Below are 288,358 nucleotides of genomic sequence, written 5' to 3'. Positions count from 1 at the left end.
GTGCTAATTCCTCAGTTCTACATATGCTGTGTTAATTTCTGTGTATATGCATACCCCACTTATCTTTTTTAAGACAAGAAGCTCAATTCTGATCAATTCTTTCCTTTAAGTGAGCTTAACTCTTTTTTCCACTAAATTCTCCCTGACAACACCAATCCATATTAAGCTATCATTACCTTGAGCCATTATATTCAACTTACATTTTATTTCTATTCTAAATTATATCTATTAAAAAGTATCCATAATTATTAGTAGAGAAGAGGGCATGCAATTTTGCAAAAAACATTTTTAGAATTTAATCATTTCTGTGTAAAGTTTAAAGGTATAAAGGACTCATACATCAAATAGAGCTGTGTCTAGAAACACAAGAAAAAAAAGATTCCCTGCATATCAAGAATATAGCATTTGTAGATTTTATACCAGTTTTGAAGCACAATTTGAATAAACATTTATGATATGTGATATTACTTGTGAGAAATTTGTCACCACATTTTAATAAAGTAAAACAAAGGTATCTAGCATAAACACTCTACATATAAATATAGTCTTTGTTATAAAAGATATCAGTGATAATTTATCATGAATTCAATTTTTATAAGGGTAACTTTCTATACAATTAATATATTCCTAATATAATAAGGTTAGTAGTTCAGCTTTAAAATCATTTTGTTAATATCTTGGGTAGATTTCCTAAGTAGATTATAGCTTCATAGATTTTTAAATGTGTTAGAGTTGAACTAGGTTTTTTTTTCATTAAGGAAAAAAATGATTTTTTTTTCTCATCAGCGGATAATACTACAAATTCTATTTTATGTTATCTGTTTGCATCTGTATAAAATTTATTGAAGAATTCTCTATGGCTTTTAAAGACATTATTTGCAAGTCTTTTGGGGGATAGCAACATAGTTTTTATGTTTTGCTAGATTTCTGTTGGTTAGATAGCTCCATTCCATGATAATTTCATTATATCTTCAATGTGTGTTCCAACTCTCATGGCTGTAATTACTTGTGAAATTTACAGTTAACAGATTGTAAAGTTATGATATCCACTACCAGCTACCCAAGGGTCACTTCCTCATTACACTAAGCTTTCCTTAGTTTTGATAACATGAAAAAAAAAAATCCATAAGGAAAAAGAGTTCTTAGAGCTAGGTTCTTATAGCTGGTATTTCTGTTGAAATATCGTAATAAACATCTAGGTTACTGATTGGCACAATATTCCTTCTAAGCAGGAAACTTTTATTTTTAAATATTAACTAAAATTGTATTTATTGTCTTCAGTCAAAATCACTTTAGAAATTTGCTTGCACTCTTTCCAGGAAGTAAAATTTACAAACCAAAGATATCAGCAAGTGTGGAGCATTTTCTAACAAACATCATCCCAGAAACAGCCCAAACCTGTAAGTCAGATAGAGCTCTAATCCACCAAAAAGGATGTCATAAGCTCATTGCTGTTTTTAAGTAGATTTCGTATCTAACTATGTACAACCCCATGAACTGCAGTATGTCAGGCTCCTCCACGGTATGCTGTTCTCCACTATTTCCCAGAGTTTGTTCAAATTCATGTCCATTGAGTCAGTAATGCTATCTAACAATATCATCCTCTATCCACTGCCCCCACCCTGCCTTCTCGTTTTGTTTCACACTTTCAGAGCATCAGGATCTTTTCCAGTGAATCTGCATTTCACATCAGGTGGCCAAAGTATTGGAGCTTCAGCATCAGTCCTTCCAATGAATATTCAGGACTAATTTTCTTTAGGATTGACTGGTTTGATCTCCTTGCAGCCCAAGGGACTCTCAAGAGTCTTCTCCAGCACCACAACATGAAAGCATCGTTCTTTGGCCCTCAACCTTCTTTATAATACAACTCTCACATCCGTACATGACTACTGACAAAACTGTAGTTTCAACTATACAAACTTTGGTCGGAAAAGTGATGTCTCTGCTTTTTAATATGCTGTCTAGTTTTATCATACCTTTCTTTCCAAAGAACAAGCGTCTTTTAATTTCATGGCTGCAGTTACCATCCGCAGTGATTTTGGAACCCAAGAAAATAAAATCTGTCACTGCTTCCAATTTCTTCCCTTCTATTTGCCATGAAGTGATAGGACCAGGTGCCATGATCTTTATTTTTAAATGTTGAGTTTCAAGCCAGCTTTTTCACTATCTTTTATCAAGATGCTCTTTAGTTCCTCTTAACTTTCTGCTGATAGCATTCCTGGCAATCTTAATATCAGCTTGTGATTCATTCAATCCAGCATTTTGTATGATGTACTATGCATGTAAGTTAAATAAGCAGGGTGACAATATTCAGCCTTGACGTACTCCTTTCCCAATTTAGAACCAGCCAGTTGTTCCATGTCCAATTCTAACTGTTGCTTTTTGACCCTCATGCAGGTTTCTCAGGAGACAGATAAGGTGGTTTGGTACTCCCATCTCTTTAAGAATTCCCCACAGTTTGTTGTGATCCTCACAGTCAAAGCTTTAATGTAGTCAATGAAGCAGAAATAGATGTTTTTCTGGAATTCCCTTGCTTTCCTCGTGATACAATGAATGTTGACAATTTGATTTCTGATTCTTCTGCCTCTTTGAAACCCAGCTTGTACATCTGAAAATGCTCAGTTCATGTGCTGATAAAGCCTAGTATGAAGGATATTGAACATAACTTTGCTAGCATGTGAAATGAGCACAGTTGTACTCTAATTTGAACATTCTTTGGCATTACCCTTCATTGGTATTGGAATTAAAACTTTTCTAGTATGACCACTGATCAATTTTCCAAATAGGCTGACATATTGAGTGCAGCCCTTTAAGTGCATCACTCTTTAGGATTTTAAATAGCTCAGTTGGAATTCCATCACTTCCACTAATTTTGTTCATTGTAATGCTTCCTAAGGGCCATTTGACTTCACGCTCCATGATCTGGCTCTAGGTGAGTGACCACACCACCTTTATGGTTATCTGGGCCATTAAGATCTTCTATGTATAGTTCTTCTATATATTCTTACCACTTCTTAATCTCTTCTGTTTCTGTTAGGTCCTTTATCGTGTTTTCTTTATTAGGCCCTGCTGTCTCCATCCTTTATTGTGCCCATATTTATATGAAATTTTCCCTTGATATCTCCAATTTTCTTGCAGAGATCTCTAGTCTTTGTCATTCTCTTGTTTTCTTCTATTTCTTTGCACTATTGACTTAAGCAGGTTTTCTTCTCTGTCCTTGCTATTCTCTGAAACTCTGCATTCAGTTGGATATATCTTTCTTTTTCTCCTTTGCCTTTCACTTCTCTTATTCCCTCAGATATTGTAAAGCCTCCTCAGACAACCAGTTTTCCCGTTTGCATTTCTTTTTCTTCGAGATGGTTTTGGTTCTATACAATGTTAAAAATCTCTCTCCATAGATCTTTAGGCACTCTGTCTACTAGATCTAATCCTTTGAATGTATTGGTCACCTCCACTGTATAATCATAAGGGATTTGATTTAGGTCACACCTGTATGGTCTAGTGGTTTTCCCTATTTTCTTCAATTTAAGCCTGAATTTTTCAGTCGGGAGCTCATGATTTGAGCCACAGTCAACTCCATGTCTTGCTTTTGCTGACTGTATAAGCTCATAATTGACACTTAAAGCATTTGCATTCAATCAACTTCACCTAAACAGATCAAGTTAATTCTCAACAATGCCAGCTAAATGAGAAGTTACGCTACTTAATTGTCCCCTGGAATAGTATCATGGTAGCCAAAAGCTTTGAAAGCGTTAGTGTATTACCAACATTTTCAAGATATTACTTAGAAGAGCACAGACTCAGGATTAAAAAATAAATAAAAAGATGACTGGTAAAGAATAACTAACTAGAAGCATGTGAAACCTTCTTTCCACAAGATTAGCTATTAATCCATCTTTCTTTCTGCTCAAAAATCAGTGATGCTACAAAGAATTATATGCTGCTGATTAGAGCAAGGACTTCATCATTTTCCTATTCTATTAACATATGAAAAGAATAACTGATGATCCTTAAAAAAAGAAAAGAAATTTACAAACTGGCCCAGATGGAAGGGTCCATTCTGATCATTTAGTTCAAATTCCTTGTTCTTTATCTAAAGCAACTAAGAATCAATAGGTTAATTGATTTGCCCAGACTAGAATTTTTGTTACCTGAATCCCAGTTCAGGGTTATTTTGTCTTCATTGATAATTCTTAGCTCTCTGGTGACTGGGGATCAATTAGATATCACTTGTTGATGAAACTAAGGATGTTTTCGCATGCTCAATGCTCTCTACAACTTCAAAATCTCCCTTTCTATACAGTGCTATGATTAGAAATGATCTGTTTTTATAAATTCCAGACTTGTTTATTTCCAAATTTTGTGTTGAAGAGTCAAACAAGATCAATGTATTTTTTTATCCCATACAATGCTCTTGTGAAGGTTTTTTCATTGGTGTGCTATCACCCACATAATTAGCTTGTATAAGATTAGTTGAGATTTATGTGAAAACAATAGTAGGAGGTATTGCCTATCTTTATTTTACTATTTATTTACTTCTAAAGGAGACTGAAAATGTTAAATTTACATGATCATAGTTGTCTTCCCCAATGGTTCCAGGGGAAAGAATCTACCTGCAGTGCAGAAGATGCAGGAGACTTGGACTTGATCCCTGGATCAAGAAGATCCCCTGGAGGTAGAAATGGCAACCCACTCCAGTACCCTTGCCTGGAAATCCCAAGGACAGAAAAGCCTGGTGTGTCACAAAGAGTCACACATGACTAAGAACATAATGGATTATGGAATGTAGACACAACATTTGTGTGTTAGCATTGAGATAGTGATTGAGATCATATTAATTTTTAATCACAATCCAAGGCAGATGCATTTTAGTCTGACTGTATACAACACATAAACACACATCACACAAAGTAGCCTCTTAACAATTTCTCGATGATCACAGAATTTTTTTGAAATAGTAATGTACATGCATGTATTAAGAGACTTGCCATCATGGGTTCTCTGTCTCTTCGTCATCTCTTACTCTGGTTCCATGGCTCCTATGATTAAAACCGCTTAACAAAACTTCACCTCTGCCACACAGAAGGTGTCCATTTTAAGAAGTCTAATATTCATGCCAAAGACACTTAGTCCTTGAGGTCCCAGAATGTTGTTGGCTTGCATATAGATCAGTAAGTATGATCTAATTACAACTACTGGAACTAATCTAATTACAACCACTGGAGCTCTCAGCACAGCTCTAGGTGTACTAAGCATCTCATAGAATTATCTCATCAATTTCTAGGTCAGAGGCTAGCTTTCTTCCTTCACTTAAAGTCTCAAAATTGCTCTCAAAGAAACAGATCCTTCAGTGTATAATTTTCATCTCCCTTGAAGAACTTTAAAGGTTATACACTGGCTCAAATCCATGGACTTTCTCTGAAAGTTCGCTTAAGTCTCAGCTGCTTTGGAAGTTCTGAACATCAACCTCTGTGTCTTTGGTGAATGTGAAATTAGCTCAGTCATGTCTGACTCTTTGTGACCCCATGAACTGTAGCCTGTAGACTTCTCTGTCCACTGGAGTGGTTAGCTGTTCCCTTCTCTAGGGGATCTTCCCAACACAGGGATCAAACCCAGGTCTCCTTGCAGGCAGATTCTTTGCCGTCTGAACAACCAGGAAAGACCCTGTGTCTTTATCCTAGTATTAGTCCTTTCTCAATTTTAGCATTCTATCTCCACCTCTCTGGGAATTAGCATATGCTCTCATGGGAAAACAAAACAGATGAAATGTGAAGCTCAACTCTGAGCTCATCTCACTCATTTTAATTTTATTCTTACCAGTCCCGACTACATTGGCACCTCTCCAATGCTTCTAAATAGAAGTTTTATATATTTAACCAAGTTTTAATAGTTCTTCATAGTAAGCAGTTGACTCTGTTATAGGTTACTCCCTCATGGACAGAACCTGTAGTCTCTACTTGCTAACTTTGTTTTTTATTCAAACAAAATTCTTAACCTGTCTGATTTCTTATAAACTAGTCATTTTTCCCACACTGATGAAAGTTTTCTGAATCAGATATTCTTTGGATAGAAATATTATCTGCCTGGTTTCTTTAATGCTATTTCCTCCTTGTCTAACTACATTCAACAATTAACAGAATATAAGGATTAGTGCCTAACTTCTTAGTATACTTTTCTTCTTAAATGATATACCAAACTAAATATTCCATAATTCCACACTAAAATCAAAGTGAGTTTCTACCACAAACTAGTCAGATCTGTCAGATTTAAGGGGGGTTAACACTCACTCCCTATAAAGTAATAAATATGCTTTTACCAAGCCCCCAAATGAAAGGGCACTTTTCTGGCAATACTATTAGAAATATCGGGGACTTCTCAGGTGGCTCAGTGGATAAAAAATCTGCCTGCAATACAAGAGATGCAGGAAATGCAGATTTGATCCCTGAGTCAGGAAGATTCCCTGGAGGAGGCATGGCAACCACTCCAGTATTCTTGCCTGGAGAATCCCATAGACAGAGGAGCCTAGCAGGCTCCAGTCCTTAGGGTCGCAAAGAATCAGGCACGACTGAAGTTACTGACCATGCACACATGCTAGAAGTACCTGAGATCTCTCTCTCACGTGGTACTTTGAGTGAAAGAATAAAATGACATTGACCATTTGCCTTTTCTCAGTTTAACTTCATTTTTAAATAGCTATTTGACTTTTAAAATGAATCCTTCTTCGTTTAACATTTTATGGCATTCTTTATTCAAATTTCAACTGAAACTTGGTAAAGTAAGTATTACATACAATTTTTTAACTTTTAAACTTCCCATCTACCTACAATCATTTAGGATGATCTTGATATGCCTTCAATCATTACTAGATTTTAGATACCATTCTTATTGATACATGTAACAAACCCTCAGATGTGTCCAGAACCATAATGCTTATCACCTGAGCATTTATCATCTGAATTTTAAATTTGAGGAAACTTGAATACAAACAACTGTATTGATTTGTCAAAATATTATTCATAGGAAATATGGATTCCCCCATATATGTTTATTTCAATGTGAGAAGAATATATTTGGTGAAGCTAATTTATCATTTCAGAGAGACATCACTCAGTAGAAAAGTGTGCGACAATCCTTGAGTTACTAGTTTTACATTTATAATCAAGGAGTTAGTATTCCTGTTACTTTTCTGCTTGCCTTTACTTCAGAGATGGATATTTTAGAATCAGTTGAGAATCAGAACTTTTTTTTTCCTTCTAATATTTCTCTTCTGCTGTGAACCATACTCAGAAAAACACGAAATCTGGAAAAATAGGAGGAGAAAGAATACATTTTTTGCATTTAATAATGGCTTTCTGCAGTCTAAGACATTGCAATAATTTATCCATAATTTGTAAAAGATAGCTCATTTCTTCTAAGCAATGAACATCAACAGGTTTACATAAATTATTCTGTTTATTTACAGATTTGTGTACCATTTCACACTTGTATATTTAAAGAAGACACGTTCTATCCTGGCCATATACCTAGGATAATAAAATAGTATAAAAATCAAGAGTGCCCTACTCAAGCCTCTGTGGTGACCTAAATGGGAAGGAAATCCAAGAAGGGGGATATATGTGTGTACAGCTGATTTATTTTGCTATATAGCAGAAACTACCACGACATTATAACTATTTTCCAATAAAATTTATGTGTGTGCATGTGTTAGTCACTCAGTCATGTCTGACTCCTTGTGACCCCATGGACTGTAGCCCGCCAGGCTCCTCAGTCCTCGGAATTCACATATGGTAGATGATGAAGTCCCAGGACTTTCATTTCTTTCTTACAATTCTATTTTTAACATGCTAAGTGGTATTTCTCTTAGAGTTTCTGTGATTTATATTTGCATAGGGAAATTTTGGAGAAATTATAAAATAAATCAATTTAATAAAATTATATAAACTATTAAATGTATGTATATTTCCCTGTACGTTATGTGTATTTGTTAACTTTGTTGACAATATTTGAATTTTGAAATAAATTTAAAGTTGAACTTTGAAAAAAAAAATAGTAAAGAGTGCCCTCCTCTGTGTTGGGGAAGGACAGGAGCCTATAGATATATGAAAGCCTGAATATGCAACATATCTCAGCCCTGGAAAGGAGTTTGGTTTTTATTTCAAGTTTCAAAGAGAAACCATGACAGAGCTCTAAACAAGTGGAGAGCATGAATTGATGTAATTTTTTTAAATACTCTTTTGAGAGCTGTTTGGAAAATAGAAAGCAAGGGAAGAAGAGTGCAAATGAAAACACCAAGAAGAGGATTGCAGTCAGGAAGCTGAAAGTGATGCCAGCACGAAATATAACAGCAGCTGTGGAAATGGACAGGTGTGTAGAACAGATGGGTAGAAGTTTTGCACTGGGAGCCAACAAGAGTATCTGATAAGTTGAGTATTGAGGTGTGTGAGGAAAAACAGAAGATCAAAGCTAGTATGTAGATTTTTGGCCTGAGCCACAGTGAACATTTTGCATTCTGGAACTTTGAGCTTCTTGTTTTTTGTCTGAGCAGGAGGATCTCTGGGCACTTCCCAAGCATTCTCTCCAGATCCTAACCGTTCCATGGAGAAGCACCCTCACACATTTTCCACCTTGTTGAAATAGTTACAGGTTTTGACATTATTAAAAGGTCTCATCTTTAGAAAGGGAACATCAGCCTATATAGAGACGGCCTGTTGCAAGAGTGCCATAGCTCACTCAATGAATTTTTTTATGAATCACAGCTACTCTCGTTTTCAATTTCTGAGATGTTTTTGCCCTCCCTGTCCCCTCAGGACTATTTTAGGAAGAATCATTCAGAAGTCTTGTCTTTCGCTTTAGGGAAGTTGCAAATTCTTTCTTTCAAGATGCTTATAGAATTATTTATATTTTATATTTTTTGCTATTTCAATAGATTTGGACAAAAGGAAAAATAAATGTGTGTATTCATGCACAGACGTAGAATTTGAAGTCTGCAAATACATTTACCCTCCAGCATTTTGTCAGTCTCATTCTAGAAATCAAAGTTCAGGCAGCATATCAGAAATATTTTGTAGTTTTTTTTTTATTTTGTCATTGTTATTTATTTGTTGAATTAAATAGCTTACTCTATTTGACATGCAAAAGTTCTATATTGTCCTTAAATAATAGTTTTCAAAAACATTTATGCTTCCAAAGCAAGTAGAGTTCTACAAACTCATTATATGCCCAGGCCCTTCTCAGCTATGCTGAATCAGAATTGTAGGGATGTACATCTGATAACTGTATTTTTATGAATTCCATAGCTCAGATGGTAAAGAATCTGCTGGCAATGTGGGAGATCTGGGTTCAATCCCTGGCCTGGGAAGATCCTCTGAAGAAAGGAATGGCAACCCACTCCAGTATTCTTGCCTGGAAAATCCCATGGACAGAGGCTACAGTCCAGGGTCACAAAGAGTAGGACATGAGTGAGTGACTAACCCTTTCACTTTCTAAGTGACTAAGATGAACAGCCTGAGTTGAGAAATACTACCTTAGGGTAACATGCCCTCCTACTTCTCCAACATTTTAGAATTGCTCTGTGTAATGAGTGGTGTCACCCATGAGACTATGTTGTAAATATGATCCATGTGAATCAGAAAATAAAACGGATAATGTATTTTATCTACTCATTTAGATAATTTGGATGCAGCCCTTTCTAACACCATAAATCAAGAAGCAATCATAACTCTGGGTGCCGACGACATTGCTCCATAATGAAGAAACCTTAAGCAATTAAACCTCTGATTAATTATAATGAGAATAATAGCTCAGCTGCAGCAGAGCTAAAACAAAACCCTAAAGTTTGAAAAATATTTTCTAAGACTTCACTGATTAATATACAATCTCACCCAGAGGTCAAATTCTTGTGACTTAATCATCAGTCATTCTATAGGGACAAAAATAAGTTTCTACTCAGGTCAAACTGGAGAAGGCAATGGACAGTACTCCAGTACTCTCGCCTGGAGAATCCCATGGACAGAGGAGCCTGGTGGGCTGCCGTCTATGGGGTCGCACAGAGTCAGACAGGACTGAAGCGACTTAGCAGCAGCAGCAGCAGGTCAAATTATCCAATAACTTTTCACCTTATACAGTTTATTACCTGAAAAGAAACCCAGTATCACCGTCATATTTTCACAATTGCAATGTGGATTTATGTGTTGAGTATTTAATATGGTAATATAATTTCTATATTAAAAAAATCACCATTTACATATTGCATATTTTGTGATATACAGTGATTTTTTAAAAATTCTCTGAGTACAAAATCACAATTTTGCTACCAAAATAAATTAGATGAGCAGAAGAATGACAGTACAAGAGAACAAGTGAATATATTACCATTTAAAATATTGTGTGTGTGCTGGTTGGACTCTTTATTCCAGGTACTTGGTTACTATGTGACACTGGTCAACTGATATATGTTTTCTTGATCTAGTCTTATTATTTCTAAAAGAGAATAGTAACACATTTAAAAAATTATTGTGAGGAGAACATGAAATAATCTTATAAATGGCAAGCAGAGTTGCTGTCATATAACCAAACTCAATATGTGGTAGCTATTATTCACAGTTGCTCATCTTAAAAAAAATTCCAACATCTATAGATATATGCTTTTTTCCTATTCTATGCACCTACTTATTTTCCTAATGCTGTTTTTCTTCTTCCTCACTGCCACCTTCTAGAGCCCACACAAACATATCGCTGCCAAGCCTAGAAATTAGAAATAGTTCTGCTACTTTTCCTTTTTCCATTCCTTCTCTAATGTTCTATTTGATGGTGTTTATTAATGTTGACATACTAGTCTACTGAGGTGTTCCTTTTTCATGAATTTGATTTATAGAGTTCCAATAGGTTTGCACAGCAGTCTTTATCTCTAGGAAAATGTTCTGCTTTATTCTGTAGGAGTTCTAGTTCTGACATTTGGTGACATTTTCCCTTACTATTGACAGTTGGTTTTAGTTTTTTTTCTTTAGATTGTGAACCAGACTGGTGAGGTGTTTCATTTGTTCGATCCAGCCTGTTTTATATCTCATAAAGTCCTACAAAGTTCCCATCGCACAATACATCCTTGTTTATTTTTTATTGGCACTACTTTTTGCTTTAACTTGAATTATTTTGTTGTTTACTAGGACATGGGAAGTTGACTTTTCCCCCTAGGCATCAGGCAAACACATTTTTGTTTGTCTTTGTAAAAAGTTGTCCTTCCATAATCATGTTGTCTGAATTGACTTATTATTTTTGAAACACTATAAAATAAAATATCTTAATTCAAGTAAAACCTAATATGAACATTATTTTACAACTTGTTCTGTATCTGTTTATATGGGTCAGTGTTACTCAATCAAAAAATTTTTGTACAATCTTGTTTCTCAGCAAATTTTCTATCTTTATCATATGCAATAAACACTACTATTCAAAATTGCTGATAGAAAAAAAAGGCTACATTTTCATAGCATAAGAAATGTATTTTTTATCATTGTTAAAATGAGCATGATTAAGATAACACTTTCTGGATAGTGGTTGAAATTACAAACAGTAATTAGATAGCACTTAACCAGGCTGAATTCTCTGCCTCACAACTATTTCCATCACACCTGACAAAGCAAGAGTGACATTTTTTTGTACAATTCCCCGTCATTAAAAACAACAAAAATCAGTGTGCAGCAAACTTGCAAAGCTAGAAGTTTAAAGTACTTAAACCAACTGAACTGAACTGAACTGCTGAAGTCAAAACTCCAATATTTTGGCCACCTGATGTGAAGAGCCAACTCACTGGAAAAGATCCAGATTCTGGGAAACACTGAAGGCAAAAGGAAAAGGGGGTGGCAGAGGATGAGATGGTTAGACAGTATCACTGACTCGAAAGACACGAATTTGAGCAAACTCCAGGAGATAGTGGAGGACAGAGGAGCCTGGCGTGCTGCAGCCCATAAGGTTGTAAAGAATCAAACATGACTTCACGACTGAACAACAACAGCAATTTCTTTATTCACAAGACCATCATGCCCTATCGTTGTCTTAAGCTTTAAATATGGGATGTCTCCAGCTATTTAACCCACAACCAAGATACTGACTTTAGTATTGCACTTGTGCATTGCTAGTCGAGAATCTGTGTGAATTCACATATATAATCATATCCCTATTCATGTACACACAAAGACTTCACTTTAATGAATCCTCTTCCTGGTACTTTTTTAACACCAACTTGTGTTCAAGATGTTTGATACAAATTTGATAAATTTTACAAACATAATTTTCTGCTGTGGCATAGAGATAAATTATTCCGAAGCATGTAAATTATCATTTGTGAAACGAATCGCCAGTCCAGGTTCGACACATGATACAGGGTGCTCGGGGCTGGTGCACTGGGATGACCCGGAGGGATGGGATAGGGAAGGAGGTGGGAGGGGGGTTCTGGAAGGGGAACACATGTACACCCATGGTGGATTCATCAATGTATAGCAAAACAAATACAATATTGTAAAGTTAAAAAATAGATAAATAAACTAATTTAAAATTAAAAAAATATATATATTTTTTAATGCAGAATAAAAGAAGATTCTAAACATTTTTGTAGTATGGCTCATTCTCCACAGAATATATTAGAACGTAAGATCAGAGCTGTAAAGAAGAGATGGCTTAATTAAAGTACTATATTCACTGCTTCCTATTTAAAGTATCTCTCAAAATAAAAGGTTAGAGCATATTATAAAAGATGAACAATCATCACACCAGTATTAACTAGCTTTAGGCCCTCTTAAATAGCAGGGACACATTGTCCCAAGTTCTCCAGAGGAGGTTTTCTGACATTTTGGTTAAATTTATTCATACATATATAACCTTAACTAGATTATCTTTGCTATTCTCCTGTGGCTTTAATTATTTCAACTGGCCAACTCCTTTTTAGATAAATCATTTTTGCCATAAATTATGATTTGTATATTTAAGGATATTAATGTTAAAAGCCATTTGAGGGGTCAAGCTACATTCTCCTATCTACTGCCCACACCCCTTAACACCATCATTGAGATTCTCTTGACAAAGTTCTCAACTTCTCAACTATTTCATTCCATCTGTCCTGTAGAATTCCAACCTTAGTTGAAATCATGTCCTGCTTATGCTTCTCCAGGGTAACGGAGTCACACCCAAAGCAAACGTGTTACTCAGAGGAACTGCAGGTCTAGTAACACCTGGTTAGTCACTACCCACAATTAACTCCCCCATAATTCAATTTCCTTGGTCAAGCTACTCACTGATTCTCCTCAATAACTACCCTTAACCTTCTTGTCTTTCTTTCAAACTCCTTTACCAGGTGATCCCAGATCCAGGTCAAGGGATCTGGTCAAAATGTGCTCAAGTCAACACCAACAAATTAATCAACATATATTTACCAAGGCTTCTTCTCCTACAGTTCTAATGTATGAATGACTCTAGTTTTTTAGAGTACCCAATTCCTTTGACCCTGACTTTGACTCTGTAGCCAATTCCTTTGAGTCAGCCTTTATCAATCCCCTTCTCCCTCCCAGCTATCTAGTTATAGATTTTCTCTCACAGCCTTTGAGTACTCATTTGTCTTTTTATACTTGGACTCTACTTTCCAATGTTTGTTGCATATTAAAATTATTTCTCTTCTTAGAAACAGACACTCTCTTGACTCTGTTCTCCCCAGTTCACATTTTTCTCTCATTTACTTAACCACTTATTTTTATGAAGTTTTGGGTGCATTTTCTGTTTCTATTGCTTATTTCCTACTCACTCTTCTACTTCAATTTAATTTGGATTCTGTTTTCATCATTCCAGTGAGACTGCACTTGTTGTGGTCATTTAGATACTTCTCTGGGACATCTCTTTCCTAGCTCTTATATTAATTAGTAAAATTGATTATGGGTCTTCCTTGTGTGAGGCTCACAGAAAGTACTTGACAAACATTAAACACAGTAAGTCCCCTACATACGAACCTTCAAGTTGCAAACTTTCAAAGATGATAATGTGCATTTTCATGGCCAATCACATAAGTTGGTTCACATGTCTGGCATACACTATCACATGTGTGCATCCTTTACAAGTGGTTGTGTTTTTGTGTACTTTACAGTACTCTACAGAGTACAGTAGTGCAGTATCTTTATTTAAACCCCAGGATGTCTGGAATCAAGCATAAAAGTAGTAACACACAGGTCATTTCTGTTTTGTAAATGAATTCATTTGTATCATTTTTTTTTTTACATTCTGCACATAAACAATATCAAATTATATTTGTCTTACTCTGTTTGACTTACTTCACTTATTATGATAGTAGGTCCATTTATGTTGCACAAATGACATTATTTCATACGTTTTAATAGCTGAATAATATTCCACTGTATACATTTGCCATATCTTCTCTATCCTATTAGCCTAAATGGGAAAATAATTTGAAAAATAACAGATTCATTATATGTATATTGATTCATATATAGAATAGATTCATATATATGAATCACTTTACTGTACACCTGAAACTAACACATTGTTAATCAACTATGCATGTGTGCATGCTAAATCCCTTCATTCATGTCTGACTCTTTGTGACCCTATAGACCATAGCCTGCCAGGCTCCTCTGTCCATGGGATTCTCCTTGCAAGAATACTGGAGTGGGCTGCCATGCCCTCCTCCAGGGCATCTTCCTGACCCAAGGATCTAACCCACGCTCCTTATGTCTCTTGAAGTGGCAGGTGTGTTCTTTACCACTTGCGCTACCTGGGAAGCCCTAATCAACTATACTCCAACAAAATATATGGAAAAATAAAAAGAAGAGAGATAGCTGCCTTTAGGAAGCAATAGCTAAAACTAGAGAAGAGATATCACTGCTCTAGTTCCAATCACAATGTGTGATATGATATGAGAAGACCACTAATTTTACATCTGCCTCAAAGAGAATAAATTTGGAGAAATTCAATAACTACTCAATGAGAAGTTGTGCCAATGAAAAGTTGAATGGGAAATGGATAGCATTGACAAGTGGATGCAGCCAATGCCTTTAAAGATTATTGGTACTGAAAGAAGCTGTAGTAGTGAATGACAGCAAGATGACCAGAAGAAGAAAACAGTATATGGGTAAACTTTGCAGTGTCTAAAAAGATAATTCCTCCACATATATCACTGTGTACATGGCAGACACTTGAAGATGTCTTAAGGTAAATGGAAAAAGAAATACATGAGGAGATATAGGGCAGAAGATGAGAAATCTCACTAAACTTATGGTCACTGGCACTTTGTATGAAGTAGAGAGAACTATCACTTGCAAATAAACACATACACACACATATGTACAAATTTAACCTAAAAATTCTACATGAAAACATAGGAAAAAGTTTACAATTAATATAACAAACAGAAGACAGTGATTAATTTTGTCTCTTGGGATGTTAGGTCAGTTTAATTTTCATTTACATATATTTGGCATATTTCAAAAGTTAAACAAACATACCAACAAAAAAGGAAAGGACAGACAAAGCCCCAATTTGAATCATAAAAGCAACACTCAACAGAGGAGAACACCCAAAGAAATTCACATACTCAGAGAAGAGAGAAAAGAAAAAGAATAATAACAAGAACCAGAATAAAAGCAAGAACCAAAAAAGAGCAATCAAGCCAATCAACAAACCCATAAGTGAAAACAAATAGTAAAAAATAGACTAGCAAAAATAAAAAAAAAGGGGGGGGGTTGGGGAAGGCAATATAGCAAGAATACTGTAAAGATAGGAAAATAAATTTATTTAAAATTAAAACATTTAAAAAGAAAAAGCAATTAAAAAATAGAAGAATGATAAAAAAAAAAAAAGAACAGTAGAACAACACAAAAAAGGAAAAAAAAAAGTATATATAGGGAGGCATAGTAAGGAGAATGTCCTCCTGTGTCCTCCATTGTCCTCACCTCATAGTGAGCTCTAGACAATCTGCCTTTTGAAGAGGTCCTCCAAGTATTTCTAGGAAGGTCTCTGGACCTGCTGTGGGTGCTGTGGAGTCAAACCACAAGTCTTAGATCTGGCCTTACTGCAGCTTTTACTTGCTTCCAAATTTCACAACTACCCCCAAGTCCAAAGTCTCAAATTAATTGCAGGGATTTAATCTGTTGCACCTGTGGGTTCAGGAGGGCATTCCTTTTCTTTTCTTTGGTCACAGTCCCTGGTGCTCAGCTTTAATTTTGGCCTTACTCTGTAGGCTGCTCTCTAGCGTCTGTTCCCTACTCAGACAAGAGGGGGAAAAGCAGCTGCTTGCTGTGTTTCACAAGCTCAGTTGGGCTGGGGAGTTGGAGGGATATGGCAGACACAATTGGCGTGTGCACTGAGTGCCTGCTGTGGCCCAGGTCTGCGGAAAGTTGCTACAATCTGAGGAGGGTCTTCCCCCAGGGGAATTAGTCCTGTGTTGTTAGACCCTTGGCATAGACAAGCTGCATAGGCTCCCAGGAAGATGTGGCATTGCCCTGTGCCTGCTCACAGCTTGGTGGTAGCTGTGACCACTAAGATGCAGGCAGGACCACAGCAGGGTCTTGTCATCTGCCTCTTGCACACGCACAGGCTTCAGTGGTGGCCAACCAGTCTGTGTTCTCTGCTCTGAGATCACAAACTGCAATTGGTGGCTAGTCCCAACTCTGGCACTCTCACCAACCTTGGAGGCAGCTTTGGCCTGCCATATCTATTAATAGCTCTGGGGTCACAGTCCATAGCACGTCCCACCTATGGCTCTCCGAAAGGCAAGGCCCTGTGTCCTGCTTGAGCACAGAGTTAGACACACAGGGCTTGAGCACACAATGTCCTGTGACAATGCTTCATGCCTCTCTGGCAGGCCTAGGCCTTTCCTTTGAATCCCTCAGCTGTGTTGTACAAGCCCCCTCAGAGTATATTCATGACAGTCAACCCTAGTCTCCCTGGGTCCAACCCTCGATGCCTGAGCCACAGCACTCAGACCCCACTCACCACAGTGGGTGTTCAACTAATATCTCAACTAGGAGATGCTGGCTGGAACTGATTTTTGTGGTGAATTATCTTCATTTTGCCTTATGAGTATCTGTTACTGTGTTCCCCTCTGAGATTTCAAAGCTCCCCGTCCTTGTTCTCACCTGTGAGGGGATTTCTGAGTGTGCAGAAATCTTTCCTCCTTCACAGCTCCCCACCCAGAGGCACAGGTCCCTATCTCAAATTCTTTGTCTTTTCTGTTTTTTTCTTATATATTTTGCCATACCTCATTCTGTGGAGATTAGCTTGCCTTTTGGGAAGTCTGGAAGCTTCTGCCAGCAGTTAGAAGATGTTCTCTAAGGGTTGTTCCACACACAGAAGTACTTTCAATGTATTTGTGGGGAGGAAGGTGGTCTCCATCATCTTTAAAGTCCTTCTGAGTGTTTTTTTTTTTTAATTACAGAAGTTTATCCACATTGCCAATATGTTAACTTTGTACCAGGTTCTTATTTCTTATTGAAGCCTGTAGACTCTTTGCCACCCAATTGTATTTCCTAAATTTTATGTTTAGGAGTTAGTAAGTTGCTGAAAAACCATGTGATATTCAATTATAATCAGCTATATAATAGAGAATACATAGATTCCCCACAGTAAGAATGACTCCAATCATAGTGGGCACTGTTTTTTAATGAAATTGTATAATTGTTGTCTAAGTATTTTGAGAAGTATACACTAGGCAATTGATGATTTCATATTTTTTTAAACTTACGTCTATCAAAAAGCAATATATATTCTAGCATGAAAAGACACTCTAAAATTTAAATCTTGACATAGTTATCACATTAATAAAGCTCTAAAGCAATATGTGTTAATGGTATGCTCCTCAAGCAAATAAAAACAAAAATAAATAGGTGGTACCTAATAAAACTCAACTCTTTGCACAACAAAGAAACTATAAACAAATTGAAACGACAGCCCTCAAATGGAAGAAAATAATTGCAAAGAAAGAAACTGACAAAGGATTAATCTCTAAAATACATAAGCAGCTCATACAGTTATTTATCACATAAACAAAGAACCCAATCAAAAAATGAGCAGAAGACTTAAACACACATTTAGCCAAATATATACAGATGACCAATAAAAACATGAAAAGATGATCAACATTGCTCATTATTCAGTTCAGTTCAGTTCAGTTCAGTTGCTCAGTCGTGTCTGACTCTTTGCGACCCCATGAATTGCAGCAAGCCAGGACTTCCCGTCCCTCCCGGAGTCCACCCAAACCCATGTCCATCGAATTGGTGATGCCATTCAACCATCTCATCCTCTGTCGTCCCCTTCTCCTCCCGCCCCCAATCCTTCCCAGCATTAGGGTCTTTCCCAATGAGTCAACTCCTCGCATGAGGTGGCCAAAGTATTGGAGTTTCAGCTTCAACATCAGTCCTTCCAATGAACACCCAGGACTGATCTCCTTTAGGATGGATTGATTGGATCTCCTTGCAGTCCAAGGGACTCTCAAGAGTCTTCTCCAACGCCACAGTTCAAAAGCATCAATTCTTCGGCGCTCAGCTTGCTTCACCATCCAACTCTCACATCCATACGTGACCAGTGGAAAAACCATAGCCTTGACTAGACGGACCTTTGTTGGCAAAGTAATGTCTCTGCTTTTAAATATGCTCATTATCAGAGAAATGTAAATCAAAACTACAGTGAGGTATCACCTCACACCAGTCAGAATGGCTATTATTAAAAAATCTGCAAACAATAATCGCTGGAGAGTATGTGGAGGAAAGGGAACACTCTTGCACTGCTGGTTGAAATGTAAACTGATACAGCCATTATGGAAAACAGTATGGAGATTCCTTAAAAAACTAGGAATAAATCTACCATATGATCTAGCAGTCCCACTACTGGGCATATACCCTGAAAAAAACACAATTCTAAAAGACACATGTATCCCAGTGTTCATTGCAGCACTATTCACAATAGCCAGAACACAGAAGCAACCTAGATGTCCATCAACAAATGAATAGTTAAAGAATTTTTGGTAAATTATATAAAATGGAATATTACTCAGCCATAAAAAGAAATGAATTTGTCAGTTATAGTGAGGTGGATGAACCTAGATCCTGTTATACATAGTAAAGTAAATGAAAAAGAGAAAAACAAATATTGCATATTAACATACACACACACACACACACACACACACACATATGGATTCTAGAAAAGTGGTACTAATGAACCCAGTAGAGAAAAGACTTGTGGACAGAGCAGGGGAAAGTAAAGGTGCGATGAATTGAGAAAGTAACATTGACATATATACACTACCATGTATAAAATAGATAGTTATTGGAAAGTTGGTATAAAATCAAGGAGCCCAGCCTGGCACACTGTGATGACCTAGAGGGGTGGAATAAAGGGGAGTAAAGGGAGGCTGAAGAGGAAAGGGATATATATATATAACATATACATATATCCCTTTCCTATGACTGATTCACATTTTTGTACAAGCAGGAACCAACACAACATTTTAGAGCAATTTTCTACTAACAAAAAAAAAGAATAAGCTTTATAGCACTTGAATGACTCACTAAATTAAGCAAATATAACTTAAAGCTAAATATATATTCTCTAATAATTTACAGAAAAGTTTTTCAGAACCTCCAATTTGTCTGCAAATGTGCTAAGTTCTCTGGTTCATTCTACATAGAGAATCAGGAATATAGATTCCATTGCCTGAAACAAGATTTGTGCACCTTATCCTCTGAAAACTAGAGATGTTTTTTCCAAAGTGACTTCTTAAAAGATGCTATTTAATAGCATGAATCATATAAAATGAGAAATCATAAAAAATTACTGACTTTTGAAAATGCCCCTGTATTAAACAAAAATACTGAATGCTGTTGAAGTTTTCAATAACTCCTTTACTCTTTTTTCTTTACTAATTTGTTATACATAGAAAAAAAAAACATGAAAAGACAGCTGCATGAAAATTAGCTGCATTTTGTTAAAGCAACTGTCAACCTGAAAATCACATTTCAATTTCAAGATCATCTTCCCTGATTTCAGTTTTTGAAAATGCTCTGAAATGAAGCTTTATGATCACCATTTTATAGTAATTAGACACTGGTAATCCTTTTATTTGTGCAGATTTGGGCAGGTCCCTTGTGCTCCTCATTTTTATTAAACATAAGATTTAATGAAGCTCATGCAGTGTTTCTGGGTAATTATTACTTACAGTCTGAAGTGAATTTTAGTTCCAATCCATTTATATTTATGTGCTGAAACTAAATGATTAATGTGAATTTTTCTACATTTTTAGATTTAGTTTTTCCAAGTAATGAATCTATAAATTTTAAGTTCTTGTATCTTCTTATATCTTACTTAATTCAGTAAGTAATTGAGAACAAGCTTATAATGTAGACAGAAAGACTTTCTAAATTTAAATTAATTAGCTGTTAAGCCACACTAATATATTTAAAGCAAAAGATTTTACTGGTGTTCAAAACATAAAAACAAATTTGAAAAAAAATAGACAATTTATAACATTTTTTATTTCTCCAAAATTAGTATTACAATATTTTATCCCATTCATTTTCTTATATATGTATTTCAATCTATGCAATACTTATTTAAAAAACAGATTTATTAAATGCTTATTGGTTATCTTACAGACATGGTTAAGTAATTTTAAACTCTTCACTTAGTCGGGTATCGTTAACATACTGATCATAACCACACTGAAAAAATCATTTTCCAGAAGTTAGAAACAGCCATAGACTTATTCAAATACTTATTTAAGCTTCTAATCGTTATTCAACTGAGAAAGCACCTACAATTAATTTATCAAATTATTATTGTTATTATTTATAATATATGAGTTGTTAATAAAACAAATATGTTTATAAATATTATAACATATATATTATATATATTATATATATAAATATTATAGTGGTAGCAACAATAATAGAAGCAATTAAACATAAGAAATAACTTCTATTTCAAAATAGGCTTTATTTTTTATTTTATTTTTAAATTAATTTATTTTTTAGCTCTACCTACTTCATAGGATTTTGTGAGACCAAAATGAATACATTTTAAGAAAGTGTATGTAATAGGGCCTGGCCCACTGTAAGCGCTCAATAAATGTTAGCTATCTGGGGAATCAATCTCTCTAAATATATACACAGGACAACTTCTTTCCACTGTATTGTGGAACTCTCTGAGTTCATAAACTGCTGTTGGCATTAGAAGCACATACAGGTTACAAACGCAACCTGTATTTTTACATTTATTTTTAATGTATTTTTAAGTGTTTATTTATGTTTATTTTAATTAGTATATTTTCTATTTTTTTAACTTTACAATATTGTATTTGTTTTGCCATACATTGACATGAATCCACCCTGGGTGTACACGTGTTCCCCTTCCAGAACCCCCTTTTCACCTCCCTCCCCATCCTGTCTCTCCGGGTCATCCTGGTGCACCAGCCCCGAGCACCCTGTATCACGTGTCGAACCTGGACTGGACTGGTATTTACGTTTTTGACCACTCCACACGGCAGGCAGGATCTTAGTTCCCTGACCAGGGGCTGAAACTGTGCTCCCTGTAGTGAAGCTCAGAGTCTTAACCACTGGAGCTCCAGGAAGGTCCCGACTTCATTTTTTTAGAACAGTTTTACATTCATAGCAAAACTGAGTCAAGAACACAGAGATGCCATACTCCCCCAACCTCCATACACACATGCCCTCTCCATTATCAATGTTCTCTATCAGAGTTGCACATTTGTAACAATTGATGAGCCTAGACTGACACATCATTATCACCCAAAATCCACAGCTAAGTGAGTGATCACTCTTCAGTTCAGTTTAGTCGCTCAGTTGTGTCCGGCTCTTTGCAACTCCATGGGCTGCAGCACATCAGGCCTCCTGTCCATCATCAACTGCCAGAGTTTACCCAAACTCATGTCCATTGAGTCGGTGATGCCATCCAACCATTTCATCCTCTGTTGTCCCTTTCTTCTCCTGCCTTCAGTCTTTCCCAGCATCAGAGTCTTTTCAAATGAGTCAGCTCTTTGCATCAGGTGGCCAAAGTACATTGCAGGCGGATTCTTTACCAGCTGAGCTACTAGATATGAATATATATTATAACTACATATGTGCACCTTTCATGTGCACATACAAAGATGCACATATTGCACAAATACAATATATGAAGAGAATACCTAGAAGGAAAAGAAATAGAAAAAGGAAGAAGGGAGAGGAAAAAGAAGATAAGTAAATAGTAGGGTTTGTGAGAACAAAGGTCAGAACAAAGAGAATAAGAGACAGGTGATGTTGCCTTAAAAGGTGAATTGAGAAAATTGCATGGAGAAATTCTCAACCCTGAACAAATGTCATAAAACAGTGAGTGCAATTTACCTGGATTCCTTTTAGGCTAATGAGTCTTTATTCTTTACTTTCACACCATGTTAACTTAATAAATTTAAGATATCACCCTAAAGAGACAATCAACTTTACACTCTGCCTTATTACAAACTTTAGCTAAGTTGAATCTTAAATATAAATTCTCAAATCCTTCGAAAATATAAAACCTGACATGATCAGTGCTGAATAAAATATAAAAAAAATAGCTTTAGTCTCATCTGGTGTTACATTTTTTGATTTGTGTATATTCTTTATTCCCCTTTCTTTCATTGTGTGTTCTGTATTTTTTTGATTCAGATCATGTCTTGGTTTGCAGATATCAACATTTTAAAGATGTTTGAATTCATCCAATTGGAGTCTTCCCAGGGCCTGCAATTTAAAGGCAGTAATTCATAGGCTATTACTACTTAAGTGCCTAAGGGACCACAATGGAAACGAAGTCCCTTTGATGTGCTGGATGAAATAACTCAGCTGGAGTGCCATGCTTGCTGTTAATTGTACCTGAAGAATGGTTTATATACTCACCCTTTATTGTATGGCTTCATAAAATTTAATTTAAGTATCTGAACAGAAGAAAATAAAAAAGTCCCATATCAGAAGGTACTGATTCAGAATGACCAGAACTGTCTCAGCAAAAGCAAGTCTCATGAATTAAGATGTTTAGATATTTGAATGATCTTTAATCTTGGTTCTTATTTCTTAATATTTTCCAAGAGCATAACAAACTGAGTTAAAGAAAGTCTCTGCTGGGAGTGACTTCAAGGATTAGCATTCCTTTTCAGTCAAGCTTTCCAGGTAAAAGAATGAGAAACCACAGTAACATAATGAGATGAGCAAAATTTTGCCTTTGTTCCATCTATTTGATTTGTTTTTATGTTTACTAAGGATAGATATTATACAAGCAAAGTAGAACCTACAATGCAAAACTCTGGGGTAATTTTATTCCATTTTGTATTGTTGCAGTGAAAAGGAAAAAAAAAAAGGAATGAGTTTTTGTCTTTCCCTTTCCTGAGAACAAAGAATATAAAGAGAACAGTGAGCAGGACTGAACATTCCAAGTTTGTTGTTGTTTTTTACTTTAACTGTTCCTAATTCTGAATGTGTATAACCAAGTTTGCTTTTCCGGCCCCTAACTCTGCAAGAGCTACACTTCGCACCTATTTTCCTTGAACTCTATGCTAAATACATCCTCTATCTGGTGTTTATCCTTACACAGAGCCACCTACTGCGAGACTCAATTACTGGGTTACTGACTCCAGTTTATGACTGTCTCAGAAACAATGCTGCTGCTGCTGCTGCTAAGTCGCTTCAGTCGTGTCCCATTCTGTGCAACCCCATAGATGGCAGCTCAGCAGGCTCCCCCTTCCCTGGGATTCTCCAGGCAAGAACACTGGAGTGGGTTGCCATTTCCTTCTCCAATGCATGAAAGTGAAAAGTGAAAGTGAAGTCGCTCAGTCGTGCCCGACTCTTCGTGACCCCATGGACTGCAGCCCACCAGGCTCCTCTGTCCTTGGGATTTTCCAGGCAAGAACACTGGAGTGGGTCGCCGTTGCCTTCTCCATGGAAACAATGCAAGAGGAAGAAATCAAGATCCTATCACCTTTGTCCCTCATCACTAACTCCTGACTGGGAATCCTTGCCTTATAAAAGCTCCTAGACTCCTCATGGGAGGAGTGGGGCATGATTCTTGAGGCATTAGCCTGCTGTGTTCACCTTTCCTCCAGCTGAGAATAAAAGCCACCTTTCTATTTCCTCCAAATTTTGTCTCCATATTTTTCATTCAGCTTCGGTGGGCAGAGAAGGCCAAGATTTTGTCTAGCAACAATTTCATGAAAAAAATCTATAAACTAGATTACTGATTTTTATCATCCTATTCAGCATCTGAATAAATGTATGTTGAAGCAAATGGTAAGTGGTATGTAGATTAATAATAAAAACTAATATCATGGTATCTGGTGACATCAATTCATGGCAAATAGATGGCGAAACGAGAAATAATGAGAGACTTTATTTTCTTAGGCTCCAAAATCACTGTAGATGGTGACTACAGCCATGAAATTAAAAGATGCTTGCCTCTTGGAAGACAAGCTATGACAAACCTAGGCAGTGTATGAAAAAAGCAGAGACATCACTTTCCCGACAAAATTACATCTAGTCAGAGCTATGGTTCTCCTGTAGTCATGTACGGATGTGAGATTTGGACCATAAAGAAAGCTGAGCACCGAAGTATTGATGCTTTTGTACTGTGGTGTTGGAGAAGACTGTTGAGAGTCTTTTGGACAGCAAGGGAATAAAACCAGTGAATCCTAAAGGAAATCAGTCCTGAATATTCATTGGAAGAACTGATGCTGAAGCTGAAGCTCCAATACTTTGGACACCTGATGAGAAGAGCCGACTCATTGGAAAAGATCCTGATCCTGGGAAAGATTTAAGGCAGAAGGAGAAGGGAACAACAGAGGATGAGATGGTTGGATGGCATCAATGATTCAATGGACATGAGTTTGAGCAAACTCTGGAGATAGTGAAGAACAGGGAAGCCTGGTGTGCTGCAGTCCATGGGGTCGCAAAGAGTCAGACATGACTGAGTGATTGGACAACAATAAAAACTAATTCAGACTGTGTTAAAACCATTACAGTGCAGAGGAAAGAACAAAACCTGGAAGAAAAACTATATGGCTCTAATTCTACTTCAATCATGTTTGGACTTAAACAAATACAACCTTATTTATGTGATTTGCAAAATAAAGGGTCTCTTAGTTTTTTCAGCTATATTTTAAATGTGTTACTAAACTTTATATTTCTCATTATAAAATGATTCACACTTACAGGGAAAAGTACAAGCTGCATATACAAAGAAGACACCAAAAACTCATTATTATAAACAAATACTGTTAATTTTTTGTTTTTATATTTGTAATTCTTTTCTCTAAGCATGATTGTGTGCATTTTTCTTTATTAAAAAAGGTGTCTTAGAGTACTTATTTTTTCACTCAACATATGTTATAAATACTGATATTTTGTGTTCATTTGTAATGACTGCAGAGTATTCTGCTCTAGAATAGTCAAAGTTAGCAAGTCCTTTATGGTCAAATATTTAAACTGCTACACTTTTAACTCTTATGTAAAAACATCAGTAAGATCAGTTCAGTTCAGTTGCTCAGTTGTGCCCGACTCTTTGTGACTCCATGGACTGCATAACACCAGGCCTCCCTGTCCATCACCACCTCCTGGGGTTTACTCAAACTCATGTCCATTGAGTCGGTGATGCCATCCAACCATCTCATCCTCTGTTGTCCTCTTCTCCTCCCACCTTCAATCTTTCCAACATCAGGGTGGATGCTAGGAAATGAGTCAACTTTTCGCATCAGGTAGCCAAAGTATTGGAGTTTCAGCTTGAACATCAGTCCTTCCAATGAATATTCAGGACTGATTTCCTTTAGGATGGACTTGTTGGATCTCCTTGCAGTCCAAGGGATTTCAAGAGTCTTCTCCAACACCATAGTTCAAAAGCATCAATTCTTCAATGCTTAGCTTTCTTTATAGTCCAACTCTCAAATCCACACATGACTACTGGAAAAACCATAGCTTTGATTAGATGGACCTTTGTTGGAAAACTAATGTCTCTTCTTTCTAATGTGCTGTCTAGGTTGGTCATAACTTTTCTCCCAAGGAGTAAGCATCTTCTAATTTCATGGCTGCAATCACCATCTTCAGTAATTTTGGAGCCCAAAAAAATAAAGTCTGACACTGTTTCTCCATCTATTTGCCATGAAGTGATGGGCTCAGATGCCACGATCTTAGTTTTCTGAATGTTGAGCTTTAAGCCAACTTTTTCACTCTCCTCTTTCACTTTCATCAAGAGGCTCTTTAGTTCTTCTTCACTTTCTGCCATAAGGGTGGTGTCATTTGCATATCTGAGATTATTGATATGTCTCCTGGCAATCTTGATTCCAGCTTGTGCTTCATCCAGCCCAGCGTTTCTCATGATTTACTCTGCATATAAGTTAAATAAGCCAGGTGACAACATACAGCCTTGACGTACTCCTTTTCCCTTTTGGAACCAGTCTGTTGTTCCATGTCCAGTTCTAACTGTTGCTTCCTGACCTGCATACAGATTTCTCAAGAGGCAGGTCAAGTGGTCTGGTATTCCCATCTCTTTCAGAATTTTCCACAGTCATTATAGGGAAATATTTTCAAACAGTTTAGTTATTTCAACTAATTTAATAAAAGTGGAATTTCAAAGTAAGTGATTATACAATTTCAATAGGGTTTTTAAATATATTTTCAGAATTTCCCCGTAAGAATTATTGTATTTTGTGCTCCTTTCAAGTAGTAAAGTTCATAAGTCACATGTTCTTTGATGCATATTTCTTCCTCTAGTTCCTTAGCAATATACATTAATGCATATAATTATACAAGCTGTAAATTGCCTTAGAAATACTCACTTCCACATGTTCTTTAGGCAACCTGTTAATATCTAATATATTTATTAGGCTAGGCTACTGCAAGAAGATCTAAAATTTTTGTCATGTCTTTGTTGCCATATTATCAACAAACTTCAGAATAACATGGGAAATTTTTAGTCCTTATGTAAGTGTGTCTGGGGCTCCCCCAGTTGCTCAGATGTAAAGAATCCACCTGCAGTGCAGGAGACACAGGTTCAGTCCCTGGGTTCGGAAGATCCCTTGGAGGAGGGCATGGCAACTCACTCCAGTATTCTTGCCTGGAGAATCCCATGGAGAGTGGAGCCTGGCAAGCTACCATCCATGAGGTCGCACACAGTTGGACACAACAGAAGCAACTGAGCATATAGAAACACAAGTGGGTTTGCCTCTGAAAACAGAAATGCACCTTTTTTTCCTGGGGACAAATAGCTCTGTCTTGTACTAAAGGCAGTTTTGAAGAGGATACAAAGAATGATTATGTGATATTGCAATATAAAACATATTTTTATGTGGATAGAAAATATATTTAGCCATTCTCCTATTGTTATTATAATGTCATTTTAATTTATTAATAAAATGTTGAGAATTCACACCAGCCTCTGTCTTTTTCATATTGCCACAAATACTGTGATAATAATGTCTTAGCAATTATTGCATATTCAAGGCTATGGTCTTCCCAGTGGTCATGTACAGTTGTGAGAACTGGACGGTAAAAAATGGCAGAATGTCAAAGAATTGATGCCTTTGAACTGTGGTGCTGGAGAAGACTCCTGAAAGTCCCTTGAACAGTAAGGAGATCAAACTGGTCAACCTTAAGGGAGATCAACCCTGAATGTTCACTGGAGGGACTAATGCTGAAGCGAAAGCTTCAGTATTTTGGTCATCTGATGCAAACAGACAATTCATTGGAAAAGTCCTTGATGCTGGGAAAGATTGAGGTCAGAAGGAGAAGAGGGCATCAGAGGATGAGATGGCTGAACGGCATCACTGATGCAATGAACAAGAACTTGAGCAAACAATGGAAAATGGTAAGGGACATGGAGGCCTGGCATGCTGCAGTCCATGGGGTAGCAAAGAGTAGTATATGAGTAGTCAACTGAACAACAACAACAATGACAACAAGCAATTATTACAAAATATTTTCCCAAATTATTCTCTAGAAGTCCCTAAAATTATATATTCTTATCAGCTATAGGTGGGATTGGTCTTTCTCCAAATTTTTTGCCAAAACTGGATATTATCGTATTTTCAAAACTCTGTCAAATCATAAAAACTCCTTACATGTTTATAGTTCTAAGAATTTACCACCCAAAATGCTATATTATATAAGTAAATGCAGACTTTTTGAACATAGAACAGATGTTTCTATAGAGTTCAATCTATAGCAAAATCTTGCTTGCTTCTTATAAAAATTGTATTGCTAATACACATCAAATAGAACAAATAAAGCATGATATCCTCACTACGTCTGATTTCATTCCTGCACATTCCTATGTAAGTGAAATCTCTCAGTTGTCTCTGACTCTTTGCAACTCCATGGACTGTACAGTCCGTGGAATTCTCCAGGCAAGAATACTGGAGTGGGTAGCCTTTCTCTTCTCCAGGGGATCTTTCCAACCCAGGGATCAAACCCAGGTCTCCTGCATCGCAGGTGGATTCTTAACCAGGTGAGCCACAAAGGAAGCCCAAGAATGCTGGAGTGGGTAGCCTATCCCTTCTCCAGGGGATCTTCCCAACCCAGGAATTGAAATGGGGTCTCCTGCATTGCAGGTGGATTCTTTACAACCTGAGCTATAAGCCCAAACTATATTAAAAACTTCTCTTTAAGATATGAAATAAACAAAGGCCATAGTCCCCAATTGTGAACATATTAAGAGCAAGTAGTAAATAATAGTAATCAAAACATATGCTAGGGTAAACAAATACATATTCTTTTTGCTTATTATCATTTCAGCTGTTAGATAGTTTGCTTGTAAGTGACTCTAATTAGGAGCTACACAAACAAGGGAAAAAAGTGTAATAATAAGTGAAAAGTGGGAAAAATAAAATTCTTTATTTGACAGCAATATTTATAGACATCAATAATTTCTGAAAGTCTATCAGTTTAGCAGTGAGACACAAATATAAAAAAGAGTATTCATATATGAATAAAATAAAACATTTGTTACAAATTATTAAAACAATTAAAATACCTCTTTACCCAAAAATAAAAAACTTGAGAAATTTCACAAATTAAAAATACATGGAAAAGCATAGGTATAATAAGTATAATCTGTGTAAAATTTTTTAAAATATAGCAATAGAATAAAACTTTTTATTAAAAATGTAATTCAAAGTGTTTACAAAAACGGATTATCACTTTAAATTCCTACCACAATTCTTTTATCAAAGCTAATGAACTAATGATAAATTTGGCCAGAAATTTTATTTCCAGGGATATAATCTAACGACAAACAAAAATATGTACCAAAAGGTTTGTGTGTACTGTAGTGCCACTCCTAGAGTCAAAAATATATATAATATAAACCAAAATATCAGCTTATTGGACATAACTGGATTCAAATGTTTCCGTTCACTGACTACAACTATATTACACATTAAAATGTTAATATATATTTATTAACAGATAACATATTAATATATAATACATATTTCTGTTAAATGTATGTTAACATATTAAATATCAATATTTATTACCAAGAAAAAAGTAGATAACAGACAAATATGTGATATAATTCAAACATAAAATATTTGGAAAAACAGTTTTATAAAACAGTATTGGAAGAACAAATACCAAACTATTAAGCATAAACATCAATGCATTTATAACTAAGTTTTTTATTTTTTATTTGCACTTCTCTGTATTGTCAAAACATTCTTTGAATATGTTTTAAGCTATAGGAACAAGAACAAAATATACATATACACTATTTTATTTATGCATTTGGAATTTACTTTGACAAATATTAAGATGAAATGCTAAAAACGTGAAATACTCCTCATGAATACATGAAATGAGTCTATACTCATATAGACTCTGAGAATTGTTTTTTTTTTTTTTGCTCTGAGAGGAATTTGTGAACTGAAACATTCTCCAAAAACACTACTCACTGAGTAAATAATACACAGATTGAGAAATAGGGTACCTGGAATTGCTCATTTCACCTTGTTTGTCAATTTTAGATCGTTATGCTCTATTTCAATGTATCTCAGTACTTTCCTACGTATTAGTTACCTGAAAGTCTTTCTTGGTTTTCCTATCACAGACATTCTTTTCCAGTAGAATTTTCATTTCCCTGCAATTTTTCAACCAATTCAGCCTTCAGTGTAATGATATAATTCATGACCATTTGATTTTAAATGTGGTTCTTAAAGGGAAATAAAAATTGGGGAAAATGATGAGACAAAATTATACCTCTAGATTGAGATTTAGATAATGTATTTTCTTCCTGTTTTGAATATAAAGTAAGATTTACTTTAAAATTTTTGTGAAAACACATGTAGGAATTACTCAAGTCCAGTCTTTTAGTTTAATTCTCTTCTTTTACAAAATTCTAATGAAAATCATGATGGCTTCATACACCTATTAAAAGAAGATCAAGATCAGCAATAGTTAGTGTCATAGGGTTGAATGACAATTTTTAATGACTTTTTGTCAGAAATATTACTTGCTTTTAAATTTTGTTTTCCAGATACAAGGAAACCTTTCACCTGAAGCTAATTATGACATAGAAATTTGGTAAATTATAACTTTGTAAGCCGAATTAAAGTATTTTTCTTTTCTATCTACCTGATCCCTCTAGATTTTGAAAACTCTTAGTGAATATTCTTATTTTCATGATCATGTAGTCATTTGCATGAGTTCAACAGGAATCTATTCTCCTTACAACAGTTCACAGTTGAAATATTAGTTGTATTACGATGGCTTTGACCTGAATGTCATATTTGAGAAAATGCAAAGAATCAGATATGACCAGATAATTTAAGAACTAAGGTGAACTTTATGTAGGCACAAAGATCATTGGGAAAACAGCCTGGTGCCTTGCTTAGATGGAGAAGGAAATGGCAACCCACTCCAGTATTCTTTCCTAGAGAATCCCGTGGACAGAGGAGCCTGGTGGGCTGCTGTCCATAGGGTTGTGCAGAGTCGGACACGACTGAAGCAACTTAGCATGCATGCATCCATGCATGCATTGGAGAAGGAAATGGCAATCCACTCCAGCATTCTTGCCTGGAGAATCCCAGGGACAGAGGAGCCTGGTGGGCTGCCCTCTATGGGGTCGCACAGAGTCGGACACGACTGAAGCGACTTAGCAGCAGCAGCAGGAGCAGCCTTGCTTAGAAGTTTTTCAGCAACCTTACCAGGTAAATAGGAAACTCGCTTCCTGATAGGTGCAGGGAACTCAAAATATTTCAGGGAGAAGAGAGAAGTCTACCCAAGCTTGTAGGTATTTCTGGTAGAATCTAGTGGCATGCTCTTGTTGAGAATTTCTTGGATATGAAGTCATTTTGAGAGTCAATCTGATATATGAATACTTATGGCTGACTCATGTTGTTGTACAGCAGAAACCAACACAACATTGTAAAGCATTAACCTCCAGTTAAAAAAGATCAATCTAATAAGATTCTTTGTGAAAAGTTTCAGCAAAATAAATTTAAAAGAGCATATACATTCAATTGCTATGCTTATTGTGAAAGTCCCTTGGTTGTGTCTGACTCTGCGACCCCTTGGACTGTAGCCTGCCAGTCTCTTCTGTCCACGGGATTTCCCAGGCAAGAATAATGGAGTGGGATGCCATTTCCTTCTCCAGGGGATCTTCTTGATCCAGGGATTGAACCTGGGTCTCTTGCCTGGGAGGCAGATTCTTTACCGTCTGAGCTATCAGGTTTGGTATTTACTGCTTAAGACTTCAATTCCAAAAGGCTCCTTGTTATTATGCTGACTTATTGTAAGCTTTAACTGAATTATTAAAAAGGACATTCTAAGCTTGTTTCTGAAGCTTATTATAGTAGTTTGTTTTTTAAATGAAAACCAGATGCCCAATGACATGTAACCAGGAGACTACGCATATTGGGAAAGACATCATTTAAAGGACTCTCTCCAACCTGGATGAAGAGACCCTTATCGGGTACACATAACTAGCTCATGTGCAGTAAAACTGAAGGGAATTGATTCCTAAACTCATAGTTTCCACTTTAAAAAGAGCCCTGCAATGGTTTACAGAAAAGACAGCTGACTTCAAGCTCACCTTAAAATGACAGTCAAATCGAGAAGAAATGATTCCAACAGCAAGGTAAAGAGAAGGCGACCTCAGAAGTAAAGTGAAAGTGAAGTCGCTCAGTCGTGTCCGACTCTTTGCGACCCCATAGACTGTAGCTTACCAGGCTCCTACGTCCATGGGATTTTCCAGGCAAGATTACTGGAGTGGGTTGCCATTTCCTTCTCCAGGAGATCTTCCCCACCCAGAGATCGAACCCAGGTCTCCCGCATTGTAGACAGATGCTTTACCATCTGAGACACCAGGGAAGTCTCAGAAGTAAACAGCTATTCTAAGATGCTGTAGCTGATCTGTACGATTATGTGTAGTATTTTCTTAATTTTTTGGACTGTTTCACATGTGTCAAGTGTTTCTATATCATGGAACACAATCCTACATTCCACTACAAAACTTCTGCTCACAATACTTTGGTGGATCCCTCCTCTCTAAGGCTCTGATGGGATGGTAATTGCAAATCTAATCTTAAAGAAAGAAGCTATAATTAATTATAGTTCTGTTTGGGCCATTATGGAAAAGGAATTGGCAATCCTCTCCAGTACTCTTGCCTGAAAAATCCCATGGACGGAGGAGTCTGGTAGGCTACAGTCCACGGGGTCGCAAAGAGTCAGACACGACTGAGAGATTTCACTTTCTTTCTTTCTTTTTCTTTGGGCCATTATTGATATTAATAATGCTATTATTAATATTACTAGGGGGAAATCACTCACTTGGCCAATCAATCATATTTGCTTTGACCCTGGCAATAAATATACATTTTCTTTAAATGTTACTCAAGCTCAATCAAAGCAACAAGCTAAATTTCAGTCAAAACAATAGCCTCACACTTATTAGGAGAAACTTCCCTCAGTTATGGTATTGATTTATATGAGCAACACCAGGTTATGTTCATTTAAGTTTAGAGCCCCTCTATACTTGGAAAAATTAATTCAAACTATAGATAATCAGACTAGTAACATTAGGAAATTAGATTGAGTGCCTTATCAATAACGCCAATATATCATTACTTTTAAAGGTAATGATTCACATGGAATAGACAGCTAGGGATATACTGGGCCACACCTAATGGAAGTTCTTGTCTTAAATTCTTTTAACTTATGATCTTACTGATGCTAAAGCTGTATTACTTGTATTCTGCATATGCTGTGCAATTTTTGGTTTTTGTAGTACTCTGTGTAATTGATCCCTCAATTCAAGTAATGACAACTAAGTCACTTGAAATGACTAACCCACTTGAAATATCTAGTTCTTTGTCTAGTCAAAGCTATGGTTTTTCCAGTAGTCATGTATGGATGTGAGAGTTGGACTATAAAGAAAGCTGAGTGCCAAAGAATTGATGCTTTTGAACTGTGGTGTTGGAGAAGGTTCTTTAGAGTCCCTTGGACTGCAAGGAGATCCAACCAGTCCATCCTAAAGGAAATCAGTCCTGAATATTCATTGGATATTACTTCATTGGAGTATATTCATTGGAATATTCATTGGATATTACGTTCATATTCATTGGATATGGAGTATCCATATTCCATATCTATATTCATATTCATTGGATATGGAGTAATTCATACTTTATTACTTTGGCCACCTGATGTGAAGAACTGACTCATTTGAAAAGACCCGGATGCTGGAAAGATTGGGAGAAGGGGATGACAGAGGATGAGATGGTTGGATGGCATCACTGACACAATGGACATGAGTTTGAGTAAACTCCAGGAGTTGGAGATGGACAGGGAGGCCTGGCGTGCTGTAGTCCATGTGGTCACAAAGAGTCAGAAACGACTGAGCAACTGAACTGAACTGAACTGTATATAAGATTAAAATGATTACAATAGTGTAACTCTAGATATGCAAAGATGCAACAAAGAAGAAACACTTCCTGAACCATAACAGACTAGTAAGACAAGTGTACCAGAGATTTTTATGCTATCATTAACTGGGTCTAGTCCAGTAATAGCGCATTTAGTGCCCTATCAATGAAATCATCACCTGACCTAGGAATGAGCATTTCTAGTGGTGTGAGACAAATTGACCATGAAATGCCTTCCAAACCTTGGTCAACTTATGACCAAAAAGAGAATTATAAGAGAAAGATTGTCGCCCAGCATCTAGTTCTACAAGGGTTAAATAACTAGCTACTGCAGTCCCTGACTGATGGTTCACCCAGAAAGGAATTTATAATGGAAAACACTCTGTTATTTGGAAAAACAAGCCCCTTAAATATTTTTATATCCCAGGAAGAATTTTAATAAATGCAAGTTCTTGCATCTTTCCATACATAGAAAACAAACTAGCAAACACTAATATCATTAGCATAGGTAGTTGTTTCCTCATGACTACTACTAATCATGTAGTGAGATATGTGATTGACTGCATGTAATTCCTGGCCAAAGTCATATATATATACTGACTGCTCCCCCTACCTCTTCATGCAGGTCCTCAGAGCTGTCTGAGAGGCTATCTACCAGGCTGTAGTACTGACTAAAACTTAACTAATGGCTACTTGAGCAGTGTTTTTTTTAGTCGACACTAGTCACCTTTGAACTATATTTGGAGAAAAATTGATTTAGAAACCTACTGATATTATCATTATATTTAATGGAAATAAGTACATGGAAGTACTTTTTTTTTTTTTTCCAAGTATCTCTAGTTAACCAAACATCCTAATTGGACTTTATTCATGATCATGGTGATAATTTTATAAACTAAAAAATTAAATAATGTTTGCTTTTAAGTTATAAAGGGCCCTTTAAATTATAGTTTATAGTCGCTTTTGTACCTAACTGACATTAACCAAGGATATATAGTAATATAAAATATGAGCCCTTTTATACTTTCATCAGTGAAAAGTGCAGTTAACGAAGTATCTTTCCCACTTCTTTAAAAAGCTATAGCTATTTCAACACTGACATTTTTCCCCCCATTTTATATTAAATTCTAAATATCAAACTCCTAGAAGCATCAGTTTTGCATCATTGGCTAAGATTGGCAGAAGCTAGACATTTTCATTATTTTATTTTTCTATTTTATTAGTCTCCATGTCATGACTTTAATTCTGAATTTTTGTATTTGTGTTACTTATTATTACTGCACTTGAAATATATACAATACCAAATGTCAGTAGTCACAGTCATAAGAACTGATTATTAAGAACTGATGCATTAAAATGAGAAAAAATCAGACATATTAACACAAAATGAGAGAAACAGATTTATAATATTTCAAAATTTTATTTTAAAAGGTGTTTGAGGATTTCAAGAATTACTGCTTTATGAATTCCAAAGTAAATATATCCTAGGTGAGGCCCTTAAAGAAAGTAGAATAAAATAAAGATAAACACTTATTAATAACAGTCTGAAGCCAAGTGATAGATTATCTTGTGAAGACTTCAAGAGATAGACTCCAGTTATGAAATCAGCAGCAAGAGACAACATCAGTTAAACTAAAAGTACCTACTTGTCCAGCAGAGAGCAATGGGAGCCAGATAGGGTCTTAAGCTGCTCCAAAAATGAGATTAAATAAAATTGAGCATCCCTAGATCTATGGCTTATATAGAAAAGCAAACTTACTGTTGAATGGCAGTAAAGAAATCTGACCATGCAGTCCTGAGAGCCTGATCGCCAAAATTTTCAATATCCCTACAGGAAAGGAAATCTGACCTTTCTGTATAACTTGGTTATCTCTCCATGGCATCACAAAGAAAAAAGTTGATATAACTACAAAACTTCCAGACCATAAAGGATAAGCCAAGACCTTAAAAACAGTAAAACCTAAGAAGAACAAGAAAATTAAACTTAAAAACACGTGAGGAAAAAATGACATTATAGAAAAGCACCTGACTGAGATTGGTTCAAGATGGCCAAATAGAAGGGCATGTGCTCACCTCCTCCTGTGAAGGCACCAACACTGAAACTATCTATTTAACAACCATAGACAGGAAGATGTTGCCAACCCACTAAAAAAAAACAAAAAACCCCACGTCCAAAGACAAAGGAGAAATGGAAGGAGCAACACAATCATAATAAAAGCAATCTCATGCCATTGGGTGGGTCACCCAGAGGATGGAGAACATAATACCAAAGAACTTTTCCCACTGTTGTGAAGGTTCTGAGCCCCATATCAAACTTCCTAGCATAGGAATCTGGCAAGGAAAATTCCTAGCCTAGGAATCCCCAGGGAATCTGACTTTGAAAGCCACCAGAATTTGAGAGTAGGATTTTCACAGGATTGAGGGAAATAAAAACTCCACTCTTGGAAAGCACAAGCAAAACCTGTGCACACCAGGATCCAGGGGAAAGGAGTAGTTGCCCTATAGGAGACTTCCAGTCACAGGAAGAATAAATCCAAGACAAATAAGCAAACTGACAAAAATTAAAGACAATGATAAAATATTAAAAAGCAACAAGGGAAAAATGATGTATACAAAGGAACTCTCATAAGGTTATCAACAGAAACTATTTCTCAACAGAAACTATACAAGACAGAAGGGGATGGCATGATATGTTTAAAGTGATGAATGGGAAGAACAACATCCAAGAATACGCTACTCAACAATTCTCTCCTTCATATTTGATGGAGAAATCAAAAGCTTCACATACAAGCAAAAGTTAAGAGAATTCAGCACGACCAGACCATATTTACAACATATACTAAAGGAACTTCTCTAGGCAGAGAAGGAAAAGATATAAAAAAAACTAACCCAAAGCAATTAAGAAAATGGTAATAGATGATGCTGTCAAAGTGCTGCACTCAATATGTCAGAAATTTGGAAAACTCAGTGGCCACAGAACTGAAAAACGTCAGTTTTCATCCCAATTCCAAAGAAAGGCAATGCCAAAGAATGTTCAAACTTCCGCACAATTGCACTCATCTCACACGCTAGTAAAATAATGCTCAAAATTCTCCAAGCCAGGCTTCAGCAATACGTGAACCATGAACTTCCAGATGTTCAAGCTGGTTTTAGAAAAGGCAGAGGAACCAAAGATCAAATTGCCAACATCTGATGGATCATCGAAAATGTAAGAGAGTTCCAGAAAAACATCTATTTCTGCTTTATTGACTATGCCAAAGCCTTTGACTGTGTGGACCACAATAAACTGTGGAAAATTCTGAAAGGGATGGGAGTACCAGACCACCTGACCTGCCTCTTGAGAAACCTGTATGCAGGTCAGAACTGGACATGGAACAACAGACTGGTTCCAAATAGGAAAAGGAGTACAGCAAGGCTGTATATTTTCACCCTGATTATTTAACTTATACATAGACTACATCATGAGAAATGCTGGGCTGGATGAAGCACAAGCTGGAATCAAGATTGCCAGGAGAAATATCAATAATTTCAGATATGCAGATGACACCACCCTTATGGCAGAAAGTGAAGAACTAAATAGCCTCTTGATGAAAGTGAAAAAAGAGAGTGAAAAATTTAGCTTAAAGCTCAACATTCAGAAAAGTAAGATCATGGCATCCGGTCTCATCACTTCATGGCAAATAGATGGGGAAACAGTGGAAACAGTGGCTGACTTAACTTTTTTGGACTCCAAAATCACTGCAGGTGGTGATTGCAGCCATGAAATTAAAAGACGCTTACTCCTTGGAAGGAAAGTTATGGCCAACCTAGGCAGCGTATTAAAAAGCAGAGACATTACTTTGCCAACAAAGTCCCATCTAGTCAAGGCTATGGTTTTTCCAGTAGTCATGTATGGATGTGAGAGTTGGACTATAAAGAAATCTGAGTGCCAAAAAATTGATGCTTTTGAACATTGGTGTTGGAGAAGAGAGTCCCTTGGACTGCAAGGAGATCCAACCAGTCCATTCTAAAGGAGATCAGTCCTAGGTGTTCATTGGAAGGACTGATGTTGAAGCTGAAATTCCAACATTTTGGTCACCTGATGCAAAGAGCTGACTTATTTGAAAAGACTGTGATGCTGGGAAAGATTGAGGACAGGAGAAGGGGATGACAGAGGATGAGATGGTTGGATGGCATCACTGACTCAATGGACATGAATTTGGGTAAACTCTAGGAGTTGATGATGGACAGGGAGTCCTGGTGTGCTGCGCTTCATGGGGTTGCAAAGAGTCGGACACGACTGAGGGACTGAACTCAACTGAACTAATAGAATCATGTTGCTGCTATTTAGTCACTAAGTCATGTCCGACCCTTTGCATCCACAAGAATATTAGCCCACCAGGCTCCTCTGACCATTGGATTTCCCTGGCAAGAATACTGGAGTGTGTGGCCATTTCCTTTTCCAGGGGATCTTTCCCACCCAGGGGTCATGCCCTCATCTCCCACATTGGCAGATGGATGCTTTATCACTGAACCACCTGGGAAGTTCCAGTAGGATCATCCATATCTATAATTACCTTAAATATAAATGGACTAATAGTACCAACTAAAGGACATAGACTGGCTGGGTGGATACAAAAAAAAGACCACAAAGAATGCAAAATGCTCTAAAACCTATGGGATGCAGAATGAGCAGTTCTAAGAAGAAAGTTACAGCAATGCAATCTTACCTCAAAAAACAAGAACAATCTCAAATAAACCACATAAGATTAAACCTAAAACAACTAGAGAAAGAACAAACAAAACCTAAGTTTAGTAGAAGAAAAGAGATCATAAATTTCAGAGTAGAAATAAATGAAATGCTGCTGCTGCTGCTGCTGCTGCGAAGTTGCTTCAGTCATGTCCAACTTTGTGCAAGCCCATAGATGGCAGCCCACCAGGCTCCCCCATCCCTTGGATTCTCCACACAAGAACACTGGAGTAGGTTGCCATTTCCTTCTCCAATGCATGAAAGTGAAAAGTGAAAGTGAAGTAACTCAGTCGTGTCCAACTCTTCACGACCCCATGGACTGAAGTCTACTAGACTCCTCTGTCCATGGGATTTTCCAGGCAAGAGTACTGGAGTTGGTTGTCATTGCCTTCTCTAAATAAACGAAATAGAGACAAAGAAAATAATTGCAATGGTCAATGAAACTAAGAGCTGGTTCTTTGAAAAGACAATAAAAATGGATAAACCTTTAGCCATACTCATCAAGAAAAAAAGGGAGAAGACTCAAATTAATAAAATTAGAAATTAAAAGAAGAAGTTACAAATGACTTCACAGAAATGCTAAGGATCATATGAGACTACTATGAGCTACTTTATGCCAATAAAATGGACAGTCTGGAAGAAATGCACAAACTCTTAGAATAGTGCAGCCTTCCAAGACTGAACTAGGAAGAAATAGAATATATGAACAGCTCAGTCACAAGCACTGAAATTGAAACTGTGATTTGAAAACTCCCAACAAAGAAAAGTCCAGAACCTGATAGCCTCACAGGAAAATTCTATCAAACACTTAGAGAAGAATTAACACCTATCCATCTGAAACTGTTCCAAAAAATTTCAGAAGGAAAATTTACAAACTCATTCTATGAGATCACCATCACACTGATATCAAAATTAAACAAAGATACCACAAAAAAATTAACAGGCTAATATCACTGATGAATATAGGTGTGAAAATCTTCAATGAAATACTAGCAATCTGAATCCAACAATAGATTAAAAAGATCATACAACATGATCAAGTGACATTCATCCCAGGGATGCAAGTATTTTTCAATATCAACAAGTCAACCAATATGATACACCATATCAACAAATTAAGAATAAAAATCATACAATCATCTCAATAGATGCAGAAAAAGCTTTCAACAAAATTCAGCACCCATTTATGATAGACAGCTTTCAGAAAGAGTGAACAGACGGCATACACCTCAACATAGCAAAAGCCATATACAACAAACCTACAGCTTACACCATACTCAATGGTGAAAAGATGAAATCATTTTCTATAAGATCAGAAACAAAACAAGAATCCATTTCAGATGGATATGTGTTAATTCTTCTCTAAATATTTGATAGAATTCTCCTGTAAGGCCATCAGGTTCTGGACTTTTATTTGTTGGGAGTTTTTTAATCACAGTCTAATTACAGTGCTTATGATTGTTGTGTTCATATTTTCAATTTCTTCCTGGTTCAGTCCTGAGAGACTGCACTATCCATTCTTGATACAATTATTCAACATAGTTTTGGAAGTCCTAACTACAGCAATCAGAGAAGAAAAAGAAATAAGTGTACCCAAGTTGGAAAAGAAGCTAAACTCATTGTCTGGAAATGACATGATATTATACATAGAAGATCCCAACGATATTACTAGAAAAATACTAGAACTAATCAATGAATTTGGTAAAAGTACAGGTTACAAAATTAATACACAGAAATTTCTTGCATTTTTACATACTAACATTGAAAGATCAGAAAGAGAAATTCAAGAAACAATTCCATTTACTATTGCAACAAAAAGAGTAAAATATCTAGAAATAAATCTACCTAGAGAAACAAAAGATTTTTACCCTGAAAATAGAAGATGCCTCTGAAAGAACTCAAACAAGACACAAATAGATAGAAAGATACACCATGTTTGTAGACTGGAAGAATAAATGTTGTCAAAATAATGATACTACCCAAGGCAATCTATGGGTTCAATGCAGTCCCTATCAAATTGCCAATGTCAGTTTTCACAGAACTAGAAACTTTTTTTAAGAAATAGAAATACCACACCAACTTACTGTCTCCTGAGAAACCTATACGTAGGTCAGGAAGCAACAGTTAGAACCAGACATGGAACAAGGGACTGGTTCAAAATTGGAAAAGGAGTACATTAAAGCTGTATATTGTCATGCTGCTTGTTTAATTTATTTGCAGAGTACATCATGCAAGATGCTGGGCTTGATGAAGCACAAGGTAGAATCAAGATTACCAGGAGAAATATCAATAATCTCCAGATTTGCAGATGGCATGACCCTTATGGAAGAAAGTGAAGAGGAACTAAAGAACATCTTGATGAAGGTGAAAGAGGAGAGTGAAAAGGCTGGCTTCAAACACAACATTCAAAAAACTAAGATCATGGCATCCAATCCCACCATTCATGGCCAATGGATAGGAAACAAAGGAAACAGTGACAGACTTTATTTTCTTGGGTTCCAAAATCACTGTGGATGGTGACTGCAGCCATGAAATTAAAAGATATTTGTTCCTTGGAAGAAAAGCTATGACAAACCTAGGCAGCATATTAAAAAAGCAGAGACATTACCTTGCCAAAAAAGATCCATATAGTCAAAGCTATGGCTTTTCCAGCAGTCATGTATGAATGCGAGAGTTGGACCACAAAGAAGGTTGAGAACCAAAGAATGATGTTTTCGAACTATGATGCTGGAGAAGACTCTTGAGAGTCCCTTAGACTGCAAGAAGATCAAACCAGTCCATCCTAAAGGAAATCACTCCTGAATATTCATTGGAAGTTCTGATGCTGAAGGGGAAGTTCCAATACTTTGGCCACCTGATGTGAAGAACTGACTCATTGCAAAAGGCCCTGATGCTGTTGGAAATATTGAAAGCAGGAGGAGAAGGTGATGACAGAGGACGAGATGGTTGGATGATATCACTGACTCAACAGGCATGAGTTTGAGCTAGCTCTCAGAGATGGTGAAGGACAGGGAAGCCTGGTGTGTTACAGTCCATGGCATCATAAGGAGTCAGACAAGACTAAGCAACTGAACAACAAAAAATCTTAAAATTAGTATGGAAACACGAAAAACCCTCAATAGTCAAACTAGTCATGAGAAAGAAAAACAGAGCTGGAGGAATCAGTCTTTCTGGCTCCAGACTATGCTACAAAGCTATAGTCATCAAAACACTATGGTGCTGGTGCAAAAAGAGGAATATAGAACAATGGAATAAAATAGAAAAACCCAGAAATAAGCCCATGCACCTATAGTCAATTAATCCATGACAAAGGAGGCAAGACTTCAGAGTGCTGGAAAGACAGTCTCTTCAACAAATGGTGCTGGGCAAAGTGAACAGCTACATGATAAAGTATGAAAATAGATGATTCTTTAACACCATTCACATAAATAAGCCCAAAATAGGTTAAAGACATAAATGTGAGACGAGACAATATAAAACTTTCAGAGGAAAACATGGGCAGAAAACTCTAGGACACAAATCACAGAACATCTTTTTTATCTCTTTCCAAGAATAATGGAAGTAAAAACAAAAATTAAGAAATAGGACCCACTTAAATTCAAAAACTTCTGCACAACAAAGGAAAAAATAAACAAAATTAAAAGACAACACTCCCAACAAGTGATTAGTCTTCAAAATTAACAAACAGATTATGATGCTTAACAACATCAAAATAAACAACCTAATCAACAAACGGGCTGAAAACCTAAATAGACATTTCTCCAAAGAAGATATACAGATGGCCAAGAGGCACATAAAAAGATGCTCAACATTGCTGATTATTAGAGAAATTCAAATCAAACTACAAGGAGATATTATCTCAAAATAGCCAGAATGGCTGTCATCAAAAAATTCACAAAAGAGGGCTTTCCATTCAAAATGGTGGAGTAGAAGGACATGTACTAATCTCCTCCTCTAAGAGCACCAAAATTGCAACTAGTTGTTGAACAGCCATCAACAGGAGGATTCTGGAACCCACCAAAAAATGATACTCCAGGTCCAAAGACAAAGAAGTAGCCACAGTGAAATGGTAGGAGGGGCATAATCAAGATAAAATCAAATCCTATACACCCCGGGTGAGTGACACACAGAATGAAGTAGAATAATAACAAAGACATTCTTACATTATTGTGAAGGTTCTGAACCCCACATCAGGCTTCCCAGCCTGGGGATCTGAAAAAGGGACAGGGAATCCCCAGGGAATCTGGCCTTGAGGGCCAGAAGAATTTGATTATAAGCCTTCTAGAGGACTATGTGAAACATAGACTCCAGTATTGGAGGGCACAAAAAAATTTTTGCATGCACCAAAACCCATTGTAGAGGAGCAGTGGCCCCACAGGAGACTGAACCAAAACTACTTGCTAGTGTTGGAGGGCCTCCACCCACCTGTGGAGGCATGAGTTGTCAGGGGCTCACCACAGGGACAGGGCTACTGGAAGGTCCCCCTTGGAATGAACCCTCTGGAATTTGTCACTAACCCTACTATAGAGCCCTTAGACCCAAGGGCTGGGTCGCCTCAGATCAAACAACTACCAGGGAGGAAGAACAGCCCCATTCATCAGCAGATAATTGAATTAAAGCTTTAATGAGGAGGGCCCTGCCCACCAGACCAAGAGCCAGTTTTTCCCATCATCAGTCCCTCCCATCAAGGGGCTTACACAAGTCTCAGCTTCATCCATCAGAGGGAAGACAGAAAAAGAAATAAGAAACACAGTCTCACAGAAGCTAAAGCAAAAACCATATTACAGAAAGTTAATCATGATGAAAAAACCAGAGAATTGTGTCCCAGATGAAGTGAAGTGTGAAAGTCCCTCAGCAGTGTCTGACTCTTTGAAACCACATGGACTGTAGTCCATGGGATTCTCCAGGCCAGAATACTGGAGTGGGTATCTCTTCCTTTCTCCAGGGGATCTTCGCCGCCCAGGGATCAAACCCAGGTATCCCACATTGCAGGTGAATTTTTTACCAGCTGAGCCATAAGCGAAGCCCAAGAATACTGGAGTCGGTAGCCTATCCCTTCTTCAACAGATCTTCTCGACCCATGAATTGAACTGGGGTCAACTGCTTTGCATGCAGATTCTTTACCAACTGAGCTATTAGGGAAGCCCCCAGATGAAGGGACAAGACAAAACCTCAGAAAAACAAATAAAATGAAGTGGAGATGAGCAAACTTCCAGAAAAAAAAAAAATCAGAATAATGATAGTAAAGTTGATTCAGGATCTGGGGGAAAAAATGGAGGCAAGTATTGAGAAGATGCATGAAATGTTTACCAAAGACACAGAAGAACTAAAGAACAAACAAACAGAGATGAATAATACACTAGAAGGAACCAATAGCAGAATAACTGAGGTAGAAGAACAGATAAATGACCTGGAGGACAGAATGGTGGAAATCATTGCCACAGGACAGAATACAGAGAAAAGAGTGAAAAGAAATGAAGACAGCCTAAGAGACCTCTGACAATATTAAATGCACCAACATTTGCATTATAGGGGTCCCAGAAGGAGAAGAGAGCAAAACAGGACCTGAGAAAATATTTGAAGAGATAATAGCTGAAAACTTCCCTAACATTGGACAGGAACTAGTCAACCAAGTCCAGGAAGCACAGAGAGTGCCAGGGAGGATAAACCCAAGGAAGAACATACCAAGTCACATAGTAACCAAACTGACAAAAATTAAAGATGGAGAAAAAATATTAGAAGAACAAGGGAAAAATGACAAATACCATATAAGGGAACTTCCATCAGACTATCAGCTGGTTTCTCAACAGAAACTCTACAAGCCAGAATGGAATGGCATGATATATTTAAAGTGTTGAGAGGGAAGAACCTACAGCCAAGACACTCTACCAAGCAAGACTCTCCTTTAGATTTGGTGGAGAAATCAAAAGCTTTCCAGACAAGTGAAAGTTAAAAGAATTCAGTGCCACCAAACTAGCTTTAAAACAAATGCTAAAGAAATTTCTCTAGGCAGGAAACACAAGAGAAGGAAAAGACCTACAGAAAATAAATCCAAAATAATTAAGAAATTGGTAATAGGATCAATAATTATCTTGAATGTAAATATATTAAATGGATCAACCAAAATACATAGCTTGACTGGGTGGAAGAAAACATGTGCATGTATGCACTTCAACTTACCATATCACTCTGCTTGACACCCTTCCCTGCCTTAAATCGTATGTAATTATTTTATATTGTTAAGTTAATCATGTTCCCATTATGACTTGCAGTTGTAATTATCTGTTATTTTTTTATCTGGCTATTGATTGTGAAAACTGATAAACGTCTTTTACTATTGTGAAAAAAAAAAATGTAGAACCGTAAATGCTGAGAGGGTATGGAGAGAAGGGAACACTCCTGGAAATGTAAGCTGGAACAGCCACTGTAGAGAATAGTATCAGTTCAGTTCAGTTCAGTGGCTCAGTCATGTCCAACTCTGTGACCCCATGGACTGCAGCATGCCAGGCTTCCCTATCCATCACCAACTCATGGAGCTTGCTCAAACTCATGTCCATTCAATTGGTGATGCCATCCAACCATCTCATCCTCTGTCATCCCTTTCTCCTCCTGCCTTCAATCTTTCCCAGTATCAGAGTCTTTCCCAATGAGTCAGTTCTTCACATCAGGTGGCCAAAGTATCGGAACGTTCAGCATCAGTACTTTCAATGAATATTCGGGACTGATTTCCTTTAGGATGGACTGGTTTGATCTTCTTGCAGTCCAAGGGACTCTCAAGAGTCTTCTCCAACACCAAAGTTCAAAAGCATCAATTCTTTCGTGCTCATCCTTCTTTATAGTCAAACTCTCACATTCATACATGACTGCTGGAAAAATCATAGCTTTCACTAGATAGAAGTTTGTCAGCAACGTAATGTCTCTGCTTTTAAATATGCTGTCTAGGTAGGTCATAGCTTTTCTTTCAAGGGGCAAGCATCTTTCAATTTCATGGCAGCAGTCACCATCTGCAGTGATTCTGGAACCCAGGAAAGTGAAGCCTTTCACTGTTTCCATTGTTTCCCCATCTATTTGCCATGAAGTGATGGGACTGGATGCCATGATCTTAGTTTTTTGAATGCTGAGTTTTAAGCCATCTTTTTCACTCTCCTCTTTCACCTTCATTGAGAGGCTCTTCAGTTCCTCTTCGCTTTCTGCCATAAGGGTCTTATCATCTGCATATCTGAGGTTATTGATATTTCTCCTGGCAGTCTCAATTCCAGCTTGTGCTTCATTCAGCCCAGCATTTCTCATTATGTACTCTGCATATAAATTAAATAAGCAGGGTGACAGTAAACAGACTTGAAGTATTCCTTTTCTAATTTAGAACCAGTCCATTGTTCCATGTCTGGTTCTAACTGTTGCTTCTTGACCTGCATACAGATTTCTTAGGAAGCAGGTAAAATGATCTGGTATTCCCATCTCTTGAAGAATTTTCCAGTTTGTTGTGATCCACACAGCCAAAGTCTTTGGCATAGTCTATAAAGCAGAAGTAGGTGTTTTCTTGGAACTCTTTTGTGTTTTCTATGATCCAACAGATGTTGGCAATTTGATCTCTGGTTCCTCTGCCTTTTCTAAATCCAGCTTGAACATCCAGAAGTTCTCAGTTCATGTACTGTTGAAGTCTAGCTTGGAGAATTTTGAGCATTAGTTTGCCAGTGTGTGAGATGAGTGCAATTGTGTGGTAGTTTGAACATTCTTTGGCATTTCCTGTCTTTGGAATTGGAATGAAAACTGATCTTTTACAGTCCTGTGGCCACTGCTGAGTTTTCCAAATTTGCTGGCATATTGAGTGCAGCACTTTAGCAGCATCATTTTTAATGATACTATGGAAGTTCCTAAAAACTAAAAATAGAGTTGCCATATGAGTCTGCAATCCCACTCCTGGGCATATAAATGGAGAAAAAACATGATCTCAAAGGATATATGCACCCCAGTGTTCACTGCAGCACTGTTTACAATATCCAAGACATGGAAACAACCTTAAGTGCCCATCATTAGAGAAAAAGATCAGAACATGTAGTATATATATATTCAATGGAATAGTAGTCAGTCTTTAAAATAATTAAATAATGTGATTTGCAGCAACATGAACCGACCCAGAGATTTTCATATTGAGTGAAGTCAGGCAGAGATGGAGAAATGTCATCCCTTATATTTGGGAACTAAAAAGAAATTATAAAATTAACTTACTTACAAAACAGAAAGAGACTCAAAGATTTAGAAAATAAATTTATGGATGCCAGTGGAAAGAATAGTTAAGGAGTTTGGTATGGACATGTGCACACTGCTATATTAAAAGATGGATAGCCAAGAAGGATTTTCTGTATAGCATATGAAACTCTGATCAGTGTTATACAGCAGCCTGGATTGAAGGGGAGTTTGGATGTGAATGGATACATGTATATGTACCCTTGATTTCAGCTGAAACTATCACAAGATTGTTATTTAATTGGCTAGGCTAAGTCACCTCAGTGATGTCTGACTCTTTGCCACCCTATGGAATGTAGTCCTCCAGGCTCCTCCGTCCATGAGATTCTCCAGGAAAGAGAACTAAAGTGGGTTGCCATGCCCTCCTACAGGAGATCTTTCTGACCCAGGAATCAACCGGCAAATCTTATGTCTTCTGCACTGGCAGGTGGGTTCTTTATCACTAGCTCGTTAATTAGCTACACCACAATACAAAATAAATAATAAAAAAGAAAAGCACCAACCAGCTGAATAATCAAAAGATTGTCACTAGTGAGATGTAAATACCATCACATTCTCAAAAGATGTTAAAAATAAGTATAGAGAAGACCCTCAGTAGAAAGGAAGGAAGAAAAATATCTATAAAAAAATAAAAATAATCAAAGAAAACAAATTATATAAATCAAAACAAAATAGACATCCAAAATAATTAATTGAAATAAATAGAGGAATATAGTTATCATGCTAAAATATTCAATAGATGTGGCTAATTCTGGGATGAACCCAGTGAAGAAAAAAAAAAATTAATTGGACATGAATGCTGAAAACTTCATTCAGAATAAACCAGAGAAATAGACTAAATATGAGAAATTTAAAAGATCCAGACACTTTGTTGAAAGACTTGAAAATATGTTGCATAAAATTTCCAGGAGGAAAGACTAAACAAAATTAAAAAAAAAAAAATTAAAAATACTACAATACTAAAAAAAAAAAAGTGAGACCTTAGAATTACAACATGCAAGAATTGTCAAACTGTATATTTAAAATATAATCTAGTTATATTAAATCTATAGAATATCAAGAACAAAGAAAATATTTATAAACAGTGTAACAAGAATTTCAGAAATCCTAGTTCCAAGAGTTAGATTTAGGCAATTCTAACTTTGTAAATATTTTCTGAGGTACTTATTTTGCCTGCCAAGTATACAAGGACAGAAAATATTTAAAAAAACAGAGAATCTAGATTTTGATGTTATGAAACTGAAATATCCTTAATAAAAACATACAACTCAGAAAATTTTAGGAAAATACTAAGACAAACATAAATAAAGATAAATTGAGTATAGACTCAGATAATATGATGATTCATGTTTCCACTTGAATGGGTCCAAGGTGCCTAAGTATTTGTGTGTGTGTGCAAGAATATTGGAATGAGTTGTTGTTTCCTAGAGTGGGATCTTCCTGACCCAGGGATCAAACCTGCATCTCTTGCATCTCCTCCATTGGCAGGCAGATTCTTTACCACTGTACCACCTGGGAAGTACCCAAGTATCTGCTGAAATATTCTGAGTATATTGGTGAAAGTGTTTCTGTATGAGACTAATTTTTGATTTTGTAGATTGAGTAAAGCACATTGCCCTCCCCAATGTAGGTGGACTTCATTCCATTCACTGAAGGCCTGAATAGAACCAAAAAGACAACATCAAGGAGAATTTGTTGTCTATCCCTAACTGTCTTCAAGCTGAGTCATTAGTCTTCTGTGTTCAGTTTTTGGACTCAGCCTGGAATTCCATCATTGGCTCTCCTAGCCTTCATAATCGTAATCTCTGCAGCCTCCATAATCATGTATGTAAATTAGATAACTACTTGAGTGTTCTCATTTACATAGACAAATTCTAGAGAACACGTGTGGGAAATTAAGCACGTGGAATAATGGTAGGAAAGTAAGTTCGATCAGGCTGAATTTACTGATATAGGCTCACTAAGAAGAAAGGCTGCCTTGATGTCACAGCTCAGAGTTAGGAAGGTATGTATAGCTTGCCTGGCTGGTTGACTAAAACTTGGATCAAAAAGTGGCCCACTGCTGGGCTGCACTCCACGGACCTGCAAGCCCTGTGCTCGCCCAGCTTCAAGACCAAAGAAAGAGCCCAGTGTCAGCAACGGAGACATCATTAGTTTAATGGGTGAGGGGATCTAACATGCAAGGTCCTGGAATAGGGCCTGGATAACTGCAGCAGCAGGACAGTGCAGCAGTCTTCACTCCCAGGTGCAGGGAGAGCTCACCAGTTATAGGGGGATTGACATCAGGTCGGCTCACTGGTTGCGAGGGAAACCAGCAGAGGGGACAACTCTCACTGTCCTTTTGATAAGCTATTGGGAACAATCACTAGGTACCTGGATCAAGTATGCAGGTAGGTCAGTCATGTGCATAGCAAGTAGATGAAGTAGGGACTGGTCAACAAGGGATGGACAGAGACAAGAGAACAGCCATCTTGAGATCCAGATCATATACTCACTATGAGAAAATTAGACATGCTGGACCTATCTTGCTTGAATTCTATTGCTGTTGTTCAGTCACTCAGTCATGTCTGACTCTTTGCGATCCCATGGACTGCAGCATACCGGCTTCTCTGTCCTTCACTATCTCCCAGAGCATGCTCAAACTCATGTCCATGAGTTGGTGATGTCATCCAACCATCCCCTCCTCCTCCTGCCTTCAATCTTTCCCAGCATCAGCGTCTTTTCTAATGAGTTGTCTCTTCACATCAGGTGGCCAAGGAATACAAAGGCTTGAGGAGATTAAAATGCTAGAGTTGATTTGTCATTTAAGACCTATTCACTCACACTGGTGATCTTGGAGAGACAGCAGTGAGTGGTGGCTAGAAGTGAACTCTTAATTCTCTGCCCAGGAATTGAAACTGGTAGCCTCAATGAAAACCAGGAATCTTAGCTGCAAGTCCACCAGGGGCTAGAGGTTAGAAGCAAAATTCCTCGGTCCTTGCTCCCATTGAAAAATTCATTTGTCAAAGAGGCAAAAGTGTTAATACCAGGTACAAAGTTTATTATTAGAGACACAGCCCAGGTAGCTCAGATGGTAAAGAATCTGCCTGCCATGTAGGAGACCCAGCTTCAACTTCTGGGTGAGGAAGATTCCCCTGGAGAAGGAAATGGCAATCTACTCCAGTATTCTTGCCTGGAGAATTCCATGGACAGAGAAGTTTGGCAGACTATAGTGCATGGGGTTGCAGGGAGTCAGACACGACTGAGCAACTAACACAAACATGCAAGCTGAGAGAGCACGTAGAGAAAGCGAAAGTCACTCAGCTGTATCCGACTCTTTGTAACCCCATGGCCTATAGAGTCCATGGAATTCTCCAGGCCAGAATACTGTACTGGGTAGCCTTTTCCTTCTCAAGTGGATCTTCCTGACCCAGGGATTGAACCGGGGTCTCCTGCATTGCAGGCCGATTCTTTACTAACTGAGCTATCAGGGAAGCCCACACAGAGGAACTCTTTGTCTAATATAAAAGCAAGGCAGAGATACAAACCTACAGAGAACGGGTGTGGGTGTCCTCTCTATAGGGCAGTAAAGAGGCAGTTAAGTCATTTATATAGGGCAGTTCTTTCTTTACCTTTGACCAGTTATCTAGTTTCTTTTTCTATACCTAACCTAGCACCCTCCCCAACATCTGTGTGCAACTTTTTTCAGGATGGATTCCAGCCCAAAGGCCTTTGGGATATTAGTATTGCCTATTATGGGGTGGTGCCCCCTCCTTCCTGACTCCCAAGGAATCTTTCTGCACATGTGCTGTGTCTCCCTTGCCCCAAGGATGGGAAATAGGTGACCTATAGATCTTTTAATCAAACAAGGTTGAGCCCCTCTCTGTTCCTGCCATAGCTGTAATCTTAAAGTGTCTAAGAGGCAAAGACCAGGTATTTACACTATTTCTGTTATTTCCATCTCAAAGTGCAAACAGGGCTCATTGTAAATATCTATCCCAGAGGCCACCTGCCTACTTTCTCAGGAAATGTGAACAGGAGGCTGGTTGTAAATGTCTAGCCTGGAGTCCATCTAACTCCTGCCTTTCTGAGAGAGTCTTAAAGACATACTTTTCTCCTCTTCCATGGCAAAAATGACTTTTGAGGGTAATTCCTGCATCGTTGAAGAGTAGGCCTCTGCAGGCCAGACATAACAGGAGAACTGCAGTCACTGAACTGGGAAGTCTAAATTCAATTAAAGTAATTTGATCCCCAGGTAGCAGGGGCCAAGTTACAGGACTCAACCACAAAAGCAAGGTGGGCATAGTAATGGCTGCAGAGACAGAGAAGCAATCAGAACAACCACAGACCTGAGATATTGGCTAGTTGATCATGGTTTCCCTACAGTGAAATACATAGGAAGAATATTAAATTTTTACTTGATCTGTATGAGCAATAAAGTCCTAAGTCAAGTAAGCAAAAGTCTAAACTGAATCATAAAAGCAGAGCGTCATGGTCCCTTAATCTCCCAGACTTGAGCCAGTTTACAGACCCAGAATTCTTTGAGTTAATGGGAGGTTGGTCTCTTTTCAGGCTGCAAATTTATATTGTGAATCTTTCTCTCAGCCTTTCCTAAATGGACCTACAGCCTTAGGGTTAACTGTGCATCTGGGAAAAGGAAATAAACTCATTTTCAGGAACAACTGGATGCTGGCTGTCAACTGACAGTAAATCCTGGAGACCAAAAGCATCAGTGTGACTCAGATGGGGGTTATGGAGGTCAGATGACCAGTTGAGTTTTATCTTAGGTCCATCTCACAGTGGGCCCAGTGGGCCCCACACCCATCTTGTTATTTCCACAGTTCTGGAGCCTAATTGGGATAGATAAACTCAGCAGCTAAAAGAAGACCCATACTGATTCTCTGACTGTGTGATGAGGACAATTATTTTATGAAAGTTCAAGTGGAAGCCACCAGAGGTGACTCTATCTAGGAAAATAGTTAAGTCCAAAGAAACTGAATTCCTGGAGAGATTGAAGAGATTAACACCATGATCAAGGATTTGAGAAAGGCTGAGGTAGGACCTCCCATCACACCCCATTCATCTCACCTACTGGCCTGTGCAGAAGACAGATGGTTTTGGAATAAAGACAGGAATTGCTATAGACTTAACCCGGTGATGATTCCAATTGCAGCTGTGGTAACAGATTGATTTAATTACATGAGCAAATGAACACATCCCTGGTACCATTTATGCAGCTATTTATCTAGAAAATGCTTTTCTCTCAATACCTTTTATTAAAGACTAACAGAAGCAGTTTACTTTCAGCTGGCAAGGCCAGCAAATCACATTTACTATCCTCTCCCAGAGGTATATAAACCCTCTGGTTCTATGTCATAATTCTGTTCACCAACAACTTTATCAGGTTTTCCATCCACAAGATGCCACATTGGTCCATTATATTGATGTCATTGTGCTGATTGGACCTAGTGAGCAAGAACTAGAAACTATTCTGCACTTATTAGTATGGTATATGCTAGTCAGAGGATGGGAAATAAATCTGATGAAAACTCAGGAATTCTACTTCAGTGAAATTTGTAGAAATCATGTAGTATATTCCATGCACAATAAGCTTTTTAGGTGAAGGATAAGTGGCTACACCTGGCCCTTTCTACAACCAAAAAGAGGCACAGCACCTAGGAAGTCTTTGGGCTTTAGAGGTAACTTATTCCTGTCCTGAAGGTGTCATCTCATTCCAACTACCACATGACTTGAGAAGTCGCTATTTTTGAGTGTAGCTCAGTGCAGGAGATATAAGAGATGTGAGTTTGATCCATTGTTCTGGAAGATGCCCTGGAGGAGGGCATGGCAACCCACTCCAGTGTTCTTACCTGGAGAATCCCATGGACAAAGGAGCCTGGTGGGCTAAGGTCTATAGGGTTGCAAAGAGTCAGACATGACTGAAGCGACTAAGTGTGCACGCACAGAACAAGAGAGGGCTCTACACCAGGTCCAGGCTGCTGGACAATCTGCTTCCCACCTTGGGCCAAGAGATCCAGCAGATCAAGTGATGCTTGAAGTGTCACGGAGGTAAGGCTGCTTTTTAATGCTTTGACAGGCCCCTCCAATTGCATCCCAGTCCAGGCCCTTAGGATTTTAGAAAAAAGGCCTACTATCTTCTGTAAATAGCTATTTTTTCTTTTGAGAAACAACTCCTGGGCCACTGCTGAGCTTTAGTAAAGACTGAATGCTAAACCATGGGCCACCGAGTTACCACATGACCTGGACTGCTCACCGTGAACAGGGTGTTGTCTGCCGCACCAAGCCATGAGGTGGGGCGCGTCCATCAGTGCTCCGTCATCTAACGGAAGCGATTTACATGTGATTGAGACTGGTCAGGCCCTGAAGGCACAAATAAATAGATAAAGTGGCCCAAATACCTGTAGTGCCCATTTCTGTTCACTCCTGCCTTCTCTCCCTGCTGCTGAGTCGCTTCAGTCGTGTCCGACTCTGTGCGACCCCATAGACGGCAGCCCACCAGGCTCCCCCGTCCCTGGGATTCTCCAGGCAAGAACACTGCAGTGGGTTGCCAGTTCCTTCTCCAGTGCATGAAAGAGAAAAGTGAAAGTGAAGTCGCTCAGCCGTGTCCGACTCTTAGCGACCCCACGGGCTGTAGCCTATCAGGCTCCTCTGTCCATGGGATTTTCCAGGCAAGAGTACTGGAGTGGGTGCCATTGCCTTCTCCACTTCTCTCCCTGACCCAGCACCTATGACCCCACGGGGAGCTCCCCATGGTCAGTCAACAGAAGAGGATAAGACTCAGGTCTGCTTTACAGATAGGTCTGCGTGCTATGCAGGAACCACTTGGAAGTGGACAGCTGCTGTGCGATGGTCCCTTTATGGGATGTTACTGAAAGGGAGTGTGGAGGGAAAATCCTTTCAGTGGACGGAGAATTGAGCCCAGGACCTAGATATTCACTTTACTGGGAAGAAGAAATGGACATACATGTGATTACATACTGAGTCACATAGTATGACCACAAGGGTGATTCAATAGTTAGGGACTTGGAAGGAGCACATCTGGAAAATTGGTAACAAGAGTATTTGGGTAAGAGACATGCAACTATGGCTCTCTAAGCAGACAAAAAACATGAATATATTTGTGTCCCACATGAATGCTCACCAAAGCTTGAGAGGATTTTAATAATCAGGTGGATAGACACTAGTCAGCTCTTTCCCCAGCCACCCTGTCATCACCCAGAGGGCTCATGGACAAAGTGGTCATGATGGCAGAGATGGAGGTGAGGCATGGGCCCAGAAACATGGACTTCTGTTGACTGTCTATGGCCACAGCTGAGTCCCAGTCTGTCAGCAGCACCGACCAACCTCAAGTCCCTGATATGGCACAATTTACAGGGCTGCTCATCCAGCCAACTGGTGGCAGGTTGATTACAGTGAATTATTTCTATCATAGAAGGGCAGTATTTAGTTTTTACTATAACAGATAGTTAATCTGGATGTGTTTTTTTTTGCCCCCTGCACACTATGCTTCTGACAATGCTACTACCCATGAATTTAAAATAAATAAATAAATAACTTAGCTGTCCTTAAAGAGACAGAAAAGGAAAAGACCACATGGAAAAGACAGAGAAGGCTCCATGAAGATGGAGGCAGAGATTGTGGTGATGTGGCCCCAAGCAGAGGAATGCCTAGAACCACAAGAACTGGAAGAAGGAAGGTAAGACTCCTCCATAGTGGTTTCGGAGAAAACCCAACCCTGCTGCCACTTTTACTCTGGCACTTCTGTCCTCCTCCAAATTTCTGTTCTCTTAAGTCAAAAAAAAAAAGAAAATGACTTAACTTTCATCTTGATACTCCACACAGCATTGCTTCTGATCAAGAATTGCACTTCACAGCAAATGAAATGCAGCAATGAGCTCGTGCTCATGGAATCCACTGATGTTGCCAGCCTCCCCACTATCCTGAGGTAGCGGGTGTGGTAAAATGACAGAGTGGCTTATTGAAGACTTAAATATTGTACCAGCTAAGTAGCATTACTCTGTAGGCCTGGGGCAAGCTTCTCCAGAAGACTATGTGCTCTGAATTAGCATACTGTGTCTCTCATCACCAGGAGTTATAGGTACAGAATCAGGGGAACTGGGAATGACATCATTATCACCACTAATGACCTATTAGCAAAATTTGTTCCTCCTTTTTTTGCAAATGTATGCTTTATCAGTTCAGCCCAGAGATCTTAGATGCAAAGGGAGTTATGCCTCAGGGAGGAGACACAATGAATGGTTCCACTGCACTGCAAGTTAAAACAGTTACCTGGCCACTTTGGAATCCTCATAACTTTCAAAGGCAAAGAAGTGAGCTTTTGTTCATGCTCGAGTAATTGATCCTGACTACCAAAGGGAATCAGACTACTGCTCCACAGTGGATGTGAAGGAGTATGTTTGGAATACAGATCCCTTAGCATCTTTGTCTCTGAATAAGGTTAATGGAAAATTGCCACAATTCAATTTAGGCAGAACTACTGAAGACTTGCACCCTGTAAGAATGAAAATATGATTACCAGAGAAAGAGCAGTGACCATCTGAGGGGCTTATAGAGTGAAAGCAAAAGAAATACAGAGCAAATAGTGGAAGAAGGTAGTTACAAATACTACCACAGGGCCTGTTACTGAAATGAGGACTTTAATTGCCATTTGTCCTCATTTTATTACGAATATGTGTTCAGTTATGAATATGTGTTCAGTCGTTCAGTCGTGTCCAACTGTTTGTTTGATATTCCTTGGATTGTACCATCGGACTTCTCTGTCCATGGAATTTTCCAGGTAATAACTGGATCCAGGTGCCATTTTCTAGCCCATGGGATCTTCCTGACCCAGGGGTCAAACCCAAGTCTCTTGTGTCTCTTGCTTTGGCTGGCAAATTCTTTACCATTATGCCACCTGGGAAGTTCCTTTGTTATGAATATATTCGCATGTAAATATCTTTGTTTTCTTCACTCTATTATTTCTTACTATTTACCATAAGACATCATGTGTATTGCTAATTTTACATCATAGCATTGAGGTTACAGAGTATCAAGGAGAAGAGTAAATAGGACTCAAGTTCTTTACTTCTTCTGGGGGAGGGGTTAGCATGTGTTCTGTTGTATACAGGATAGTTGCATCATAACAATCAGAACCACATCTTTGTTATTGTCTTTATTTGGAGATTAATTATAATTTAAGGAGATGTATAATGGTGCCAAGTTGACAAGAGGTGGACTTGTGATAGTTAATTTTCTGTGTCAGTTCGATTGTGCCATGGGGTGTCCAGATATTTGATTAAAATAATTTTTCTGAAAATAGCAATAAAAATTCTAAATATCTGTTAGGGAAATTAAATAAATAGTCTTGTTTAGGCTTCAGAGACAAAGCAGAACAGGCCCCTGACCTTGCTTCTAACCTGCCTGGACACTGCCCTGACTGTGAGTGACTGCCTGCTGTGAGTTCAAGACCTGCAGCACCATAGATAAGATGGGAAAGAATTAAGATAAGAAAGAATTTTGAGATTCTTGAGCCCCTGGAGGAGGCTAGCCAACCAAGCTGCAGGCTTAACAACATTCCAAGTTTTAGGAGACAAAACAAACAGCATTAACATGAAACCAGGCTTGTAATTTGTTCACAGATTGATGATGATATCAATTTGCATCCTGGGATTATAAATGGGAACCAGAAACTGCAATGTGAAGTCTCTTTCATGGGACCTTTTCCCAGTTGGGTCTCCAGATGTGCTGTGATGCTGGACTTTCCAGCACTGTTTAAGTCTGGATTTTGGTCAACATTCAATTTGGGGATATATCCTCTGCTGTTTCTATTTCTTTTTTCTTTTAATGTTAGTATATTGAAAGCAAACTAGATAATTCTCTAATAAATATTCATATTATTTATTTGTATATAATGAGTGGCTTATTTTATTAACAAATCCTTTGAACATGAGATGAAAGTGAAAACTTTTGGCGAAACTATCCAAATAATAATATAAATATTAAGATTTTTTAATTGATAAGCACGAATTTTCCCTTGTCTAAAATTTAAAATATATTATAAAACTATAATAATAAAATTTATGCTAATTTCATAAAACATTGCAACCTAATCAACATAAGAATGAGAAAGCATAGATGCAGGCTACAGCATATATAATAACAGTATAATGAAAGAAAAATCTCCACTCATCAATTTGAAAAGCTCAATTTTTAAATAAGTTATATTGAAAAATTATTCCAAAAAATGTAAAATGGCCTATTATACAGAGTGAAGTCAGAAAGAAAAACACAAATATGGTATAGTATATTAACTCATGTACATGAGATCTAGAAAAATGGTACTCATGAACCTATTTTCAGGACAGAAGGAGAAACACAGACAGAGAACGTACTTGTGGACCCAGTGAGGGAAAGAGAGGCTTGGAAAAATTGAAAAAGTAGCACTGAAACATACATTATCATATGTAAAATAAATAGCTAGTGGGAAGTTGCTGTATAACACAGGGAGCTCCAACTCAGTACTCTGTGACAACCTAGAGGGGTAGGATGAGATGGGGGTGGGAGAGAGGTTCAGGAGAGACAGGACTTAGCTGATTCATTGTTGTATGGCAGAAACCAACACAATATTGTAAAGCAATTATTCTCTAAGAATAAATTTTTAAAAAATTGTTGTTTGAAATAATGGTAAAAATGATATGAGATGACAGACTATGAAAAATCCATAAACTAATGCTGCTAAAAATTTTAAAAAATGTAAATTAATATTTGATTCTCCTATTACCTGAAATAAGTCATTGTACTATGTTAGAAGTATGAAGTTATCTGTGATATATTTTTTGATAACTGTAGGAGTAGCTTGTCATTTTTTAAAGCAACTCAGACTAATTTCAACTATTTTGTCAATTCAATTGTAGCACTACTTAAGATATGTACTCCTTTTCTATATCTTAGTCTTTGACAGCCATTGCTTTATGCTGTTGTGAGGTTGTCAAAATGATTAGAAAGGGTTTCCTGATTCCTTTATTATCATCAATGAAATGATTTACAACTTGATCAAAAGTCACTTGGGCATCATACAGTTTTAGGAATGTATGGAATAAACAAGATATAGACATAAAAATTTAGATGAAGTATAATAATTATATTATTATCATCTAATGTCAGAATAAATTGCTCAAAGACCAACTAATAGTGTCATAAAAGTTACTACCCATTTGACCAGTTGTTTCATGTGCTTATAAAATGTGTTATTTCAGATTAGCTTACACACAATGATGAATGCAATCTAGGAGAAGAGAATTAAAAACAAATAACTGCTTGTAAAATAATTTATAAATTTTTATGTAAATCGATTCTGGAGCTAAGCAATTTTAGTTTCAGCAAACATTGTGATTAAGACCTACAGATAAATATATAGTCAATTAAGCAAGGTATTAAACATGTATATAGGTTTTATTAAAAATGTTATTACTAGATTTTTTTCAATTGCATTGCAACTCCTGTGGCGTATAAACTATTCTGAGTCAGGATTTATGTGATTCTAATTTATAAACACAAAACAGTTAATACTATTTAACAATAGTCTTTATTGTGAAATTATAATGTTAAAATACTATTTTTTCTCATAACACATTCCCAAGACATTTGTATTATTTATTCTGAATGCTATTATTAAATTGGAAAAATATATTACAAATAAAACCCATTTCAGCACGATTTAAATTATCTTTATGATCAGTCAATTCCTTTATTTAACCTAGTTTGAAAGACCAGTTTCTTGAACATAAAACTCTCCTCCATTTTAATAATGTTTTAGTACATTTTGATTTTTAGAGAAAACAAAACAAAACACCATAATTGCCCCAGTTAATAGGAAATGCTTACAAAATGCACAAGAAAATAAAGAGTAACATGAACAACTTTAGCAGCCATGCAGCCAGGCTGGAGGACCGTGATAAACTGGGTCACTCACAGTTGAGGGATGTGTCAATAGGCTGAGATTGTACATTATTACTGAAGGTCTGTGCCTTCCATCTACTGCTTTACTTCTCTGCCTTCTGCTGACAATCTTTTCTCTGTTTTGTTTCCACATATCACTGTTATTTGATTATTTCTCTCTATCTTGGACTCAAGATCCCGAAAAGAGACTACCTAGTTGGGTCCGGTTTTCAGTAAGCAGTAAACTTCAGGGTGGGGTCCTCCCAGATGTCTAACTAAATACTGTGTCTTAGTGAAGTGCTGATCTTCTGTCTAATCAGTTGTGATCTTCACTTTGGAATAATGTGGGACGCCTCTGAAAGAGGATCTAGGTGGACCAGTGGATCAGAAGCTCTTAGCCTTTACTGAAAAGGCCCAGGTAAATGATGAGCACCTTGAAGAGCTTCTCCAATACAAGCGTGATATTTTATATATATGACAGTGTCCAGCCTGTCGTGCATGTATTGGTAAGAGTCCCCTTCTGCATTTTATTTATATTGGAATGAAATAGAGTATATTTATGTAATATATAATTCAGAGAAAGATCGAAGAATTGGGAAAGAGCAATCAGGCATTTCCGCCTTCAATAATAGTATTAATAATGATAATAGAAGGTTTTGAAAAATTGCAAAGGTCAGAGAGTGATTTTTATATATAAATATATGGAAAAAATTAGGCTAGCATGTGTGACATGATTCTTATAGGCAATCACATTATATCTTCTGGTTAAGAAAAAGATGACCCTTATGAGAAGAAGATTTTTTGGTAAATACTTCATAGACAATCAAAGAAAAAAATAGCAACCTGAAAAAACCCACAACTGAGGATCATTCCAAGGTCTCTCGTTTTTGCATCTGCTCTAAAGCCTTAAAGTTTTCTTCTCCTTTTAATCCAAAAATAGACATTGGAAAGGGTTGTGGCGATCCATCCAGTGCTGTGGCAAGAGGTAATAAGTTCACATGATTGGAGAATGGACAGGATCTGGCTGCAGGAGTAAGGCTAGTCAGTTAGAAGAAATAGGACAGGTAGCATTCCAGGAAAAAGGACTGATTTTGCAGAATGGAAGCAAATGAGAAGAAACAAAATGAGCAGGAGTGAACACAGCATAGTCAAAATCTGAATTTGCGAAAATAAGCTCTGGTCATTATTTGGTCCTTAAGTGATGTGCGTCATCCTTATTCTGCATGACTTGGATTTCTTGTCTGAAATATTTAACAAAGGTACACCTAGGTGTTGTATTTTCTATACGATATGTGTGTGTATCTTGAACTAACATTAAAAAGGAACTATTTCTCTCTTCCTTCCAGTAGAGGTAGGCAGTAGAGATAACTTACTTGGGGCATAATAATAAGTTGTCAGAGCTCTGTCAAATAAACACGGCTGGAGAAATAAAAATAGATGATAATGCAGCTTCATGCTTCCTGGAACTGATAATCCAATAAGAAAAGAGTGCATCACGCAGGTAACATGTATACACACAGGTGCAAATAAAGCTACTACTTTAAAACAAGTGCATTTGTAGAAAGTATGGTCGTTCAATTTTTACTTGTAAAAGAAAAAAAATTAGCCTTTTGTTACTTGTATTAATGTATATAAACCTCCTTATCTTAGCTACCTTGATTTATCCTAATCAGATACTCTAAGAAATGCCTCATTTGAAAACTACAGAATTTACGAATTGGATCAGAACTAAAGCTTGTAGTCCAGTTCATGTCTGAAGTGACCTAAAACAACTGTATTTTCATCCCAAATTCCTTATCTTTCATGTCTGAAATTGTATCCCTAAAAACACATTTTTTTTTTCATTTACGGCTTAAATATGAGAAGTTTTGTTTATTGAGTATATGTCTTTTAAAGCAAACACCATCATTATTTGTTAGGATTGAAAACGATGTTGACAAATGAAACAACATCAAATAAACTCCTTGACCATGCAGCCCCAGGAAAGCATGAAAAGGAACACATGGCTAATATACTCCCTTAGCAGGTATTTTAATCTGTGAGATGTACAAACTTTTTTCTAAAAAGCGCAAATATAAAATATTTGGATGACATAGATGGACAGAGAGGCCTGGCGTGCTGCAATTCATGGGGTCGCAAAGAGTCGGACACGACTGAGCGACTGAACTGAACTCATACACTTATAAAAACAAAAAGGCTTTATCACACCGTTATTTGTATTGTAGATAACTAAAATCATTGATAAGCTGCCTGTGTCACAGCTTATTGTGCCTGTGACACAATCGAAAACTTAAATATGAATCCTGATTGCTTTTATTTACCAGGTTCATAGGATTGGATGAATTAGGAGAGTGAACATAGTGATCAGAGTTAGCCAAGAGCCAAAGAAAACTTTGAGCCTGAAAACCTGGCTTAATTTTAAACTGAGGTCTATTCGTTGATAATGAACCATTTGTGGTATGGAAAAAAAAAATAGCAGAAAAATGTATCTTTTAGGCTGTAAACAGCGTAAGAGTCAAAACATTTCATGGTTTTTCCACACTTAACAGTGTTTATTACTTCTAGAGCAACCCAATACACGATACATAAAATAAGAATATTTTTCTCTATTACAGCAGTTAGTTTTCATGACTGTTCTCTGTCATAGTTTATACTTAGTTTTCTTCCACTCCAATAAAAGTCCTTTGATGCTTTAGAGAAGTTGTATGTATAGTCCCCTTCTCTTCAAATACCTAAATCCTTGTGTATAAAAATATTGATTTAAAAAGAAATTTGTGAAATATGTTTATAGCAGAGCTATAAACCTTTTTTAAAAAATTGTGAGCATTACATAAAGCAGATTTTTAGTGTAGTCTTTTTAGTTTAATGAGACATTTGAAACTAACATATTTAGTTTGTAAACCATGCACCTTAACAGTATTAAATATGAAATTTTCAATCCATTTATGGCCTTGTTTTGTGGAAATGATTAATCTACACCCTGTAGACAATAAAAAATAATTCTCTAGGGCAATGGCAGTATCACACTTCAAACTCCTAGACTGCACAGCAAAAAAAAGTAGTAAACACAGATCAACAAAGACTATATCCACACATGTAACTTGAAGCAAAAGTTTGAGATATCTAGACAACCAAAAAACGCTTCTATTTTTCTCAAAATGTCAGGTACCAAGGGTAAGAGTAAAATGTCTCTTGAATTAACCTTTACACATAACATGAATTGTCCCTAGAAAACATTGACAGGCTTTGAAAATACATCTTTAAAATACCACTCTTCATATCTAGAAGAATTTATTTCCATTTCTGAATGTGCATATTTTGCAATAATTATGATATGCTTTACATAAAAAGGGGGAAAATGACTGCAAATCTACAAGATATTTAACGCCTTTTAACTGGTTTCAACCAGCACATCTTTTTAGATAAGTTTCAAAGATGAAACTTTGAAATTTTTTCTATTAAAGGAAATCATAATTTGATTCTTGATTTCCCCTTCAGTTCAGTCACTCAGTCATGTCTGACTCTTTGTGACCCCATGAACTGCAGCACGCCAGGCCTCCCTGTCCATCATCAACTCCCTGAGTCTACCCAAACCCATGTCCATCGAGTCGATGATGCTATCCAGCCATCTCATCTTTTGTCATCCCCTTCTCCTCCTGCCTTCAATCTTTCCCAGCATCAGGGTCTTTTCAAATGAGTCAGCTCTTCACATGAGGTGACCAAACTATTGGAGTTTCAGCTTCAACATCAGTCCTTCCAGTGAACACCCAGGACTGATCTCCTTTAGGATGGACTGGTCGGATCTCCTTGCAGTTCAAGGGACTCTCAAGAGTCTTCTCCAACATCACAGTTCAAAAGCATCAATTCTTCAGCACTCAGCTTTCTTTATAGTCCAACTCTCACATCCATACATGACTACTGGAAAAACCATAGCCTTGACTAGATGGACCTTTCTTGGCAAAGTAATGTCTCTGCTTTTTAATACGCTGCCTAGGTTGGTCATAACTTTCCTTCCAAGGAGTAAGAGTCTTTTAATTTCATGGCTGCAATCACCATCAGCAGTGATTTTGGAGCCCAGAAAAATAAAGTCTGACACTGTTTTCACTGTTTCCCCATCTATCTGCCATGAAGTGATGGGACCGGATGCCATGATCTTAGTTTTCTGAATGTTGAACTTTAAGCCAACTTTTTCACTCTCCTCTTTCACTTTCATCAAGAGGCTATTTAGTTCTTCTTCACTTTCTGCCATAAGAGTGGTGTCATCTGCATATGTGAGGTTATTGATATTGCTCCTGGCAATCTTGATTCCAGCTTGTGCTTCCTCCAGCCCAGTGTTTCTCATGATGTACTCTGCATATAAGTTACATAAGCAGGGTGACAATATACAGCCTTGACGTACTCCTTTTCCTATTTGGAACCAGTCTGTTGGTCCATGTCCAGTTCAAACTGTTGCTTCCTGACCTGCATACAGGTTTCTCAAGAGGCAGGTCAGGTGGTCTGGTATTCCCATCTCTTAAAGAATTTTCCATAGTTTATTGTGATCCACACAGTCAAAGGCTTTGGCATAGTCAATAAAGCAGAAATAGATGTTTTTCTGGAACTCTCTTGCTTTTTCGATGATCCAGCATATGTTGGCAATTTGATCTCTGGTTCCTCTGCCTTTTCTAAAACAAGCTTGAGCATCTGGAAGTCCATGGTTCACATATTGTTGAAACCTGGCTTGGAGAATTTTAAGCATTACTTTACTAGCATGTGAAATGAGTGCAATTGTGCAGTAGTTTGAGCCTTCTTTGGCATTGCCTTTCTTTGGGATTGGAATGAAAACTGACATTTTCCAGTCCTGTGGCCACTGCTCAGTTTTCCAGATTTGCTGACATTTGAGTGCAGCACTTTCACAGCTTCATCTTTCAGGATTTGAAATCGCTAAACTGGAATTCCATCACCTCCACTAGCTTTGTTCGTAGTGATGCTTTCTAAGGCCCACTTGACTTCACATTCCAAGATGTCTGACTCTAGGTGAGTGATCACACCATCGTGATTATCTGGGTTGTGAAGATCTTTTTTGTACAATTCTTCTGTGTATTCTTGCCACCTCTTCTTAATATCTTCTGCTTCTGTTAGGTCCCTACCACTTCTGTCCTTTATTGAGCCCATCTTTGCATGAAATGTTCCCTTGGTATCTCTAATTTTCTTGAAGAGGTCTCTAGTCTTTCCCATTCTGTTGTTTTCCTCTATTTCTTTCCACTGATCGCTGAGGAAGGCTTTCTTATCTCTCATTGCTATTCTTTGGAACTCTGCATTCAAATGGGTATATCTTTCCTTTTCTCCTTTCCTTTTCTCTTCCGGTCTTTTCACAGCTATTTGTAAGGCCTCCTCAGATAGCCATTTTGCTTTTTTGCATTTCTTTTTCTTGGGATGGTTTTGATTCCTGTCTCCTGTACAATGTCACGCACCTCCATTCATATTTCATCAGGCATTCTGTCTATCAGACCTAGTCCTTTAAATCTATTTCTCACTTCTACTGTATAGTCATAAGGGATTTGATTTAGATCATACCTGAATGGTCTAGTGGCTTTCTCCACTTTCTTCAATTTCAGTCTGAATTTGGCAATAAGGAGTTCATGATCTGAGCCACAGTCAGCTCTTGGTCTTGTTTTTGCTGAGTGTATAGAGCTTCTCCATCTTTGGCTGCAAAGAATATAATCAATCTGATTTAGCATTGCTTACATGCTGTCAAGATGAAATTCTGTGCAACAAGAAATGTTTAAGCCAAAAAATCCCTCTACTAACACAGTTGATTTGGTAAGTACATGGCCTGAATAAAAAGGAACATTTAAAAATGCTAAATATTTGTTATTTCCAACACTTAAATATTTCTAGAGTGCTATTTGAGAAAAAATAGAAAATGTTGTCAGTAATGTATTTGTTAAATAAATATTTATATTCCTCAGAAACATATGACATCAAAATTAAACATTTTGTTTGATAGAAAAGAAATAGAAATTTTGGCAACTATGAGTATTTACTCCTTGTAAGCATTCACATTTTACAACTTAAAATCATTTTTATTTTCACCCAAACAAAATAAAGTGGATTTGGTCTTTGTTTATGGGAGTCAGAAGGGGGAAGCTCTGGCATCTTTTACTTAATGCACAGTTTAATCTTCAACCACACTTATGTCTAGACTTCCATCATTCTGTGACCCTCTATTATAACAAAAATGCCATTGGATTTTAAATGAACAACTCTCTAATATAAAACTTGTGCTTAATCCTTTCTTCTACTTGAGTTAGCACAAGGGCAAGAAAGAAGTCATAAATCCAGACATGCTACATCTCTAGAAGAATTTGCACTAGGCAATGATCTTGGTTTTGTTCAAATTAAGGGGCCATCATTTGATAAGTGATAATTTGCTTGATCAAAATAAAGGATTTGAGATGTATAGTATGTACCCAGGTTACCTTGTTTTCAGACTCAATCAGACCAACATTGTATGCAGTTTACTTTCCTAGTCAAGAATAATAAATTACTGTAACCTGTAAGAGCCATTATCATCCTTTAATCAAAACCAGACAAAAACACCACAAGAAAATATAACTACAGATCAATATTTCTTATAAATATAGACATAAAAATTTTCCATAAAATACCAACGAAGAAAATCCAGCAACATATAAATGCAATTTTACAAAATGATCAAGCAGGATATATTCTAGAATGCAAGGTTGGTAGAACATCCAAAAATCACATATATTAATGTAGCACATCAACAGAATAGAAAACAAAAACACATGGCCATCTTATTAGACACAAAAATAGCATTTGACAAAAACCCAAGACCTGTTCATGATAAAAACATGTTAACAAATTAGGAGTAAAAGGGAACTTCTTTAACCAGATTTATCAAAAAATATATATAAAAGACTTAAAGCTAATGCTATATTTATTGATGAAATGCTGGATCTTTCTCTTTAAGACTAGGAACAAAAAATGGATATATGCTCTCTGTACTTTGACACATTATACTGGAAGTTCTAACAATGGCAATTTAAGAAGAAAAAGAATTAAAATATTCATTTGGAAAGAAAAAGAAAATTTGTTTCTAGTTGCAGATGACATGTTTGTTTACACAGACAAATCTAAGAAATTCAATGAAAAATGAAAATTCATTCCACTAAATGGATGAAAATATTTGAAAATAATAAATCTGAAGAGAGACTTGTATCAAGAATATATAAGAGTTCTTTATATATAAGAGTTCTTTATATACTCTTGATACAAGTCTCTCTTCAGATATATTATTTTCAAATATTTTCATCCATTTAGTGGGATCATTATTATTATTAGATTCTATTCAAACTAGTATAAAAATAAAAATGGTGTCTAATCCTAAAAAAAAAAAGAATATATAAAGAACTCTTATAACTCATGATAAAAAGATGAGTAACTTAATATGTATATTTATGGCTGATACATGATGCTGTACAACAGCAACTAAAATAAAACAGTAAAGCAATTATACCCAATAAAAAGCAAAAAGTCAAATTTCTGTATAGATATTTGTCCACAAAAAAATATACAAATGGCTCAGTACATGAAAGGTTCCTGGCACTATTACTAATACATCAGATAAATTACTAATCTGTCAGGTAAAAATACACACACTGGTTCAGTTCAGTTCAGTTGCTCAATCGTGTCCGACTCTTTGTGACTCCATGGACTGCAACATGCCAGGCTTCCCTGTCCATCACCAACACCCAGAGCTTACTCAAACTCATGTCCATTGAGTCGGTGATTCCATCCAACCATCTCATCCTCTGGCATCCCCTTCTCCTCCTGCCTTCAATCTTTCACAGCATCAGGGTCTTTTTCAATGAGTCAGCTCTTCACATCAGGTGGTCAAAGTATTAGAGTTTCAGCTTCATCATCAGTCCTTCCAATGAATATTCAGGACTGATTTTCTTTAATATTGACTAGTTGGATCTCCTTGCAGTTCAAGGGACTCTCAAAAGTCTTCTCCAAAACCACAGTTCAAAAAGATTAATTCTTCAGCACTCAGCTTTCTTTATAGTCCAACTCTCACATCCATACATGACTACTGGAAAAGCCATAGCTTTGACTAGATGGACCTTTGTTGGCAAAGTAATGTCTCTGCTTTTTAATATGCTGTCTAGGTTGTTCACATTTTTTTCTTCTAAGGATAAGTGTCTTGTAAATTCATGGCTGCAGATACCATCTACAGAGATTTTGGAGCCCCTCAAAATAAAGTCTCTCACTGTTTGCATTGTTTCCCCCATCTATTTACCACGAAGTGATGGGACCAGATGCCATGATCTTAGTTTTCTGAATGTTGAGTTTTAACCCAACTTCTTCACTCTCCTCTTTCATTTCCATCAAGAGGCTCTTGAGTTCTTCTTAGCTTTCTGCCATAAGGCTGGTGTCATGTGTATATCTGAGGTTATTGATATTTCTCCCGGCAATCTTGATTCCAGCTTGTGCTTCATCCAGTCCAGCATTTAGTATGGTGTACTCTGCATATACGTTAAATAAGCAGGGTGACAATATACAGCCTTGATATATTCTTTTCCCAATTTGGAACCAGTCTGTTGTTTCATGTCCAGTTCTAACTATTGCTTCTTGACCTGCACGCAGATTTCTCAGGAGGCAGGTAAGGTGTTCTGGCATTCCCATCTCTTTCAGAATTTTCCATAGTTTATTGTGATCCACACAGTCAAAGGCTTTGGCATAGTTAATAAAGCAGAAATAGATGTTTTTCTGGAACTCTCTTGCTTTTTCAATGATCCAATGGATGTTGGCAATTTGATCTCTGGTTCCTCTGCCTTTTCTAAATCCAGCTTGAACATCTGCAAGTTCACGGTTCACACACTGTTGAAGCCTGGCTTAGAAAATTTTGAGCATTACTTTGTTAGTGTGTAAAATGAGTGCAACTGTGCAGAGCTTTGAATATTCTTTGGCATTGCCTTTCTTTGGGATTGGAACAAAAACTGACCTTTTCCAGTCCTGTGGCCACTGCTGAGTTTTCCAAATTTGCTGGCCTACTGAGTGCAGCACTTTCACAGCATCATCTTTTAGGATTTGAAAGAGCTCAACTGGAATTCTATCACCTGCAGTAGCTTTGTTCGTAGTGATGCTTCCTAAGACTCACTTGATTTTGCATTCCAAGATGTCTGGCTCTAGGTGGGTGATCACTGTCACTAGATGTAGAATTAAAAAGCCAGATAACAGCAAGTATCAGCAAATAAATGAAATATTAGAACCCTCCCATACTTCTGATAAGAATTTTAAATAGTTTTGCATTTTGGAAACCACTCGGGCAGTTCCTCAAATGGTAAAATATAGACTTATATGATAATTTCAGCAATTCCACTCTTAGAAGTAAACATATGTTCACATAAGAACTTTTGCATGAATGTTTATAGCAACTTTGTTCAAAATAGCCAAAAGGTGACAAAAAAATAAAAGTTCATCAACAGATGAATGGATAAACATTAGCAGTATACCTGTGTAATGCAATACCATTCACCTATCAAAAAGAATGAAGTGCTGATACCTGCTGTAAATGGACAAACCTTGAAAACATTATGTTAAGTGAAAGATGCCAGTCACAAAAGACCACATAGTATATGATTCCATTTAAATGAACTGTTTAGGATAGGCAAATAAACATATACTAAAAGCCCATAGATTAGCAGCTGAGTGGCTCAGGTCTGAATGGCTCAGGAGGAAGAGCATAATTATAGGATTTTCTTGTGAAGTGATGAAAATATTTTAAAATTGGCTGTGGCAATAATATTATTATTAAATATAAATAAATTTTATAATTTATGGAATTAATTAAATATCAATTAATTAATTAACTAGTATTGCCACAGCCAATAATAATATATTATTATTATTATTATTAAAATATTGGCTGTGGTTACAAATATCTGTGAGTATTCTAAAAAATTTAATTGTGTACATTAAATTAGTGAATGTAAAATGCCAGGCTGGATGAAGCACAAGCTGGAATTAAGATTGCTGGGAGAAATATTAATAACCTCAGATATGCAGACGACATCACCCTTATGGCAGAAAGAGAAGAACTAAAGAGCCTCTTGATGACAGTGAAAGAAGAGAGTGTAAAAGTTGGCTTAAAGTTCAACATTCAGAAAACTAAGATCATGGCATCCGGTCCCATCACTTCATGGCAGATAGACGGGGAAACAGTGAAAACAGTGTCAGACTTTATTTTTCTGGGCTCCAAAATCATGGCAGATGGTGACTGCAGCCATGAAATTAAAAGACGCTTACTCCTTGGAAGGAAAGTTATGACCAACCTAGGCAGCGTATTAAAAAGCAGAGACATTACTTTGCCAATAAAGGTCCGTTTAGTCAAAGCTATGGTTTTTCCAGTAGTCATGTATGGATGTGAGAGTTGGACTATAAAGAAAGCTGAGCGGTGAAGAATTGATGCTTTTGAACTGTGATGTTGGAGAAAATTTTTGAGAGTCCCTTGGACTGCAAGGAGATCCAACCAGTCCATCCTAAAGGCAATCAGTCCTGAATATTCATTGGAAGGACTGATGCTGAAGCTGAAGCTCCAAAACTTTGGCTGCCTAATGCAAAGAACTGACTCACTGGGAAAGATTCTGATGCTGGGAAAGATTTAAGGGGGAAATAGAAGGAGATGACAGAGGGTGAGATGGTTGAATGACGTCACAGACTTGATGAACATGAGTTTGTTAGCTCCACGAGTTGGTGATTGACAGGGAAGCCTGGCATGATGCAGTCCACTGGGTCACAAAGACTCGGACACGACTGAGTGACTGAACTAAACTGATAGTATATGAATTATACCTCAATGGCGTTTTAATAAAGAGTATAGAGAAAGAAAAAATCAAGTGTGAATTATAGAGGGAAGTAGCTCAGAAGTTGGTGATTTTGTACATATTAAGTCTCAGTTGTCTATTAGACTTCTAAATGGAGATAACAAAGTAACTAATTGAATATACAAAACTGTGGATTAAGACAGAGGCCAAAGCTAACAATACATGTTTGGCAGTATTTAGTATAAAGTAGATAAAACCATTAACCTGAAGGACATTACCAACAGGTTTAATTAAAAAAAAAAAAGGAATAAATCCAGAGATTGCATTTTGGAGTTTTCAACTTTAGAGATTAAGAAAATTATTAAAACCTGAGACTGGGCAGTGCAGTAAAGTAAAATGAGGAGCAAGCAATGTCTCCAATATATACATATTTTTTAATAAATAAACTGTCAAAAGGAGCAAATGACCAGTTAAAAGATAAAGAAGTACTAAGGATGTAATATAAATATGATAAATATAATTAACACTGCCATGTTATACATGAAAAGTGTTATGAAAGTAAATCCTGAGTTGTCATTACAAGAAACACCTTCTTTTCCACTTTTAAATTTTGTATCTATATGAGATAATGAATGTACTTTAACATTATTGCAATAGCCATTTCGTGAGAGGTAAGTCAAATCTTATTCTGTATACCTTAAACTGTTACAGTGCTATATGTCAATTATACCTCAAAAATATTGGAAGAAAAAATACGTTCAAAAATTGTTAATGAGTAGAAAATTATTTGCTGTTTCAAATGCCATTGATAAATAGAAAACTAAGATTTGGACACTACAATCCAGAGGTAACATTGATACTCATAAAAGCAGAATTGATGGAAAAAATGAGAGTGAAAGCTAAGGTGGATTGTGTCCAAGTGAGACTAGGGCAATTGGTCAACTTAATTACTTGTTGCTAATAAATTCAATGAACTGCAATTTGACTAATTAGTTTGATTAATTTGATTAATCACAATCAATTTAATTAATTGTAATTGTGATTTGTTACCATACTTAAAATTTAAAGCAAATGAAAATAATTATAACTGTAAATATAATGCATACACTAAACACACATGAAACAATTATTTCAAATAGATTTAAATTAAAAAACTTGACTATACTGGCAATTAGAATACATGTTTGGTGGCAAATTGTCCCATTTCCCCCAGGACTTATAGAGCTTCAGGAACAGAAGGATTTTGGTTTGAAGGCCAAGATGAACTTTCAGTGCTAACAATATGAAAGTCCTATAACAACAACAACTGCAACAAAACTGCAAAAGAAACAAATCTATTTAAATAGTATTCCTTAGAAATTTTATATTTATAAATTATATTAATATTCTGGATCTATTTAATTTGTGTTACTGACCTAAAAGAAAATTAAAAAAAAAAAAAAAGGTTTTATTCAGGATCAGCAAATAACTGAATTTCGGAGTCCAAACAAAGTGAGCCATATGTATGTCTTCAGTACACCTGAGAAGTGAACTCTTTTAAAGAGGGGGAAAGGAAGCTGGGAAGATGATATTAATTAATAGTAAACACAGCTCATGGCTTTTCACTGGGTGAGTGCTTGCTAGGGAAGGAGAGGAAGTGTTTCTACTTCCCACTGGACTATGCTATCATTGCAGGGCATGAGAACTTCCCCTTTTGGCCTCCTAACTCTATTTAAATTGAGGTTTCCATTTACTAATTTTCATATTTCCCCCTTTGGATCAAGATTTTTCTCTGAAAGCATCACTGATCAAGTCAGGTATTCCAGTTTCAGCAGCTTTTTTGTCCCTCAGTGCTAGGAAAGACTTTTCCTGAGTGTACATCCCACATCAGAGGAAAAATGCACAGACTGGAAACCTATTGAGGTTACATTGAGTAGCAGGAGCGGTAGGAGGGAAAAGTTTCATTTTTTATCTTAAGCCCATTAGTTATCAAGATCATAGAGACTGGAGACCATCTGAAGTGTTATGTCATCATTAAAGGTTTGACAACAAAATTCCAACTGACCTGGTCTGGATATCTTGGGAAAGCTGTTTTATCAGATTCTGTCTGCCTCAATTCCAGGAAATCTTTGCTTCCAGGTCACCAGAAAACATGCAAGTCTGGTCAGAGTTTGGTATTTTCCTTAAGTGTGTTATATGAATCCAAGAATCTATTCCCTGGAGTTTGGCAGCACAAAGGTTGGTTAGCAGTATCTGACAGGGACCTTTCCAGAGAGGTTGAAGAGAAACTTCTCCAAATGTCTTTTCTAATAAGCAAAATCTCCAGTTGTGAAGTGTGATGCTTAAAGTCTTCACCTCTTAATGGCACATTATGAAAAAAATTGCTCTATCAAAACATGGTTATTTTTTATAGAAGCAATTAGACCTTTGCAATATTGGGATACCTCTCCTTTTATTGTGAGTCAAAGGAGGCAGTAGCCAAGTATGTTTGGCATTCTGTAACTATCTCAAAGGACGGCGATTTATGAGTTCAAAAAGGGTGGATATAAATCTTAACTACATTAATGGAAAGCCTTTGGCCAACATATTTGGATGGTCTCTACTAATTTTGCCCATTAATTCTTAATAGTGCCAATAGTTCATTTGACTAAATCAGAGGATTGAAGGTGGTGAGCACAGTGAAAGTGTAGCAAAACCAGCCAAATAGCACAGATGTGTCACAGCACTTGACCAGTACACTGGATTCCTTGATCACTATGAAGTTTCAGAGGTTACAACAAATTTTTCTAAAAAGATTTCATCCAGATTGTAGACAGTAGCCTGTCTTCAAGGGAAGGCTTCTGTCCAGTGTGATAGCATACATGATTAAGACACATTTATATCTATCAGACAAAGGAAACTATATGAAATCCATTTGCCAGAACTTGAATGGTCCATTAGGCAGATGAAAATGGCTGGAATCAGAACAAACAGACTTTTCTGGATTGTTGTTTGAACAAGTGGGACAAGTGAGGTAGACACATTTTGCAGCCTTATGTTGCTTCCACGAGACTCCAAAATCATGAGCTATTCTGAAAGCATATCTAGTAGCTGTATAAATATTGGCAGTTTTGTCTTTGGCTACCTAAATAAAAGACTGTGAAAGAGTATTTAATTGAGCCTGCTGGGCTGAAGTAGCCATAGGTTAAGATGCTGTCTCAACAGTATCAAGAGCAGTTATAACAGCATACCCAGCATGATATTTGCCATTGTCACCTGTTGAATAAGAACTTTGTGAAGTCAGTGTGACCTGAATGAATCTCCTGCAGATCACTATGAGGAGTCAGGAGGTGACCAATTAGCATTAAGTAGTTGTGAGGGAATTCATCAGTGATGGATAAAAAAAGAGTAGGAGGGTTAAGGTTACTACAATGTAAAAGAGTTATGTGAGGAGAAGTTAGCAAAAGGACTTCAAAGGAGATGAGGTGGTTTACTGAAAATTCTATAAGTTCAAATATATTTTTACTGTATGAGATATAAAAATGGTTGCAGGGGATCCCAAAATAATTTTCTTGATGGTTTTAACCAAAAAGGCCATGATCATGATGGACCTAAGGCAAGGGAAGCATCCTCCTATCAAGGGTCGAGTTACTGGTTATAATATCCTGTGGGTCTATGGTGATTCCTGGGCTTCTCTAGTGGCTTAGATGGTAAAGAATCTGTCTGCAATGCAGGATACCTGGGTTTGATCCCTGGGTCAGGAAGATCCCCTGGATAAGAGAATGACTACCCACTCCAGTATTCTTACCTGGAGAATTCCACGGGCAGAGGGGCCTGATGGGTTATACTCCATGGGATCACAAAGAGTTGGGCATAACTGAGCTACTCACATTGTCTCTCTATGGTAATTCCCACCTTTTTGGGTGAATACCCTAAGGCAGTAGTCCCCTACCTTTTAGGCACCAGGAATCAGTATCATGGAAGACAATTTTTCCAAGAACTGGGGTGGGAGGGGATGGTTTCAGGATGAAGCAAGTGCATTACGCTTATTGTGCACTTTATTTCTATTCTTATTACATCAGCTCCACCTCAGATCATCAAGCATCAGATCTCAGAGGAGACTGGAGATCCATGACCTAAGGGCATTCCCCTTCCTCTTCGTATACAAAAGGGAAAAAGAATCTAACAATTTGCTTGTCTAAGGGCATTGAGTTCATTAAACTCTTTTTTTTTATGTTCTCAAAGGCTATGCTTTCCTGTTCATCCCATAAAATTGAGCTGGGGTTGTTGTTAAGTAAAACTGAGCTTCCCTGATAGCTCAGTTGGTACAAAATCTGCCTGCAATGCAGGAGACCCCAGTTCGATTCCTGGGTCAGGAAGATCCCCTGGAGAAGGGAAAGTCTACCTACTTCAGTATTCTGGCCTGGAGAATTACATGGGCTGTATAGTCCATGGGGTCACAAAGAGTTGGACACAACTGAGCGACTTGCACTGCACTGCAGTAAGTAAAACGTACAGATGTTTGTATGTTTTACCAACTAGACATAAGCTGGAATCAATATTGCTGGGGGAAATATCAATAACTTCAGATATGAAGATGACACCATCCTTATGGCAGAAAGTGAAGAAGAACCAAAGAGCCTCTTGACGAAAGTGAAAGAGGAGAGCGAAAAAGTTGGCTTAAAGCTCAACATTCAGAAAACTAAGATTATGGCATCCAGTCCCATCACTTCATGTCAAACAGATGGGGAAACAATGGAAACAGTGAGAGGATTTATTTTGGGGGACTCCAAAATCACTGCAGATGGTGACTGCAGCCATGAAATTAAAAGATACTTGCTCCTTGGAAGAAAAGCTATGACCAACCTAGACAGCATATTAAAAAGCAGAGACATTACTTTGCATACAATGGTCCATCTAGTCAAAGCTATGGCTTTTCCAGTAGTCATGTATGGATGTGAGAGTTGGACTATAAAGAAAGCTGAGTGCCAAAGAATCGAGGCTTTCAAACTGTGGTGTTGGAGAAGACTCTTGAGAGTCCCTCGGACTGCAAGGAGACCAAACCAGTCCATCCTAAAGGAAATCAGTCTTGCATATTCATTGGAAGGACTGATGCTGAAGCCGAAACTCCAAAACTTTGGTCACCTGATGCAAAGAACTGACTCATTGGCAAAGACCCTGATGCTGGGAAAGATTGAAGGCAGAAGGAGAAGGAGATGACAGAGGGTAAGATGGTTGGATGGCATCACTGACTTGATGGACATGAGTTTGAGTAAGTTCTGGGAGTTGGTGATGGACAGGGAAGCCTGGAGTGATGCAAGCCAAAGAGTTGGACATGACTGAGTGACTGAACTGAACTGAACTGAATTGAGAAACCAAACAACCTGAGAAATAACCAGTACGCCTGAGAAAACTTAAGCTACAACTTAGTTTTGGGAAGCTTGGCACATCATGAAATTGATATGGCTCTAGGTGTAGCCCTTGTTCTGATTATCAGATGCCCCAAATATCAAACCTGGGTTTGAGAAAATTGAATTTTTTTCCCTTGGTGATTTTATGTCCCTTTAAGGCTAAAAGCTTAAGCAAGTAAGTAGATGATGTTTTCCTGTGAGGAGGCCTGAAAAAGAGAGAAAAGAACCAAATCATCCACATATTGAAGCAAATTAGAAGCCCTAAGGAACTTTATACCATCTAGATCAGCCTTCAGAATTTGTGAGAAATAAGAAGGACTCTCAGTAAATCTCTGAAGCATTACTGCCTACGTAAACGGCTTTTCTTCCCAAGTGAAGGCAAAAAGGTATTGGCAAGCTTCATCAACAGGAATACTAGAGAATGCACTGCATAAATCAATTATAGCAAAGAAGTTGCTTCCAGTGGGAATGGATTTTAGTAGGGTATGAGATTAGGAATGATAAGGTGTCAAGGGATAACAATGTTGTTTATTGCTGAGAGGTCTTGGACAAACCTCTGCCCTCAGCCCTCAGATTTCCTCATTGATAAATGGAAGTGCTATATGGGTAATGATAATCTTCTATTATGGACCTTATACCTTGAAAGATTTCTTTATATAATATTAAATAATTCTTAGGAGAGGATATAAGGGATCTGTTTGAATCCTGATGTGAGGTGTGCTGTGAATTCTGCTCATATTAGTTGGAAATGTTGCCCTTAAGGAGGGTGGTAACAGATTCAAAAGGTGAATGATGAGTATTCCCACTATCATTTCTAGCACCATCAGAGACAGAATAAGTAAAAAATGTCAAAGGATCATTTACTTCACCTTGTTGGCTGCCTTGATGACCACCATCATGTTCAAGAACTATATCCCTCTTTGGGAGAAACAAATCTAAGAAGTCCTGCCCTAATAAGGGGATGTGTGTGCATGTGCTCAGTCACTTTAGTCATGTCCAACTCTTTGCGACCCCAGGGACTGTAACCTGCAAGGCTCTTCTGTCCGTGGGATTCTTCAGGCAAGAATACTGGATTGCCATTTCCTCCTGCAGGGGTATCTTCTCGACGCAGGGATTTAATCCAAGTCTCCAGCGTCTCCTGCCTTGTAAGCAGATTCTTTACTTTTTGAGCAGTCAGTGGCAGAAGAACTCAGAGAAAAGAGCATGCATCTCTCAAAGGGCCTAAACAAAATAGTATTGGTTCAGAGTCAGGAACCTCTGGAGGTTCACTAGAGATCCCCACTACTGGACAGTTTTAGTCTTCTGAGGTGGGGGCTGCTTTATAGTAATGAGGTTGAGTACCAAGAGTGTGACTCTGGTGTCATCTAGTACTGGAAGAGTTAATCACCCATCTGGAGAAATGTTTCCCCAAACCAATTAAGAGGGAGGATTCAGATGAGGCCCTGCAGTTCCTCAGAGCCTCACTACTGAGAACTGGGAGAATGTTGGCAAGTCCAGTTAGAGGGCTGAAAGTGCCAGATGTATTTAAATTTGTAACAATCTCTTCCTGAATGTTGGCTCTTGGCAATAACAGAAGAACCTAGGAGAGTTTTGATTTTATTTAGGGTCTTTCACTGCTGCAGTTGAAGATGAAAAATATTGGTAGAATCTGTCAATCCCAATCTTCCAATTTATCCCTTACCTCAGACTCACTACTGTATGTAAATAAGTAACTAATAAGGATGTACTGCATAGTACATGAAACAATATTCTGTAATGACCTATACGGGAAAAGAATCTTAAAAAGAGTGGATATATGCATTTATATAACAGAATCACTTGGCTAAACACCTGAAACTAACACAATATTGTAAATTGGTTATATCCCCCAAAATTAAAAAAAAAAAAGTAACAGTCAAAAAAAATATTGGTGGTTTTCCTTTGAAGTGACTCATCTAGATTACGAGAGAAGTGGTTTAACAAACTAACTGACTCTGGAGTGAACATAGCTTCCCATTCCTTCCTGGTCCTTTTTACTAGAAAGCAAAGGTCCAAAAGATCAGACTTTTCTTTAATAATAATCTGAAGTTTATTGTAATAACTATGAATATATTCATCAGATTTTTGTGTGCAAACCTGAGTTTTGTTCTGATTGATAGTCTTCAGAAAAGCCCTAGGAATTTGCTCACTGAAATTTCCTAGCAATTTCCTGAGCCTGATCATAGAAGTTAGTGACTGGTCTCCCAGGTATAGTTTTAGACCTGTCAGGACTTTTCCAATTAGTGATTTTTATCCAATGCTGGACCTGGGCTTCACTGACAAGCATATAAAGTAGCTGATATAAGTCAGAGAAATAAGGTTGATACATTTGAATAACTATATTAAATTCTGTAGGAAATCTATGAGGGCCTTTTGTTACTTTGTGAAAATCTTTGACTATGGTTTACAGTTCAGCTTTGTAACAAGGGTTTGTCTTCTGGAGCCTCAGAAGGTTTCATTTTAACTGGATGGATTCCTATAGATTTAGAGGAAATGGGGGCTGAGATGAGTTTCAAAGAAAAAGGGAAATTTGATGAGAAAATTAAGATGGGGGATCTGTCAGTATACAGAAGGTGTAATTGGTGTAGAAGAAAAAAAGGAGAAAGATGGATCTGGGGTGACACCTGAGGCAAAGGAATGGTGAGAGGAGCTTGAGGCTTTGGAAGGCATCTTTTCTTTCTTTGTGTGTGTTTGTTTGTTTGTTTGTTTTGCCTTAGTTAATCTTAAAATTTATTTTGCAGAGAGGCAATTCAAGGCTCCTGATAACATTTAGAAGCCTCAAAATATCAACTGACATGGCATGCCATTCAGTTTGGGAAATTTTAGATCTATGGTAGTTCAGTCAATTTTAAGAAAAGTAAGTTTGGGGATTTCAAACATTCCTTATAGTGGCCACTGATAGTCCAAATTGACTTTAGTTGTCAGTTCATTTAGTTAGAAATGTGCATGAGAAAGAATCACAGTTATTAAACTAAACTCAGCTGGGGCCCAGGTAGGTGGGTTGTACTTAAAATATTCAGATAACTGATATCTTATTTTGAGTTCCTTTTTTCTCTAGATTAAAAGAATAATTTTCAAACAGCCTAAAGAGCTTGCAATTCAAACAGCCTGTAAGCCTAATACCATCCATTTCTAAGGGAACAGGCTGGTCCCAAAGTAGCCAAGCTGAAGTCTGCTCAGAACAGCTGTGATGGAGCAGCCTAATTCTGAAGGAGTCAGGCCAAAGGCTTAGGAGCACAGTCCCAATAAAACAGTCCCTATTCCTGAAGAAACGGACTAAGGCTGGTAAGTTCCAGTTGGAATATCCTGATTTCAAAAGTCAGACCAATATGCCAAAAGAGTACTAGAAGACAAAGGAAAGTCTTAAATGGAGGGACAAATCTTTAAATAGATCCTGAATAAAACTTGGTAAAGTTCAAAGTGCAGAGAGGGTGGAAGTTCAAATTCAGAAGAAAGACTCCCTTTCTAACCCCAGGGTGAGTGAGAAAAGAAGTAAGGGGACTGCATTTGTTTGCTCATCACCCTTGGAGTCACTGGGGTCTTCTCTGGATCCCTATGCAGGTCACCAAAATGTTTATCTAAAATAAATAGATGCTAGTTGTTTCCCCACTTAAAAAAAAAAAAAAAAAGGAGGAGGGTGTTAGGGATCAACAAAGATTTGCAGTTTGGGTTCTGAAACTATGAAAAGGCACATGCAAGACCTCACATGGCAACAAAAGGAGATGCTTGAATAGAGGGGTAAAATAAGTTGGGAGGCTTAGAGTAAACAGAAAGTATATGATGTTTAATTGCCTGAGTCCTTGCCAGGAGAGAAGAATTTTCCCTTCCTGTTGGGTTCTATTATCACTGTAGGGCGTGAGACCTATCACTTCTGGCCCCCAACTCTAATTTTAATTATAGTTTTTATTTATTATACTGTTTAGAATGTCCACTCACACACACTAAAAATTACTAGGTTAATATAACCAGATACCAAAATTTTCAAGCAATAAAATATGTAAACAGAAGCTAACTAAATTCTATATTTACAAAAATGAACAAAACTAATGTAAACAGAGTGGGAAAATAGCTCCAGAAAGAATGAAGAGGCTGACCCAAAGCAGAAGTGATGCTCAGTTGTATATGTTTCCAGTAGTGAAAGTAAAGTCTGATGCTGTAAAGAACAATATTGCATAGGAACCTGGAATGTTAGGTCCATGAATCAAGGTAAACTCCTGCCATCAGGCAGGAGATGGCAAGAGTGAACATCAGCATCTTAGGAATCAGTGAACTAAATGAACAAGAATGGATGAATTAATTCAGATGATCCTTATATTTACTAAGGTAGGCAAGAATCCCTTAGAAGAAGTGGAATAGCCCTCATAGTCAACAAAAGACTGAAATGCAGTAGTATTTGGGTGAAATCTCATAAAGAATGATCTCGGTTTGTTTCCAAGGCAAATCATTCAACATCACATAATCCAAGTCTATGATCTAACCACTAATGCTGAGGAAGCTGAAGTTGACAGAGTCAACGAATATCTACAAACATTTTTAGAACTAATACTAAAAAAAAAAAAAAAGGGATGTCATTTTCATTATAGGGGATTGGAATGAAAAAGTAAGAAGTCAAGAGATACTTGGAGTAACAGACAAATCAGGTCTTGTAGCATAAAATGAAACAGGACAGAAGCTAACAGAATTTTGCCAAAAGAATGCACTGGTGATAGTAAACGCTCTCTTCCAAAAATACAAGAGGCGACTTCACACACGGACATTACCTGATGGTCAATACTGAAATCCGATTGATTACATTATTTGCAGTTGAAGATGGAGACGCTCTATACACTCAACAAAAATAAGACCTGGAGCTGACTTTGGCTCAGATCATCAGCTCCTTATTGCAAAATTCAGGCTGAAATTGAAGAATGCAGAGAAAACCACTAGGCCATTCAGGTATAATCTGAATCAAATCTCTTATCAAATCAAATACAATGGAGGTGACAAATAGATTCAAGGGATTAGATCAGGTAGACAGAGTGTCTGAAGAACTATGGATGGAGGTTCATAACATTGTACAGGAGGTGGTGACCAAAACCATCCCCAAGAAAAATAAAATCAAAATGGCAAAGTGGTTGTCTAATGAGGCCTTACAAATAGCTGAGAAAAGAAGAGAAGAAAAAATCAAAGGAAAAAAGGAAAGATATACTGAACTGAATACAGAGTTCCAAAGAATAGCAAGGAGAGATAAGAAAGCCTTCTTAAGTGAATAATGCAAAGAAATAGAGGAAAACAATAGAATGGGAATGAGTAGAGATCTCTTTAAGAAAATTGGAGATATCAACGGAACATTTCATATAAGAGTAGGTACAATAAAGAACAGAATATATTAGGTAAGAACCTAACAAAAGCTGAAGACATTAAGAAGAGGTAGGAAGAATGAACAAAAGAAGTATACAAGAAAGACTTAGTGATGTAGATATTTATGATGGTGTTGTCACTCACTGAGATCCATACATCTTGGAGTGTGAAGTCAAGATGCCCTTAGGAAGCATTACTACAAACAAAGCTACTAGATGTGATGGAATTCCAGCGGAGCTATTTAAAATTCTAAAAGATGATGACATTAAAGTGTTGCACTCAATATACCAGCAAATTTGGAAAACTCAGCAGTGGCAACAGGATTGGCAAAGTTCAGTCTTCATTTCAATCCCAAAGGAAGGCAATGCCAATGAATGTTCAACTGACTGTGCAATTGTGCTCATTTCACAAGATGCTCAAAATCTTTCAAGCTAGGCTTGAGCAGTAGGTGAACTGAGGACTTCCAGATGTATAAACTGGGTTTAGAAAAGGCAGAGGAACCAGAGATCAAATTGCCAACTTTCACTGGATCATAAAGAAAAGAAGGGAATTCCAGAAAAATATCTACTTCTGTTTCGTTGACTATACTAAATCCTTTGACTGTGTGGATCACAACAAATTATGTGATCCTCCTTATGATCATAAATAAATCATAAGGAGATGGGAATACCAGACTCACCCATCTGCTGAGAAATTGGTATGTAGGTCAAGAAACAACAATTAGATCCACTTAGAACAATATTGGTTCAAAATTGGGAAAGGAGTATATGAAGGCTGTATATTGTCACCCTACTTATTTAACTTCTATGCAGAGTATATCATTTGAAATGTCAGACTGGATGAAGCACAAACTGGAATTAAGATTGACAGGAAAAGTATCAACAACCTCAGATATGCAGATGATACCATTCTAATGGCAGAAAGGAAAGAGGAACTAAAGGGCCTCTTGATGAAAGTGAAAGAGTAGAGTGAAAAGGCTGTCTTAAAACTCAACATTCAAACAACCCAGATCATGGCATCTGGTCCCATCACTTCATGGCAAATAGGGGAAGAAGTGGAAGCAGTGACAGATTTTATTTTCTTAGGCTCCAAAATCACTGAAAACAGTGACTTCAGCTACGAAATTAAAAGACGCTTGCTCCTTGGAAGGAAACCTATAACAAATCTAGACATTGTGTTAAAAGGAAGATATATCATTTTGCCGACAAACGTCCATATATCAAAGCTATGATTTTTCCAGTAGTCATGTATGGATATGAGATTTGGACCATAAAGAAGACTTAGCACCAAGAATTGATGCTTTCAATTGTGGTGTTGGACAAGACTCTTGAGAGTTCCTTGGAATGCAAAGAGATCAAACCAGTCAATTCTAAAGGAAGTCAACCCTGAATATTCACTGGAAGGACTGATACTGAAGTTGAACTCAAATACTTTGGCCACCTGATGTGAAGAGTCAACTCATTTTAAAAGACCCTGATGCTGGGGAAGATTGCGGGCAGGAGGAGAAGGGGGTGGCAAAGGATTAGAGGGTTGGACAGCCTCACCAACTCAATGGACTTGAGTTTGAGCAAACTCCAGGAAATAGTGAAGAACAGGGAAGCTTGGCACACTACTGTCCATGGGGTCACAGAGTCAAACAAAGCTTAGTGACTGAACAACATTCAATGTAAACAAAAGGTAACATAAACTCTATACTTACAACATTGAAATCTTGTATTCTTTGACTTGATAACTGACAAGATTAAGGAGCTACTGTTCCTTTCCAAAATATAGAGATACTGTGATTATATATTTTTTTTAAAACTTACCATTTAAAAAAATATATATATACATATTTGCAGATAAAATTATATATATTTATAGATAAAATTATAATTTATAGATAAAATTATATTATATAGATATAATTATAATTTTATAATTATAAAATTATACTGTGGTCTGAGGTATGTGTGAGGAATAAAGAAACAAAATTGGCCATAGGTTGATAATTGCAGAAGAATTATAGAATTTGCCTTTCTTTTCTTTTGAGTTGACTTGCTGCTGTGATGCACAGTTTCCTGCCTGTTTACGGCTTTGCATCTTAAGTGTAAAGCTTCTCAGCTTGAGGGCTTTCTGCCACTTGGTAGGGACTTCCTTGCTCCTTCCTTGCATAACCTAGAATTGTGTGAAGTGAGTGACTTTAAGAACAACTCTCAAGCAAACAATGAGAGACAGGAGTAGGTTAAAAAAAAAAAAAAAGCCACAGCCCCCCAATCATATTCGTCATAGTCCCATGTGGCAGTAAGTCCAGAACAGCAACTTGTCTTTTATACACTCTTTGTTAGTGTCTTTCCCTCGCTTATCTTTCATAGGTCTTGCATGTCCTAGCTCCACATCAAACCAAACAAACCACCTGTACTTAAGACTTTTGGAGGGTTTGTTTTGGAAGGATATAATTTAATCTAGTCAGAATCTTCCTAGTAAGCAGACACTCCACAAGGAATTCTGGAATTAAATCAGTTACCAGTCAGAGAGCAACAAGGACCCCATTACTCTTGACAAGTGGGATGATAATAGTTTACATCATGATAAAGTATCACAATTACTAAGAGTCTCATCCTTCATAAATGAGATAAGATGTAGGTCAAGTGTGAAGCACTGATTTGTGAAGTACCTTGAAAGATAGTGTTGCAGAGAAGAACTAATTCTCACTCCATGTTGGAACTGTTTGTTTGACTTGCTTTTCATTGTTGTCATTATTAAAATCATACATAGTGGCCTGCCTCAAAGACCTCGTCCCTCTTCCTGACTATTAAGGTGCTATTGTTCAGCCTATAGAGAGATAATCTGACCCTGCCCCACATGTGAACGCCTGCAAAAAAGAAGACAGTAACACACCCCTTCCAAAGTCTGGTCCTTCCAGAAGATGTGGAGATGTTTTGTAAGACTGAAGACCCTTTTTACTTTACTTCCTCACTGACTGTTCCTCTCTATTCTGCCTTTTAACTTTAGTTCCTCAGTGCTTCTTTCTCTGTTTCTATAAAGGAACCTGCCATCCAGATCCTGACAAGATGGTTACTTTGACATTAGTCTGCCATGTTCTCAGTCAGTTGACTTTCCAAATAAAGTTGTTTTCTTCCCCTCAACACCTCATCCTTTGGACTCACTGGCCTGTCATGCCAGCAGAACAGAGCAGCTTGGACTCAGTAACAACAGGAGGGAAAAAAATAACATTTAAAATTGTAGAGGTATCTCAGCAATTTTGAAGGAAAATGAAAAGTATATATCAGATAATTATCATCTTGGGGAAGGTTGTAAACGCCAGATGTCTTACTTAGTGGCATTTAAAGGGATTATTTGTGTTTTGCAATATGGATGATCTTATTTGCAAAGCAGAAATCAAGATATAGCTGTAGAGTACAAACATATGGATACCAAGGTGGGGCAGGGGATAAATTGACATATATACAATATCGGCACTATGTATAAAATAGATAACTAATGAGAACCTACTGTATAGCACAAGGAACTCTATTCAGTTCTCTGTGGTGACCTAAATGGGAAGGAAATCCAAAAAACAGGGAATATATGTAAACATATAGATGATTCATTTTACTGTACAGCAGACACTAATACAATACTGTAAAACAAATATACTCCAATAAACATAAATAAAAGAAAAAATAAAGAGATTATTTGCTATGAAAAATTCAGGCCCAGAATTTGATCATAACAAAATTGGTAGCTCAGTGGTAAAGAATCCACCTGCCAATCCAGGAGACTTGGGTTCTATACTTGGGTTGGGAAGATCCCCTGGAGAAGGAAATGGCAATCCACTCCACTGTTCTTGCTTGGGAATTCTCATGGACAAAAGAGCTTGGCGGGCTACAGTCCATAGGGTCACAGAAGAATCAGACATGATTTAGTAGCTAAGCAACAACAAAATAACAAAATTACAAGAGAGTATGAATGCAAAGATTAGCAGGCTGTCCATGATAATGTTCCAGGTCCCAAATAGTGAAGAAAGAAAGCTCTACAATTTAAAGTGGGAAACCTTGAACTGTCTGGTTCAGAAGCAAAGTTCTAGTTAGAGGAGAAAAGCCTTCCTTTATCTGGAGAACATGCAGAGTTCTCATCTGAGATGGATTCCTCACAATGATACTTAACCTCCTCACAATCTGTCCTATTTTGATTTCCTCTAGCCAGTAACTGGAGAAGGCAATGGCACCCCACTCCAGTACTCTTGCCTAGAAAATCCCATGGATGGAGGAGCCTGGTAGGCTACAGTCCATGGGGTCGCTACGAGTCGGACACAACTGAGCAACTTCACTTTCACTTTTCCCTTTCATGCACTGGAGAAGGAAATGGCAACCCACTCCAGTATTCTTGCCTGGAGAATCCTAGGGATGGCGGAGCCTGGTGAGCTGCCGTCCATGGGGTCGCACAGAGTCGGACACGACTGAAGCGACTTAGCAGCAGCAGCCAGTAACTAGGATCAAGCCTCAGAATGGATCATGCAGAGAAATATAGTCCATATTTCTGAAGGAATACATTCTATTTAGAAGTAATTGAAGTTCCAGGACAATATAAACCAGTAGAAATTGGGAGAAATTGTGTGTGAGTCAATCTTGAGAGTATTGGGCTCCAGTATCAAGACAATAAAATGACTGGATTGGAGAGAGTTTATTGATATAGTGACACCTCCCTATAATTCAGGCTTCCCCGGTGGCTCAGCTGGTAAAGACTCTGCCTGCCATACAGAAGACCCCTGTTTGATTCCTGGGTTGGGATGATCCCCTGGAGAAGGGATAGGCTACCCACTACATTATTCTTGGGCTTCCCTGGTGGTTCAGATGGTGAAAAATCTGCCTACAATGTGGGAAATGTGGGTTTGATCCCCCTGGGTTGGAAAGATCCCTTAAAGGAGGGCATGGCAACCCACTCTAGTATTCTTGCCTGGAGAATCCCTATGGACAGAGGATTGATATAGTGACACCTCCTTATATTTCAGGATAGAACTTCCCAACAGAGACACCTGAGGTGGACCTTCCTGCAGGAACGGCTTCATGGAAGTTGATAATGACAAGAGTTTCAGTAAATGCAGTAAAGATGCTAAACTGCCTCTCTTAAAGTATCAAAGAATAAATTAAAGAGCTCATAGAAGACTACCAGCTCACATTGTTCTGCAAACATATCAGAAGACAATCTTGTCGCTAATTCAATAAGAATAGTACCCATGAAAATATTTTAAGAGATGGTTCTTGGTGGTATTTCTCTCAAGTCCAGGACTGAAGATAGAAAATGATGCTCCCTACTGCCAATGGGATGATAGGACTACAGAATATCAGAAGCCAGATAGTGATAATTAACCAATGTAATTGATTGCTTATAATTACTCTACTAGCCAGCCAGACTGGACAGGTAACAAAGGGTTATTGACCCAAAAGTACCTGTGGTAATGGTAAATTGATGATAGTGATCTGCGGGGGGCAACCCGCGAGCAGGACGTGCTTTGGGAAATTTCCTTGTTAATTCAAGGGTTAAGTCCAGGGCAACCTGGCAAGCAGGCTCTGCTCTGAGAGCTGGGGCTGCCTTTGTTAACTCAAGGGTCAAGTCCAGACATAGTTCTCTGTCCCGCCACCTCTTGTTGTTTATTAGGGAAACTTCTTGCAGCCTTCTAGAGCGCATCTGACGCAGGACAGATGGCTTTTATGACCTGAGTCCAGAGATACGACCTGAGTCCTAAGATATGGAGTCATAAGATCTTAATTGATAGCTTTGTGTTGCCTAGGTGTTACCTGAGTTTTGAGATACAAAATCATAAGATAATCATGGGATCTTGATTGATGGATTTATGTTACTAAGGTGATTTCTGATGCATGTTACTTAGGTGATTTTTGATGATAGTATAAGGGTATATAATTCTGTGTGTAAAAATAAACGGGCATCACTGGCATTGCAGGTTGCAGTGATCCTCTCAATTCCCCGCTGTGTCTGTGTCTGTGTCTCTCTGTGTCTCTGTGTCTGTTTCTTTTCTTAGCCGAAGAATCCCGCGTCCGTGCCTGTGTTGACTCGTCGGCTGGCTCCGACAGTGATCCTAAGAGTAAAACATAAGAAGAGGAAACAAAAACGTGTGTGATTTATACAAAGCTCAAAAGCCAAGGACTGACGTTAGTCACTACCAAAGGAAAGATTGCAATCCCTCTCCAAGTTTCTAGACCTGAGCCATTTCTATGATGTGACTCGTCAAAAAGAGGAAGGGGACATGGCATGTAGTTCCTGTAAGAGTACATGTATGTCAGTTCACCTAATTCTTTGCACAAAGGGACCTTTAAACATTATCTTCAGGCTTTAAATTCTATTTTTAGTCTTTTGAGCTATCTAAACTCGTATATGTAGAAAAAAATCATGGGCTCCCCTTTAAGTGGGAATAAAAATACATTTTTGCATAAACCCAATTCTGCAAAGCAATTTTTAAAAACAGGATATAATGTAACATCTAAACAATCAGATACATGTCCATATTTTGTGTAAATTTGCTTTTATAAATGTCCTACAAAGGTTGGGCACTATATTTTTACATTGTATTGGCATATGGTAAAGGGCCACATTGCCATGAGGGGAAAAAATCTCTCAAAACAATTTCCAGAAGTGACTCCCAGGTTTGGAAATAAATGCTGAAAGTTTAGCCAACGAAGGGTAATGATACCATGGAAAAGGTAGAAATAGAATCCCGCTTGAAGAAACTATCCAGTTTTCTACTACTAACTTTGGAGTTAGATTTGGAAACCTGACAGCAAAAATTCAGTCTAGCTATGCAACTTAAAAGTTTATAAAGATCTTTCACTTCTCTGAAAACATGTATGAACTGAAACATTGTCCTTTGGTGGGACAACAAACACTGTCCTTCCTGAGGAGAGTTTAAATCTCCTATATGTATGTGGTCTATCCATCCCTTACTTTGCTAAAATACCCAATTTATTTATCAACAATAATTCTAACAAATGCTTGCACAATATTAACCATGTACCAGCTTAAAGCTGCTGCTTATATGAACTGGTCAAATTTTCTGACTTAATTACTAGCAGGGATTTTTTTTTTTTTCATCAGAAGGGAGTGAATCTAACACTAAATTAACTCTACCTGCCTCACAGACACGATGATCAAGATTTCTTATGCTTTCAGCCTATCAATGAGACAATCAAATAGATAGACACTAAATTATGATAGAATCTTTGTTTTATCACCATCTACATAGTAATAGATGTTCACTACAGAATTATAGCCTTCATTTTCTTTATTAGAATCACCCACATGTTTCCAGTTAACAGTCATATTGTGAGTCAGTGAACTCTCATATACATGAACTATCCCAATCACCAGACTTCCAGATCTGACCATTACCTTATATTCCATTTTTGGATGAGATTTCTTAAGGCACTCCATGTTTTTAATTACCTAACCATGACTTGTGACATTTTATACCATGATTTAACACATTTTTTTGTCCCCAGATATGAAGACTATTTTGATCAATATATAGAATTATTTCCTTAGCATCCCCCCATTGGAATTATAGGTTCCATTTTTTTTTTTCTATTCAGTACTTCTATTTACACACAGCAGCAGCCAGATAAAGAGCTCATGATTGCCAAAATGGTCTTTCAGGATATTCTGTATAGAATAGGGAATTTCCAATGACTAAAAGTCCATTTCAGCTTCTTATCTGCTGGAAAGGTCACATAAGAGAAAAATTGTCTCAGTAATGGGGCCACAAATATCAGCGAAAATCCAAGTTCCAGATGTGCAAGCTGGATTTAGAAAAGCAGAGGAATCAGAGATCAAATTGCCAAGATCCATGGAACATAGTGAAAGTAAGAGAATTCCAGAAAAACACCTACTTCTGCTTCATTGACTATGCTAAACTCTTTGATTATGTGGATCACAACAAACTATGGAAAATTCTTAAAGAGACGGGAATACCAGACCACCTTACCCGTCTCCTGAGAAATCTGTATGCAGGTCAAGAAGCAATAGCTAGAACCGAACATGAAAAAATGAACTGATTCAAAAGTGGGAAAGGAGTATGTCAAGACTGTATATTGTCACCCTGCTTATTTAGCTTCTATGCAGAGTAAAACTGAAACTGAAGTCACTCAGTCGTATTTGACCCTTTGGGACCCCATGGACTGTAGTCTCCTGTGTCCATGGGATTTCCCAGGCAAGAGTACTGGAGTGGGTTGCCATTTCCTTCTCCAGGGGATCTTCCTGACCCAGGGATCAAACCCAGGTCTCCCGCATTGCACATCATGCTAAATGCTGGACTGGATGAAGCTCAGCTGAAATCAAGATTGCTGGGAGAAATATCAATAACCTCAGATATGCAGATGATTCCACCCTAATGCCAGAAAGTGAAGAGGAACTAAAAGAGGCTCTTGATGAAGGTGAAATAAGAGAGTGAAAAAGCTGGTTTAAAACTCAGCATTCAAAAAATGAATATCATGGCATTTGGTCCCATCGGTTCATGGCAAATAGATGGGGACACAATGGAAACAGTGAGAGACTTTTATTTTCTTAGGCTCCAAAATCACTGCAGATGGTGACCACAGACATGAAATGAAAAGACACTTGCTCCTTGGAAGAAAAGCTATAATGAAACTAGACAGTGTATTAAAAAGCAGAGACATCACTTTGCCAACAAAGATCTGTCTAGTCAAAGCTATGGTTTACCCAGTTGTCCTATACAGATGTGAGAGATGGACCATAATGAAGGCTGAGCACCATAGAATTGATGCTTTCACACTGTGGTGCTGGAGAAGACCCTTGAGAGTCTTTGGATAGCAAGGAGGTCAGACCAGTCAATCCTAAAGGAAATAACCCTGAACATTCATTGGAAGGACTGATGCTGAGGCTGAAGCTGAAGCTACAATACTTTGACTGCCTGATGCAAAGAAGTGACTCATTGGAAAAGACCTTGATACTGGGAAAGATTGAAGGCAGGAGGAAAAGGGGACGACAGAGGACAAGATGTTTGGATGGTATCATTGGTTCAATGGATACGAGTTTGAGAAAATTCCAGGAGATAGTGAAGGACAGGGAAGCCTGGTGTGCTGCAGCCCACGGGGTCAGTCTCAAAAAGTTGTACCGGACTGAGTGACTGAACAACAAAAAGGAGAGAAAGGGCATTATGGGGACCAATGAAATAACAGATATTCATGTGATCCTGGTATCTCATATACATAATTGTGTATCATCACCTCAGAATACACATACAACAACTCTTACCCACAACATTGCAATTAGAGTTTCTGTAAGTTTCTGAGGCTAGGGATCTCTCAAATGGCATTTTTGTCTCTTTGATACATCATATTGCGAAAACTGGGTATCTACATACCAAACAATGAAATCTCACATCATAAAAAAATCTAATCAAAATGGATTAAAGACAAACATAACACCTGGAACTGTAAAACTTCTAGAAGAAAATATACAGAAAAAGCTTCTTCACCTTAGCATTGGCAGTGATTTCTTGAATATGATGTGAAAAGCACAGGTAATGAAAGCAAATACACAGATGGAATTACATCAAGTTAAAGGCTGCTGCAAAGCAAAAGAAACAATCAAGAGAGTGAAATGGCAATCTACTGAATATAAGTATTTGCAAACTCTATAACTGACAAAGAATTAATATCCAGTATTATTTAATTTAAGGATTTCAGACAACCCAATAGCAAAACAGACAAACAAAATCTCAAATAAAATGATTTAACAATGGGCAAAGGACTGTATCAACACTTATCCAAAGAAGACATTCAAATAGCCAAAAGGTGTATGAAATCAAAACCATAATGATAAACCACCTCATACCTGTAGAGTGGCTAGTATCAAAAGGTCAAAAGATAATTATTGCCAAGGATGTGGAGGAAAGGAAATGTGTACCTTGTTGGTTGGAATATATAATGGTGCAGCCACTATGGAAAACATTATGGATGTTCCTTAGTGTGAGGTAGGATATCATGCACCAGTCATCAGTGCCAGGGGAGGACTCCAACTCTATGGAGGTCTGCAAAGTTCATCAGTATGCCCACTACCAGGATAGAAGCCCAATTTTTTCTGCCCACTATATCTTGATATTAGAGTGACCAACAAAAATACCAAGCTTTCAAACTTTAGCTGGGACAAGACTTTAACTCACATAGAAAAGAGACAGAGCAAGGTCAACTCTGAAAGTGTCCATTGGTGCCCAATGGTTTTCAGAACCCCTGGAAGAGGATCTAAGACATTGGTCTACATGTTACAGTAGAAGTAGTTCTCCCTCCCCACCCTCCATCAAGTTTGAACTGCAGTGGCTGAAGGCCACTGATTATACATAATCCCACTGATATGAAGAATCTAAAGCAGTCAAACTCAGGGGCAGAGAGTAGAATGGTGTTACCAGGGGCAGTGGGGAAGGGAAATAAGGAGGGTTGACCAAAATGTACAAAGTCTCAGTTATAACAAGGTGAGTAGGTCATAGAGATCTACTGTACAGCATAGTAATTGCAATGAACAATACTATGCTGTCCACTTCAAAATTTGCTAAAAAGTTATTCCTTATGTTAGATGCTCTTATTCCACAGAAACAAATAAATAAAGAGGGCAAGAGGAAATGTCTGGCAGTAATAGGTTTATGGTAACCATTGTGATGATGACTTCACAACTGTATACTTATCTCCAACCTCATCAAACTGTGTACATTAGCTATGTGCAGCCTTTGGCATGTTATGTTAATCATGCCTCAATAAAGTGGTTTAAAAACAAAAGCAAAGCACTTTTCTGGCCTACACATAGAGGCAACTGAACATAAGCTGAATAAATAGACAAAAATCCAAGCCAGAGATTAAGCTCAGTGATTCAGAAGAAAACATCCAAAAAACAGAATGTAAGAAATAGTACTTGAAAAATATGACAAGGGTATGAAATCAAGCAAGAGAATTCAATTTCCATGTAGAAGAAAACAAGAAATAGAAAGTTTAGTAATCAAATAACAAGCAAATTACAAGGAAACGTATGTCATTACTAGCTCTAAAAAACAAAAATAACTCTTGTGGTATGATGAAAGTGTGTTAGTTGTTCAGTCATGTCCAACTATTTGCACCCCATGGATGGTAGCTCACCGAGCTCCTCTGTTCCTGGAATTTTCCAGGCACGGATACTGGAGTGGGTAGCCATTCCCTTCCCTAGGGGATCTTCCAGACCCAGGGATTGAACCCAGCTCTCCTGAATTGCAGGCAGATTCTTTACCATCTGAGCCACTAGGGAAGCCCTATGGTGAAGGTTGTCAAAGTTAAATTAAGCAATTGTGGAATTCAAAGAAGGAGAACATTTGTATTTTAGAAAAGCAGCATAAGAATATCCTTTGAATTTATAATTCTCCCATTAAATTCCTCTTTGATTTAGAAAAGTCCTTCCAACTCTTGGTGCCTCCATTTCCACATTCAGAGAGCTAAACAATAAGGCCATTAAAGTTTCCTTTGAGACAAATAATCTATGTTGTATGATGCAAATTTTCACTTCTACCACTGGAAAAGAACATTGGAAGCGCTAGGATCATGAGTAAAACTATTATAACATCAACAACAAACCTATAAAATAAGGAAGAACATTGGCATTCTAGTGTCAGGAATATATTACAGTGTGTTGAGACAGTTGACTGACTTCAACTTGGATAAAAGGCCACACACTTGTATCTTATGAAACATAAGGTATGGATCCTTAGACATTTGGGACAAGTTCAGCACAATATATGAAAGTTCTTGTATTCAACAATAGACAAATGATTTCTACCTTTCTCAAGAAAATGTTTAAAAGCCTCAGAAAAGACATTTGTCTAGTATTTGCAATTTATTCACTGACCATGCAAAATTGAATTGTCTATTTCTTCTGTGTCCCTAATTTCCTTTTCTAAAAAAATTAATAATTGGAAAATAACAATAAAATATGTGAAAAGTACCTAATGCAAGATGCCATATAAATACAAAGTGATATCAGCCACATTATGATATTATTACATATTATAGAAATTCACCAAGTTGCAAATTTTCCAATTTCTTGTTTCCACCCACACATATTGTCATGAAGGAAAATGCACCAAATTAAAATTCAAGACATTTGGAAAACTATTCAGAACTTTGCAAAACTGTCATTATTTAAGCATTTTAGGAAAAAACAGTGTTGTAAAAAAACGGCCAATGCACATAAAAAAGAATTAGGTTGGTGTCGAGCACCTCATCTGAATGCAGAGAGAGGAAGAACACTAAACAAGTCAGATTAATATAGAGAAATGGGTTGTTTTCCCAGAATCATTTGGTAATCAGGTAATGTATCACATTATCCAATCATCTCTGACAGGAAAGTTGCTGTATCCTACCTTGACTAAGAAGAGTGGTAAAACTGCATCACTTGAAATTATAGGTTTTCAAATTGAATTATATTATTTTACATTCTCCATGTCAGGGCTTTAACAAATTGTTAATATCCTGGTAAACATTCCTATAAGTAAAATGCAGTTATTATTTACAAGCAAAGTGACTGTGTTAGAGAAATGTAACAAATAGTTATTATGCATAAATTGCCTGCTGTCCCTTGGGACTAGAAAATGAGACATTGCATCTCCTGCAGGCATTCTAAAAGGAATATTGATTAGTAGATACAATAACCGAACATTTGGTAAATTACCATTTCAGTGAATCATGTTCTTCCTAAATTCAGGAGGCAGCACCTTTCAGGAAAGTAGTCATGCTGGGAAATGTTTATGAAAGCATTCTAAAAATGAATTAAGAAAACATTGACCTTTAATACTGAGAGTTCATATTTAGAAATGGAAAAGGGTATTTTCCTTCATATATAACTAATATTGTAGTTCTTATTATATGAGGATGAATATCACAGAACATGGCATATGTCTAACATTTCTTTTCATTGACTATAGACGTAAAAACACACAAGGCAGATACCAGAACGTGGCAAGGCAACCGGTAGGCTACCCTGATTCTTATGTGAATATTTATAATAGTAAATACAAAAAGCACAATATCCTATATGCCACAAGTAAACTGAATATATTCAGACTATCTTCAAACAGAAATTTGTTCATGTTTTCCTTATCCAGAATATATTCTTTTGTATCATCAATTGTACATCTGGTATTTAATAATTGTACACTTATAAAAGCAAATATTTTAAGTGTTTATGAATTTTTGTGGGCAAGTAAGTTCATTCTTATGATCCCAATTTTTCATTAATAAAATGCTAATAATATTTTTGGACAGTTTATTAAGCATTCAATGCCAAAGAATGCTCAAACTACCACACAACTGTACGCATCTCACACGCTAGTAACAGAATGCTCAAAATTCTCCAAGCCAGGCTTCAACAGTACGTGAACCGTGACCTTCCAGGTGTTCAAGCTGGTTTTAGAAAAGGCAGAGGAACCAGAGATCAAATTGCCAACATCCACTGGATCATCAAAAAAGCAAGAGAGTTCCAGAAAAACATCTATTTCTGCTTTATTGACTATGCCAAAACCTTTGACTGTGTGAATCACAATAAACTGTGGACAATTCTTAAAGAGATGGGAATATCAGCCCACCTGACCTGCCTCTTGAGAAACCTGTATGTAGTCAGGAAGCAACAGTTAGAACTGGACATGGAACAACAGACTGGTTCCAAATGGGAAAAGGAGTACGTCAAGGCTGTCACCTTGCTTATTTAACTTATATGCAGAGTACATCATGAGAAACACTGGGCTGGAAGAAGCACAAGCTGGAATCAAGACTGCCGGGAGAAATATCAATAACCTCAGATATGCAGATGACACCACCCTTAAGGCAGAAAGTGAAGAAGAACTAAAGAGCCTCTTGATGAAGGTGAAAGAGGAGAGTGAAAAAGTTGGCTTAAAGCTCAACATTCAGAAAACTAAGATCGTGGCATATGGTCCCATCACTTCATGGGAAATAGATGGGGAAACAGTGGAAACAGTGTCAGACTTTATTTTGGGGGGCTCCAAAATCCCTGCAGATGGTGATTGCAGCCATGAAATAAAAAGACGCTTATTCCTTGGAAGGAAAGTTATGACCAACATAGGCAGCATATTAAAAAGCAGAGACATTACTTTGTCAACAAAGGTCATCTAGTCAAAGCTACGTTTTTTCCAGTGGTCATGCATGGATGTGAGATTTGGACTATAAAGAAAGCTGAGTGCCAAAGAATTGATGCTTTTGAACTGTGGTGTTGGAGAAGACTCTTGAGAGTCCCTTGGACTGCAAGGAGATCCAACCAGTCCACCCTAAATGAGATCAGTCCTGATCATTGGAAGGACTGATGTTGAAGCTGAAACTCCAATACTTTGGCCACCTCATGTGAAGAGCTGACTCATTGAAAAAGACCCTGATGCTGGGAAAGATTGACGGCAGGAGAAGAAGGGGATGACAGAGGATGAGATGGTTGGATGGCATCGCCGACTCAATGGACATGGGTTTGGGTGGACTCTGGGAGTTGTTGATGGACATGGAGGCCTGGTGTGCTGTGGTTCATAGGGTTGCAAAGAGTCGGACATGACTGAGTGACTGAACTGAACCATACTGAATCTAATACACAATTTCCTCAATAAATATGTACAAAATGAATTGTATTTTAATGGAAAAATTTTGTCCTTTGGATAGTGGCTTTTATTTATTTCTCTTTAAATTTCTGTGCAATTGATTTACAATGCTGTGTTAATTTCTTGAAGAAGTGTTTCAGTTATACATATATATTATTTTTCATACTCTTTTCCATTATGGTTTATCACAGGATATTGAGTATAGTTCCTTATGCCCATATGCTATACATTAGGACCTTGCTGTTCATCTGTTTTATATGTAATAGTTTGCATCTATTACTCCCAAATTCTCAATTCATCCCTCTGCCTTAGCAAACAAAAGTCTGTTCTCTGCATCTATGGATCTGTTTCTGCTTTGTAGATAAGTTCATTTGTGTGATATTTTAAAACCCACATATATTCATTTTTATTACTAAATTATTCATTCATTCAACAAGAATTTTAGTGCACTTCAACTGTCAAGCACTGAACTCAGTGTTGGAGTTGTACAGATGAGTATCCACTGTTTTCAAGGAATTAACAACAATGGTTTTTTCTCTAATCATTTCAAAAGATCCATTCTGAAGTATGGAGTTTAGAACTGCTTAATTGCAATGACCCCTTTGTCTTATTCCATTATATTTTATTATTCAACCAACTAACAATCTTTTTTTCTCATACAGTAAATGACAGATCAGCTATCAAGCCAATTCTTTAGACCTCTGCTTTTTCAGTTCCTCGCTTTTTCACTTGCTTGTTATTTTTGCAATTTCATTGAGTCCTGTGAAATTCAGTATCTTAAAAGGATGTTCAGTTAACTCTAGCTTGGTATAATCATGCAGTTATGGACACAAAGCAGGAACATAAGAATCACTGCTTTTAAATTCATCGTTGTTATCTTTCTGGCTAATGTTGCAACCAAGGCAATTTGACACAGCAGCAATGAATGCAATGAACCAATCTGCGGCAAATAAGGAATTATCTTCTGTATGTAAAGACTAAGAAATAATTTTAGGGTTTAGGGCAGGTGACAGGTACCTTCTTGGTTGAGGAATAGTTAGGCTTATCTGGTATGAAGCAATGGATGAATGGGATGCAGCATTATTTGTCTTTCATTTTCTAGCACATATTATTAGGCCTGACCTATAGTTGCTGCTTTCCTATTTTCTTGATTTGAAGGCCATTTGAAAATTAAAATACTCAACTCCATGAAATATCCCTGCAATATAATAAAATATTCTTCTTTGACACCAAATGCCTATTCTCATATTTCTTGTTGTTTTGCCATTTCACAGGACTCATGCTTTACCCTTTGTTTGAAATTGCCTGTAATAATTTTTAAAGATTTTCTTTATAAACTATAGCAGGACTTCAAATAATATTCCATTTCTGATTATAAAATATAAAGAATTACAGAAATATAGAATCCAATTTGAAAAGTCTTCAAGATAAACATTTTCTTGTAAACAGAAACATTCCTTCAGGTATAGTTCTATAAACAGGAGTGCATGAAACCCTGGGGATAATGAAACAATTTCATTTTCCATTTGTTTAGGAAAGGCCAGAAGGCTATTTATGTACTAATAGGTTTATTAATAAAACTGAAAAAGCAATAACCTCACCTGTATAGTGATCAGTGAAGCCAGAGATAATGGAAAACCAATTTTATATAAAAGGAAATTTTATGGCTCTCATGACTAACTTTGATTTTTTTTAGATAATGATTCCATTTGATGAGTCTTTCTTTTTCTTGTTTACGTATATCTTTCTGCATTTCATTTTAAACTAAATGAAAAAATATTTAAAGTATTTTTCTTTGCACGACTATTGCCAAACACAAAAAACCCTCTTGGAAATTAATAAAACTCCAACATATTAATGCTGCTCATTATAATCCTCTTGTAAAGTATTAATTTGATGACTTTGCTAGCTTATATCCTCATCAGTATATGTCATTAGTCAAGTCTACAATGGCCATTACAATCTATCCTTTCAAAATAAGTTATGCATTTTAATGAAAAGTCTACAAGAAAGATGAACCAGCTATTTGCAGCACTTGTAAGTCTATGGATAGGTTATAAAAGGAAAAAAAAAATTAAGGAGGAAGAAATTCCTAAAATCAATTACTTTATGTTTGCAAAAATGAAATATAGATGGTATAGTTATATTTGTATGCATGAGATTGACTACTATGGAAAAAAATGTTTCAACACATTAATAATACTGATTTTCAGTAGAAATGCTATCATGTATTAAAAACACCATTTTGCCAGATTTTTTTTTCTGTTTCATAAGAAATATAGTAAAGTTGCTGTTGTTCAGTCTCTCAGTCATGTCCAACTCTTTGCGGCTCCATGGACTGCAGCATGCCAGGCTTCCCTGTCATTCATATTTTCTGGAGTTTGCTAAAACTCATGCCTATTGATGGTTGGTGATGCCATCCAACCATCTCATCCTCTGTCATCCCCTTCTCCTCCTGCCTTTAATCTTTCCCAGCATCAGGATCTTTTCCAATGAGTTGGCTCTTTGCATCAGTGGTCAAAGTATTGGAGCTTCAGCTTCAACATCACTCCTTCCAATGAATTATCAGGATTGACTGGCTTGATCTCCTTGCAGTCCAAGGGACTGTCAAAAGTATTCTCCAGCTTGACAGTTTGAAGGCAGCACTTCTTCAGTGCTCAGCTTACTCGATGGTCCAGCTCTCACATCTGTACGTGACTACTGGAAAACCATAGCTTTGACTATATGAGCTTTTATTGGCAAAGTAATGTCTCTGCTTTTGAATACACAGTCTAGGTTTGCCATAGTTTTTCATCCAAGGAGCGAGTGTCTTTTAATTTCATGGCTACTGTCCCCAATTGCAATGATTTTGGAGTCCAAGAAAATAAAGTCTTTCACTGTTTCCATTGTTTCCCCATTTATATGCCATGAAGTGATGGGACCGGATGCCATGATCTTCGTTTTTTGAATGTTGAGTTTTAAGCCAGTTTTTTCACTCTCCAATTTCACCGTCATCAAGAGGATCTTCAGTTCCTCTTCACGTTCTGCCATAAGGGTGGTGTTATCTGCGTGTCTGAGGTTATTGATATTTCTTCCAGAAATCTCGATTCCAGATTGTGTTTCATGCAGCCTGACATTCTCATGAAGTACTCTGCATAGACATTAAATAAGCACGGTGACAATATATAGCCTTGATATACCCCTTTCCCAGTTTTGAATCAGTTCATTGCTACATGTCTGGTTCTAACTGTTGCTTCTTGATCTGCATACAGATTTCTCAAGAGGCAGGTCAGGTGGTCTGGTATTCCCATCTCTTTCAGAATTTTCCACAGTTTGTTGTGCTCCACACAATCAGACTTTAGCACAGTCAATGAAGCAAAAAGTGAAGTCGTGAAGTCACTGAGTCGTGTCCAACTCTTCGCAACCCCATGGACTGTAGCCTACCATGGTCATCTGTCCATGGGATTTTCCAGGCAAGAATACTGGAGTGGGTTGCCATTTCCTTCTCCAGTGGATCTTCCCAATCCAGGGATCGAACCCGGGTCTCCTGCATTGCAGGCAGATGCTTTACCGGCAGAAGTAGGTGTTTTTCTTGAATTCCCTTGCTTTTTCTATGATCCAACACATATTGGCAATTTGATCTCTGGTTCCTCTGACTTCTTGAAATGCAGCTTGTAAATCTGGAATTTCTCAGGTCACATACTTTTGAAGACAAACAGATTATTATTTGTCTTTTAAAATGAAATATAGATTGTTATCATCAAGTCTAGATCTCAGAGTCTATTCGTTTTTACACTGAACATGTCCAAATAAGACTCTAGTTATATTTCTAATTATTTAATTTGATTGTGTTTAATTAATATATAGACTTCCTCAGGCTCAATGGTAAAGAATCTGCCTGCAATGCAGGAGACACAAGTTCGATCCCTAGGTCTGAAATATTTCCTGGAGAAGAAAATGGTAAACCATTCCAGTATTCTTGCCTGGAAAGTCTCATGTACAGAGGAGCCTGATGGACTACAGTCCATGAGGTTGCAAAAGAGTGGAATATGACTGAGTGACTAAACAACAAACTAATAAATATGGTTGATCTGATGAAATCTGGCACAAATTCCTTTCAGAGATCTGGTCATTGTAAATTCGATGCTTCTGTGTACAAACTGTCTGAGACAATGTTATTGTTAAAAATTGACAGAATACTGAGTGTTCAGATTAAAAACTATTAAATAAATACATTTGAAAAATTAAGCATTGAAAAAATTTAGACATATTACAATTAGCAAAAGAAGAAACATAGAGATATAATGAGTCCAGGAGAGAAAAAAAGCAAACAGCTGAATTAGAGAATGAGGTAAAGCGACCATAGTTGACCAGTAGGTGTCAAAATGAATTTTCAGGAAAAAAATGTAGAAATGAGGTAAGTTAAGATAAAAATACTATGAGATACTTTTTAATAATTTCTGCTAGAATATGAACTGTGAATATATCTTATGACATAAACTTTGCATCAGCTATACAACGAAGTATTTTTTAAAAATATGTATTAAATTTGTTTTTTATAATAAATTATTCATCAAATAAAAATAAAGAGCAAATTTGGTTGTCTTTTAAAGTTGACAGTGAACATATGAAACATATATTTTTCCTATAAATGGATCTAATAGTCATAGTATACTTCACAATTTAATAAGTGCCAAAGGAGTGCAATTTGGATAAAGACAAGATGAAACAATTACAAAAAGTGGTAAAATACATAAATTTACTCTCAACAGAGAAGAAAAGTTTGTTAGTAGACTAAGTGATTCTTTTAGCAAAGATTGTGTAAGAAAAAAAATTTTTCAAGGTAAATAAAGAATTCCATATGTTGGTCAGTGAAAAAGAAAATGTTAAGACTACAAAGAACATTGGATTATTTTATAAAGAAAGATCCTTAGATTTAATTTCCAGTATTTAAAGGAAATATTATCATCACTTTCGGGAACATTTGGTTGCAGTTATTTTTGATGTATTCTAGATCCATGATTCCATGAGTTTATAAACAGAGAATTTTTTTTTTTTAAGTAAGCATGTAAACACAAAGTGCTTTTAAGTTTCTGAGGAAAAGTAGTCTATTTTCATTTTCAAAATGATTTACTTTTAGCTCCCAGTGGTTTTCAGTGCCTTTTGAAGATCATAGATGCTTTTCATTAATCTGATAAAAATACCCACTCTTCAGCCACAAAATCATCTTCCTCATTTCTCAGAATATCTTGCTAATAAGTTAGGAAATATTCTAATTCTCTGGGGTCCCATTAATAGTTACTGATGTAAACTGTATTTTACTAGGGACTAGGCTCCAAAATCACTGCAGATGGTGATTGCAGCCATGAAATAAAAAGACGCTTACTCCTTGGAAGGAAGGTTATGACCAATCTAGACAGCATATTAAAAGCAGGGACATTACGTTGCCAACAAAGGTCCATCTAGTCAAGGTTATGGTTTTTCCAGTAGTCATGTATGGATGTGAGAGTTGGACGGTGAAGAAAGCTGAACGCCGAAGAATTGATGCTTTTGAACTGTGGTGTTGGAGAAGACCCTTGAGAGTCCCTTGGACTGCAAGGAAATCCAACCAGTCCATTCTAAAGGAGATCAGTCCTGGGTGTTCATTGGAAGGACTGATGTTGGAGCTGAAACGCCAATACTTTGGCCACCTCATGCGAAGAGTTGACTCAGTGGAAAAAACTCTAATGCTGGTAAGGATTGGGGGCAGGAGAAGAAGGGGACGACAGAGGATGAAATGGTTAGATGGCATCACCGACTCGATGGACATGGGTTTGGGTACACTTCGGGAGTTGGTGATGGACAGGGAGGCCTGGCGTGCTGCGATTCATGGGGTTGCAAAGAGTCAGACATGACTGAGCGACTGAACTGAACTGAACTTTTCTCAGCTATTTGTAAGATCTCCTCAGACAACCATTTTGCCTTTTTGCATTTGTTTTTCTTCAGGTTGGTTTTGCTTACCACTTCCTGTACAATGTTATGAACTTCCATCCATAGCTATTCAGTCATTCTGTCTATCACATATAATCTGTGAAATCTACTTGTCACTTCCACTGTATAATCCTAAGGGATTTGATTAAGTCATACCTGACTGGCCTAGTGGTTTTCCTTACTTTCTTCAATTTAAGTCTGAATTTGGCAATAAGGAGTTCATGATCTGAGCCACAGTCAACTTCTGGTCTTGTTTTTGCTAATGGTATAGAGCTTCTCCTTTGGCTACAAAGAATATAATCAATCTGATTTTGGTATTGACTATCTGGTGACATCCAAGCATAGAGTCATCTCTTGTGTTGTTGGAAGAGGCTTTTGCTATGATCAATGCATTCTCTTGGAAAAACTCTGTTAGCCTTTGCCTTGCTTCATTTTGTCCTCCAAGGCCATTTTGTACTCCAAGATGCCTGTTTTCCAGGTATCTCTTGACTTCCTACTTTTGCATTCCAGTCCCCTATGATGAAAAGGACATCTTTTTGTGGTGTTAGTTCTAGAAGGTCTTGTGGGTTCACAGGACCATTCAACTTTATCTTTTTTGGCATTAGTGGTTGGGGCATAGACATGGATTACTCTGATATTGAATGGTTTGCCTTGGAAACAAACAGAGATCATTTTGGTGTTTTTGAGATTGCACCCAAGTACTGTATTTTGGACTCTTTTGTTGACTCCAACGGCTACTCCATTTCATCTAAGGGATTCTTGTCCACAGTAGTAGATATCATGGTCATCTGAATTAAATTTGCCCATTCCAGTCCATTTTAGTGCACTGATTCCTAAAACGTCATTGTTACTTTCCTAGTGATCAAATACTTTACATTTTTAATACTCTAAAATTTGAAGATTCTATGAGATCCACTAAAGATTGGGTAGTACTATTCTTTTGAGTTTCAAAACACCTATTCTACTACATACTTTTAAATTGTTGTTGTGTGCGTGTTCTCAGTCATGTCTGACTGTTTGCAACCCCATGGACTGTAGCCCTCCAGTCTCCTCTGTACATGGAATTCTCCAGGCAGGAATACTAGAGTGAATTGCCATTTCCTACTCCAGGGGATCTTCCAGTTCCAGGGATCAAATCTACATTTGTCTGCTGCTTTGGCAGGCAGATTCTTTACCACTGTCCTACCTGGGCTACACACTTTTAAATAATTATAAGATACTCGGACAAATTACATTTAAGTTAAGCTTCAGAATCAGATTAACAACATAGTAAAACTGCTTCACTTAATATCCTTTTCATTTTGCAATTTCCATCGCACTAGTATTAGTATCACACACAAGAATGCTGGTAAGTGGTTTGGATGCTATGGAATTTTAAAACAGCAAATGTAATTATAATTGGATAAATAGATCTTTATTCAACACTTGGCCACCTCTTTAAGGTTATGCAAAATTAGGGAAAAGTACTTAGGGAAGCTTTCTCAACATCATTGCAGGAAGACTGGGGAAATAATGCCAAATAATGGAAGAGTCCTCCATTTCTGTATTCATTACTGTCTCTTACAAAAAACAAAAAGTATTCTGTATAAAAAGTGCTTTCTGAAGTACAATAAAGTTTATTTTTTATGATAAACTTGGTATAAGGTTACTTTTCCAAAGAAAGTAGCTTTTCCAAAATACAGCTATGTGAAATGTTTTATTCACACATCTGAGTATCAAAGATTACAAAGAAATCTATTTCTTTGGTGAAACCTATTTCCTGTGAGTAAACTGACATTAGTATGGAGCGTTTTCCATTTCTTTTTCTTTTAATCAAGCTTACTGAACTTTGCTTTTATGCTAGAAATAGTTTTGGAGGATTTCAGCCAAGTGGAACTCCTTCTGGGCCTCTGTGAATCTCACTGGGAATTTTAGTTTCCTCCACTATCCTTAATATTTATTAACATTCTAAGATCTGGTCTTGGAAAGAATTTTAAACATGTCCATCTAGCGTTATTTAATATGGTGGAAACATGAGTACACACATTAATAAAACTGATCAATTAAACTTTTGTTGAAAAACAGAACTGAAAGTCCAGTGGTAAGCTAAACTTATATGACTCACTGTTTCCTTAAGAAGCATATAGTAGCATCTTTAGGAACATCCAGAATTGTCAGGTTTATATCAGGAATAATAGACAGAAAATGACCCTTTAAAAATGATGATACTTTCTTTAGAGTATCTGTTTGTTTCTTATCCATGAGACCCTAAGGACTCATGTAGCCTACACAAAGTGGAAGTAAATAATTACCCAACAGCACTTATTTCACAAATGGGTATTACTAGCCTGTTATACACCAGCAGTAGATTTAGATTCCAGTAGAAGAGACATACAATAAACAAATGAATATAAAAAGCAATAGATGAAAATTTGAGAAGTGCTAGGTGGCCAAGAACATGTTGCCTTTTCAGAGAATAACAAAAACAGACTTAGCTACTTTGATAGGAGGGAAGGGAAAGGCTGAGCTAAAAAAGTAATTTTTAGACAGATTTCTGGTTCTTGTTGAGAAGGTTGTAGGTACATACAAAGATGGGTAAAATCATTTCTATACAAAAGCATTCATCCAAAGGAGCAGGCAATACTGATTTCATATAATGTGCCAGACATTATACAAGGTCGATGTAGAATTGCTCTTCATTACACCTTACTCATATTTTTATTATCTTACATAGCAAGTCAAAAATGGAGCATTGAATTTAAGTGATTCTGTCTTCACAGCTTTGTAGATAATGTTTTCTCCTATTAAGGCCACAAATTCTCTCTTCTTACCATCTTAAGAATATCAGTTAAAACTAGGTCAGCAACTATAGAGGTTTAAAAAAGCCACATTAATATCGCTGACATTTCTGCTAATGGTAGTTGCAGTTTTGTTTTGCTCTGGTTTAGTGGTGAATACTTTCTAGAGTCTCAAATCATTAATGACTCAGTTTTGAAATGAATAAGCCAGGTAAATGGCATCATATATGAGAATCTAAATCATATGCTCTTCAAAAGCTAAAATTCATACAAATATATATTTTGTTGCATTAACATTAGAAGCACTTTCTATGCAAGGAAAAAATACTCTTTGATGTGTATACCTTATTTTTTAATTGTAAAAAAATTACATTTTCTTGCATTCCTAAAAAAACATGTATTTCCATTTAATATTATGAGTCACACTTTGGTTCACAAGAGTTGTCTTCTTTAAAATATTACCATTTTTCTGTTGATGATCCTGTTAGGACCCTTACAAGGTTCTAGGGAGGCAAGGAAGAGAAAGACACCATTAATCATACTTCGCAGGGGATTGAATTGGAGCTAACAGAGGTGAAGGAACCCATCCAAAGCTTTACATCAAAAAAAAAAAATAGAATTATCAGCAGATATGTATAAAGTCAATAGCTTAAATGAAATGTGTTTTTTAAAATTACTAAATAAAAGTAATTCATTTTGGAATGAGGTTGTGATCATCTCAAAAGACATCTTAGAGAGACCAGGGAAATAAATCAAGCATTTCAAGGCTCTGATTTTGTTTCAAAATGTGAATATTTATGCTTTAAATTTTGGGATTTGGGGCTGAGGTACTTCGTGGCATCCTAAATCTCCTTCTTCTGGGGATCAGCATAGATCTTCTTTGCTTGTTTGGCATTGAAGATCACAGCTTTCTTGGGATACTTGCTACTGGTGATTCTTCTGTAGCTCTGCAGTCACTGAATGGAGATCTTTATTTTTTAATTTTAATAATTAAATGAGAATGCAGGTAAGGATTAAAAAGTCTATTGTCCCTCCTACCATTTAAATAAATTGTTATTTCTTGGATTGTATGGCTCTATGAGGAGAGTTCTGTTGGACAGGGCCCATCAGTAAATTTTTAATCCAATTTTCTGTTGATGGACAGGGCTGTGTTCCCTCCCTGTTGTTTGGCCTGAGGTCAAACTATGGTAGGAGTAATGACAGTAGTGGCATCCTCCTTCAAAAGGTCTTGTTGTGTTCAGTGCCCCGACCCTGCAGCAGGCCACTGTCGACCCATACCTCCACCAGAGACTCCTGACACTCACAAGCAAGTCTGATTCACTCTTTTGTGGGGTCACTTCTCCTTTCTCCTGGGTCCTGGTGTGCACAGGTTTGTTTGCGCCCTCCAAGAGTCTGTTTCCCCAGTCCTGTGGAAGTTCTGTAATCAAGTCCCACTGGACTGAAAAGTCAAATTCCCTGGGATTTCTCAGTCTCTTTTCACATGGTAAATATCAGAAATTGAAAGTTATTAATTATCATTACTATAAAGTGAAATTAAATAGTATTTTGTATTAAATATTAAACTTTTCTCAAATTTTCCAGCACTTTTCTATATGCTGTAGTCATCCAAACTCTGACCATTATTTAGAGTCCCTAATATAGTAAACTTGAGTGGTAATCTATGGTATTTCAACTCAATGTGAGGAAAGGAAGAAAATAATTAAAAGTTTCACACCATTCGAAGAGTAAATTAAAACTAAATAATTGGTAAAGCTTTAACATTTTTCAAAAGAAATGTTAGAAAAATGATTGTTCTCAAAAGCTCTAAGTTGCTCTTTTCAGTGACTTTTCAAATGGTGTTGTTGTTTAATTGCTAATTATATCCAACTATTTTGAACCCCATGGACTGTAGCCTTCCAGGCTCTTACATTCATGAGATTTCCCAAGCAAGAAAACTGGAGAGGGTTGCTATTTCCTTTTCCAGGGGATTTTCCTGACCGAGGGATTGAATCATGCCTCTTGCATTCTTTACCAACAAGCCACCTGGGAAGCCCATTCAAATGCTGGGAAGACTTATTCTTCTTTCACAGAAAATTCCAATATATCATCAAATATAATCAAGGGAATAAATGGAGATTACAGAAGAAATAATTCTGGAAGAAACTCAACTCTGAGCTATTATCATAAAAGGTTAAGTGTGCCTTCTCAAATGGCATAAAATAATTTTAAAATATGTGCTCTGTTCCTATTCTATTATCTAGCTGAAGTTTATTTTCATCATTATGTTCTCTCTTCTATCATTCCACTCAGGACTTTTTCACTTTCACTTTCCTGACTGTCACTCTGACCCTCACCAAATCTGTCTCACTTTCATAGTTCAGTATTAGGGATGCCTCTTTAGAGAAGCCTTCCCAGCTCATCCTATCAAAAAGACTCAAACCAAGAAATATGGCCTATCTCAGCAACCCAGTTACTGTACTTCATATCACTCATTAAGTTGTAAGTATTTAAAACATTTTAATTTGTGATTTATCAATCTGATGTTTTTCATGCAGAGAGACCACAATCATCTCTTCCACTAATATCGTCCCAGTACCAAGAAGAGTATAGGCTTATAGTAAGTACTTAATAAAAAATCAAATTAGGGAATGCAGAAAAAAAGTTGTTTTAATTAAGATTCACTTTGTCAAGGGAGGACTCAAAGACAAGTCGAGTGAAATTTGAAGGATAAAAACTTGGGAATACTTTATAACTTCCAAGGGAAGACTACTACATGTTGAGCTGACTGTTTATGCTTACAGAAACAGATGCATAGAGTTTGAATATATACATCTAGGAATCATTATTTGACAGACCATGAGCAGGATGGATCCCTCATGCTTCAAGAAAGTAGAGTGATAATATATAGACAATATTATGAGGAACACCAACCTTCAGATGATATATAGAGGAGAAGCCTGTTTAATGGACTGTACAGGGTCCACAGTAGTAGGAGGAGGGCCAGGAAGGAAGTCATGGAAACCTAGAGAAAGAAAAATATCTCAGGAAGCAGGGGATGATCAACTGAGTCAAATGAGGCATGGGTCAAGAAAAAAAAATGGAAAATGTCATTGGATTTGTCAACATGGAAATTATCCATTGCGTTGGCAAGAATAGCATCCTTATAGAAGCCTGAAGTGAGCTGAATGGTGAATTGAAATCAGTGAGGTGGAAACAGTGTGTGAAAGTTATTATCTTGAGAAGTTTGACCAAGAAGAAAAGGAGAGGTCCATAGTCTCTCATGTGAAAATAAGGGACTCAGGTGTGTTTGGAATTCTGAATAGTTTCCATTTTTAAAAAGCAAAGAAACTCCTACTATATACAAGTCACCCTCAGTGACTTCTTAACAACACTCCAAAATAAAATATTATGTTAAAATACCATTAACTTTTCTTGAGTAAAATATATGAATAGTCATGGATAAGACTATAAATAACCTCTTGTCAGGTAAAATCTGATAAGGTTTTGACCAACTAAATGAAATTTAAAAGATAAACTTTTAGTTTTCAAACTTTTCTGATATCTGGATTGTGATTGAAGAATTACATAGAATAATAAGGTGCTAGCTAGAGAGAGATTTGCTGTAAGATTTGTGTTCTCTTGTTTTGGTTTGGTTTTCTAGCACTGAAGTTAAGAAAACATATCAAAAAAAAAAAAAGATACTGGGGACCTTAATAAAGAAGCAGCTAAAGATTGAGGAGAGATGGGAGCTTTCCAAAAGAATTCAGGTCCCTGAGAAGTCAATTTGTGGGAAAATCTAGAGTACTCAGAGAGGGGCTGGCATTTCAGAGAGAGATGGCATGTCTTTAGATTAAACCTAGGCAAAAGCAAAGTCAGGATATAGATGCATAAAATTTCATTTGGTGGTGGGGAGATAACAGGAAACACTTTTAATAGGTTTTATTTTCTCTGTGAAATATGATAAAAAGAAAATTGTCAGAGAGTTTAGAAAGCAGAAACCCACAGACTGAATGAAGAATAGTCTTTGAAGAATGCGGGAGAACAAACATTACTAGGAAAAAAAAAAGTATTGTAAGATGTGCTATTTGAAATCAACATAGTTAAACTTGATAAATTAAAATTAATTAAACCATTCTCTCGATATTTATAAAGGTCTGTGATATTACTGATCTGTTCTAGACATTAAAATAGAGAAGAGGTGAGACACAGTTACCTTTCTGTAAATTAAATCCTAGTAGGAGAGAAAATTTAATTTATGGTAAATGTATTCAGAAATTAAACCCTCATAAATAAAGTAGGCATATTTCTTAGCTCACTTAATTTTATTGTGCAGAAGTATGTGAGAATGGACTTTAGGGTTAGGATTTTCAGAACAAGAGCTGAAATATCAACTTATTATAGCCAAATTAGGACAAGAGAAGTTGGTAAATTAACTAACATAAAAATAAACGTTTTTGACTCCATATAATTACACGATGAAAATTTCTGCAGAATTATATATATAATCTAATTTTTAAGATAAAGCTAAATAAAAAATCAACATGAGTATTTTATTTTTCATGAAATAGTCATCATCTTTTAAAAGTTGCTATACCTTCTGTGATATGTACTGATCGGATAGTGTTCAAGTCATGTATTACAGAAAACTGTATTTTTATTTCAAGATTCATCTGGGCCAGCACCTGAATCATATTAGTAATTACAAATCATGTAAAACACATTTCCTTCACTAGCTATGGCATTTTCTCTGGAAGAAGTATCTTTTATCTCCTCCTGAGGGAACCGTATATCCAAAAGATTCTCACTGAAAATGTGTATCAAGAATTGTTTCTTGATTACAATGCCATGCATCATGGTGCTGTGGCTTAAAGGCTCTGTACTTTCCTTCCAGACACTGCTTTTGAAGCACTTTTATTTCAGCAACTCAAAATGTAGTGTCTTGAAACCTGGCACTTGAGTTGCAAACTGAGATTAATTTTTTTTTTTAATAAGAATTAATGCAAGTGGTCAAGCCCTTTGATGTTTTAGTGGAGTTTCTAGGACTTTTCTAGTCATCCACAAATAAAACAAGTTCTCAGTACTTTCAAAGATTAATAGCTCAACGATACATTGTACAACAGTGAGATAAATATTAAATAAAGGCTGATGCCAGGAGAATTTACTTTTTTATTCTGGGATGTAAAGAACAAAACAGACCAAATATTGGTCTTGAGTGCCTCTCAACCAGCAATGGGACAGCAACTTTTCTTAGCACATTGAATATAAATCAAATTTATAATCTCTATTTCAGATCCTCAAGTTATTCAGGTTTTATTATATTGAGTGCATTAAGGCCTCTACACACACACACACACACACACACACACAGCAAAAGAAAATCTTTCTGGAAGACACAAGTTATCTATGGTTGGGCAAGGACTCATGTGTAAGGGCAGTGTGGCAGTTTTTCAGTGTTTTTACAGCTGTTGATACAAAAAATAAAAATAGATGTAAGATTTGAACCATCAATCAATAGCTTCTAAATCCTGACTATTTTATTTTAAAATTAAGACAGAAATTTCAACAGTGCATATAGTACAACTAAGTTACAGTATCATCCTTCTATATGTGATGTATTCAAAACCTTAAGTCCACCATTGAGTCTATGGTCTTTTATAATCTCTTAGTGAAAAGATATATTTGTAAATGAGGAGACTATCAGAGACATCATTTTTTTTTATACCACATATGTTGTTTTATTGCACTTCACAGATATTGCATTTTTTACAAACTGAAGTTTTGTGGCAATTCTTGTCAAGCAAGACTAGTGGTGCCATTTTTCCAATAGATTTTTTAAATTAATTTTTTTTATTGAAAGATAATTGCTTTACAGAATTTTGTTGTTTTCTGTCAAACCTCAACATGAATCAACCATAGGTATACATATATCCCTTCCTTTTTGAACCTCCCTTCCAACTCCCTCCCCATCCCACTCATCTAAGGAGACATCATTTTTTAAACCTAACAGGGCATGTCAATCCAGCTGGGGCTTAGACCCTCATAAGAAAGATGAATTAAATGTTGAGAGAACTGGCTTCTTTGGAGACTACAAGTCTGAGATGAATGGGTGATCTCAAAGAAACATTGAACAGATCAAATGCCTTTCAAATCTAGGTTACTGACTTGCGTCTCTTTCACTTAATTAGGAAAACATCTTTTCATATGAATTTATTTCATACATTTTTTGTATTTATATTTTATGCTTTTCACTTAATTAGGCCTCTAAATATCCATCAGTGGTTGTTTTGAATCATTATGTTGATGATCTTAGCCCATTTCCTCCTACATTAGAAAAAATGGGATTCTCAAAAGAAAATACACATTAAGTAATTAAGCAAAGATTGTAAAAAGCTACAACTTTTAATACAGTCCATGTGATCATGGGAGGATGGTTTGAAGTAGAATGTTTACCTTACTTATGTAATTGTAGAAAAAAAGCATAAAATATAAATACAGAAAACATATGAAATAAATACATATGAAAAGATGTTTCCCTTATATTTGCTGTCCCTTTTCAATGAGTGTAAACACTTTAGCCTTTAATAATAAACATATTTCCAGTGTAATGACTCTGAGCCAATAACTTACTGACTTGGTGATTTGAACCCAGTTGGTGTGACTTTGGAAAAGGAAATGGCAACCCACTCCCTTGCCTGGAGAATCCTGTGGACAGAGGAGCCTGGTGGGTTGCCATCTCTGGGGTCGCACAGAGCTGGACACAACTGAAGCGACTTAGCAGCAGCAGCAACAGCAGGTGTGACTCTAAAGTACACATTCTTAACCAATTTCCTTCACAAATACATTTTTTTAAGAATTTAATTTAAATATATTGCAAATTTAACCTGTAAATTTCTATTGAGCATTGTGCTAAATGCTTTAAGTGTCTAACACAAGTGAAATACAGAAGTTCACAGTCCAGTGTAAAGACAAGCTATGTTGAAATCCAGCTTCTAAATAACAGAAATTAGGGAGTTATTTCTGGATAGTATAGATAATTTCACTTGGGAATATCTATGAAAACCTTCCCAGTTCAACTGCTCTGGTTTGTCCCAGCACTGTTTTTTGTTTGAGCCCTGAAATACCCTCACAGACCTGGCAAGAAGGGTTGGGCATATAGCATGGCCTGGTAAAGTAGTGTTCAACCCAAAAGAACTGAGAAAATGTACTCAAATACGCCTACATAAATGTTCAGATAATTGTCCATGAATGGCAGTATTCACAAGGGCAAAAAAGTGTAAATAGCACAAAGGCCCTTCAGTGGATGAATAGATTAAAGGAAACATGGTACATACATACAATGAAACTTATTCAGCCATACAAAAAAATAAAATTTCAATGAATACTGCAACATGGGTTACATCAAAAATGTACTACGTAGATAAAGCCAGACACAAAATTAACATAATCCACGATTCCATTTATGTGAAATATGCAGAACAGGTAAATTTGTAGAAACAGAAAACAAGTTAGTGGTTGCCTGGGTTGAGGGCGAGGAGGAATGGGAAGCAACTATTTATTGGAATGGGGTTAACTTTTAGGATTATGTAAAAACTTGAACTAGACAGAAGTGGTGGCTACGTAGCATTGTTGTTCACTTACTCAGTCATGTCCGACTCTTTGAGATCCCATGGACTGCAGCACACTGCATCTCTGTCCTCACCATCTCCTGGAGCTTGCTCAAACTCATGCTCATTAAGTTGGTAATGCCATCCAACCATCTTGTCCTCTGTCAAACCCTTCTCCTGCTAGCAATCTTTCCCAGCATCAGGGTCTTTTCTAATGAGTCAGCTCTTCACATCATGTGGCCAAAGTATTGGTGTTTCAGCTTCAGCATCAGTCTTTCCAATGAGTATTCAGGGTTGATTTTCTTTAGCATTGACTGGTTGGATCTCATTGCAGTCCAAGGGACTCTCACGAGCCTTCTCCAATATCACGGTTCAAAAGCATCAATTCTTTGGCATCAATTCTTAGGCGCTCAGCCTTCTTTATGGCCCAACTCTATTTTACCATTACATCAGTTCTTTGTGGTACAATTACATAAGTAACTCTCACATTCATACATGACTACCGAAAAAACCATAGCTTTGACTATACAGTTACCAAATTGTTCACTTTAAAATTATTAACGTTAAATTATGCAACTTTTACCTCAACAAAAAATCATAATACTCAAAATACTGAGAGCAAATAGAACAATTTTAGACACCCACAATACAGAATGCTCTATGAAAGATTAAAGAATTAATCTTAGAAAGTATAATTGTAATTAACTAGAATAATCAATCAATGGTAAAATATCAAATGATGTTAACTATTTTGTATAGAATATTCCAGCTTTGCTTTTTTAATTTTGATATTTGTTTCTATGAAAAAGATAAAGGGTAACTAAAATCATATTTTGATAGTAGGTTCTTAATATATTCATGAATAAAAGTGAATTCAAATATTTATTAGTCTTCAATTCTGCCTAGTTATTCTATAACTCTGTATCTATGGACTATCCATAGTGTTATGAGAAAACATAAAGAGTTCATAGTCACACTATCTTAAAAGTATCATCTAAGAAAATTATGTAAGTAGCTTTCAACCAAAACTGACTAACTTGCTAAAGGTAATTGTATTTTAGCAAATTTCCTTCATTTTTATAAAGAAACTACTTATTTATTTAATTTTTAAGATTTAGTGACAAAAAATGTGTTGCTACTATAATTTGCATCAACTGAAGCATTAAATTTCTAATTTACTTGTTCATGGAAGCATATAAAACCACATGTAATATTTCTACAAGAAAAAATATTCTTACTACTACTTAAAAATTCTATTCATTAAGCCAATGGAAAAATTGTAAATTAACTTTAGTACTTATTCTTGGTTGCTATAAATCTTGCCTTTCAGGTTAGGACCTTCTTTTTTTTTTTTTCAATTAAAATGAAGTTTCCAAATGCACCATTGATTTTTTTTTTCAGTTCAGTTCAGTTAAGTTGCTCAGTCATGTCTGACTGTTTGCGACCCCATGGACTGCAGCACATCAGGCTTCCCTGTCCATCACCAACTCCTGGAACCTGCTCAAACTCTTGTCCATTGAGTCAGTCATGCCATCCAACCACTCATCCTCTGTTGTCCCCTTCTCCTCCTGCCTTCAATCTTTCCCAGCATCAGGGTCTTTTCCAGTGAGTCAGTTCTTCACATCAGGTGGCCAAAGTATTGGAGCTTCAGCTTTAGCATCAGTCTTTCCAATGAATATTCAGGACTGATTTCCTTTAGGATTGACTGGTTTGGTCTCCTTGCAGTCTAAGGGACTCTCAGGAGTCGTCTCCAACACCACCATTCAAAAGCATTAATTCTTTAGTGCTCAGCTTTCTTTGTGGTCCAACTCTCACATCCATACATATGATTTTTCTTACAACATAACAACTTGTCTGTACATGAACTAATAGGCAAATTAAATTCTAGCTCTAAGATTAGATTTGCTGCCCTCACTTTAGTTGATAGTGTTCTGGCATCATCCATTCACTGTCAAAACACATTATTTCAAAACTAGAGAACAAACTGATTCCATATTATCACACCAAAACCCATTTGTTTTCATTTTGTAATGCTGTAATTTTTAGTATTGTTAAATATTTGTTTTTGACAGAACATGTGATTGCTTCTATGGCAATATTTTCTATGGATACTCAGTTTAAGTATAAATATTAACAATATTCTTCATCTCACTTTCTCAATTAAGCATAATTATTTATCAGAGTTGAAGCTGAAACTCCAATACTTTGGCCACCTGATGCGAAGAGCCAACTCATTAGAAAAAACCCTGATGCTGGGAATGGTTGAAGGTAGAAGGAGAAAGGGACAATAGAGGAAGAGATGGTTGACAATATGGTTGCTCTCCTGAGCAAGCTCCAGGAGATGGTGAAGGACAAGGAAGCCTGGCATGCTGCAGTCCATGGGGTCGCAAAGAGTCAGATATGCCTGAGCGACTGAACAGCAACAAATTTATCAGAGCACTCATACTATCAGGGAGAATATTTTGCTGTGTACAGCTCCAGTGGGCATCCTTGGATTTGTGTGGTGTACAAGTCTGATGTGCACACAGTCTTCATGGAAGGAATAAAATGTGTTTTTCAAAATATTCATTGTTCATACTTCTATAAATCAACTGGTTTTGTGTTTTTTTTTTGTTTTTTTTTTGCGGGGTGATTTGTTTTCTCATTGCCTGCATAATCAAGTACAGTGTTGCAATTGGAAAAAAGGTAGGACTCAGAAGGCAGGTTGGTTGGTGGAGACAATGGTGAATTTTAGGTAAGTTGATGATATGTCCAGGGTTCCACGGTCAGCCCAGTTTGCATCCATTGTCCAAACATAATTAAACAGGGTTAATAATTAATAATTAAATGAGGCTTAAACAATTTTCTTTCTCAAAAAGTCATGATATGTATGATAAATTATATGGGAATCCTAATGATGCTTAATAGAGTAACATCCAAATAAACTGTACAGCATGCAATAAAACAACAAATTAGTATAAAATTAAGGTTAGAAAAGGATTTGAGATTTATTTATACAGAGACGGGTTTTATACATAGGAATAGATTAATTTACTATGTAAGAAAATGGGGAAAGTAGAAGTTGAAAAGTTGATATTGTAGCATGAAAAATATAAAGACATTTAAGAATTTGAGGAGCTTTTAGTTACCAGAGGCAAACCAGGATGGTGCAAGGTTAAGGAAACCAACTGAGAAAACATAGGTGGGCCCCTGTCAAAGAAGATGGACATCAAGGGATTAAAGACCAAGAGGAGTTCATCGATTTTATGGCTAAAATAACTATGCAAAAACATAAGCCTCTGGAATTTGAAGATAGCATTATATCCAACCGAAGGTATACCACCGTGCTTGCTAGAAAAGAGCTAAGAAGCTAACTTTACCAGCATAAAATAGATATTTTGCCTTGCCCTGCCCCTCCCAAATGGTGTATTGATATTGGTTCCTATCAAATGGCAAAAACATATACACCACACCTAAATGTTTCCCTTCTGTAGGCAGTTTCCTGGGATGGAATTTTGTTACTGAATTCAAGCTTAAACAGCTTACTGCATAACACACCAATAAATGGAGAGACAAATCATTGGGACAAGGAATATCAACTTTATTTGGAAAGCCAACAGACTGAGAAAATGGTAGACTAATGTCCAAAGAACCATCTTGCCTGGGTTTGAATGCTAGTTTATTTTATAGAGCAAAGAGGGGGACTTGAGGAGATAAAGGAAAATAGGCCATACATTGCTGCAAATATTTCCTGATTCCAGTCTGACTCTGGAGAAGATGTGTTGATTTCTTCCTCCCTACAACCATTCATAGGTGGGCCTCATCAGAATGCTTCCCATGAACTAAGCAAAGGTACTTTAGCTTAACACTCAAGCATGGCAGTCAGGATTCTGGAGATGGGTCATTATGTAAATTTAAACTGTAGGCAACACACCTTTCAGTCAGTTCAGTCTCTCAGTCATGTCCGACCCCTTGCAAACCCATTGACTGCAGCACGGCAAGCTTCCCTGTCCATCACTAACTCCTGGAGCTTGCTCAAACTCATGTCCATCAAGTGGATGATGCCATCCAACAACTCATCCTCTGTCGTCCCCTTCTCCTCCTGCCTTCAATCTTTCCCAGCATCAGGGTCTTTCCAAATGAGTCAGTTCTTCACATCAGGTGGCCAATATATTGGAGTTTCAACTTCAACATCAGTCTTTCCAATAAATATTCAGGACTGATTTCCTTTAGGAATTCCTGGTTTGATCTCCTTGCCATCCAAGGGACTCTCAAGAGTCTTCTGCAACACCACAGCTCAAAAGCATCAATTCTTTATCACTCATCTTTCTTTATAGTCAAACTATTACATCCATACATGACTACTGGAAAAATCATGAAATTATAAAACAACAGGAAAAACAATAGCAAATGTTAAAGTAGCAAAAACAATAAAACACAAAGGTTAAAGTAAATGAAGCAGATCCAATATGAAGTCATTCATTTTCCCCATTACAATTTTCCTTTAATACAGGATATTGAAAATGTTTGTTTAAAAACATAGTATCTTTTGCTTAAGAATCCAGATTTTAAGCTGTTACTCAGTGAATGGCTAGTGGTGAGTGGGAAAAATAAATTCTGTGCTTTGAATTCACATATTGGATTTATTGAGGCTAAAAACACTTATGCCTGCTTGAAGGAAACATATGTAGGAGAAAAAGGTCAACAATGAAGAAAAACTGGGAATGCTGAATGCTTTCAGAAGGAGGTCATAGTGGAGGCAAGAGAGAACAGGTTTGAAGGTTAGGGTTGAGACTTAGTGGAGTAAGGAATGTGCAGAACAGGGTGTCTGAAACAGGGAAAAATGATAACACATAAAGACACAGGGAAGAAAAGTGTGAGATAAGAATGAAAAAACTTGTATTTAACAGAGGTGTGGATTTTTCAATTAATTTCAAAAGGGCCTTTGAGGACAAGAAGCTGTATGTTATTTAAAACAGAAATTTAAAATATTATACACAACATACGCTTGGTGATGATAACTTTTCACATCCTTAAACATATCAATGGCCTTTCCTGGTAACTCAGATGCTAAAGAATTTTTCTTCGATGCAGAAGACTCAAGTTCAATCCCTGGATCAGGAAGATCCTCCAGAGAATGGAATAGCTACTTGCTCCAGTATTCTTGCCTGGAAAATTCCATGGACAGAAGAGCTGGGAAGGCTACAGTCCATGGCTGCAAAGAATTGGACATGACTGAGCAACTAACACTTTCACTTTTACTTCAAACATAATAACAACATGAGGTATGCAGTAATACCACTCAAATGGCAGAAAGTGAAGAGTATCTAAAGAGCCTCTTGATGAGGGTGAAGAGGAGAATGGAAAAAGCTGTCATAAGACTCAACATTCAAAGAAGTAAGATCATGGCATCTGGTCCCATCACTTCATGGCAAATAGAAGGGGAAAAATCAGAAACAAGTGAAAATTTTTATTTTCTTGAGCTCCAAATCACTGTGGACAATGATTAAAGTCATGAAATTAAAAGACACTTGCCCCTTGGAAGGAAAGCTATGACAAACCTAGATAACACATTAACAGTGAGACATCACTTTCCCAACAAAAGTCACTAGAGCCAGAGCTAAATAACATACAGCTTCTTGTTCTCAAAGGACCTTTTCAAATTAATTGAAAAAGCCACACTTCTATTAAATACAAGTTTTATCATTCTTATCTCACACTTTTCTTCCCTGTGTCTTTATGCATTATCAATTTCCCCCAGTAGACATGTACACACATGACAGTTGAACCATTAGGAAGTTTGAAGGCCAAAGAATTGATGCTTTCAAATTGTGGTGCTCAGAAGACTCTTGAGAGCTTCTTGGATTACAAGGAAATAAAACCAGTCAGTCCTAAAGGAAATCAACCCTGAATATTCATTGGAAGGAGTGATTCTGAAGCTGAAGCTCCAATACTTTGGCCACCTGATATGAAGAGCTGACTCACTGGAAAAGACTCTGATGCTGGGAAAGATTGAAGGCAGAAGGAGAAGAAGGCAACAGAGGATGAGATGGGTGGATAGAATCACCAACTCAGTAGACATAAGTTTGAGCAAATTCCAGGAGATAGTGAAGGACAGGGAAGCCTGGCATGCTGCAGTCTATGGGGTTGCAAAGAACAGGACACGATTTAGTGACTAAACAACAACAAAACGTACCAACATACTTCACATGTAAAACTGCTAGGCAACTGGAAGGGACCTACTCTCTCCATTTCATCTATTCATGTGTTAACTACTCCTCAAGACTCTTCCAAAGTCCTGTTGTTACTGAAAGCAAGTTGAAGTTCTGGAGGTAGAGTGAAGACAAACAAATCTAAATATCAGAGTTTGGAGCAGAGAAAGGTTAATTTCAGGGCAAGCGAGGATACTGGTGGCTTGAGCCCTAAAGCCTCAAGCTCCTTGAAGGGTTTCGGCAAAGCACTTTTAAAGCCCAGGTGAAAGAGGGAGGAGGTTAGTTGTCACAAATTTCTTGGTCCTGGAATCCCTTGTTCTTGCAGTTGTCCCTATAGATCAGGTCACAGTGTTCCTGTAAACCTCCAGATAAACAAATGTTTTTCTCTATTCTGCTTTTTTAAAATTTCTGTATAAATGGAAAGTGTTATACCTCTAAAGGTCAGAGCCTTGACAATGGACTGCTGTATACTTCAGGCTGCTATATGCAATATTCTTTTACAAAAGATGCAGAACCAGCATAACTGATAAGGATAGAGTAGGGTAAGCAAATAGTTAGCTCAGAAATCCCATTAGAATATTATTAACAGAGAGAAAACTTCAGGGAAGCTTTGGGAGACAACTGTAAGTTAATAATCACTCAAGAAACAGGTTTTCTTAACCACAAAACCAAGCAGGCTTGCTTAATACACAGCATGGAAGAGAAGCACAGCTTCAAAACAATACAACAATGGTGAAATGAGGCCCTCCTTCTGCAGTGAGCTCAGTAAGTTAATTACCTCTAGGACATGCTCTCTGCACACATAAGAAGCAATAATTTATGGAAAGGTGACATTATATAGTGAAAGACTCACACTGCACTGAGAACTGAAATAAATTTTTCTTAGTGCTATGGAAGTACCTACTTGATGATGTAGGAACAGGAAAACTCCCCTGCCCAACCCGGAGGAGGAGCTGATGATGGAAGCCTGATGTCTACTTAAGAGTGAGGAAGAATGTGGTCTTCTCCCCTTCCCCAGTTTTCCTTTGATTATAAAACTGTAACCCAGTAAATTCTTGGGCCAGTAGCATCTTGCTCACTGACTTGTAAGCCTCACAAGTATCCTATTTTAATAAATCACTTGTCTATCACTCTGCCTCTAACTGAATTCTTTCTGTACTGAGACATAAAGGACCTGAGCTAATTGGAGCGCCTCCCCACCCCCACTCCACATACATTATCTAGAGGTTTCTTTCATAACTAAGCACAGACGACAGAGCACAAAGGTTAAAATAAATGAAACAACTATAATATGAGATCAGATTTGTTATTCCCTACTACAGTATGTTCTTCCCCAAATTTGTCTTTACTGTTGTAACAGACTGTGGTGTCTACTTCCCACCTCAAATGCTTAGAGAATTTCCTGTTACTCACACACTGGATACTTCACTATCAGTGGTCCTGTACTGCTCTTTCATATTATGAGTATGTCTTGTTTATATTTTCAGAATCATTGCAATCTCATATGGGTTAAACACTACACATATGTATGCATATATGTATGTATATGTAAGTGAAAGTATTAGTTGCTCAGTCATGTCTAACTCTTTGTAACCCCATGGACTATAGCCCACCAGGCTCTTCTGTCCATGGAATTCTCCAGGCAAGAATATTGGAGTGGATAGCCATTCCCTTCCTCTCCAGGGTATCTTCCCAACCCATGGATCAAACCCATCTCTCCTTCATTGCAAGCAGATTCTTTACTGTCTGAGCCACCAAGGAAGCCCATGTGTGTGTGTGTGTGTGTGTGTGTGTGTGTGTGTGTGTATACTCCTAATTCTTATGTGAACTAAAAAATATATATAATATCCACAGGCACACCACTGAATAATGAGGAAACTATGGAAAATCAAGATTTATTTAAACTATACAAATATTATTAACTAACATGATTATAGGCAGGCGCTTTACCATCTGAGCCACCAGGGAAGTCCAGAAGTAAAATAGAAAACGCAATTGTATTCTTTCAAAAGCAATAAATAATTTAAAAGATACCCATAAAATAATACAACTATTTTGTTCAGATCCTGAGTATTCTTAAAGCATTTAATCATGCTATTGTATTTTATGTAGACATTAAAAAATCTTGTACAAAAGAACATTTAACCATATGAGATAATATTTGAGACAGTGACTTTTAGAGCAGGTTATAATATATTTTACTTTATGATTGCTTTGGTGCAAAAGTAAAAGTACGCCTAGAAATGAAACTGGAAAATATACAATACAGATATTAATATTTAATACCTTAGATGATAGAAATATAGTTGCTTTTGAGATTTTGTATGTACCTGTATTACTTTGTAACGTTAATATGTAATTTAAAAATTACTGTATATATTTTTAAAGCACTTAGTCTCTGTCTTATGGAATAATTATAAAATTCATCAAATAAATGAGATCTATGAACATACTCAGAACAAATAAATTGTACTCAAGAGGAAGTATACTGTAATTATATGAAAACACTAGCTTGTGCCACAATATATAACAAGACTATGTTGTTGTAATTAATCGATAGCTCATGAATTTCATCACCTCTAAATACATCAAAATAGGACATAGTGTGATAGATTTTTACATAGCACCTGCTTATTCATAGGGTTAATTTTATATGCAACATACTGTGATGAGTATTGAGAATGTATCACAAGAAATGGTTCTTAATGAGAATTTATCCACAGTGAAATAACACAAACACATACACGCACACACACACACAGTAGCTTTCAGTATAGTATAATAACAGGGCCACAAAATTGAAGATACAGATTCATGACATTTTTAAAAGCATGTAAAAGACTTGATGCTGCTGCTTCTGCTAAGTCGCTTCAGTCGTGTCCGACTCTGTGCGACCCAATAGACGGCAGCCCACAAGGCGCCCCCCTCCCTGGGATTCTCCAGACAAGAACACTGGAGTGGGTTGCCATTCCTTCCTCCAATGTATGAAAGTGAAACGTGAAAGTGAAGTCGTTCAGTCGTGTCCGACTCTTAACGACCCCATGGACTGCAGCCTACCAGACTCCCCCATCATTGGGATTTTCCAGGCAAGAATACTGGAGTGGGTTGCCATTGCCTTCTCCACTAAATTGTAAAGATTCTTTTTCTTACAAAAACATCCAGTTTTGTTATTGTCAAAAATGTTTATTTTCAAATTATGTAGAAATGTTGAGGTCATTTATATCAAAGCATGAATTTGGAATTCCATGTTGGTAGAGGATACTATCGATTTAACTGGGGAATTACATGAGCTTGGAAAATTTGGAAGCATCCAAAGGACAGTTTAGCATGTAAAGGACAGTTTAAACGGGAGAATAAGTTGTGTACATTATTTCACATGGGGAATAGGAATCAATGCAAGTGATTTAAACAGAATGATTTGAAAATATTGTTGCTTTGGAAGGAGTTCCATATCAGTGGTGCAAAAGATATGCAGGGTCCTCAGGCTAAGGTAAGAGAGAGAGAGCAGTTAGGATGCCCTTGCATCTGGGAATAGATTGAAAGAAAAAAAAAAAAAAAAACAGAGGAGAAGCAATGAATAAAGGAAAAGCCTACAGCTTGGAATCCGAGGAAGAAATGGCCAGGGAAAAGACATAGAGAAGGATTCCCTGGTGGGAAAGGATGATGGTGATCCTGATGCTGGGAAAGATTGAAGGCAGGGGGAGAAGGGGATGACAGAGGATGAGATGGTTGGATGGCAACACCGACTCAATGGACGTGAGTTTGGGTAAACTCTGGGAGTTGGTGATGGACAGGGAGGCCTGGCGTGCTGCGGTCCATGGGGTCGCAGAGTTGGACATGACTGAGGGACTGGACTGAACTGATCCTGAGAAGAAACCAAACAGATAGAAATCTTCTCATTCATTTATTCACTAAAAATATATTTATAGAGCACCTCTCATGCACAGGCCACTTTTCTGTCCTCTGGTGACACTGAATGGAAGATAATTTTTACTCTCATGAAGTTTATTAAATTTATTGTGAAGAAAGTTTATAATCTAAATAAACAAATTGGAGGACAGAAAATGACCAAGGACCTAGATCCTCTTCAAAAAAGAGTGAGGACAGGAAATGTGTAATCAAGGAGGAAGATTTATTTAAAATAGAACACTCAGAGAGAGCTTCTATCAGTGTGACATTAGAGCAGAAACCTGATGGAGATTAAGAAGCAAGTCAAATGGACAAAATGGGAAAATGGACAAAAGGACAAAATTTTCAGGCAAAGGGAGCAGCAGTGGTATGACAAGAGGATATCTGGAGTGTTTAAAGAACAGCAAAGAAGCTACAGACCTGGCTTTCAATGAAGGGGGTATGTACAGCTGCTGAATTGAGACATTGAGAATGTCTAGCAAATTTCACATGTCTCATCACTGCAAGAACTATAGCCTTTTCCCTGAGGTAGATAGGAAGTTTTGGAAGATTTTAGGCATGAGTGGTATGACAGCAATTTGATGTTGACTTGAAAAGCAGCTCTCTAACCTCCTGGGGTAAGAGTGTGGACTGGGAGCTGTGGATTAAGGCAGAAAGCAGTGATACATATCAAGAGGTAGAGTAAAGATCCACAAAATCCCAAGGGAAAGATGACAGTGTTATGGGTGTTCACAGTGAAAGTGATGTGAAAATCGTCTGATTCTAACAATATTTTTGAAAAGACAAAAAGTAGATGATGGTGTTTCAGAAAGAGAGGGAGATAATTTACAAAGTGCTAAAATGAATACTTAAATTCACTATTTTATGTGGCATTCCAGAGGCCAATATTTTCAGAAGAATACAGGCACAAAAGCCACATGTGTGTAAATTGAGAGAATTTGCACTAGATGACTTGTATGTTCTTTGTCTAGTTCTATAAGACTGTTCCTAAACTTCATTCTGGAGCATATAACTCTATTATCACACTGCTTGGGATAAATATTTTGTTTATTTTGTTAGATTCTACTTAGCTTTGTATCATTTTCAAATTGAAGGAAGGAAGGAAGGACAGAGGGAGGAAAGAAGAAAGAAAGAAAAAGAAAGAAGAAAGGTGTATAAAGTGTTACAGAGGAGAAAGGACACAAGAATGGGTGGAAGTTTATGAAGATCACAGTTGGTCAGCCCTTCCTTATGAGTCTGAAGGGCCAGGTGCTAGCTGACAAGCCTCGGGGGGCTTGGCTAACTGCTGGAGAGGCACAATATGATGAGCCTATGTCCCAAAGCAAGGAATCTAAGAAGATGGTGTCTAAAGCAGCCACAATGTAGTCAGTTCAAGAGGAAGAAACTTACTCGAAGAATGCAGGATGATGGGGGAGAACAAACTTGTGAAACCATCCCAGACAGGAGTGACAAGATGGTGAGACTGACTATGGGCTTTTTAGGAATTCCCCAACAGATGCTTGACAATAGCAGGCAAGATTGCTGGAGTGTAAAAGGGACTTCATTTTCTTTCCACCAGCTTCTAGATTTGGCACCTGTAATTGGCAGAATAATGGTCACCAATGATGCTCATGCCTGATTCTTTGCATGACAAAGAGATTTCACTGAAGACCATGGCAGACCTCAGGCTCTTAAGTCCAACAGTGTAAATGAGAACATTGTACTCAGCATTTATATATCTTTCCAGGGACACAGGCTTCAAACTGTCCCAGTGTGTAGTTCATTCTTGAAGCAAATTACGTAATTCCTCTGATGACAAACACCTCCCTATGTGTCTTCTTTCTTTTCCAGAGGCACCCAGCATATATTGGTGCCCCTGTGGTTTAATCACATGGGGTTTATGTAACTCACTACACCTCGATTTTCAGAAGAAGGAGTATAGAAAAAGAAGTGGAGAGGCCAAGTCTAGCCAGTTAATGAGTTTGTAGGTGATATTTCCACAATGGACAGCCAACAAGGAGAGGACCTGTGAACAAGGGGGCACTGTGCCCAGGCGCATAGGAGGGCAAAGGGACAGTAGGGGATTAGTTCACTTTTCTTCATGGTGAGACTGCTGTCCCCATAGGACCTATAAGGGGAGTTTCTAGAAAGCAATTAAAGAATTTTAGAACTTAAGAAAATGTTGGGAGCTAGTTATAGATGTTGCAGGTGCAAAGTTTACTCATGGAGAGAGAGTGAGAATAGAAACGACCTAGACAAAATTCGGAGGAATGCACATGTTTAAAGAATGTAGAGGAGAAAGAATTCAGATATGCAACCGCAGAAAATGGCCATCTGAGAGGGAAAATCATAGCCAGGAAAATGGTCTGTTAAGTCTTGAAGTCAAAGCTTAAAGAAGTCATTTTTCACAGTAACAGATAGCCAATGATGTCCTTATAAATGTTGAGTGACCCACTAGGGAGGGGAGGAGAGCCGTGGTGTGAGGCATTTGCTGATTTCTGTGCTATAAATATTCCTGGTATGATCCATCTTCAAACTACTAACAGGGTGTCAGGGGCTCTCAAAATTCCTGAAATTTTGCAATTGGCTCTTTTGAGTAAATAAAAGCTGGCTCCTGCATATCACTCCATTTGGTTCAACTAGAATAGACCTAGAAATTCATTTGATAATGACATTGAGTCAGAGAGATATTTTAGAGAGAGGGGAGGGGCAGAGAGAGGAATGAACCCAAAGGACTTGAGAACAGGGCCCTTTTTTTTTTTCTTCTCACAGAAGCCATTTATTCTTGCTTTTATTCAGCATTGTCAATCATGGTGAAAAGCCTACCCTGATAGAAAGCATGTTGATGTCTTATCACACCAAAAAAATCTTCCTTTATTTTCCAGGTACTTGGAATTATACAGATTTTTTTTCCTATCCATTGACTAACAGATGGACAAGAAGGTTTAATTCCACAGATATATAAAAGTACAAATAGTGACAGCTGTCTTAGAAATAAGAATACCAAAAAATTGCATCTCAAGGTTTAGTATTAGTATATCATGTGAAATTAACAATTAAAGAAATAAAATAAAAGTATGATTTTGTGTTTGTTTTTATCTGAATCTTTTTCACAGTTTGCACAAGGTTACTATTGTAAGAACTAGCATCTGAAAAGTATACTTGGACCACATCTAATTTATAACTTTTTTTAGAACCGAGACAATATTCTCAAAGTCTGAATAACACTTAAAATAGTATATACTATAGAGATTTAGCATGTCAATTAAATATGTGGGCCTATTTAATGCTATTTGATATCTATCAAAGTTTTTCACAAAATTTTCTACTAAAAGGGTTCAAAATACAATGGAACATTACTCAGGCTGAAAAATAATGAAATAATGCAATTTGCAGCAACATGGAGAGACCTGGAGATTGTCACTGTAAATCAACTATACTCCAATAAAAATTTTTAATTAAAAAATATTAGCAAAGGTTAAAATAGGGAAATAAAAGAGAGGTTCAAGAAATAAAATTAGCAAGTGGCTGATTAAAGAAGAGAAAAGAAATTTATCATTTATCAAGGATGAAATGCATGTCCAGGAAAAAAAAAATTCATAAAAATTTCATAAAAATTTGTACATTTCTTTCAAAAATTAATTTATTTTAATCAGAGAATAATTACTTCACAATATTATGATGGTTCTTGCCATATCAACATGAATCAGCCACAAGTATACATGTGTCCGCCCATCCTGAACACATCCTAAACCCCTGAATTTAAGGTCAAATTCAGCCTTAAATTGAAGTAAAGAAAACCACTAGACCATTCAGGTATGACCTAAATCAAATCCCTTACAATTATAAAGTGGAAATGACAAGTGGATTCAAGGGTTTAGATCTGATAGAGTACCAGAAGAACAATGGACAGAGGTTTGTGACATTGTACAGGAGGCGGGGATCAAGACCATTCCTAAGAAAAACAAATGCAAAAAGGCAAAATGGTTGTCTGAGGAGGCCTTAAAAATAGCTGAGAAAGAAGAGAAGCAAAAGGCAAAGGAGAAAAGGAAAGATATACCCATTTGAATGCAGAGTTCCAAAGAATAGCAAGGAGAGATAAGAAAGCCTTCCTCAATGATCAATGCAAAGAAATAGAGGAAAAGAAAAGAATGGGAAGAAATAAAGATCTCTTCAAGAAAATCAGAAATACCAAGTGAATATTTCATGCAAAGTTGGGCACAATAAAGGACAGAAATGGCATCGACCTAGCAAAAGCAGAAGATATTAAGAAATGGTGGCAAGAATACACAGAAGAACTATATTAAAAAAATCTTCATGACCTAGGTAATCACAATGTGTGATCATTCACCTAGAGCCAGACATCCTGGAAAGTGAAGTCAAATGGGCTTTAGGAAGCATCACTGAGAACAAAGCTAGAGGAGGTGGGAAATTCCATTTGAGCTATTTCAAATCCTAAAAGATGACGCTGGAAAGTGTTTCACTTAATATGCCAGTATATCTGGAAAACTCAGCAGTGGCCACAGGACTGGAAAAGGTCAGTTTTCATTTCAGTCCCAAAGAAGGGCAATGCAAAAGAATGATCAAACTACTGCAAAATTGCACCCATCTCACATGCTAGTGAAGTAATGCTCAAAATTCTCCAAGCCAGGCTTCAACAGTACATGAACCGAAAACTTCCAGATGCTCAAGATGGTTTTAGAAAAGGCAGAGGAACCAGAGATCAAATTGCCAACATTCATTGGATCATCAAAAAAGAAAGAGAGTCCAGAAAAATATCAACTTCTGCCTTATTGATTATGCCAAAGTCTCTGACTGTTTAGATCACAACAAACTATTGGAAATGCTTCAAGAGAATTTACCACCTTACTTGCCTCCTGATAAATCTATATGCAGGTCAAGAAGCAACAGGTAACACCGGACATAGAACAGACTGGCTCCAAATTGGGAAAGGAGTATGTCAAGGTTTTATATTGTCATCCTGCTTATTTAACTTATATGCAGAGTATATCACGTGAAATGCCGAGCTGGATTAAGTAAAAGCTGGAATCAAGATTGCTGGAAAAATATCAATAGCCTCAAATATGCAGATGACACCAACATTATGACAGAAAGTGCTGCTGCTGCGAAGTTGCTTCAGTCGTATCTGACTCTGTGCGACCCCATAGACGGTAGCCCACCAGGCTCTGCCGTCCCTGGAATTCTCCAGGCAAGAACACTGGAGTGGGTTGCCATTTCCTTCTCCAATGCATGAAAGTGAAAAGTGAAAGTGAAGTCACTCAGTCATGTCCAACTCTTCGCGACCCCATGGACTGCAGCCTACCAGTCTCCTCCGTCCATGGGGGTTTCCAGGCAAGAGTACTGGAGTGGGTTGCCATTACCTTCTCCGAAGACAGAAAGTGAAGAGAACCTAAAGAGCCTCTCGATGAAAGTGAAAGGGGAGAATGAAAACCTGGCTTAAAACTCAACATTCAAAAAACTAAATCATGGCATCTGCTCCCATTACTCCATGGCAAATAGGTGGAGAAACAATGGAAACAGTGAGAAACTTTATTTTTGTGGGTCTCCAAAATCACTGCAGATGGTGACTGTAGCCACGGAATTAAAAGATGCTTGCTCCTTGGAAGAAAAGCTATGACCAAACTAGACAGCATATTAGGAAGCAGAGACATTCCTTTGCCAACAAAGGTCCACCTAGTCAAAGCTCTAGTTTTTCCAATAGTCATGTTTGGATGTGAGAGTTGGAGTATAGAGAAACCTGTGCACTGAAGAATCGATTTTTTTTGAACTGTGGTGTTGGAGAAGACTCTTGAGAGTTCCTTGCCCTGAAAGGAGATCAAACTAATCAGTCCTAAAGGAAACCAGTCCTGAATATTCTTTGGAAGGACTGATGCTGAAGCTGAAGCTCCAGTACTTTTGCCATCTGATGCAAAGAATTGCCTCATTGGAAAAAACCGGAGGTTGGGAAAGATTGAAGGCAGGAGGAGATGGGGACAACATAGGATGACATGGTTGGATGGCATCACCAATTCAATGGACATGAGTTTGAGCAAGCTCCAGGAGTTGGTGATAGAAAGGAAAGCCTGGTGTGCTGCAGTTCATGGGGTCACAAAACATCGGACACGGCTGAGTGACTGAACTGAACTGATTTGTCTTTCTTTTCCTGACTTACTTCACTCTGAATATTGGGCTCCAGGTTCATCTGCCTCATTAGAACTGACTCAAATATGTTCCTTTTTATAGCTGAATCATGTTCCATTGTGTGTATGTACCACAATTTACTTATCCATTCATCTGCTGATGGACATCTAGGTTACTTCCATGTCCTAGCTATTGTAAATAGCACTTCAGTGAACATTGAGGTACATGTGTTTCTTTTAATTTTGGTTTCCTTGCAGTGTATGTCCAGCAGTAGGATTTCTGGGTCATATGGCAGTTCTAGTCCCAGTTTTTTAAGAAATCTCCACACTGTTCTCCATAGTGGTTGTACTAGTTTGCATTTCCACCAGCAGTGAAAGACGTTTCCCATTTCTCCACACCGTCTCCACATGTATTGTTTGTAGGATTTTTCATGATGGTCATTCTGACTGATGTGAGATGATACCTCATTGTGGTTTTGATTTACATTTCTCTAATAATGAGTGATGTTGAGCATCTTTTCATGTGTTTATTCACCATCTGTATGTCTTCTTTGGAGAAACGTATTTAGGTCTTTTGCCCACTTTTTGATTAGGTGGTTCGTTTTTCTGTTATTGAGCTGCTTATATAATCTGGAGATTAATTATTTGTCAGTTGTTTCATTTTCTATTATTTTCTCCAATTTTGAGGGCTGCCTTTTCACCTTGCTTATAGTTTCCTCATTGTGGAAAGATTTGAAGCTTAATTAGGTCCCATTTGTTTATTTTTGTTTTTATTTCCATTGATTTTGGTAGTGGGTCATAGAGGATCTTGTTGTGACTTATGTCAGAGATTGTTCTGCCTATGTTTTCCTGTATGAGTTTTACAGTTTCTGGTTTTACATTTAGGCCTTTGATTCATTTTGAGATTATTTTTATCCATGGTGCTAGAAAATATTCTAGTTTCATTCTTTTACATGTAGTTGATCAGTTTTCTCAGAACCACTTGCTCAAGAGACTATCTTTTATCCTTTGTACATTTTTGCCTGCTTTGTCAAAGATAATTGTCCATAGCCGTAGAGATTTATTTCTGAATTTTTTATTTTATTCCATTGACCTATATTCCTGTCTTTGTGCCAATACCATGGTGTCTAAATGACTGTAGCTTTGTAGTATATTCTGAAGGCAGGAAGGTTGATTCCTTCAGTTCCATTTTCTTTGTCAAGATTGCTTTGACTTTTCAGGGTCTTTTGTGTTTCCATATTAATTGTGAAATTATTTTTTCTAGTTCTGTGAAAAATACAGATAGTTTGGTAGTTTGATAGGGGCTGTGTTGAATCTAAGATTGCTTTGGAGAGTTTACTCATTTTCAGTATATTATTCCTTCCAATCTAAGAGCACAATGTATTTCTTTAACTACTTGTGCCATCTTTGATTTCTTTTATCAGTGTTTTATAGTTTTCTGTAAACAGGTCTTTTGCTTCTTTAGCTAACTTTTTCCTAACTGTTTTATTTTTTTTCACTGCAATGGTGAATGAGATTGTCTTTAATTTCTCTTTCTGATGTTTCATTGTTAGTGTATAAGAATGCAAGGAATTTCCGTGTATTAATTTTATATCCTGTAACTTTACTATATTCATTTATTAGCTCTAGTAATTTTCTGGTGGCATCTTTAGGGTTTTCTATGTAGAGGATCATGTCATCTGCAAACAGGAGGAATTTTAATTCTTCTTTTCCAATCTGGATTCCTTTTATTTCTTTTCTTCTCTGACTGCTATGGGTAGGACTTCCAAAACTATGTTGAATAGTAGTGGTAAGATTGGGCATCCTTGTCTTATTTCTGATCTTAGAGGAAATGCTCTGAACTTTTTGCCATTGAGGATAATGTTTGCTGTGGGTTGTCATATATGGCTTTTATTATGTTGAGATATTTTTCTTCTATGCCTACTTTCTAAAGAGATTTGATAAAATAAAATTGTCAAGTGGCTGGTTACGGAAGAAAAAGGAAATAATGATTTAGAAGGATGAAATACTTGTTCACAGAAATATTCATAATGGTTTGTACATTCTTCTTTTTTAATTAATTTATTTTAACTGGTGGATAATTACTTTACAACATTGTGTACATTCTTTAAGAAAAGCATATGTGCATAAGACCATCTTCTATTAAAGTTGAATAATTCTATACTTTCAGGTGTTTTTATTCCATTTATTGAACACATTTAAACAAAACACAACCTTCAGGTTTCTGTTGAAGCCAGTTACCCCACAGTGTTTTGAGGACTTATCATTTGGAAGAACAAGTTTGGAGTTATGACTCAAAATATACATCACCTACCTGGCCTATCTTGGTGGGGTGGGAGTTTAGTTTTGAAACTATTAGTTATCTAACTGGCTGATGCACTCTCATTCAGGTAGCATGCTCCTAAAGATTGACAGTTTTGTAAATCATTATTATTTCTTACTTGCGCCTTTAGAGGATTGTTGTATCTTTGCCCCCAAAAGTAAATTTCATGTACATTTCTTAAGCTCTACTTTCAGATAAGAATAGCTTCCTACATTTATTGAAACATTTTTTAATATAGTAATGGATAAATAGCCCAAAATGTATTTTTACTCACTTAGATTAATATATCTTGCTAATACATGCCTTTGAGAGATTTATTTTGACTAACAAAAGTCATTTTCCTGGGTCAAATGCAAAATAGATTCAAACATCAAGTAAATTTCTTGCTGCAACATTGTTTGCTGTCATGTTAATTGTGAGATTATCTTTGTGTGGTGTTTCTCTGAAAATAATTTATACAGTCAGCAAACACTCTCTGACATTTTCTATAATAATATTGTTGTTTAGGTGGCAAGTGAATTCACAAAATTCTATGGGTTGGTTCAGTTTCTCAGGGGTTTATCTACCACTTTATGAATCTTTCCTATATCCTATCACCAAACCAAATTGTATGCAATTGTAAAGCAAATATAAATGATCACAGAAAAATATAATCCAGGAGCCAAAGAGCTGTGTAACCCAAAGTGTTGCAAAAATGTCATCAAGAAAAAATCTATTAAGAGAGTGTCTACAAAGTAAACAAATAGCTTTATTCTAGTTTAGAGCACCTCTTAAAAATTTTATCATGTCCAGACAGAAAAGATACTTTTTTCACATAAACTAGCATTTCTTGGCTTTTAATTGGAACCATAAGGTACATTGTCTTTTGAATATTTGCTCATTGGTATCAATCATTTTTTCTTAGTCTTCCCTGCTATTTGATATTACTATATAAACTTTTTTGAAAGACACCACTTCTGTCAACTTCTGTATCCCTGAAATAGAATGTTTGAACCACAGTGACAGGCAGACAATACCAGGGGAGTTATTCACACATTAGCTGTCAGATGTGTTGCAAAAAGACAGTTTTCCTTGTCAGTGTCAATTATTTATTGTTTTGTTGCCACAGCCATCATATACCACAGCTGTGGGATTTCTTTTGCAGATTATGGCCTGTTTCATGATTTAATGTCAAAGCAAACTTCATAGTAGAATAACACACATGGATAAATGTAGCCCTCAGATGTTTAGTATTTTTAACTTATTATCATCCTGTTTTCCCCCTTCAATCCAAATATCAATAAAGTAGCCAATCAAATTTGTTTGTAACTCTTTTTGAAATATGTTGAGGTGGTTAGTTTTCTCCACTGGCTAGAAGTATTTTTTATACATGATATAAAGATATTTGCTTTTAGAGGTGTTATTTCTGTACATTTGGGATGGTAACTTTAGGTCTAGAAAGTTCAAAGCAGAAGTCAGAAGAGAAAAAACATCAGAGAGCATCATAAAATTTGGTTATTAATTGTCCCCATGTATAGCCACCAGAGTCAATATTTTCATTGTAAAAGTATCTGAAACTCCATCCCTACAAACATATTTTTATTGACATAAGTTCTATCAAGAGCAGAAGCATTCATCTTTCAATAGAAATTAACATGCTAAAAAAGGTCATATACATATGTTTCACATAATTTTAATTTACAGATGGGCCCAGAATTGGCACTAGGACTGAAATTGATGCAAATATAAACCAAATAGCCAAAGTGTTATACATATTTGTTTCTATTTTGTTAATTATTTGCATAACTAATGGAAAATAATTATACATTAAAACAATAAGACATTGGATTCTTATGAAGACATCACCAATTTAGGAAAATAAAGCTGGAAATGATGGTCACATAAAAAAAGATGGACTAAGGATCTCAATGGGATCATGATAAAAACAGTGGAAAGGGACTTACAGTACTACAGAAATGATGAAACAAGTATTCACGGGAGAATAGAAGCAAGAGAGAGAAAGTAGTCAAGAATTAATCCAACAATTCTTCTCTGATTAGAAGGGAAGAATGTAAAGGAATTTTACATCTGCTAAAACTATATTACTAAATAAACCAACCTATTACACTATTTTTTTTAAAGTCATCTAAAAATTTTCAGGTATAAAAAATCCAAAGAAATGAAACCTGCTCCCTTTCTTGATGAGCATACAATGGATAAAGCTTTCCTATGTGAGGATTATATTAGAAATTGAGAAAAGAGTTTGCAAGAGTATGGCAGGAAAACCAGGCAAATTTTGGACGAACCTACAGGCTGATGTTGCTGACTTGATGACATCACCGACTCAATGGACAGGAGTTTGAGCAAGCTCTGGGAGTTGGTGATGGACAGGGAAGCCTGGCATGCTGCAGTCCACAGGGTCACAGTCAGACATGACTGAGCGACTGAACTGAACAGGCGGGTGTGTCAGATTTAAATACCAAGAACATCCAGAAGCAAGAAGTAATCTACTAAGAAAGGAAAGGCTGAGGGTGGGGTTGCTCAATTGTGTAATTTTACAGTAATTTAGTCTAATAACCACACGGTTTTGATGTTTTGTGATCTCCAATGTCTCTGGTCCTGTGGGGTACTGTGCATGAAAACTCAAAGACTCAGAATCTTAAAATCTCATGGATTCATGATTTCCTGTTCTTTTAATTTGCCAGTCACCCCATTTTATTTTTTTTTATTTTTTTATTTTTTTTAGAGCATTGATTGATTTTATTTACCACAGAGTACTTAGTTAATAAGTAGGGGAATATTGTAACAACCTCAGGAGTCTAGCTTTGAGTCTATTGTCTTAACCTGTACACTATACCATTTTGGGGGCATATTTGTAAAAGGTGAAGAAGTTGTAGTTATTTTCAACAGATGATATATGATTTCTTTTTATTTATTGCACTCAAGAGATATATAACAGTGAAGCTTCATTGCTAAGGTTTGAAAAAGACAATGGAGGAAAATAAAAAACTCCTATAAATATGCATATGCAGCATGTAATCTACAAATGAGGATGAAATATCAGCGGGATTCACCCAAATGTTGACCAAGTCATTTGGGGTTGATAGTGTTATGGCTGGCTTCTATTTTGTCCTTTGTTCTGTTTTGACTTTTATTTATTTATTTATTTATTTATTTTCTTATTCAAATTCTCTTTATTCTTTTTTTTTTTATTTTTTTTTTATTTTTTTAATAAATTTATTTATTTTAGTTGGGGGCTAATTACTTTACAATATTGTAATAGTTTTTGCCATACATTGACATGAATCAGCCATGGGTTTACATGTGTTCCCCTTCCCGGACCCCCCACCCACCTCCCTCCCCCTCTCATCCTTCTGGATCATCCCATTGCCCCGGCCCTGAGCCCTTGTCACATGCATCGAACATGGAATGGTGCTCTGTTTCACATATGACAATACACATGTCTCAATGCCATTCTCCCAGAACGTCCCACCCTCACCTTCTCCCTCAGAGTCCATAAAATTGTTCCATGCGTCTGTGTCTCTTATTCTGTCTCGCATATAGGGTTATCGTTACCATCTTTCAAATTCCATATATATGCATTAGTATACTGTATTGTTGTTTTTCTTTCTGGCTTACTTCACTCTGTATAATGGGCTCCAGTTTCATCCATCTCAGTAGAACCGATTCAAATGTATTTTTTTTAATGGCTGAGTAATATTCCATTGTGTATATGTACCACAGCTTCCTTATCCATTCGTCTGCTGATGGACATCTAGGTTGCTTCCATGTCCTGGCTATTGTAAACAGTGCTGCGATGAACATTGGGGTACACGCGTCTCTTTCAATTCTGGTCTCCTCGGTGTATATGCCCAGCAGTGGGATTGCTGGGTCATATGGCAGTTCTATTCCCAGTTTTTTAAGGAATCTCCACACTGTTCTCCATAGTGGCTGTACTAGTTTGCATTCCCACCAACAGTGTAAGAGGGTTCCCTTTTCTCCACACCCTTTTAAAGAAAAGACCTCTAAATCTCCAAGACTTCAAAGTACAAATCTACCTCATTTTATTGATGTTTAATTTATTATATTTTGTAGATATTGCATTTTGTACAAATTGAAGATTTGTGGTAGCTTTGTGTTAGGCAAGTCTATTGGCACCATTTTTCCAAAGGCATTTGCTCATGTTGTGTTTATGTGTCACATTTTAGTAATTCTAAAAATATTTTAAAAATGTCACTATTATTGTACGTACCATGATGATCAGCTGAGATCAGTGATCTTTGTTGTTACTATTGCAAAATTGTTATGGCTCACTGAAGGATGATAGCATTTTTAGCTGTAAAGTGTTTTTTATTTAAGTCATGTACATTTTTTATTTATTGTTATTGAACACTTAGTAGACAACAGTATAGTGCAAAAGCACCTTTTATATGCGCCAGGAAACCAAAAACTTCATGTGCCTCATTTTCTTGTGATAATCCCTTCATTGCAATGGTATGGAACTGAACCATTGCAGTTCCAGGAGATATCTTGTGATATCTCCATGGTATGACTATGTTGTAACATGAGATTTAAAAGCATAGGTATTCTCTCTTTGAAAGAGAAGACTGAACTCAAAGTACTTTCAAACAAAAGTGAACAGGGTCTTACCAAAACCATGAGTCAATTACCACCCAATTAAATTTCTGCTGTTAATGGCATTAAAGCCCTTTGGCAGTGCAGAAAATTGAGAATGTATTGAAAATAGAGATTTTCTTAGACTCCTTGTTCCTAAACCCATAGCAGAACTAAAATGATAACCCCACTCCAGAGCTGCTCGATACCTAGCTAACTGGCTGGATCAAACTACCATCCATTTATCCTGGTTATTAGGTTGCCTAACAAAAGAAAAGAGAATCAAAAGAATATGATCGCTAGGTAAAAGTACAACTAGACAATATAAACAATCCACACACAACTCAAATGATGCAATCATCAATAAAGAGTTTTAGCATATCTATGAAATATACCTTTAAAGAGCATAGGTATATTAAGAGATGAATTTCAGAAGAGATTTGGAAATTTCAAAAAGAATCAAATTGAAATTCTGAAATTAAGAAATATATCTGAAATTTAAAAAAAATCACAGGAAGAGGTTAACAGCAGAGTAAATGTAATATGAGATCAGTCAATAGAAATGTCTAAACTGAAGAGCAGAGGAAAAAAGTAATTGAAATGAATAGCATCTCTATGACTTCTGAAACAGTATCCCACAGTCAAACATATAATTGGAATAGTATATAAGAAATAATAAGGTAGAAAAACATTTGATTATTTTTTTTTCAAATTTGATGAAAATTTGCAACCCATTAATCCAAAGAGTATAGCAAACTACTGGCAGTTTAAATATAAAGAATATCATTCCTCAGCAAATCAAACTGCTGAAACCAGAGGTAGGAGAAGTAGTCTTAAATATAGAAAAAGAATTGCATTCCACAAAGTAAAACAATGATAAGCAAGGTAGCATGTTTCAAATGAAAAACAATAGACACAGAAGAAAATACAAGTTTAAAGTACTTAAAGGAAAAACAGAATAAAATAATAACTTGTCAACCTGGAATTCTATATATAGCAAACATGTTTTAAGAGTCAGATATCTTACTAAGACAAAGTATCAGAAATTAGATTTCTCTTACTACCTGGACCATTAGAAGCACTGGATGAAATATGATTCATAAATAGGATATATGGCACAATTAGCATAAGTCATTGTTTATCAGGAAAGAAAGGGTCATGATCCCTGAGAGATGCAGAAAAAATGAAATGAGATTCTACTTGCCTGAGCTTTCACAGTGGAGAAGGTTTACAAAGACATGCACAGGGAAGGCGATCCAAGAAAGGATCTGTCACCACCCTGTGTGAGAAGATAGAAATTGATGGTTAGATATAAAATCATAATGCGTCAGTTCAGTCAGTTCAGTTACTCAGTCGTGTCTGACTCTTTGCGATGCCATGGACTGCAGCACACAAGACTTCATAATGCATGTGGGGGATCTATAACATACATAGAGGAAAATACGTGACAACTATAACACAAAATACAGTAGTGAAAGGAATGGAATTATACTGTTTTATATGGAAAAAAATGAAAGTAAACTTAAACCTAACCATATTAATTATTAATTCAAATGCAAATAGTCAAACATTCCAATAAAAAGGAAAACATAGGCAGACTGCATGTAAAGCATGACTCAACTAGATGCTATGTACAACAGAAGTATGTTAAAATAAAATAACATTAATTAACTGCATCTCAAACAGACTGATAGAAAGGTGAAATTAAAAATGATAAGGATAAGAAAGATAGTGGAGCACTGTTAAATTGTTATAAAACAGCATGACAGACAAGAGTTTTATAAAAGAAAAAGTCTGCACTCTTAATAATGATAATGATTGATCCCTCCGGAAGACTTATCAAATTTAATGGTGTAAACACTAAGGACAGAGCTTAATTATGCATAAAGCAAAACTTGACAGAAATAAAAAGGGAAAAAGATAAGTCTATAATCTTGGTTGGAGAAGGCAATGGCACCCCACTCCAGTACTCTTGCCTGGAAAATCCCACGGACGGAGGAGCCTGGTAGGCTACAGTCCATGGGGTCGCTAAGAGTCGGACACGACTGAGGGACTTCACTTTCACTTTTCCCTTTCATGCACTGGAGAAAGAAATGGCAACCCACTCCAGTATTCTTGCCTGGAGAATCCTAGGGACGGCAGAGCCTGGTGAGCTGCCGTCTATGGGGTCGCACAGAGTCGGACACGACTGAAGCGACTTAGCATAGCATAGCATAGCATAATCTTGGTTAGAAGATTACAACACTCTCATCACTGTAAGTGAGATAAGAAGACATATTTAAAAAGTAAGAATATAGATGACAAACTAGCCTGAGTTAAGTGAAACTTTTAGAACACTACATAAAGTAAATAGAGAATATATTTTCTTCTCATGTGCATGTAGAATAATCCCCATATTTTGGGCCTTAAAACAATACACTTCTAAATCAAAAATAAAATTGAAAAGGCAATTAAAGAAGATTAAATATTATGAAAATACAGCATACCAAATTGTGTGACATTCAAATAATATAGATTAAAAAGGAATTATATCTTGAAATACATAATTATAAAAAATAAATTATTAAAAACCAATGATTTTTGTTTAAACCAGAAAAATCTAAATAAAGAAGAGCAAATTAGAAAAATATAGTAAGTGAAGGAAGGAAATTTTGGAAAACAAAAGGATAGCTAAACAAAACAAAAATAAATGAGAAAAAAATCAAAGAAGCCAACATCTGTTTTTAAGTGAGGTAATAAAATTGATAAACTCATAGGTAGGAGACTCCCCTGGTGGTCTGGTAGTTAAAAATCTGCCTTACGTTGCAAGAAATGCAGTTTCAATCCCTAGTCAGGGAACTGAGATCCCACAAGACAGAAAACTAAGCATGAAGCACACATGACTGAGCCCACACACTCCGGACCCTGCATCACAACTGGAGAGAAACCTGTTTGCCACAATGAAAGATCCCACATAGCACAACTAAGACAAGATGCAGCCATAAATAAATGTTTAAAGAAAAAAAAAAACCCATAGCTAATATGACAAAGAGAGAACACATATTACCAATATCAGAAATGAAAAATGTCATACCACTACAGATCCTAGACATCCTTTGGGATATAAAGGAAATATTATAAATGCCTTTATGCTAATAAATATGGAAATTTAGGTAAAATGTATAAATCATTGGAAGAAAACACATACAAAAACTGACACAAAACCATAAGAAACTATATATCATTTCTAAAGTGAATCTGAAAATATGAATTTAAGAATATGTCAAAAAGAAAAATTCAGACACATGTGGCTTCAACAATGAATTCTAGACTTCCTTGTAGGAATCCCTAGTTTACATAAACACTTTCTTACACACACACAAAAAAATCTTTATTTTACACCAATTTTCCTGAAAATTTTCTTTTAATTTATAAGGCTATCTAATTCTAATGCTCAAAATCAACAAGCCTGTTAAAAGGGAAGCAATCCATAGATTGATATTATTCTTGAAGAAAAATGCAAAAATCTGCAACATTATTTTAGCAAATTGAATATAGAAATATAAATAAATGTCACATTATGACTAAAATGAGTTTATCCCATCAATGAAAGTTTGGTTTATACAGTAAAAAAAACAAGCAAACATGGAGTCCCTCTACCAGAGAGGCTTATGAGAAGATCCATAGACCCAATACATACAGAACCAACCATAACTCATCAAGATTATTTTTAGTGTCTAGAAATTGTCACAGAGCCGATTAAGAAACATTGATTTAAGAAAATCTATTAAATGTCAGTAATAACAGTAAAAGTCTCTGGCACTTGAGTCAAATCTGGTTGTTCCTTCCCCTCACCCAACTCTTCACAAAAACTCCACTCTGGGAGTATATGGCTGAAAAGACACGGCCTCCTCTACTCGAAGCTCAATTCAAGGGATATGGAATCTCAGTGGAAATGACAAACATTTCTAAACTTCTCCAGCTTTACGTTGCAGAGGTGAAATTCCTCATAAGGGTGATTAAGAGGTTGAGCGTTCCCTGCCACTCATCCCCCTCTCATAGCATGGAGGCATGACTCCTGGTATGTCATGGTAGAATGCTGTAGGTCCAATAACATTTAACTTCTTGTCCAGCAGAGGTTCAGTACCAACAGAGGCAAGAAAAGAAGAGCAAAGGCTATTGTCACTTGCTTATAAAATGGGAGTGTTGTATTTGCTCCTAGCTGCAAAATAGTCACTCAGGAATTTGCTGAGTGTAAGAGGAAGTCTGCAGGACCAAAAAACTGTGATTCTTTCCATAAATTAACTGAAAAATGTGTGTGGGAAATATTGTGATACATGCAAAGAAGCAAGAAAGATTACATACAAATAGGGATAAAAAAGCAGATAATAGAAACTGCTCTTGGGCCCAGATAGTGAGTTTAATAAAGACTACAATGTATGAATTGTAAATCAATTCTAAAAGCAAAAATGAAATATTACTTTAAAAAGTAAAAGAAAGTGTGATGACAACATTTAAACAAATAGAGAATATCAATGTAGGGAAAGAAATTATTAAAAAGAAACTCGTGTAAATTCTGGAGTTGAAAAGCACAACAACTGCTATGAAAAATTTACTAGAAAAACACAGTATTGGATTCGAATCAGCAGAAGAATTGATGAGCTCATAGATAAGTTAAGGAGTATGCAATTCAAAGGAGAAAGATTTAAAAAATAAAGAAAAAATAAACAGAGCCTCAGAGAGAAGTCAACCTCTTTAAGTACACCAATATATACATAACATGGGTACCAGATGGAAACAAGATAGGAATAGAAAAAAAAATAAAATAAATAAGGGATATTTTTCTAAATTTGATGAAAACATTTATCTACATATCCAAGAAGCTCAATAAACTGTGCGTAAGATAAAAACAAAGTAATGCACATCCAGGCATACCATGGCAATTATACAGAAATTCGAGGACAATGAATTTGTCCTTGTGTTTTCTCTTGAAAACACAAGAGAAAAATGACTCATTATGTATAAGTAAAACAGTAAGAATAACAGCTAACTCTTCACTGGAAACTATGTAGGGAAGAGGACAGTGGGATGGCACATTCAAAATTCAGAAAGAAAAATATAACTATCAACCAAGGATCTCATATCCAGCACAGATATTTTTAATAAATCAAAAAGAAGTAAAGTCATTTTCAGATTAAGAAAACAATAACTACACTGAGAGAACTTGCTGTTAATGAATAAGGCTTGCAAGGTAATAAAGAAAATTCTTAAGCCTAAAAGCAAGTGATTTCAGAGAGCAATTTGTACCCACATGAAAAAACAAAGAACACTAGTAGAGGCAAATATGCAATTTTAAAAGAGAGTATAAATGCATATTTCTTTTCCATTCTTCTCTTAACTGATGTAAAAAGCAATTTCATAAACCAATAATGTGTAACAAGATGAACAGGAGCACTGAGATATTGGAGCATGGGAATGACACCAAGTGGTAATCTATATTCACAGAAACAAGCAAAGAGAAATAAAAATTGTAATATAGAAGGTTAGTGCAGCACACTCTATGAATATATTCTTGTTCTCCTTGTTTCTTTATGGTATAAAAATAAAATAATAATAAGAATTTATTATATTTGCATATAAATGTAATAGGTATAACAATAGCAGCACAAAATGCAAAGATAAATAGAGCAATGTAGGACTAATGTTTCTGTATATAACTAGAATTAAATATAAGTCTGAAGTAATTTATGGTAACCTAAGTCATAGCAAGCAATAAAACATAAATAAATAATTGTAGTAGAAAAATTATTAAAGAAATAAAAATGTTATATAGAAAATGTCCACTTAGTGCAAAATTGCAAAAAACTACACTTAAGAAGAAAAGTAATATGATGATTTAAGCCAGTGACTATTTTAACAGTAACATTAAATGTGAATGAATTAAAAATGCAATCAAGAGATTGTTTAAAAATGACAGAAAATACCCAGTATATGATCTACAGGAAATACACTTTAGATTCAAAGATACAGATATATTGTAAGTGAAAGGATGGGGGGAAAAAAAGCAATCATAAAAAATCTGCAAAGGCCATAAAAATATCAGACAAAATAGACTTTTGAAACATGAGGTACCATATGACTAGGAACAGCTCCTATCCTCCAGAGTATACTCAAATTATTAAAATTAGCCTATTCTAAACCAGCTCACCCTTGTCTCTCCTGTTTCTTCTCATGAAAACTACAAAAGGGCTCTTGAAAACATTTTCTCCTCACTCTCCTCTGGCTCCTGACCAACTCTGGTGTGTCTCCATATGAGCCCCAGGGTGTGGCATGCCCCCTCCACTTGGAATGTGAGGGTATAACAAACTATCTGTCATCCTTGCCATACATAAATAGTAATAAAATCTATATTTAAAAATGGATGTACAGTGATGTAGCTGCTTTGGAAAACAGTCTGATAGTTCCTCAAATGATTGGACATAAAGTTACATATGACACAATTCTATGCCTACGAGTCGAAAGAAATGGAAGTAATATGTTCACACAAAAATTTGTACCCAAATGTTCAAAGCAGTATTTCTCATAATGGGCAATAAGTTGAAAGAATTCAAATATCCATCAGCTAATGAATCAGTACATAAACATGATACATCCATGCAATGGAACAGTGTTTGTCAATAAAACAAAATGGAGTTCCAACACACTCTTCAACATAGGTGAACCTTGAAAACATATAAAGTGAAAGATGCCAATGTACTCCATGTACATGAAATATTAATTAAAGGCAGTGTTGAGATAAATAGGAGATTAAGGCTGAGGTGGTTGGAGGAATGGAGATTGAGTGCTAATGGGTAGAGATTTCTTTTTGATTTTTTAAAATGAATGATATTGATAATGAAGATAATGAATATACTAAATCCATTGAATTGTTTACTTGAAATGAGTGAATTATATGATATATGAACTACATCAACAATCTGTTATAAAAATAAATGTTAATATAATTCATCACATTAAAAGAACAAAGGATAAATATACTAAATCAATAGAACTATTTCACAAATTCAGCATACATTTGTGATTAAAGATGTAAAGAACTCACAACACACTAGAAAAAGAATGACAGTTCCTCAATTTGAAAAAGCACCTACTAATCACTACAGTTAACATTGTATCTAACAGAGAAAGAAAAAGGAAAACATCCTGTATAAGATCATACACCTGGGCTTCCCTGATGGCTCAGTAGATAAAGAATCTGCCTGCAATGCAGGAGACACAGGAGTCTCAGGTTCAATCCCTGAGTTGTGAAGGTTCCCTGGAAAGGGAAATGGCAACCCACTCCAGTATTCTTGCCTAAAAAATCCCACAGAAATTGGATCCTGGCAGGTTACAGTCCAACGGGTAGCAAAGAGTAAGACATGACTGAGAGACTTATACACACACACACACACACACACACACACACACGATTACACATAGCAGACTAATTCATAACAGCCAAGAACTGCATAGAATACAAATGAACATTAGCAAGGAAAGAAGTAAATCAATTGTGCTTTCTTCATGTAATGTAAACATTAAAATATACATGTTGCTTATATACATAACAACATGAATGAATCTTGGAATCATGTTTAATTCAAGAAGCTAGAAGCAAAATGAATATGTGTTATAAAATTCCATATACACGAAGTTCCAAACAGACAAAACTAAGATATAGTGATAGAAATTAGGTGAGTGGTTCCCTGGTGTGGCAACTGGGGTTAACTTAGAACTTTGAGGAGTGCTGGAAATTTATTTTGTTTTCACTGGTCATTACACTGGAATACACATTAGACAAAACTCCCTTAACTGTACACTTAGAATTTATCTCCTATGCAAATACGAGTACCGCGGCTGGGACAGCACAGGAGCATGGCCAAGAGGAGCTACCCCGGGCCAGAGGTCAGGGGCGGCAGCCGAGAGGAGCTACCTTCAGAGGCGGCAGCTTCACTTTACTGGAGGAGCCGTGAAGAGAGACCCCACGTCCAAGGTAAAAGAAACCCAAGTAAGACGGTAGGCACTGAGAGAGGGAATCAGAGGGCAGACAGACTGAAACTACAATCACAGACAACCAGCCAATCTGATCACATGGACCACAGCCTTGTCTAACTCAATGAAACCAAGTCATGCCTTATGGGGCCACCCAAGACGGTTCCGGTCATGGTGGAGAAGTCTGACAGAATGTAGTCCACTGGAGAAGGGAATGGCAAACCACTTCAGTATTCTTGCCTTGAAAATCCCATGAACAGTATGAAAAGGCAAAAAGATAGGACACTGAAAGATGAACTTCCCGGGTCAGTAGGTGCCCAATAGACTACTGGAGATCAGTGGAGAAATAACTCCAGAAAGAATGAAGGGATGCAGCCAAAGCAAAAACAACACCCATTTGTGGATGGGACTGGTGATAGAAGCAAGGTTCGATGCTGTAAAGAGCAATATTGCATAGGAACCTGGAATATTAGGTCCATGAATCAAGGCAAATTGGAAGTTGTCAAACAGGAGATGACCAGAGTGAATATCGACATTTTAGGAATCAGTGAACTAAGATGGACTGGAATGGGTTAATTTAACTCAGATGACCATTATTATATCGACTACTGTGGTCAGGAATCCCTTAAAACAAATGGAGTAGCCATCATATTCAACAAAAGAGTCCTAAATGCAGTACTTGGATGCAATCTCAAAAACGACAGAATGATCTCTGTTCATTTCTAAGGCAAACCATTCAATAACACGGTAATCCAAGTCTATGCCCTGACCAGTAATGCTGAAGAAGCTGAAGTTGAACAGGTCTATGAAGACCTACAAGACCTTCTAGAACTAAAACCCAAAGAAGATATCCTTTTCATTATAGGAGACTGGAATGCAAAAGTAGGAAGTCAAGAAACACCTGGAGGCAAATTTGGTCTTGGAGTACAGAATAAAGCAGGGCAAAGGCTAATAGAGTTCTGCCAAGAGAATGCACTGGTCATAGCAAACACCCTCTTCCAACAACACAAGAGAAGACTCTACACATGGACATCACCAGATGGTTGACACTGAAATCAGATTGATTATATTCTTTGCAACCAAAGATGGAGAAGCTCTACACAGTCAGCAAAAACAAGACCGGGAGCTGACTGTGGCTCAGATCATGAACTCCTTCTTGCCAAATTCAGACTGAAATTGAAGAAAGTGGAGAAAAACACTAGATCATTCAGGTATGACCTAAATCAAATTCCTTTTGACTATAGTGGAATTGAAAAATAGATTTAAGGGACTAGATCAGATAGACAGAGTGCCTGATGAACTATGGATGGAGGTTTGTGACATTGAAGAGGACACAGGGATCAAGACTATCCCCATGGAAAAGATGCAAATGAGCAAAATGGCTGTCTGAGGATGCCTTACAAATAGCTGTGAAAAGAAGGGAAGTGAAAAGCAAAGGGGAAGAAAGAGATACCCATTTGAATGCAGAATTCCAAAGAATAGCAAGGAGAGATAAGAAAGCCTTCCTCAGAAATCAGTGCAAAGAAATAGAGGAAAACAACAGAATGGGAAAGACTAGAGCTCTCTACAAGAAAATTAGAGATACCAAGGGAATATTGGATGCAAAGATGGGCTCAATAAAGGACAGAAATGGTAGGGACCTAACAGAAGCAGAAGATATTAAGAAGAGGTGGCAAGAATACACAGAAGAACTGTACAAAAAAGATCTTCACAACCCAGATAATCACGATGGTGTGATCACTCACCTAGAGCCAGACATCCTGGAATATAAAGTCAAGTGGGCCTTAGAAAGAAAGCATCATTACAAACAAAGCTAGTGGAGGTGACGTAATTGCAGTTGAGCTATTTCAAATCCTGAAAGATGATGCTGTGAAAGTGCTGCACTCAATATGCCAGCAAATATGGAAAACTCAGCAGTGGCCACAGGACTGGAAAAGGTCAGTTTTCATACCAATCCTAAAGAAAGGCAATGCCAAAGAATGCTCAAACTACAGCACAATTGCACTCATATCACACACTAGTAAAGTAATGCTCAAAATTCTCCAAGCCAGGCCTCAGCAATATGTGAACCGTGAACTTCCATATGTTCAAGCTGGTTTTAGAAAAGGCAGAGGAACCAGAGATCAAATTGCCAACATCCACTCAATCATCAAAAAAGCAAGAGAGTTCCAGAAAAACATCTATTTCTGCTTGATTGACTATGCCCAAGCCTTTGACTGTGTGGACCACAATAAACTGGAAAATTCTGAAAGAGATGGCTATACCAGACCACTTGACCTGCCTCTTGAGAAACCTGTATGCAGGTCAGGAAGCAACAGTTAGAACTGGACATGGAACAACAGACTGGTTCCAAATAGGAAAAGGAGTACGTCAAGGCTGTATATTGTCACCCTGCTTATTTAACTTATATGCAGAGCACATCATGAGAAACGCTGGGCTGGAGGAAGCACAAGCTGGAAACAAGGTTGCCAGGAGAAATATCAGTAACCTCACATATGCAGATGACACCACCCTTATGGCAGAAAGTGAAGCAGAATTAAAGAGCCTCTTGATGAAAGTGAAAGAGGAGAGTGAAAAAGTTGGCTTAAAGCTCAACATTCAGAAAACTAAGACCATGGCATCTGGTCCCATCACTTCATGGAAAATAGATGGGGAAACAGTGGCTAACTTTGTTTTTGTACTCCAAAATCACTGTAGATGGTGATTGCAGCAATTAAATTAAAAGACGCTTACTCCTTGGAAGGAAATTTATGACCAACCTAGATAGCATTTTAAAAAGCAGAGACATTACTTTGTCAACAAAGGTCTGTCTAGTCAAGGCTATGGTTTTTCCAGTGGTCATGTATGGATGTGAAAATTGGACTATAAAGAAAGCTGAGTGCCAAAGAATTGACCCTTTTGAACTGTGGTGTTGGAGAAGACTCTCGAGAATCCCTTGGACTGCAAGGAGATCCAACCAGTCCATCCTAAAGGAGATCAGTCCTGGGTGTTCAATGGAATTACTGATGTTGAAGCTGAAACTCCAATACTTTGGCCACCTGATGCGAAAAGTTGACTCATTTGAAAAGACCCTGATTTTGGGAAAGTTTGAGGGCAGGAGGAGAAGGGGACGACAGAGGATGAGATGGTTGGATGGCATCACCGACTCGATGGACATGGGTTTGGGTGGACTCCAGGAGTTGGTGATGGACAGGGAGTCCTGGCGTGCTGCGGTTCATGGGGTCGCAAAGAGTGGGACACGACCGAACTGAACTGAGGCAAACATAACTAGATAAAGCTTACAGAAATTAATCCACGATACAAAGGCTGGAGGGCAATGAGAATGACACAAAATTGTATTTAAATAGGGCATTTACTTAACAGCATTGACTCCAGAGAGATTCCTTGTAACCTCCTTGTCCAATGACATAACCGCTGAGAATATGGTCCAATGAAAGACATAGTTTCAAACTCTTACCTCAAAATTCAGTCTACAACTCATTGCCATTTGTATCACTATTTACTTGACAAACGCCAGCTTTAATTTAGTTTAGAAAAATATTTGGAAAATACTTTTATGGTAAGTCAATCTGTATGTTCTGCATTCACCCTTCTGATAATAAAATAATTCATTAATTATTTCTGCCTTATTTCCTAAAAACTGACACAAATGCATGGACCACATATTTTAATATAGTGCTAGAGTTATTCAAGTACCTTCCACTTACTTCATTTGACTTAGACATTTTAGTGTAAAATGTGTTTTGCTTATTACTAGTAATAACATCAAAGCATAGTCATCTCCACACATTGTTGAATTGCAGTGAAAAAGAATATACTTGAATCATGTACAGTAAAATGCCTAAACTGTCTTGTGTAGTATTTTCCAATGCTGAGATCGTAAATAAGAAATCAGAAGCATCCTTTGAAAAGGTTTACACTTAATCTTTGTTATAGATCTCTGGTGATTATCAGGCCACACTAGGCTGATAGAAAAACATGGGGGATAAAAATGATTTGTTTGTTTTCTTTTCCATGCTTGTTTCAGATAGAGCACAAAGATAAATAGCCACATCTGAAGACACACCAGGTGCTGCCCAGAGCAGCTGAAGGAACAAGTCAGAGGCCTTGAATTCCACACGGGAAAAATGCAAAAGAGTCCTGCTGTTGTTCAGTCATCAAGTCACGTCCCTATGGACGGCAGCATGGCAGGCCTCCCTGTCCTTCACCATCTCTGGAAGGTTGCCAGAGTTCATGTCCATTGCATCAGTGATGCTATCCAACCATCTCATCCTCTGATGGCCTCTTCTCCTTCTGCCTTCAGTCTTTTCCAAGATCAGAGTCTTTTCAATGAGTCAGCTCTTCGCATCAGGTGGCCAAAGTGTTGGTGTTCAGCTTCAGCATCAGTCCTTCCAATGAGAAAATGGTCAAAAGAGTGATTGGTCCTCAATTAGGATCCTTATTACACATTTTACAATTAGTAATGAGCATGCTGAGTAGCATCAGTTTTAGGGAGAAACATGTAGAATATACAAAACACTGCATTGGGAAATCTTTTTCATCCTTTTTATTCAGACACCTGGATTAAAGATACTTCAAAAGAGAGAAAACTGAAGATAGTGATTGGGATGTCATCCTTAAATTTCGAGATCATGTGAAAGTGTTTGCAAAGGTAAATGTTTTACATATACATACATATGTGGATGGACTTCCCAGGTGACTAAAGAATGGTGGGTGATAAGGAATCCACCTGCCAGAACAAGAGACACGGGAGATGAGATTTCAGTCCCTTCATCTGGAAGATCCCCTGGAAGAGGAAATGGCTACCCACTCCAGTATTCTTGCCTGGAAAATCCCATGAAGAGAGGAGCCTAGCAGGCTACAATCTATAGGGTCACAAAGACGTGGACACAGCTGAGCACACATGCACATATGTGTGTGTAATACAGTACTATTAGCGTTCAGCTATGTTACTTGGTTTGCTATTTGTAAGGACAGAAAAGAGAGTAAAAGACTTATTTTCTGCTTAATCAATTAGTGTTTGATTTCTCATTAAGGGACATATTAGGGTCAATAACAAGTGCTGCGCTGGTGAATTTTATAAAATCAGCTTCATGTCTCTGAAAGAAAGAGTTAAAATGCTACCATAGCTTTAATATTCCTTTTCATTCCTCATTCTGTTGAGTAGTTCACTAATAAGCCATTATTTTCATCTCTTCTTTTCCCTGAAAAGTGCGCATTGATATCATTTCTATATTTGAGCTCCCTATAGAACTTAAAGACAGCAAGTCCCTGGGATGGTTTCTTTCTCTGAGAAGTAGGTTGATTGATATTTCACACATTGTTTAGCCTTCTTCCTAGGTTGAAACATGAAACAAACATCACATCTCACTAATGAGCAATCTTCCTCAAATAATGCATTTTTTCTATCATAGTCTATGTGAAACAAGTGCAGGAAGAAGTCATTTTCCCCCAAATTACTCAGAAAACCTCATATGAAGTACACACTAATCTTCAATACATGGCAGAAGTTATTTAAGCTACTTACCTCTTAGGGTAACAATGATTTGAATTTGACTTTAATGTAGAAAACAACTACAGTACATTTTCCATTTAAAATGAATGTAGTTTAAATGAGGTTTAATTTTAGAATATAGTTATAAGGCACTTTCTGTTTAGAAATCCTGCTGTTTGGATGTGATTTTATTTCCAAAAAGGTGCGGTTACAAATTTCATTTTCTTCAGGATGCTGCCATGTGAATGAGGCTTTTGAGCCGAACACTTGCTGTTACCAGCTACCTCCCATTCACAGGACTGCCTTCTGAATGTGCTTTCAATTAGGAAACCTCAGTAAGTTCATTTTAAAATTCAAAAACCCCGATTCAACTCTGGCACTTTGAATTATCAGTCCATTTTGAAACACAGTCCTTCCTGTTCTTGATCTTGGAAGTCATCCAATAGGGGAAAATAAAATAAAAATTACATGCAAGGAAAGAATTTAAAAATTATCCATTTTTAAAATTCTTGTGCCAAAAGGACAGATGGTATAGCTGATATATACAGGGTCACGTGTCTTTGGAAATTCAATGACACTCTCCATCTTCCATGGAGAAAGATTCTATCCTATCTGTGAAACGCTTATAATAGTATGGGGGAAAATGAAGCAGGCAAGTATAAATCACTGTATCCTAATCACTCAGAATGCAGAGAAGCTAGTCTGAAGAGTTAGCAAACGAAAGAAGAAATAAAGGGCAATAAAGAAGTGTGACAAGAATACCATCCTTCCATTCCAACAATTGAAAAGCACAAAGATTTACAACATGAAAATCTATGCCACTTTCAATTTGTTGTAATTCCCTCTTCATCTAGTTCAAATAAGCCCTGTTTCAGAAAAAAATCTCTAGTAATCATCATATTGACACTTCATCTAGACTGAGTGCTAATGAGCCAGGATTTTTCTGCCATAATTTTTACCCAAGAGCTCACACTGTCACAGCCCATCAAAGGAACCTTGTCAGGCACACTTACAATCGAAAAGCCCTTTTCCTCCTTCAGAAACTTCTGTTTTCAAGTGCAGGGGGTTATTTGTTCCTGAATATCTTTTTTTCCTATTTCAGTTGTCTACATGACTTGTAATAAAATGAAGCAAGAATAAAAATGTTCCTTTCATTGTCAATTTGTGTCTTTCTCTATCCTTTCTAAAATCTGATGATTTTTGTTTAGACCAAGACCTTTAGAAGGAATTCTCCCAGAGCAGTCATGTATATTTCTGATCTTAAAATAAATTACCAGAACTGTCTTGGGTAGGGGAGACAGACATATTGTGATGAGAGACAAATAATTTCTAGTTAAAAAGAAAGAAAAAAGAAGCCTCAAATGTCTAGAAGCTACTGAGCAAATCTAGTTTATATTTTTTATATTGATGATATTTCTAATGTCTTTTTCTTTTCCCCAGCTTTATAAAAATCATCACTATCATACATTTTTTCTATTTTTTTATTTTTTTTAGTGCTAATTTCTTTAAGAGCTCTGAAGCTGTTTTACATCCTGGTGGACATAGTCAAGCCTTTCTTTTTTGCATCTTTCAAGTATGTAATATAATATTAATTACAGTCACCAAGCTGTACATTTCTCTCTCTGTCTCTTTTTTTTTAAATTTGTTTCTGCCATACATCAATATGAATCAGCCACTGATACACATGTGAATGCATGCTATGGCTTTTCAGTCATGTCCAGCTCTCTGCAATCCTACCTAAGGACTATATAGCCCCCAGTCTCCTCTGTTCACAGGATTTCCCAGTCAAGAATACTGGAGTGGGTTGCCATTTCCTTCTCAGGGGCATCTTCCCAACCCAAGAATCAAACCCGTGTCTCCTGAATTGGCAGGCAGGTTATTTGCTGCTAGCACCACCTATGGCCCCTCCCATCCCCCTTCTATCACACTCTTCTAGGTTGTCACAGAGCATTGGGTTGAGCTTCCTGTGGCATACAGCAAATTCCTGTTTGCTATCTGTTTTACATATGGCAGTGTATATGTTTCCATGCTATTCTCTGAATTCCTCCCACCCTCTTCTTCCCCTACTGGATTCACAAGACACAGAGAATAGACTTGTGGAAGCCTTATTTTTAAGATGAAGTCTCCTGCTATTCTCCATTAAGTTATTTTTGTTGCTTACATGATAGATACACGATAGAAATTCAAGTGAAGAGAGAAACATTAAGCTATGTCATCACTACCCCCTGACCTTCCAAGAATATCTAAATTGATACATATATATATACACATATATACATATATATATACACACACACGTGTACAGATTACATATATATATATATATAAATAAAATATGTGTACTGAATATTAGAGCCAGAAAAGACACGAGCATTTTCTTCAGTCTGCAGATATTTCTTTCTTGTCTCTTCTCAATCTCTCTGGGTTACTGGCTTGGATCAGAGCTATTCTGGGCATTTTGAGAGTGGAGGAAAGCCAATTGCTTTTCCCCTGAGTTCAGATCACATGGGATTTAGAAGAGAAAAATAATAGTGCCTTTCTACCAAGGTCTTTGTCAGCTAGATCAGAATTGGACTGCATTTCTGGCATGGAATTGAACTCTAGAAATGGAGTTGTGTTCTATATATTTTTTGTGTTTCTGTTGTAGTTCTCTTGTACTCCTAGTAAGAATTCCTGTCAAAATATTTCAGTGTTGAACTGTGTAGAAATGAGACACCTCTTATCCAAGAATGAATAACTGAGTGGGAAAAAAATCAGAGCAGTAGAGTGTTTGAAAACTTGTTCAAACACACAAACACATGCCCCAAAGTCAAAGGATGATGTTAAAGCAGGCAGAAATGGGAAGTGAGGAGGTAAACATAGATATAGGTCACCCCCATCTTTTTTTGTCCAGTATAGTAATGTGGCTAAAACAATGTATCACCTATATTTTAATAAGTTAGCACTGTGAAGCAATGCCAAGTATTTCAATGCATAGTTTCTTCTAAGTATTTCAGACACCTACTACAGGACTTCACTCAGTAAAAAAGGAGTGCTGTGTTCTGACATACAGCTCCTCAAGAGCTCTGCAATATTTGTTGCTTCCACTTCACATTGGGCTTCCCAGGTGGCATTAGCAGTAAAGAACCCACCTGCCAATGCAAGAAACATAGGAGACAGGGGTTCAATCCCTGGGTCAGGAAGATTCCCTGGAGGAGGGCATGGCAACTCATTCCAGTATTCTTACATGGAGAATCCTATGGACAGAAGAGTCCGGTGGGCTTCAGTTCATGGTGCAAAAAGTCTGACATGACTGAAGCGACTTATCACACATGCACTTCACATTTGTCCATTCTCTCTCAAACTTCCTCTAAACAGGAGTCTGATGCATTGTTACACAAAACTGTCCTTCTGAAGGTCACATTGCAGACTGAGTGATCACGTCTCTGGATTCACCTTACTCCTCTTAGCAGCAATATTTGATTCAGCCTCAGATGTGTTCTCTGTTTAGCCTCAGGAAAGCCACTCTCTGTTCTCCCCTCCCTTTCAGTGACATCTTTCAGGTTTTTTTGCTATTTCACATCATCCACTCAACCTGTAACTACTGAAATGACCCAGGACTAAGGACTTGAATGTTTCCTCTTTTTAACCTACACCTAACCCCTAGGAAAGTTAATGCCATCTCATGATTTAACATGCCATATATTCACTTAAAAATGAAAGTGAAAGTCACTCAGTCGTGCCTGACTCTTTGTGATCCCATGGACTAGGCAGTCCATGGAAATCTCCAGGCCAGAATACCAGAGTGGGTAGCCTTTCTCTTTTCCAGGAGATCTTCCCAACCCAGGGATCGAAACCAGGTCTCCCATGTTGCAGGCTGATTCTTTACCAACTGAGCCTCAAGGGAAGCCCAAGAATACTGGAGTGGGTAGCCTATTCCTTCTCCAGTGGATCTTCCTGACCCAGGAATCGAACCTGGGTCTCCTGAATTTCAGGTGGATCCTTTACCAGTTAAGCTATCAGACTCTTCAATTTGCTCATCATCCCAGACATCTCCCCTGAATTCCAGACCTATATACAGCCAATTGCATTTTATATCTCCACTTCTATATATAATCTCATACTTAACAGAGATGCAATCGTGATAGCTTGGTGATTGCCAGAGGTCTGGCTTTTACCTATGATGAAGAGCTGATGAGAACGAAGGATGGCATTTCTCTCTCCTAAACTCATATCTAAGTGGACAGATGTTCCTACGTCAGGGTGGTAAATGTATATGGAAGCATTGCGGTTCCCTAATAGACTGGTAGTAGGTATAAGGTGCAACTTCCTATTCTGTCTACTGGAGGAGGACAAAAATGTGATATGGAAGCCATAGGATGGTAGAACCATGGAGTCAGTTTTAAGGAAAGTTTCTGGAAGAATTGTCCAATCTGGACATCTACACTGGATTACATGTGAGTGAAAAAAAAAATTATTGTTTTAGTTTATGAGATTGTTGAGAATTTGTTATAGCATTAACAATAATACCCTAATCATTCAAGTTTAACACATACACAAAAAGCAAATTCCTGATTTATTTCCTCATCTAACGCAAAAAACAAAGGAATTCTGATTACCTATCAGTTATTTGTAGCTATATTGGACTCCTTGCTCTCTCATATGTCACCTCCAGTTTATCTACAATTTTTATCAGAACAACCATTAAAATACATCCAGAGTCTAAACATCTCACCACATCCTGATCTATACATCATTGTACCTTGCATTATTATAACTACTGTCATACATTTTTATTAATCTTGCTGATTCCATACTTGCCCAATTGCAATACTCTTTGAATTTGGTAATTTTTTTCAGAAGCCAGTTGGATATTTCTGGGCAGGTTCCCAGTGAAGCAGATTCAGCTTCAGAAGGAAGTATGAAGGAGACTTATCAGAAAGCTTACAGTGTGAGCTGAGTAATATTCCATTGTATATGCCTACCACGTTGTGTTTTATCCATTTGTTCATGAATGGGCACATGAGCTGTTTCTCTGCAATGTAAAATTATTCAACCTTAAAAAGGAATTAAATTCAGACACATGCTACAACATCAATGAATCTTGAAAAATGCAAAAGTGAAAGAAGTCAGGCACAAAAGGACAAACGTTGTATCATTCCACTTACATGATATGTCAAAAATGTAATGCTCCATAGGGACAGAAGGTAGATTAATGGCAACTTAAGACCAAGGATGAGGAAGGGTATTGGAGAGGTGATCTCTCAGGGGTGGGGAGCACTTTCTTGGGCTGATAAAAAACGCTCTGAAATTGAATGTGGTGATGGACGCACAATCCTGTAAACATAATAAAAGTCTGAAATTATGTACTTTAAAAAAAATAAATGTGCCCTAGGCATCACTGCCTGTGCAAGAGGAAGAACCAGGATGGGGCAGAGCAAGAAGCTGAGCTGCAGCGCAGTCTCAATAAAGGCCTCAATTCAATCCCATAGGAGCCCTGAAAAGTACCATTCATTATTGCAGTCTGCCTCAAGAATGAGGCATGGCCTTGTCAACATGACTGTCTCCAGGGAAGGGAATTCTAGCAGAGCACTGATGACTGAGAGTTTCTGATGCCAACATTTTCATCCTTGTGGGAGCAAGAACTTCAGTCCTGAAGTGCACTGTCCGCTACATCAAATCTATGCTGAAAATCTTTCAGTGGCTTCTGATATCACTCAGAATTAAGTTCACAGTTCTTTGAAGGACTATGATAACCCCTTTATGCTCTGGCTACTGTATCTCAATAATACTTCCTCATTCATTTGGCTCTGGCCCCACTGGGCTATCGTTTTCCCTTGGGTATGTCAATTACAGCCCCAGTTCAAGACTTTCCGACCTACTGTTCCCTCTGCCTGAGTTTTTTATTCATATGTCACGGCTTGGTTCCTTACTTTAATTTAGGGATTGGAAATTCTGTTTCTATAAAGGGCTAGATAGGAAATATTTAAGGTTGGGGATCACTTGGTCTCTGTCACAACTCGTGTAACCCCAAAGCAGCAGAAAACAACATGTGATTGAGTGAATGTGGCTGTGCTCTTATAAAGCTGTATTTACTAGAACGGTGGCTGTATTTGTACCATGGGGATAGTTTGCTGACCCCCGCATGAGTCATAGTAGAGGTTTGAAAGCAATACAGCAAGTTGATTAGGAAGTTTGGCTAAGAGTCTACTAGCCATGGTATTTCTTCTGGCACTGACAATAATCATCGGTGCAATTTTCAGTTTCTCTGTGCCTTGATCTCCAAAATGGGCATTGTAACATCTTCTATATAATGTGATGTCAGTGCTCAAATGAGATAGTACATAGCAAATTGTAACAATGCATGACACAAAATATGTACTCTATCAAACTATCTGCCAACTACTCTCAGTTTCCTCAGATCACTTAACACTTTTACCTAATGTTTATGTATTAAGTGACTTATTATTCAGATACTGCCTCTTCCCCTTTTCCCACTAGACTAAAGCACTGGGATGGCAGGGACATCTTCTGGATTCACTGCTAAATTGCCAGATGCTACCAACATGCCTTATAGATAATAGGCCCTCCATAAATATTTTTTGAGTGAATATATAAACTAAGAGACTGCTGTTCCTGAGTGCCCTGAAATTAGATCCAAGAGATATGAGTCTCATTAGAAATCCATGAGTAGCTTTAGTTTTGGCCAAGTCACTTATCTGAGCTATACTGTCCAATGGAGAGAGACCAGATGTTGAACAACTTGAAGGAAACATCAGTCTTTTGGCTCAAGACAATACGCATTTTCTTTCTTTTAAGCTTTAACTTTAGAGTGTGTACATGTATTTAACAATGGGATTCAATAGGTTGCTATATTGTCATATGTATAGTAGTTCACCCTTGGGGCATGACAACATAGAACCAACATTACTGAACTAGTGTACTTGTGATGATTTCCTGGAGATATATGAGGCTCCCTAATCCTCCCAGGATCAGACTAATCTGGGCATAACTTAAGAAATATGTTCAATTAATATTAACAATCCTACTTCATCTTGTTTATAAGTCATGACCCCTTATTATGTAATCATGGGTTATTACAATTAATTGAACTTTAAAAAAATTGGCAATATCTGCCTAATTACAGTTTCAAGGGAAAACTTAGAGTGATTTTTATTTATACCACTCCCTGAATTTAATCTAGAAAGCCCTCTTGCCTCCATGTGTATATCAAAGACTTACCCAACTTCTACTCCACTCCTCCCTGCATTACTGCTGAAGTTTGCAGTAAGTCCATTCTCTGAAGGCCTTGACTCTACCCTGAACTTTGTATTTTTGTTTGGTTTTATAGTTTAACCATTTATTACAAAGCTAAACACAGTCTGTTTTTTAACTGAAGGATAATTACTTTACAATGTTGTGATGGTTTCTGTTGTACAACCTGAATCAACTCTAAGTATACATATATCCTCTCCCTCTTGAGCCTCCTCCCTCCCACCCTCCATCCTACCCCTCTAGGTAGTCACAGAGCAGCAGGCCAGGCTGGTCTCCCTGTGTTACACAACTGCTTCTACTAGTTATCTATTCTACACATGGTAGTGTATATATGGCAATGCTACTCTCTCAATTCATGCCACCATCTCCTGCCCCTTCAGTGTCCAAGACACAGACATACAGACCATTATATTTCAAATGCTATCCTTCCAACACTCCCCAAACTTTCACGTATTCCATCTACTTCTTTATTCATACTTTTTTCATAAAATGTTTATCTCCATTTAACATGCAATTATAATATATGCCTTTAATACAAGCTCATCCTCTGTGTATGGCCTGCTTCCCTAGAAGTTCTACAGGGCAAGGGTTTGCATGCTGGACTCACTGATACATCCCGAGGACGTGGAACAGTCACTGACACTTAAACAGCTCTTGATAAGCTTTGTTTAATATATTGTCATTAACACGTTGCTATTCTTTTCATTTTGTAACTCATTCATTTTTTGGCACTGTTATGGGCTTTTTTTTTTCTTTCCAAAATAGACCATAAAGTTGAGGAATGCTGAGTCTTCTCTCAACATCCACCCCCCACCCCCACAGAAAATGCCAAGAGCAATATTACACAAATACTAGAAACTCAGTGAACATTCATTGAGTGACTGATCAAATAGATGGCTGAGTCAGTGTGGCTTAGGGAGATTAAGCTTTATTCAGTTCAGTTCAGTTCAGTTGCTCAGTCATGTCCGACTCTTCACGACCCATGGACAACAGCACTCCAGGTCTCCCTGTCCATCATCAACTCCCGGAGTTTAGTCAAACCCATGTCCATTGAGTTGGTGATGCCATCCAAACATCTCATCCTCTGTCATCCACTTCTCCTCCTGCCTTCAATCTTTCCCAGCATCAGAGTCTTTTCCAATGAGTCAGTTCTTCACATCAGGTGGCCAGTGTATTGGAGTTTCAGCTTCAACATCAGTCCTTCCAGTGAACACCCAGGACTGATCTCCTTTAGGATGGACTGGTTGGATCTCCTTGCAGTCAAGGGACTCTCAAGAGTCTTCTCCAACACCACAGTTCAAAAGCATCAATTCTTCGATGCTTACCTTTCTTTATAGTCCAACTTTTAAATCCATACATGACTACTGGAAAAACCATAGCTTTGATTAGATGGACCTTTGTCGGCAAACTAATGTCTCTGCTTTCTAATGTGCTGTCTAGATTGGTTATCGCTTTTCTTACAAGGAGCACGCGTCTTTTAGTTTCATGGGTGCAGTCACCATCTGCTGCGATTATGCAGCTCAAGAAAATAAAGTTTGTCACAGTTTCCACTGTTTCCCCATCTATTTCCACGAAGTGATGGGACCAGACACCATGATCTTAGTTTTCTGAATGTTGAGAAACTCTCCTCTTTCACTTTCATCCAGAGGCTCTTTAGTTCTTCTTCGCTTTCTGCCAGAAGGGTGGTGTCATCTGCATTTTGATATTTCTTCCAGCAACCTTGATTCCAGTCTATGCTTCATCCAGTCCAGCTTTCCACATGATGAAAGTGGAAAGTGGAGTCACTCAGTCATGTCCGACTCTCTGCGACCCTGTGGACTGTAGCCTACCAGGCTCCTCTCTCCATGGGACTCTCCAGACAAGGATACTGGAGTGGGTTGCCATTTCCTTCTCCAGGGGATCTTCCCAACCCAGGGATCGAACCTGGGTCTCTCGCATTGCAGGCTGACACTTTAACCTCTGAGCCACCAGGGAAGCCACTCCACATGATGCATATTAGTTAAATAAGCAGGGTGACAATATACAGCCTCGACATACTCATTTCCCAATTTGGAAACAGTCTGTTGTTCCATATCCAGTTCTAACTGTTGCTTCTGACCTCCATACAGATTTCTCAGGAGGCAGATCAGGTGGTCTGGTATTCTCATGTCTTGAAGAATTTTCCACAGTTTGTTGTGATCCACACAGTCAAATGCTTTGGCATAGTCAATAAAGCAGAAATAGATGTTTTTCTGGAACTCTCTTGTTTTTTTGATGATCCAACAGATGTTGGCAATTTGATATCTGGTTCTTCTGCCTTTTCTAAATCCAGTTGAACATCTGGAAGTTCATGGTTTGCATACTGTTGAAGCCTGGCTTGGAGAATTTTGAGCATTACTTTACTAGTGTGAGATGAATGCAATTGTGCTGTAGTTTGAACATTCTTTGGCATTGCCTTTCTTTGGGAGCTCCTGCCATAGGTTTTTGTGGTTGTTATTTGTTTTTAGAGTTAATGTAAGATGGGTATTATAACATTGTATTTGGAAAAAAAAAAAAAAATCCTTCATAGGAACAAAGATTCAGCTCCAATGACCTTATGTAAGTTACTAGCACAAGTGAGCGTTTGCAGAAGCTCTGAGGTATTGCTCTGCTGGACCAAGCTAACATTTGGGAAAAGAAATTATTACTCCAGTAAATTGTGCTTTGCAGCCTCTTCTGGAATCCATTCAGTCAGATAGAATTATATTTATTGTATTAACTTTTCTAAGAGATTGAATTTCATTTTCATCTTCAGTAGAGTTAAATTGTAACATTATTTTGAAATTGCAAAGGAAAGTTTATATAACATTTATTTTGTAAAATAAAAGATCTTTCAAGAAAAAAATCAGTTCAAACTTTCAAACTATGTCTAATGTCATTTTAATTATAGAAATTAGAAAATTCTGAGGTTTTAAAATTGAGCTTCTTATCTTGACTTGAAATTATATCTAAATAAAGCAAGGTAGCTCATTGTTTATCCTACTCATAAAAATGTTTTAAAGCAAATATTTTGCACTTTTTTTAATTTGTCTTCAAATCATAAAGTATCTGGAATATGGCTTTTATTTTCACATAAATTCTTTTGCTTTATTAATATATTGTGGCAGAAAGCAAAGAGGAACTAAAGAGCCTCTTGATGAAGGTGAAAGAGGAAAATGGAAAAGCTGGCTTAAAACTCAACATTTAAAAAACTAAGACCATGGCATCTGGTCCCATCACTTCATAGCAAATTGATAGGAAACAATGAAAACAGTGACAGATTTTCTTTTTGTGGCTCCAAAATCACTGCAAATAGTGACTGCACCCATGAAACTGAGAGACCCTTGCTCCTTGGAAGAAAAGCTACGACAAACCTGGACAGCATATTATAAAACAGAGACATTACTTTGCCACCAACGGTCCATATAGTCAAACCTACGGTTTATCCAGTTGTCATGTATGGATGTGAGAGCTGGACCATAAAGAAGGCTGAGCACCAAATAATTGATGCTTTTGAACTGTGGTGTTGGAGAAGAATGACCTGTCTCTTCAGAAACCTGTGTTCAGGTCAAGAAGCAACAGCTAGAACTGAACATGGAACAATAGACTGATTCAAAATTGGGAAAGGAGTATATCAAGGCTGTATATTATCATCCTGCTTATTTAACTTATATGCAGAGTACATAATGGGAAATGCTAGGCTGCATGACTCACAGCCTGGAATCAAGATTTCAGAGGGAAATATCAATAATCTCAGATATGCAGATGACACCACTCATGGCAGAAAGGAAAGAGGAACTAAAGAGCCTCTTGATGAAGGTGAAAGAGGAAAGTGAAAAAGCTGGCTTAAAACTCAACAATCAGAAAACTAAAATCACGGCATACAGTCTCATCACTTCATGGCAATAGATGGGGAAACAATGGAAACGGTGACAGACTTTATTTTCTGGGACTCCAAAATCATTGCAGATATTGACTGCAACCATGAAATTAAAAGACATTTGCTTTGGAAGAAAAACTATGACAAACCCAGACCATATATTCAAAAGCATAAACATTATTTTGCTGACAAACTGTATAGTCAAAACTATGGTTTTTCCAGTACTTATGTGTGGAAGTGAGAATTGGACCATAAAGACTGAGTGCTGAAGATTTGATGCTTTAGAACTGTGATATTGGAGAAGACTCTTGAAAGTCCCTTGGACTGCAAGGAGATAACCAGTCAGTTATCTGGTTTGATAACCAGTCAGTCCTAAAGGAAACCAGCTCTGAATGTTCATTGGAAGGGGTAATGTTGAAGCTGAAGCTCCAATACTTTGTCCACCTGATGTGAAGAGCCAACATACGGGAAAAGATTCTGATGATGGGAAAAGTAGTAGGCAGGAGGAGAAGGAAACGACAGAGGATGAGATAGCTGGATACCATCACCATCTCATTGGACATGAGTTTGAAGAAACTCTGGGAGACAGTGAAGGACAGGGACACCTGGTGTGCTGCAGTCCATGGGGTTGCAAAGAGTTGGTCGCAAATGAACAACTAGTTTTTATGTCCATAAATAGATTCTAAGTCTGTTATTTTGTCAAATTTGGGGGGGGGATGAAACTTTTTATGACATTTATGCTTCATATAAAGTTCAAAACAAATGACATGCTTAAAATGTATACCTTGTAAAAAATACTCGGGTAAGTTTTTATCAATATAGCAAATAACTAGTAAGCATGCATACAATTCTCATATAAAGACATTACTTGTATGTCACCTGTCAGTGTTTATATGCATGAATTAGCAGGTCTATTCATTAATCCATGTAGTGAATATGAAGCAAAAATTTTCTCCTGAGGAGACTTGGGGAAACATATCTAAAGTTTAGTAAAGGTTAGGTGATAGAAAATATAAAACTGCAGTCTGGAAAGACTCACAAGCCAGTGCCCCACCCCTGTGACATACACACACACTCCCATTCACACACTCATACACACATACACAGTAATTTGTGTGTACAGAAAATCTCCATCCCATGGTAATTAATAAACAATATGTACTTCTTCTGACTGGATACTATATATAGGATGATCTTTTCATTTTTCTGTGTGGTAAATCTGAGCTTCTTCATGTATTTGAATAGTTACTATGCCTGAATTTCTCGATTTAAATTTCTCACTCTCTTCAGGCTATCAGCACTTCAAGAGTGTTTCTTAAATATATGAGCTGATCTCTGGGTGTTTAGTGGGTAGTTTCTCTCAAATGGACAATTTATCTGAAGCAGCATGAACCTTAGGTTCCCAGCATACAAGTAATGTTCTTTCATTATGAAAACTCAGTCTCATTCCAACTCCTCAGTATTAAAGGTATTAAATATGCCTCAGTATTAAAGGTATACTCCAAGGTATTAAACCTTGGCTGTGTTCGCATCTTACCCTTCCCCTGCTGTCTCTAACCATTGAGAAATAACCCACAAGTACAGAGTGCAATGACCATGCTCTTCTTCGTCCACCTCATGGCCTGTCTTTATTTTCCTACTCCCACAGATAGCTACTCTCAAAGTAATCCTAGCACTTCATCTTCATTCCTTACCTTTGAAAGGAAGGCCTGGCATGGGCTCCTATGGTTTGAAGTTTAAAAACAAACTTGATGGACTTGGAGGGCATTATGCTAAGTGAAATGAATCAGACAGAGAAAGATAAATACTGTCACTTGTATGTGGAAACTAAAAAACACAAGAAACTGGTGAATATAACAAAAAAGAAACAGACTCACAAATGTAGACAACTAGTGGTTACCAATGGGGAGAAGGGAGAAGGACAATAAAGCAGTGGGGAAGTGAGAGGAACAGATTATTGGGTGTAATATAGGCTCAAGGATGTATTGTACATCACAGGGAATATAGCCAATATTTTGTAATAACTGTAAATGGAAAGTAACCATTGAAATTGTATAAACAAAAATTTTAATTAAAAAATGAAAAGATAATTAATCAAAAAAAAGAAGAAGAAGAAGAAACAACCGGAAAACAAACTTGAATTCTGGAGTATATGTAAGATTTGGAGTTCCTCTTTAGCTCTTACCATAATAGCAGTCTTTGGGCAAGTCACTCCAAGTCTCTCCGTCTTTTTCACCATTAAAATGAGGATAATAATACCCACCTCAGGTTTATTGTGAATTATGTGACATGACCTCTGACTTAAATTCCTTAGGACAGAGCTAGAAACAGGCAAAACACAATGTAGTTGGTGTAATTTTTAATGTGCTAAATTTATACCACTATTGCTAGTTGCTTAAAACGTTAATTTGTTGAATTGCTAAAATACAAATCAAGCCTAACAGCTTTTAAAAATCACTGAAAATTAGATGTGGCTGAACGTATGAGCCTGATATAAGAACAGATTTTGTGGAAACTCTAAGAACCATATCTAAGCCTCTTGCAAGTGAGTTAGTAGTAGTCAGCTTCCTTGAGCTGTTTCTCTATTTCAAATTTATTCCATTGCAATAACATAATTGAAATTATGACTTTATAACTCAGAAATTAATACATGCAATGTTTGCTATAGCATACTGTTATGTAAGAATTATAGTCATGATGACATTTATCATATTAAAGATCCAATATTATATATATTTAATTGAATTTATTGGATTATTTAGGTTTTATCTTGTATATCTGACAAACATTTTTAAATGGAAAAACTCATCTTTTTGGCTTATAATCAGTTTCAGTAAATAACACAGTGTTTATTTTGTATAAAATTGAACCACAGTTAGTATTTAGCAAAGAATATAATTGTTCATGCTTTAACAATTATTATTGAAAAAAAGGACCCAAATCATCTGTGTGCTATACATGAATAAGAGTGAGTGACAGTTTAACAAATACATTAAACCAAATGTAAAATGTGTCTTTCCAGTTTTTGATTTATTTAATTAGAAACACTGTATATCGGAAGAGTTATTCAGCAATCAAGGAAAAGGCTTAGTTTTAGATGCCAAACTAGCTGGATATTTACAAAAACAGCAGAGCAATAATTTCACTGCAGTCTTTATGAGTGTCTTGCTTAAATTGGGTATTGATGGGTTCAGTCTCCATTGCTAAATGGAAAAAGAAATGTTTGCTTAGAGCACTTAAAGGATTGAAGGGATGATAAAAAATGAGGTGTCTATGAGAGAGGAAAGTGATGTCTAATAGGCTTGCCAACCTACTACTCTGCAATAGCAGCCCTAACTGGAAGGCTTGATGATGGAAAACTGAATTGCATACCTGCTTGCATTACCATCTAGGCATTTTGTCACTGTTGATGTCTTGCACTACACCATTTTCTAGAAACCTGTGTAGATCACCACAGGAGTTCAACACATTCTTAAACCATTTATTTTTGTGTTATTATCTTTTCATCTCCTCTGTTTTCATTTAAATTGGTGAAATATAAATAGTTTAGTAGTATTTAAGCAATTCTGGTTTTATGCAGTGTTTCCAATTCCCTTGTTAGTGCAGTAGTATGTCTGGGTACCAATTTTAGAAAATGGATGTGATCTGGTTTCTCTACAGGGCTGCAGAGGTGAATAATGTGATGATCAGGAGCAGGACTTGCTCCTGTGCAAAGATTAGGCCTTTGATGCTGTGATCCCCCCTGCAAAGCAGACCATGATGCACATTCCTTTATGCAATGTTTGTCCACAAGGACTGACTCTACATCACTCTCTTACGTGTCCTCTAGGAGAACATTACGCTGCTCTGCAATCTGTCTTTTCAACTCCTTGCAAACAAATTAGAGACCTGCAAATTGAGTCAACTCATATACAGTTGTAGCTCAATCCCAAGCTCTGTTAGTCACAGAAAAACTATTTCCAAGTTTATTTTATTTTGTTATTGGTGTAGTTTTCCTAAAGCAGAGCAACAGGAATACATCTTTTCTTTTCCCTTAAAGAACTTCATCTAGGTGTACTGCACAAGATCATCTCTCTTAAGTTCACCATAAGTAGCTTGGTTGTCTGGCTGTTATCCATTCTCTTGACGATTGCCATATAGCAAAGTTGAGCTTTTAATCCCAAATTGTTCCCTAGGGGGAAAAAATACACTAAAATTGTTTTTTTTTGAGGATACTGTCTTCATAAGACTTTCAACATTAAACAGGATGTATAAGTCGCCTGGTTGTCATTTGTTGAGTAAATGAACATAACAGTTGTAATGCAAACTGTATTTTCTATAAACTCATTGGCGGTGTGGACACTAGCTGATGCAACCTGGTTCTAAACTCAGCATCAAATCTGGTGTGAACAGGTTGCATTCTCCACCTCACTAGAACTGACTCAAATTTGTTCTTTTTTATGGCTGAGCCATGTGCAAAACAGATAGCTGGAGAGAAGTTGCTATATAACACAGGGATCCCAGCCCGGCACTCTGTGATGACCTAGAAGGGGGAATGGGAGGAGGGAAAGGAAGTTCAAGAGGGAGGTGATTATATGTGTAATTATGGCTGACTTTCTTTGCAGTTCAGCAAAAACCAACACAACATTGTAAAGTTTCTCTAATGATCTGCAGTTGATCCAGACAAATGTCAATCTAGTAGATGAATCTGGTTAGAAAAACAAGTGTCTTAGGGAACTAGAAGCAGCTGAGGAGCACAGCAGCTAGAATCATTACAAAACACATTTGTATTTATAAGAAAAATTTCCATAGAGACAAGAGAGACAGGCAATTTCTGTTTTCCCACAGGCTGAATCTCACTTGTTTGTATCGTGACTAACAGGTTATCTTGGGGTTTCTTAGGTTAATAAACCTTAGGGTATTCTCTTAGGTAAGTCTGTATTCTTGATTATTTTTTAATGTTTATGATAGAGCCGAAGTGATCAATAAATATCTGTGTTGAATATTACCAACAATAGAGATACCATTCACAACACACAAGCTGCCTAGTAGAACCTGCAGGTGCAGTTATCTATAGAGCACCTTGTCAAGATGCTTATACTCTCGTGGAAGAGAAGTAAAGGTAAATATACACATCCAATGATATATCTAAACTACTAGTAATTTTAAAATCTGTTACACTAATATATTATCAAGAGATTGCTATGTTGCAGGTGTTGTTCTAAGTGTTTTACATGTGTGAACAAAAACTTTTCATCAACCTAAGAAATATGCAGTATTGTTTTCTAACTTGCAAAAGGGGAAATTAAGGTACAAAGAAGTTAAGTAACATAACTTCCCCATGTTTTCCCATCTAGTATGTTGTAGAGACAGAATCTGAACCCAGATTGTCTGACACCCTATGAAGAATACAACTTGCCCTCTCTTACAGAGTGGCTTATGATGTGCTGGGTGCAACAGATGACCAATCTGGAGATGCTTTCCAGGCAGTGACATTTCAGGAGAATTCTAAAGGTATTCAGCAATATGTTTTACCCTCTCTCCTTACTGTGTATCATTGTAAAATGCATAAGTAAGTACGTCCTTTCTTTCACATTCCACCCCCAAACTCACCTTATCCTTATATCTAAGGCTTCCAACCTTTTAAGCCTGTGTATGCTGGCTTATACCATGATCCCATTCCTGGATTCAAATGTCAGAACTTGACATGAAGACCGTCATTTTAGGAATCTGAGAAGCTGATGTATCCTCATCTCTTGCAAAGATTTGCTTCAAATTAAGCTGTAGTTGCCCCTTATATCCGGAGAAGGCAATGGCACCCTACTCCAGTACTCTTGCCTGGAGAATCCCATGGACAGAGGAGCCTGGTAGGCTGCAGTCCATGCGGTCTCTACGAGTCAGACACGACTGAGCGACTTCACTTTCACGCTTCACTTTCGTGCATTGGAGAAGGAAATGGCAACCCACTCCAGTGTTCTTGCCTGGAGAATCCCCAGGACAGCGGAGCCTAGTGGGCTGCTGTCTATGGGGTCGCACAGAGTCGGGCACGACTGAAGCGACTTAGCAGCAGCAGCAGCAGCCCCTTATACCAGAGTAGGAAAATTATCTTTTTATACAAGTTTTCCATGTGGGTCAGATTAAATGTAACTCCAAAAGACAACTTGACACCCTCGTATCATATTGTACCAGCATGATAATTCTCAACCTAGGGATGAAAAAAATTAAGATTTTCCTGTTCATAATTGAACAACAGAGTCTTCTTTCCAACTCTGGTGCTAAAATTATCAAACTTTGCGCTTTTTTAGCTTTATTAATGCACTTTATTTTCTAATAACAATCTCATTAGCATCCAGAGCAACTATTTAACAAAATGTTGCATTAAAAAAAACTTTACCAACTTCTAGCAATATTTCAACATTTTCTTTCATAGGCAATTTGCTTGACAGCTCAAAGTACTGTTTCTGTCAGATTTGTAAAATGTTATTTTGTACAATATAAACTCATACATATTCTACAATATAGCTATAGATCAAAATGTGGAATATATATTCAGTAAATAACTATAATTCAGAAAAATCATGCCTGTTTTTTCTTATATGTAAAATGGAAATACCTGTTTTTGTCAATTGTTATTCAGGGGAGGAAAAGTTAAAAAGCTTGTAGGATAGTGATAGAAAAGTCATAAAAAGTCATATCAAGATGCTTAAAAGTCAAAATATTAATAATTATATCTAAATATAATTATATAATCATGATATAAATAAAACATAATAAATACAACTAAAATATTAATTATTATCAATAATAACTTTGACCTTCCTCATCTATGAAAGAACAATTATCTGAAAAAGAAATGTTTCATGGATTGGTATCAGTACACAATTATAAATATATTTGTGTAGTGCTATACAAAGAATTGGGCTTCCCTGGTAGCTCAGCTGGTACAGAATCCACCTGCAATGCAGGAGACCCTGGTTCAATTCCTGGGTTGGGAAGATCCCCTTGAGAAAGTATAGGCTACCCACTCCAGTATTCTTGGGCTTCCCTGGTGGCTCACATGGTAAAGAATCTGCCTGCAATGTAGGAGACCCGTGTTTGAACTCTGGGTTGGGAAGATCCCCCGGAGGAGGGCATGGCAACCCACTCCAGTATTCTTGCCTGGAGAATTCCTATGGACAGAGGAGCCTGGCAGGCTATAGTCCATAAGGTTGCAAAGAGTCAGACACGATTGAACGTCTAAGCACACCACAGTACAACATACGAAGATGTATCTCTCAACTAATAGAGAATGCACATTATACTTAAACAAAATAACTAATTAAATTTTAACTATCATCTGGTTATTAGATTCCTCCTAAAGATACAGAATGAAGACTCTTATTTCTCTGTGTACATCACTGTTGACTTTCTAGAACTTACCTTCTAAGAGAATGATCTCCCACAAACAACAAATTGTAGTACCAATCTGCAAAACCAGGATGAACACCTCCTCATTCTCAAAATTTGGCTTCTATGTTGAGACTGATGGTCCTGCCTATCAATTAGAGTGTATGAGAAGTTTTATTACTCACATAATGAGGTTTTCTGATAACATACAGTGGCTTTCAAATAGGTCCAAAAACAGAAAGGCGGAAAAATGGAAAGGAGACTGGCTTGGGGGTTTTATGGTGGTTAGGTGGTATTTAGGGGTGAGGATTCCCACTTCTGAGCAGTTGTGTGAAGCTCTCACTGGCACTAAAGGGGGATTACCCTAACATTTTAATTAGCTACACTTACTAGACCACAGTCTAGTGTAAATGTAACTTTTATTTGCACTGAGAAACCAAAAACTTCATGTGACTGGCTTTATTGAGGTGGTCTGGAGCTGAACAGGCAATATCTCTGAGGTCTGCCTGTATTATGACTTACATTTTAGCTGCTTGGTACAGAATGGGCTGTGCATTGGTCCAGACAAGAGGCCGGTGGCTTGTACCCAAGTGGTGATGCCATGACACCAGGGGTAGGGGGAAAACTAGCTATTTGTGTATAGATAGAACCTAGCAAATTCATGGTAGGACAGGGGTAGGAGGTGAGGGTAAGGGTGGAACACGAAAGAACCTTCCATTTTTTGCTATAGCAACCATGCTGATGGTTACAATGTATAGAGATGAAGCCTTCAGAGGGATAACTGTTCTATGAAAAATGCTAGGTGAAATAAAAAAGGAAAGTAAATATTTGTACAAAGAGGTTCTCTAATTGTCACAGCTCACAGGTATGCATATATTTAGAAACCAGATTTGTAAATTTGCAAATTACTTAAAGGGGTTTTGAGGCACATTACTTGATTTTTTCATAAGTGTGATACAATTCATTGTCTTATGAATGAGACAATTTTCTTATCTCTAAAAAATGAAATAATTTGGTTCATTGTTTCTAAAGAAGCTATCTACTCAAATCAAGTGTCACTCTGATTGTAGGTGTGCAAATAATGATTGATGTATGATATTAAAAATACATGTATATTTTTAATGAGAAAGGGATTTTAAATAAGAAGGGTAACTTCATGATTGAGAATGATGAATGAGTCCAAAATTCTTCCCTGAGCTTTGTTTATTTAGGTCTTTGATGCTTCTGCATTGTCAGCTAAGAAAGAAATTCTGTTTTTTACAAACAGTCCTCTAATGATAACAAATGGTCAAATTCAACCTGGCAAAATCCCCTTTTTCAGAGCATTCTTGCTGGAGATTAATGACACAGTAGCTACTGTATGCCCACCTGTTCTACAAAAGATATAACAACATGTAAAATGAGGAGTTAACATGAACAAGAAAGTCATGTCTTAAACAAATTCCTTTTCATTTAGGTTGTTCACTTTCCAAACTTCGAGACATTTTATGTTGCTTTTTAGTTGATTAGACTGTCCCATTTACAAGGAAATCAGAAGGACATTACTGAAGAGACTTCAGAAGTAAATAGCTTGACCTTAAATTATGGTGATGACTTCTGAACCAGTCTATCTCCTATTTGTCCCAGAAAGTTCCGTGAATAATAAATAAAACTGTATCATCAGAGGTCTCCACAGGTGCTGTGTAAGCCAAAGAATGTAACAACACAGCAAAGCTTGAGTCTGAAAGCTAATAAATCAAGAACTGGTCTATGTAGTAAAATTGTAATAGTAGCAAAGCTGGTTGATAGCCATGACAGCCAGGTTGAATTAAATAAGAAAAAAAAAAAAAGAAACAATTTTGTGCCATTGCTATATTCCTTTAAAATCTAATAGAAGCAGAAATACAAGTGTTTACCATTCCTTTAGCAAAATAGATTTTTCAAAAGATGAATGTATCCACCTGTGTTATACATAAAACATATATCATGTAAGCAAGCACTAGTTTTCTCTAATGGTTAGAAGTTATGTGATTTAAAATTTACTCTAAATTCAGCAGTTAAGGTGGGTGAATCATTTTCTCTGGCAAATATAGAAGAATAGAAGTTGTTTTATTGATGCGTTCATTTAGTAAGCCCATGCTACCTCATTAACTAAAGGAGTCATATAAACCTGCAACAGTTTGCAGACTCTTATGTCAGATTCATTAGGGATTAAATAAAAGTACTGCAAATCAATTCATGAGTATTACTGGAATGTAATCAAGTAAGGATCTTTGACAAAATGCTAACAAACTATGCATTTATGTATAATTGATATTTGCTTGTGTGCTTCTTCTTGTACCATGATTCATTGATAATCTGTTGAAACTGATCCATACTTTGAACTAAGAGTGGAAATTTATGTAAGTTAAAAAATACAAGTCAAAATGTATTGCTGTACAAATATAACTAAACAAAATATGTTAATACCTCCTATTTTTAAAAATTACATTAAAATACAAATAAAAAATATCTATAGTAAATGTTCTGACATCTTTTAAAATCATTATATTTTTGTAATGCTTGTGCTTGTGTTCAGCCATTCAGTTGTGGCTGACATTTTGAGACCCCATAGACTGTATCCCAACAGGCTCCTCTGTCCATGAGATTGTCTGGGCAAGAATACTGGAGTGGATTACCACTTCCTACTCCAGGGGATCTTCCTGACCCAGAGATTGAACCCATGTCTCCTAAGTCTCCTGCATTGGCAGGCAGATTCTTTACCAGTGAGCTACTTAGGAAGACATTTTTGTAATAGAGAAGAACAAATATGATTTCATATTAGATCTGTTTCTTTCACGTTAACCTTTGTATTCTATTGCTTTTGGTACAAGTTAAGAATGTCGCATATAGCCTGAAAAATACAGGAAGCCCATTCTCAAGTCTAACAGCTGCAAGAACAAACGATTCCCACAGGAAGAAGTTTGCAACAAACAACCATTCCCTCCTTAACCTTACCTTTAAAAGTGCTTTACTAAAACCCTTCAGAAAGTTCAGGGTTTTGGGGTGGGGAGAGCCACCCAATCTCCTTGCATGGCCCTGCAATAAACATTTATTTGCTCCAAACTCCAAAGTTTTGGTTTGTTTGGCCTCACCACTTGACACACGAACTTGCATTCGGTAACATTTTTTTAAGTTGATCTTAAAAGCTGCTATTATATTTAGATGCAGTAAAGTGTTAAGATACAATCTCTGTATCCAGAATTCCAGCTATGACTGTGTGACTCTCAGTAAGTTACTTAACTTCTCTGTGATCCAGTTACCTCATCTGTAAGATGAAGTCTAATATTGGAAACTACTCCTGGGATTGTCCGATTTCATAAACGGACATAAGTAAAATTTTTAAAATAGTGGGTGGTACATTGTCAACAATTATAAAATATTACCCTTTTTTTATTATATCCAATCAGTTTTTCACCTTTTGTGTTACATGGAATTCTTTTAAAGTTTAGTGAAATGTTTTTCATAATAATGCTTTTTTAAGTACTCCAAAAAAGTAAAAAATATTATAGAAGAAATCATATTGAAATTACTTCTATCAACACCTTTCCAGGGAACTGAGAACACAAGGTAAGATCCTCAAACTTTTTGATGTCAAATAGGTCTTGCTGTTACTCATCACTTTAGGTGGTTTATTTTTTCCTATAATCCACTCTGTATTCCTGCAGTATCATTGGATAATCAATTGTCCTTCTTGTGGAATTCCATTGTTCATTTAGAAAGACAAATAAGGAAGTTTTATTCTTTTATACTAATTCTAGGGCTTCCCGGATCACTAGTGGTAAAGGATCTGCCTGTCAATGCAGGAGACCTAAAAGTCGCAGATTCCATCCCTTGGTCTGGAAGATCCCCTGGAGAAGGGTATGCAACCCACTCCAGTATTCTTTCCTGGAGAATTCCATGGGCAGAGAAGCCTGGCATGCTACAGTCTATAGGATTGCAAAGAGTCAGACATGACTGAAGCGACTTAGCATGCATGCACACACTAATTCTATCCTGAAAATTTAGATTATGTAACACATATATGTATATTTCCCAAATATTTTCCAATATCTGTGCATATATAAGGTAAATCTATGTTATATTAACCTCTCCAAAACAAACCATTTCTTAATCAGATGTAGAGCCCTTGGAAAAATTTAAATTTCAACATTATTTTAAAATAATGAAAGTGTTGTGTGATAATGCACAAAACCTCTGAAAGAAAAAATTAAATGAATAGTAACATTAAATGCATATCAAGAAAAAAAAGGATTTTTTAAAATATCAAATAAATGGGAAGAGAATTGCTTATACAAGTACTATGCAAATTGGATAAAAGTGTTCTAAATTTCTATAACTGAATAAAGCAAAGGACACTTACAAAGAAGCCAATAGTAGGTCAGATACAGAATGGAAGGAAATAAAATCTGCAAACATATGAGGTTTATAAATTTTTCTAAAAGAAAGTCAAACAAATCCTACTGACTTTACACCAATAACACTGAAAATTTCAGTAAATATTTTCTGTAGAATCCACTATATAACAAGTGCAAATTTATTCACTACTTACATTTAACTCTTCTGTGATAATTCTGTTAAAAAGTTCCTACAGTGGAATTGCTTTAGCCTCCTCAATGATAACACCTGCAAAATAAATACTGCAGTATACTTTTAATTTTACAAATAAATGAAATGAAAACAAGTGAAAAATATAATGCATAATGACTTAAGATCTGTAATAAATTAGTCAAGATACTTTTAAAATTAGTTGCCAAATAATTATAAACAGTTATTAAGTTCAGTTTAGTTGCTCAGCCATGTCTGTATCTTTGAGACCCCGTGAACCACAGCAAGCCAGGCCTCCTTGTCCATCACCAAATCCCGGAGTTCACCCAAACCCATGTCCATTGAGTCGGTGATGCCATCCAACCACCTCATCCTCTGTCGTCCCCTTCTCCTCCTGCCCCCAATCCTACCCAGCATTAGGGTCTTTTCCAATGAGTCAACCCTTCGCATGAGGTGGCCAAAGTATTGGAGTTTCAGCTTCAGCATCAGTCCTTCCAATGAACACCCAGGACTGATCTTCTTTAGGATGGACTTGTTGCATCTCCTTGCAGTCCAAGGGACTCTCAAGAGTCTTCTCCAATACCACAGTTCAAAAGCATCAATTCTGCGGTGCTCAGCTTTCTTCACCGTCCAACTCTCACATCCATACATGACTACAGGAAAAACCATAGCCTTGACTAGACGGACTTTTGTTGGCAAAGTAATGTCTCTGCTTTTAAATATGCTATCTAGGTTGGCCATAACCTTCCTTACAGGGAATAAGCGTCTTTTAATTTAATGGCTACAATCACCATCTGCAGTGATTTTGGAGCCCCCCAAAATAAAGTCTGACACTGTTTCCACTGTTTCCCCATCTATTTCCCATGAAGTGATGGGACCAGATGCCACGATCTTAGTTTTCTGAATGTTGAGCTTTAAGCCAACTTTTTCACTCTCTTCTTTCACTTTCATCAAGAGGCTCTTTAGTTCTTCTTCACTTTCTGCCATAAGGGTGGTGTCATCTGCATATCTGAGGTTATTGATATTTCTCCTGGCAATCTTGATTCCAGCTTGTGCTTCTTCCAGCCCAGCGTTTCTCATGATGTACTCTGCATATAAGTTAAATAAGCAGGGTGACAATATACAGCCTTGACGGACTCCTTTTCCTATTTGGATCTAGTCTGCTGTTCCATGTCCAGTTCTAACTGTTGCTTCCTGACCTGCATACAGGTTTCTCAAGAGACAGGTCAGATGGTCTGGTATTCCCATCTCTTTCAGAATTTTCCACAGTTTATTGTGATCCACACAGTCAAAGGCTTTGGCATAGTCAATAAAGCAGAAATAGATGTTTTTCTGGAACTCTCTTGCTTTTTCAATGATCCAGCAGATTGGCAATTTGATCTCTGGTTCCTCTGCCTTTTCTAAAACTAGCTTGAACGTCTGGAAGTTCATGGTTCACGTATTGCTGAAGCCTGGCTTGGAGAATTTTGAGCATTACTTTACTAGCGTGTGAGATGAGTGCAATTGTGCAGTAGTTTGAGCATCCTTTGGCATTGTCTTTCTTTGGGATTGCAACGAAAACTGACCTTTTCCAGTCCTGTGGCCACTGCTGAGTTTTCCAAATTTGCTGGCATATCGAGTGCAGCACTTTCACAGCATCATCATGAGGATTTTAAATAGCTCAACTGGAATTCCATCACTTCCACTAGCTTTGTTCGTAGTGATGCTTTCTAAGGCCCACTTGACTTCACATTCCAGGATGTCTGGCTCTAGGTGAGTGATCACACCATCGTGATTATCTGGATCGTAGATGACTAATAAAGACCTACTCTATGACACAGGTAACTCTATTCAATATTCTGTAATAATCTCTATTGAATGAATTATGCATATGTATAACTGAATCACTTTGCTGTGTACCTGAAAACTAACATACCACTGTAAATCAACTACATTCCAATAAAATTTTAAAAAAATAAAAATAAGTTAGATGTTGTCATTCCAAGTTTCAAGCTCTTGTCAACTGAGAATCAGAAGAGGGAGGTGACTCAAACTGCAAGTTTGCTGGTAAAACTGCTCTCACAATTTAGAGAACACACATAAATCAACAGTGTGGCAGAGGTTCCCACTCATATATTCATCATGTAACTTCTATTCTGACACAATGGACATAATTCAATCAAATGCTGAAGACAACCCTCCCCTAAATCATGAAACAGGAGAATTTATGATGATAGTGTAGATAATAACAAAAAAAAAAAATTAGAAACTACAGGAACAGACTATCACTATGGTAATATGAGTAACAACATTAACAACTACTAATTTTGGAGTAACTACTGCCTTATCTTAGGACATTGATGTATACCATTTTCAATACTTAAAGCAGGTTTCCAAAGCTCATTCTTTCTCTATGTAACAAAAGTCAAGACTGAGATTCAGAGGAGTTAAATTATGTCTTTAATCAAATAACTAATAAACAGCAGAGCTGAAATTATATCCCAGGTCTATCATTTCAAAGCCCTTATTCCTTAAATTATGTCAAACTTCCTCTCATGATTGCACTTAGTAAAGCCCTTAATAATAGTCAACAAATATATTTGAAATCTAAAGCAAAAAACTCTTAGTAACAATTATTAATCAAACTGAAATATGGACAACTCAAAGACAAGTTGCAAAGGAGAAGTGGTATACAATTTTTTATATCACAGACTCTATGGGAATAATAAAAATATTTGTATGAATATGGTTGGAAAACTCCAAAAATTAAACCTTATGTCTTTAGTTATTATTAACAAATGGCCAAATACAATCAGAAATACATACAAAGTTAGATAAACATTTATATGACTTTAATTCTAATACTTTGTGTCCTGTTATCATTATAATAATATTTCCAAATTTACTAAACTTAATAAACAAAACATAAGGAAATAAAATACAAGAAAAAAAATATATATTATGCATCTTTATGCACAGTATATAGAAAACATTTCTGTTTCTTATATTACATTGACATTTCTGTATTCATATTTAGGATTAAAACAGAAAACTGATTACAGCTAACTTTTTTAAATGTCAAGGGAGAATACAACCATGCCTCAAAGCACAAAAAATAGTGAAATATTTTGTAATAATTTCTATGGTTAGGATGAGTACAAAGAGACTTGGAGCCCTAAGGAAGGAGTAATGGATTCTGGCCAAGGTGGAGGAGTAGGAGTTGGTAATAAAAAGACCTCAGAGAAAAGATATAATTCGAGCTATGCCTTGAAGGATAAATGAATTCCACAGGGTTGAAAGAGAGGAAATAATATTTCAGACAGAGAATAACATGAGCAAAGGCCCAGAGGAACAAGAGAGCATGGCTAACTCATTACAGTGTTAGAAATCTTTGGGGCCTAGAATATAGGGTTCTTGGAAGTGGAGTTGGAGAAAAGTTTACAAGAAACAAGTCTAAAAGAGGGATTAGAGCTATGAGTATTTTCATTAAGAGGCTGGAATTTATTATATACATAAGGGGGCAAAGAAGGATTTAAATAAAAGAAAAATTCAAATCTATATTTCCACAAAAATGATTCAACAAGCATCACTGAGGTTGAATTCAAAGATAAAAGTATTACAATAGTGTTGCTAAGAAAGGGAAAAATGATGGTTTGGATTAGGGGTAAGAAGTCATGTCAAGGATATTTTTGAACAGAAAGAATTTAAGGATCATTGCCTGTGGAGGGTGTGAAAACTTAGGAGCAGCCGAATAGCCAAAGCATCATTAAATGAGCAGGAAAAATATTGAAGCTGCAAGAAATGTTCACTTTCAAGAGTAGCACTTTATTTCTCTGTAAAGCATCACAGATAGATATACTTAATAGATGGTTGGGATATGGGTCAGGAGAAAGCGGAGAATTTGAAAGACACAATATAAAATAATTAGAGACTTATACAAGGTAGTGGGGCTTCCCAGGTGGCTCGGAGGTAAAGAATGTGTCTGTCAATGCAGAAGACTTGCAGGCGACCCGGGTTCAATCCACGGATCAAGAAGACATCCTGGAGAAGGAAATGGCAAACCATTCCAGAATTCTTGATTTTGAAATCCTATGAACAAAGGAGACTGGCAGGCTATGGTCCATGGGGTTGCAAAAAGAATCAGACACCACTTAGTGACTAAACTATCACTATGAATACAGGGTACTAGTTAGACACTCTGAATCTGGTCTGCAACCTGTATCTGTAACCTGACTGAAACACGATTAACTGCATCATCATAAACATGTGATTTAATCTCTCATTTTTCTACTCTGTGATATGGAAACAATATAAGAATTTATGCTTTTTGGTATGGTAAAAGAATACAAATCAACTTTCTAGAAACTGAGAGCATTTCAGTAAAAGTTACTCATTATTATTCTTATCAGTTCAGTTTAGTCACTCAGTCGTGTCCGAATCTTTGCGACCTCATGGACTGCAGCACACCAGGCTTCCCTATCCATCACCAACTCCCAGAGCTTGCTCAAACTTCTGTCCATTGAGTTGGTGATGCCATCCAACCATCTCATGCTCTGCTGTCCCCTTCTCTTCCTGCCTTCAATCTTTCCCAGCATCAGGATCTTTTCCAGTGAGTCAGTTCTTTGCATCAGGTGGCCAAAGTATTGGAGTTTCAGCATCAGTCCTTCCAATGAATATTCAGGACTGATTTCCTTTAGGATTGACTGGTTTGATCTTGCAGTCCAAGGGACTCTCAAGAGTCTTACCCTACACCACAGTTCAAAAGCATCAGTTCTTCGGGGCTCAGCTTTCTTTATAGTCTAACTCTCACATCTATACATGACTACTGGAAAAACCATAGCTTTGACTAGACAGACCTTTGTTGGCAAAGTAATGCTCTGCTTTTTAATATGCTGTCTATGTTGGTCATAGATTTTATTCCAAGTAGCAAGTGTCTTTTAATTTCATGGCTGCACTCACATAGCTAATAATTTAAGTAATAAAAGCAAGTAAGATTGGCAAGGAAAAACATAGAGAAAGAAAACAAGACTAGGCAGAAATGGAAAAATCAAGAATTTTACGCAAACCTAAGATATTTCCAGAGAAACATGAACAAAATTGCCTAGTTAGTGATATTGTCAAATCCAAGGGACAAAAAGTGCAAGATTACAGTATTGTTTAAAATTGTCAACTACTACTGAGAAGTAAAAAGATCACTGCAGAGAACTGAAAAGCAAGCAATAGAATTGGCAATTAGGAGAGTTATGAGGTATATAAAAACAATATTAAACCCGTACCCATCTTTTCAATGGAGAAGGCAATGGCAACCCACTCCAGTACTCTTGCCTGGAAAATCCCATGGATGGAGGAGCCTGGTAGGCTGCAGTCCATGGGATCGCTACGAGTTGGACCTGACTGAGCGACTTCACTTTCACTTTTCACTTTCATGCACTGGAGAAGGAAATGGCAACCCACTCCAGTGTTCTTGCCTGGAGAATCCCAGGGACCAGGGAACCTGGTGGGCTGCCGTCTATGGGGTCGCACAGAGTCGGACACGACAGAAGCAACTTAGCAGCAGTAGTAGCATCTTTTCAAGGCTTATAATCTATTCAGAAACTGGTACATTATGTAATATTTCAGTTAATTTCATTAATATCTATTTGAAGACCCACTATATGCTGGAAAATATAAAAATATAAGGCCAAAATTAATAAAGCAGACAAAAATTATTAGAGTCTTGCAGAGCAATCCTAATGTTTGCTGCAGTAGCTGAAGAGAACCCAGTATGATCAGCACAAGAGTTTTGACCTGGTCTGTTTTCCAACCTGGATCAGTTCACCACCCCCCTCCCAACTTTAGACGACTGGGTGGTTCCCAGGTCCCCAGAGGTCATCATATTAATGCTGAACTTAGTGCCAAAACCTAATCACACCTATAGCCCAGAACTCCTGGGCTCAAGTGATCCTTCTGCCTCAGCCTCCTGAGTAGCTCGGTATACAGGCTGCACCATTGTGCCCAACAGTGAAAGAGAAAATCAAACATTGGGTATTAACAAATACAAGAAATCTAGAAAAATGGTACTGATGAACTTATTGGTAGGACAGGAATAGAGATGCAGACATAGAGAAAATGACTTGTGGACACAGTGGAGGAAGGAAAGGGTGGGGCCAGCTGAGAGAGCAGCACCGACATATATGCACTACCATGCGTGAAATAGACAGCTAGAGGGAACCTGCTGTATAGCACAGGGAGCTCAGCTCAGTGCTCTGTGATGACCTAGAGGGAAGACAGAGTGGGGGGAATGGGGGTGGGAGGGGATATATGTATACATACAGCTGATTCACATTGTTGTGCAGTAGAAAGCAAAAAAACATTGTAAATCAATTGTCCTCTAATTAAAAAAAAAACAATATGAAAGAAGGGAGAACTATGATTAGGAAGACAGGAGTAGAAAAGACATTCTGTCAGGTACAAATAGAAACAATAATTGAGGTTTTGCCTATATTTCAATGAAAGAATTCCACTGTATTTTGTCCTTTGGAAACAAATATATAGAAAAGTAAAAAGAAAAGTGGGGAGCAGCAGTATCTAAAGAAATAAAATTGAATAAGCTTTAGTGATATATTCATAAATAATTCACTTGGCTTATCCAATGTGATAAAATCAAGGAATCATTCAAAGAATAGTATGGCCATTAATGCAGTTGGAATAGAGTAATGCCTACTTTAATTTCATTTGTAAAGTATATTATGGTTTATTGGATAAAAACATTTGAGTCATTATCAAATTTATTATCCAAATATAAATGATTCTATTAGTACAAACAAGGTCTCCAAACGCTCATTTTCTGAAAAGAAGTTCAGCAGCCCTGTGTATGTGAAGGGCACCTTAGTCGTGAATTATATGATTTTATTGCCTTGTTAAATGTGATCTGTATCATCATGTAATAAATCATAGTGAATATATCTTATAAATAATACAGATAATCCTCAAAACTATAAAATAAACATTTTCTTATAATTACATGATACTTTTTTTGATATATCACTGAAGCCACACTGTAGTTCTTTTTAGATACTAAATTCTAAATAAAATGCTTTTTTCTAAATATTTAATTAAATTTTGGGTGGTTGGTTGTCTATTTTATGTTGTATGTGTCCATATAACACTTGCAATATATGCAACCAAAGAAGTATTTCGTCCAAGACAGTCATGTGCCATTCATCCCCTAATGACTTTAAGTTGACAAGGTATCTCACAAATATCCATAATAATAGTGAGAACACATAACTGGGAATGTTAATGAGATTTAATGCTGTTTAAAATAAATGAGGAGCTAAGTAGCATCTTTAATGTGATTTATATGACTGATGCTTAAGTGTCTGAACAATTTATATTTAATGGCACTTCATGGGAATTAAATTTTTTTAAAGTCTGTACTGATTAGAGATTTTAATTTATCATTGTGTTAACTAAAACTGAAATAATTGATTGCAATAAGTAGAGAACTTCTCTTGGCATCAGGCACAGAATTTTTTACAACCTTAAAAAAATAAAATAAAAAGGTTAAAAGCAATATCTTTACCCAGAAATGTAGTGAGTGTTTTCTAGAGATGATCATATGTGAAATGATGGCAAATAATATGATTAAATGTACTTGCAGTTTATGCTTATTCCAGCAAGATACATTTAAGGAAAAAATTTACCATTTAAAAACTCAAATCAAACTTCCAGTTTCCAGCCCAACATGAAAGAAATTTGGAAATCATCACTTTGTTCCAACACCAAGTGAATAACTGAACTGAAAAAGTACCAGCTCTTAGGTCCACAGTAGAAGTAAGGTCACAGGGCAGACTACTTATCTTCTGTTCTGGCTGCTATAACAAATGCCACAGGCTGGATGCCTTTCAAATAACAGAAACTTATTCCTCACTGATCTTGAGCCTGAAAGTCCAAGATCAGGGTGCCAGCATGGTTGAATTCTGGCCAAGGACACGGTAACAACTGCTGACTTCTCTCTGTGTCTTAAAAGAGTTGAAGGGGCCAGAGATCTCTTAGGTCTTTTGTAAGGGCATTGATCCCATTATTGGGAAATCTCATGACCTAATCACCTCCCAAAGTCCTACTTTCTAACATCATTAACCTGGACATTAGACTCAACATATGAATTGTGCAAGGTAGTATGGGGTGAGTACAAACATTCAGACTACATATAACACCACACAGTGCAAAATTGGAGAGTCTAACAGGCAAATAATGAGAATCACAACTTAGTTGAGTAGAAATTCACAAATTGAAACCTCTGTGGGACCCAGTGCCAAAGTAGGAAAGCCTGAAATGTAATTGACAAATGCCTGAAGTCTCATTGTTGGCAAAACTGTGTCTAAGCTGGGGGGGGGGGATCCAGTCATAGGGGGACTCACACATTTTTTTCTTCCAGAAGCTCAACCTTGTTCTCACAGTAAATATCAACAATATCCCTCATGCTTCCTGTAGGAGAAGAGAAGAAGGCATATTTAAAAGCAGAAAATCGGGTAATTAATAAATAATTTTAAATGGATCTTACCAAGTTCACAAAGTTAACTCAAAATGAATAAAAGACCTAAAAGTAAAGCATAAAATTATACCATACTGTAAGAGAAAATCCGAGTGTGATGATAACCTTTTAGATTCAACATCAGGGTCAGAATCCACAAAAGACAGAATTGATAAACTTGGCTTTGGTAAAATTAAAATTTCTGTTCTGTGAAAGATATCATCAAGAGAGTGAAAAGATAAGTCAAAAATTGGGAGAAAATATCTGAAAAATGTACATATCATAAAGAATTGTTAGCCAAAATATGCAAAGAACTCTTAAAACTCAGTAATAAAATGAAGAATCAAATTCAAAAATGGGAAAAAGACCTTAACAGACCCCTCATCAACTAAGATGTACTGATGCCAAGTAGGCATGTGAAAATATGTTCTATATCATATATTACCAGAAAAATAGAAATTAAAACAATGAGATATTACTGCACAGCTAATAGAATGGCCATCGGGCAGAACGCTGGAACACTGATAGCCGAAAAGGATATAGAACAACTGGAACTCTTATTCACTGTTGATAGGAATGCAAGATGGCACAGCCACTTTGGAAGACTATTAAGCAGTTGTTTACAAAACTAACCAAACTCTTACCATACAATCAAACCATAGCACTGCTTGGCATTTACCCAAAGAGTTGAAAATAGGTCCAAACAAAATCCTAATGCTAAAATCTTACAGCAGTTTTATACATAATTGCTAAAGCTTGAAAATAATCAAGGTGTCCTCCAGTAGGCGAATGGGTAAAATAAATCATTATAAATCCAGATAATGGAATATTATTTGGTGATAAAAAGAAGTCAGCACTAACCTAAAAAATAAGAGTATAGTTCAAGTGTTTATTTGGACCAACAAATTGAAACTTGGGGTACACAGATTCAGGTAGAAATCTAAACAGTGTCCTGATTACAGGATAAGGATTCAGGGTATCCATGGGAAAAGAGAGGAAGATGAGCTAAACAGCTTTTAAGAAAAGTGTATGAGTGCATGATGAGATAATTGATCACAGAAGGCGTTCACTGGTAAAAAAATGGGATAAAGATGTATTTGTACTTCATTAATTGTTCAAGTGAAGTGGTCCCTAGGTAACAGTTCACTTTTATCAGTCCTTTCAGCAAATTATTCTTGTTTCTTTGCTGACTTGGAATGTACCAGTTCAAAGGCACAGAACACCGGACATAAAGGCCGTTGCTCTGGAATGGCTGCTCTGGCTCTATTATGAATAGCTCTACCTAGGCTTTCACACTAATTAAGTCATGAAAAAGACATGGAAAACACTTCAAGGACACATATTTTCACTTAGAAATATGTATTGTTACATATTGAAACCTGTCTTCCATGATCCAAAATGTAACATATTGCTCTCACATATCGCTGAGAGAAGGCAATTGAAAAGCCTACACACTGTGTGACTCCAACTGTACAACATTCTAGAAAAGGCAAAACTATGGAGATAATTGAAGAAAAAAAAAAGATCAGTGGTTAAGATACAATTGATGGGGTGAGGAAGAAATGATTTGGAGAAGCACAGGATTTTTTGTTCAGTGAAACTACTCTATGATATTATAATGATGGAAACGTCATTAAAAACGTGTTCAAGCTCACAGAATGTACAACAATGCGCGTGAGTCAATGTAAGTTATGGTCTCTGGATGATAATGATATATAAATCAAGATACATTTGCTTGTAACAAATCTGTCATTCTGGTGGGGCAGGTTGACAATAAAGGATGGTATACATATGTGGGATTGGGGAAATCTCTGTACCTGCTGTTCAATCTTCCCATGAACTTAAAATTATCCAAAGTACAGAGTCTAGTTTTAAAAAGTTGTTGTTTAAAATGACAAGATAGTAGTCATCAAGTTGTGAACATGTTCATTTCAGTAAATTCCCTTCCTGTGTCACAGCATGAAGCTATAAGCCATGCTGTGCAGGGCCAACCAACACGAACAGATCATAGTGAAGAGCTCTGACAAAAAGTGGTCCACTGGAACAGAAAGTGGCAAACCTATCCAGCATTCTTTCCCAGAGAACCCCATGGACAGTATGAAAACGCAAAAAGAGATGACACTGGAAAATGAGCCCCCCTGCAGGTCTGAAGGTGTCCAGTATGCTACTGTGAAAGAGTACTGAGCAATTACTAATAGCTCCAGAAAAAATGAGGCAGTTGGAACAAAGCTGAAATAACCCTCAGTTGTGGATGCGTCTGGTGGTGAAAGTAAAGTTTGATGCTACAAACAACAATACTACATAAGAATCTGCACTGTTAGGTCCATGAGTCAAGGCAAGTTGGATGAGGTCAAGCAGAAGAAGGCAGGGGTAAACATCAATATCTTATGAATTAGTGATTAAAATGGATGGAAGCGGGCAAATTTAATTCAGATAACCAATACATATACTATTGCGGGAAAAAATCCATTAGAAGAAATGAAGTAGCTCTCATAGTCAGCAAAAGAGTCTGAAATGTAGCTGCTGTTGTTGTGGTTCAGCTGCTAAGTTGAGTCTGACTCTTTTTGACCCCATGGACTGCAGTATGCCAGGCTCCCCTGTCCATCACCATCTCAATGAGTTGGCTCAAACTCATGTCCATTGAGTCAGTGATGACATCCTACCATCTCGTTCCCTGTCACACACTTCTCCTCCTGCCTTCAATATTTCCCATTGAGAGGGTAACAGGCAGGAAGTTTAGGGGTCCTCAAGCAGAGGAAATAGGCTGCAAGTGTCAGATGTGGTTTTTTGTTTTTTTTCTCTCTCTTAATCGGCAGGAGGAAGCAAACCACAAGTGTCAGATGTTTTTTTCCCCTTCTCTATACAAAATTAAAAGATTTCTTTTAAAACTCTGTGTCACCATGATGACAGCTGGTTCCACCTGAACTTAACTTTGCTCAAACCTTGAGCTAACCAATGCATTTTTGTTATGAAAATGTTTTTCTTAAGCTATGTTAATGAACTATGAATTTACCTTAGATTCTGTCTTTCTTCAAGTCAGTTCCACCTAAAACTCAGAACAGATAATGGCTTGACAAACCAGTATGTTTTACTCATGGAAATGTTCCCTTAAGCTCTGTTAATGAAACTATGTATTTTCTTGGAAACCTGCTTTTCTTCATGATTCATGTCAATTGTTTTATGACCCAGAATGACTCACCTTATGCCAAGTTTATCTCAAAACGCATGTTGTGAGTGAGGGGCCTGGTGCCACTCTCTGAGTTTTGAGGCATTTCCTTTTTCTAATTAGCAGTTTGCTAACAGGTACATAACTTCTTGCTAAAAACTAGCAAGGGTCATCCCATTGTAAACCCATGGCTGATTCATGTCAACGTATGGCAAAAACCACTACAATATTGTAAAGTAATTAGTCTCCAACTAAAATAAATAAATAAATTTTAAAAAATTAATAAGTAAAAGTAAAAAAAAAAAAACTAGCAAGGGGGCACTCTTTCTGCCCCCTTCTTATGTCTGTGTCAGAAGCTCTCTCTATCTCTTTTATTCTTTAATAAAATTTTATTACACAAAAGCTCTGAGCGATCAAGGCTTGCAACTGGCCCCAGATCAAATTCCTCTCATCTGGAGGACAAGAATCCTGGTGTTATTTATGGCTCATAGCAGCAACCTTTTACCAGCATAATGGTCTTTCCCAGAGTTGGCTCTCCACATCAGGTGGCCTAAGTATTGGACTTTCAGCTTCAGCATCAGTCCTTCTAATGAATACTCAGGGTTGTTGATTTCCTTTAGGATTGCCTGATTTGATTTCCTTGCTATCCAAGGAACACTCAAGAGTCTTCTCCAGCACCACAATTCAAAAGCATCAGTTGTTCTGTTCTCAGCCTTCTTTATGATCCAACTCTCACATCCATACATGACTACTGGAAAAGCCATAGCTGTGATTATATGGATCTCTGTCATCAAAGTGGTGTCTCTGCTTCATAATACGTTGTCTAGGTTTGTCTTTACTTCCAAAGAGCAAGAGTCTTTTTTAATTTCATGGCTGCAGTCATAATCCATAGTGATTTTAGAGCCCAAGATATAAAGTCTATTACTGTTTCAATTTTTCATCCATGTATTTGACATGAAGTGATGGGACCAGATGCCTTGATGTTAGTTTTCTGAATGTTGAGTTTTAAGCCAGCTTTTTTCAATCTCCTCTTTCACCTTCATCAAACAGCTCTTTAGATCTTCACTTTCTGCCATTAGTGAGGTATCATCTACATATCTGAGGATGTTGGTATTGCTCATGGAAATTGTAATTTCAGGTTACAATTCATCCACCCTGTCATTTCACAAGATGCAAACTGCAGAGAAGTTAAATAAGTAGGGTGAGAGTATACAGTCTTGAAGTACTCCTTTCCCAATTTTGAACCAGTCTGTTCTATGTCCGATTCTAACTGTTGCTTCTTGACCTGTATACAGGTTTCTCCGGAGACAGGTAAGGTGGTCTGGTATTCTCATGTCTTTAAGAATTTTCCACAATTTGTTGTGATTCACACAGTCAATGAAGCAAAGAATTAGAAGATTTTCTGGAATTCTCTTAATTTTTCTATGATTCAAAAGATGTTGACAACTTGATTTCTAGTTCCTCTGCCTTTTCTAAATCCAGCATGCACATTTGGAAATTCTCAGTTCATGTACTGTTAAAGCTGAGCCTGAAGGATTTTGAGCATTACCTCGCTAGTATGTGAAATGAGTGCAATTGTATAGTAACTTAAACATTCTTTGTCATTGACCTTCTTTGGGATTAGAATGAAAATTGACCTTTTCCAGTCCTGTGGCCACTGCTGAGTTTTCCCAATTTGCTGGCATATTGATTGCATCACTTTAACAGCATCATCTTTTAGGATTTGAAATAGCTCAGCTGGAATTCCATCATTTCCACTAACTTTTTTCATTGTAATGCTTTCTAAGGCTCACTTGACCTCATACTCCAAGATGTCTGGCCCTGAGTTTGTGACCACACCATCGTGGTTATCCAGGTCATTAAGACCTTCTTTATGCAGTCCTTCTGTATATTCTTGCTTAGTCTTCTTAATCTCGTCTGCCTTTTTTAGAGCCATATTGTTTCTTCCCTTTATTGTGCCCATCTTTGCATGAAATGTTCCCTTTGTATCTCTAATTTTCTTGAAGACATCCCTAGTCTTTCCCATTCTATTGTTTCCCTCTATTTCTTTGCATTGTTCACATGAGAAGGATTTCTTCTCTCTGCTTGTTATTCTTTGGAACTCAGTTGGGTATATCTTTCCCTTTCTCTTTTGATTTTTGCTTCCCTTCTTTTCTTGGCTGTTTGTAAGGCCTCCTCAGCCAACCACTTTGTCTTCTTGCATTTTTTTTTTTTTAAGATGTTTTGATCACCACCTCCTGTACAATGTTATGAACCTCCATCCATAACTCTTCAGGCATTCTGTCTACTAGATCTAATTCTTTGAATTTATTTGTCATGTCCACTGTATAATCATAAGGTATTTGATTCCGGTCATACCTGAATGGCCAAGTTGTTTTCCCTACTTTTTTCAATTTGAGTCTGAATTTTGCAATACAGAGCTGATGATCTGAGCCACAGTTAGCTCCTGGTCTTTCTTTTTCTGACTGTATAGAACTTCTCCATGTTTGGCTGCAAAGAATATAATTAATCTGATATCAGTATTGACAATCTGGTGATATCTATTTGTAGAGTCATCTTCTGTGTGTTGAAAGAGGGTGTTTCCTATGACCAGTGTGTTCTCTTGTCAAAACTCTGTTAGCCTCTGCCTTGCTACATGTTGCACTCCAAGGCCAAACTTGCCAGTTACTCCATGGTATCTCTTGACTTCCTGCTTTTGCATTTGAATCCCTTATGATGAAAAGGACATCATTTGGGGATAGGGATTAGTTCTAGAAGATGTTTTATGTGTTCATGAAACCATTTGACTTCAACTTCTTCAGCGTGAGTGTTCAGGCATAGACTTGGATTACTGCAATGTTGAATGGTACTCCTTGGAAATGAATTGAGATCATTCTTTATTTTTGAGATTGAACCCAAGTACTGCATTTTGGATTCTTTTGATGACTATGAGACCTACTCCATTTCTTCTAAGGGATTCTTGCCCACAATAGTAGATACAATGCTCATCTGAATTAAATTCATCCATTTTAGCTTACTGATTCCTAAAATGTCAATGTTTGCTCTTGCCATCTCCTGTTTGACCACATTCAATTTACGTTGATTCACAACCCCCACATTCCAGATCCCTATGCAATATCATTCTTTGAAGCTTTGGAAGTTATTTTTACCACCAGACACATCAACAGCTGGGCATCATTTCCAGTTTGGCTCAGCTTCTTCATTGTTTTTGGAGATATTTTTCTGCTGTTCTCCAGTAGCATATTGGATACCTACCAACCTGGGGGGCTTGTCTTATGATGTGATATCTTTTTGCTTTTAATACTGTTCATGGTATTCTCAAAGCAAGAACACTGAAATGGGTTTCCATTCCCTTCTCCAAAGGACAATGTTTTTCTTCAGGCAAGAACACTTCAGTGGGTACCCATTCCCTTCTTCAAGGGATCTTTTTGACACAGGGATCAAACCAAAGTCTCCCACATTTCAGAGAGATTCTTTACTGCCCAAGCCACTAGGGAAGCCCAAAATGTAGTACCTGAGTGCAATCTCAAAAATGACAGAATGATCTTGGTTTGTTTCCAAGACATACCATTCGACATCACAGTAATCCAAATCTATTCCCCAGCCACTAATGTTGAAGCTGAAGTTGAATGAATCTATGAATGCCTAAAACATCTTCTAGAACTAACACCAAAAAAAAAAGAGATGTCCTTTCCATCATAGGGAATTAGTAGAACGTAGAAAGTCAAAAGATACCCTGAAAAACAGACAAGTTTGGCTTTGAGGTACAAAATGAAGCGGGACAAAGTCTAACAGAGTTTTGTCAAGAGAACACACGGGTCATAGCAAATACCTTCTTCCAACAATGCAAGAGATGGCTCTACACATGGACATCAGCAGATAGTCAATACCAAAATAGGATTGATTATATTCTTTGCAGCTGAAGATGGAGAAGCTGTATATAGTCAGTAGAAAAAATAGATTTGCATCTGACAGTGGCTCAGATCATTAGCCCTTTATTGCAAAATTCAGACTAAAATTGAAAAAAGTAAGGAAAACCTCTAGGCCATTCAGATATGACCTAAATAAATCCCTTATGATTATAGACTGGAGGTAACCAATATATTCAAAGGATTATATCTGGCAGACAGAGTTCCTGAAAAACTATGGACAGAGGTTCACATCATTGTACAGATGGAGTGAACAAAATCATCCCCAAGGAAAAGAAATGCAAGAAAACAAAATGGTTGTCAGAGGAGGCTTTACAAATAGCTGAGGAAAGAAGAGAAGGGAAATGCAAGGGGAAAAGGGAAAAACTAAACCCAACAGAATGCAGAGTTCCAGAGAATAGCAAGGAGAGATAAGATAGCATTTTTAAATGAACAATGCAAAAAAAATAGAGGATAACAATGCAATGGAAAAACCTAGAAATCTCTTCAAGAAAACTGGAGATAGGAAGAGAATATTTTATGCATGGATGGACTGAAACCATAAGGACCCAACAGAAGAAGTAGAAAATAAGAGGTGGCAAGGCTACAAAGAAGAACTATACAATAAAGACCTTAATGACCCAGATAATCATGATGGTGTGGTCATTCACCTAGAGTCAGATATCCTAGAGTCTGAAATCAAGTGCATTTTAGAAAGCATTACTACAAACAAAGCTACTGGAAGTGATGGAATTCCAGCTCAGCTATTTCAGATCCTAAAATTTGATGCTGTTAAAGTGCTGTACTTGATATGACAGCAAATTTGGAAAACTCAGCAGTGGCTAAAGGACTGGAAAAGGTCAGTTTTCATTCCATTCTCAAAGAAGGACAATGCCAAAGAATGTTCAAATTACCATAAAATTGCACTCATTTCTCATGCTAGCAAGTTTATTCTTAAAACCCTTCAAGCTAGGCTTTAGCAATTCATGAATCAAGATCTTCCAGATGCACATGCTGCATTTAGAAAAGGTGAAGGAGCTAGAGATCAAATTGGCTACATTCCTTGGATCATGGAGCATGCAACGGAGTTCTAAAAAAAAATCTAATTCTGATTCATACATTATGCTAAAGACTTTGACTGTTTGGATCAGAACAAACTGCAGAAAATTCTTCAATAGAGTACCAAACCACCTTACTTGTCTCCTAAGAAACCTGCATGAGAGTCAAGAAGCAACAGTTAGAACTGGACAGAGAACAACTGACTTGTTCCAAATAGGGAAAGGAGTATATTATCACCTTGCTTATTTAACTTCTATGCAGAGTACATCATGGAAAAAAAAAGGCTGGAAGAAGCAGAAGCTGGAATCAAGATTCCCAGGACAAATAGTAATAGCCTCAGATATGCAGAGGACACCACTCTAAGGGCAGAAGGCAAAGAGGAATCAAAGAGCCTCTTGTAAAATGTGAAACAGAAGAGTGAAAATGCTGGCTTAAAACTCAACATTAAAAAAACTGTGATCACAGTATCCTGTTCCATCATTCCATGGCAAATAGAAGGGGAAAAAGGGGGAAACAATGATGGACTTTATTTTCTTGGGCTCTAGAATCACCACAGATGATGACTGCAGCTATGAAATTAAAAGATGCCTGCTCCTTGGAAGAAAAGCTATGATGAACCTAGGTAGTGTATTAAAAAGCAGAGACATCACTTTGCCGACAAAGCTTCATATAGGCAAAGTTTTTCCATTAGTCATGTATGAATGTGAGAGTTGGACCATAAAGGAGGCTGAGTGCCAAAGAACTGAAGTTTTCAAACTGTGGTGTGAGAGAAGACTCTTGAGAGTCTTTTGGACAGAAAGGAGAGTAAATCCATTGATCTTAAAATAAATTCATTGGAAGGACTGAATATTCATTGGAATATCCATTGGAAAGATTGATGCTGAAGCTGAAACTCCAATACTGAAGCCACCTGATGGAGAGCCAACTCATTGGAAAAGACCCTGATGCTGGGAAATATTGATGGCAGGAAGAGAAAGGAATGAAAGAGGATGAAGTGGTTGGGTGTCATCACTGATTCAATGGCATGAGTTTTAACAAACTCCAGGAAATAGTGAAGGACAGGGAAGACTGGAGTACTGTAGTCCATGGCGTCACAGTTGGACAAGACTGAGTGACTGATCAACAACAGGAAGAAATGCTATAAAAAACACAGACATATGGAGGCCAAACAACACATGACAACCCCTAACCTATGGGATTCATTAAAAGCAGTGCTAAGACTGAAGTTCATGGCAATACAAGTCTACCTCAAGAGGCAAGAGAAACATTAAATAAACAACTTAACCTTACACTTATAGCAACTAGAAAAAGAAAAAACAAACAAACAAACAAAAAACCCAAAGTTCACAGAAGGAAAGAAAATATAAAGATCAAAGCAGAAATAAATGAAAAAGAAATGAAGGTGACTATAGCAAAGATTGAAAAATAAAACTAAAAGCTTGCTCTTTGAGAAGATAAACAAAATAGTAAACCATTAGCCAGATTTATCAAGAAAAAAAGGGAGAAAATAGAAATCAATAAAATTAGAAATGAAAAAGAGATTACTACAGACAACACAGAAATACAAAGGATCATAAAAGACTACTGTGAGCAACTATAGGCCAATAAAATGGACAACTTGTGCTCTAGTTAACAATATTGTGTTACATACTTAAAAACAAGAAGATATATCTAATGTTTAGTGTTCTTACTACATTAAAAATTATAAAAGTTAAAAATAAAAAATCTACTAATCTAATTAAGGTAAAACATGCCAGATAATATAAATACATATTAAAATTTGTTCCCAAAGTGAACGTGTTCAATTCTATTTGATTGATATAACCTACTTTTCAACACCTATATCCAGTTTATATTAATGATTTCTGTTGCACTTTTCAAAATATAGAGAGGGTTTACACTCAACAAAGTGTAAATAAAGTAAAATGATATCTGAAACATAAAAGAGTTGAATTAATATTTTGAAATTGTTGAAATGTATTAGCCAATTTCAATGCCAAGAAGACATTGTCAACAATGAATTCTGATGTTAAACCTCAAAAGTGAATTTTCTTTAAATATTAGCAACATTCAAACTGATAAAATGAAGAGTAGAAAAGAGATAAAGATGAAGGAAAGAGATAATAGAAAGTGTGATGAACATCACTTCCATCATTGGGATATATGGCTTATGTTCTTCTCATAAAAAATGAAAGTGATTCAAGTGTCTTACTTCTTATAAAATATGCCACTCAAACTATTAGGCTATCTCTTTACAATGTGAGCACAGCTTTTTTCAGAGAATGATAGTTTGGAAGTTCCTCTTTCTTTCTTTTCCAGTGTTATCATTTTATTATGCTATATAGGACACCTTTTATCAGTGTTAACTCTATTTTGGAAACTATTTTTATATACATTAATGATATCAAATAATCATCTAAGCACAAGCCTGTTTTCCAAAGTCACAGTATATTTTCATGAAGTAGGTCATTAGTTAATGCATCATTAGGTTAGCTGGAAATTTATGACTTTATTTTTTTTTGTTGTTTAATAGCTTTTTTATAGATTTGTCTTGTAAATTGTCTTAACCTTTTTAGTTTGGCACTGATCTTTGTTAGAAAGCATTATTGTGTCTCTGCCCTGGGGTTTTATTGACCATTATCAACTTAACTGATGCCAACTTTAGTAATCTCTCACTCCTTCTTCATATTATGTTGTCTAATCTGCCCTTTTGGTGAATAAAGTAAGTGCATGCCATGACTTACAAATTCTATGTTATATAGAATCTTAGGAAGCATCATTAAGCAATTCTGGTCATTAGAAAACTAACAGGGATCTGAATTTACAATGTAAGGAATGTAAGATGATTTACTAGAAAAAAAAGTTTATGTAACTTCTTAAACTCAAACTTTAGGATTATACTCTGCATGCTGTCTGTATTAATTATAAACATGTCCAATGTTCCTTAGGGCTTATAGTGGTCCAGGACATATATTCTATGCTTGTCATGTGCTCTAATTTATTCCAACCAGACTTTTAATTGTCTTATCAAGATGGTGCAGAGAAGATGTTTGATAATGGAAAGGTGAGTTCATTACCAAATAACTAAAACTCAGGTTTTAAATAAGTACAAACACTGTTATATTTTAAAATCAGTTGTTCTCAAATATGAATATGTGTCAGAATAACCTGGGGATCACAGAAAAAAGACAATGGATGAAGCCCACCTCGAAAATTATTGATGGTGGAGATTGAAAAAAATATACTCTTTATAAACCTAACTGGTGATTCTGACGTGCAATTTAAAGTGCAACTTATTGCTTTTCATAAGAAGAGTGTTGACAGAAAATATAACATTTTATTTTAATAATAAATATAAGGTTTTATTTTAATACAAAAATTATAACATTTTACTTTATTTAGTATGTGTTTTTGACTTAGGTCCTTGCTATAATGGGGAAAGAATTATCCCTAATGTCTTGTGAATAAGTGCAAAAAGAGCCAGAAAATTGAATATATCCCAGAACCTGTTAAATTCATAGCTTAAAATACTACACTAAATATCCAGAATTCCCTGTCATAAGACAGGGTATATATATATATAAATGCAAAAGTTCATGGGCAAATTTTTTTAAAATTTCTACCTATATTACAAAATTAAACCTTGACTATCAAAAAGGACATATGAATATAGATTGAATATCTTTTCCAAGAACTTCACCTGGAATTATACTAGTATATTTAAAATGATTTATGTAAAGGGCTATTCACTGAAGCATTTTTTATGATAAAAAAGATTTAATATTTCATCAATAAAGACTAGTTACATAATTTAAATTACAGAATATATATACCATAAAATACTGTGTAACTAGTTAAAAATGTCATAGTGTTAGTCACTCAGTCATTTCTGACTCTTTGTGACCCCATGGACCATAGCCTGCCAGGTTCCTCTGTCCATGGGATTTTCCCAGCAAGAATACTGGAGTGGGTAGTCATTCCCTTCTCCAGAGGATCTTCCCAACTCAGGGACTGAACTTGGGTCTCTTACTTTGCAGGCAGGTTCTTCACCATATAAGCCAGAGAGGCCTCGCTAAACTTTATTAAAAATAAGGATGATAGTTCAGTTCAATTGAGTCGCTCAGTCGTGTCCAACTCTGCGACCCCATGAATTGCAGCATGCCAGGCCTCTCTGTCCGTCACCAACTCCTGGAGTCTACCCAAACCCATGTCCATCGAGTCAGTGATGCCATCCAACCATCTCATCCTCTGTCGTCCCCTTCTCCTGCCCCCAATCCTACCCAGCATTAGGGTCTTTTCCAATGAGTCAACTCTTTGCATCAGGTGGCCAAAATATTGGAGTCTCAGCTTCAACATCAGTCCTTCCAATGAACACCCAGGACTCAGCTCCTTTAGGATGAACTTGTTGGATCTCCTTGCAGTCAAGGGGACTCTCAAGAGTCTTCTCCAACACCACAGTTCAAAAGCATCAATTCTGCAGTGCTCAGCTTTCTTCACAGTCCAAATCTCACATCCATACATGACTACTGGAAAAACCACAGCCTTGACTAGATGGACCTTTGTTGGCAAAGTAATGTCTCTGCTTTTTAATATGCTGTCTAGGTTGGTCATAACTTTCCTTCCAAGGAGTAAGCGTCTTTTAATTTCATGGCTGCAATCACCATCTGCAGTGATTTTGGAGCCCCCAAAAAATAAAGTCTGACACTGTTTCCACTGTTTCCCCATTTATTTCCCATGAAGTGATGGGACCAGATGCCATGATCTTAGTTTTCTGAATGTTGAGCCTTAAGCAAACTTTTTCACTCTCCTCTTTCACTTTCATCAAGAGGCTCTTCAGTTCCTCCCCAATTTCTGCCATAAGGGTGGTATTATCTGCATATCTGAGGTTATTGATATTTCTCCCGGCAATCTTGATTCTAGCTTGTGTTTCATCCAGCCCAGCATTTCTCATGATGTACTCTGCATATAAGTTAAATAAGCAGGGTGACAATATACAGCCTTGACAAACTACTTTTCCTATTTGGAACCAGTCTGTTGTTCCATGTCCAGTTCTAACTGTTGCTTTCTGACCTGCATACAGGTTTCTCAAGAGACAGGTCAGATGGTCTGGCATTCCCATCTCTTTCAGAATTTTCCACAGTTTATTGTGATCCACACAGTCAAAGGCTTTGGCATAGTCAATAAAGCAGAAATAGATGTTTTTCTGGAATGCTCTTGTTTTTTGATGATCCAGCAGATGTTTGCATTTTGATCTCTGGTTCCTCTGCCTTTTCTAAAACCAGCTTGAACATTTGGAATTTCATGGTTCATGTATTGCTGAAGCCTGGCTTTGAGTTGTATCAATAGTTGTATCAATAGTATTCTAAAAGGTGTCTTTTATTATTTTGTTTACATTTTTGAAGACTCGGAAAAGTACAATATATAGACATTCCCTGTACATTTATGGAGAGTGGCAGAGAATTGCAAACATATTTTCTATCATATTTTTTTATAGGAGGATATATTCATTGAAATCTTAATTGTACTGAGTAATAGAAAAAGTTAGCTACAATTTTTAAAATGAGAAGTTTAGCAAAGAACAATACAAAGAGCAAGCTGGCCTCAGGCATGTTGGTGCAAAGTCAGAGCAGGTCAGTTAGTGTTAACACTCCACCCAGCAGTCTTTTAACTTCAAGGCCAATTTCCAGGACAACCCTTTTTAGTGCTTATGAAACAGACAGATGAGAGGGCAATGCATCAGTAAGACACCTGAAATCTTAGTAATTGGACCCCAAGGTCATATAGAGAAAAGATGAGTAATGCTGTTTTCTAGCACAGGATTGCCAATTAAGGAGTAAAAGGCAGGACTTTGGTGAGCCTAAAGTGCAGTTCAGAAGTTGATGAGATGAACATGTCTTTAGAAATTGGTTTTAAGGTACATTTATCAACTTAAATTAGGAGCTGGACTTTGAGAAGACCATCACTGGCATTTTGACTAATTGAAGGTAGATGCTCAATTAGAGAAAGACAGAGCAATTTTAGAACTAACTTTTGAAGTAGGAAGAAGTTAAATCTTTCACCATTTGCCATGTGATATTGTTGGTGTATGAATACTTCTGGTGCCAGAAGTATTCATACACCAACACAATTTATGATATCACATCCACACAATTTATGATAACAAAAACAAGCATTATAAAAAAAATTAAGTACATACTTGAGTACAGGGTACCGATTTTAAACATTCTTCTGAATTATCATCCTTCAAATCCTTATTTATAAATGCAGGATAGATCCTATACCTAGCAAATAAGCTCTTAGTAGAGTTTCCTGGGACCTTTGGATAAAAAGAAAATTTCTTATAGTTTCTTAGCCTTGAGTGCAAGAAAGTATTTGGACCAAGATGTGTTAACCTAAAAATAAGAGAAAGAGAAATGAGGACTGCATTTATGACTAGTTTATTGCACTCTTTTCTAAGGTTGTGTTATATGTCTTACAGCCTTGAGATTATTGATGAAGTAAACTGGCTCAGAAAAAATTTTTTTAGCATCCAGACAAGCATATATGTTGGATGACTCCAGCCTTGGAGTTTGGAGAGAGAAATTCATATTCCAGAAGGTCTAATAAGAAATCTCAGCAGCATTATTGATGACAATTTCAGATTGATAGTAATTTTCCTAGCAAGATAATCTAAAACATCCAACATTATTTTACCAAATTTTCAGTTTGCTAATAAAAATAACAATGAAGAAAAAGACAAGGAGGCAATCATCAAAGAGAACAATATGAAGTGTTAGCTTGATGTAAATATTTAGAAATCATATTGTTAACTCTTGAAATTTTGCTTAAATAATGAAGAAAACAGGTTACATTATAATTATCCTGTGAAACAACCAAACATAAAATTCATTCTTTCCAAACTAGGAATGCAAAAACACAATTTGTAATATTTTTTATATCTGGTAATCCTTTCATGATATGTCTGTGCTTAGGGGTAGTAATGTTTTCCAGTCTTACTGAATCCATGGTAGATGTTAACATATATATATATATTAGCACACTTTATAAGAAATGGTCTGAAATATGTCTTCTGAAAAGGCTTGTTTTTGTCATATACTTCAAATTGTATATAAGAGATAGTCAACCTACCAATCTTTTCTATTTCTTAAAAGTACAGTAAATTTTATGACTGTGTCCATAGGATTGTTGGCTACTCAGTTTACTACATTAGCCAAAATGTTTTAACATCATGTCTTACATTGTGTAATAATAATATATTATGAACTCACATCCTGACATTCTAATGAGGTGAGAGAGGTGTTGTTGTTTATTTGCTCAGTCGTGTCCGATTCTTTTGTTAACCCCATAAACTGTAGCCCACAGGTTCCTCTGTCTAATGGAATTTCCCAGGCAAGAATACTACAGTGGGTTGCCATTTCCTTCTCCAGGGGATCTTCCAACCCAGGGAGTGAACCCACTTTTCCTGCATTGGCAGGTGAATCCTTTACCACTGATCTACCTGGGAAGCCACAGAGAGAGATTCAGTTCAGTTCAGTTCATTCGCTCAGTCGTGTCAGACTCTTTGTGATCCCATGAATCGCAGAACGCTAGGCCTCCCTGTCCATCACCAACTGCCGGAGTTTACCCAAACTCATGTCCATTGAGTCGGTGATGCCATCCAGCCACCTCATCCTCTGTCGGCCCCTTCTCCTCCTGCCCCCAATCCTTCCCAGCATCAGGGTCTTTTCCAATGAGTCAACTCTTTGCATCAGGTGGCCAAAGTATTGGAGTTTCAGCTTCAACATCAGTCCTTCCAATGAACATCCAGGACTGAGCTCCTTTAGGATGGACTTGTTGGATCTCCTTGCAGTCCAGGGGACTCTCAAGAGTCTTCTCCAACACCACAGTTCAAAAGCATCAATTCTGCAGTGCTCAGCTTTCTTCACAGTCCAAATCTCACATCCATACATGACTACTGGAAAAACCATAGCCTTGACTAGATGGACCTTTGTTGGCAAAGTAATGTCTCTGCTTTTTAATATGCTGTCTAGGTTGGTCATAACTTTCCTTCCAAGGAGTAAGCGTCTTTTAATTTCATGGCTGCAATCACCATCTGCTGTGATTTTGGAGCCCAAAAAAATAAAGTCTGACACTGTTTCCACTGTTTCCCCATTTATTTCCCATGAAGTGATGGGACCAGATGCCATGATCTTAGTTTTCTGAATATTGAGCCTTAAGCCAACTTTTTCACTCTCCTCTTTCCCTTTCATCAAGAGGCTCTTCAGTTCCTCCCCAATTTCTGCCATAAGGGTGGTGTTATCTGCATATCTGAGGTTATTGATATTTCTCCCAGCAATCTTGATTCCAGCTTGTGCTTCATTCAGCCCAGTGTTTCTCATGATGTACTCTGCATATAAGTTAAATAAGCAGGGTGACAATATACAGCCTTGACAAACTACTTTTCCTACGTGGAACCAGTCTGTTGTTCCATGTCCAGTTCTAACTGTTGCTTCCTGACTTGCATACTACAAAAATAAAAATAAAATTTCAAAAGCCAGAGAAGAGTATAATGTAATTTGTAAATATAAAACAGGAATTCTATCCTGATGTGGGTGGATAGTGAAGAGGAATAGGAGTTAGCTAGGGAAGAGCATGGGGTTTCCTGGGTAGCTCAGCTGGTAAAGAATCCACCTGCAATTCAAGAGATCCTGGTTCGATTCGTAGGTCAGAAAGTTCCCTTGGAGAAGGGATAGGCTACCCAATTCAGTATTCTTGGGGTTCCCTGGTGACTCAGATGGTCAAGAATCTGCCTGAAATGTGGGAGTCCATGGCAACCCACTCCAGTATTCTTGCCTGGAGAATCCCATAGACAGAGGAACTTGGCAGACTATAGTTCAAGGGGTTACCAAAGTGTTGGACATGACTGAGTGATTAAGCACAGCACAGGGAAGAGCATAGGAAACACTTACTGGCAAAGAGAATAGTGAATAAATGGGGCTAAGGCTGATCAGAAGTCCCCTGGTGACTGGAGTATAGAAAGTGCCAGACAGAAGGTGGTACAAGCTGAGAACGGAAAAGCAAATGTCAGACCACCCAAGGCCCCTGGTTCATGACAAGGACTTTATCTTATCAACAGTGTGAAGTGCTTAAAGATTTCAAGAATGTTGAAAGGAGGCAGGAAACTTAGCAGAAAAAAAAAATGCAGAGATTTTTATTTATAAGGATTTGTCTCCCTGCAGTGCAATGGAAGAATGCAAGGTGGAGACAAGATCAATTAATAGGGCTATTACAGAGGATCAAGCATAAAGGTTCAAAGCATTACTTATTGTTGAGAATTACTATAAAAAACAATGAAAAAAGTAGGCCTTATGCCTCAAACCTCCACTTCCTATAATGCATTTTAACCTCTTTTCATAATAATGTTTCACAATTTTGTTTTGTTATTCTAAATTAAAGCTGTCATCAAGTTTCTACCTCAAAATGATTATCTAATGCATATGTTTCACTCTGATATTGTATCAATGCTTACATGATCCTCCTGAAACTCAGTATCTCTGGTTTTATAAATAAATAGAAATTATGGATTCTAATTGAATATTGAAGTTCCCTAGCTTGAATGAAGTCTAAACTTTAGACTTCATTAACTACCTCTAATTATAATGTAATTAAAATCTTCTTTCTCTAAACTCCTGTATTCTTTATTGTAAAGCTATTTAAATTATATAGTTGTTAAATTAAAATATTTTTCCCCTCAGGACAGTAAGATTAAAAAAACACTCTTCTAAGGCAAACTATTTTTTTCAAAATTGGCCTTAAATCTTATCAGTGCTAAGCAACACATAATAAGTTAATTAGCTTAATTAATTGGAATCATCATGCCTTAAATCTTTTTTTTTTAATAAATTTATTTATTTTAGTTGGAGGCTAATTACTTTACAATATTGTAGTGGTTTTCACCATACATTGACATGAATCAGCCATGGGTTTACATGTGTTCCCCATCCTGAACCCCCCTCCCACCTCCCTCCCCATCCCATCCCTCTGGGTCATCCCATTGCCCCGGTCCTGAGCATTTGTCTCATGCATCGAACATGGAATGGTGTTCTGTTTCACATATGATAATATACATGTTTCAATGCTATTCTCTCAGAACGTCCCACCCTCACCTTCTCCCTCAGAGTCCATAAGACTGTTCTATGCATCTGTATCTCTTATTCTGTCTCGCATATAGGGTTATCGTTACCATCTTTCAAATTCCATATATATGCATTAGTATACTGTATTGGTGTTTTTCTTTCTGGCTTACTTCACTCTGTATAATGGGCTCCAGTTTCATCCATCTCAATAGAACTGATTCAAATGTATTCTTTTTAATGGCTGAGTAATATTCCATTGTGTATATGTACCACTGCTTCCTTATCCATTCGTCTGCTGATGGACATCTAGGCTGCTTCCATGTCCTGGCTATTGTAAACAGTGCTGCGATGAACATTGGGGTACACGTGTCTCTTTCAATTCTGGTTTCCTCGGTGTGTATGCCCAGCAGTGGGATTGCTGGATCGTATGGCAGTTCTATTCCCAGTTTTTTAAGGAATCTCCACACTGTTCTCCATAGTGGCTGTACTAGTTTGCATTCCCACCAACAGTGTAAGAGGGTTCCCTTTTCTCCACACCCTCTCCAGCATTTATTGCTTGTAGACTTTTGGATAGCAGCCATTCTGACTGGCGTGAAATGGTACCTCATTGTGGTTTTGATTTGCATTTCTCTAATAATGAGTGATGTTGAGCATCTTTTCATGTGTTTGTTAGCCATCTGTATGTCTTCTTTGGAGAAATGTCTGTTTAGTTCTTTGGCCCATTTTTTGATTGGGTCGTTTACTTTTCGGGAATTCAGCTGCAGAAGTTGCTTGTATATTTTTGAGATTAATTGTTTGTCTGTTGCTTCATTTGCTATTATTTTCTCCCATTCTGAAGGCTGTCTTTTCACCTTGCTTATAGTTTCCCTTGTTGTGCAAAAGCTTTTAATTTTAATTAGGTCCCATTTGTTTATTTTTGCTTTTATTTCCAATATTCTGGGAGGTGGGTCATGGAGGATCCTGCTGTGATTTATGTCGGAGAGTGTTTTGCCTATGTTTTCCTCTAGGAGTTTTAGAGTTTCTGGTCTTATGTTTAGATCTTTAATCCATTTTGAAATTATTTTTGTGTATGGTGTTAGAAAGTGTTCTAGTTTCATTCTTTTACAAGTGGTTGACCAGTTTTCCCAGCACCACTTGTTAAAGAGATTGTCTTTTTTCCATTGTATATTCTTGCCTCCTTTGTCAAAGATAAGGTGTCCATAGGTGCATGGATTTATCTCTGGGCTTTCTATTTTGTTCCACTGATCTGTATTTCTATCTTTGTGCCAGTACCATACTGTCTTGATGATTGTGGCTTTGTAGTAGAGCCTGAAGTCAGGCAGGTTGATTCCTCCAGTTCCATTCTTCTTCCTCAAGATTGCTTTGGCTATTCGAGGTTTTTTCTATTTCCATACAAATTGTGAAATGATTTGTTCTAGTTCTGTGAAAAATACCATTGGTAGCTTGATAGGGATTGCATTGAATCTATAGATTGCTTTGGGTAGTATACTCATTTTCACTATATTAATTCTTCCAATCCATGAACACGGTATATTTCTCCATCTGTTTGTGTCCTCTTTGATTTCTTTCATCAGTGTTTTATAGTTTTCTGTATATAAGTCTTTTGTTTCTTTAGGTAGATATATTCCTAATTATTTTATTCTTTTTGTTGCAATGGTGAACGGTATTGTTTCCTTAATTTCTCTTTCTGTTTTCTCATTATTGGTTTATAGGAATGCAAGGGATCATGACTTATATCTTTACACCAGATGTCAGGAAATCTTTCAGTTCTGTCTTCCACGTGGAATTCTTGAATAAATAGAGTCTGTTGTTGTTGTTCAGTTGCTCAGTGTTGTCCAACTCTTTGTGACCCCAAGGACTGTAGGACACCAGGCTTCCCTGTCCTTCATAATCTCCTGCAGCATAATCTCCTGCTCAAACTCATATCCATTGAATGGATGAGTCCATCCAACCATCTCATCCTCTGTCACCCTCTTCTCCTTTTGCCTTCAATCTTTCCCAGCAACAGAGTGTTTTCCAATGAGTTAGCTCTTCGCATCACGTAGCCAAAGTACTGGAGCTTCAGCTTCAGCATCAGTCCCTCCAATGAATATTCAGGTTTGATTTCCTTTAGTATTGGCTAGTTGGATCTCTTTGCTGTCCAAGAGACTCTCAAGAGTGTTCTCCAGCATCACAGTTCAAAAGCATCAATTCTTTGGCATTTAGACTTCTTTATGCTTCAACTCTAGTTTGAGATCCACAGAATTTACTCAAACTTCTTATAGTTGTTATTGCTGCTTTCTTTAGCAGAGAGAAGGAATCATCATGTACATAAATATCTCATTCTGGCTTTTACTATTTCTCATCTTTAACTATGGTTAAGCTTATCAAAAACTGTCTCATACTTCATATGATAAAATATCAAGATACAACTGGTTAGCAAAAGCTAAAAAAAGTATGCACTTTGTCTTTGGTTTTCTACTTTGTACCCTGGTCTATCTCCTGCCACAGTGACAATGCCTTGTCACATAAAAAAACAAAAAAGCGTTAAGATTCCTCTACCCACCTGATGAACAGATTGCCTCAAAGATGGATGGCAATTCAGTACTCACTATAGAGATTTGCATGATAGGCTTTGACACAGGCTGAAATTAAAAACAAGTATTCCTTTAGGTAACAATCTACTTACAATGTAGCAAAATTTAATTTTGCAGTTGTTTCAACATGACACAAAATAGTGTGACTACAAACATAAGAAAAGGCTAGCTATTTCAAGAAGTACCAACTGAGAGAACAGGAAAATTTGACCATGAAGACAGGATTCTAATTAAAACTAATTAAGCAATTCTTGTTTCTCCAAACTTTAGCTTTTCTCCAAATTTTAAGCAAGTTATTAAAATATACATACAAATGTGTTAAAAGTCTACCTTTAGAATGCCCTGATAAGTAATTTTTAGTTACATATGTTTTCTCCTTGGATAGTCTTAGGATAAATTTCACATAGCCTTCTGAAAATGAAACTGATCCAGCTTTTCCTATTACCACTTAATCTTCTGTGATCCCCTGTCCGTCTCCTAACCACTGAGTCCTAAACATATGAAATGACCATCCTATCTGCAAGGGCGTATTTTTTTAGGCTCATTTGCAATACCATCAGATAACAGCTTTCCATTCTAAAACCCAAACTACTGGAATAGCACCTCCGTGGGGAGTCCAAATCATTTACCTATTTTCCTTGAGTCCAAACCTCAGCAGTTCTCAACAGTCCTCTGTTATCAACAAGGCACTGCTACATGAATGGAGATAGAGGAGAAAGTACTAGAATCGCCCCCATTCTGTTTGTCCCCATCACTACATTCCAGTCCGGTATCTCCCCATGCCTCCTCTTCATTTCACACTGATTGCTCTGAGTTCTTGTCAAGTTTCCCATTATTTCATTTCTTGGTAAACTCAACTCTCCTTTCATACCAGCAAGTCATATGATCAAGCACCACAGACTATACTAGCGGAATCCATGAATGACATCCCTGGTAGCTAGATTTTTCTCCTCCAAAATGACATAATAATGTCTATTTAAGAATTAATATAAAAATGCATATGAGTGTTTAAAGTACCAGCATCCTTATAAAAATCAAGCCTTCAATAAGTGAATATTGCCTTTTAAACTACTATAACTGGAGAGCAAATCTAAAAGGAAAATTGATAAGAAACACAGCTGATCGGCAGCTTAAATCATCCTTTTTTATAATCTGGGAACTTTGATTACAGTTGTGTTAAAATTTACAATCATAATAAAACCATTTGCTTTCAAATCTCCTTTAAAATATTTTTTTAACCTGTAAGTATTATTCTTTATCATTCTTAAAAATTCAGAATACATGTATTTGGTGGTTCTTCTATGCCAAATACACAAATATAACTAAGAAATTACACCTGGCCTTAGAATATTTTGTATTATTTCCAGTATTAATTATTATAATTATGATAATGATGAAGTGGCAAATATATATGCAACTATATGTAGCTATATATAATTAGTTCTAATACATAAAATACATATAAGGGGAAAAGACTTCTCTATTGCTTTGTTTTCTAAGTCTCATGGTCCGATTTAAGAGATCTCATAGAGGTACCCTTATGAATTCTGAGTAAAAACTGTGGCAGAAAGCACACAATGAAAGGAGACATTGGTTCTCAGAATTCAAGGCCAGGGAGGACCCATTCACATCAGTGAAGACTACAGATATCTGCGCGTGCTAAGTCACTTCAGTTGTGTCCAACTCTTTGTGACCCTATGGACCATAGCCCACCAGGATCCTGTTGCTGTTCCCTCCTCCAGGGGATCTTCTCGACCTGGGGATCAAACCCAGGTCTCTTATGTCTCCCCCATTGGCAGTCAGGTTCTTTAGCACTAGTGCCATCTGGGAAGCCCTACAAAAATCTGTACCCATTGCCAAGCATCAATTCTCAATCCTAGTTTATATTAAAATCCCCAAAGTGGTGAGAACTTTAAAAAATTCCTGTGTTCAGGCTCAGTCACCATTTGCCTCTCTCAGGCCTTGAGAAGAACTGGTCTAACTAGATACCACCCCTAGTGATCCTTAAGAGAACATAGGAGTTTTGTTAACCTTTGAGGTTAGGAAACTGAAAAAGGGACAGTTTTGTATTTTTCTGATTCAAACTCATTTAAAATGGGAAGAACAGAGGGTTTTCTTTTCTTTTTTAGTATTTATTTCTATTATTTTTAAAAATATGTGTTACCTAGTCAACAAGAGGATGATGATGAATGTCTAAGGTTTTACTCACTTTTAGAAAAGAAATTAAAATAGTACTTGAACATTTCTTAAGACCATGTGTATTTTAAACATACATTATATGTAATACAACACAAGTTAGAACCATTCTTGATACAGTGTTTTGTCACTTGCTTTTTCACTTAAAGGTGGCTATAGATTGTCATTCTTTGAATTGTTTATGAAAAGAATGTAAATTTATATTATCAGGAAAACACAGACAGTATAGTAAGGATGGAATAAGAAATAAAAATTGTTTAAAAACTAGTTTGAGTGATCCTTACAAAAAGTTAATTGGGAAATATATATTTAAGATTCTGAATAAGGGGCAGAAAGGAACTGAAAAATAAAAGCCTAAAACAGCTCTTAAGCCTGGCATAATTTAACTTTTAAATTATATCTCATACCTATTAAAAACAACTTCCACATATAGACTTTTGATTAAAAAAATCTACTCCCTATTATAAAGATATCTATACTCCACATTGTTGAAAACAGAGAATAACATATATATCACAGCTATCGATTTATGGATCTATTTGTCTATGAGATTATGTTAGATTGGCCTTGGGAGAATTAAAAGCAAAAGACATCAAAAATTCAGTCTATTGGGTATACAAACTCAACTTTAATTGTAATCAATTAGCACTGAAGTATCCTCATCTAAATCAATACTATAAAGTTATAAACAAAATTGTCACAAGAAATTTTAGAATATATATATATAAAATATACATATATAATATATATTTTTACAAGTGGGCCATATATATATAGTAAAATGGTTTATAAAGTACAACAATCTTAAATAAAGAGCCCATGTAACTTTACACATATGTACATACCCCTATTTAACACCCACTCTAGAAAAATTCTCCATTGTCTTTCTGAATCAACACCAACACACACACACACACACACACACACACACACACAGAAGTAACCAGTATTCTGACTTTTAGGGTTACCAGTTGGATTGCCTATTCTTTACCTTTTTTGAAATAAAATAATATAAAATGTAGCTACTTTTATCTAGCTTTTTCAGTATAATATATGCAGCTTTTCAGAAGATAAAATTATATATATATATGTATATATATATATATACACACACACATATATGTGAGAAATAACATATTGTGGTTTCAGACTTTTTTCTTTTTTATTGATGTATTGTATTCCATTATTAGGAAATGGCAACCTACTCCAGTATTCTTGCCTGGAAAATTCCATGGACAGAGGAGCCTGGTGGGCTGCAGTCAATGGGTTTGAAAAGAGTCGGACGTGACTGAGCATGCACTCACGTTCTATCGTATACTACAGTTGATGCATCTGTTCTATCACTGTTGCACATTTGAGCTATTTCCAGTCTGGGGTATTATAATGTAAAATAGTCTTACCTTCTGTGAAACTGTGCATTTATTTCTATAGGAGTTGAATTACTAGGACATAAGACCAGTAAATGTTAGGATTAGTAAATATTGCCAGTTGTCCAAACTGGTTTAACCAACCTATACTCCAGCAAGCATTTTATGAGGGTTCCAATTTCTCCAGAGTCACATCAACCTCTGGTGTTGACAGTTTTTATAATATTTGCTATCTGTTCTGTATATGTCACCATAGATTTTACATTTTCTTTAAGGTATGTTGATGTTAACCAAATTTTCATATCCTCTTTTATGAATGATCTGGTATTTAAGCCCTTTGCTATTGGATTATTTTTCTTGCTTTCATTGAAGTTTTAGAGTTCCTTGTATATTCCAGATATGAATCCTTTCTCAATTGGGTGTAGGAAGAATACCTTTTGCTTATCCACCACTTGACTTTTCCTCTCTTAAAGGTGTATTTTGATAAGCAAAAGATCTTATAATTAATGAGGATTAATGTATCAATTTTTGAATTTTATGATTAATGCTTCCTTACTTTCTTGTATCCTTAAGAACTCCTCACTTACTCCAGGTACATGAAGTTATTCTTACAAGCTTTCTTCTGGCAATTTTTTTTTTTAATTTCAACATTTAGGACTATAATCCATCCTACAATCATTTTGTGAATGATTTAATATGAGTAATAATTTATTTCCCATGTAAATATCCAATTGCTCCAGTATAATTTATCAAAAAACTGAATTATTAGACATCCTTATCTGAAATCAAGTGACCATATTTGTTCAGGTTATGCCTAGGCTCTCTTATTGGTTTTATTAATCATTTTGTCAACTTCTGCATCAATAAGAATCTCCATGGATTACTATTAATTTATACCAAATCTTAAAATATGGTAAGTTAAATCCTTCAATTTTGTCCTTCTTCAAGGTTTCCTTGGCTGTCGTTTGTCCATGGTTTTAAACATAAATTCAGAATAAGTTTACCAGTTTTCAAAATGTGAAAAATAAATGCAAAATTTTACTCAGATTACTTCAAGCTTGTAGATTGTATGAGAACTGATATCTAAACAAAGTTTAGCCTGACAATTATTTAGGATTTATTTTTTTTTCCCTTAGATGTGTTTTATATTTATATTAAGTGTGAAGTGAAGTGAAAGTTAGTTGCTCAGTCATGTCCGACTCTTTGCAATCCCATCAACTGTAGCACACCAGGCTCCCCTGTCCATGAAATTCTCCAGGCAAGAATACTGGAGTGAGTGGCCATACCCTTTTCCACGGGATCTTTCCAACTCAGGGATCGATCCAGGTCTCCAGCACTGCAGGCAGATTCTTTGCCATTTGAGCTACCTGGGAAGCCCAATATAAGTGTAGGGATTTGTCATATATTTCAATAGGTTCACTTCAAATTATTAAATGATTTTATACCATTATAAATTATATATTTCTAAATTTCCACTGACATTGCCAATATAGAGACATAAAATTAATTTCTGTATATTTCCAGGCAAAATTGCTACATTTGCTTATAAATTCTATAGACCTAATCATAGCACTAAAAATGATTATCTTTCCACACATTACCACCGCATTGTCAAAGGTCAGTTTACAGTGGTTTCTTTAATCCAGTATGCAATGTCCAACTATCAGGAAAAAATTATAAGGCATACTCTAAGGAAAAGAAAAACAGTTTGAAAAGACATAGGAAGTATCAAAAACCAGGCTCAGACAGACTCAGATATGGCAAGGATGCAAAAGAATAAAACTGGACCCTTATTTTACATCATACAGAAAAATTAACTTATATGAAAGACCTGAAACCACAAATCTCCTAGAAGAAAACATAGGAAAATATTTTTTCATATTAGTCTTAGGAAAGATTTTTTGGATATGAAATCAAAAGCATAGGCAACCAAAAAAAAAAAAATTAGACAAATGAGATAACATCAAAAACTGAAAAGCTGTTGCACAGCATAGGAATCAATAACAGATTAAAAAGGCAACCTAGTAAATGAAATAAAATTTTTACAATCTGATAAAGGATTAGCTTCAAAAATATAAAAGGAAATCCTATAACTCAATAGCAAAAACACAAAGAATCTAATTAAAATGGAAAAGGACTTGATAAGACACTTCCCCAGAGAAGACATACAAAAGTCCTACAGGCTTAGAGGAAGATACTTAGTGTTGCTAATCATCAAGGAAATACAAATCAGAATGATAATGAGATGTCACTTCATTTCTGTTAAAATTTGTTATCAAAAAGAAAAAAAAAAACTTGGAGGGTATGGCCAAGATGATGGAGTAAAAAGACCTTGGGCTCCTCCCACAGGTAGACAGAAATTACAAATGCTTACAGTGCAACTATCTATGAGAAGGACCTGGAGACTAGAAGAAAAGATTTTCCACAAAAAAGGAACCACAAGACAAGTAGGAGGGGTAGAGACACCCAGAGGGGAGTTGATCCACAAAATGAAGGATAGTCAGAGTCGCAGACGTTCTCCCCAAGGATCGAGGCACTCAAGCTCCACATTACGGTCTCCAGCCCTGATGTCCTGCACCAGTAAAATGAGCCAAAAGAAGTTCTGGCTTCGAAGATGAGGATCTTTGCTTATGGTTTAGCCACAGAGACGTGGAGAACAGAATGATGTGTAGAATCTCACACACTCTGAGACCCAGTTCAGTGGCTGTTGTTATAAAGAAGCCTGGGTCAGAAGCACTTGGTGATTTTGGAGACCCTCCCAGGCAGTCAGGAGGCAAGTGGGATTTCCCCTGGGGACATAAAGATCAACAACAGCCGTTTTGCAGAGCTCGTTCTACCAAGAGAACACGGTTGCTGGTAAGCATTATCTTGGAATCCTCCTTCTAGTGCCAAGGACTGATTTGCCCACAAGTGGACCAGCACTAGTTCTGGAATTCCTCAGGCCATACATATACCTGGCAAGGACCAGCAGGTGGGAACTATTTGGGATGTCCCAGGCCATGCAGCCAGTTGCTTTGGAGACCTGGCCCTGCCCACCAGGAAGCCAGCAGCCACCACACAAGGGATGGCCTGGCAGACAACTGGGTGAAGTTCAGCCCCACTTATTAGCACACCCACAATAGTTGGCCCCACCAAAATAGAAGAGCCCACATACCTCACATAGGGAGCACCCATAGAGAATGTAGCTCTGGTGACAAAAGAGAGGTGTGCTGCTGGCCCCCAGAGGACAAATCCCATGTAATGTCATTTTTCTAAGATTGGAAAGTATAGCCAACCTACATAACACATGGAAATAAACATGGATAATTAGGCAAAATGAGAAGAGGAATATGTTCCAAATGAAGAAACAAGACAAAACCTCAGAAAAACTGAACAAAGTAGAAATAAGCAATCTATCTGATAAAAAAAATTTACAGTAATTATCATAAAGATGCTCAATGAACTTGGGAGAAGAATGGATGAATGCAGTGAGATGTTTAAAGAAAGTTAGAAAATATGAAAAAGAACAAAGAGAGCTGAAGAATACAATACCTTAAATAAAAATACACTGGAAGGAATCAAGAGTAGATTAGGCAACACAGAGGAATATAGTACTAGGATGATACAGTGGAGGCTAAATGATAGGCCACTAAACAACCCATGAGCCACTGAAGAAATCAAAGAGAACATTAAAAAATACCTGGAGACACTGGAAAATGGAAACAAAGTAATCCAAAATGTATGGAAAGCAGCAAGAGCAGTTCTAAGAAGGAAGTGTATAGTAATACAAGGCAACCTCAGGAAGCAAGGAAAGTCTCAAAAAAAAAATAAATAAATAAAATAAAATCTAACCTTATTCCTAAAAAAACTAAGAAAGGAAGAATGAACAAAACCCAAAATTAGTAGAAGAAAGAAATAATAAAGGTCAGAGCAGAAATAAATGAAATAGAGTCTGAAAAAAAAAATAGAGGAGATCAATGAAAATAAGAGCTGGTTCTTTGAAAAGATAAGCAAAGTCGATATATATTGATATAAATACACAGAGCAATACAATTGACATAAGTTGATAATATTAATTGACAAATTAATATATACATACAGTGGAATATTATTCACCCTTAGAAAGAAAGGCAATTTTTATATTTCATACAGCAAGGATGAAATGAGAGCATCATGCTAAGTAAGAGAGTCACAAAAAGACAAATAGTGTATGATTTCACTTATATCAGGTGTTTAGAGAAGTCAAAATCATAGAAGCAACAAGGTGTTTACCAATGGCTGGAGACGGAGGGAATGGGGAGTTCAATGGATTCAAAGCTTCAATTTTACAAGATGAAAAGGGTTATGATTGATGGTCATGATGGCTACACACAACTCTGAAAGTATTTATTACTGTAAGTTTTTAAATGATTAAGATGATACATTTTGCTGCATGTATTTTATCAGAAAAGTACTACTGAAAAGGTAAATATGTACTAGACAAATTTATTTTAACCATCATCTCTTAGGCTAGAATAAGTTTTAAGTGGATACATTTTCTCCTTCATTTGGATTCATGGAGGACTAAAATGGATTAATCTGAGTTATAATAGGAGCTTCATTATCAACAATTCTCTTAAGATTACAGTTAATGCTCAAACTACCTTATTGGAAATAGAGAATATTATTAGAGGCTGAAACAATGTTAGTAGACACATCTTAATGTAATTAATCATGCTAGAATTAGAATATGTACATACACAAGTTATAAAATTTGATCTAACAATATTGAGTTCCTTTATTTTCACTTTCTTTTCAGTCAGTGCTTTCATTTCCTTTGTATTGAGATAAAGACTTCCAAATTTAGTATTGTCCCAAATCTAGTATGGTATTTAATGAAAGCATATGTAGGGGGAAATTCTCACTTTGTTTACCCCAATTCAACTTTTTGGCTAGAAAAGTCAAATCATTTTTTTGTCCAAATGAGTGGAGGGAAGAAATTAAATCATAAAAGGGTGAGCAAGGATGTTCTATTTGCCTTCAGGTATTTCTTCAATTTCTGTGCATTAAAAGATCTGGTCTAAATGTCTCAAAAGTGATAGAGGGTGATGGTATTAGTCCACAATTAAGACAGAATTTAAAAGTGTTGTGCACAGTATTTTATATCCTGGCAAAGGGCCACTTGAATATTTGAATGCAATACACTTCTCATTCATATCCCCTTTATTCAGTTAAACTGCAGTCAACAACTACCGCACAATTGCACTCATCTCACACGCTGGTAAAGTAATGCTCAAAATTCTCCAAGCCAGGCTTCAGCAATACGTGAACCGTGAACTTCCAGATGTTCAAGCTGGTTTTAGAAAAGGCAGAGGAACCAGAGATCAAATTGGCAACATCCGCTCGATCATTGAAAAAGCAAGAACGTTCCAGAAAAACATCTATTTCTGCTTTATTGACTATGTCAAAGCCTTTGACTGTGTGGATCACAATAAACTGTGGAAAATTCTGAAAGAGATGGGAAACCAGACCATCTGACCTGTCTCTTGAGAAACCTCTATGCAAGTCAGGAAGCAACAGTTAGAACTGGACATGGAACAACAGACTGGTTCCAAATAGGAAAAGGAGTACGTCAAGGCTGTATATTGTCACCCTGCTTATTTAACTTCTATGCAGAGTACATCATGAGAAATGCTAGGCTGGAAGAAACACAAGCTAGAATCAAGATTGCTGGGAGAAATATCAATAACCTCAGATATGCAGATGACACCACCCTTCCTTATGGCAGAAAGTGAAGAAGAACTAAAGAGCCTCTTGATGAAAGTGAAAGAGGAGAGTGAAAAAGTTGGCTTAAAGCTCAACATTCAGAAAACTAAGATCATGGCATCTGGTCCCATCACTTCATGGGAAATAGATGGGGAAACAGTGGAAACAGTGTCAGACTTTATTTTTTTGGGCTCCAAAATCACTGCTGATGGTGGTTGCAGCCATGAAATTAAAAGATGCTTACTTCGTGGAAGGAAGGTTATGAGCAACCTAGATAGCACATTTAAAAGTAGAGACATTACTTTGCCAACAAAGGTCCATCTAGTTAAGGCTGTGGTTTTTCCAGTGGTCATGTATGGATGTGAGAGTCGGACGGTGAAGAAAGCTGAGCGCTGCAGAATTGATGCTTTTGAACTGTGGTGTTGGAGAAGACCCTTGAGAGTCCCTTGGACTACAAGGAGATACAACCAGTCCATTCTAAAGGAGATCAGTCCTGGGTGTTCATTGGAAGGACTGATGTTGAAGCTGAAACTCCAATACTTTGGCCACCTCATGCAAAGAGTTGTCTCATTGGAAAAGACCCTAATGCTGGGAAGGATTGGGGGCAGGAGGAGAAGGGGACGACAGAGGATGAGATGGTTGGATGGCATCACCGACTCAATGGACATGGGTTTGGGTAAACTCCAGGAGTTGGTGATGAACAGGGAGGCCTGGCGTGCTGCGATTCATGGGGTTGCAAAGAGTCGGACACGACTGAGCGACTGAACTAAACTGAACTGAACAACAAATATTTAATATTAGCAGTATTAAAAAGTCAATATTTAATTGCTTCAATAGTGAACTCATGAAAACAAACAAACAAAATCACAGCCCTGTCTCCAGTGAACATACAATATACCTGAAGAGTAGAGATGAATACACAAAACAGTTGTGGAAAGATTAATATTAAACATTAATAAACATCAATTAATGTTAATGCTAATTAATTAGCTATTAATGCTGTTAATTAATTTAATTAATTACTATTAATGCTCTAAGCATTAAGTTTGATGGGAGGTAAAATTTCATAGTTAGAGGACTTAAGAGTTTCTTGGAAAAGAATGACTGTAATAGTCTCTTTTCACAAGAAATATTAGAATTGAATGAAGAAGTACTGGGAATTAGGCTTTCAAAGCAGAATGGTACAGCTAATAAGAACTTGTAGGACTCAACACCACTAACATGCTGCCATTGTTGCTAGTGAGTCTGATACCTATTATTCTTCCTTCAGCTATCAAAAAACCATGAATCTTGGTTTTTTCCTTCATTCCCCAAAGTGGAAAGATCTATCTTAAAAGAATTTTATTAAAACCAATGGCTAGTAAAATAGGAGATAAGAAAACATAGTATAAAAATGTCATTTACATTGTAGAGTTTTGATTTGATTTGAGTATAAAACTTAATGAGAAATATATTATCTATTTTAGTTTTTCAATTAAGTAAAGGCAAAAAACTCAATTCATTTTCATCTTATTTAATATATTTAAGTAATATATCATTTAAAAGCTGTGTAACTCTCTTTAGTAAAGGCCAATTATGACAATGTAAAACTTATAGAAACGGTAAGTTTTTAAAGTAAAAAGTTTATAGAAGGCTATTAGTCATTAGAGTGTAGCCTATACTTCTCAAGAAGTAGTAAAAGATTGACTCATATTTTATAATTTAACACTGGTTAAGATACTGTAGGAATTTTTGAAAAACCTAGATATTCACTAAATCTATTTATGTCAAATAAATCTATATTATGCTAAGAAAATAATTCAAAATATGCATGGTTTAAAAATTTATTTAAGCCCCATAGGAATTAATGAATGATAAAATTCATTATTAATAAAATTACCTCCCTAATCAAGAGACCTAAGGAGTCTTTCAACTGTCTATGTGCCATACACATGATTGGTTTTGAGGATGAAAAAATTTAGGAGTGATGGTAAATGGCTTTAGTGAATTTATAGTACAGAGGATCACACTGTCAATCTGGTTTATTATTTTGTTAAATTTATTTTTATTGGAGTATAGTTGCTTTACAAAGTTGTGTTAGTTTCTGCTGAACAACAAAGTGAATCAGCTATATGCTTTTATATCTATATCTATATCTATATATATATCCCCTCATTTTTGGATTTCTTTCCCATTTAGATCACTGCAGAGAACTGAGTAGAGTTCCTTGTGCTATACAGGAGGTTCTTATTAGCTACCTATTTTATACATAGTAATATATATGTATATGTATATGTGTGTATATATATATATATATATATATATATCAGGGCTTCCCTGATAGTTCAACGGTAAAGAATTCCTCTGGAATGCAGAGGATTCAGATTCAATCTCTGGGTCAGGAAGATCCCCTGGAAGAGAAAGTGGTAATCCACTCCAGTATTCTTGCCTGGAAAATCCCATGGACAGAGGAGCCTGACGGGTTACAGTCCATGGGGTCGCAAAGAGCTGGATATGACTGAGCAAGTGGGCACATATATCTGTTAGTCCTAATACTCTATGCTGTTTCTCTGAACCAAAGGCAAACACCCATCAAAAACCTTAATACTTTTCTTGCTAAAAAATCTATCATATCAATCTACCTTCCAGCCAAAATGGAGTAGAAGGGATTTTACAGCATGAATGTGAAAAATGAAAGTGAAGTCGCTCAGTCATGTCCAACTCTTTGCGATCCCATGGGCTGTAGCCTACCAGGCTTCTCTGCCCATGAGATTTTTCAGGCAAGAGTACTGGAGTGGGTTGCCATTTCCTTCTCCAGGGGATCTTTCCAACCGAGGGATTGAACCCACGTCTCCCGCATTGCAAGCAGACGCTTTACATTCTGAGCCACCAGGGAAGCCTGGATCTTACAGCATAAATCAATTTAAAAAACTGAACAAAATATATAAAGCCATGGTTTTCATAACATTGTCAACAAGCAACAGAAGACAGTGACTCCAAAGACTCAGGAAACAGATGAAGGAGCCTATGACTGCTCAGCTTACTGTCTGGAAACAATGACAGTTAGTTAGTGGTAGTTGCTCAGTCGTGTCTTACTTTTTGTGACCCCATGGACTCTAGCCTGCCAGGCTCCTCTTGGCATGGAATTCTCCAGACAAGGTTACTGGAGTGGGTTTCCATTTCCTTCCTCAGGGGATCTTCCCAACACAGGGATCGAACCCCAGTCTTCTGCACTGTCAGTGGATTCTTTACTATCTGAGCTCCAGGGAAGCCCAGAAAAAAATGACATGGGGAACTCAATTGGATCCTAGTCTTCTCCCTGAGTTGAGTCACACCTGGCAAAAGATATGCCAAGCCTCCCCACAGCAAACAACAAAACATTGCTGACTGACATGAATTTAGAAATATACCTTTGCTATGAGTGAGAAGACTGAATATCAATAGAATAACAATTTTCCCCAAACTCATGTACAGATTTAGTACAATCACAATAAAAATCCAAGAAAAAATTTTTTCTTAATACGCGTTGATACAAATTCAAAGAACTTAAATTAACCAAAAATTTTAAAGGTGAAAAAGAACTTTAAAAGGAAAAAGAAAGATAAAGTGATTATACTGTTTGATTTCCAGACTTCTTATAAAGCCACAATAATCAGTACAGTGTGGTTTGGGCATGGGTATAGACAAAAGAATATTGGCACAGGATAAAGATCCCAGATATAGGCCTACGTATGTGTGTCCAATTGATTATCAAATGAGATCTACAGATAACCCAAAGGAAAAATAGATTGCCTCTTCAACAATTGATGCTGGGAAAATTGGATATTTAAAAGCAAGAATAAGTAAATAAACAGAATTTAATGCGTACTTACAGCATCCACAAAAATTAATTCAAAGCATGTTATATACCTAAACATAAAAACTAAATCTAGAAAATATGTGGAAGAACAAATAGAGAAAATCTTTATCTTAAATTGGTATTTCTTAGATACTAAAAGAAAATATGATCCATTAAATTTGATAAATTGTACATAAAATTTGAAAGCTTCCAGGCTTTTAAAGTTAAAAAGTAAATCACTGAGCAGAGAAAAATAAAGGAAAATCATACATCTGCTTTAAAAAAAAGAAACTTGTAAACTGGTGGCAGGAATGTAAAATAAAATAGCTACTTTGGGGAAAAATAACCAATTTTTTAACAAATGGTAAAGCCATTTTACTCTTAGGTATTTAGTATTTACATAGGAGTAGAAGTGTATGTTCCACACAGGTATTTGTATAGACATATTCACACAGCAGGTCTATATGCAATACCACAAAACTCTAAATAAACCAACGTCTATTGACTGGTGAATGGATAAACCAGGTGTGCTATAGCCATAGAATGGAATAGTATCCATTAATTAAAAAAAAAACACAAATCACTGGCACACAACAATATGGATGAAATTAAAAATAGTTATGTTAAATGAAAATAATCAGACAAAAAAGAGTTTATACTGTACAATTTAGCTTTCATAAAGTTCCATAAAATGCAAACAAACATCTAGTGACAGAAAGCAGATTGGTAGTTCCCCAAAATGGGGTAAGATAGAAAAAAAAAAGAAAGAGAGTTAAGATTAGGAAAGAAATTATACAAAGAGACAGAACAAAATTTTTGTGGGAGATAAATAAATTTATTTTGTTGGTTGAGGAGATGATTTCATGAGTCAAAACATAAATGTATGAATCAAAACATACATATCAAAACATAAAATTGTCTAGGATTTATCCTGGCAGCAATATATAGCCAATGAAATACAATTCCTTTGGCTTTTCTAAATATTTACATTTTTCATGATAAATGCTGAGAAAAACTAGGGAACAATTCTAGGAAAAAGCACATCTTTTTTCACATCACTGTTTACAGAGTTTGGTGAAAATTTCCACTAACTTTTAAACAGAATTTTCCAATTTGTACTTTCACCTGAAAGTGAAAATTATGAAATAGAAACATAATCTCAGCCTGTATTTCCTTTTCATGGAAAAGGAAAGGAAGAGGAGTGTTTGAATGTTTAGAATTCATCAATATTGTACATATTTTCATGCAAGATAAAAAATACTGGCCTCAATGATATTTAAAGCAATACATCTTCATCTTTATAACAGTTAATCATAATGATACAAACTCCCAAAACAGATGGATATCTAGGAATGTATCCAAAAACAAACTCAGAATATTTCCATGCATGATATGGTAAGGTCCATGAGAGACTAGCAGTGGAATCTGTCATCTTTGCTAATAAGACTTCTAGTTTGGCATCTGTATCACAGTTCTTTAATTAATAGACTTTTTAGCACAGTTTTATGTTTAAAACATTGGAACAGAAGGTATGGAGACTGCCCATACTCCCTTCTCCTCCACATTTCCTGTCTTTCCCAGTAGACACTTTCCCTTAACATTAACATCCAGCATTAATTTGGTATATTTGTTTAATTGATGAGACAACATTGATACACTATTATAAACTAAAGTGAATAGTTTATGCTAGAACCCACTATTTGTGTTGTATATTTTATAGATTTTGACAAATTTAATTACATGAATTCACCATCACAATGTCATACAGAAGTTTCACTGTCATAAAAATCCACTGTTCTCCACATATTCATCTGTTTTCCCTAACTTTGAAACCTTGGCAGTCATTCATCTTTTTACTGTCTCCATAGTTGTGCCTTTTCAGAATGTAATATAATTCGAATCCTACATACGTAGCATTGTCAGATTGGCTTCTTGCACTCAGAAATTTGCATTTGGATTTATCCATGTTTTTGAGACTTTATAGCTCATTTCCTTTTATCACTGAATAATATTTTATTGCATAGATGTCACACATTCGTCAATTTATCTATTGAAGAACGTCCATATTCCTTCCAAGTTTTAACAATTATGAATAAAGTTGCTATAAAGATATGTATGGAGGTTTTGTGTAGACATAAATTTTCATGTGGGGTATTTTGTCTTTCCATATAAGACTGAGAATTAGTTTGTTGTTATCCACTAAGTAACTTGGTGAAATATTGCTTGGGATTGTTTTAAATATACAAATCAGATTAGTAAGAACTGATATCTTAAAAATATTGAGTATACTCAACGGAATACTACTCAGCCATTAAAAAGAAGAAAATAATGCCATTTGTAGCAATATGAATGGACCTAGAGAATGTCATACTGAGTGAAATAAGTCAGGCAGAGAAGGATAAATATCATATGGCATCCCTTATATGTAGAATCTAAAAAGAGCTTACTTACAAAAGAGAAAGACACTCAGACTTAGAAAATGAACTTATGGATGCCAGGGGAAGGGATAGTTAGGGAATCTGGGATGGACATATGTACATTGCTATATTAAAATGGATAACCAACAAGGATCTACTGTATAGAGCATAGAACTCTGCTCAGTGTTATAAAGGCAGCCTGGATGGGAGGGGATTTTGGGTATGAATGGATAAATATATATGTATCCCTGGGTCTCTTCATGATCACCTGAAAGTATCACAACATTGTTAATCAGCTACACCCCAATACAAAATAAAATGTTTGAAGTTTGAAAAAATAAAATTATTGAGTGCTCTACTCATAAACATGAAAAGTATTACCATTTATTTGGCTCCTCTTTGATTGTTCATCTGAGTTCTTTACTTTCACTCATATAGATTTTATTCATATTTATTTAAATTTATCCCTACGTATTTCATTTTACTGGAGAAGGCAATGGCACCCCACTCCAATACTCTTTCCTGGAAAATCCCATGGATGGAGGAGCCTGGTAGGCTATAGTCCATGGGGTCGCTGAGAGTCGGACATGACTGAGCGACTTCACTTTCACTTTTCCCTTTTATGCACTGGAGAAGGAAATGGCAACCCACTCCAGTATTCTTGCCTGGAGAATCCTAGGGACGGCAGAGCCTGGTGGGCTGCCATCTATGGGGTCGCACAGAGTCGGACACGACTGAAGCGACTTAGCAGCAGCAGCAGCATTTCATTTTACGTTACTGTAAAGACATTGTGTTATTAAATTAAATTATAATTTCATTTCTTTGTTGTTGATATATAGGAAAGCAAATGAGATGTATCTATTAACCTGCTACTTAACAGTCTAGGGGGAGGTGTTTTTTTTTGGTTGATTTTTGGTATCTTCTACATAGCTACATTGAAACAAACTTTTCAAATAAAACAAGAGAAAACTCTGCACAATGATATTGGCAGATGGTCAACTGAAATCAGATTGATTATGTATTTTGCAGCCAAAGATGGAGAAGCTCTATACAGTCTGCAAAAACAAGACCTGGAGTTGACTGCAATTCAGATCATGAACACTTTATTGCACAATTCAGGCTTAAGTTGAAGAAGTAAGGAAAACTACTAGGCTATTCAGGTATGACCTAAATCAAATCCCTTATGATAATACAGTGGAGGTGATGGATAGATTCAAGGGATTAGATCTGGTAGACAGAGTGCCTGAGAAACTATGGATGGAAGTTAGTAACATCATAAAGGAGGCAGTGACCAAAACGATCCCAGTGAAAAAGAAATGCAAGAAGGCAAAGTGATTGTCTGAAAGGGCTTTACAAGTATTAAAAGCTAAGGCTTTAAGCCAACTTTTTCACTGTTTTTCTCAAGAGGCAGGTCAGGTGGTCTGGTATTCCCATCTCTTTCAGAATTTTCCACAGTTTATTGTGATCCACACAGTCAAAGGCTTTGACATAGTCAATAAAGCAGAAATAGATGTTTTTCTGGAACTCTCTTGCTTTTTCGATGATCCAGCGGATGTTGCCAATTTGATCTCTGGTTCCTCTGCCTTTTCTAAAACCAGCTTGAACATCTGGAAGTTCACGGTTCACCTATTGCTGAAGCCTGGCTTGGAGAATTTTGAGCATTATTTTACCAGTGTGTGAGATGAGTGCAACTGTGCGGTAGTTTGAGTATTCTTTGGCATTGCCTTTCTTTGGGGTTGAGATGAAAACTGACTTTTTCCAATCTTGGGGCCACTGCTGAGTTTTCCAAATTTGCTGACATATTGAGTGCACCACTTTCACAGCATCATCTTTCAGGATTTGAAATAGCTCAACTGCAATTACATCACCTCTACTAACTTTGTTCGTAATGATGCTTCCTGAGGCCCACTTGACTTCACATTCCAGGATGTCTGGCTCTAGGTGAATGATCACACCATCGTAATTATCTGGGTCGTAAAGATCTTTTTTGTACAGTTCGTCTGTGTATACTTGCCACCTCTTCTTAATATCTTCTGCTTCTGTTAGGTCCATACCATTTCTGTCCTTTATCAAGCCCATCTTTGCATGAAATGTTCCCTTGGTATCTCTAATTTTCTTGAAGAGATCTCTAGTCTTTCCCATTCTGTTGTTTTCCTCTATTTCTCTGCATTGATCGCTAAGGAAGGCTTTCTTATCTCTTCTTGCTATTCTTTTGAACTCTGCATCCAAATGGGAATATCATTTCTTTTCTCCTTTGCTTTTCACTTCTCTTCTTTTCACAGCTATTTGTAAGGACTCCTCACACAGCCATTTTGCTTTTTTGCATTTCTTTTCCATGGGGATGGTCTTGATCCCTGTCTCCTGGACAATGTCATGAACCTCCGGACAAGAAATTTTTAGTTTTCATTCCAATCCTAAAAATGGGCAATGCCAAAGGAACTTTCAGATGTACAATGTGGGTTTCAAAGAGACAGAGGAACCAGAGATGAAATTGCTATCATTTGTTGAGTCACAGAGAAAGCAAGGAAGTTCCAGAAAAATATCTACTTGTTTGATTAACTACGCTAAAGCCTTTGATAGATCACAATAAACTGGAAAAAATCTTAACGAGATGGGAGTAACAGATCACCTTATCTGACTTCTGAGAAACCCCTATGTGAGTCAAGAAGCAACAGTTAGAATCAGGCATAGAACAAGTGTCTGGTTCTAAAATGGAAAAGGAATAAGACAAGGCTGTGTACTGTCACCCTGTTTATTTAAATTTATATGCAGAGTAAAACATTTCAAAAGCCAGGCTGGATGAATCACTAGCTGGAATCAAGATTTCTGGGAGAAATATCAACAACCTCAGATATGCAGATGACACCACCCTTAAGGCAAAAAGTGAAATGGAACTTAGGAGCCTCTTGATGAAGGTGAAAGAGGAGAGCAAAAAGCTGGCTTACATCTCGACAGTCAAAAAACTAAGATCACGACAACTGCTCCCATCATTTCATGGCAAATAGAAGAGGAAAAAGTGGAAATAGTGACAGAATTTACGTTTCTGGTCTCCAAAATCACTGTGGATATTGACTGTAACCATGAAACGGAAAGACATTTGCTCCTTGGAAGGCAAGCTATGATAAATCTAGACAGTGTATTAAAAAGCAAAGACATCAATTTGACAACAAAGATCTGCATAGTCAAAGCTATTTTTTTTCCAGTAGTCTGTACAGGTGTGAGTATTGGCCCATAAAGAAGGCTGAGCACCAAAGAACTGATGTTTCTGAATTGTGATCTTGATGAAGACTCTTGAGAGCCCCTTGGACTGCAAGGAGATTAAACCAGTCAGTCCTAAAAGACATCATCCCTGAATATTCATTGAAAGGACTGTTGCTGAGGTTGAAACTCCAATACTTTAGCCACTAGATGCAAAAAGCTGACTCATTGGAAGAGATTCTGATGCTGGAAGTTACTGAAGGCAAAAGAAGGCAGCAGAAGGTGAGATGGTTAGATAACATCACCAACTCTTTGGACATGGATTTGAGCAAACCTTGGGAGATAGTGGAGGACAAAGAAGACTGGAACACTGCACTCCATGACGTTCCAATGAGTCTGATACGATTTGGCAACTGAACAACAAAAACAACAATGATGAATTGTATTACTTGATTTTCAAATGTTGAACTAGTATTACATGACCAGAATAAGTATCAATTGTTCATGATGTATATTTTTATATATTATTAGATTTAATTTGTTAATATTTTTGTTGTTTTCCATTTATGTTCATTTAATACACTCAATGTATTAAATGTCTAAGCATAAGTATGTTTTATTTTCCTTACTGTATACATAAAAAATAAAAGCTAAAATATTAATGTCTATAAGTTGTGATTCAAAGTAAAAAAATTTACACATCTTTCAAAAATTTACAATTGATTTTTCAGTTAGTATTCTGAGAATTTTTTTAAAATAATGTTTTCAGAACCCCAGATTAATTCAGATATTCTTAAATCAGAAACAGACATAATACAAATGATTTGTTAGAAAGATTAATATGGAAGTATTATAATATACCATGGGGAAAAGAAGAACAGATGGTCAGCAGTTCATTTACAAAGATATTCAAAGTTAGGGATGAGGTATTTGAAAACATAGTGATATGGAAAACAGACTTGAACTTAATATCTGTCTTCATATTAGAAAGAGTCAAAATGCAATATGATGGATTAATCAGAGATTTGTGCTTGGATAACTGAAAGAAAAACTGCAATAGATTAAGTAAATTCAGAAAAGCAAGATCTTATTAACGGGACAATAGCAAATTAAATTTTAAGATTTTACACTGGAGTCAAGGTCAGGGAATCTGAGCAGAGTTCTTGTAGTAATTAGTAATGCAAAACCAGAGGTCTGAAGAAGACAGCTCAATATTTGACTTCCACTGTATTGCTCTTCCTACCATAACTTTTGCAATTTATCTCTATGTGTGCAAGTCTAACTACTTCTTCTAAATCTCCACAGTGAATTCTATGATGACTCCTAAATGTATGTCACTAGTTCAGAATTTTCCCCAAAATTTCAAACCTAAGTGAATATCAAAAATATTAAAATGATTTCCCTGAGTTAATTCAAGGTGTCAGAATTAGAAATCTTTCCAAAAACTTTGTCCCAAATTTGTTTATGTCAGGAATTCTCAATCTCAGGTTATGGGACCATTAATTTTTTAGCCATTCAAGTGAAAAACTAAGAAAGCCCAACTTCTCTCTCCTCCCTTTCTCCCAATCAATCTCTCCTCCCCACCCCATTCCTCACAACACAAACACAAACACCCATCTTGCTGTATTTATATCCTAACTCACTATCAATGCATATCTTCCTCTCATGGCTTCCAATTACTCCTTTTTTTCTGGTTTCTATCATTTCTTACCCTTTTTTAGAGACTCCTGACACTAGTATTTTTATTTGACAATTGAACATTATTCAGCAGCGTTCAGGGCAGCTTTTTTTTTTTTTTTCCTTTTTAAAGATATTTACTTATTTGGCTGCATCTGGTACTAGTTGCAACACACAGGATCTTTGTTGTGTCATCTTTTGTTTTGGCACATGGACTCTCTAGTTGTGGCTCCCAGGCTTGAGCAGTTGCAGCACATGAGTTCTCTAGTTGTGTTGTGTGGTGTCTGTTGTGTGCAGGGTCAATATTGGAGCGTGCACTGGCTTAGTTGCTCTGTGGTATCTGGGATCTTAGTTCCATGACCAGGGATCAAACCTGGGTTCTCTGTACTAACTACTGGACCACCAGAAAAGTCCTCAGAGTAGCTCTTTTTATATACAAACATAACAACAGGCATTTGTAATCTCATTATGGCTTAGTTTCGCAGGCATACAAACCTCTAGGTTATCCAAATTAAAAAAAAAAAAATCCTCACAATTAACTTACCATAAATTTATAAAACTTTCTGTATTTATCTCTTTCATGCACATTTCTATCTATATTTATCTCATAATGAAATATATGTAAAGTGTTGTGGTACAAATAATAGTCATTTTCATTTAGCGAATTTTCTTTTCCATTTCCTGCTATTTTAACAATTATGCATCTTTTTTGAGAGAGATTTCTGGGAGGCCAGGTAAGAAACATCAGATTTAAATACACACACACATACATCTATTAACAGATTATCAATTACTTTTAGTAATTCTTAATACCCATTCAGGACAAATCTGAAGAGCAAAACATCTTCAATCAATTAAAATAGCATTTTGACACTACTTGATAAAGACTGTTGACACTAATTCTTTTAAATGTGACTGAAATGTTTTATTATAAAATAAAAATTCTTAGGTTAGAATAAACAAACCCAAATGGTAAACACCTTTATGTAATTTTTAAAAACTTAGATGATATTCAAAAAAATTGTTAAAATTATTTTAACAATTAATAACATGAAGTAATTAGTCACTCCTAATGTTATTTCATCTTTTAAAATATTTAATAATTTACACTTTCTGTCAAAAAAAAGCAAAATAATAAGTAAGTCAGTAGACTAATTGTATTTTATAGATTTGAAATATCCCTTTTATTTACAATACATGGGAAACATTCATTTCATTGAGATTCATTTCCAATACTGTTACTTTTTATCTTTAATAATTATTTATCAAGCTGCTTAAATCACTTAAGGTCTTCCCTGGTGACTCAGACTGTAAAATATCTGCCTGCAATGCGGGAGACCGAGGCTCGAGCCTGGGTCCAGGAGATCCCCTGAAGGAGGGCATGACAACCCACTCCAGTATTCTTGCCTGGTGAACCTCATGGACAGAGGAGCCTGGCGGGCTACAGTCCATAGGGCTGCAAAGAGTCAGACAAAATGAAGCAACTTAGCATGCACACATGTAATCATTATAATATCTCAGTTCAGTCACTCAGTCATGTTCAACTGTTTCTGACCTTATGGGCTGCAGCATGCCAGGCTTCCCTGTCCATCACCAACTCCCAGAGCTTATTCAAACTCATGTCCAATGAGTCAGTGATGCCATCCAACCATCTCATTCTCTGTCATCCCCTTCTCCTCCTGCCTTCAATCTTTCCCAGCATCAGGGTCTTTTCCAATGAGTCAGTTCTTCACATCAGATGGCCAAAGTACTGGAGTTTCAGCTTCAGCATCCGTCCTTCCAATGAATATTCAGGACTCATTTCCTTTAGGATGAACTGGTTGGATCCCCCTGCAGTCCAAGGGACTCTCAAGAGTCTTATCCAGTACCACAGTTCAAAAGCATCAATTCTTTGGCACTCAGCTTTCTTTATAGTGCAACACTCACATCCATACATGACTACTGGAAAAACCATAGCCTTGACTAGACAGGCCTTTGCTGGCAAAGTAATGTCTCTGCTTTTTAATATGCTGTCTAGGTTGGTCATAGCATTTTTTCCAAGAGCAAGCATCTTTTAATTTCATAGCTGCAGTGACCATCTGCAGTGATTTTAGAGCCCCCCCAAAATAAAGTCTGTCACTGTTTCCATTGTTTCCCCATCTATTTCCCATGAAGTGATGGGATCAGATACCATGATCTTAGTTTTCTGAATGTTGAGTTTTAAGCCATCTTTTTCACTCTCCTTTTTCACTTTCATCAAGAGGCTTTAGTTCTTCTTTGTTTTCTGCCATAAGGGTGGTGTCATCTGCCTATCTGAGGTTATTGATATTTCTCTTGGTAATCTTGATTCCTGCTTGGGCTTCATCCAGCCCTGCATTTCACATGGTGTACTCTGTATATAAGCTAAATAAGCAGGGTGACAATATGCAGTCGTGACATATTCCTTTCCCAATTTGGAAACAGTCCATTGTTCCATGCCTGGTTCTATTGCTTCTTGATCTGCATACAGATTTCTCAGGAGGCAGGTCAGATGGTCTGGCATTCCCATCTCTTTACGAATATTCCACAGTTTCTTGTGCTCCACACAGTCAAAGACTTTAGCTTAGTCAATGAAGCAGAAGTAGATGTTCTTCTGGAACTCTTGCTTTTTCGATGATCCAACGGATGTTTGCAGTTTGATCTCAGGTTTCTCTGCCTTTTATAAATCCATCTGGAAGTTCTCGGTTCACATACTGCTGAAGCCTCTCTTGGAGAATTTTGAGCATTACTTTGTTAGAGTGTGAGATGAGTGCAATCATGCGGTAGTCTGAACATTCTTTGGCACTGCCTTTCTTTGGGTTGGAATGAAAACTGATCTTTTCTAGTCCTGTGGCCACTGCTGAGTTTTCCAAATTTGCTGGCATACTGAGTGCAGCAATTAACGTTATAATATAGTATTAGTAAGTTAGGAAAATAAATGTAATGCCTCATAGGTTCTTGTTATGGGAAACAAATTTTGAAATTGCATATAAACCCACATTAATATATATGTACACTAATTTATATGCATATAAGTGTTATACAAGAATTTATGTAAAATCAATCAAAGATATTAGATAGGTAGAATTAATATTATACTAACCTTTCAAACTCTTTATATTTTATTATATGAGGAGATTCCAAAGAGATAAATTGATTGAAAATAAATTATTAATATAAAATTTTTTACAGGGTTAAGGATGTAAATAAAGTCTAAGGTAAAAGAAAAATGTAAACTTCTGAATGTTAAAAAGAAGTTGTCATGTTTAAAACTGAGTAGTAGTACATAATATCAAACATGCATTTAGATTCCATTGGTTATATTTTTAAAAGTGATATAACAGTTTTATTTTTTAATGTCAATATTTGCGATATTTCAGAAATTACATCCTTATGAACTATTTAAACTGGTAATAGAATATTTAAGATGAAAACTTATGTAAGTTTGCAAACTTACAAATATATAAGAGAGAGCATAGATTTCAACATTATTTCAAATGGAACACAAGCAAAAATGATTGAAGAGCTTAATTGATCTATGAACATATATATTTCTTTCCATTCAGGATTTTTTTCTATGCAATTCCATAGAAAATACTACCTTCCACATGAAGCTGTTTCATTACTTTTCCAATGTATCTAATACTTGCCAACAAATTATTTCCTGAATCTAGTGATATGTTAAAATTTACATCAAATTTTTCTATCCCTGTAAAGATATATAACTATCATCAAAATGTTTCTGTTAAATAACCGAGCATACATACATAATATTCATTCTCTGCACTTCCCTTTAATTCATTTATCTATTTAAATCAAACTCTTCAAGTATCACTAGGAATTCTACGTAGCAAAGTTGAAATTCCGTTACTTTTGACTTGAAAGCAATGTATAGGATTTTGAGCTTTTGTAATGCCAGATAAAGCTTAAATGAGGTTTTAAAACCAGATTACCTTTTGTAGGTGAAATCCTGAGCCGCTTTGAACTAGAACTTACCATCCTTTCCAACCACATGAAAGTGTATTTAATTCACAAAGGAAAATAGTGGATTTATTAATTAAAATGGTTTATAAACTCCATGTTAATTATCAATTTACAGAAGAAAGAAAGCATTTTCAGAGAATACAGAATAAGCTGTTGGAATACAAAGCAGTGGTGACCTTCTAACACACTAGCAAAATGAAGTTAGGTATTTTAATTGGCTGAGATCAAACAATAACTGAAAAACCAAAAAGCTAACATATCAGAAACAGAAGACAAATAAAACAACCTCTGAGAATAATTTTTTAGTGAACCTAAGGGTCAAATAAAACAAAGTAACATTTTAAAACTTGTTTAAAATGAGGATACAAAGAGATTCAAAAATTTAATATATAAAGAGATTCAAAGTACACAAAGACATTTAAAGATTCTGGAATAGTTTTTCCTGGAAGAATAATAGCACCCAAAAGAACCTCCAACACTTCCTATAAGACTATTATCCAGAGTACTTGCTTAGGAAGAAAGAAGCATTTAATATGTGAAATGATATTTAATATGTAAGATGACAAATTAGTTCCCACCTCATCTGTATTCCCAAATATGATCAACAAACATGCCAAAACCACTTTTATTAACTTCTATAATTACCTCATATTCTACCATTAAAGTCCTATGATACAAGGCAGAATAATACTCTATTAGAAGATAAAATGAATTGTTGATAAAATTGAACTGTTGATAAAGAATAATAGCATGTTTTGCTGTTAAAAAATACCCAGATTGAGCTCAGGTCCTCATATATCTAGATTTCTAGTTCCTACTACTGCATAACAACTCAAATTTTAATGGCTAAAAATAATAGTTATTTCATTGATATTTCTCATGGTTCTGATGGCTGAATGGGCTCAGCTAGGTTGTTTTTGACTTACAGTCTACACAGCTACAGTAGGTGGTGGCATTGATGCCTCTGTAGAAACTTCCTCCCTCATGTCTGATCCTTGATACTGTCAACTGGGATCTTTCCTGTCATTATTAGCTACGACATCCACATGCAACCACTTCATAGGTTGCTTGGTTGGCTTCCTTACAACATTATCAATATGTCTGTGTGTGTCAAAAACAAAACAAACAAACAAAAAAACAGAAAGAAGTGACTTAAGGTTCCTCCTGCCACAATCAAAATCCACCCAGTTTTAAGAAAGTGAAAAAGTAAAAGTAAATTCGCTCAGTCATGTTCAACTATTTGAGACCCCATGGACTGTAGCCCACCAGGCTCTTCCATCCATAGAACTTTCTAGGCAAGAGTACTGGGGTGGGTTGCCATTTCCTTCTCCAGGGGATCTTCCTGACCCAGGGATCAAACCCAGGTCTCCCACATTGTGAGCAGACACTTTACCGTCTGAGCCACCAGGGTAAAGAACAAATACTCCCACCTCTTTTGGGATTAGTGTTAAAGGATTCAGGTTCTTCCTTATAAATCAGTCATGATTTACATAATGGGGACAAATTATTCACATTTCTCCTGCATAAAACATTGAGAAATCCACATGATATAAATGTTAATTGTCATATGCTAAATCAACTCATATATTTGATGATCCTTCTTTCCAAATCAAGCCCTTGAGAAAAGATGTTGCTTAGTCAGTTAAATTCCTATGATACTACCAGATTGAATTACTCCATAAGACTCAAAATAAATTTCAGTTTTTAATCCCTTTCTAAGACACATCAAATGTCTCATTAATCAGGGCTATAGGTTCAAAATCGTGCCATCCAGATCAAACCAAATTGAGATGAGGCTCTTGTTTTGTTTTGGGAGGGATACAGCTTCTCTGATAAGATTCCTCCCAACTTGAAGTCTCTGAACTAAAGAAGACTAGTTATCTGCCCTGCGTGCTTTGCCTACTAAGTTGCTTCAATCCAGTCCAACTCTGCGACCCTGTGGGCCATAGCCTGCCAGGCTCCTCTGTCCAAGGGGTTCTCCAGGCAAGGATACTGGAGTGGGCTGCCCATGCCCTCCTCCAGGGGATCTTCCCAACCCAGGGATCAAACCCTTGTCTCATGTCTCCTGCATTGGCAGGCAGGTTCTATACCTCTAGTGCCACCTGGGAAGCCTGTTATCTTCCCTACATAAACCCAATACAGAAGTGTTAATGCATGATAGCAATAAACACTGCTGTTCAAAAGGGGGAACTGACTTCATGGGAAAGCGATGAGTATGCCACAATTCTGAAACCTGGCTGGGCACACATTACCAGGTCTTGGGAACAGCCTCATTCTGCTTCCTTCCATGATTATCCATGGATTGTTGCTCCATTTTCTGAGTTCTTGAAGCAACCCTCTGAATCATCAATCCTTTCTCCAGAAGAAAACAGATTGAACTGAATAGTCTTGCCTACTCTCTGTCTGAAATATTGAGGGTCTGAAGACTTAATTTTATGTTCTCTCTTTCCCTTTTTGTCCAAGTTGGTGGTGCCTCCAGGAGAAACAATATCCTAACAACTTTGCAAAAGTTTTCTATAAATTTTACAGCAGTTCATTCCTTTAAATAAAATGCACAACTGTAAATAACTACCAGACAGGCCTTTCTGGACCTTTATTTCCCAATGAATCTGCTATGGGACAAAACCCTTGAGATTCTTAGAAGCCCTATGTTTACAAAGATAATTTGTAACATATGCCCATAAGATTCATAAAAGGTCTTTTATCTTTCTAAAGGTTTCAACGAGGCACCACTTTATATTTCTTTGAGGTCTTCACAAAGTATTTTATAGTCTTACCCTGGATGTGATCTGAGCATGGAAGGTTTTTATTACTTTTATTTTTTCGTGGAAAATTTTTGCCATCTGGAAAGGAATGAGAAAGAAAAATAATTTAGAACGTTCTATCTCTTTTTTAGATTTTTCCCCAATTTTATTACACTTTTCCCTTTTTTTCTCACTTGTCTATTCTCACATTTAACATATTCAACTAGAAAAAGCCATGTGGCATATTTAGTTTTTTGCCTGGAAATCATTTTAGTTAGATTTTCAAGGTCCTTAGGTACATTTCCTATTTTCCATGCTATTTTACATGGCAGTGTCCACCAAGCTTTCTGCCAAATAGTCTTCTTCCTTCTGACTTCTCAAAACATTTCATCATTTTCCTTTAAGGTCTCATGCCCTCCCGATCCCTTTAGATGCTTGTGTTGCTTCTCCTCATGCCCTCTATGTTTTCTCTAAAACACTCTTTAACACCCTTTCGGCAGTTCTCCTGTTCCAAAGCCAACTACACATGTTGCAAGCTTTTGTTACAGCACTTTCAAGTACAAAAATTAGTTCAGTTATTATTGCTGTGTAAGAAATCATCCCAAGAAGTAATGACATAAGAAACAGTTACCACTTTATTATAATTGTTTCTAAAGATTGACTATGCTCAGCTAGGTGATTCTCACCCAGGGTCTCACATGCTTTTATACAATGAGATGGGGGCTGGGACTGGCATCACCACAAAGGCATCTCCCTTCACATATCTTGTCAGTGATGATGGCTGTCATTTGGAACCTCATCTGGTGCTGTTGAATGGAGCATCACCATGCGGCTTCTACATGGGCTACTTGGTTTTCTCAGAGGCTGATGACTGTATTTTAGTGTAAACTTCCCAAGACAATTAAATAGAAGCTTTATCCTATCTAGCCTCAGAGGTATTTAGTGTCTCTTTCTCCACAGTCAGAAGTCATTCAGATTCAAAAGGAGGAAATATAGATTTTGCCTTTTGATGGGAAGAGTGCCAAAGAATTTGGGGGCATTAAAAAATAATATTAATATCACAATGAGAAGATAACAAAGAAAAATTTACAAGGAAACTCTAACATAGTTCCTTGATCCATTTCCATAAAATGCAGAGATGCTTTATTTACTGGACATGAAGGATCTCTGTAATTACTCTGTTCTATCTGTAATAAAGATAAAGGATGTCTTTCATGGGCTTATGAGTAGACTGGACACAGACAAGAAAAGATTCTTTGACTGAAGAACCTCTGCGATTTAAAAGAGAAAAAAATGACTAAAATAATAATAATACTATAATATATATATACATATATATGTGTGTGTATATATATATATATATATATATATAATCCAAGAACTACGAGACAACCAAAAATGGTATAAAGTAGCCACAATGGGAATACTAGAATGAGAAAAGAGAAAGGAAAGAACAGAAAATATGTTTGAAACAATAATGACTGAAAGCTTCTCTTTTTCAACATCATAGTAGAAGTACTGGCTAATACAAGACACAGAAGTATAATAAATGGCATATACATTGGGAAGAAAGGAATAAATCTTTTTGTTCACACATGATATGTTTGTCTATGTAGAGAATCCAAAAGAATCTACACAAAACTCCTGGAACTAATAAGCAATTAAAGTAAGGTTGCAGGATATAGGTTAAGTTACAAAAGTTCATTAACTTTCCTATATACTAACAGTGAACAATGGGATTTGAAGTTGAAAGTATAATTCCACTTACATTAATACCTACTCAAAAATACTTAGATACAAATTTAAAAATAAATATGTATAAGATCCACATGAGGAGAAGTTCAAACTCTGATTAAATAAAGTAAACCTAAATAAATAGTAATACATTTCATGTTCAAGGATAAGATGACTCATTATTATTAAACTTTCCATTCTTACCAACTTGATCTATATAGATTTTTTTTAATAATTTTATTTATTTTTGGTTATGCTGGGTCTTTGTTGCTGCATACAGGCTTTCTCTAGTTGTGGTGTGTAGGCTTTTCATTGTGGTGATTTCTCTTGTTGAAGACAACAGGCTCTAGATGCACAGGCTTCAGTAGTTGCAAAATGTGGGCTCAGGAGTTGTGGCTCCCAGTCTCTAGGGCATGCGCTCAGTAATTGTGGCACATGGGCTCAGCTGCTCTGCAGTATGTGGAATCTTCCCAGACCAGGAATTGAACCTGTGTCCCCTGCATTAGCAGACAGACTTCTCTCCATTGCACAACCAGGAAAGTCCTGATGTATATAGTTGATACAATCCCCCCACCAAAAAAAAAAAAAAAAAAAATCCTCAGCAACTTATTTTGTGGATATTAGAAACTAACTTGGAGAAGGAACTGGCAACCCACTCCAGTATTCTTGCCTGGAGAATCCCGTGGACAGAGGAGCCTGGTGGGCTGCCGTCTATGGGGTTGCACAGAGTCGGAGATGACTGAAGTGACTTAGCAGCAAAAACTGATTATCAAGGTAGTATGGAGAAGTGAAAACATCTAAGGTAGCTGAAAAAATATGTAAAAGTAAGAAAAAAGGTAGAGCACTGACACTATCCAACTTAGTATAGTAATCAGTACCATGTGGTAACAGCAAAATAACAGGCAAATAGATCAACAGAATGGAATATAATGCTCAGAAGTACATCCACATAAACAGTCAAATAATCTTTAACCAGAGGAATAAAGGCAATGCAATGGAGAAAAGATAATGTTTTCAATAAATGGTACTTGAAAACCTAGACATCCCCAAGCTGAAAAAACAAAAAAGAATCTATACAAATATCTTACAACCTTCACAAAAATTATCTCAAAAAAGATCACAGATCTAAATGTAAAACTCAAAACTATAAAGCTCCTAGAAGGAATAAATAAATAAATAACTCCTAGAAGATAACATAAGAGAAAACCTAGATGACTTTGAGTATGGTGATGCCTTTTTAAGTGCACACAAAGACATGATGTGTGACAGAAATAATTGATAAGCTGAAATTAATTAAAATTTAAAATATCTGCTATGTGAAAGACAAGAGCATGGCAAGTCAAGTCACAGGCTTGGAGATGTTTACAAAAGACACATCTGATAAAGAATCATTGTTTAAAATATACAAAGAATTTTAGACTTAACAGTAAGAAACAAAACCACCAAATGCAAAGTGGGTTAAAATGTTAAGAGACACTTCATCAAAAAAGATACATAGATGGCTAACAAGCATGTGTAAAGATACTCCACATCATATTCCATTAGGGGATTGCAAATTAAAACAATGAGATATAACTACACACCTATTCGACTGGCCAAAATCTGGGATATTGACAACACCAAATCTTAACAAGAATGTCGAATAACAGGAACTCTAGTTCACTGCTGGTGAGAATGCAGAATGGTACAGCTGCTCTGGAAGACAATGTCACAATTTTCTACAAAACTAAACCATCTCTAGCCATGTAATCCTCCCATTATGCTCCTTGATATTTACCCAAAAGAAATGAAAACTGATGTTCACACAAAAATCTGCACACAGATGTTTATAGAAGCTTTATTCATAAATACCAAAACTTTAAATCAACTAAGATGCCTTTCAGAAGGTGAAAGAATCAATAAACTGTGGTACATCCAAACAATGCAATATTATTGTTCATCAATCAAAAATGAACAAATCTTGAAGAGATATGGATGGATCCACATATGTTGCTGTGTTGTTGTGTTAGTTGCTCAGTCATGTCCTACTCTTTGGGACACCATGAACTGTAACCCACCAGGCTTCTCTGTCCATATAATTCTCCAGACAGGAATACTAGAATGGGGAGCCATTCCCTTCTTCAGGGGATCTTCCCAAACCAGGGGTGGAACCCTGGTCTCCTGCATTGCAGGCAGATTCTTTACCATCTGAGCCACCAGGGAAGCCCAATGCATATTAGTAAATGAAAGAAGCCAATCTGAAAATGCTACATACTCTATGATTTCAACTGTTTGACCTTCTGGAAAAAAAGAAATTATGGAGACAGTAAAATGATCAGTAGTTACTAGGGGTTTGGGTGCAGGAGGAAAGATGACTAGAGCATTTTAGGGCGGCGGGAATACTTTTATGATGTTAGAACTATGGATACATGTCATCACATATTTGTGAGAACTCCTAGGATGTACAACACCAAGAATAAACTCCAAAGTAGGAGTTTATCAAATGGATCAAAGAAGGTTTATCAATTGCAACAAATGTAGTACCTGGTGGGGATGTTAGTAGTAGGGGAGGGTGTGTATGTGTGAAGGTAGAGGGTACGTATACGGAAAATATCTGTTCTTCCCACTTTATTTTACTGTGAGCCTACAACTGCTCTAAAAAATTATCTTTTTAAAAAATGAAGGGAAAAAGTTTTTAAAAGAATGTGTAAATGTATCTAATTTTTCTATGCATATTCATTACAATCTCAACCACTAATTTCTTAATGAAAAAATATCTAAAGCAAATAAAATCATAATTGTGCTTAGTTAGAGCTTAAAGTAATGAATGGTTCTATAACAAGCTTGGCCCTAAGATGATCCATATTTCTCTACATTCTGAAAGTAACTGCACATGCTCAATTTACTATTAAAATATAAAATATAATGATTTCAGAAACTGCCTCTGATGATTTAAAATGTGCAAACACACAAAGTTATATCCTGGAGATATTGAAATATACCTACATATGATTGAAATTATTTAAAATTTATACCACAAAATAAACTCATATATTTATATATTATGTTTTGCTAAAGAAAAGCTTTGTGTAAAGTAAAAGAAATTTATAGTGCTTTTGGATTCTGCCTGCCAGGATTTCCCCTGACAAGAATCAAAAATTTTTAAACGAGCCAGCTTACACAAAAGGACTATAGCTCAAATGTGTTTGGATAGCCTTCTGCTTTTCCATTTGCTCCTGTTATACATCTTACAATGACTCTCACAATAAAATCCCACATAAACACATGAGTTAGTCATCAGGTGTGCCCACAGTAAATCTGGAAGGCAGATGGCAAGCATTCCTTTTCTGACTTTGATCATTTTAGTTTCTCTTTTTTCTCTTCTTGGATCCACTTTATCCATACTTCCGCTCATATTAAAATTATTAGATATTTTAGCACTTTTATTCTTTAATCTTCCTAGAGCCAGCCTTATGAATTTTAAATGACTTATATAACATTTTAGATTGTATACTAAGACCTAGACCAGAAATGTCTTATAAGTAACAGATTATCTACTGCAGTTGTACAATGAGATCTGGATAAAATGAAAAGAAATATAGTTCTTTAAAAATCACCAAGTGATATTGCCAAGTATCTACCTGATAATTTGAGGCATTTGAATTTTAAGGAAAGTAAGAAATGATAGTACTACATATGATACTAGACCTATATGGTCACCTTATGTCATAGCTAGTATTTAGTGAAAAGTGAACATGTTAGTCACTCAGTTGTGTCCAACTCTTTGGGACCCGAAGGACTATAGCCTGCCAGACTCCTCTGTCCATAGAATTCTAGCAAGAATACTGGAGTTGGTAGTTATTCCCTTCTCCAGGGCATCTCCCTGACCCAGGAGTCAAACCCGAGTCTCTTACACTGCAGGCAGATTATTTACCATCTGAGCCACCAGGGAAGCCCCAGTATATAAGACTGAAGGAATCAAATGGATATTTTAAGTCAAAGGACATGTGAAAAAATCCAGATGTTTCATAGGTATATGGGAGTTTTTAAAAGTCCTATCAGTCACTTTAAAAAGTTATAGAAGATATGCAGGTCTCAAGTATCAAGGTAGAAAAGAATCCCTGTCCAAAAAAGTAGGAAGTAAACGTTGGCACTTACGAACAAAAATAATGGAATGAATATAGCCTTTAAAAATATTGCCCTTTGGGTTCATATATGAAATACAGTGCTAAGAAATGGTATTAAATTCTCTGACATCTTAGGAATTTCCGGTTTATCCCAGATAAATGGTCCAGCACTAATTTCTTAAAAGCTGTGACATTCCTGTCTTTATCAGTCAATAATCATTGCAATAATGCTGCATGACAAGAGGACTCTAACACTCGTTGGTTTAAAACAATGCAACACTTATTCTCCTGGGTAAAGTGGGCTGGCTCTGTACCAGCTTGTCACGGCTGCACATGGCACATTGCAGATCTGAGAGTCTGCATCTGTTCTGCACGCCTCTCTCCCCCCTTAGACCACTGGCCTGGGAAAGCCATGTTTTTCTTCAAGTGATTGCAGGAGCACAACCCCTCATGATGACGTATTTAAAGCTGCAATTATGTCCAATCCACTATCATGCCATCGACCAAATCAAGTTAGTTATGTGGCAAAATCCTAATTCAAACTATAGAGAAATAAAATACACTGGTTTGTTGGGTAAACTACAAATTTACATAGCAAAGTAAATGGATACAGAGAAAACTAAAGAATTGGGACCAATAATTCAATTTACCATGGTAATTCCTTAGAACTGAGCATTTTTTTTTAGTGGAGAGTACTAGAAAGCTAGTGTTAAATCCTTTTTGGAATTTATCAATGCAAGATGGCCCCCAAGATGAGGATCCAATCTCTAGGCATTATTAAAAGATAGATTAATTTTACATAAGGTCTGTGTCCAGATCTTGTTTTATGAAGAAAGATGTTCACAGAGTTCTGTAAAATATCATTTTCTTAGTTCATTTGGACAGCTATAACAAAACATCACAGACTGGGTAGCTCATAAACAGCAGAAATTTATTTCTCAAAGTTCTGGTAGCTAGAAGTCTGAGGTCAGGGTGTCAGCATGGTCATGTGCTGATGAATATCTCCTTCCTCGCTTAAGCTGGCTCTTGCTCACTGTGTCCTCATGTGATGCTAGAGATTAGGGAGTTCCCTGGGGTCTCTTTTAGATGAATGCTTGTCCATTTGTGAGGATTCCACTTGCAAGAGCTAAGCATCTCCAAAATTTTCCAACTCTTAACACCATCATTTTGGGGGTTTAAGACTTTAACATATGAGTTGAACACATTCAGATCACAGCAAAATTATTTTTACAAATTGTCTCAATTTAGAGAATATATATCAATCTTACATACATTTAAAGTATCCCAAGTGTTCTTCATTCATATATCTACATACATACAGGTATAATAACATTGCACAAATATATAAAAATATATTTACTAATTAAAGTTGCATATTCAAAAGTCACCTCAATTTTTTCCGAACACAGGTAGCACCACATTTTAATTACCCTCTGCTTCCCCAGTTAAAAACAGTGTTAAAAGTAAAGCTACTTGAGATGATTGGCATACAAAGGACTTCAAATCTATTCAAGTGGCATGAGCATTTTGAGAATATATTGCAAACAGATTGCAGCTGCATTGAACTAGCAATCTTATAAAACTTTGAAATACTTTTTTAAATGCAAATAGCATTTATTTAATTTGTCTAACTTTGTAGTCAATAGTCATCTGCCAGAACTGCAATTCCAAGGAAAACAGCTCTTTAATAATCTATGTTCCCACAGCCAAGGTAAATTAAAGCCAACATATTTTGACCAAGGTCACAACGTGACAGTAGTTCTCTGTATTATAAAACTATTTTTAAGTTATTAATCATGTTTATATGTAGATATGTATAGTTCAGTTTGCTATTCATATATAAGAATTTTCGAAATAAAAATGTATAGCTTAGTACACCTAAATTATTTTACAGAGAGCCATAAAATTCTGAAAGAGGCAATGATTGATTCTTTAATCACTCTGCTAGTCCACAGGCATCATTTGATTATCCTGCAATACCCTGTTACAGTGTTGCTGATCTGTGACTATCATTACTAATAGCATTTCCCCAGAATAAAGCAGATCCTCTTCTCTCATTGACAGCATTCTACAGAGAGAAAAATCTTGTCAAATATACTTTTCTAAAATTAAAAAGAGAATGAGAGACTCTGCACAGAGCAGGTGGTATCTACTCAAGGAGAGAATTCTATTTTTATGCTTCTAAAATGCGTTTCTCCTCTCCTAAATGTTGCAGGAGAAGATGAAGTAAATCTAAAAGGGAATAAAACATATTTTATGTCAAATCAGACGTACCAGGCCCCACATATCATGGCTTCAATTTATAATAATTTTTACCCAGTTTGCAAGACTGTCTATTTGCATCTGGCTTTAAGTCAGTGCTTTGATTTCTATAAATCCCCATGACTCTAGCAGCCACAAAGATATGGCTTTCCTTAACATCTTTAAGTACCTAGATTAGTTGGGATAAAATAGGCTTTTGCTTGGGTAGCAAACAACCCCAAATCTCAGTGGTTTAACACAAGCAAAGTTTTTTTCTCACTCACCAAAGCACAAAAAAAGCTTCATTTAGGCAACAGGAATGCAGATTGCTTTCATCTGTGGCTCCGTCAGCTCAGAAAGTGGGTTTCTCCAAGATACCTGCTGCCAAGGAAGAGAAAGTCTGAATAATCACACAGCCAGTGTCCATTGCTTCTGACCAAGAGTGACAAATGTCCTGTATGCTCATGACTCATTTGTCGAAAATAGTCACAGTACGTGCTTAACAAACTAGGAAGTGTGGTTTTCCATGTGCCCAAGCACAAGCAATATGACATGGGATCAGATGAATATATATATATTTTTTGTCTGTCACATTACTCAATGTATGTTGTAAATCAGTCATAAAAAAAGAATGAAACAGTTCCATCTGCAGCAACGTGGATGGACCTAGAGATTATCATACTTACATGAAGAGAGTCAGAAAGGGAAAGGCAAATGTACATTACTCATATATGGAATCTAATTTTTAAAAAAAGATACAAATAAACTTATTTACAAACCAGAAGTAGACTTATAGATATTGAAAACAAACATGGTTAACAAGGGGGGAATGTGGTGAGGGAGAGCTGACTCAGAAGCTTGGGATGAACGCACGAACACTACTATCTATAAGATAGATAACCAACAAGGACCTACTGTACAGCACAGGGAAATTTACCGAATATTCTGTGACAAGCTAAATGAGAAAAGAATCTAAAAAAAGAGTGCATATGTGTATATATATATATATATATATAAACTGAATCCCTTTGCTGTACACCTGAATCTAATACAACATGGTAAATCAACTATACTCCAATAAAATGAAAATATTTTTAAAAGATATATATGACAAGATTCATAATTTCTGGGTTTAGTGAGTAGTCTGACTCTTTAAATTTCCTCACAGGCCAAATTAAGATATTGGACTGAATGATCTTCGGTTTTTCCTCAGTTAAATGTTCATCATTTCCTACTGTTAGGAAAGAAGCTCTCTCATTTTCTGTTGTACTATAATCATTAGTCTTTAAAGAGAATGACAAGTGCCATATATTATAATAGTGGGATCAGCAATATTTGAGGAATGATTATAACACCTAAGGCTGGAAAGAAAATGGCAATGGTAAGAAAATTGTTCAGTTGAGTATTTTTCCATATGAGTTGTATTAATATATGAAATAAGAGCATAGACTCATCATCATAGGATTAGGGAAAATCATCATTGAGCACTTACACTTTTACAGGAGTAGCTACGCAAGCTGATAAATTTTGACTGAAATAACCACCACTTTTGAGCATTTGGAGAGTACTTTCTTGTCTCTCTCCTGACTGCTTCCTGGCCCAGGTGTAGTCCAGGTACAGAGGTAGGGTGCAGACAATCTGAGGCAGTAGGAGGGACGTGGAGTTTGATATAAAGCAAGTCTTGGATGATAGTGTTGCATTCACCGGTTTGATAGCCTAGTGTTTCCTATATGATATTGAGATTGACATTTTTGAAAATGATAAACTCACTGAACTTACAAACAAGGAGTAAATTTAACTTTACAACATAGGCAATTTATTAGTAAGTTTCTGCTCAATGAAGGAAATCACAGTTTAGCTCACATTCTAGTCAGTAATTTACTTTGTAGCCAAAAGTCAAAATTCCTCCCATTGTCATTGACCAACAGAATGTAGAAAAGGACACACAATAAATAAGGTTATACAGCTGTGCTACAGTAGCAGGAAAGCCAGATACTACTATTTGAAATCTAAATCAAGCAGCCAATATAGCAGAGCCTGTTGGAGGCAGACAAATCTGTATATCAATTAATTGATATGATTTTTGGTTCAGATAAATGACTAGGTTAAGTAAGAGGAAGAGGCCCGAAAAAAGAAAAATATCAGCATCATCACCAAAAAATGAGGAATAGTTTTCACCAGTTATTTGAAAAAAGACACTGAATGTTGATACAAAGCTTCATGGTATAGTGAGAGGTACTGAGGTCATGGTACTAGTGGTAAAGAACCCATATGCCAATGTAGGAGACATAAGAATTGAATGTTCTGTCCTTGGGTTGGGAAGATCCTCTGGTGGAGCATATGGCAACTCCAGTATTCTTGCCTGGAGAATCTCATGGACAGAGGAGCCTGGCAGGCTACCGTCCATGGGGTCACACTGAGTCAGACACGACTGAACCAACTAAGCAGGCACACACTCAGAGGTAGATAAAATATTATGATATATACAATTTTCATATATAGTATAGATTCAGTCTTTCTCAGCAATAGATTATCTATACTTATTCATGTTCTGCTCAGTTCAGTTCAGTTCAGTCGCTCAGTCGTGTCCGACTCTTTGCGACCCCATGAACCGCAGCACGCCAGGCCTCCCTGTCCATCACCAACTCCCTGAGTCCACCCAAACCCATGTCATGGACTGCAGCATACCAGACTTCCCTGTCCATCACCAACTCCCAGAGCTTGTCCAAACTTCTGTCCATTGAGTTAGTAATGTCATCCAACCATCTCATCCTCTGTTACCCCATTCTCCTCCCACCTTCAATCTTTCCCAGCATCACAGTCTTTTCAGATGAGTAGTTCTTCACATCAGCTGGCCAAAGTATTGGAGTTTCAGGTTTAGCATCAGCCCTTCCAATGAATATTCAGGACTGATTTCCTTCAGGATGAACTGGTTGGATTTCGTTGCTGTCCAAGGGACTCTCAAGAGTCTTCTCCAACACCACAGTTCAAAAGCATCAATTCTTCAGCACTCAGCTTTTTTTATAGTCCAACTCTCACATCCATACATGACTACTAGATGGACCTTTGTTGGCAAAGGAACGTCTCTGCTTTTTAATATGCTGTCTAGGTTGGTCATAACTTTTCTTCCAAGGAGCAAGCGTCTTTTAATTTCATGGCTGCAGTCACCATTTGTAGTGATTTTAGAGCCCCCAAAATAAAGTCTGTCACTGTTTTCATTGTTTCCCCATCTATTTGTCATGAAGTGATGGGACCAGATGACATGATCTTAGTTTTCTTAATGTTGACTTTTAAGCCAACTTTTTCACTCTCCTCTTTCACTTTCATGTTCATCAGATCCAAATTTTAAGAACTCAGCCAGTTATTGTTACGAGCAGATGTCTCACCTTAAGATTGAATAAATAATCTTAGGCAACAAGGGTAAGAAAATGAGATGCACAGAAATTTTTATAGGGTATTATCTTAGCCAGGCTATTTTCTCATAGGCTTATTTTAAGTTAATTTCTCCTGGATTTTCTTCAGTCTTTCACAGGTAGTTACTATTTTTCCTTTGGGATTAATCTTATTACTTAACTCTAAACTTTTGTATAACCCTCAGGGTCAGTTCTTGAATCTGTTCTTTTTTTTTTTTTTTTCGTTTGATACATACTCAACCTATGATCTATCCTGTTTCGTGGTTTTAAAAACAATCTATATGATAACTCTCAAGTTTGTGTCTCCTTTCTAAACCTCTCCTCTCAGGTTTGGACTCAAATATCTAATGGCTCACCAGGTAACTACTTCAATAACTAAAAAGATCTCAAATTTAATGTGTTCAAAATTGCAGTAGAGATTTCCACTCCATCCCAAATTGTTTTTCTCCCTGTCTTCTACTCTTGGGAAAATGGCAATCCAATCCTTCTAGCTTATAATGCAAAGCAAAACTTGGAGTCACACTCGAGTTGTCTCTTTTCTGACAACCCACATCCAATTCAATTTCACCTTTCAAAATAGATTCAGATTCTGACTCCTTCTCAGGACCACTAATGCGACCATCCTAGTCTAAGCCATTCATATGCTTATTCTAATCTAAATGACTACAATTGCCTTTTAATGTGGACACCCAATACCATATCTGATATATAGTTAGTACTTTTCTCCTACCTATTATTCACAGCTTCTTTTTCATTTTCCTAGTTTCCCCATTGATTTGATCTTTGAGCCTTTAGTTATTTGGATTCAGATCAATATTCATAGATCCTTTTAATCCATAGATCCTTCTAATCCTTTTAATTATCATCAAGGCATTATGATAGTTTTATACATCACTGATTTCACGCAACACACAAGCAAAAAATGTGTGTCAACAAAGCTAAAATTATGTCTTGAGCATCTGTCTCACTATAGATTATATCATATTTGTTTCTCAACAAAAGACAATGTTAGAAAACATCCAACTGTGTTTTTCATAGATTATAAAGAAACCTGCTTCTATATCTTTGACAAATTGTGTTCTTCATACATTAATAGTATCTTCTGTAAAATGAAAATCATTTTTAAAATCTACCTGGAAATAAATCAGTGAAATCAACAGGTAAAAAATGTTTCTTTTCATTTTACCTAGAAAACTTGGCAAATTGACATTTCTGATGTACCTAAATATAAATTATAAATTTCCCATTGTCAGGAAAAAGAATGGCCTTTTTCCAAAACTATTAAGAATTTTTATGTTTATCTAAGGGGGAAATTATGTCACCACATTTTATCTTTATATAAAAACTAATGTTTTAAGACTGTTTGCTGCTACTGCTACTGCTAAGTCACTTCAGTCGTATCCGACTCTGTGCGACCCCATAGATGGCAGCCCACCAGGCTATGGCAGCCTACCATGCTCCGCCATCCCTGGGATTCTCCAGGCAAGAACACTGGAGTGGGTTGCCATTTCCTTCTCCAATGCATGAATGGGAAAAGTGAAAGTGAAGTCGCTCAGTCGTGTCCGACTCTTAGCGACACCATGGACTGTAGCCCACCAGGCTTCTCCATCCATGGGATTTTCCAGGCAAGAGTACTGGAGTGGGGTGCCATTGCATTCTCCTAAGACTGTTTAGTGTGAGATTTTTATGACTCAATGGTGTTAATATTGGAGTTAAGAAGTAAATTCTCAGTTAAACTTAGTGGGTAGATGATCTTTTTAGTGGCAGCATTGAGGAAGCTAAATTTTCACTTGTAAAAAATATATAGGAAACAACAAATCTACACATGAAGGTACAGGGCCTAGAACAATTTACAAAGAATAGAATAATGGCCATTCACTATTTATTGAACAGCAGCCCTATAACTGGCTTTAATGCTTGACAAGTTATTATCAGTATGTCATCCAGTTATTATAACAAAACTTGGGCACATGTCTATTTAACTCCATAGTCAGTATTCTTAACAATTGAGCCATATTCACTTTTAAAATAATGGTCATAACTTAATTTATGAACATGAATTTTATAAAAAACTTCTATCACACACTATTTTATGTAACCCTCCCAATAATTCTGCAAAGTATTTAACCATGTTCAACACAAGAAAATTGAAACCTACAGGGAGTAAATGAATATTCCAATTTTAACCAGGTAAATGAAAAGATCTAACTCTAAAGATCATGCTTGGATAAAAATTTTAAAAAGTTTTTAAAACACGAGATATCTAAATGGTTTAAAAAAAAAATCAGCAAGACAGCAGAATAGGAGTTTCCTACATTTTTGCCCACAAGGAACACCAATTTTGGCAATTGCCTGTGAGTGAGAGTACCCTTGTTGAAGCCTAAAGATCCAGTGAAGAATCTCTAGCACAACACTGGAATAAAAATATTTATGACTGTACATGCTAAAAAGGGTAAGAGGAATGGTTTCACTTGTATCACCCTCTTCCCACCATAGTGCCTCCTTTCTGCCTCCAGAAGATTGTCTACCCACTTAAGTTAATTAAGGATTTTATTCTTAACTCCAATATTAATACTGTTGAGTTCTAAAAGTTCACATTAAACCTCTTGAAATGCAAATTTTATATAAAAGATAGAAATTATAGACTTAAAATAACTTGTGCAAAGACAAAGTGTCTCAGCCCACCATCTCACCCATCTGGCAAGATGAGAGCACATGATTGAGGACCTGGCTTCCTCAGCTGTGCCAGGATGCTTCCAAAGATGCCCACTTTTCTTTTGCTTCATCCAAAACACTGAGATGAGCTGCACAATGGGGTTGAGAAAGAGCTGGGGTAACAGCAGCATGGGGCTTCCCTGGTGGCTCAGTGGTAAAGAACCTGCTGCTAATGCAGGAGACAGGTCCAGGAAAATCCCCTGAAGAAGGAAATGGCACCTCACTCCAGTATTCTTGCCTAGAAGACCCCATGGAGCCTGGCATGCTACAGTCCATGGGCTCACAAGGAGCTGAACATGACTTAGTGAATGAACAACAAGAACAATAGCAGCAGCAGCAGCAAGAGCTCTCAGAGAGTATGGAAGGGACATGTATCTTACTAAGTAATTCATGGAGGCAACCAAGAAGGCTGCCCACAAGTCTCTGGGGATTTCTCACCTTCAGATTCCCCAACACTAGCTCATGTGCCTGATGCACAATGAGGCAAAACCAACTGAAACACTGGAGTTTGGAGCAGATAAAGGTTTATTGCAGGGCCATGCAAGGAGAACAGGTGGCTCATGCCCTAAAAAAATCATGAGCTCTCCAAAGGGTTTCAGCAAAACACTTTCAAAAGTCTGTTGTTGGGAGGGGGTGTCCCCAGAATGTGTGATCAGCTTGTGCACAATTCTCTGACTGATTGATGTTGAGGTAACAAGGAGGTGTCACCAGGGCTAACATTATCAACCCTCAGGTGCCAGTAGCTCCATGGGTCATCAAGTAGTTAATTTGGATGTAATATTACCATCTACAAAACAACTCAGGAAACATGCATCAGATAATATTATCTAGGTCCTTTAGAGAGGAACTAAAGCAGAGGATATGGATGAAGGCCTTTCCCAAGGGCCCATGGGGTCCTGCTCAGTTACAGGCACCCTCAGTGTACCATATTATTCACCCACACATTTTGTGGCCAGCTCCCAGATTATGGCTATGTGAACTGTGAATATAGGGCATCTCAGAGAGGTGGTTATTATGCTCATAAAGCCAGCCCCACTCTTCAGGATTGGGGGATGGCACACAAACTTGAGGATTTAGGTAGCACACTCTGAAGGAAGCAAATGGGAAGCTATCAGTATTGGGCCTGGCTTTGCAGGATTTAAGGAAGATGTGCAAGTTTAACAATACCCCATGAAAAGGGGACAAAGAAAGTGGGGCAAGCAGTCCCACAGAAAAGATCAAGAAAGTCTCAGAATTCCTAGCAAGGCTAACCATTTTTTTCTTTCTCTTCTAATGCATGTCAGTTAAGACTAGAGGAGGTGACTATTTGTTCAAATGCAAAGTCAGCAACACTAGATTTCCAAAAAATATAATAAATCAAAGAAACATGACACCACCAAAGGAACACAATATTTGTCCAGCAATGAACTCAAAAAAAAAAAAAAATGGATATCTGTGATTTGTTTGCTAAAAATTAAAAATAGTTGTTTAAAGGAAGGTCAGTGAACTAGAAAGAAAACACAGAAAGACCATGTTACAAAATCAGGAAAACAAACCAAGAAAAAAAACAAAAACTTTGACAGAGAGATAGAAATCATGTAAATAACCAAACAGAAAATCTGAAGTCAAAGAATACAATGAATGAATTGGAAAACGCGACAGAATCAACAGCAGACTTGTCAAACAGAACAATCTATGGACTTAAAAACAGCTAACTTGATAATCTACTCAATGGAGAACAATAACAACAACAAAAAGGTTAAAAAAAGGCTGAGAGCTTATGTAAAATATGAGATACCATTAAGCAAAATAATTTATACATTATTAAAGGCCCAAAAGGAGAGGAGAAAGGAGCAGCATCTTATTTAGAGAAATAATGTCTAAGAACTTCCCAAATCTGAGGAAGGGTTGGGACTTCCAACTTCATGAAGCTTACAGGCCCCCAAATAAATTCAGCCCAAGGAATATTTTTCTAAGACATAATCTAATAAAACTTTAAAATCAAAGACAGAGAGATAATTTTAAAAACAGCAAGAGTAAAAGGAAACTATAAGCAAGGTGAAAAGACAGCCTTCAGAATGGGAGAAAATAATAGCAAACAAAGCAATGGACAGTTAATCTCAAAAATATACAAGCAACTCCTGCAGCTCAATTCCAGAAAAATAAATGACCCAATCAAAAAGTGGGTCAAAGAACTAAACTGGCACTTCTCCAAAGAAGACATACAGATGGCTAACAAACACATGAAAAGATGCTCAACATCACTCATTATCAGAGAAATGCAAATCAAAACCACAAAGAGGTACCATTTCATGCCCATCAGAATGTCTACTATCAAAAGGTCTACAAACAATAAATGCTGGAGAGGGTGTGGAGAAAAGGGAACCCTCTTACACTGTTGGTGGGAATGCAAACTAGTACAGCCACTATGGATAACAGTGTGGAGATTCCTCAAAAAACTGGAAATAGAACTGCCATATGACCCAGCAATCCCACTGCTGGGCATAAACACTGAGGAAACCAGAATGGAAAGAAACACATGTACCCCAATGTTCATCGCAGCACTGATTATAACAGCAGCCAGGACATGGAAGCAGCCTAGATGCCAATCAGCAGACGAATGGATAAGGAAGCTGTGGTACATATACACAATGGAATATTACTCAGCCATTAAAAAGAATACATTCGAATCAGTTCTAATGAGGTGGATGAAACTGGAGCCTATTATACATAGTGAAGTAAGCCAGAAAGAAAAACACCAATACAGTATACCATCACATATATATGGAATTTAGTAAATCAGTAAAGATAACCCTGTATGAGAGACAGCAAAAGAGACACATATATATAGAACAGTATTATGGACTCTATGGGAGAGGGCGAGGGCGGGATGATATGGGAGAATGGCATTGAAGCATGTAAATTATCATATGTGAAACGAATCGCCAGTCCTGGTTTGATGCATGATACAGGGTGCTCGGGGCTGGTGCACCGGGATGACCCGGAGGGATGGGATGGGGAGGGAGGTGGGAGGGGGGTTCTGGAAGGGGAACACATGTACACCCATGGTGGATTCATGTCAATGTATGGCAAAACCAATACAATATTGTAAAGTTAAAAAATAGATAAATAAACTAATTTAAAAAAAAAAAAACAGCAAGAGTGAAACATTCCTCACGTGAAAAGAAATCCCCATAAGACTGTTAGCAGATTTCTCAGCAGAAAAGTTGCAGGCCAGGAGAGAATGGAGTGGTATACTAAAATCATAGAGGGAAAATGTCAAATAAGAACTGTTTACTTGACAAAATGGTACTTCAGAAATTTAAGAGCTATAGAGGCTTTCCCAGAGAAACACAAGCTGAGGAATTTCATCACCACTAGACTTGACTTACAAGAAAGATGGAAAGGAGTTCTTCAACTGAAAAGAAATGACAATAAGTAATAAAATGAAAACACATGAAATATTAAAACATACTGATAAAGTTAATCACATAGTCCAATTCAGAATATTTTAACAGTGTAACATGGTGGTGTAATAATTGTAGTATAAATGTTAATGGACCAAAGTATTAAAATAACTACAGCTTCAAGTTTTTGATGAATACACAATATAAAAAAGTTGTGACTTCAAAAATATAAAATGTGTGTGGAGGGGAAGGAAAAAGATAGGATTTTGTATTTTATCAAAATTAAGTTGCTATCAACTTAAAATAGACTGCTATAATTTTAAGATGTTTTACATAAGCCTCATGGTAACCACAAAAGAAAAGCCTATAATAGATATACAATGGTAAGGAAAAGAGAATCAATTTGGTAATTCTAAAGAAAGAACAAGAAAGGAAAAAAGGAGCAAAGGACTACAAAACAGCCAGAAAGCAATTAATAAGATGGCATTAATAAGACCTTACCAATCAATAGTTGCATTCAATGTAAATAGATTAAAATTTCCAAACAATAACCTAGAGTGGATGAAAGAATAAAAAAAAGACCCAATTATCTGTTGCCTACAAGAGGCTCAGTGCAGATTAAAGGACACTGAAAATAAAGGGATAGAAAAATTCATGTGCTAAAGATGAAAATTAACCTTTATCTAATACCATTCACAAAAATCATTTCAAAATTGATCAAAGACCTGAACATAAGGATGGAAACCATAAAACACCTAGAAGAAAACATAGGGGGTAAGTTTCTTGACTTGGTGTTGGCAATGATTTTTTGGATTAGACATCAACAGCAAGAGCATCAAAAGGAAAAATAACTAAGTGGGGCTACATTAAACTAAAAAGCTTATGTATAGCAAATGAAACAACCAACACAAGAGAATTAAAGAAAACAAAATATACCCCAAGAAAACAAAATAAGTATTTTGAAGAAATATCTACACTCCCATGTAACATTACTCAGAATAGAGAAGACGTGTAAACAACTTAAAGATCTACTGATAGATGAATGAATAAAGAAGATGTGGTACACACAGAAACACACTAGGATAGTATTCAGTCATGAGAAAAAAAGGAACTCCTGCCATTTGCAACAACATGGATGAATCTGGAGGACATCATGCTAAGTGAAATAAATCAGACAGAGAAATCAAATACTGAATAACATCACTCACACGTGAAATCTAAATTTAAAATAGCAAACTTATAAAAACAGAGTAAAATAATGGATATCAGGGGCTAGGGTGGGGTAATAAGGAGATGTCTTCAGTTGAAAAATGAGTAAGTGCTGGGAGTCTAACATACAGCATGGGGGTTGTAGTTAATGATACTGTATCGTACACTTGAAAATTTGCTAAGAGGGAGGATCTAAAGTGCCCTTACCACAAGGAAAAAAAAAAAAGACCTCTACTACTACTACTACTAAGTCGCTTCAGTCGTGTCCGACTCTGTGCGACCCCACAGACGGAAGCCCACCAGGCTCCGCCATCCCTGGGATTCTCCAGGCAAGAGTACTGGAGTGGGTTGCCATTTCCTTCTCCAGTGCATGAAAGGGAAAAGTGAAAGTGAAGTCGCTCAGTCGTGTCCGACTCTTAGCGACTCCATGGACTGTAGCCTACTAGGCTCCTCCATCCATGGGATTTTCTAGGCAAGAGTGCTGGAGTGGGGTGCCATTGCCTTCTCCGCAACATTAAAACTCAACATTCAGAAAACTAAGACCATGGCATCTGGTCCTATCACTTCATGGCAAATAGATGGGGAAACAGTGGAAACAGTGACAAACTATTTTTTGGAGTTCCAAAATCACTGCAGATGGTGACTTGCAGCCATGAAATTAAAAGACACTTGCTCCTTGAAGAAAAGTTATGACAAACCTAGATTACTTTGCCAACAAAGGTCCATCTAGTCAAAGCTATGGCTTTTCCAGTAGTCATGTATGGATGTGAGAGTTGGACTATAAAGGCAGCTGAGTGCTGAAGAATTGATGCTTTTGAACTGTGGTGTTGGAGAAGACTCTTGAGAGTCCCCTGGACTGCAAGGAGATCCAACCAGTCCATCCTAAAGGAAATCAGTCCTGAATATTTATTGGAAGGACTGATGTTGAAGCTGAAATTCCAATACTTTGGCCACCTAATGCGAAGAACACACTCATTTGAAAAGATTGTGATGCTTGGAAAGATTGAAGGCAGGAGGAGAAAGGAACAACAGAGGATGAGATGGTTGCATTGTATCACCGACTCAATGGACATGAATTTGAGTAAACTGGTGATAAATAGGGAGGCCTGGGGTGCTACAGTCCATGGGGTTGCAAAGAGTCGGACGTGACTGAGTGACTGAACTGAACTGATGTGAGATGATGGGTGTGTTAATTAATCTGATTGTGGTAATCCTTTCACAGAATGTGTTTATAACCAATCATCACTTTGTGGTGGTGGTTTCGTTGCTAAGTCATGTCAGACTCTTGTGACCCCATGGGCAGTAGCCTGCCAGGCTCCTCTGCTCATGGTATTCTTCAGGCAAGAATACTGGAGTGGGTTGCCATTTCCTTCTCCAGTACACTTTAAACATAGACAGTTATATTTGTCAATTATACCTCAAGAAGGCTGGAGAAATATTAAAAGAGGAGGTATCTGAAATAATAATTCTGGAATTTGGAGTGAAGAGCTGAAGTCTGATACACCAAATTAGGAGATAATGTAAACTTGTCTCTTAAAAGATAGAATAAGAAAAGATTAAAAGCAATCTTTCTTTTAGATATAGATGCCCTATGCCTCAGACAGTGAGAAAGAGAGAATATTTCTGGGACAGGAACATCAGACTCATAAATCATATAAAATCATTCATTACATCTATAAGCAATATGCACTAAAGATGCTAATTAGCAGTTTATCAGTCAATGTCCAATTAGGAAAAAAATTCAAAGTATTTCAAGCAGAGTGGATATTGAGTTCAACAATTTGTTACATAGATGTTATTAAGAATGAAAGATCAAACAAGAAGCTGATGTATGTCAGGTCCCCCCAAGACCACACTTAGGACCCATGATTCACCAGAACAATTCACAGAATTCAGGAAAGCTGTTATTCTTGTGGTTATGTCTTATTACAGTAGAATACAGATTAAAATTTGCAAAGGGAAAAGATGAATTGAAGTCCAGGAGAAGCCAGACACATGTTCCCTTGCGTCCTCTCCTAGCGAAATCATATAAATACACTTCATTCTCCTCATCATGAAGCATGAGAACATGGGCAAAGGGTTGTTAACTGAGGAAGCTCACCAAGTCCTGTGAAACCAAGCAGGACACTGGGGTCCTGGGTACAGAGCCTTTCTGTCCCCCATTTCTTGTTTGTAGGGAAAAAACTCCAGCCTCTATGAGCTTCCTTGAATCCCAAAGGGCAGGTTTGAGCAGTTACTAATCAGGGAAGGAAGAGAATGCACAGACAAGGGAAGAGCAGCCAAGAGACAAGAGTGCAGCCTTGGGGCAGGGCCCTGGTTCCTCCTCAAGTGATACACATAGTGATATCTTTGAGCTCTTCTGTAAAAGTAACCCCCCCACCCACCCAACAAATGCAAGGTATTAGCTACTTGATGAAGGTAAGAATATGCCAGAGAAGATCAGTTGATAACTTGGAGAATCAGAAAAGTTCATCAGGATACCACCTGAGGCCAGCTTAAAGGAGGGCAGGCCCTGCACACACCCTGAGCCTTTACAGCAACACTGCCCTTGAACCATTGATATAAAACTCCTCACCAAATCTCCTGGGTTGGGACACAGTTTTTCAGGGCATCCGCCTGCTGTGTTCCTTTTTGCCTGGCAAAGCAATACAACTCTTCTTTTCTACTTCATCCCAAACTCTGTCTCCAAGTTTCAATTCAGCACTGGTACACAGAGGCCAAGTTTTCAGCAACACTTGGTCTAAAAGGATTTTTAGGGAGTCAGGCAGCCAAGCACCCCAGAGTAAACTCAGCATTTGTTAGCATAGACTGTCTAATCAAACTGATACCTCAAGCCCCATAGTCTCAGACGTACAGAAACAATTGTTTACCCTAAATCGCAATGTTAGTATAAACTATCTGATCAAGGTGATTTCATGCTCCAAGACCTCAGACATGTAAAAATAATCATATCAAGCATAATATTCCAAGGACTCAGAACTCATTTTTCGTCTTTCCTGTGAATATGCAGGCCTGTGGAGTGAATCCTTTTTTGCACATGAGATAATGCAGATAAAGTGATTACAGAAGGTAGCAACTTCTACCTCCAGGACTGGAGACTCACTCCCTCTACATAGCTGGTGCTTAGATGGATTGGTGAGGTAGAGGTAGGGGAATGTGAACCTGGAGCTTGGAACCATTGAATGAGATGGAATTGCTTGGTCCTAGTCTTTTTGAAGGTCTGCAGCACAGCTGGTGCTGGAAGTGCCCAAAGAAAGTGGAGCTGCAGTATCCATGCTGTGGAACAACACTATTGAAAACTGAAAATAAGAAGTCTCAGGATATCCCTGGTGGTCCAGTTGTTAAGAATCCACCTTGCAACGTGGGTTCAATCCCTGGTCAGTGAACTAAGACCCCACATGTCACAGAGCAACTAAGCCCACGTGCTGCAACTATGGAGCCCACATGCTCCAGAGCCTGCTCCACAGCTAAAGACGCCACGAGCCACAGTGAAAAATCCCACATGGTGCAATGAAGATCCTGTGGGCCCTAAGACATGATGCAGCCAAAAATAAACCAATAAATAAATATTGTTTTTTTAAAACCTTTTTTAAAAACCTTAAATATTGCGTTTTTTAAAAAAGGCAGTCTCTTCTCTCCTCTTCCCACCATCTTGTTTGCCTCTAATGATTGTTTTAGTTATTTCTCTCTATTGCCTTCCTAGCAAAAGAGTCTGAAATTTAGTATGAAGTCTTCTACTCCAGCAGAGAGTTGATAGTAAATAACCATCACATTAATCTACAGAAAACTACTACTTAGCAATACAATCCTCTCAACTTAAACATTTTCTTACTTCTACACGAATGGTGTTTCCACTGTATCATGACAACAGAGTTGGCACCAGGAGTAATGAGACAGTGTGGTTTGGATCACCAAAGGAGTATACCCTTCCATTTTTACAGGAAAGGATCTTTAAAATTAGATTTTCTAATAAAATTAAAAATTGGGACAAAATACTAGAGATCTTGGATTCTTACCAACTTTTTTTATGACCTTAGTTGACTCACAATTATCCCTGGTTTCAGTATCCTTACGAACAAACCAAAAGATAGGAAATATGAGTTCATTTTCAAATTAATATCTGAAATAACCCAGTGAGGACTAGGAAACTCAATTTGGTAAACTGGGAATGCTTTGAATTCACATTCTTTTTAACTGTTCGGTATGAGTCGACCAGCTTCATTTGCCTTAATTAGAGCATGCTATGGAAAATTCAATTAGTCTTGGCTCTCCAGGTGGTGACTGGGGAGCAGAGAGATCAGGAGAGTACCACCTGCTCAGTATCACTCATGGATGCTTTCTTTTGCTAAAGATGAATGTCTTTATGTGAAAAGACCATCTGTTGTCATAACCTGCCCATGATCTGTCTATTTGGAGGCAATATATAATTGCTTTTGCTGCATATTAAAGACACGTTTGTCCAAGCCTCCACCTGTAAAATATCTTCAGGACATATTTACCTCTGTGTCAGTCCTTTGTTTGTGGAAAATAACTTCAATCCTTGAGTTTAGGTGATAGATAACATCATGCAAACAGACATAGAACTTGTTAAGTTTCCATAGTTTTGACACATTTGCCTCAATGTGAAGTCAGCATCTCTGAGTCTGGGCCTGGAGGATCAAGTTTCCTAAGCAATTGTGTTACCACAACGTTGTACAGTTTCATCTAATACAAATTCCCAGTTTCCTCTCACTAACGCATGGACCAGAACTCTTTACTCAAGTGGTTATTTTCTTCCATTCTAGATTCCTCATTGTGCATGTGCTTTAGAGGCTGGAGCTCTTTGTTGTAGTAACTTATTCCTAGAAAAATAATTACTCCATGATTGACTTGAAAGATAAATGTATTGCATACTGCACAGGATTTTAATACATTTCTTGTGTGGTATCAAATTCTCAACTCCCTCCTTCTCACTCCAGTAGTAACTTGGAACCTCTTTGTCTAATTTCATCTCATAATTAACAGGTGACACATGCAGAATTGATTTCTGAATCACTGATGACAAAGAGAACAAAATTGAAAAATATTGTTTATGTTTTCATATCAACCATATGTTTCAATTTTTTAAAGTGGTGGTAAAATGGTATTCTTCCAAAGGCCTGGTTTAAATTCTTGTCACTATAGCATTTTCAAGATTTATTTCATAGTTTAAAAATGATTTGTATAAATTATTTTGAAGAAGTTTCGTGACACATCATTTTTAAACTAAAGAGGGCATTTTGCTATCGCCAACTATAAGACATGTTGCTAAACCACACTGTCTTTACTTTTCAGATTTGGATTTTATATAGAAACATGTTAAAACATTGTTATATTCAGTAGTCAATTCTTAACTTCAACAAAGACAAAGCAAATTGACGTGTGATAGTCGTAATCTCTTATCTCTTAGTTACTAGATAGTGATTGTGCTTGGCACATAAGGGACCTGGTAGGAATTTGCCTTCTCTCTTGGTATGTAGGTTAGTGTCTTCCTTGATGAAACAGGATATAAGTTTAGAAGAGATGTTGAATGTTTTTAAGAGAAGAATGATTGGTTTCTAGTTTTGAAGCAAATTTAAGTCTTAATTTTCTGTTTTTAATAGCTCTTGGACCCTTTTCCACTGTAAGGATGCATCCCTTTATTATATCAATGTTGAGCTTCTATGTAGGTTCTTGAAAACTATGCTTTGTATCACTAACCTGGCTGGAGTCTTTCTCTGTCATTCACACATTTCTTGTTTTCTAAAAAGCACTGTGAATTTTTCTTTTTTTCTAAAAAACATTGAGATAAAACTTCAACTTGATATTAGATAAACCTGATTTTTATAACAAACTATATATGAAAATTATACTCTCTTTGTTTTTTATCATTTTAACTATTTTAATCATTTAACTTCTATTGTCTTTTTAGTTAATTGCGTCTTTTGGATAATTTTTTTCTTCCTTATACGTCCACCTAATTCTTTCCAACTCTTCAAGCTCTAAAGCATCATAAGGCATTTCTTCAGCAGAAATTATGAAAAAAAATTTTATGAAAAAATAACAGATGTTGTCTTTCTGCAAGCTTTCCATCATGTTTTGTTCACTCTTCATCTCTTTTTCAGTCAGTGTACTTCTCATCTTCATTTTCCTAATGGCTAAGTAATTTTTTGTTATTATACTTTCCCTTACATCAAATCACATCAAAGTAATTTTTATATTAAAAAGACTTTAAAAGCATATCTTTTTCTTTTTTTATTTTTAAGCTACATTCAGGGTTTAAGACTTACAGTTAGCTTTTAAATTGTGCTTTTAAGAATTAAGGTAAATCAAATGGGAAAGTGACAGGCAGATAGAAACAGACAGATATGCTCCCTTAGCATTTAAGACTGTGTAGCTCTAACAGAGAATCTAACTTTTTTATCCAAACTCATTGATGTCATTGAAGGGACTTTGGTATTTTAATTTCATCAAAGAAAACAATCCATAAATACATTATTTTGTGTACAAATTTAGGTGATGCCATCTGTGGTTTCTCCTCTCAATGGATTCATAACATAATGTATATACAGTATTTGTATACAGTTTTACAAATGTGAACAGATATAATTCTCACTCACTGGGTGGCCCTCTCATGTTCTTGGAAATGAACTATTGATTTTCTTTTTTTCTACAATTACATTAAGCCTCTCCGGCACTATGTGTGTGTTCAAAGTGTTATCTTTATATTATATCATTTAAACATAAGTTTTTCATTCATAACATATGAATTTCATAGAGATCCTTTGGTTCCCTTTCTGATTCACTCAACTCTTGGTTGAAGATCTCCTATTATATTGTCTTATATCAAGCAGTTCTTACTTGTCAGATGGGGAAGAAAGCTAATAATAATAAACTCTAGAATGAAGCTAGAGAATAGCAAGATTAAGTAACTTAAAAAATAATATAGTTGAATTCAACTTATCTGATGGTTTAATGTCTATTATCACATATCCATAAAAGGTTTGACAAGATCCAAGCTTGAAGACATCTAGAGAAGGAAAACAACCAGGGAAGAACACATGTTTTCTTTCACACTGACTCAAACTCTTGCCACACTGCTACTTCTGCTAGCTGTACTGTTTCTAGCTCTTTGAACCTAACAAAACAATGCCAATTCTTGCTTCATTTGGCAGACACCCTTATAAATATTTGAGAAAAAAATGTACTGTATTCTTTTTGTACACAAATCTTTTCAAAAAACCTTTTCAAATTTAAATAACTACACATCATGTTTTTAAATCCACTCATCATTCTATTCCCAATCTTCTGCAAGAAGCTCTGTGATCAGCAAAGTTGAGCTGAACTATTTCTTCCATTAAAAACATTTGTTTTTCTGTCACTGAAAGCCTGATGCCATACTGACTTTACTTATACTTAATTACAGGCTGTGCTTAGTTGCTAAGTCATGTCCAACTCTTTGCAACCCTATGGAGTATAGCCTGCTAGACTCCTCTGTCCATGGGATTCTCCAGGCAAGAATACTGGAGTGGGTTGCCTTGCCCTCCTCCAGGTGATCTTCCCCATTCAGGGTTTAACCCTGCATGTCTCTTGTCTCCTACACTGGCAGGTGGGTTTTTTTATCACTAGTGCCACCTGGGAAGCCCTAATTACATGGTAGTCTTATATTGTACTTAGCCCACTAAGCACCATGTTTGGCTCAATGATGTCCCCCTCCCTAAAGGTATCACATCCTAATCCTCCAAACCTGTGGATGTGTTATTTTATATGGAAAAGAGGCTCTGCAGCGGGATGAGCTAAGGAATTTGAGATGTAGAGATTATCCTGGATTATCTGTTTGGGCCCAGTGTAATCACAGGATCCTTATTAGAGGGAGGCAGTGGGATCATAGTCAGAGAAGGAGATGTCACCTCAGAGGCAGAAGTCAGAGAGATGTTGTTGCTGGAAGGGGATATAGGCACTCCCTAGAAGCTGGAATACGGAAGGTAAGGATGCTGTTTTTATCCTTGGCAAGAAAAAAATTGGACTTCTAACCTCTGAACTGTAACATAATAATTCTGTATTTTTAAAGCTATTAAGTTTATGATAATTTGCTATAATTTGTTATAATAAATTATAATTTACTATTTGCACTAATAATATAATTTGTTATTTGCACTGATAGAAAACTAATATAATTCCTAAAGCATCTTCATCCATGCTTCTAAATCATATGGTACTTAGGCAATTGATTCTTAGGAGTCCCATAAAATAAATTATATTCACTCCTTTAAAATTATAGATTGTTAGATTGATATCATTTATTCATTCTTGCAATGCATTTTAATGTTGGTATTTACTTCAATTACTCGCCTTATCATCTTTGTTCCTCCTAGAACTTGGTATGGAGAAGGCAATGGCACCCCACTCCAGTACTCTTGCCTGGAAAATCCCATGGATGGAGGAGCCTGGTAGGCTGCAGTCCATGGGGTCGCTAAGAGTCGGACACGACTGAGCGACTTCACTTTCCCTTTCACTTTGATGCACTGGAGAAGGAAATGGCAACCCACTCCAGTGTTCTTGCCTGGAGAATCCCAGGGCCGGGGGAGCCTGGTGGGCTGCTGTCTGTGGGGTCGCACCGAGTTGGACACGACTGAAGTGACTTAGCAGCAGCAGCAGCAGAACTTGGTAAGCATCCCAATGTTACTGTAATACTGGGATGAATGTTCATTTTTCATTATCTACCACCTGCCTTGATTGGTCTCTGCCTCTGAGGAAGGACATGGCTATTAGCTACTGCTATATCCTCCTTCTTCTCTTTATAGCACAGAGCTGAGTTCTAGCTTCTTTCATTCTAACTATATTGGTGAAATAAGAATAAAGAAGAGTGGACTATTTTCCATTTGGAATCTAAGAATCTAGAATCACATAAAAATACAGGCTTACCATCCAATTTACCAAAATTCCAACTACAAGATAGTATGGCTCAAAGGAGAATGTTCTGTAAATAAAATAAAATATCTGAAATGAAACATAAGAATTGATGTACAACTTGAACTAATCATGTGCTATCTGTCAAGCACAATAAGATGCATTTTTATGAGTTATCATGTTTAATTCCTACACCCTCCACTCTATTTGATGTTTATTATCTTTATATATGAAATTACTAACCTATGGTTAGACAATAATTTGTCTAACAATCACATACCTATCTATAAGTGTTGGAAGTGGAAATCAAGTCCTCTTGATATTTTATCTTTTATTAGTATACTATTATTAACATAATCTTACAAATAAAAAGACTTTAAATATGTCACTATCAAGATTTCTCCATAAGCAAGAGAATTGATATATTTATTCCAAGTAAATTCTGGGATTTTTAATTTGGAATCTGCAATGGAATAAAACATATTTTTCAAAACACAGAAATATCAGCAAAGCAAAACAGAGAAATCACCATTGCTTACATTTTTATGATCTTGTTGACAAATTGTTGGTCAGTTGATGAGCTCTCACTCAAGTCTTTACTCCTTTGCTGACCTAAATATCTTAGGTGAAAAACATTTCTTTTAGTATCATTCTGGATTAAAAGTTTTACACTGACATGCACATTGAAGAACAAAACGTATTCCCTGAACAGAATTGTCATCAATATCAATTTAAAAAGGATAAGCCTTTATCTTTGAAATGTTCATGTCACTGTAATTATCATCTTTAATTTTTGGAGATAGAATTTAAATTTTAAAAAATAGATGTAGTGTTACACAGGGTCAGATACTATTAGGTATATTCCAGGAACAATTAGTTGCTATGCAACAGACTTCAAACAGTAACTGAAAATAATTTTTTTTACAAAATAATGTTTTTATATTCTGGCTAGATAAGCTATGCATGTATAAATAAGCATTCATTCTTACCCAAATTATGATCTTAATTGCCTGTCCCTTTAATGATACCTTAGACAAAAAAGGAAGAATGCTCTGACAATGAAGCCTATATCATTATAAGCTTTAAATGTATTTGTCTATACAAAGACAGAAGTTGGCAGTTGAGCTAGCAGTATTTGATGTTTGTTTGTCACCCCTCCCTGAGAAGTTCAATACACTACAAAAAAAATTATCTTTCCTACAAAGTAAAACCTCTTTAACAAAATATAAACCACATAAACTTGTTAATATTATTACCAACTCAAAATATGTATTTGCTGATGAAAGAAGTAGAAATATATGGTTACTGTTCAGTATTATTGAAATAAGCAACAATTTAGTTCAGAGGAATACAAGCAAATCCATTTAAGGGTCAAGATTTGCTGAAAAATGAGGTATTGATTCTCAGTATGAGGATGTGTGTAAGACACTTCAGCTTCTGCTCTGAAATCAGATGCCCTGTTTCTCTCATCTGAAGATGTATTCTAGACATACCTTCACAACCGTAGTAATCAATTTCATACCTAACTATTGTGTCAGCATGATGGTAACTTCAGAAATGATTACAAAGGTAGTTCCCTCCTTTTCTCTTATTGACAGTGATTTTTATTCCTGGGAAAAATGAATCATACACTGTTATGTAATTTTGTTTCTTCTAAAAAGCCCACGTATTTTGTAAACATATAAGAATGGCCCTATTTGCTCCACTGTACTTATATGTGCTATGTTCATGAATAATAGGATAGGATTAAAATACTTGTAAAAATACATTAATTATAGATATTTTCCCTTTAAATTTTCTGTAATTTATTGGTTAGTGTCTATCATGTTTGATTTCTACAGTGATTAGTCTGAAGCAGATAAAGTGATATAAAATTGCTTTATACATAAATTGCATTTGATGAATCAAATAATGATGGAAGCCAGATATAGTTTGAATTTTAGGGTTGTCAGTGTTCAGTCGCCAAGTCATGTCCGATTCTTTGTGACCCTATGGACTGCAGAATCAGTGATGTCATCCAACCATATCATCCTCTGTCACCCCTGTCTTCTCTTTCTGCTTTCAATCATTCCCATCATCAAGGTCTTTTCCAATGAATTGACTATTCATAACAGGTGGTCAAAGTATTGGAGATTCAGCTTCAGCATCAGTCCTTCCAATGAATATTCAGGGTGGATTTCCTTTAAGATTGATTGGCTTGATCTCCTGCTAGCCAAGGGACTCTCAAAAGTCTTTTCCAGCATCACAGTTCAACAGCATCAGTTCTTTGGTGTTCTGCCTTCTTTACAGTCCAACTCTCACATCATGCATGACTACCGGAAAGACCACAGCCTCGACTATACTTTGACTTTGTCGGCAAAGGGTATATAATCATAAAAGTTCAAAGAGAGTGACACCTTTTTGATTGTTTTGTCAAGATGGCCTTAGAAGGATTACCAGCTCATTCTAAAAGATTCGAATGGACAGAATGTTCCTATTATGGGGAACTACACGACAAAAATGTTGGATCAAGAAAGAGAAACCATGCCTGGGAGCTGTAGATAAATTATCTTTCTTAGAATGAAATATTCATTTTGATTAACAGGGGGTGACATGATTGAAAAGACTGGAAATAGAAAGATTGGACTTTGTAGGACTTTGATGTAAAGTAAGCTTGCTAAGGTGGTGCTAATGGTAAAGAACCCACCTGCCAATGCAGGAGACATAAGAGGCATGGTTTGATCCCTAGATCAGAAAAAATCTCCTGGAGCAGGTCAAAACAACCCACTCCAGTATTCTTGCCTGGAGAATCCTGTGGGCAGAGGAGGCTGGGGGGCTAAGGTGCACAGAGTCTCAAAAAACCAGACATGACTGAAGTGACTTAGCACGCACAAGAGCTTCATGATTATTCAGAAGAAAAAAGGAACAGAAAAGGGGTAGGAAAGAAGGGAGGAAGGAAGAACAGAGGGAAGGAAAGAGGAAGGAAGGAAGAAAGAAAAAATTGGGGGAGAAAAGACACCAGAGAACATAAACTGTGTGCATGAATCTTGCTGTCTGTCAGGCACTACGACAGGTACTTTAATATGATCTAATATAATGCACATGATCAGCATAAATAATTTCATCTACACTACAAATTTTGTTTAAATTAAGAGAAATTATATAGTGTGCCTAAGCCACAGTATGAATAAAAATAATGCTTTGAGTTTCAGTTGTAACTGTATATCCTGAGCTGTTTGGTTGTGGCATACTAGCCTCCCTGTAACGTGTAGGTCAGAAGGCTTTTCAAGTGTGAGATAATAGAACCTGCAATGATATTAATGACAGCTTGTCCGACTGTATCGTCATGTCAGCATGTAACACATTTCATTTTCCTAAACTTCTAACAGATATTAGGAAAAATGCATTAAATCAAAAGGCAAAACCTGCTGTAACTCAGTATAGCTGATGGTGGCTTTAGAAAATCTTCATCAAATGAGTATTTAGCATAAGGGCCAACCTCCTCAGAGATTTCACAGAGTTGATTAAAAGTGACAATTTTTTTTAACATAACCATCTGCTCAGATAAACAAAGAATAATATCCTGATCTGTACTCAGATGCTCCTGGTTATCTATCTTGTTTATTAGTTCAAGACCTTTGGGATTTTCTCAAAGTTTTTTCTGAGTTAAGAGGCCAGACAACTCTCCTTTGATTTCATTGTCTCATTGTCACCATTGTCTTAAAAAATATATTCAGAGTAAAAACCAGAGCAATAAATAGAGAAGATAAAGAGATGTATTCCAAATGTGACTGATTCCCCAATTTATACCAAGATGGGAGGCAAAGTTCTTCCTACATAGCTCCACCAAAGCCTGTAAAGGTCATGGAAGTCTGAAGATGACTTCCTTCTGAGAGTTTGGGGTCACATACAGACAAAACTTATGGGGTTCCCCACTTTTCAGGAGACACTAGAGCCTGGTCCACAGAATCACATCTTGCCACAACCTCTTCCACATTTTCTATTTCCAACAATTCATTCCCAAGATGACTAGAACCTATTTCTATTCCTTTTCTTGTCCAAATAGAATTATTTAAAACTATACCTATTTTCAAAGGAATTACCAATTGAGATTCAACTCTATGTTATTCCTATTTGCAATAAATTGCCATATTTTTTTCTTAATAAGTATCTTTACTTCACTTTAGATCAATACTAGATAGTGCATCAGAATATAAATGAGTGCTGCTCCACAGATAATAAAGTTGCAGGAGACATCTTCCTTTCCTTCTGAATAAAGGGGAAAAGCAAATTACATGAAGGTATCATATTTCTTAATATCATACTTGCCTTTCTAAAGGCAAATAGTCAAATAGATAATCATTTCAGTCAAGCAAGCAGAACTCCTTTGATTTGTAACTCAACACTTATATAAAATATGTAAGATCATTGACTAGTTGCTTTCTGAAACTCTCTCTGGCCTGCTTTTAAGATATTGCTGGTCTCTCTCTCTATCTGATTACTCTTCCTCAAGGGATTTAATAAATTTTTATTTATACATATTCCCTTAAATGTGTTTTTCTTCCCCTGCCATAATCTATCTTATACCCTCATTTCATCTTTCTAGACATATATTCCTTGAATCACAAACCAGCCACATACCTTCACATGCAACCAAGAAGCTACTGAATTCAAATTGACATCTCTATTCTAAATCACTCTCCGGAGCTCCATTTGTATATTTCCATCTTGTCTTGGATATCCCATGGATAGTTCAGACCCAACAGGTTATATTCATTTGGGGATATTTCCATAGCTTGTATGAAGAAATTATATTTATCACTTGACATATCTGTTTGATTATTTTTCCTCCTGCCCATTAGAACATCAACTTTCAAGGAGCAATGGCATGATTCTCAGCTCATATTTACAATCAAAAATAATTCTGATATAGCAGAGATGAAGAGAGAAGACATCCATAATAAAAAGAAAGTGGTAGACCGTACCCAATGGCATCTAGGAATATCAGGTGATGTTACAACTTACACATTTACCTCCAGGAGCAGGTGACATCTAATGATTAATTCCACTGTCACTTTCAACCACTAAAAACAAAGGCAACTGATTACCAAGAAGATGAAAGAAATCACAATTTTTCTATTTTAATGCACAACCTGATTAAATATGAGAGCTGGAACAACAACAAAAAATAAATGTAGAGAAAGAGAGGAAAATACAGTAAAATCCAAAGGAAAAGTCTGTGAAAATGTTCATGTTTATTCAGCATTATATAATGACTGGCATATTTTCTTACTTATAGCCTTGTGTCTAGAGGCTATGGTCTAGCACTTAGAATGGAAAATAATTGCATTTCAGAAAGCTAAATATTTAAGTAGAAAACAAGAAACTCCCTGTTATCTCTGAATACCGGAGAAGCATTAAAGGAGCAATAATGAAACAAGAGGGCTGATGTGTCACAGGTTAATGAATTGCTGGTCTAGATAGTTCAATCAAAGGAGGCCAATATTGATGTGCCTTTGGAAAGACAGATGGGATATTGCATGTGCCATTCAATGTAATGAACTGTCAGAGAAAAAAAGAAATCTCCAGGATGTGTATAATCATTTATGAGCAGTGGAAGAAGAAACTAAATTATAAGATGTATTTCAATTCAGCTGGGAAGGAAACAAAAACACTTTTTGTGTATCCCCCCCAAAAAAGTAATTTTTTTTTAATAATCAGGTATTTTACAAAAATTAGCTGTTTTCCAAAAGTGACTCATGTGTTGAATCTGAATACATGAATACAATCTGATGATCTCATTATATTTCACGTACAGAAAAGGAGTTTTAATTCACTAATAAAAAAGCTGTGTGTGGAGGAGGGTAGCAGATTTTGGTCAATGCAGGAAGGATGAAATCTAAATCTGAACAATCCAGGGATAAAACACAGATCCAGGACTATGTCTGAGTTATCTTCGCATCTTGAATGCTTAGCACAGAATGTAGTTAAAACACTCAATACATATTTGAATAAATGAATGAGGACGTCAGAATTCTATAAAAAAGAATTAAGGCATTTTAGCAAAACTGTGTGTCAAAGAGTTTTACATTTATAGTTATATATGTATTTCTTATTTGTGTTAATTCTTGACAACCCTGGAAGGTAGGTGTGATGCCCTTGTTCAAAAGAGAAGTGAGGTCCAGGAAGATAACAGTAGTTTCCCAAAGTCAACATCAACATAGCTTGCTGGCAGAACTGTGTAGGAGCACAGCCTCTATTATCTAATTTTCTAGCTGATTTAAATTCCCTTTCGCTCTCTCTTTCTCTCTCTCACTAAACTGTTATAAAGCTCCCTGAAGATTGGCATGGTAGGAAATATTTTACAACAGCCATCCTTAGCACTCCAAGTAAGCCAGTTTCCTTGGTGACATCATCAGATTAAATGAAATGGGAACTAAGTTCTAAGTATATGACCAGAAGTTTAATGTTTTTCTTAAATTGGAGGTCAGTGTAAAATTAAGGAAGATATTACTTGGCATTTTTATTGCAAGTATATCTTTCCTCCTCTTCTACCCACCCTCTGTGGAAATTATATACTCAACTTGATTTCAACATTTAGTAAAACAGCTGTGAAATAGGATACTATTTCACAGTAGGTTAATGAAAAGAGATGTCCATTGCAGAAAAAAATATGCAGTAACCAAGGAAGCTACTAGGACTGACCAAAAAAGATGTGACTGGGGAATTGCTCTAAGTCAGTTGTGTTCCAAGGGCTGATGTCAGCAGGAGAATCCAGTACTTTTTAATCCTTACCGTTACATTTTCCTAAATTTCAACCCAGAATTTATGACCTTGTACTCACCACCCTCAACATATGGACACTACCCTCTCAAGAGCTTCATGCGTTCCTTGGCCAGCAGATGGTAGAGCTAGGATTTGGTTCTATGATGTAGGAAGTGAATTTTTCCATTAAAAATATTGTTAATCAAGGCATGTAATTCATTTGAAAAAATTGATTAAATATCATGTGCCAGACACTGTTCTGGGTATGGGATATATAGAGTGAAAAAAAAAAAGACAAAAGCTCTTTTTTATAGTAATATAATTGCTTTAAAATGTTACTTTGGCTTCCACTGTAAAACAAAGTGAACCTTCTTTCCATCCCTATAGGTCATCACAGAGCACCGAGTTGAGCTCCCCATGCTAAACAGCAGCTTCCCACTAGCTATCTATTTTACAGATGGTAATGTGTATATGTCAATGCTCCTCTCTAAGATCATCCCAGAAGATGACTCCTCTCCTCCCTCTGTGTCCACAAGTCCGTTCTGTACGTTTGCATCTGTATTCCTGCTCTGACTTCAGGGAGCAGACATTCCAACTGGACAGGAAAGATAGCACTAAGTTGTATCCAACTCTTGCGATCCCATGAACTGTAGCCTGCCCCACTTCTCTATCCATGGGATTCTCCAGGCAAGAATACTGGAGTGGATTGCCATTTCCTTCTCCAGGGGAACTTCCCAACCCAGGAATTGAACCCAGATCTCCCACATTGCAGGCAGATACTTTACCAACTGAGCTACACAGAGAGCCCGAAGAAGACAGTAAAGAAACCAAGTAAAGAGGATGGAAAAGATCAAAATGGAGCTGTGAATAGGTACAATTTAGAACAGGCTCTTCAGGGAAAGGCTGAGGAATAAGCTGCCCTGTGGATAAAGGCTTGCCATAAGCAGGGCCTGAGCCCTGTGATTAGCTAATGAAAAGATATTTCAGCCAGGAGAAACAGAACATGCAAATCTGACATGAAATGATGTTGGTTGTATTTAGTAAGAGCAAGGAGGTGGGTGTATCTGGATATAATGACCAAGGAAGTGGTGAGATGAGACAATCATAGAAAGGTAAGATCAGGGTTTATGTCTCCCCAATATTCATACAGTAAAACACAGTGCCCAAGATGGTGGTGTTGGGAGACAGGGTCTGTGGGAGGTGATTCGGTGATGAAGATGGAGCCATTGTGAGATTAGGTCATTTACAAAAGAGACTCCCAGGACCCTCCACTCTTTCTGCCACCTGAGGACACAGTGAGAAGTCTGCAAGCAGGAAGTGGAAACACTTCGCCATGTGGGCACCCTGATCTCGGATTTCCAGCCTCCAAAACCATGAGAAACAAATCTCTGTTGATTATAAGCTACCCAGTCTGTGGTAGTTGAGTAGCACATGCAGAATAAGATGAACAGTTTAGACAATGTATTAATTCGCCCTCATACAGATGTTGACTCCTACTCAGAGGTACATGGGGGGTCCGTAGATTGTTCTGAGGAAAGGTGATGTGATCTAACCTCAGTTTTAAAGGATCAGATGGATGCAATGTAGAAATTAGTCTATTCAATGGCAAGGGTGGAATCAGATTGAGAATATCATACACTCTTCTAGAGAAGTGGTGTTGGAGATGCTATAGGGTTGTCCAGTCACTCAGTCATGTCTGACACTTAGCGACCCCATGGCCTGCAACATGCCAGGCCTCCCTGTCCTTCACCATATCCCAGAGCCTGCTCAAACTCATGTCCATTGAGTCGGTGACGCCATCCAACCATCTCATCCTCTGTCGTCCCCTTCTCCTCTCGCTTTCAATCTTTACCAGCATCAGGACCTGAAAAGACCAATGAGTCAGTTCTTCACATTAGGTGGCCAAAGTATTGGAGCTTCAGCTTCAGCATCAGTCCTTCCACTGAATATTCAGAACTGATTTCCTTTAGGATGGACTAGTTTTATCTCCTTGCAGTCCAAAGGACTCTCAAGAGTCTACTCCAACATCACAGTTCAAAAGCATCAATTCTTAGGTGCTCAGATTTCTTTAGGGTCCAACTCTCACACCCATACATGACTACTGGAGAAACCTTAAGTTTGACTAGATGGACCTTTGTTGACAAAGTGAGTCTCTGCTTTTAAGTGCTGTCTAAGTTTGTCATAGCTTTTCTTTCAAGAAAAATTATAGGGAGCTGGGAGAAATAGTAGAATGCTGTATATTTTTTCAAAGGAGATACAAAGGATTTGCTGGAAAAAATGACAAGTCAGTGATGATATTTAGACTTGTGTCTCTCTTTCTGATACTGATCAACATTTAGTTGGAATCCTGGAGTTGATTCTTATTTTTGCTGCCAATCCAAAGAGATGAATCTTCTCCCTGTTCTGAATGTCTCATCCTTTGGTAATATCCCAGACTGTGGCTACCTGGTGTTCATTTATCAAAAAATAAATAATTAAATAGGAAAGTAATTAAATAACAACAAAAAATGATCTACTTCTGAGAAAACAGTTTAAAAAAAAAGGATAACTGATAATTGTGTCAACAGTCAGTTTAAGGAAACATTAAGGGAACAAAGTCTGCTTGGGACCATGATCACAGTTTAGAAGTACACAAGGCAAAGAGAGGTGAACTAGGTAATGGAAGCAGAAGACCAAATCGAACTGGGATGTCTTAGGGGTAAGCTCTTACTTTGTTAATCACCACACACAATGTAATAGCAGAAAGAAAAGCCACAAGAGCACAAGAACACATAAAAGCCCTTTCACTATGAAGAATCAAGAACACCATCCATGATGGCCAATAAGCAGATGACTAGATGCCCAACATCACTAATTATTAGAGAAATACAAATCAAAAGTACAATGAGGTATCACCTCATACACGTCAGAGTTCAGTTCAGTTCAGTCGCTCAGTCGTGTCCAACTCTTTGCAACCCCATGGACTGCAGCACGCCAGGTCTCTGTGTCCATCACCAACTCCCGTAGTTTACTCAAACTCATCTCCATTGAGTCAGAGATGCCATCCAACCACCTCAAGGTCTGTCTTGCCCTTCTCCTCCCACCTTCAATCTTTCCCAGCATCAGGGTCTTTTCAAATGAGTCAGTTCTTCACATCAGGTGGCCAAAGTATTGGAGTTTCAGCTTCAGCATCCGTCCTTCCAATGAATATTCAGGACTGATTTCCTTTAGGATGGACTGGTTGGGTCTCCTTCCAGTCCAAGGGATTCTCAAGAGTCTTCTCCAACACCACAGTTCAAAAGCACCAATTCTCTGGCACTCAGCTATCTTTATAGTCCAAGTCTCACATCCATACATGACTACTGGAAAAACGATAGCCTTGACCTGACAGACCTTTGTTGGCAAAATAACGTCTCTGCTTTTTAATATGCTGTATAGGGTGGTCATAACTTTTCTTCCAAGGAGCAAGTGTCTTTTCATTTCATGGCTACAGTCACCATCTGCAGTGATTATGGAGCTCCCCCCAAAATAAAGTCTGTCACTCTTTCCACTGTTTCCCCAACTATTTGCCATGAAGTGATGGGACCGGCTACCATGATCTTAGTTTTCTGAATGTTGAGTTTTAAGCTAACTTTTTCACTCTCCTCTTTTACTTTCATCAAGAGGCTTTTTAGTTCCTCTTCACTTTCTGCTATAAGGGAGGTGTCATCTGCATATCTCAGGTTATTGATATTTCTCTCAGCAATCTTGATTCCAGCTTGTGCTTCATCCAGCCCAGCGTTTCTCATGATGTACTCTGCGTATAAGTTAAATAAACAGGATGACAACATACAGTGTTGATGTACTCCTTTCCCTATTTAGAACCAGTCTGTTGTTGCATGTCCAGTTCTAACTGTTGCTTCCTGACCGGCATACAGATTTCTCAAGAGGCAGGTCAGGTGACCTGGTATTCCCATCTCTTTCAGAATTTTCCACAGTTTATTGTGATCCACACAGTCAAAGGCTTTGGCATAGTCAATAAAGCAGAAATAGATGTTTTTCTGGAATATTCTTGCTTTTTTGATGATCCAACATATGTCAGAGTGGCCATCATTAAAATGTCTATAAATATCAAATGCTAGAGATGGTGTGGAGAAAAGGGAACCCCCTTACATTATTGATGGAAATGTAACTTGGCACATCTACTATGGAAAAACAGTATGTATGTTCCTTTAAAAACTAAAAATAGAGTTAACATGTAATCCAGCAATCCCACCCCAGGGCATTTAACTGGAGAAAATTCTAATTCACAAAGATACACACGCTGCAATGGTATGTAATGTTATGTATAATCATAACAGTACTTTTTACAATAGCCATGACATGGAAGCAACTGAAATGTCCATCAATAGAGGATGGATAAAGAAGATGTGGTACATATACACAATGGAATACTACTCATCTATAAAAGAGAAAGAAATAATGTCATTTGCAGCAACACTGATGGACCCAGAGATTACCAGAGTTAACTGAAGTCAAAGAAAGACAAATATATGATATAATTTACATGCAGAATCTAAAATATGATACAAATGAACTTATTTACAAAACAAACAACCTCACAGACATAGAAAACAAACTTATGGTTAACAAAGGGAAATTGAGGAGGGAGGGATAAATTAGGAGTTTGGGATTAACAGATACACACTACTATATATGAAATAGATAACCAACAAGGACTTACTCTATAGCACAAGGAACTATATTGAATATCTTGTAATGACCTATAATGGAAAAGAATCTGAGAAAGAATATAATTGAATCACACTGTTACACACCAGACAAAAATAGAGCATTATAAATCAACTATATTTCAATTAAATAAATTTTAAAAAGAGTACCATCGATGGGTTTCCTCTGTTTCTACTCATGTTCTTCATGTCTCCCTTGCCACCAGCACTGGACAGCTCAGATGGGAGCTTGCCTTTGAAAACAGGAACTGTTTTTCAGGTACTGGTACCTCTGGGTTATCTTCCTGGGGACAGAAAGTATTCAATGATTTGCTACTATGGTAACGAGACATAAAGAAAATAAAAATAACCAACATGGCTATTGTAACTTTCAGTTATTTTAAGAAAAGTGTTTCAGAAGCCTTTAAAAACTCTTGGCTTCTGCTTGCTGTTTTCTCATACCATTCTTAAAATGCTTTTGCAGTTTTTCCAGGAATGTAACCAAAAGATGAAGTTAAGGAATTAAAAATCAATTTAATCCTTTCCAAAGGAAAAAAAAATCAGACATTAATCTGTGATGAATGAAATATCCATTTTTTGAAGGCTGCTTTGTGTAGGGAATGGCAGGGTGCCCCGTCGACTTACTAAGAGCCGGTTGTAACCAGGAAACTTGTCATAAAGTAACACAGCACCTAAGAGAGGTCAATGTGGAGTGTTCATTAAACGAAGACAAGAAGTATTGATCTGCAGGAAGGGAGAAGAGCTCAGTGGACTTTTCAGCGGTGAGGAGGCAGGAGTTAGAAACAGAGATGAGTGAACTAAACTGAGTTTTTATTCTATTTCCTTTATATAAAGTAGAGTTTTCAAGTTTATCTACAAGAACACATTAAAAAAGAAATGCAATAGCAGAAAAACAGCAAGACTTAAGCAGTACATAGAGAGGCTGGGGGAAGTGCCCATTAAGACACCCATGAAGCTGAAAAAGATGCGTTTATAAATCTGGTTTAAAATGGGAGCATATTTCCACCAGTGTTTTGGAATATTCTGTTTGGACAGTGTTAATACTTAAAGTATATTCTTAATTGTACCACTAAGGCATTTAGAAACTACAGCAATGCTAAAATCTCTGAAATTAAAGATGGGGGTGGGGATTCAAGGAAACCAGTGAAAGAAAACTGCGTTTTTAAGATGGGAGTTGGAAATCGCTCCTATTAGCATTCATTAGTATTTACTTACCACCAAAAAAAGTTTTGTTACTTACCATCCACTCCCTATTCTTTAATAATACTCACGATAAGCACTCTTGAATTCTAATACCTAGCTGCTGCTGCTGCTGCTAAGTCGCTTCAGTCGTGTCCGACTCTGCGCGACCCCATGGACAGCAGCTCACCAGGCTCTGCCGTCCCTAGGATTCTCCAGGCAAGAATACTGGAGTGGGCTGCCATTTCCTTCTCCAGTGCATGAAAGGGAAAAGTGAGAAAGTGAAGTTGCTTAGTCATGTCCGACTCTTAGCGACCCAATGGACTACAGCCTACCAGGCTCCTCCGTCCATGGGATTTTCCAGGCAAGAGTACTGGAGTGGGGTGCCATTGCCTTTTCCGCTAATACCTAGCAGAAAACTGAAATAATGAACTAGTTGATAGAGAAAAGATATACCTGTGTTGCTGACCCTCTTCATGATGCCAATTGTCTTGCTGTATCTCACTGTCAGCACTGTTTGTTGAACCTAAGGTAGGCAAGGCACAATCAGGGAAGCTGGAAGAAAATGCAAGGAACTGTAGGAACTGCAGACATGTTTATTCTCTTCTCGCTGACACAGCAGCCACAGCAGCCACAGCAGCAGCCACTACATAACCTAACGTAACGCAACGCAACGCAACGCAACGTAACGTAACGTAACGTAACGTGGCGTGATATGGCGTAGTGTAGCGTAGCGTAGCATAATATAACACAGCATAACATAACCACACACAACCCTTGAACAAGCCAGTGCCTCGTGTCGTGCGTGTGCAGGGCTGTAAGTGATCTCAGCTGTTACATAATCATTATTTACAAAACGTGGGGCAAAAGCGAGAGTGAGTGGAGCAAAAGAGCTTGACCATGCCATCTTGGCTAATTTGCTCTTTCACCACAATACCCATTCCAGAACCATGGAGATCTATTCAATCATGCATTCCATTATTTATCCGATAAATGTATATTGCCTACTTTAATATAATCAGTCTCTGCTAAGTTTATTTATTTTTTCTTGGAGTATACTTGCTTTACAACAGTGTGTTAGTTTTTCCTGTACACCAAAATGAATCAGTTGTATAAATACACACTTCTACATTTTCTTAGATTTCCTTTCCATTTAGATCACCACAGAGAATTAAGTAGAGTTGCTTGTGCTAAACAATAGGTCCTCTTTAGTTATCTATTTTACATGATATAAGGGAGAAAAGTGGAAGCAGTGACATATTTTTTCTTTGGCTCCAAGATCATTGTGGATGGTGACTGCACCCATGAAATTAAAAGATGTTTGCTCCTTGGAGGAAAGTTATGACAAACATAGCATATTAAAAAGCAGAGATAGCACTTTGCCAACAAAGGTCTGTCTAGCCAAAGCTATGGTTTTTCAAGGAACAATAGTGGAACAATAAAGAAGGCTGAGCACCGAAGAATTGATTATTTTGAGCTGTGGTGTTGGAGAAGACTTGAGCGTCCCTTGGACTGCAAAGAGATCAAACAAGGCAATCATAAAAGAAATCAACCCTGAATATTCATTGGAAGGACTGATGCTGAAGCTGAAGTTCCAATACTTTGGCCATCTCGTGCAAAGAGTCAACTCATTGGAAGAGACTTTGATGCTGGGAAAGCTTGAAGGCGAAAGGAGAAGGGGGTGGCAGAATATGAGATGGTTAGATAGCATCACCAACTCAATGGACATGAATCTGAGCAAACTCTGATAAATAGTGAAGGACAGGGGTGCCTGGTGTGCTGCAGTCCATGGGGTTGCAAAGAGTCAGACTGACAGCGACTGAACAAGAATTTAGTAGTAGTGTACACATGTCAGTCCCAATCTCCCGACTTATCTCTCCCAATTTATCCCTCTTCCCCTTCCCTCCTTGGTAAACATAAGTTTGTTTTCTAACTTGTGACTCTATTTCTGCTTTGCAAATAAGTTCATCTGAACCACTTTTCTAGAATCTATGTATAAGCAATATTGTATGATAGTTCTCTTTATCTTTCTGACTTATTCCCTCTGCATGGCACTCTCTAAATCAATTCATGTCACTACAAATGGCATTATTTTGATCCTACTAAATTTGGTTTTGAACTCAAATTCAAACCTCACAAACAAATATAGTTCCAGTCTGCATGAAATTTATGCTTCAATATAGAAAAATTTAATTAAATAATTACAAATAAATATATAATTACAAAAATGAAATGGGAGATTAGGATTGACATATATTCACCACTATGTATGATAAAATAGATAGCTGATGAAAAGGTACTGTATAGCACAGGGAACTCTATTCAGTGCTCTGTGGTGACCTAAATAGGAATGGAAATCCCAAAAACCGAGCATGTATGTATACATACAGTTGATTCACTTTTCTGTCGGTAGAAACCAACACAACATTTTATTTTTTTTTTATTTTTTTTTTTTTTAGTATGCACTGAAAGTATTTATTTTATTTTTTTATTTTTTTTTTTTTAATTTTAGTTGGGGGCTAATTACTTTACAATATTGTAATAGTTTTTGCCATACATTGACATGAATCAGCCATGGGTTTACATGTGTTCCCCTTCCTGGACCCCCCACCGACCTCCCTCCCCATCCCATCCTTCTGGATCATCCCATTGCCCCGGCCCTGAGCCCTTGTCACATGCATCGAACATGGAATGGTGTTCTGTTTCACATATGATAATATACATGTTTCAATGCTATTCTCCCAGAACATCCCACCCTCACCTTCTCCCTCAGAGTCCATAAAATTGTTCCATGCATCCCAACACAACATTTTAAAACAATTATACCGATAACTTTTTTTTTAATGTGTATACAAAATAAAGACAAGATATTATTAAATTATGTAACAAGAGAATATCATTGATTATGTTAAACAACTATTGAATTAATATTTGAAAAATCTATAGTGTTATGTAAATGGGGGGTAGTCAGGAAAGGGAAAGGGAAGAGCTTTGTACACTTAAGTGTGTGTGTGCTAATTCACTCAGTAGTGTCCGACTCTTTTTGATGCCATGGACTGTAGCCCGCCAGCCTCTTCCATCCATGGGTTTCTCCAGGCAGCAGTACTAGAGTGGGTTGCTGTGTCCTCCTCCAGGGGATCTTCCTGACCCAGGGATCAAACCCGAGTCTCTTACATCTCATGCATTGGCAGGCAAATTCTTTACCACTAGCGCGACCTGGGAAGTTTTGTATACTTAGGTAGTGGCACATAAAGATCCTGAATGAGAAAGAGCAAAACAGTGTGATCCAGTGAAAGAAGAGTAGTGTGGTTGAAGAAGACAAAAACTGTGCCAGGTGAGGCTGCTGTATTAGGTGGGAGTCAGCTCAGAATTACCAACAGGTTTATCCTAATTGCAATGGGAAGCCATTGAAAGGTTTTAAGGGATAGGCAATGTCACTGTCTAATTTATACTTTTAAGGATGCCACCACATATGGACAAAGCTGAAGAGGGGCAAGAGTTTCATAAAGAGGCCAATTTAAAGACAATTTCTGTAAAACAAATGGGAAATGATGGTGACTTGAATGAGCAGAGCAACAGTGGGGTTTTGGAGACGAGCTGTAGTGGGGAGTCAGGACTGAAAGGTTTTGGCATCATCACTGTCTTAGTCCACTTGGGCTGCTGTGACATAATACCAAAGAGGAGTCATCCTGAGGCAAAATTCCTCTCCAGCTGTGAGTCTGTGAAAATCAACAAGTCACGTGCTTCCAAGATAAAATGGTCAGAGAGACATAGGACAGGCACTTCTAACTCAAAACACAGAAATAGGAAAATAGCTTGGGATTAACATACATACACTACTATTTATAAAATAGATAATCGACAAGGACCTACTCTATAGCACCGGGAACTCTACCCACTACTCTGTAGAAACTATATGGGAAAAAGCTGAAAAAGAATGAATATCTACATATAACTGAGTCACTTTGTTGTGCCGCTGAAACTAATATAACCTTGTAAATTAACTTTACTCCAATAAAATAGAAAATAAATAACAAGCATTTTTTTTCCCAGAAAAGAAGAATAAAGGGGTAATGAGTTCCTTGTGGGCCTAAAACCTAGAGCAATCAACATTAAATGTTAAGATTCAAGAATAATCTTCTTTGACTTGAGGCAACCCTGATGATCTCTGAATCACCTTGGGGGAGTCATTTCCCCCTTGTCTTGAAGACCAGTGCCTGACTTCTATTGAAATGGCTGTCCAGGTAATTGATTCATGCCCATATAGAGGTCATTATCAAATAGTCATTTGGCCATACCTCGAGCATACTTTGTCAGTTTTTCCAATATGGATAGGATTGAGAAGGAATTGCCATTCTCTTCTCCAGGGGATCTTCCCAACCCAGGGATTATGTTCAGTTCTTTAAGATGTTTCTTAACTTCATCAGTGAAAAATTAAATCCATAAGGTCAGCATACATGTAGCATTCTATTAACAGTTATAGACTGAACCATTTTGCTGTGACAGTATTAAGTCTTAACTGACGATATAAGATGCCGAGTAATTACTGGGTAACTTCTGGTGGACGGCAGCAATAAATAGATCCTTTTTGAACATTCCTATCAGAAATGGAGCACTTAAAACTCGATTTTGAATGAGCACGTTTTAATTGTCATTAAAAAAAAAAAAACAACTGGTATTTGAAATAAACCAAAGAAAGATTGTGTCATTCGAGCAACTCCATCACACACTTTGGTAAAAATCAAGTTATTCTGGAAAAAGCAAAACTATGCTCTGCGGGGCTTAGTCATCCAGTCATGTCTGACTCTTTATGACCTCATGGGCTGTAGACTGCCAGGCTCCTCTGTCCATGGTGATTCTCCAGGCAAGAATACTGGAGTGGGTTGCCATGCCCTCCTCCAGGGGATCTTCCCAACCCAGGTATGGAACTCAAGTCTCCTGCATTGCAGGCAGATTCTTTACTGTCTGAGACACCAGGGAAGCCTACAGAGACAATAAAAAGATTAGTTGTCAACTGAGGTTTGAGGAGTACACAGGATAAAATGATTAAGCAGAGGATATTTTTAGGGCAATGAAAATATCCTGCATGATACTATACTGATGCATACATGGCTTTATACATTTGTGAAAATTCATAGAATGTGCAACACAAATAGCGAAACCGAATGTAAACTATGTGTGTGTGCTCAGTCACTCAGTCATGTCTGACTCTGGGATCCCGTGGACTGTAACCCACCAGGCTGCTCTGTCCATGGAATTTTCCAGGTAAGAATACTGGAGCAGGTTGCCATTTCCTACTCCAGGTGACCTTCCAAACACAAGGATCTAATCTGCATCTCTTGCATCTCCCATATTGGCAGATGGATTTTTTACCATTGCACTAACTTGGAAGCCCAATGTTAAACTACAAATTTAGTTAATAATAATGTTAGAACCAGACATAGAATAATGGGCTGGTTCCAAATTGGGAAAGGAGTACATCAAGGCTGTATATTGTCACCCTGCTTATTTAACTTATATGCAGAATACATCATGCGAAATGCCGGGCTGAATGAAGCACAAGCTGGAATTAAGATTGCCGGGAGAAATATCAACAACTTCAGATATGCAGATGACACCACCCTTGTGACAGAAAGCGAAGAGGAACTAAAGAGCCTCTTGATGAAAAGGAAAGAGAGGAGAGTGAAAAAACTGGCTTAAAACTCAACATTCAAAAAACTAACATCATGGCATTCAGTCCCATCACTTCTTGGCAAATAGATGGGGAAACAATGGAAACAATGAGAGACTTTATTTTCCTGGACTCCAAAATCACTGCAGATGGTGACTGCAGCCATGAAATTAAAAGACGCTTACTCCTTGGAAGAAAAGTTATGACCACCCTAGACAGCATATTAAAAAGCAGAGACATTACTTTGCCAACAAATGTCCATCTGGTCAAATCTATGGTTTTTCCAGTAGTCATGTATGGATGTGAGAGTTGGACCATAAAGTAAGCTGAGTACTAAAGAGTTGGTGCTTTTGAACTGTGGTGTTAGAGAAAACTCTTGAGAGTCCCTTGGACTGCAAGGAGATCCAACCAGTCCATCCTAAAGGATCCTTGCGAGCCCTGTCTGGGAAGATCCCGCATGCTGCAGAACAGCTAAACCTCTGTGCCACTACTACTGAGCCCACACTTTAGAGCTCAGGAACCACAACTACTAAAGGCCAAGGGCCCTAGGGTCTGCTTTCCACAACAAGAGAAGTTAGCACAATGAGAAGCCCATGCAGCACAGCTAGAGAGTAGCCCCTGCTTGCCAAAACTAGAGAAAAGTGAACGTAGCAATGAAGACCTAGCACAGCCAAGAGTGAATAAATAAATAAACGTCTTTAAAAAAAAATCATTCATTACAATCTTTTCACTTCTGCTAACACCATTGTCACTACATTTTGTCAGAAAGCAGTGAGCCCCAATTTCTTGAGATAAGAATATAAAAATATATAAATATTAAAAGTAAATGAAGAATAACTGTGGTGGGATAATCTATTGCTCTCTTGCATGGGTTTAGGATTAGAAATGTGGTATTCTATTTTTATACCTAGAAAATTTGAATCTTGACAAGGCTGTCAGCTTTGAGAAGGTGGCTCACTGAAACAATAAAAGTTCAGTCTCATTATTTTTTGGTTTGCACAACAAAATATCCCTGCAAATACTTTTTCTAGCCCCTTCCACTATAAAATATACTTTATTATTATTTTAATAAGAATAATTAGTACTTATAAACAATATGATGCTTCCCATTTAAAAGAAATTATTAGAATAGAGCCTAAATTTTTTGTTCAAAACAATATGCTAATTCATCAAAAAGCACTAACTTTCAACCAAATGTGTTGCTATTTATGGCCAAACTGAGAGAGAAGAGGCCAAGCTTTTTAGAAAGCCATGCTCTAGAAGCTAGGGTGTAAGATCACAGAGTTGGGAAATCTGTGTCGGTTACTCTTTGTGTGGGCCAGTGGCACAATTCCCTTTTAAAAATTTTTACCATGTTTTGATTTTACATGCTTGATGCCATGCATTCACACACACACACACACACAAATACAGGTGGATTAGATGAGATGGTATGGGAGATTTTCAATCATTCTAATCTATTTTGGCCACCTATAACTCATTTATAAATTGGGTTTTCTTTTGTAAACTGAAGCTAATTTATTTTTGGATAAATCTTCAGTCATGCCAAAAAATTAATGAGGCCCTATCAGAGGGGAATGTGCAAGTAGAGCCAACTCTGCATCTGAGTTACCAAGGGAAAAATATTGGCTATCCACAAACAAGATACTGTGGTTCTCACATTTGAGTTATATGAGTCATCTTGCCACAACCAAAGTCTTTGTGGTGGATCCATGTGAAAAAGGATAAAGAGGCATTTAAAGTCAGCAAAATATTTAGAAGCAGTGAGAAGCATCCAATAGCCACTTTTAAGTGCTTTCCATGTTCCAGATCCTTCCATACAGTTTAAGGTGATTATTTATCTGGTAGTTTTTGTGCACCTACACTTAGCCAAGAATAGTTCTAGACATGAGGGATATAACAGCAAGCCAAAATCATGCTTTAATGAGACAAAGTTCTATAGGGGAGAAGGAAGCATAGATGAGGGAGCTGGTAACTGCACACATAAAAAAATGGAGACAGACTTCATCCTGGAGGAGATGCTTGAGTTAGAGCTATTGGCCTATTCTTCTCTAGATGGAAAGGACACAGAAATCCATATATATCTGGTGGAAGGCTGAAAGAGCATGGTACCTTTGGGAAAGAGCAGGAGGTCTGTGATGAACAAGGTACACAGGAAGGAAGTACGTAATCTAAGAAAGAGACTGGGAAGATCAGCCACGCTTATGAAATTTATATTTATCAACAGATGAATGGATAAAGAAGATGTGTTATATATACACATATACAATGGACTATTACTCAACCATAAAAGGGAGTGAAATAATGTCATTTGCAGCAACATGGATGGACCTAGGGATTGTCATACTAAGTGAAATAAGTCAAACAAAGACAAATGTCATATGATACCATTAATATGTGGAATCTAGAAAAAGGGTGCAAATAAACATATCTACAAAACAGAAATAAAATCACAGATGTAGAAAGCACTGCTTTCTGACAAAATGGTTACCAGAAAGTAAGAGGGGGAAGAATAAATTAGTAGATTGGGATTGACATATACACACTACTATATATAAAATAGATAACTAATAAGGACCTACTATATAACACACACACAACTTTACTCAATACTCTGTAATTCCCTGTATGGGAAAAAAAATCTAAAATAAGAGTGGATACATGTATGTGTATAACTGATTCACTTTGCTGTATAGCAGATACTAATACAACATTGTAAATCAACTGTACCAATAACATTTTTAAATAAATAAAACTTATCATAATGGCACTATAGTCCACTACATGTTTTTAAGCCAGAAATAAGCGTGATTAGTACTGTTTTAAAATAGTATTGCTAGGATTAACTGCCTGGAGAATCCCAGGGATGGCGGAGCCTGGTGGGCTGCCGTCTATGGGGTCGCACAGAGTCGGACACGACTGAAGCGACTTAGCAGCTAGGATTAACACATACACACTACTATATATAAAATACATAAATAGCAATAACTTACTATATAGCACAAGGAACTCTACTCAATTTTTGTAATAAATTATAAGGTAAAAGCATTTGAAAAAAAAATATATATATATATGTCTGTATAACTGAATCACTTTGTTGTACTTCTGAAACTAAGACAACATTGTAAATCAACTATATTTCAAGAAAAAAAAATAGCATGTGGATTGACTGCCAGCATGTAAAAATGAGAAGCAATAAGCATTTTCAGGAAGAAAATACCATAGTCACATGAAAGATAATGAGGGCACAAAGTAAGATTCAGGCAAAGGAGATCTGGAGAAAAGAATCATCTAAAAACAGAATATAAAATGTATGACCTGGAGCAGATGTCAGGGGCCTCGGCTGAGACAAAGGCTGCAGAAATCCTGCAAGAGTCAGAAATAAAGCACGGGTGTCATACAGCAATGCAAACAAGAAAATGAAAAGTCCCCAGATGTGGTCAATAAATTCTTTTTAAGACTTAGGAAGTTATCAGAGTATAGAGTCACTTAGAATATTACTTAAAGACTTATTTTATAATCTGAAATATGCCTTGTATCTGTCAAACCAGCCTGAGATGATATAATGAGCTGCCACACTTGTTCTGTAGTGGCAGGAAAAATAAAAAGATAAAAAAGATAAACTGAAAGAAAAAGAACATAGAGATGTAGAGGTGATTCCCAAAACTGTCCTTCACCTCTATCCTCTCATAACTGGCATTAGTTTCCATTATGCTCAACATCATTCTGAATGATCCATATATTTTCCTAGTTTATTTACTTTTTAATTCTTCTCCTCAAATGTCCAAAATGCTTTCCCTGTATTTACTCTAAGACGGCAACTTTACTTGTTATTTCAATGATAAAAATGCAGAATAGCAAGTATGCAATCACCTAGAAATATTCTATTAACTCTCACGTTTAAAGAGCTTCTTCTTGATCCTACATTTTCTTATAGCTACTCCTCCATTTTACTGCCCCTCTTTTCAGAACAAAACTTCTCAGAGGAGCTGCCTGAGCTCCTCACCACCCATTCCTCTCCTCCCTTTTGATTTTGAATCTACTTGAATCAGGTTTCTTTCCCTTGAAGACTGTAAAAATTCTGTTGTCACAGATACTAGCGACTCTGCATTTCTAATCCCCAAGGTCAGTTCCCTATAAGCATTCCATCTGACTTGTCAGTAACCTCTAACAAAATAGATCTCTCCCTCCTTCCTGAAATGCTTTCTTCTCTTGGCTCCTCAGAACCACTCCTGTGGATTTTCCTCTGCCTCGCTGGCTAGCATTTCTTAGACTTACTGGCTTTTCCTTATCTGTCTGGTCTCTTTCTCTTGAAGAGCTTCAGGATGTAATCCTTGGCTCTATTTTATTTTCAGCCTATATTTACTCCTTTGGCGAACTGATCCAGTTCTTTGGCTTTAGATAACATCACTCTGCTTATGATTGATGAATTGATATCTCCAGACTGGACTTCTCCTTAACTCCAAACTAGAATCCACAGCTCTCCATTCACCATTTTTCTTCTGATAACATATATTGCAAACCCAATGTACCTAAAGTGAATCTCCTAATTTCTCCTATCATTACAGCCTTCCATATCTCAGTTCAGTTCAATTCAGTCACTCAGTCATGTCCGACTCTTTGTGACCCCATGGGCCGCTGCACGCCAGGCTTCCCTGTCCTTCACAATCTCCCGGAGCTTGCTCAAACTCATGTCCACCGAGTCAGTGATGCCACCCAACCATCTCATGCTCTGTCTTCCCCTTCTCCTCCTGCCTTCAATCTTTCCCAGCACCAGGGTCTTTTCCAATGAGTCAGTTCTTCGCATCATGTGGCCAAAGTATTGGAGTTTCAGCTTTAGCACCACTCCTTCCAATATTCAGGACTGATTTCCTTTAGAATTGACTGGTTGGAGCTCCTTGCAGTCCAAGGGCCTCTCAAGAGTCTTCTCCAACACCATAGTTCAAAACTATCAATTCTTTGGCACTCAGCTTTCTTTATAGTCCAACTCTCAATGAGTGTCAATTTCAGTCTTCTGTGTGTTCAGGCCAAAAACCTTGAAGACGTTCTCTCCTACACAAAATTTCCATTCAAAAGCAAATTGTTGTGGCTCTAGATGCAAAATATATCAGGAATCTGATTATTTCTCAGCATTGTTACTGCTACCACCTTAGTCAAAAGTACTATCATCTCTCTCCTGGATTATTGGCAACAAACTGGTCTCCTTATGTTTATCTTTGTCCCTTCACTGTTTGATCCCTAAACAATAGGCAGAGTGATTATCTTAATGTGTAATCCAGTATTGTGGCCTGGAAACTACCATGGACGGAGGAGCCTGGCGGGCTGCAGTCCTTGGGGTCACAAAGAGTCAGACATGACTGAGCACGCACGCATGCAATTTATACCATATCACACACAGCTTGAAACCTTCCCATGACTTTCGTCCTAACTCAGAGTAAATGTCAAAGCCCTCTCACCAGTCACCTTTAAGGCCACTTCCCCTATTCCACCAGCTCTTCACTCATTCTGCAAAACTTCACTGGACTCTGCCATTCGCAAACACACCATGTACCCTCCCAACTCAAAGAATCACTCTTGCTACAACTTCTGCCTAGAATCCTCTTCCCTGAAATATTTCCACGACCTGTCCATCTTGGGTGGTCCTACATGGCATGGCTTATAGTTTCATTAAGTTAGACAAGGTTGTGATCCATGTGATCAGTTTGGTTACTTTTCTGTGATTGTGGCTTTCATTCTGTCTGCCCTCTGATGGATGAGGATAAGAGGCTTGTACAAGCTTCCTGATGGGAGGGAATGGCTGTGGGGGAAACTGGGTCTTGCTCTGGTGGGCTAGGCCATGCTCAGTAAATCTTTAATCCAATTTTCTGCTGATGGGTAGCCCTGAGGCCAAACTACTGTAGGGGTAATGGCAGTAATGGCAACCTCTGTCAAACTGACTTATGTAAGCATGCCGCGGTTCCAAGGACTGTAGTAGTCAATGTCCCTGACCCCCGTGGCAGGCCACTGTGGACCCATGCTTTCACTGGAGACTCCTGGACACTCACAGTCAAGTCTGGTTCAGTCTCTTGTGGGATCACTTCTTTCTCCTGGGTCCTGGTACACACAAGGTTTTCTTGTGCTCTCTGAGAGTTTGTTTCCCTAGTCCTGTGGAATTTCTGTAATCAAATCTCATTGGCCTTCAAATTCAAATTCCCTGGGCATTCTCAGTCCTTTTGACAGATTCCCATGTTGGGAAATCCACTGTGGCCCTAGAACATTTACAACAGTGAGAGAACATTTTGGTATAGTTGTTCTCCAGTTTGTAGGTCTTCTGCTTGGCAGCTTAATAGTGGAGCTAATGGTGACCTCCTCCAAGAGGACTTACATCACACGTCGCACCTTCCAGGTCTGCTGTAGCCAGAGCCCCTCTCCCCGAGGCAGGCTGCTGACCCATGCCTCCACAGTCAAAGGCAGGTCTCAAAGGCAGATCTGGCTCACACCTCAAATACTCAAAAGCAGGTCTGGCTCAGTCTCTTCTGGGGGTCACTGCTCTTTTCCCTTGGTCCTGGTGCAAACAAAGTTTTCTTTGCACCCTCTGAGAGTCTCTGGCAGGTCTGAGATTTTATTTTAAAAGTGATTTTGCCCTCCACCCGCCCCCCCCCACTGTCTTCTTGGGGCTTCTCCTTTGCCCTTGGATGTGAGGTACATTTTTGGGTGGGATACAACATTTTCCTGTCAGTAGTTGCTCAGCATCTTGTTGTCATTATGATGTTTTTCCAGAAGATGAAAGCATTCCCTTCTATGCTGCCATCTTGATTACCAGAGTTGGATGGGTCACGGTGAAGAGTTCTGACAAAATGTGGTCCACTAGAGAAGGGAATGGAAAAGCAATTCAGTATTCTTGCCTTGAGAACCCCAAGAACAACATGAAAAGGGAAAAAGATATGACGCTGAACGATGAACTTCCCATATGAGTAACTGTCTGATATGCTACTGGAGAAGAGCAGAGAAATAGATCCAGAAGGATGAAGAGGATGAGCGAAAGTGAAAACAAAGCCCAGTTGTGGATAAATCTGGAGGTACAATGAAGTGTGATGCTGTAAAGAACAACATTGCATAGGAACCTGGAATGTTAGGTCCATGAATCAAGGTAAATTGGAAGTGGTCAAACAGGAGATGGCAAGAGTGAACATTAATATTTCAGGAATCAGTAAACCAAAATGGACCAGAATGGGTGGATTTAATTCAGATGACTGTTATACTTGCTACTGTGGACAAGAATCTCTCAGAAGAAATGGAATAGCTCCCATAGTCAATAAAAAAGTCTGAAATGCAATACTTGGATGCACTCTCAACAATGACAGATTGATCTCTGCTCATTTCCAAGGCAAACAATTCAATTTCACAGTAATCCAAGTATATGCCCCAACTACTAATGCTTAGGAAGCTGAGATTGAACTGTTCTATGAAAACCTACAAGACCTTCTAGACCTAACACCAAAAAAAGATGTCCTTTTCATTATAGGGGCTGCTGCTGCTGCTGCTAAGTCGCTTCAGTCATGTCCAACTCTGTGCAACCCCATAGACGGCAGCCCACCAGGCTCCCCCATCCCTGGGATTCTCCAGGCAAGAACACTGGAGTGGGTTGCCATTTCCTTCTCCAATGCATGAAAGTGAAAAGTGAAAGGGAAGTCGCTCAGTCGTGTCCGACTCAGCGACCCCCTGGACTGCAGCCCACCAGGCCCCTCTGTCCATGGGATTTTCCAGGCAAGAATACTGGAGTGGGGTGCCATTGCCTTCTCCACGTTATAGGGGACTGGAATGCAAAAGTCATAAATCAAAAGATACCAAGAATAACAAGTAAGTTTGGCCTTGGAGTACAAAATGAAACAGGGCAAAGGCTAACTGAGTTTTGCCAAGAGAATGCACTGGTCATGACAAACATCCTCTTCCAACGACACAAGAGATGACTCTAGACATGGACATCACCAGATGGTCAATACTGAAATCAGATTGATTATATTCTTTGTAGCCAGAGATGGAGAAGTTTTATACAATCATCAAAAACAAGACTAGGAGTTGATTGTGGCTCAGATCATGAACTTCTTATTGCAAAATTCAGACTTAAATTGAAGAACGTAGGGAAAACCACTAGGCCATTCAGGTATGAAATAAATAAAATCCCTTACAATTATATAGTGGCAGTGACAAATAGATTCAAGGGATTAGATCTGATAAACAGAGTGCCTAAAAAACTATGAACCAAGGTTCATAACATTGTACAGGAGGCAGTGATCAAAACCATCCCCCCATAAAAAAGAAATGCAGAAAGGCAAAATGGTTGTCTGATGAGGCCTTTCAAATAGCAGAGAAAAGAAGAGAAGTTAAAGGCAAAGGAGTAAAGGAAAGATATACCCATTTGAATGCAGAGTTCCAAAAAATAGCAAAGAGAGATAAGAAAGCCTTGATAAGTGATCAGTGTAAAGAAATAGAGGAAAACAATAGAATGGGAAAGACTAGAGGTCTCTTCAAGAAAATTAGAGATACCAGGGAACATTTCATGCAAAGATGGGCACAATAAAGGACAGAAATGGTATGGACCTAAAAAAAGCAGAAGATATTAAGAAGAGGTAGCAAGAATACACAGAAGAACTACACAAAAAAGATCTTAACTACCCAGATAACCAAGATGGTGTGATCACTCACCTAGAGCCAGACATCCTGGAGTACAGTCAGGTGGGTGTCCGGAAGCAATGCTATGAACAAAGCTAGTGGAGGTGATAGAACTCCAGTTGAGCTATTTCAAATCCTAAAAGATGATGCTGTGAACGTGCTGTACTCAATGTGCCAGCAAATTTGGAAAACTCAAAGAGTGGCCACGGAATTGCAAATGGTCAATTTTCATTCCAATCCCAAAGAAGGGAAATGCCAAAGAATCTTCAAACTACCACACAATTGCACTCATTTCACATGCTAGCAAAGTAATGCTTAAAATTCTCCAAGCTAGGCCCCAAGAATACTTAAGGCAAGAACTTCCAGATGTTCCAGCTGGATTTGGAAAAGGCAGAGGAACCAGAGATCAAGCTACCAAAATCCACTGGATCATAGAAAAACAAGACAATTCCAGAAAAACATCTATTTCTGCTTCTTTGACTACTCTAAAGACTTTGACTTGTGGATCACAGCAAAGTGTGGAAAATTCTCAAAGAGATAGAAATACTAGACAACCTTACCTGCCTCCTGAAAAACCTGTATGCAAGTGAAAAAGCAGCAATTAGAACTGGACATGGAACAACAAACTATTTCCAAATTGGGAACGGAGTATGTCAAGGCTGTATATTGTCACCCTGCTTATTTAACTTTTATACAGGGTACATCATGCAAAATGCCAGGCTGAATGAAGCACAAGCTGGAATCAAGATTGCCAGGAGAAACATCAATCACCTCAGATACACAGAAGACATCACCTTTATGGCAGGAAACGAAGAGAACTAAAGAGTCTCTTGATGAGTTGAATGGGAAGAAAGGGAAGAAGGTGGAAGGTGAAAAAGCTGTCTTAAAACTCAACATTCAAAAAATGAAGACCATGGTATCCGATCCCATGCCTTCATAGCAAATAGATGGGGAAACAATGGAAACAGTGACGGACTTTATTTTCTTGGACTTCAAAATAACTGCAGATGGTGACTACAGCCATGATATTAAAAGACACTTGCTCCTTAAAAGAAAGCTATGACCAAACTAGACAGCATATTAAAAAGCAGAGGCATTATTTTGCCAACAAAAGTCTGTATAGTCAAAGCTATGGTTTTTCCAGTAGTCATTATTGACTTGAAAGTTGGATCATAAAGAAAGCTGAGCACCTAAAAACTGATGCCTTTGAACTGTGATGTTGGAGAACACTCTTGAGAGTCCCTTGGACTGCAAGGAGATCAAACCAGTCAATTCGAAAGAAATGAGCCCTGAATATTTTTTGGAAGGACTGATATTGGAACTGAAGCTCTAACACTTTGGCCACCTGATGTGAAGAGCCGACTCATAGTAAAGACTGCTGGGAAAGATTGAAGGCAAGAGGAGAAGGGGACGACAGAAGATGAGATGGTTGGTGCATCACTTACTCAATGGACATGAGTTTGAGCAAACTCTGGGAGATGGTATAGGACAGAGAAGCCTGGTATGTGGCAGTCCATGGGGGGGCAAAGAGTTGGACCCCCCTTAGTGACTGAACGAAATATTTCCATACTTCCTACTCAAGAGAATCTTTACTCAACCCTCACTATTTAGAAAACCTTCCTAACAATTCGGGTAATATTGCAACACATCCCGTCGGCATCCCCTAGCTTCTTCTCTGGGTTTCCTTGATAGCTCAGTTGGTAAAGAATCCACTTGCAATGCAGGAGACTCCAGTTCAATTCCTGGGTTGGGAAGATCCACTAGAGAAGGGATAGGCTACCCATTCCAGCATTCTTGGGCTTCCATTGTGGCTCAGCTGGTAAAGAATCCGCCTGCAATGCGGAAAACCTGGGTTTGAGCCCTGGGTTGGGAAGATCTCTTGGAGAAGGGAAAGGTTATCCTCTCCAGTATTCTGGCCTGGAGAATTCCATGGACTGTATAGCTCCTTCACTGCATCATTTTGCCTACAACATTTTTCTTCTGATATGCCACACAATTTTTTTATTGCATTTATTTTCCCTGATAACCCACAGCAATGTCACCTTAATGAGGGCAGGGTCTATTGATTCCACAGCACTAAAGTTCATCTCCACCTCTTGGAAGGCATTTAATACAAACAGCTGCTGAATAGATAAAATATGAATATTTTTGGACCATAAAAGATTATCCAGCTGAATGCGCTATACAAAGAGCAGTAAAGAGGAGAAAGAGTGAAAAGCAGATTGACTCTCAAAGCAGTAATATAAAAGAGGAAGTCCCAAGGCATCTGGTCGTTTAAAGTTCTAGAAGGGAATCTATGGTGCCACCCCCAATGTGCTCCCCATATGTGGAGAGTAGAAATATTTCTAGCAAAGTGTTCATTTTTGATTGCCCAACTGTATTTTAAATTCATTTTCTTATCAGGTTAATACAAGGCATGATGGCTGCTTTGACAAGTTTTACAGCTTCATGAGCTGAAGCACATTTGAAGGCTGAATAGCTTGTCCAGAATTCCGAAGCAAATCAATGATTGAGCCAGAAAAATAAACTATGGCTTCAATGTTCCTGGACACTATTTGAAGTCACTAAATGCTGCTTTATAAGACAAATATATTTAGAAATATATAGCATTTTGAAGCCTTACAGTATTTTCCTTAAAGAATAATGGCATAAGGTTTTTTATATTATTACATCTCTACTGTGACTCACAGGCAGAAACAAATGATGGCTAGGCCAAGAGAAGAGTCTGTTTTCATTCCACATTGCAGCCATTTAGAAGGATGAATTCACATATAACATAAGGCCCAAGTCCTATTGATTTTGCTTATGACCATTAAGTTTCCAAAGTGTTAGATGTTAAAACATCTTGTTCCCATTTGTGCTAGCTTAGTTATTCCCATTAACATTAATAGGAGTTCTAGAATGCATTCAGAGAATATGTGGTGTTTCATAGAATTTTATCACCGATTACGTTATGGCCACTTACGATATTTCCAGTCATGTTTACTAAGATGTAACACAAGCATATTTCCCTGAGAGATATTTCAAGTGATCATCAAAGGGCTGTGGCATATTTTAAATAGAATTACTATTGTGATAGGATTAACTTTTCATTTGTGAGGGTTAAAAGCATCATCAGTCATTTCTTCTGTATTTAGACCAGGGTATCATTACCGTATATCACCTAAATGAAGGCTAAGAAACAGCACAATAAGATGCAAACACCCCACCTTTTATGGCTCACTGTCTTTGAAATGTATACCCAAGACGGATGTCCAGCTTCTGGTCTTTAAATTAATTTATTAATCTATTTCAGAGGCTGTCAACGGAGATAATAATTTCTCCTGTGTTAACCAGTTCATTGTTAAGATTTTTATAAAGTGTATTTATGCAGTCTGAACATGATTTCTTCCTTAGCAGAGTTGGTCTTTGCATTTTATGTGTACATAATGTAAAAATGCTGTGGTTCCTGAAAGCTAAGAAAACATTGCAAATATAAAATAATGAGGCTAGAGGAAAGCTAATCAGTTGCTTCTTTGTCTGACTTTCCTCCCTGCAGAGTGTTAAAAGTGGGGCTTCCAGGCACCTGTAGGTTGTGAAAGTAATTTCCTCTTATTTCCTGGAAAGTCCAAATTATTTTCTATCCATCCAGCCTTCTCTAGTGTCAGAGCAGTGGAACAAAACCTCTATTTTCTATCTAATTTTTTTTCACGCTGACTCACAGTCTCTACTTTCTATTGGAATCATAATTCACTAGGCTAGTAAGTATGTTACTTTTTGACTTTTATATCTTTTTTTGACTTGTTTCTTAATATTTTCTTCTGTTTTCCTTGAGGTCCAAAAAAAAAGGATCAATAAAACCTGCAACAAATAAGCCATAAAAAAGAAGACTGCACTGTTTATTGGACTAGACTTATTCTAACACAGCATATCAGCTGAATGTTAAAATGTTAAATTGTTTGTAACAGAACAAAGTGAATTACTAACAGATTTGTTTATCCTGCAAAGAAACTTAAAAGCCTCATATGTATGTTTATTCCTCTTTATATGTATATATCTCTGTGTGTTGTTTGTGTTTGGTGTGTGTGTGTGTGGCCAACATGATATCAATTTTAAATATTTTAGGTTTTATAAACATCGATTCTTTTAACTAAAATGTATCCAAACTACGTCTCATTCATTTTTGATCCTGTATTCTGACAAAAGTTCACCAAATTTAGCTATTAACTAGAAATAGTGCATTAGCTTTCTATGTTTTCCCATTCTCTTTAATTCTCTTTATTAAATTCAGCTGAGATTAGAAAAAATCTACCTTGCATTTTAAAGGAAATCAGTGCTGAATATTCATTGGAAGGACTGATATTGAAGTTGAAACTCCAATACTTTGGCCACTTGATGCGAAAAACTGACTCATTTGAAAAGACCCTGATGCTGGGAAAGACTGAAGGCAGGAAGAGTAGGGGACAAGAGAGGATGAGATGGTTGGATGGCATAACTGACACAATGGACATAAGTTTGAGAAAGCTCTGGGACTTGGTGATGGACAGGGAAGCCTGGCGTGATGGAGTCCATGGGGTCACAAAGAGTCAGACATGACTGGGTGACTGAACTGAACTGAACTGAATATATGTTATAATATAAGTTGAAATTTTAGAGATAGGGATATCATAGGCTGCTTTCTCTGTCTCAAATGGGGTTCTAGGATGCCTTTATAAATCAAAATTACCTTGAGGCATTCAAGAATACAACTACTAAGAAAATTGCAAATCGATCTGTATGAATGGAATAGTATATAAGGTAGGAGAAGGGTATAGCAGGAAATAAACCTATGGAGAACTAAGAAAAGTTATTAAAAAAATTTTAAGTCACATTAAAGTTTATGACTTTACTACGTTGGTAGGTAGGAATTTATGAATGAACTGACCTGATTAAACCAGAATTATTAAAAGAGAAATCTTGTGGTACTGTCAGATGAACCAGTTAGGGGGGCCTCCACATATCATTTTTTTCAGTATGAAGATAATACTTGACCAAATAAAAGGAGTTTTCATGATGACACCAGGTGTAGCTATTTTGGAAAAAGGCATTCATGGTGGTCTATAAATGTAAATTAAATTGGAGAATGCAGAGAGTATTAGAGTTGAGAGTGAATATGTCAATATTTTATTTATATTCTGCTTTGGAGAAGGAAATGACAACACACTCCAGTATTCTTGCCTGGAGAGTTCCATGGACAGAGGAGCCTGGTGAGCTACAGTCCATGGGGTCACAAAGGGTTGGACACAACTGAGTGACTAACTTCCACTTTTCACTTATATATGCCAAAAGGATTTTATAATGGCTTGGAGAAATATAAATACTTCAATAAGATTGTAAAGGATTAAAAAAAATATTCAGTGTAAAGAAAAAAGAAAGGTCAAAATCTGGGGTAAAATCAGAGAGAATAAACCATGTATATCCAGGCAATGAGACTAGGCATCCTTTCTTGATACATTCTATTTCAATATGGATCAATCCAAATTTTATCATCCGTCTTTTGGAGAAAACAATTCTAATAAAAACAAATGTGTTTAGAATCAATGTATCTAAAAGCAAACATATGGAGAAGCAGATAGTAAAATAAATCATCAGAGACTAGAAGTTCAGGATAGATAACAATGAAGTATATAGGGAAAAGGAAGTAAACATTTATTAAGCACTACACATCTGATGTTGAAGCTGAAACTCCAATATTTTGGGCACCTCATGCGAAGGGTTGACTCATTGAAAAAGACCCTAATGCTGGGTAGGATTGGGGGCGGGAGGAGAAGGGGACGACAGAGGTTGAGATGGTTGGATGGCATCACCGACTCGATGGACATGGGTTTGGGTAGACTCCGGGAGTTGGTGATGGACAGAGAGGCCTGGCGTGCTGCAATTCATGGGGTCGCAAAGAGTCGGACATGACTGAGCAACTGAACTGAACTGAACTGAACTTTGATATAGGCACATTATAAGAACATACATGAGTGTTACAGTTCCAGGTGCTTTTGATTCATCTTCTGCATTTCTTTCCATGGCTCTGTTACAGTGGGATAAGTGTGGATATGTGGAATCTCAAAAAAATGATACAAATGAACATATTTACTGAATAGAAATTGACTCACAGATGTTGTAAACAAACTCACGGTTATGAAAGGGAACAGTAGGTGGTGGGAGGATAAATTAGGAGTTTTGGATGAATACATACAGGCTACTATGTGTA

General features: G+C 37.0%; 1 long non-coding RNA gene across 2 annotated transcripts; it reads right to left on the bottom strand.

Annotated features, from left to right (window-relative positions):
• Positions 1-114,885: 114,885 nt before the first annotated feature.
• Positions 114,886-268,479, bottom strand: LOC145526902 (uncharacterized). Of its 2 annotated transcripts, XR_014069286.1 has the most exons (9): positions 268,269-268,479; positions 266,784-266,917; positions 235,835-235,928; positions 227,503-227,568; positions 179,412-179,478; positions 171,035-171,122; positions 166,498-166,612; positions 135,669-135,743; positions 114,886-115,669 (listed from the first exon to the last, which is right to left on the bottom strand). It is a non-coding gene; the product is annotated as an uncharacterized LOC145526902 (long non-coding RNA). The 2 variants fall into 2 exon arrangements; XR_014069287.1 differs by lacking the exons at positions 114,886-115,669; positions 135,669-135,743; positions 166,498-166,612; positions 171,035-171,122; positions 179,412-179,478 and adding exons at positions 224,765-225,826; positions 255,720-255,800; positions 256,703-256,790; positions 266,627-266,683.
• Positions 268,480-288,358: the final 19,879 nt, after the last annotated feature.

Source organism: Giraffa tippelskirchi, chromosome 11 (genome assembly GCF_054371585.1).
Source record: "Giraffa tippelskirchi isolate mGirTip1 chromosome 11, T2T-mGirTip1v1.2.pri, whole genome shotgun sequence".
Lineage (NCBI taxonomy): Eukaryota > Metazoa > Chordata > Mammalia > Artiodactyla > Giraffidae > Giraffa > Giraffa tippelskirchi.
The sequence above is the reverse complement of the archived record's forward strand: the minus strand, read 5'-3'. Positions and strand labels throughout refer to the sequence as shown.